Genomic DNA, 288,358 nt, shown 5'->3' with positions numbered 1-288,358 from the left:
GTCACTATCTCAACATGTGTACTCTTTGGAGGAGGCAACTCTCCATAATACTGCTGATAATGGTTTCCTGTGGTATCTAGATACATATATGACCTCTTCTTTGCATGCATGAACCTGTAGATTATGGTTGACTTAGGTGTATCCACTGGATTCATCTCTTTATCCTCCGTTGTCTTGTCCTTGAGAAGCTGAAAATAGCTTCCATTATTGCTTGCATACAAAATCAAATCACTATCCATGCTTTCTAGCAGTTGTAATGCTAATTCTTCCATCAACATATGGTCTTTGACGTGGGGCTTTTGCATAGTCTTAGGGCTATGTTTCCGAGTTGATTTTGGCGAGGTTTGCATCGAGGGTGAAGATCGAACCGAATTTTTGTTTTCCGTTTCCCTGGATGGTGCTTTTGGACGGGGTCCAAGTATGTGACTTACAGGTTGCCCACAAATGCTAAACTCATCCATATTTCATGTGCTATTATTACATGCTATTTATCAGAGCTAGACTATAAGATAAAGAGTCCGTGATAATTATATCAAGGTTAGAAAAGTAGTATAGATATTTATCTAAGTCAAATTATACTAATTCTAGCTGAGAACTAAAAGGGGAAATTAGTAAAACATGTGATATGATTACATGCTATTTATTAGAGTTAGATTACATCATAAAAAGGCTGTGATAATTATTTCAAGGTTGGAGAAGTAGTATAGATATTTATCCAAGTCAAATTATACTAATTCTAGTTAAAAACTAAATGGAGAAATTAGTAAATCATGTGATATGATTACATGCTATTTATTTCATCTATATTACATAATAGACAGACTATGATAATTATGTCAAGGTTAAAAAAGTAGTATAGATATTTATCTAAGTCAAATTATGCTAATTTTAGTTGAAAATTAAAGATGAAAATTAGATAATTGAGTTGAAAAAATATAAGATAATTATGAAAGGTCACAAACATCCTTATCTACTTGTGATAATTATACCATAGTTAATTAGTGAGTTTAGAAAATTACAATTGACCAAAAGTCCTATTTTGAGTAAAAGATTATTTAAAATAAATAGACCTTACAATCAAACGTTTTTAGGAAAATTATAGTAAGTGAAAATCTATGATAGAAAGTTGAAGAAATGAAATCTTTGAGAGAAAATAAATATAATAAATATTACGCTCAAAATAAGCAGATTCCAAGCTTAAAATTCGATGGAAAAATTAGAAAAAAGATATACAAAATTATAAGAAAATTAGGATAGCTTAGAAAACGCTTAGGGAAGCTTTGGGAAGAGTTATCATGCCTATATAGGAAAATAAGAAATTACTAGGTCAAGAATTTACCAATTAAGACTATAAATTTCACCTTGGATGGGTTACGGTTGAATACAAAGGTTAAGTTTAGATTTCAAATAATTTACCTAATGATTAAACATCCTTTTTATAAGGATAAGAAATTATGGCACCTTAAAGGACCCGAGAAAATCCTACATCTGATGATGAGGACCTAGCTCCAAAACGACTAGAGCGTCACACGGCGACGAAGCTAGTAGTAGGCCTACGGAGGAGAGTCTTCAGGCGCCAGCGCAGTAGCAGATGGCCGATCAATCCCAGGTGGGTTTTTCATTATTCAATTAAGTCTTTAAATAGTTTAAGTTCTGTTATAAGTTAGCATTGCATACGTAAGGAGTGAGAGAATCACGAAAGGAATAATTGACAAAAAACGAAAGGTAAATTCCAACGTGCAATTGTTTGTAATGTAGGAAAGAATTGTTTGGGTTAAAACTGGTTGAATTAGGAAAGATATGATTGATCATCCTTAAGACAGCTTGTCTCAAGACACCTCTGACTCCTTGGTATAAATTAATGATAATGATTGGCTTTCTAGCCACGGATAAGTTGGTTACCCCCATGAACGATGAGTTTCTACTCCGTGTCATGTCTTGATGTTTCTACATAAGTTATGATACCGTTTTTTATCCTAGGGGAGTCGCCATGTTGTATGGGCAACTGGTTTGGTGTATGGGCACCCGAAAACTTGGGTGGGGGTTTATCCACTCCGGATTGTGAATAAGAAATGAGTGTCTTTTTTTCACCCTTAGGTGATCTTGAGACAAGAAGAGTACTGGTCATGGTTATTATGGACAATGTTTTGATTGACAGTACCCTGTCTTAAGTTTAAAGATGTCTGTTTGCTAAAAGAATGTTTTCAATACTGTTTTCAATGGTTGTTTTAATAAAATCCTGTTATGAAGGATAAAAGGAATCATTATTTTCATTGTGATAAGAACGTAGTAGTAATTAAATAACAAAATAATCAGGTGTGAGTGCGGGGTGGTAAGTGGGAATTGACTAAGGTTGTCAATCATGGACGGGTGGACCTGATTAGTCAGGTAACTATCCATCGCTGCGCACTAAAACTTTTAGAAAACTTCTTCACTTGGAAGAGGAGTCCACCAGCGGCTATGCCCTCAAATCTGTAGGGGGAAAAAAGTGTTGGTTGAGGATACCTTAGCCCAATTGTGGTAGTTATAGGGCCGAAATAGTTTGTTTTGAACTTTTACTACGTTGTCCCGTTCCCGCTGCGAGACAGGACTAGGTCTTCTTCTAAGGCTATAGACCCAAGCCATTGTCAATATTAAAAGTCTATTCCTTGGATTTTTCTTGTTTAGAGAAGTCTCTGATTTTTATCAGACCTAGAGACCTGTCAAGGATCCCATGCTGATCTGGGTATTGGCGTGTTGGGGATGTCACAGGTGAGCTTGCTTATTTCAACACTTATTGTCCAAAGCCAACAAGGACGGGAGGGGATAGGTTTCCACTTTCTCAGCAAATTCCTAGCAGAGCTAATGATTATGCATTAGATATATGGGGAGATCAAGGTACTGGACAGGAAAATCAAGCCTCAACCTCTAGTGGTCATGTGGGTATTGTGGGGGTAGAAAAGAAAGACACAGATGTGTTGCCAGTAGGCAAAAGAGAGAGGGAAGGCTATGCAGCACCAGAGCCTAGTAGAAAGAAAGGGAAGGAGAAGGAGGGTGAAGATGCGAAAGCCAAGAGAAAGAGAAAGCCTCGTGGAAGATTTGAAGTGGCAGATTTGCCTTTGGGAGAAGGCCAAACAACTTACAGTTTAAAGGAAGACCTAATTGAAAGGAAAGTAGATCGTGCTTTTGGACAGTTGATGAATATGGTGCCCAAACTTAAAGGCAGTGGAGGTCATTAGTGAATCCAGAAAAAGAGCCGAAGCATGGACAAGTCAGAGTGTTGTCCGTGGGAGAGTTACCTGATATCTGTCCTGTGGTGAACGCTTGGCACAAAGGTGTGGACATGGGAGAAGCCTACAATGATGGAGGTGCTCAAGTTTGTGTGATCACACAATCATGTGTCGAGAGATTGGGTCCCATTACATGTGGAAGATCTAGGTTTTGGATTTGACTAGAAAACCATGCCAAGGTGAAATGTTTGGGGATGATCAAGAATTTGGAAGTTGAAGTCTTTAACGTGAAAGTTACGGTGAACTTTCATGTTATGCTAGCTGGTTTGGGAGCCTTTCCTCTCATTTTGGGACGCCCTTGGTGGAGAGTTGTTGGTGCCGTGCAAGATTGGGGCAAGGGCACAATCGGTGTGCATGGCAAGAAGGGTGAAAAGAGGATGTCTGATATGACTACCAAACAACCTATGGCACTTGAAGATGTGAGTGAGAATGATGAGTCCGAAACTAACAGTGATGATAATTCTGAACTCAGAAAGTACCACTACTTCGAGTTCCAGTGATGAGGGTGAAGTGTCATTCTTGTTGTTGGACGAGGAACAGAGAGAAGTTAATGAAGTGTTGAAATTATCAGGGAATATGAATGCTTCACACCCTTTAGAGCAACTTGAAGAGTTGATGCAACCTAAATAGGAACTGTCAGTGAAGAAAGAGTTGATTCAAAATATGTTGAGTACTGATTTAATACAAGGAGAAAGAAGGGAGTACTTAGCAATGTTGGACAGGTTTCCAAATCTTTTCATTACCTTATATCAGGAAATAAGGGGTTTTGTTGGGGATCCTGTGAAGATCGAGCTAGTTAAAGGGGAAAAACCAATCAGACAGAAGTTAAGGATGATGGGCAAGAAGCAGATGAATGCCTTAAAGGAAGAAGTGCATAAGATTTTGGATGCAGGGTTCATTGTGTCAGTGGATAATGCTGAATGGGTGAGCCCTAGAGTAGTCACCCCAAAGAAAGATGGGCGTTGGAGAGTACGTGTTGATTACAAGCCACTAAATTCAGTGACCAAGAAAGATCCTTATCCTTTGCCTTTTATTGATCAATTGCTAGATGCAGTGGCTAATTTTGAAAGATACAGTGTATGTGATGGGTATTCAGGATACTTTTAGCTTATCCTTGCTTCTAAAATTGCGAAAGAAAATTTTCCCACCTCATTTGTTTTTCGGAGAGCTTGGTCTACGTCATGAAGTACTTAAGACTTTGGTGATCCATTCACAGAATGAAAGGAGTCCCCAATAAATAATGCTTCCATGAGTCTAAGGCATGTAGAACTACCAGGAGTTCCTTTTCATATATGCCTAGAGCTTGCTCAATAGGGTCGAGCGTTCGACTTTCATAGCCTATGACGTGCCCTTCTTGGAGAAAAACAGCTCCAAGGCAATCACCACAAGCATCACATTGGACCTCAAATGGCTTTGAGAGATCCGGTAGTGTAAGCACAGGTTGAGGGATAAGCTTTTCTTTAAGCTTTTGAAAGCATTGTTCTCCTTAGCAGACCATGTATACCTAACGCTTTTCTTTGTTAGGTCATGTAATGGTTCTGTAATTTGTGAGAACTTTTCTATGAAGCGTCTATAGTATGCACACATAACTATAAAGCTCCTTGGTTTAGGCCATCCTTTTATTACCTCTAACTTTGATGGATCCATTTGGATGCCATCTTGAGAGATAATGTGACCTAAATACTGAATCTCTTGCAAGAAAATTTCACTTTTCTTTTGATTAACATAAAGTTTATGCTCTCTTAAAACTTGAAATATTACCTGGAGGTGTTTCTTGTTGACGAAGGAAATTTGGAATGGCGGCCTCTACACCAAAACAAACTCCATTGTGCCACAAGGGAAATGAGATGAGGGCACCACCTAGTCTTGGAAGCGTGGACTAGGACCGCTACACAAAGAGAGAGAGAGAGAGAGAGAGAGAGAGAGAGAGAGAGAGAGAGATCACTATGAATGAAGCATTAACCGTAGTGTGTGTACAAGGAATGGATGACTTCAAACACTCCCAACACAAATAGCATATAGATTACCAAACAATCACTCAAGGATTAGCCAAGATCACATCAAGCATTCTCGCACACATATAAAAAATTTCTCTTAATTAACATAAGTAAGAGGAGGAGAGGTTACTAGCATGAAACAATTTGCACTCTAGGATGTGCAAGAATAGAGTGAATGAATGAGCTTATGGGCTCATGGTGAGTGATACAAAGGCTCAATGGGGCTGAGGGAGGCTTGAAATTACAAAGGGGAAGGCCTCTTTATATAGGAAAGAGAGTGATTAGGAGTGAGGTTAAGATCCAAGTGTAATTTGTACAAATGAAGCTTGATTAGGGACATTCAACCAATGAAGAAGCTCCTTCCAAGTGATTTGTTGACCAATTAGCTCCATCATCACTTGTATTGTCTTCACTCCTTCCTCCATAGCTTGAGTCCAAGAGCTTCCTTATTTTAAAATGTAAAGAATTTACATAAAATCAATACATATCTAGTAATAATAGGAAGGGGTTGAATGAGAACTTATGAATTACAACAAGATTAAGCATGACTTGAAAGGTGATTAGAAGAGGAACTTTGATGGGTTTTTGAGCTTGAGAGAGAGAAGGAAGGAGAGGAGGGTGAGAAGACTAATGGCTGATTTTAGAGAAGGTCTCAATGTGGAAAAGGAAGGGTGTGTGTGTGTAAAGGTAGAGGAGGTGGTCTCCACCACAGTTGAAAAAACTGGCGTCCACCATTTTGGCCATATCTCCTAGACCATAGATGCAAAAATTATAAAAAAAATATGGCCAGAATCTCCAGCTCATCAGCTACAACTTTGATGAAGACAACTGTTCTTGGATCGGAGTGGAAGTATTTTTTAAAAATTCAGCAAAATCATGTGTATGGTTTCCTCCTTTACCAAGTCTTCCACTTGGGTCCCATTTGTTTGAATCATCATATGGCTCCAAAGCCATGATGATATGAGCCACTCATGACCCTTGAATCATGGGTGCATGGCTCCACAACCACATCATATCTTTTCTTTTCACATTTACATATTTTCCCTTCCCTTTACCACTAGGTTCTCCCTCTACCTTTCACCTCCGGTGAACTAGTCAAGAAAAAATCTTTTTTTTTTTAATTTTTCCAAGAGGTTGTTCTCACTCTTTCTTTTATTGTAAACCTCTAGAATCAAGGAAAACCAACAAAATATGATAAACAAAAATGTGTGATAGGCTCGGATCATAGCCCCCCCAAACCTGGCTAGGGGTATTTATGCCTCTAGCCTACTTTCTTTGATCTTGAGCTGACCTTATCCTGATGTGATAAGGCTTTAGACGCCATCCATTTGTCCTGGTCTTGTGCACTTTACCATCAATGTCTTGAAGTCTGTAAGAGCCATTTTTGAACTTTTTGGTGACCAAGAACGGGCCTTCCCATCGGAAAAGAAACTTTCCATCCTTACGAGTGTCGAAGCGATTGTCATATCGAAGCACCAGAGATCCCTTTTTGATGTCTTTGGATGCTAGCTTTTTGTTGAACTTTTCTCTGCGCTTCTCTGCTTCTTGAGAATAGTGGTTGATGGCTTCTTCACGATCCAATTGCAGCCTCTCTAGATCCATGATCCTTTGATGTACTTTCTCCTTTTGAGAGCCTACCTGGCTATCCAATATTCGAAGACTTGTTAACTTCACTTCAATGGGCAAAAGCGCCTCCTTTCCATAAATCAAATGAAAGGGTGTGTACCCTAATGTGGTTTTGAAGGAGGTTCTATAGGCCCATAGAGCTCCATTCAGGTGTTTGTCCCAATCTTGGCGCCTGGCATGTACCTGTTTGGTGAGAATTTTGCAAATGATTCCATTTACTTTTTCCACCAAACCATTGCACTGAGGGTAGTAAGGAGTAGAGTGTTGATGCTGAATATTTAGCTTCTTCATGAGTTCTCCTACCAAGTCTGCTCTAAACCCTGGTCCTCTATCAGATAGTATTTCAAGAGGGGTGCCAAACCGGCAACAGATGTGGTCAAAGAGGAACTGACTCACATCCTTAGCAGTAATTCTATTGGTCGGAATAGCCTCAGCCCATCTAGTCATGTAGTCTACTCCCATGATGATATACTCTTTACCTGACTGAGTGCGTGGTAGAGGCCCTATGGCATCAATTCCCCACTTCTCAAAGGGCCCATATACCTTTATTGGGTTCTGAGGTTCAGCTATGAGCCGTCGTGGTCCTGCTTTCTGACATTCGTCACATGTTTGACACCAGTATTTGACATCACGATGAAGACTTGGCCAAGTAAACCCAGCTTGTAGAACCTTTCTACTAGTGACGTCGTGTGCAAAGTGTCCTCCGCATATATCATCGTGACAAGCTTTTAAAATTTCTTCAATTTCACTCTTCAAAGGCACTCTCCTAAGCACACCATCCTTACCTAAACAATACAAGTCATCATTTACTATGCGATACCTGGTAGCCTTCCTAGCTAACCATCGTCTTTCCCCTGCATTCAAGTGTTTAGGAGCCTCTACTTGCTCCAGAATGTGCATAATATCTTCCAAGTCCTCCTTGCCTTGCTGAAGTGGAAGTTTGATGGCCACTGCTCCCACTATTGACTCATTTAACTTTGATGATGCTAGGTGGTCTGCATCCTTGTTCTGGTCTCTTGGCACATGATGTACTTGTGCCTCCCTAAATCTCCTCATAAGAGCTTTGGCTTCTCTCATTTTAGCAGAGAGACGGGCATTTTTGCAAGCCCATGTACCTTGAATTTGCCTTACCAAAAGCATGGAGTCACCAAAAGCGTTTAATCTCTTAATTGAATTATCGAGGCACCAACAAAGGCCATGAACTAGAGCATGATATTCTGCTTCATTGTTGGAGTGGACATCTTCTAGAGTGATCCCTTCACCATGGATCCTCTCTCCCAATGGAGATAAGACCACAATGCCTGCAGCTGCCTTATCCTTGGTTCTCTTGTATGCTCCATCAAAGTAGAGGCTATAAGCATTGACCAAAGCCTCTGGAGCTGGAGGTGGTGGAAGTTCCTTTCTCTTCAAATGGAAAACTTTTTCATAGCACTTGTTTGTTAAAATGTCGGCTAAGCATGCTCGAGTTGTTCTTTCAACATGTATTGTATAATCAAACTCTTGAAGTCGCACCACCCACTTTGCTATTTTGTCAGAGATTTCCATATGTTGTAGTGCATAGGGAAACATATCCTCCACAGTGATAATTACAAACCTCTTCGGCAGCAAGTATGGCCGAAATTTGGTTACCGCAAACATGAGAGCTAACACTAGCTGTTCCATCAGGGTGTAGGCCTTCTCTGTGTTTTCCATGAGGCGGCTAGCAAAATACACGGGCCTCATAAAGGATGTTTTTGGATCTTTTTGTAGGAGGGCAGCACCAATGGCTTCTTCTCCCACACTAGGGTTTACAAAGAATGTTTCTTCCCAACAAGGTTGGAGGATTATAGGGAGTGACCCTAACATTTTCTTAATCTCTCTAAAATGCCCTTCACTTTCTTCACTCCAAACAAGCGTCTCTTGACGAGTCAGCTGTTGTAGAGGAAATATCACTTGGGAGAGTAAGTGTATGAATCTACTCAAATATCTTAGCTTTTGCAAGAAGGAGATTAATTGTTTGATGGAAGTTGGGGAAGGTAGATTTAGCAATGTTTCTATCTTTTCAGGATCTACCTCGATTCCATCAATGGACACTACATGCCCTAATAGTGTAACCTTGCTTTCCCCAATGTGACATTTGTCCTTGTTTAGTTGTCCACCCAACTTAGCTAAACGAGTAAATCCTTCATCAATCTTGCCGAGATGCATACTTTTGGAGCTGTAAATACAAAAGTCATCTATGAAAACCCTTATGGACTTACCAAAGTAAGGTTGGAAGACCATGTTCATGAATCGTTGAAAGGTGGCTGGAGCGTTGGTGAGACCAAAAGGCATGACTCGGAATGCAAAACATCCCCATGGTGTGATGAAAGTAGTCTTTTTCTGGTCCTCCTCTGCAATGCGTATTTGAAAGTAGCCAGAGTAGCCATCACACACTGTGTATCTCTCATGGCCTGCTACTTCATTTAGAATCTCATCTTGAAATGGGAGAGGGAAGTGGTCCCTCTTTGTTGCAGCATTTAGTGGCTTGTAATCCACGCACACTCGCCATTTACCATTCTTCTTTGGCCTCACCACTACTGGGGAGACCCATTCTGAATCTTCTACTGGGTATATGAATCCTGCTTCTAAGAGTCTCTTCACCTCAGACAAAAGTGCATTTTGTTGCACAACTCCTAATCTTCTTAGTTTTTGTACTACTGGCTTGCTCCCTTCTTTTAGATGGATATGATGCTTCACTGCAGTGACACCTGTAATGTGAGTGTAATCAGAAATAAACAATGATGCATGCTTCTTGAGAACATTTACATAACCCTCCTTTTCTTCTTCCTTTATATCCTTGGATAACATCTCCTCTAGGCTGGCATCCCACACATTCTCCATTTGGATCCTTGGGTTGTCTTCTGATGAGGTAGTTTCCTTTATGGTGACGCCCATGACTTCGAGAGTGCTATCACTCTCTTCACTTGAACTCTCTTCCTCATCCATAGATGAGGAGCATCCACTTGAGCTCCACTCATCAGCTGACGTCTCTAGTTCAAGGTTCTCTTGTCGCCCATTCTTTAGGTTATAAACCACCTTCCGACTATGGCCACCCATACGAGGCCTCAACTCCAAGTCTCCTGTTGCCCAATCTTGCCTAGCTCCTATACCCATGAGCCAAGGTCGTCCTAAAATAAGGGGGTATCCTTCTCCCTTTACTGGCATCACATAAGCATCAACCTCTGTAGTGATTCCAAAAACAGAAACTCTCAAAGCTTTCACTACACCCACACAAGTGACAGAGACATTATTGGCCATTTTTGCCCTAAAGTTTGATGATTCCATTACCTCTAAACCCAATTGATGCATTAGCTTTTCTGTCATGACACAAACCTCTGCTCCACTGTCAATGTAAGTTTTTGGAATCCGTTGTCCCTTGATTTGAGACTCCACCAAAGGCACTATATCCTTGAGACCATATGCTTTGATTACACTTACTAGCTTACTTCGCTTTGCCCTCGTGCTCACCATTTTTGACCATTGTCGTCGAAGCTTTGGGGAGATATGAAGTAGTTGTGGCCAAGTAATCTTTGGTCCTTGAGAACTCACATCAGCTGTCAAGTCATAAGGTTGTGTCCGAGATCCCATAGGGAAATCAGAGATGTCAATTTGAGACCTAGTACGGGTCTTTCTCTTCTTGGCTTCATCTTTAGCTGCCCGATATGTACTTGCTTCATTGCTTGCATCCTTGCTTGTTTCTTTACCTACTTCTTCTTGGACACGCACACGTTTGATAGGCATTGTAGCCACTTCATCTATCTTCATCTTCCCTTTAGCTATTTCTTCCTGGTTGCTTCTGCCCTTGAGGACCTCCTCCATCCTTATGATGCTCACATTTGGTTGAGTAGCAGGGGCTTGAGCTTGAGCACGAGGTGGCTGCAAAATTTGAGGTTGCGGTTGCTCTTGTGCTTGAGCTCTAGCACGGGGTGGACTTACTTGTTGTCGAGGACCTCTGACAGGGTAGTCATATCTTCTGGGATGAGGGCAATTATACATGCCGTGGCCAATTTCCCCACAATTGTAACACAACATTTCCCTTGCTTGACGTCGCATTGGTGGCCGATTCCCACCATTTCCCTCAATAGGCCTTCTTGCACCCTGCACAAGATTTACTCTCAACCCCTCTAGCTGGTTTGTGAGATTGTTTATTTGTTGGAGCATATCTTCTTGTTGACCTCTATTGAGGTCTGGTGCATTAGGCACATTTGGAGGTATGTGAGAAGCTTCCATAGTTGTGATATTGCCTCCCAAAGCTAGCTGGCCAGCTTGGGCTTGATAGAGAATCTTTCTATTCTTTTCCCTAGCAATTCTTAAGGCATCTTCAAAAGCATTTGGAAATTTGCTCTTTACCTTCTCCCTTAGCAAGGGGTACAAACCTGAGATAAATCGATCCTTTTGGAGGCAATTGGGAGCTCGCTCACCAGGGTTTAGTGAGTCTGACCATTGGCCCCAAAGTTTCAAAAAACCTTCCTCATAGGTTGCATAACCATGAGGGTCAACTTGATGAAGGGACAGAAGCCGTTGCCATAGTTCTTCTGCCGAATTGGCTCGTTGAAATCTTCGTAGGAAAGCCACCTTCAATCCCTCCCAATCAATTCTTTGGGTTGGATCTAGAGCCTGGAACCATACCCTAGCTTCTTCTTTGAGCACCAAAGGAAAAGCTCTCAATTTCAATGCTTCGTCATCCCTCCCAGAGACAAGGAAAGCCATCTCCAAGTTATCCAAAAAATCCCCAGCATTTTCCCCACTACGCCCAAAAAAATTTGGGAAAGCCATCATAAAAGTGGGTTGCCTTCCTCTCAATACAGCACAAAGATGAAAACGTCTAGGCCCAAATCATATCTTATTAAGGGTAGAATAAATGGATTGATAGATGCATTAATCTCAGCTAGACGACGAGGGCCTAGTAAGTCCCTTATGATGTTTTGGAACCTAAGCTTTGTGCTAGCTATTATATGCACAGTTTGTCCATATAAATCCCTATGATTCATGGAGTATGCTTAAAGCAAGATGAAGATGTGAACATCAAAAGATACATTATACTCCAAAATAGGAAATATTATAGGGTCAGGGGACAACAATATCTCTCTCAACCTCTCAGCTCCAAAATAGAAGACCAATCTTTGTTGGAAAAAAATCTTTCTATCAATGCGCACATTCACCCTAATATTCTGAACTAATTGAAAGTTGTAGAAAATGGGATTATTCATTGGTGCATTAATTACAAACTTCCATGAAGCACTTCATTGAAGTTGAGCTCTCTTGGATCCCACCATTTGAGAGATGCGAAGAATTTGCTCACCAGTGATTAGCCTAGCTTTGGTGTGACCATCTTCAGCTTTGTAGAGTTCATAGGGTTCGATGGCTACCCTCTCAACCACCTTGAGCCTTCTTGCTAGTAGTAGTTGGAGTGCATCACCATATGTAGCCTCTTGCCAATACCGCACCCCATTGATGTGTAGCTCCCCCTCCAAAAACTTGTTAATTCCTGAGTTTGAGAGTGCTTTCACCACCTGAAGTCGAGGCTTCAAAGGAAGTGTCTTCACACTAGCCACAAAGCACTCAACACAATTTTTTGACCTAGGGACTTGATGACTACAAGATTTTCCTTGAAGCAAAGAAGGGTGTGTGTAGTTAACTCTCTTTACCCGCATACGTGCCGTTTGTCGATAAAGACGCTTCTTTTCTCGAGCTTCTTGGGGAGACCATAGTGGAAGTCTCGGAGAATTTGATGGATCTTCCTTCATAGGATTGATAGAGCGCTGCTTGAGAACTCCTCCGTGGGGGCACCAATTTATGACGAAGGAAATTTGGAATGGCGGCCTCTACACCAAAACAAACTCCATTGCGCCACAAGGGAAATGAGATGAGGGCACCACCTAGTCTTGGAAGCGTGGACTAGGACCGCTACACAAAGAGAGAGAGAGAGAGAGAGAGAGAGAGAGAGAGAGAGAGAGAGAGAGAGAGAGATCACTATGAATGAAGCATTAACCGTAGTGTGTGTACAAGGAATGGATGACTTCAAACACTCCCAACACAAATAGCATATAGATTACCAAACAATCACTCAAGGATTAGCCAAGATCACATCAAGCATTCTCACACACATATAAAACATTTCTCTTAATTAACATAAGTAAGAGGAGGAGAGGTTACTAGCATGAAACAATTTGCACTCTAGGATGTGCAAGAATAGAGTGAATGAATGAGCTTATGGGCTCATGGTGAGTGATACAAAGGCTCAATGGGGCTGAGGGAGGCTTGAAATTACAAAGGGGAAGGCCTCTTTATATAGGAAAGAGAGTGATTAGGAGTGAGGTTAAGATCCAAGTGTAATTTGTACAAATGAAGCTTGATTAGGGACATTCAACCAATGAAGAAGCTCCTTCCAAGTGATTTGTTGACCAATTAGCTCCATCATCACTTGTGTTGTCTTCACTCCTTCCTCCATAGCTTGAGTCCAAGAGCTTCCTTATTTTAAAATGTAAAGAATCTACATAAAATCAATACATATCTAGTAATAATAGGAAGGGGTTGAATGAGAACTTATGAATTACAACAAGATTAAGCATGACTTGAAAGGTGATTAGAAGAGGAACTTTGATGGGTTTTTGAGCTTGAGAGAGAGAAGGAAGGAGAGGAGGGTGAGAAGACTAATGGCTGATTTTAGAGAAGGTCTCAATGTGGAAAAGGAAGGGTGTGTGTGTGTAAAGGTAGAGGGGGTGGTCTCCACCACAATTGAAAAAACTGGCGTCCATCATTTTGGCCATATCTCCTAGACCGTAGATGCAAAAATTATAAAAAAAATATGGCCAGAATCTCCAGCTCATCAACTACAACTTTGATGAAGACAACTTTTCTTGGATCGGAGTGGAAGTATTTTTTAAAAATTCAGCAAAATCATGTGTATGGTTTCCTCTTTTACCAAGTCTTCCACTTGGGTCCCATTTGTTTGAATCATCATATGGCTCCAAAGCCATGATGATATGAGCCACTCATGACCCTTGAATCATGGGTGCATGGCTCCACAACCACATCATATCTTTTCTTTTCACATTTACATATTTTCCCTTCCCTTTACCACTAGGTTCTCCCTCTACCTTTCACCTCCGGTGAACTAGTCAAGAAAAAATCTTTTTTTTTTTTTCCAAGAGGTTGTTCTCACTCTTTCTTTTATTGTAAACCTCTAGAAGCAAGGAAAACCAACAAAATATGATAAACAAAAATGTGTGATAGGGGATCATTGTGTTTGTCTCATGAATTAGAGTAGATGATAATATCATCAAAGAACACTCCAGTGAAGGTTCGGTGAGGCCTGAATAGCTTCTCCATCAAGCAGTTAATTGTGGTTGGTGCATTGGTCAAGCCAAAAGGCATGACAATGTACTCATAAAGACCAAACGTAGTGCAAAATGTGGTCTTTACAATGTCTTGATCAACTATCCTTATTTGATGATAGACACTTTTTAGGTCAATCCTACTGAAGTAGGTCGATCCTTGTAGCTTATCAAATAGGTCTTCTACCCATGGAATGGAAAACCTATTCTTGATAGTGATCCTATTTAGTGCTCTATAGTCGACACACATACAATATGTGCGGTCTTTATTTTGCACTAGTAACACATGTAAGAAATATGGAGATGAGCTAGCCCTAACCATGCCCTTCTCATCTAACTCATGCACTTGCCGCATAATCTCCTCTTGTTGAGCTTGAGAAACTCTATAAGGAGGTTTGTTAGGCAGTGAACTTCCTGGAAAAAGTTCAATTGCATGGTCCTCATTGCCTCGTTTAGGAGTTAGTTCACAAGGGATATCGTCAATAAAGACATCTTGAAACCCCTTGAGAAAATTGGATAACTCTAATTCTTTGTGGTTGCTTTTATTTTCTTTTGATAAAGCATTAGGTTCATTTTGAAAATCTTTAACAAAAATCATGTACACGGAAATAGAGCTCTTTATTGACTTATTGAATGTTTATGTATGTACAATGGGTATGGTGTTACCCATTTGCTTAGTATCTATGTACATATCTTTTTCCCTGAACCTAAAGTAGATTTTTCTTTCAGGGAATTTAACATTGGCAGCCACACGATCAAACCATGGTGCCCCCAGGATTACATCCTCATGTTTGAGAGGAGAGATAAAGAAGTCCTCTTTGTCCACATAGCTTTGGACATGGAGCCTCACTTTCCGGATTAAGGGAGTGATTGAAGCTTCTTGCTCCTTGAAAGCACCATCTACAGGTAGGACATCTTCCATCTCATAGGCTTGTATGCCTAGCTTGGTGGCCAACTCTGTAGATATGAAATTATCAGTAGAACTAGGGTCAAAGAGAATAAAAGCATCATGTTATCTTACCTTTCCCCAAGCATGGCATAGAGGAGATCCTTTGTGGTGAGTTTCCTCCTCTTGGATTTCGACCAAGGTAGCTCTAGGAGGATCATGGCGGCTGTTCTTTTGGGGACAAGTGCGGTATGCATGCCCTTGTTCACCACACTTGAAACACTGGTTATCCTTGAGATAACACTCAAGATCTTCAGGAGAGAGTTTATTTTTTCCTTTGTAAACTCCCTTCTCCTTAGCTTTGTTGGAATTTCCCTTAGGAGACTTTTGGACATTGTCCTTCCCCTTAGGCTCATTGGAACCCTTGTTTTCCGGGGGCTTAGAATTCCTCTTATCCCTTGTTTGGAAATTGATTCAAGAAGCCAGCATAGTATGGTGTATTACCGCCGATATGGTGCGTGGCCTTTGGGAGTTGACATACTCCGCCATTTCTTCGGTTAAGCCCGCACAAAATTGTTGCTTTTGCTCTTTAAAATCCAACTTTTTGAAGACAGTGGCTTTGAGTTGTAGGTCCCAAAACTTGTCTGCATAGGGAGAGAGCTTCAAGGTTCGCCATTCGGTGATTACTTTGTCTTTGGCATCGATGGCCAAAAACTGTGTCATAATGGAAGCTCTTAAATCTTTCCATGTTTGTGGAGCTTCACCATTGGCCCGTAGGCTAGACCACCATTGTCTAGCGGACTTTTGAAAGTGCATAGCTACATGGCATAGCTTAGAGGACTTCGTGAAGCCCTCATCTCCGAAAGACGCATAAAATTGTTGGATTAAGGCCAATACTTTGTCCGTAGCACCAAAGACGACATCATAGGTAAGGAAAGAGATGCTTCCTTGAACTTCTTGATCTTGGACGACCTCTTCCATGCGGCATAGGATTTCCTATGTCCTCTTCTTTTTGATGGTTCAAAGGTTTCACCATCACTTTCTTCAGAAGATGAAGAGTTTGAAGAAGATGGAGAAGAGAGTGACCTCTTTCTTGCCTTTTTCTTGCCTTGATCTTATTTGTTAGCACCATCACTTTCATAAGAGGGAGAGGATGAAGAAGATGGAGAAGAGGGTGTCCTCTTTCTTGCCTTTTTCTTCTCTTGATTTTTGTTATCCCTCTTTGAATTATGGTGTGGAGAAGTGTGCGATGGTCTTCTTTTTGGAGGTAATGGAGAGCGTTTAGCCCGCCGTCTTCGTGGATCCATCTCCACCGAGGTGGCGAGAGACTCACTTATTTCTTGTTCCTTCGATGGAGGCTCTTGAGTTCTCCTTTGGGATGGGGATGCATCATTAAGAAATAAATTCTTGAGCCCTTCGTATGGATCCTCTTCTTCTTCCCGAATCGGAGAGAGGCCTCTTTTAGAAGTCTCACAAGGAGGCTTCCTAGGTGTTCTCTCGTCATGGTGGGGAGCTTGGAGAATCCCATGAGCACGGAGCTACCGTTACACTTCACTTTGGAGGGATGGATTGAACATGGCTTGTTAAAGCCAAGAAACAAGATAGTTAACAAGCATTGAGGCATCATTAGTAGCCTGCTCATTAGCAAAATCAAAGTTATCAACTTAATCTCACTCTCTTTATTATTGTCAGCCATTCTAAAAACTTTTAGGTGTACTTTGGCACTTCAAGCCCTAGTTGATACTCCTCTTTACCCCTTTAGAAAAAGCACTCAAGTTATTGTACCCGTGGCTTGAATACCATTAATTGCAAGGAATAGAAGAGAGGGTCGTTCAACACCAAAAAAGCACCGGCTCCTGTCAAGCTTCTAATATCTCAATAGTGGTTAAGCCGTAGGAAATCCCCGTAGGACCTACCATATTTGTCGACCACAATGACATCTTGACCTGTTGGGTTTATAGATTTAAACCAATATAACTTTTTCATTTTACTTAATTCTCCAGGTTTGGGATCTAAGCATATGTAGTATGTGGTAGACTTAGTCTCAAAATTCCAAAACTTGTATAATCCCACATCCTCTTGATCTAAGTCAACCATATATAGCTCGCCTGACCTTCTACATTTGGCATTGTGAATTTCCGGTGGTCTCTCCTCCGGCTCGGCATCTTCCAATGCTTCTTGAAATTCCACTTGGGCTCCTGAAAAAGGACACTGCTTCTTGTAAAACTGGACTTCTTAATCCCACTCTTGAAGATATAGGGTCTCTTTGTTGAGTTTGAACTCCCCCCATCCGAGAGGGTTCCATATCTGATAATGGCCTTTGGTTATCGCCTGATGATATGACTTGTTGTGCTCTGTTAAGTAGCTCTTGAGACCGAGCTAGTTCTTTTTGAAGTTGTGCTATCTTTATAGCTGGTCCTTCCGGCAAATTCCCTGTTTGTGAAATTTGGTGTGTTTGTGCTTTGTCTTCTGCTGGTGTGGTGCACGAGACTTGTGCCGTGTCTTTCCATTTTGTGCCTTGTGTCGTGCCACTCATTTGTGCATTGACAGGTGTAGTTGTTAACTCTTCTAGCTGTGTATCAAGAGGTAAATCCATGACTAGATGATAAACATTACCACCTTCCAATTTGTAGTCTTCCCCTCTTGATCCAAATATTTTAGCTGCAAAATATTGGTTACTCTCTGCAGGAACTTCATCATTTGTGGCAGCTTTGTAGTAGCGACCGTCCTCATCTACATAGAGGGTACCAATTTTCCGTTTCCCATCTTGAGCTTTGTACAAAAAAATACTTGGAGGATATGCGTTGAGTTCTGTAAGTTGATCCTTGTACAACATTTCTATCTCATTGTCGATGTATTTTCCGTGCCTCATGTAAATTGATCCCAGACAGTCTTGCATGAAATTTGGATGTGGGTGTAGTACATTCTTCGCTGTTTCAACTTCCACATATTGAGATGTCCGAGTTTCCTCTGTATCTTTCTTTGTCTTGATGTACAAATTCCGGTTGACATCCTCATAGCATGTAGTCCTTTGTAGTGGCCAATCAGATAGATCATTTGCTCTCTTGTAATTTCTATGGATGTACTTGAAGCTTCCTCTTGGCTGGTCTGATTCCTTTGAGACACCATTGCTTTCGTCTTGACTCCCTTGTTGTATCTGTTCAGTGATAGCTCTAATTGCTTGCCTCAATGCTAAGTTATTAGCACCCTTGTGTTGGTCTTTTTTTCTTGAGGTCCTTCAGCTTTTGTGGATGCCTTAATCTCTGAGTGTTTTGAACTGACTTTGCTTGCACTGCTTGAACTCTTTAGTTCCCTTGCTTTCCAAGGCTGATACTGACTTGTCTAGATGCTTGATTTGCCTAGAGCTTTTTAGCAGGGCTCGATCTATCGGAAGCACTGTGATAAGTTATGCAACTTACCACTATACTACAACGACTGCTCCCTTCGTAGCGATTCTTGAGTCGAGCTAACCTGTGTTCACTTTAGCACACAATCTGCAAAATTCTATTTAGCTGGCAAACTTTTTCACAATGAATGCAAAAATTCTTGATGTACCCTTGACAGTCACACTTGTGACTTGAGCTTGGAGGTGACTTTCAAGTTCGCTTTTAGCTGAACTAAACTTAAGCTAGCACAAGAGAATTATGCACAAGTTGCAGTGATTTGCTAGCAAAAATCTTGTGTTAAAGTTCTCCAAAACTTGCAACTATTGTTGCAAAATCAAGAGTCCTTGTGTATGGTCTTACTGCTACCAGATTTGTGTATGGTCTTACTGCTACCAGATTTGTGTATGGATGCTCAAATTTTACACTAGGCCGTAGTTAACTTTTATACGTTCCCGCCGGGTAACCAATGGTTTTCCCAAAAGATAATTTTAATCTGCTAACTTAGCAGTCTTTGATGGTCAATTAGAAGGCCTGGAGACCAAATCTGGTTTCAAATTTTAGCTTCCCGATGATGAAAATCTCACATACACTCGTGTCCGCTCTAGGTCGATTTGAGAGGTCTGTTCCAGAGCCTGGGTTGACTCTAGCCGATGACCTCGCTTATGGCTCACTAGCCCTTCTCCTAGGGAAAAGTCAAAACTATATTAAAAAACGTGACCGTTTTCTCATAATTCTTTCGAACTGTCAGTTTTAGACACACCTGACTTCCGGATGCATTTTGAGGCCTTAAACGACGTTTTTTTCAAAGTTGACCTAAATGGTTACCAACGTCGTACATTTAGTGCAAGTTTTTCTCTAAGATCTGTAGTGTCACGCTCAGGCTACCTTTTGATATAAAAATTTTTCAATCCAATACCGTTTGTGAAAGTTATGGCCAAAATAGTGAAATACAGTTAGTTTAGAATGGTCAAAATGAGTCCAAATTCAATTTTAAAAGAAGATTTAGGATCTCTGTGACACTGTGAACACTCCTATATGGTCAAAATTATAGTTGGACCCTAAAACTGGCTTGGAGACATCCTATGGGTAGGATGTCTTTTTTCTCAGAATTGAATAAAATTTGGTCCAGAGACTCCCCTTGGGTCTATCAGATTTGGGTTTGGATGCCAAAAGATCCCAAAGCTGGCTATTCTTGCCTTTGTCTGGTACAAAACGCTAAAATTCGCTTAATCTTCAATTTTACTCATCCAACTGAGATGAAACTTGTCACATACACTCAATACAACATTTCGAACATGCATATGATGTCAACTTATGGTTTGGTCTCAAAATCACCCCTTGTACACAATTTGGGTAGGATGTTTGGCAATTCTCGTCTTTTGCCTTTACTCTGTCAAAATAAGGTCAAATTCCCGGTTTGAGAGTGTAAATAGGGTAAAACCCACCTTCTAAACACTCTGGTGACCTCAGAATTGCAAAATTATTCCTAGATCACCCTATAGACATCTAGTGCCTTTTTTTTCAGATTGAAGTGCTCCTGATGCTTCCTTATGGTCCTAGTAGGCTCCACAAATGAAAAAAATGTGCAAAAATCACTCACTTCAAGAAATTTATGAATTTTTTGCTTTCTGACTTCGCCTTTTGACTTTAGGACATCAAAAACATGGGAAAACACTCAAGTCAATATGTTCCTAGGGTAAAACCTACCCTGTGAACACCTAGGCGGTCTTAGAATGCCCAAATTCCTGCCCAAAAACCCCTTGGAGACATACTACGCCCAACTTTTTTTCTGCTCAGAATGAAGCAAGATTTGGTTTCAAAGGTTCCCCTTGAGTCTAGCAACACCTTGGTATGCTCATAATTTCATTTGAATGTCAAGATCACTCCAAACAAGCAATTTATTATTTTTTCGCTTTCTAACTTCGCCTTTTGACTTTTGGACATCAAAAACATGGGAAAACACTCAAGTCATGTTTCTAGGGTAAACCCTACCCTCTGAACACACTGGTGGTCTCAGAATTCCCAAATTCCTACCCAAAAACCTCATGGAGACATACTACGCCCAAATTTTTTTCTTCTCAGAATGAAGCAAGATCTACTCCAGAGATTCTCCTCAAGTCTAGCAACACCTTGGTATGCTTAGAATTTCAATCGGATGTCAAAATCATCCGAAACGGCTCTTCCGGACACAATCTTTCCAAAAACGCTAAAGTCCACCTCACCCTTGTTTAAGTCTCTAAATAAGATGAAACTTGGTAGACACCCTTAGAAACACTTTTGGAACATTTGTATGAAGTTAGCTTATGGTTTAGGTCTCTCAATCACTCCCCAACATCAAATGGGTAGGATGTCTGGTATTCACTGTCTTTTGCCTTTTTGAAGCCGAAATAAGGTCAAACTCCTCGTTTCAAGGTGTACATAGGGTAAAACCCACCCAATGAACACTCTGGTAGTCTCAAAATTTCCAAATTCCTGCCGCAAATGGCCCTAGAGACATACTACGCGTAGGATGTCTCTTGCATAATTTTCCTAACTGGAGTATTTCTGATGCTTCTTTATGGTCTCTACACTTGATATCATTCACCAACGACACTCAAAAGCACAACAATCACTCAAAACAAGCACTTTATGAATTTTTCTCGCTTTCTAGCTTCGCCTTTTGACTTCTGGACACCAAAAACATGTAAAAACACTCAACTCAACATGTTCATAGGGTAAAACATACCCACTGACCACAATGGTGACCTCAAAATTTTCAAAATCTTTGCAGTTTTACCTCTAGAGACATCCTACATGTAGGATGTCCCCAATGACAAAATTGTGATTTTTTGAGTTCTAACTTTCTCTTAAGCTCTGCCAACCCCTTTGGACTACTCACAGCAATTATCAATCATCAAGCAAGCATCCAAATGCAATTTTACTTTTTCCTTGATTTTATGTTTTCACAACTTTGATGAGCCTAGTAGAAATATGACATGCATGATATGCTCAAGATCAAAATCAGTACGTCCTACTTACTCTACACCTACTCATCATATGGGATGGTGATTTTGGGTGTCTAAGTTGCTTCCTGGCCTCGTGCGGACTCTCAATCTAACCTCTCACCGCATCTACCACTCCAATTCCACTCTTCTCACCACAGCCTATCCTCTTACGTAATACTACGTAAGTCGAAGGATCTAGGCCAAACACACGCTCCCTACACTCCCTCTAAGACCAGAAGAGTCCACCACTCCCGATCCTATCTAAAAGAATGAATATACTCTAGCAAGCCAGAGGGACCTCTATCCTCAAGGACTAGTCTCGGTCACCTACTTAGGGCCCTCGTCCCCGGCAGCGGCGCCAATGTTGGTGGATACGCCGCGACGGATAACAACATAGCGAGAACTCACCTAACATATAATGTCAACTAAGAACGGAGCTCGACCTGCAGGCGCATGGAAGCAAGCAAAGGGTGTCAACCTCTACTCGACCGACTAATGACTACTTCCTACAGAGATATCAAATCTACATGCCATCGATTCTGTGAATGTGAGAGTCTCCTATGATGCTACCGCAAGCCAAAAGCCCATCAAACGATCTCGAAACTTCAAGAAACTCAAGGGAAGTCCTACACACACTGGAAGTCCGTTATCCCTAATGGCTCTGTCCACAAATCCTAACCCAATACCCTCCGTGCAGAAAACGCGTAGTACATTTGGTGGGATTTTACAGGTCACTGTTTCTAAAATCTTACATGCCCTAATGCGTAGCTCTACTCGCTCTAATCGCGTGGATATACTGAAATGAAAAAAAGAACAACGTTTACTCACCGAAACTCCAAAAGTATCTTGTGGGTGAATCTACCAAAATAGAGACGAACGCGCGTGAGGCAAGCATCAACCCTTAGCTCTCCCCGTGGGCAACACGCTGCTGCTCTTCATTTGCGATTCCGACCACCGTAGCTCTTGTAGCACACACACACTCTCTCACTCTCTCGTAGTCTTCCAGACGACACAGAAGATAAGATTATTAGAAGTCGCCTTACAAAGCTTTAGGTTTTGGTTTATATACTAAGCCTTAGAAACCTAATGTCCGGCCAAAATGACATGATTTGTCCCTAGGCTTCTATAGAGCTTAATTACAACACCGTGAGCTGGCTTTGCTCATCCAACAAGCATTTGCGACCAAAATACAATTGCCGACTTAAAATATGAAGTTCCTGTAAACATTACAAAAGTGGCCGTAATGGCTCAAAATAATAATAACGAGATATTCGATGATGTTCATGAGCTTGTATCTTCACATTACAACATCCATCTTCATCTTCATCAGCATCTTCATATGGAATCTACAAAGAATCTTTGAGGAATCTTCATGGAATCTTTGTGGAAGCGTTGTTGAACGGTTGACCTGTCAACACACTTCTAAGGAGGACACCACTTCCACAGATGAGAGCGAAAACTCCATCGATGTGATGGGCATTATCATGAAGGATCTACAAATAGCAAGCACAGTTGGTGATCCACCACTGGAAGGGCAAAGCAACGAAGAGGAAAGTAAATCACCTGGCCTAGGAGAAAGTAGGTTGAAGAGTATGCTGTCTATGGAGTTAACAATTGAAGAGAAAGATAATTTTTTGCAAATGTTGATGGGTTTTTTTGACCTTTTCATTGACAATTATGAAAGAATCACAAGTATTACAGTAGTGGAATATCATAATAAGCTAAAGAAAGGGGTAAAACCAATTGTGCAAAAGCTACGACAATTGGGGGTTATACAAGAAAAGGCACTCCTTCCGAGGTAAGGAAGCTACTGGAAGCAGGGTTCATCTATCCTGTGGAAAACTCAGAGTGGGTGTCACCCATAGTAGTGACGCCTAAGTCGACTACAAACCACTAAATGCAGCTACAACAAGAGACCACTTCCCTCTCCCTTTCTTGGATGAAATTCTGAATGAAGTAACTAGTTTTGAATGCTACACAATGTGTGATGGCAATTTCGATTATTTTCAAATACGCATAGCCTTAGAAGATCAACTAAAAACTACTTTCATTACGCCATGGGGTTGTTTTGGGTACATAGTTATGCCATTTGGTCTCACAAATGCACCTGCCACATTCCAAAGATATGTCACATCTATCTTTCAACCGTTCTTTGGAACATCTATAAGAGTGTTCATTGATGATTTTTGTATATGTAGCCCTCGCATCTCACACTTAGAAAAGGTAACTAAGGGTTTGACAAGGCTGTAAAGCCTAGGTGGGCACTTAAATATAGACAAGTGCCACATTGGGGAAAGTAGAGTCGTTATTTTAGGCCATGAAATTTTAGCTAAGGGTATCAATGCCGATCCAAGTAAGGTGTCAACACTCATTGCACTACCTTCACTAACAACCACACGTCAACTAGTCTCTTTTCTACAAAAGGTGAGAAACTTGAGTAGATTCATACATCTACTATCACGGCTTGTTCTACCACTGCAATAGCTCACTCAACAATCAACTTTCACCTAGGACGAGGAGTGAACATCACTACAACAAGGTAAAGGAGGTCTTAGCCACCCTACCAACTATCTCACCGCCTAAGTGGGACAAAAAATTATATGTCACCTCAAGCGTGGGTGATGACTTCTTGGGGGCTGTGCTACTCTAGAAGGATGCAATGACATCTTGCATGAGGCCAATCTACTTCTACAGTCGAATGATGACAACAACAGAGAAAGGTTTCACCCATGTGCTACACTTAGTCCTAGCTCTTAGATTTGCAACTACAAAGTTTCGGTCATATTTGCTGCCTAGGCAAGTTGTGATTTTAACCATGGATGAGATGTTTCCCTATGTTGTACAACACATGGATGTTTTCTGCTAGGATAACTAAATGGCTAGTTTGTCTGCAAGAGTTTGACTACAGGGTACAAGTGGAAATCTCGACAAGGGCAAGCTTGGGTGGACTCATGACTTACCAAAACTTTGAGAATAAGGTAAAGCAATCTAAAGAGAAAGGAATTCAACCACTTCCAGAGCCATCGGTTGTAGAAAGAGCACACTCTCTCTGCTTTGATGGAGCCTACAAGCGAGCATCCGACAACGCAGCTGCAGGCATAGTGGTCTTTGATGACAAAGGTATCAAGGTATTTTCACTTGGCCATTTGTTAGAATCACATTCTAACAATGAAGCTGAGTATGCAGCACTGACCAAGGGATTACAATGGTGCATCTCACAAGGGGTAAAGTGCCTTAATGTATTTGGGGATGCTCTACTTTTGGTAAGGCAAGTAGATGGAATATGGACATGTAAGAATCCTAGCTTGAGGACTCACTTAAGCTATGTAAAAACCTTGTTGGGTAAGCTTGAAGCAGTTTAACTATAGTACATCCCAAGGGCTCAAAACCATGAAGCTGATGCCTTAGCAAGCGAAAGACTACAGGAAGTGGTGGTCGGGGCTATAAAGCTAAATATTCCTCTATTTCAAGGTAGTGACACCTTACCCGACATCATGCATTTCTTGGAAACAGGGGAATGTCCACCAGACCTAACAAAAAGGCAGAAGCAATGGCTTACCCGAAAGGCCACAAGGTATCGGCTTATCAGTGACGGTTTGTATTGTAAAGGTAAGGACCAAGTACTCAGGAAGGTCCCTCTCTCTAATGAAATTACAAGGGTAATTGCCAGTTGTCATGATGGTGTTTGTGGCGGCCACTTTGCCCTAGATATAACAAGCAGGAAAATCTTGTAGGCTGGTTTTGTATGGCCTAGCCTCAATCGTGATGTACACCACTGGTGTAAGACATGTAAGTTGTGTCAACAAGCCGACACTAGGTAAGTCATGCGTGAACCACAGACACCTATCCTTTGATATGGTCCATTTGAAAAATGGGGTATAGATGCCATAGGACCATTGCCTAGGGCCAACTCATGGAAGTTCTATGTCATCATGGGAGTCGACTATATGACTAGATGGGTGGAAGCTACAACCACAACTAGAATCACATCTGTGGAAGTAGCTAAGTTTGTCTATGAGCACATGTGTTGCAGGTTTGGCACACCATTATAAATCATCTCTGATAGAGGGCCAGGTTTCAGAGCAAACTTGGTAGGAGAGTTAATGCGAAAACTAGGCATTACAAGGAGACACTCCTCACCATATTACCCTCAATGTAATGGCCTGCTTGAAAAAGTGAATGGACTGGTTTGTAAAATTATCCTCAAGCACGTTAACAATCATCATGAGGATCGGGATAAGTACCTACTCCCAGCTTTGTGGGCCTACCGAACCTCATTCTGCACATCTTTGGGGTTCACCCCATATCATTTGGTATTTGGCAAGGAGGTAATCTTACCTATTGAGGTGCAAGTAGAAAGTTTCAGAGTGATGGCAAGCCTGTTTCAACGACCCAACATGCATTTGAGAGATCACATCCTTGACTTGGAATGACTACAACTGGACAGAGAAGAAGTATTCAATTATTATGCGGCACAGGCAGAACACAGACGGCTTAGTTTCAATTAGCATCTTTGGTCTTAGTTTCAATCGACATCTTCGGTGCAAAGAGTTAAATAAGGGCATGTTGGTGCTCCGCTATGACAATCGCTTCGACACATGCAAAGATAAGAAGCTCCTACTCCGGTGGGAAGGCCCTTACATCATCAAAAAGAAGTATGCCAATGGGAGTTACCAGCTTATGAAAACTGATGGTGGTAAGCTTCATAAGACTAGAGTCAATGGCTGGCGGCTTAAACCTTATTTTCTACTATTTGATCAAACTCCGCCTATCGACATCCCTGATGAGGATACACCATCAACCTTCGCCTCTAATGACGATGACCAAACAAATGAGTTAGAGGCATAAATGCGCTAACCTTAGGGGGAGGCCAATGACACCGGGTTAGCCACACCGCCCTCTAGCCACCGGGAGAAAATTGAACTGGGCTGGTTTTCAAAACCAAGACCACGAGAATTAACCCCATTTGGGGAACATGAGGTAAAAACAACAAAAAAATTGTGTTTTTTCTTATTATTTCTGCCACCAATCTTCCCTCCTTTTCTCGCGCGTGTGCTATAGGCCGCTGCGTTTTCCCTTTGGCATCACTCCCTACCTCTCCTCCATTATCACCAAAAGACAAGCTCTCTCTCTCTCTCTCTCTCTCTCTCTCTCTCTCTCTCTCTCTCTCTCTCTCTCTCTCTCTCTTTCTTGGCTCCGCCAACTCATCTCTCGCTCTCTCACTCTCTCGTTATTTGTGTAAGTAGGCCATAGGGCACATTAAAACATCTCTCATTCCCTAGTTCGTCAACCCAAGGCATTTCAGCATGCTTGGGACAAGAGTCTCTCTCTCTCTTTCATTATTCACACTCTCTCACACTCCCTCATCTCTCCCCTCTTGTCCACACTCTCTCGTCCTCAACAAGATAATCTCTCTCTCTCTCTCTCTCTCTCTCTCTCTCTCTCTCTCTCTCTCTCTCTCTCTCAGTGCAGCCGTTTTTTGACCTAGTAGACAGCAGTCCACTCTTTTGATCATAACTTCTTCATCCGAACTCCGATTTGGGTGATCTATAGCCTCAATCGAAGAGCACGAAGTCCTCTACGCATTGATGTAAAGATAGAAATTTTTAGAGTTATGGAAGGCGTTTCTGTAGCAGCATTTCCGAAGTGAACAGGTTCAACAAAATTGATTCTCATCTCCTATTTTACATACAATGTCTTCCGGCACTCGCAAGGGTTCTTCTTCTTCAACAAGGTCCACAACCATTGTGGAAAATGACCCAAAATCTCCTAAGTATGGAGATAGCAACACAACCACCCAACCAACGACATCGGAAACCATGATCATGGCATACTTGGTATCATTGCAAGAGACCGTAAACAAACAAGGCGAAGACTTACGAGCACTTGCAATGGAGAATGGCACACTAAGGGTACTTGTGGTTGAGAATGAGAATCTCAAGAGGACACTTGAGATGCAAACAACACGTTTGATGCAACTTGAAGAGGAAGTCAAGGAATGTAAACGCTCTCTTGTGGACTTGAATGCTTTGAAGGAGCGGATGAGCAAAGTAGAGCATGACCATGTATTGAAAGAGGAGAAATTTGACACTATGAGCCGGGATGTATGCGACATGAAAAATGTATGCACAAACAAGTCTTGGGCTGATGTATGTGGTAGCAATGTGGTTTCTAATTCCTCACTCATACAAGCTATGGTTCAAACAAAGAATGTTGAGAATGTGGATGTGGAGGAGTTGAAGGAACGGGAGCGACGTTCCAAGAACATTGTTATTCGTGGAATTCCCGAAGAGAAGTTAGAGACACCTCCTTCTCTTGCCATTGTTATTGAAGATTTCTTCAAAACCCACTTTGGCATGTCCGGAGTTATGGTATATGGAGCGCATAGAGTGGGGAAGCAAGGAGCTCCTTGCTCGGGAGAACGGCCAATTGTATGCACCATGCTGGATGAGACCAAGAGAAAGATTATCCTTGATAATAGTTGGATCTATTTGAGGGATACAAAATGTTTTGTATGTGAAGATCGCACTATTAAGCAACAAAATATGCGTCGCAAGGCATATGAGGAAAAGAATAATAAAAACAAGGAGATCTCTCATGAAGAAAATGTGCCCAAGGAGGAGGCAAGTCTCTCAAGCAAATAGGGATGTGTGACCTATGAGACCGAGTTACAATTGAAAATATGCTTTTGGAATTGTAATGGATACCCATGGAATGCGGGGGTTGGCATTGATGAACTAACAAGCAAAGCCGATGTTGTACTTCTTGTTGAAACTTGGGAGCATGATACACAAAGGATTAACGGCTTGGAGGATTACAATGTACATTCATTGATGTGGTCAAAGAATCTCAAGCAACGAAGAGGACAAGGAGGGTTAGCATGTATGGTTAAGAAAGGATTGGAAGATTTTGTATCAATTGTGAAAGATGACAAGTACAAACGTTATGTATGGCTGAAAATTATGACACCAAAAAGAGCACCCATTTTTGTAGCCGGTTGCTACATTCCTCATCATGATTCTCCCTTTTATGCTTGCATGGATAGAGATCAACCATTTTCTGATTTGGAAGAGGACATTGCTTATTTCAAAGGTGAAGGTGATGTTATTGTATTTGGGGATATGAATGCTCGCACAAAAACATTGCAACATGATACTCAACAATTTGATATGCCATACATTTCAAGGGAGTTAGAGGAATTTCACTTGTATGATCGTACTTCAATGGATGAGAAAGAGCCGGATCACTATGGAAAGTTACTTTTACACATGTGTAATAGCACGGGTATGCTCATTGCCAATGGTGTATCTTTGTGGAGTGGAACCAATGGATTTACATGTAGAAGACGTAATGGGGATAGTGTGATTGACTATATGCTACTCTCTGAAGCCATCATGTATCACATAAAGAGTTTTATGTTTGGTCAATGGACCCCGGAATCCGACCATCGCACCTTATGTATTGACCTTTCATGTGGAGAAGCAACTAAGCATGATAATCTCAGCCAAAGGAAAGAGAAGTTATCACTATGTATGGATTTCAAACGGGCACCAATGTACATTGAAATGGTTGAGCAAAAATTATGGATGACAAAGCTTCAATGTGATGCACCATTGGAAACTAAATGGGAAGCTTTCAAGAAAGCTATTTGTTCTTGTGCGGAAGAATGCTTTGCCATAAAGCATCTCCATGGTATCCACAAAGATAGATCACGCAAAAGGTGGTTTGATAAAGAATGTCAAGATGCTCGAAAGTCCTTGATAAAGCTTGATACAACTATGGACAAAGACAACTATCAAAGTCATTTGCGTACATACAAGGCATTGATTCAAAAGAAGAGAAGAAGATGGGAAGTAAAGTAACAAGAATTTCAAGTCCAAGAAAAGGCACATGCATGTGGAAAATTTTGAAGAAACTTGAGAGGCAAGCGGGTTGAGAATTTTGGTAACTTGAGTCTAGTGGATATGTACACACATTGTAGGCAATTATATGAGCAAGAAAATACTGAAAAAATGCCATTTTATGGTTCACTCCCATGTATGCCGTCTTTTTTTACTATTGAGGATGTATGCGGTGGGCTTGAAAAGTTGGCCACTCGCAAAGCGGGAGATCTTCAAGGTATCAAGCCGGAGATGATCAAATGGACGGGAGATTTTACCCATGAGTGGATGTGTGATATGTTCAACCTTGCACTTCAACATGGTATGCCTTATGATTGGAGTACTAATTGGGTTAAGCCTTTGCATAAAGGAGGGGATGTAAAGAATGTAAGCAACTACCGGACTATAATGATTGGGTCTCTTATGGCAAAGTTGTTTGGGTGCATAATGGAGATGAAATTGAGTGATTGGGCTGAAGAGAATGACAAGCGTGCAAAGGGACAAGCGGGTTTTCGTCGATGCCATAGCACCATTGATCATCTTGTCACTCTTCGTGTTCTCATGGAGGAAAGTCGGTTGAAAGGCAAGCGATTGTATTGTTGTTTTGTGGACTTTAAGAAAGCCTTTGATATGATTCCACATAACAATTTGTGGAGAAGGATGGAAGAACTCCAAGTGCCAAGTGAGTTTATGCTTGCGGTTTCTCGAATCTATGAGAAGGTGATTTGTCAATTGCGCATGGGAAGAGAAATTTCAGAAATTTTTGTAAGCACTATTGGGGTTAAACAAGGATGTCCATTGTCACCAACTCTCTTTGGTCTATACATCGATCAATTGGAACAAATGGTACTTGACTTTATGCAAGAAGAAGGCATTGAAGAGGTCACTATTTGCAATGCGGTAATCATGCTTTTGTTGTATGCGGATGATGTAGTGCTTCTAGCACACACTTTAGAAGATGCACAAAAGCTTATGGTTGTCCTTGAGAACTTTTGCTTGCATAGTGGGCTGATTGTAAATGAATCCAAAACAAAGGTTATGCTTGTGAAAACCAACCATAAGGAGAAGCCATGCATTGTGTACAATAATGAGACACTTGAAGTTGTTGAGAGCTTTAAGTACCTTGGCCTTGAGGTTCCATCCAATCACAAGTGGCATGAATGTGCTATGCATCGTTTGGAAGCGGGAAAGAGAGCATATTATGCATTTGAGAACATGTGTAATGCGGGAAACATCAAGTGTTGGGTTCTCAAGAAGTATCTTTTTGATGCATTGGTGACACCGGTTCTTCTGTATGGAGTTGAAGTGTGGGCGGGAGCATCTCAAAGTCTACTTGGAAAGAGTTTGAGAATGTCCAAAAGCGTTTTCTTACAAACTTTCTCCAAGTTAAGACACAAACACCATATATGCTCTTACTTCTTGAGTCGGGATCTCTTCCAATTGAGGTTATGGGCATGGAAAGGGTTGTGGAGTACATGATAAAGATGCGTCAAAACCCCTCACATCGACTTCCTACAATTGCATGGGAAGCAAGCAAAAAAGTTCAAAAGACGCATAAAAGCAAGATCTTGAGCACGGGATGGATGCAAGACATAAAGACGTGGTTTGGGAGATGGGATGCATTACACTTGCTACATGATGCTTCAATTGACTCTCAAGTGAATGAAGCTTTTCTACAACGCCAATGTATTACGGCTTGGGAGAAATCCGGTGGGTCACGCTTCATACATTACACCACCTATATTGCCCCCAACTACAAAACCATGTTCTTCGCTGAGAGAGGAAACCGTACTCACACTTACATGCTTGAGCCTATTCCCTTGTCCGCGATACGCACTATCGCAGCAATTCGGCTTAGCTCCCATTTCCTTCGATGCGAGATAGGGCGTTGGGGCAATGGAGAAGAGTCAAATCGATTGTGCACATTATGCTCACTGCAAGTTCGAGAGTCTGAGTACCACACACTACTAGAGTGCTCAGCTTTTGATCACATCCGAACTTGCTTCTCTCACATTTTCAGCCATAACTTAGACCTACACACTTTCCTCTCCCAGCTAATGTGTGGGCTCTCCATTGCGACTCTCATCACTACAATTTTGGAGCATCGAGAGTCACTCATCAGCCATACACATACTACATCACATGTAACTTTGGTCCCATAGGTCATATTTGACCTTCGAAGACGATAATAAAATCTATCTATCTCTCTCTCTCTCTCTCTCTCTCTCTCTCTCTCTCTCTCTCTCTCTCTCTCTCTCTCTCTCTCTCTCTCTCGTTTGTTAAACAAGGCGGGCCGCAACACTCCGCCTCTATTCCCATTACCCACTCTCTCTGGCTCGCTACAGCCCTTCATTCCCCTCTCGTCCATATTCTCTCTCTCTCTCTCTCTCTCTCTCTCTCTCTCTCTCTCTCTCTCTCTTAGTACACACACTCCGCCTCTATTCCCATTACCCACTCTCTCTGGCCCGCTACAGCCCTTCATTCCCCTCTCGTCCATACACTCTCTCTCTCTCTCTCTCTCTCTCTCTCTCTCTCTCTCTCTCTCTCTCTCTCTCTCTCTCTCTCTCTCTCTTAGTACACACACCCACACACCCCCTCATCCCTCCCTCAATCTCTCGCCTGCAGTAAGAAACATAATATATATATATACACACACACACACACACACATCTCCTATACTCTTGTTCACACACACACACACCTACACACACACACACATCCCATATACATGCGCACACACACTCACAACAACTACACCCACACACGCATTTACACACACATAATACGCCTACGAGCATGCACATTCAAACACTCACATACACACATGCACGTACACACACAGTACACGCACGCATATACGCACCCACAAAAACTAAAAAAATGAAGGAACTCAACGTCGACGCCCAACACAAAAGGAGAAGAACGGCCAAATCACACGATAGCGATACCAAATCAAAAGTCACATCAAAGGCACGCCCCGACCGGACCCGAAATAGACAAACGCTTAGCATCTTGGCATCACGCAACAAAACGCCAATTTTGGTAGCATGAAGCTCACACCGGCAGAAGCCTCCCAAAAAAGTAAATATGTTGTCAAGGATACTGCGTTGCTTGACAAAACTTGTTTGAGTCCCATGTATAAGGCTCTCTAGAAGTGGCTGAATCCTCAAACTCAGAGCCTTGGCAAGAATTTTGTAGGCTGAGTTGAGGATGGTGATGGGGTGCCAGTGTCGAATCTCATCCAAAGAACCACCCTCCTTGGGAATGAGCTAGATCAGGCCTGACAGCATGAGTGAGGGCCTGATCTACCTCATTCCCAAGGAGGGTGTCTCTTCGATGAGATTTGACAGTGGCTCCCCATCACCATCCTCAACTCAGCCTACAAAATTCTTGCCAAGGCTCTGAGTTTGAGGATTCAACCACTTCTAGAGAGCCTTATACATGGGACTCAGACAGGTTTTGTCAAGGAACGCAGTATCCTTGACAACATCTTTACTTTTTGGGAGGCTTCTTCCCTAGCACGGCTCCATGATGAGGACCTTGTGATTCTTCTTCTTGATTTTGATAAGGCAAATGACAGAGTTGACTGGGACTTTCTAGAGAGCACTCTACGCAGGATGGGCTTCTCAGATGCTTGGATCATAGGGGTGTCAGCTCTGTACAGACATGCTCATAGTCAGGTACTCTTGCCAGGAGGTAGAGGTGATCGCTTCATGCTTACAAGCTAGAGGTCCTCTTGATCCCTTCCTCTTTTTGTTCTATGCGGAGGCGATGATCAGGTTTTTGGTGTCGCAGCAGCAGGTTGGTCTACGGGGCTTAGCACTCCCTATTCGGGGAGATGATCTATTGGACGCCGAGTTTGCTGACGACTCAACCTTGTACTTAGATGGCCAGGAGGCCAACCCTCACAAGTGTGAACAGGCTTTGCAGACCTTCTGTTGTGCATCGGGCGTAGTGATCAATTGGAGAAAGACAGTGGATTTCTTGGTTGGTAGTGCTCCTATGCTCGATTGGATAATAGGAGAGGGTTTTAGGTGGATTCCCCCACGGACTGTAGTTTGTTACTTGGGCTGTCAGGTGGGGAGCCACTGTCAAATCTCATCGAAGAGCCACCCTCCTTGGTAATGAGGTAGATCAAGCAGGTTTGGACTTGTCTCCCAAGCAGTAGATTTCTCCCCTTTCTCCTATCTATCAGGAGAAAGTTGTTACATTGGAGCTCATCACGACTTTCTTTGGCTGGCAGAGTAGTAGTTGCCAACCAGGTGTTGTTGGCGACTATGTGATACATCACTTCTTGCTGGATCTTCTCGACTTCTTGTATCAGCCAGGTAGAGAGGTTGATCAGGAATTTCCTTTGGTCAGGACGTGACACTCAGATAGCCCGACCCAAAGTGGCTTGGCATGCAGGTCATCACTCTTCCTTGTTCAAATAGTGTAATTCTTCTAAGATAATTAGGTAAACTAATTATCTGAGGTTAACATAATAATAACGGGTTTCTTGAGATGTGATTAACCTCTAATAATTATCCTATAGCATTTTGAATCAATTTGCTCATTTTCCCCTTTATTTTTCTCTCAAAAACGGTGTAATTATGCTTAATTAATATAAAAATTACTCAAAAAATTAATTTTTCTAGCATAATGACAGTCTAACACAGCTCTAATAGTTATCTCAACTTAATCTAAACTTAATTAGTATAATTTCCATTAATTTATGGTTAAAATGGATAATTTCAGTCCTAATATGATAATATAATTAATTAGCTTATTATCCATAAGCTTAATCACAATAATCAACAGAGAATATTTAATTAAGAGATGATTTTTTAGTATACTTAATTAAGAATATTTAATCACAATAATCAGTAGAGAATATTTAATTAAGATAGGATTTTTTAGTATACTTAATTAAGAATATTTAATCACAATAATCAGCAGAGAATATTTAATTAAGACAAGATTTTTTAGTATACTTAATTAAGAATATTTAATTAAGAGATGATGTTTTAGTATACTTAATTAAGAATATTTAATTAAGAGAGGATCTTTAATTTATCAAGAAAATAGGTTAACGTAGATTTGCTAATTAAGAAAGATTAGGCTAATTATCGTTTAATTAACCAACTAGAGCTTGATCTCTAGTGATTTCTGCGAAGAGGTCTCTCTAGATGAGAGAGAATGTGCCAAGGCTCCGAGTCTGTTGAAATTGTGAAGCAAGGGTAATATTTATAGATATATGGGCACTCACATGCTGGAAAGGCAGTAACTTGCATCCCAAGCAGCCCTACAGCTCCAAAAACGTCCCCTGCTATGCTGCTAGATCTAGTCCCGGGCAGGTTCCCCACAGCTCCACATAGCCCCCCTAGTTTCCACAATCGATTTTTACTAATTTCACTAATTTTTAATTATGAAAATTGGAAATATCATTAATTTCTATAACCTTAGGATAAGAAAGTCTTTATTAATAATAATTACTGAAACCATTCAATTTTTCTTAACTAATTAAATTTATAGTGTAACCTTTCAGAGCCCGTAACTTTTTTAGATTTTTTCGGAATTCTGTTCTGAAAATTTCTAGCCCGGGGTTTGCTGTGCTTAAGATTCTAAAAATACCAATATTTGTCACAGTCGGACAATTCTTCATTGCTTTTTCAATAATCATATCAGTTTGATTAAGCTTTATACAATCTTTAAGGTTTCAGAAACTGGAAACCTTACAATCACCCCAACTTAAGAATTTGAGATGCCCTCATCTCATCCGAAATTGGGAAAATCTTTGAGAAGAGAAATTTATCCTCCCAAGTGGCATCTTCAAAGGGATAACCTTTCCACTTTACCAAATGTTACTGATTACTCTAAGAGTTCTTTCTAGTTTCTGGTTTGAGTTACTTGCTAGCCAATTTTTCCTCAAGAAACTCTTAGTGTTGAGCCCATCTTAAAAAACCTTTACAAACCATTTGTATCATCTCAAAAACCAGGTTAAATCAATTCCATAAAGATCCATATATCCACCTTGTCAACATGAATGCACTCGGTCTAGCTGACCATTCAGAGCAATCAGCGTTCGACAAGTATCATGTATTTCAGCTTTGCCAATCTGAACACGCTCGACGTGTTCTTGCCATTCTAAGCAATCTGCGTTCGGCATAATCTTCCACCATTGCACCAGAGGTACCCCCTATGTGCTCTAACCTGGTTGACCAACAATATGTAAAGGGTTTTAAGAAGTATCATACCAAGAGTTCTTTTCGGCTTCCTATTAGTCTCGTAGCTTAATACTATCATATCTAGGTCATTTTCCAAGGAAGGCTATCGTGTGCACAAAGAATGTGAGTTGGTTTCTGGATAACTATCTCATTCTCAAAATTCAAATTCTTTTCATACTATCGAGAACCTCTGTCTTATTTGCTAGATCAATCCTTAATTTCTTGATTGAATACTAACTTAACTTTAGATTCCTTAAGTAATTTTAGAAAAGAAAATCATGTATACCAGTATAATATATAAGTAACTCAAAGTTTTTCATTATTGATTTTTAGTGGTTTACAAAGCTCTAGGATTGCTAACTATGGCCAAGCGAGTGGCTCTTTTATCTTCCTCATTCATAAGGTTGGTTCTCCCATGATTGCATAAACTCTTGCTCCTCTTGCTCTTCCTACTATGTACAAGGGTGAGGACAACCCTATACTAGAATCTTGTGGACTTTGGGTGGATCAGATATAGGATCAAAATATACAACATCTTTTGGTCCATTAAAACTAGGACCTACACCTATGGGTCTAATTCTACCTGGGTAGATTACTTTAGACACTTGGTCAACCACCCACTGATTTTGTGATACTTGGACATCACCTATTACAAGGGTTTCCTCTGGATTCTCCATTCCAATGAAAAAGTATACTTCAATCACTTGAAGATCTTCGGCCCATTTGAGTCTCTTTATATTTAGTTCTAAACCTTCTAACTCTCCCGCATCTATGAAGAAAATTCCACCGGATCCTCACCATTGATCCTCCAAGTGGAAGGAGAAAATCTCTTATCTAGCCATTTCATCATGCTTTTTCGCATTGAATAGTGTCGGGATAGGCAAGCTCTCATAAAGCTAATGTTGAAATCCATGGATTTGCGGTAGGCCTGTTGGAAATCTACCTTCAAAGATGGGGATAATTCTCTCTCTTTCTTTCTCTCTCTCTTTTCAATTAATTACCTCTTTAATTGAATTTGTCAAAGGTCTCTTATTTCAACCTAACATCTTAAACTTTTCCCTAGGTCCAAAACTTTAATTAACACATGCTCTGATACCACTTGTGAGATCCCCAACCCGCCAATACCCAGATCGGGATGGGATCTTTGACAAGTCTCTAGGTCTGATAACAATCAGAGTCTCTAAACAAGAAAAATCCAAGGAATAGACCTTTACCATTGACAATGGCTTGGTTCTATATCCTTAGAAGAAGACCTAGTCCTGTTTCGCAGTGGAAACGGGACAACGTAGTAAAAGTCCAAAAAAAAATATTTCGGCCATATAACTGCCACAATTGGGCTAACGTATCCTCAACCAACGCTTTTTTTCCCCTAACAGATGTGAGGGCACAGCCACTCGTGGACTCCTCTTCCAAGTGAAGATGTTTTCTAAATGTTTTAGTGCGCAGGGATGGATAGTTACTTGACTAATCAGGTCCACCCATCCATGATTGACAACCTTAGTCAATCCCCACTTACCACCCCGCACTCACACCTGATTCTTTTGTTATTTAATTACTACTATGTTCTTATCACAATGAAAATAATGATTCCTTTTATCCTTCATAACAAGATTTTATTAAAACAGCCCTTGAAAACAATATTGAAAACATTCTTTTAGGAAACAAACATCTTTAAACTTAAGATAGGGTACTGTCAATCAAAACATTGTCCATAATAACCATGACCAGTACTCTTCTTATCTCAAGATCACCTAAGGGTGAAAAAACGGCACCCATTCCTTATTCACAATCCCGAGTGGATAAACCCCCACCCAAGGTTCCGGGTGCCCATACACCAAACCAGTTGCCCATACAACCGGGCGGCTCCCCTAGGATAAAAAACGGTATCCTAACTTATGTAGAAACATCAAGACATGAAACAGAGTAGAAACTCATCGTTCACAGAGATAACCGACTTATCCGTGGCTAGAAAGCCAATCATTATCATTAATTTATACCAAGGAGTCGGAGGTGTCTTGAGACAAGCTGTCTTAAGGATGATCAATCATACCTTTCTTAATTCAACTAGTTTTAACCCAAACAATTCTTTCCTACATTACAAACAATTGCATGTTGGAATTTACCTTTCATTTTTGTCAATTATTCCTTTCGTGATTCTCTCACTCCTTACGTATGCAATGCTAACTTATAATAGAACTTAAACTATTTAAAGACTTAATTGAATAATGAAAAACCCACCTGGTATTGATCGGCCATCTACTGCTGCATTGGCGCCTGAAGACTCTCCTCCGTAGGCCTACTACTAGGCTCGGCTTCATCGTCGTGCGACGCTCTAGTTTGTTTTGGAGCTACGCCCTCATCATCAGATGTAGGATTTTCTCGGGTCCTTTAAGGTGCCATAACTTCTTATCCTTATAAAAAGGACATTTAATCATTAGGTAAATTATTTGAAATCTAGACTTAACCTTTGTATTCAACCGTAATCCATCCAAGGTTAAATTTATAGTCTTAATTGGTAAATTCTTGACCTAGTAATTTCTTTTTTTCCTATGTAGGCATGATAAGTCTTCCCAAAGCTTCCCTAAGGGTTTTCTAAGCTATCCTAAAATTTTTTTATAATTGTGTATATCTTTTTCCTATTTTTCCTATCGAATTTAAGCTTGGAATCTGATTATTTTGAGCTTAATATTTATTCTATTTATTTTCTCTCAAAGATTTTATTTCCTCAACTTTATATCATAGGTTTACAATTACTATAATTTTTCTAAAAAATTTTGACCGCAAAGTCTATTTATTTTAATTAATCTTTTACTAAAAATAGGACTTTTAGTCAAATGTAATTATTTAAACTCACTAATTAACTATGGTATAATTATCACAAGTAGATAAGGATGTTTGTGACCTTTGATAATTATCTTATATTTTTCCAACTCAATTATCTAATTTCCATATTTAATTTTCAGTTAAAATTAGCATAATTTGAATAGATAAATATATATACTACTTTTCTAACCTTGACATAATTATCACGGCCTTTCTATCATGTAATATAGATGAGATAAATAGCATGTTATCATATACATGATTTACTAATCTCCCCCTTTAGTTTTGAACTAGAACTAGTATAATTTGACTTGGGTAAATATCTACACTATTTTCCCAACCTTGAAATAATTATCACGGCCTCATTATGATATAATTTAATTATGATAAATAGCATGTAATCATATCACATGTTTTACTAATTTTCCTTTTAGTTCTCAGCTAGAATTAGTATAATTTGACTTAGATAAATATCTATATTACTTTTCTAACTTTAAAATAATTATCACAGACTCTTTATCTTATAAGATAGGTAAATAGCATGTAATCATAGCACATGATTTACTAAATTCCCCCTTTAACTTACCCTCAATAATAGTGATTTTATACTAGGATAATTATCTAAAATACTTATCTGTGGTTATGATAATTATCATGGGTTACTTAGGATATAATTTACCTTTGATAATTATCTCAAATCTTTTTGGGTTAGTTTGCTAATTTCCCCCTTTTATTTTCCCCTAGAAACAGTGTAATTCTGCTAAGATAATTAGTTAAAATAATTTTTTGAGATTAAGATAATTATCACTGGTTCCATAACATGTGATTTATCTCTGATAATTATCTCAAAGCATTTTGGATTACTTTGCTATTTTCCCCTTTGTATTTTCCCCTAAAAACAGTGTAATTTTATTGAGATAATTAGTTATACTAATTATCTAAGATTAAGATAATTATCATGGTTTTTATGAGATGTGATTTACCTCTGATAATAACTCAAAGTATTTTGAATCACTTTGCTATTTTCTCCCCTTTAATTTGTCCTAAATACATTGTAATTCTGCTAAGATAATTACGTAATCTAATTATCTGAGGTTAACATAATTATCACGGGTTCCTTAAGATGTGATGAACCTCTGATAAATGTCTTAAATCATTTTCAATCAATTTGCTATTTTCTCCCTTTTAATTTGTCAGATAACCAGTGTAATTCCGCTAAGATAATTAGGTAAACTAAATATTCGAGGTTAACATAATTATCACGGGTTTCTTAAGATGTGATTAACCTCTACTAAATAACTCAAAGCATTTTGAATCAATTTGCTATTTTTCCCCTTTTAATTTGTCCTAAAAACAGTGTAATTCTGCTAAGATAATTAGGTACACTAATTATCTAAGTTTAACATAATTATCACAAAATTTCCTAAGATGTTATTAACCTCTGATAAATATCTTAAATCACTTTAAATCAATTTGCTATTTTCTCCCTTTTAATTTGTCCTAAAAACAGTGTAATTAATTATGAAAATTACTCAAAAAATTATAACATAAATTTCCTAGCATAATGACAGTCTAACACAGCCAAGGCTCTGAGTCTGTTGAAATTGTGAAGCAAGGGTCATATTTATAGGTTTCTGGGCACTCACATGCTGGAAAATGGCAGTAACTTGCATCCCAAGCAGCCCTACAGCTCCAAAAACGTCCCCTACTGCTAAATCTAGTCCCGGGCAGGTCCCCACAGCTCCACACAGCCCCCCTAGCTTCCAGAATCGATTTTTACTAATTTCACTAGTTTTTAATGATGAAAATTGGAAATATCATTAATTTCTAGAACCTTAGGATAAGGAAGTCTTTATTAATAATAATTACTGAAACCATCCAATCTTTCTTAACTAATTAAATTCATAGTGTAACCTTTCAGAGCCCGTAACTTTTCCAGATTTTTTCGGAATTCTGTTCTGAAAATTTCTAGCCCGGGGTTTGCTGTGCTTAAGATTCCTAAAATACCAATATTTGCAACGGTCGGACAATTCTTCATTGCTTTTTCAATAATCATATCAGTTTGATTAAGCTTTATACAATCTTTAAGGTTTCAAAAACTGGAAACCTTACACTCGCCACAATTATAACAAGTAGGAATGAACCTCCTCTGCGGCTCAAAACCACCTTGTCCACGACCCGCATTAGCATTAGGATGAGCTTCACATCCCTGAGCCATCTCTCAACCACGTCCACGACCACGAACACCTCCACCACCAAGAGCACTAAGTCGTAATTCTTCCATCATGGTCATCATGTCTTGCATATTTCGTTGTAACTGTTGAGTACTAGCAGCCCTTTGAACAGGTTGGCCTCTAGCTTCTGCCTGGTTCTCCTCCTTTTGGATACCATTATTTTGCTCAGGGACCGCTTTCCCGTATTCATTAAGCCTTTGAGCTTTCCATTCTTTCTATCTAGCAATGGCGACTGCCTCCTCGAAGGTGGCAGGCCTTTTCAGCTCAACTTTGAACTTCAAGCTTTCTTTTAGGTTTGCCACAAAACGGTCTTTCTTTAACATGGATAGAGAGATCTTGTTTCCCAAACCCCGGGCCCATGAATCCCATAAACGGGTGAACTGCATGACAAAATCATCAACACTTTGATTAGCCCTCTGAGTGTACCCAAGAATTTCATGCCAAACTTCGTCAAGTACTTCGATGGATCGGTATTGTGCTAGAAAAGCTTTCTTCACACGATTGTAGTCTAAAACCACACTGGATTTTGTGCCTGCATCAACTCCTCAAAATTGTGTAACCAAACTTTTGCCTCATCCTGTAAGCTATATTGCAGCAGCCGCAACAATATAGCTTGGTCTAGTAAATTGTGTAGTAAGGAATTGACTTCCAACTTTTCAATAAACATCTCTGCATTTTCATTAAGGCAATCCATGAAACTCTCGGAAGTCATCTGCCATGTTTGATTGCCACAAAAACACTTACATGTGACGTCGAAAACTCAAGGGATGTTGATGGATCACTCCAGTACCTAATCCACCTCACACTGGGTAACCCGACCCCCAGTGCTCGGCTTCACAAAACCTCATGACCCTCCAAAGGATGCAATCCAATTATACGACCGCCTCAAGTGCTGTCCACAATTTGCACATACATAGGCAATTGTCCATAATGACCCACATCCCTTTTACATTCACTACCTACGGAATAGACATATTTCACAGGAATTGGAGCATAGGAGCACTTGCTCCTCAATGGGGGCACCACAACAATGTTAGCGTGCAAAAAAGAAGGAAAATGAGAACCCCTATAGACTTGCACACACCACACCGTCGGAGAGAAACACCACAAAGCTGCGGAAAACACCTATGTTGAACACCTGTAGAGTCGGACGGAAAACAACCCTAACCCAAACCATGACTAAAATTGATGAAAACCAATACCATAAAGATGAAGCTCGTGTTGTGTAGACCTTCGTAGAGTATCCATATGCTTGATTCCGACACCAGACGAGAGAGTTACAAGCTTTCAAATTTGGGGTATCTCTCAAAAGCTCCAAAAAAGCTAGTCTCTGTTAGGAAAAAGGGTGTGTAGAGAATTGCAGCTATTAAAAGGGTATTTTTTTGGCTCTTATCCCAAGGTATTTATTCTCTCTTCTTAGCCAACATGGTTCTCTCCTTGGGCACCTTTTAATTGGTCCAATTTTGGTCTTTTTTGGGTCAAAAATGAGCTGTCGGTCACTTTTTGACCAAGGCAAGTGGGGAAAGGGGATGTCCAGTGGACCAAAAAGGTGGCCAGGCGCCTAGGCAGCTGGTGTGTACTGAAAATGGCACCCCCTCTCTCCCCCAATACCCACTATCCCTCACAAGCAAGGCAAGGAAGCTCCATTAGCTCCTTTGATACACCCTTAGGGGGTACCCACTCCCCCCCTTATACCCTTCAATTTCCACTTGCTCCCCCCCATGTGGGATTACTCCATTGCCACTTGGCACCATCCTCCCACCTCCCCACTTAAGCCAATGAATTTTTTGTTTTGCCCCCCACATCAAGCAATCTTGGCGGAGGCGTGGCAGGTGACTCCGAGCACCGAATTCGATGATGTAAATCCCGACTCGGAACTTATCACTTTGGCTATTTCAATAAATCCTCAGCCATGCCTTTTTTTATTAAATCCATTAAATCAGCTCACTTGTCTTTCTTTTCATGCATCCGCAACCACTTTCTAAGTAAGGAACCGTCCACTTCCAATGCATGTAGCTTATGATGTATGAGTCCGATTCACCGGCTATCAAGCATGATTGAGAGTACTCATTGAAAACCACCTTTTAAGAGTTTGAACAACCCAAAACTCTTGCAAATGACTAAGCAAAACCAAGCCTTTATGCATAATTTTTACAAGAGCACTCTGAAAACTCAAAGCATTATGTACATCTATGTACTCGAGGCTAGTGAGCAAGCTTTTTGGCATGACTTAGTGACTTCATGCTTATCCAAAAAATGCCTGACAACATCATTGTTGGGTAGCTTTGTAGACTTTTGTCTTTGGTACCCATACTTGTTGCATTGCTTGTTTCTTTGAAGGTCCTTTCTTTTGTCTTCTCTGGTTGGTCTTCCTTCTGCTTGAGGTGTTTATATTCACTTGATGGCTCAACTTGCTCTTAAGAAATCTTTGGTTGAGTTGAGTAGGTTCAAAATATTACTTTACGCTTTTTGGCCCAAACATTGGTGTTTCCTTGAAAGTATCCTTGAGTAGTGATTGACTCATTTGTTGTTATCCACCCTATCACCTTTTATTGTTGAGGTTGAACTTGTCCTTCATGTATCCAAATTGGAAATTTTCTTTGATGTGGTCTTTGGGCACTAACACTTGGTTGATTCTGCTTAGCTTTTTTGGGAAGATTTGTTGTGATGGAAACTTGGGATGATAAACTTTTTGCTTCCGTTTCCATTGCATTATCAACGGTGTGGCTAGTGATGTAGAGGACTCATGGGAAGTTTGATGGAGGCTTGTTGAAGGTAAATTTGTCTTGCAAGGTTGATCCGATTCAGCGTTTACCTTAGCTTTACCTTTTTTTTGCGATGGTTGGTTGTTTCTTGTCACTTTCTTGGCTGCATGTACTTGAGCTGATTTTGGGAACTTCTTTGTTTTTGTTGTTGAGTCTTGTTGTGGTTGTCAAAAGAAGATGCTCATCCAGCTTTGGGTCAAGACCAGAATCTCTTTGATGTGATGGGAGTCGATTATGTAGAAAGTGTCCCCTATGCTCATCTTGAGTATGGCTTCTGCCACTCCAAAGCTAGGAATTTCCGCTTTAGAACTCATGTACACTATCTCCTCTAGCTCAGTGATTCACATTCCATAAGACATTAAATTCTTTGTCGCATAAGAATCTATACTCAAAATTGAACGTGTGATTTTAAGTCCTGTTTCTCCGCATATATTGAAATGGAACACTGTTGGAGACAATCGATCTTTTGTCTTCTCCATGTTCTTCTCTTGATCCTAGTTTGTTGAACATCTAATGTGGAACTTGGAAACTTTGCTCCTTCATCTGCTTTTGGTTGTGCATTTTTTGGAGGCGACTTCTTTGAAACAACTTTTGTTGAATCTTCAGGTATATCAATGAAGAAAAATTCTAGTGGTTTATCTTCCTCCTTTGTTTGCGTTTTTGCATCACAGTTTGGGGCAAAGTTGTTTGTCCCACCTATTCAATTTCATACTCAGAAGTTTCATTAGCTTAGCTTCCTTCAATACTTTTATCATAGAATAGGGAGTTATGTCAAATCCATCTTCATCACAAAATGTTGTGGGGGTTATCTCATTCACACAAACATCTAAAGTCGCGAGTATTTACTCTCGTCCAAAGGGTTTAAATAACTCTACTGAAAATGTCTCTCGTTTATAGTGTTTATCCTCTACTGATTTCTCTAGTATACAATATTCCTTTCTCAAGCTACCACATTTAGATGCTCCATACATCCAAATATGCGCTTCATCATGTAACCGTGCATGTATTTCATTTTCATGAACCATAGTTGAGTTGATTCATCCACACTTGTTCGCTTAACATCTCTATAATTATGATCCTTGATATTGACCCTTGTATTACTAACACCCTTATGTTGCAAGTAGAGGTGGTCATAGCCCCAATCTTGCACCATTTTGAGTTGACGCATGAATTGTTGCCCCAGAATAATGTCAAAGTTGTTGCTCTTTCCAAAATCCAATACTACAAAGGTATGTTCATACTTTATTCCACATGTGGATACTATGATATGTTCCAGCATACCCAAAGGTCTCTCTACAAATCCATCTACAAGTTTAGATTTCATTTGTGTTTTTATAAGAGCTAGTCTACCCCATTTTTCCCAAATTCCTTTCACAGCAATGGCCGCTCCAGCCCCACTATGAAGTATAGCAAGCGTTTTCACTCCTTTGCGTTCTAGTGGCAAGGTGGTGTTCCCATTCTTTTGCTTCACAGTAATCTCCCACCATCAGGCCATGGGCCAAGACCAAAGGCTAGGACAAACATATGGTCAAGGGGTGCTATATTTAGATAGCTACAAGCCTATATATGGCATGGTTGGGTGGAGAGTTTCATGGTCTCTTCTTAGATTGGTATCACAGCTCAAGGAAAAGGGGAGCTATGGAGGAGGGGGAAAACCTTGCATGAGATTTGCATGAGGCATGCATGTTTCTTCTCTCTCTCTCTCTCTCTCTCTCTCTCTCTCTCTCTCTCTCTCTCTCTCTCTCTCTCTCTCTCTCTCTCTCTCTCTCTCTCTCTCTCTCTCTCTCTCTTATGGAGCGCTTCGAGGCATGGTCGTGGGCAGCTTCCCTGCAAAGCCAAGAGGAGAGGTCCGCTAGAATGACAACTTGCGCACAAAGAGGGCACATGGTCAAGGCTCATGGAATCGATCAAGGGAAAGCTCATTAGGAGCATTAGGAGCATGGCAATGTTTCTTGTCATTAAGGTTGGGGCAAAGGCAGCCAGTAGGCAGCGCCATCGAGTTTTCCATCTCTTGCTTGTCGTTACTCTCTACAATGCCATGGATTTCACATGTTTCACTTTTTTTTTTAGTTTTTAGAATATTGGGGAGCCCTATTTTGGGCACTCCCCTCCCATTATATGCGATGTTTCCCAAGAGGCAAGGTGAGCATGGACAGAGGCAAGAAGCCGACGGTTCTACAAAACGAAAGGAGAAAGAGGCATGCACAACCACACAAGGTTATGGTGGGTGCGACACAATAGACATGGGAAGTGACCCCTATAGAGATGAAAAGCAGAAAATGAAGCGGGGCTCAATGTGTGTTGAGTGGCTAAGAGGAACATACCTCATAGCAGTACCTGCATGAAGCGGGGCTCAACGTGTGTTGAGTGGCTAAGAGGAACATACCTCATAGTAGTACCTGCATGGAATTGAGCACAAGAGACCTCTTTGGATGCACACATGCAAGGACTACAAGATTCGTTTTTGAAGCTGACAAATTGGAGCACCTCCATGGAAATTTCTACAAATCCTATTGCTTGCATTGATGAAGATGGACCGTAACATGCCAGTAATCATGTTATATGATAAGGAAGGCTACAAGCTACAGCAGTAACCACCCTGACTTGGATGAAAGCCGCTAAGAAAGAAGAGATCTTTGCACTACAATCTTGGTAACAAATCTAGACACTGACAAAATCCTTTGCAAGAAAATTTTCCAACTTGCTTGCACCAAAAGCACAACTTCTCCCATGCCTAACATCAAGCAGAGCACGTCTATGGAAAATGATCATCAGGTTTGAGATTTCTTGTTTTTTGCAGGTTTTTTATCTTTATGTATGCTTTCATCTTGCAAGAGATAGACTATCCTCTAGGAAGACCAAAGATACTTGGAATTGTTGGTTAGACAAGGCCTATTGTTCGGCTAGAGCAAGAGTGTGCAAATGCTCGGCATGGCTGACTATGTGTTACCATTCAAGCCACTGACAAGAGTGTATCTTTATTCATCTTCCATGAGCTAAATTTGAATTTTAGACGGGGCAAGGCTCCTAGGCAAAGACAATCTTGATGATTGGTTTGAGGATCAAGGAAGCTCAAACACATTGGCCATGGGTCGACAAGATAAGTAACTACAAGTCGTTGATGAGGTAAGCAATAAAGTTTTGATTTTTTAGTTTCTTGAACATACGGAGTGGCTATGGAATGGGCATGCCATGTCCAAGCCATGTAAATTTTTAAACGTTTGAGCAATTCAAGCTAGTAAGGCACAAGCATGGTTGGTGAATATCACCATAAGCAACACGAGCGCTTGTGAAAGACATTTTTCTATTAACATCCAATACAAGCATGGCTTGTCCAGGACAGTGATTTAACCCAAAAACTAAAGGTTTCTTTTACCAAGAATGGTTAGAGTGTTTGAAAAATAATCTTTGCTTAGTGGTTGGAACCACTTCAAGGACATTCCTTCTAATGTCAATCCAAATTCCTCATACTAAGTGTGAAAATCCACAATTTTCTCAGCTCTCAAAACTTGTTTGAAGAGCGAGACATGAGGATATGGATCCCTTGACCCATCTACTTTGTCTTGAAACATTTGGACACTTTAGATGGTCTCATTTTTTGTGTATAAGTGATCCCTCTGACCGATTTAGAGTCTCTTACAAAGACGTATCCTGTTCGCTCCTTGTCTTGGAGAAAATCCTGGTGGAATTCTCTTTGATTTGTGCTTTGACATCATTTTTGGTTGGAAATAAGTAGATATGAGAAAACCCTTGTATTTTTATCTTTCTAGGTCAATTGGATCAACAAGTATATACTCACGTCAATACTTATCTACCATCAAAACTTGCACTCCTTGGGAATATGTATACGTGAACGCATAGAGGTACTTATGGTTTGTCAACTCTCCGACATTGGGTTCTACATATTTATAGAAGGTATGTGGATCTTTGTTTGTGAACCTATGAAATCCCTCATGAGAATAATCTATTATAGTTGTGATGGCTTCATTGATTTTCATGCATCTCACATTGGGAATTGATTTGAACATGTCTCTCCTCTAGGTCTTCGTCAATTCTCACTCTCAAAGGTATTGCAACATTTCTTGCGGTTTGCATGTCTCTGAGCTGAGTAGAAATCCCTGGTGGTGGATGATTTGTCATGGTAAACGCTCACTCAATACTCTCAAGCTAGTCTATGACAAGCCCACCTTGGCTTAGTGCCACTTATCCCTTTTTTACCCAGGTCAGATCTCTCAAAAGTCGGGTCTTTATGACTCTTTGTCCTCTAGAAACTCATTTGGGTTTACCCCAAAAGTTTGGAATTAGAAAACCTAAAAAAAAATCTTTTGCTCGCAAGCTTTCTTCTTAGACTTACCTGACTTGATTTGAAGTTGTGTATCAAAAGCTAGGGCAATTTTGGTGAAATGTACTTGAAACAACACTCAAAACAATCTTAGGACCAGGACAAAGGAAATTTGGTTGTATCTTGGTTCTTAGAGGGTATTTTTTGCTCAAAATTGAGATTTGAGATATATTGAAGTATATATACAAGGTCATCAAGTCAAATACCCCCACCATGGAGAGGTACATGGATCACGATCCATGCCCCTCTCTCAAAATTTGACTCCAAATTTTGGCAGTGGCTAGACAAGGTCATGCACAGGCTCTATATCATTTTTTAACAGAATTTGAGGTGGAGGTACATGGATCGCAATCCATGTTCAACTATGTGTGGACTTGATCTCTTGGTAGCTTGTTACACTCTATATCTATAATCTAAATCTCAGATCTTTTTGAATTTGGACTTGTTTTGATAGGTCAAATACCCAACATTAGGTCTGCTCTGCGGTTTTCAGTTAGTCACCTGTTTTGATGTCTTTTAACCCAATTTTGCTCTTTTTTCCCAAAATAAGACTTGGGGATATGTTTCCTTATGTGTGCACTATTGATTAAGAAAATTTCAGGTCAAGCTATCACTATGGGTACATGGATTGCAATCCATGTTTGGAGGACAAATCGACTTTTCTTGAGCCATTAGGATCAACATGACTAGTAGATGCTCTGGTATCAAACTTTTTGGGTTTAGACCTCTAGATTGGAAACTAGGTTAGTTCTTGTACTTTGTTAAAGTACTTGGAAATCTTGGGATTTTGACTAGATTTTTGATGTCATAATTCAGTTTTAGCCTCCTTGTGCCCTGCTTTAGCTATGTGAAAATCTGGTCTCAGTCTGTGACAAAGGAACATGGAATTGCAATCCATGTACCTTTGTGATAGAATATAATGAAACTTGACACACAGCTTGAGCTTGGTCCCCTGATGCTAGCTGTATGGTTTTTGTGTGGTTTGGACTTGATTAGGTCAGTCAAAACTCAATCCCTAGGTCTGTTTTGATTGATATCCACTTTGAAGCGTTTTTTGCCTTTTTGATCCACTTTTTGAACTATTTTGACAACGCTTACATTGGGAAGTTTTGTTTACAATGGTCTCTGCTACTACAGGCTAGTATAGTTTTTGTCTCAAAATTCAAAAGAGGTACATGGACCGCAATCCATGCTCCATCACTTCTAGATCTAAAATTTGGTGTGCTGATAGAATATGATGTTTGTGGACTATCCCTCAAATATTTTTGAATTTGGATCAATTTTGCTCAACCAAAGGTGAGATCTTCAGTCTATTGTGATAGTTTTTGACAAAGATCCATTTTTTTCTCTTTTGACCACTTTTTACAACATTTTTGCCAATGAGTCTTTCGGGAAAAGTGTTTGTCTATGTCTCAGCTACCTATTGCTAAACTCTTAGCCAAAAATCATGATGAGGTACATGGATCGCGATCCATGTTCCATTATATCTGGACCCCAAATTTGGTGTGTTGGCTACTTGCAATATGAGCAGTCTATTCCACCATTTTTGTTTTGGATTTGAATAACATTTGGTCAATCAAAAGCAAATTTTTGTGGTTGCTCTACGATTTTTGACTAGTTACAAATGTTTGGCAATTTTGACCAAATTTTTGCAATTTTTTGCTATTGTGCCTTTTGGGAAAGTTGTTCCAAATTGTGTCATCTACCTACTAGTCAAATCTCAACCCCAAATGATCAAAATGTACATGGAGTGCAATCCATGTTTGACAACATTTTGGCATGAAACTTGGCCACCTGGTTTTTTATGCCATGTAGATCCTAATGCCCAATCTTGTTTTTTAAAGTTGGATCACAAAATCTCAAGATATGCCCAATTCTGTGTTTGAAACCCTACTTTTGCTTTTTTTGCCCTATCAACCAATTTTCATGTGATTCTTGAATTTTTCTTTGAAACAAACTTTATCAAAGCAATGTTTTGCTAATGCCAAGGGTCACTAACAATGTTTCACAAAAAATGGCCTCTGAGATACATGGATCTTAATCCATGTTCCTCCTCAGATTCTGGTCAAATGTTCTAGATTGCTTTTAACTAGTTTGCTAATGTCCTTGATCAACAAATTTTTGATTTTGGATCAATTTTCAGGTCTCTACCATCAAATTTTCATTTTTTTGGAGTTATGATTGTTTTTACCAGAATATGATTTTCACCCTTTTTTGTCGTGATCTTTGTAGTGCAATTGGATGGTGTTTGTTTCTACTTACCCTACTCCTATATTCTAAAAAGAAAATAGGAATACAAATGAACAAAACAATTTAAATAAAGAGTGTATCGAAAAACGGTACAACACTATGAAAGTAATGAGAAAATCGAAGAATGAAATGTTTTTCGCTATCTCACTCACAATCCTCTTTACCTCTTGAGGATAGATCTATCAAGTTCTTGTCTTCTAGACTCTATCAAGGACTAAACCCCGTGTCTAGCTACTTTACTACTAAAAGTGTAAACAAAATGGAAGGACAGATCTTGAAAAAGAACTCTTTTAATATGCACTAGGTTACTCACCATCTAAGAGTAATTCCTCGGCAACGGTTCCAATGTTAACGGGTAATCACGATAGATCTTTGTAGCATAGATTTTTGACAGTAACATAATATTTCAATACTCAGGGAAGTGACTCAGATGGGGCATGGAGACTCCTTGAGGTTTTCAGTCCTCAAAAAGTGAACCTAACAAGTAAACACAACAACTCATCAAGAAAATTACCACTCAATGATCGGGAAATCTATCTATGTCCTTTCTCTCCACTCTAGGTCATCAGGCCATTTTGGCACTCGAACGGACTCGAAATGCAACCAAAATTTAGGAGGAGGTCTAAGAGGTCTAGGGGAACTATCCTACCAAGTTTGATTGCAATCAGGCAAGGTATCAAAATCAAAATCCATCGTGATCAAGGTCCTATAAATTGCAACAAAACTATCCAAAAACTTTTCCCTATGGTCTAGGAACACTCTTCTACAGTCAAAACATCAAAAAACATTGATTTAAGCACTCAAATTTGCAGATTAATCTCAATGCAGTCAAGTAATCATGAACCACAACAAAACTGACAATGCTTACATTTGAATCAAAAACAAGAAACGAGAAACACAATGCAGGTTTCAGAATAAAAAATAGATTACCCAATCACAAGATATTTAATTTACAAACTGCAGCTTTGAGGTCACTTGAGCATACGTGCAACAGATCTCTTTTCTCTTCAAAAGATAAGCCTCCCGTTCACATTAAGGTTACTGAACTTTATACCTAGGGCTTTCTAAATTGCCGGTGGCTGGATCACATGGGCCTTTACACATAACATGACATAATTACAACTCAAAGAATTGACCTGCGAATCTGGAATCAGAATTTACACATAGTGTAGCTACACCATCTCAAAAAAATAATAAAGGGCAACTTGTACTAAAAATGTGGTCTTTGACTAGGTGTCCAGCTAGGTGGGTGCCCGTGTACTATATTCAAATAATAATGGTGCCCTTCGTTTTAGGCTATTTTAATGGTTGCTCTTGGCATCAGTTCTATTGTTGGGTTGGAAGTGTCGTTAGCTTCATTGAGTGATGCCTTAATTTTTTTTTAAAAATCTCGAGTTATGTTGTCCTCAAAAATCATGAAAAATGTTCTCTATGTAGCATATATAGATCCCATGCAAACAAAGGAGTTGGAAATAAAGTTCGGGACTTTCATGATCATGTATATCTATGCCCTAGCCATGGATGAGATTGCCTCCACATTGAAGAGTGAGACACATAGAGAGCTCTTTTTTGACAACATAGTTGAAGGAATTCGGTCACACTTTGCAACTTACAATGCAAAGGCTATTCGCAAGATTATAGACAATGTTGTGGTAAATATGATATGGTTTCTTAAAGGCTTGGCTACCAAAGCATGAGTAGATGTGGATCTAGCAAAGCTGCAACACTGGATTTATGCATGGCATGCAGAGAGATTGAAATCTAAGAGAGCATACAACATTGATGTGCAAAATGTCCACAACCACAAGTCTAGGACAATATTTTATTCTGTAGCCACCTCTCAAGATGTGGTTGTGTCAAGGACCGATCAAAAGTTGTGATAGATCACGGGCATTTATTGCACACCTGCATCATGTCTTGATGCACCATTAGTGTTTACCTTATACCTGAGGCCATCAAGCATGATAGAAGGCTCAACCAAAGGAATATATGAGTTGTGTGAGAGTGAGCTATCATCAAAGGAATCACTTGGCTGCCACTTGAAGCGTAGTATGTAGCGAAGGACTTCCTAGGAGATGAAGCACAGAGGCTTCACTCTTTCACTCTATAGCAAACTTTGTAGTTGTTTCATAGGGGCATCGTAAGATGCATAACAAAACACATGAAGAGCCATGATCCCTTATATTTCCTTGCTTAAATGGAATGGATATGTGCAACATGCTAGAGTGCATTCCACCATGAAAGGTTGGATCTACCAACATATTTGGTGGTGCAAAAGGAAGCTCTTAGACACCCTCCCACAAAGGAAGAGTTGGAGATATGCAAAAAAATTCTTGAGTGGGTGCCTTATTTTATGAATTCCCTAGTGAATACCATGATGCATGCACACAACAAGAAAATTATACATTGTGAGTTGCACCTGTGGAGCATTATGACAGATTTCACAAAGGAGGGTGTGCCTCATGTAGGTGTTACTAATTGGGTCTAGGCGTTATGAGTGGGAATTGAGAAGTGAGCAAACAACATCACAAACCTGACAAAGCACCAACAATGCCCATGGAGGGCCCTTGAGCTTTGCAATCCAAAATGTGCTTGCTTATACACTAAAGTCAGTGATACACATGTAGTGGCTTTTTTCATTGAGAAATTATGTGATTGGTGCAAAGACTCTTTAGAGCATTGCAATGTTTCTTGGAAAAAGAAGAAGCAAGTAGACGTAGACATGATTGTCAATATAGTGTGCAACAACTATTTGAAGCCACCACCCAAGCAAAGAAAGACTATGTAGAATACGAGTGAGCATAGTGATTTACTGTATCTCAACCCCGAACTGTGTTTGTGGCTACTAATATTGACAATGCCTAGATTCTAGTTCATTATGTTGACTCTTGTACTTTTGTAAAGGTGTATATCCCATCAAATTTGTAGACAATGGACTTGTATAGTTTGTAATTATCCCACACATTGTAAATGGAAACTTTTGTTTAGTGATGGATTCTATGTTTATCTCACTCACTCTCTCTCTCTCTCTCTCTCTCTCCTTATGTTGCAAAGTGATTCAATACAATATGTGGTGTGGTGCATATATTATTTAAAGTGGTGTGGTGTAGTCATAAATTTATTCAAGTAATGTTTTTTAAATTCAGTGACGATCATCAGTTTACTGTTAATAGTGTGAGGAGAACAATTTAGTGAACGATGTAAACCCAACATGGTGATCCTACTCTTAGTGTCCATTTTTTCTTGTTGTGCTTAATTACCAAATGGTGTCACATGTGGTGCAAAAAATTTTCTTTTGTTCAAACTTAAGTGTGATAAATATCGTTCATTAAGACATTGTAAATTGTGTTCTTGTCAAGCATGACGGAATGCAAAAAAGCAAGAAAGGCATAGAACTACCTATGGCTGATTGTATATACAACTAGTCCAAACAATTAGGCTAGGCTTGCTACACAAACCTCTAAGTAGGAATGACCTAACAAAAATCAATGGAAAATATAGACGTGTTTGTAGAGATGGTCAATGAAGCATGGCTGGGTGAGTCCGACATCTCCATATGTAAGGGGAGATTGAAGTTTGACAATGCACTGTGCCAGATATTTGCACGTACACAGAGGCCATATACCTTGCTTGCATAACAAGAACCTTCAGCCACACATATTTCTTGTTGTGGTTTGCAAAGATGCTATATATTTTGAATGAATCAGTGTACTTTAACAATAGGGCACCACCCAACAAGGCCATATTGGACATCTACAATGAGATGATTACAATGTCACAAGAAGATCTGAGAGATGCATTTTCCGGAGTTGCTATGCAAACCCATGACATTGCGAACTATGCACACTAACCCATCAAACATGCATGTACTTATTTAGTATATTCCTCTTAGATTTATTAAATGGTGTGCATAGTTGATGGGTTAGTGTGCATAGTCCAGTTGATATGCACTTGACTATGCACAGTAACCCATCAAGCATGCATGTACTTATTTGATATAGTCCTCTTATATTTATTAAATGGTGCTTTTCAAGGCCTACTCAAGCAATTTGTAAAGGAGACTTCAAAATCTCTTGAACATTACACAAGTCCATATACACCTTTCCTATGTTGGCTAACTTAAGGTCAAATTGTCGCAATGATATCATCACAATCCTCATTACCAAGTACATATCACCAACGTTAGACTAGAAGTGTTTGTCATAAATAAGAACTTCCAAAGGCCTCACCTTTGTTTTGACTCTTTCCAATTGCTCATCTTTCCACTCATAGAAAGAAGCACACAAAAATGTCTCTAAAATAGCATTTTTGTTTTGCAGCATACTTTCCACAGTGTAGAAGTTTGTACAAAAACTTACTTCACATCTTAGCTTTTAGCATGGTAGTCATACATTGACAATACATATCCAGAACATGTTGTCTCTTAAAAATTAATTTCACCACCTTCCTTGACTTGTCTACAATGATTTTGAGCCAAACAATATCATCTTTTTTATACCAATCTTGCAACATAAGATTCAAGCTATGCGCATCGCAACCAAATGTGTGTAAGCTATGGAAGCGCTCCTCTAAGAGTCAACCAGCTACTTTGAAATTTTTGGCATTGTCCATGATCACCTATACTACATTGGGGACACTATAGTTGCTGGATTGTTTGTGTTATGATAACAACTATATCGTACCTTAACTTGATCTCACTCAAGATGTCCACTGTTTCAATCAAGCACTTCCCTTGAGGACTGAACAACATCACATTAATTAACAATTTATGTTGAACATTTGACCATCTGTCACTAACTATATTGCATTCTATTTGATCAATTGATTTCAAGATCAACTTATCAACTATAAAGCATTTATTCAATAGCATTGTGTGCATATAATGATATGATGGAGGGAAAAAACCAACACCATACTCACTGATCTTCTTCCATCATGCTTCCATGGCTCTAGTGCTACCATCAACATAGAACCACATATAAATAGATAGCTTGTACAAGAGCAGACTATGCCTCCTCTGTTGGAAATAGGGTTGTAGAAAAACACACATAGATTGGAGAAGATGAAGGAAGCTCAAGGCACACAACAGAGAGTGTATTACTTAGTGTGCAATGGAAAGATGAATAGCCCTAGAGTGATGGGCATATATACAATGTACGGGGGGAAAAACTCCTTAGTAGGGAAAAAATGCCTCGACGGTCCGAGTGTGTTCACACACATCACTACCACATGTATATGGTAACAAATCCCCCCTGGGAGTGATGCGGTGAACGAGGGCTAGCACAAAGAGTAAAGGGAAGTGCTAGGCCCTAAGGACAAGATCAGTCCACAAAGGGAAGAAAGCCCAAAGCTTTGTGGAAAGCTTCTAACTTCTCAAGAGAAAATGCCCTTGTGAAAAGATCTGCAAGGTTTTCCTGTGCTAGCACATAAGCCAAGTTGATCTCTCCTACTAAGAGAATCTCCCTAGCATAGTGGTAATTCACCTCAATGTGCTTTGTGCGAGCATGAAAAACTGGGTTCCTCGCAACTGCCAATGCGCTCTAACTGTCAATGTAGATGATATTGTCAATTGTCTTGTCCAACACCCAAATCAACCATAAGGCGTCTAAGCCATACACGCACAATCGTAGTTGTGAAGATTTCCATGTACTCAGCCTCACAACTGGAAGTGGCCATAGTAGGTTGCTTTTTGCTCAACCATGAAATACATGAACTACCAAGCATGAAATAAAAACCACTTGTGGACACTCGCATGTCATAACAACCAACCCAATCTGAGTCCAAAAAAGCATGTAAATCTGGTGGCAATGATCCCTCCTTGGGATAAAACAAGTCAAGATGCAAAGTTCCACTCAAGTAGCAAAAAATCCTCTTGACTTCCTGCCAATGCTTAGACCCTAGGATATGCATAAATTTCCTCATCTGTGAGATTGCAAACTCAATATCCAACCTCATGTTGCATACATAAATGAGGAAGCCAATAGCACTTTGATAAAGAGTGACATCGGCAGGATCACTAGAATCATGTTGACTCAACATCAAACCTGTTTCCATGGGAGTGGAAATAGGTTTGCAATCCTCAAGTCGAAACTTACATAGCAATGTCTCTATGAAACTTTTTTGACACAAGGCAATACCAGCATCACACTGCTTAAATTGTATGCCTAAGTAATGATGCAATAGCCCCAAATCTTTATCTTGAAAGTAGCATTCAAATCAGCCTTACATTCAATAATATGTGCCTGGACCAATGATCGGCAAATCATCCACATAAAGAACAACATTGAGAAGTACATCGCCCTTGTACTTGACATACAATGTGCTTTCTGTTGGATTGTTACAAAAGCCTCGTTTGACCAAATGAGTGTCAGGTTTCTCATACCAAGCACGAGGAGATTGCTTCAACCCATACAAAGACTTCTTATGTCCTCTTGTCCGTTCTTGACAAAACAACGAGGCTGCGTTACATAGTCTTCCTCAAAATGGTCACCATTCTAGAAAGCAATAACAATATTGGATTGATGAACATCCCAACCAAAATGATTTGCCAATACACATAGAAAAGAAACAGTAGTCATACAACAAGTGGGAAACAAAGTTTCTTCATAATCTATGCCTTTCTGTTGCACATAGCCTTTTGCAACAAGTCGAGCCTTGTGGCAATCAACCTCACCATCCGGCTTGTGTTTCAAATTATAAACCCACTTTGTACCAATGGACTTTTTTCCAGGAGGCAAATCACATAAAGTCCACGTGTCATTTTCTATACGTTCATCATATTCTCATTGCATGGCAGCCATCCAATTTTCTAAATTCCGTGCTTGATCAATTCCTCTACATCACATAAGTTAGACACATCCAAAGCATAAGAATATGATGCATAACAGGCATGGCAAGAACCTCAATGAGTATGACTAGACAAAGGTGCATCCAATTAATTATCACGTAAAGTGTGCACCAACCATTTTGGCATACCTCTAGCTTGCTCATTTTCAGCCCTTTCAAGTACATCATGTACATCTGCATCAGTAATAGGCTGATCTGTTACACTTTTAGAAACCCCCATAGGCTGTACATTTGCCAAATTTGAATTTACAATCAATCTTCCACCACTGAAAAGAGGTAGAAAACTATCTTAAATGTCGTGTGAGCTTACATTACTATCTCTAGTACATGACAGCTAAGAATGAACATAATTTTCCACAAACACAACATCACGTGAGACCAAAACACGCTTTGTTTGCGGATGGTACAACCTGTAGACTTTGCTTTCATCACTGTAACCAACAAAAATACATTTGATAGTCTTATCATCCAATTTTTTGTGTTGCACTTGTGGCACTAAACCATAAGCCATACAGGAAAAAATATGCATGTACTTAATAGATGGCTTCCTATCATGCCATGCTTCATATGGAGTCATAGACTGCAATGCTTTTGTAGGACACTTGTTGAGTCATAAGTGGCACACATAATAGCCTCGAGCCAAAACGAATGTGGTAAAGCTTGACTCTTGACCATAAATTGTGCCATTTCCATAAGAGACATGTTTTTCCTCTCAGCAACACCATTTTGTTGAGCCATATACGACACTTTACATTGGTGTTTTATCCCACAACTAGCCAGAAATGCATTAAATTCATGAGACATATACTCTCCTCCTTGATCCAAATGGAGGGTGCCCATAGTACATTTCGAGACATTTTCAGCCATAGCAAGAAATTGCTTGAAGCGCATAAACACTTTGAACTTAGCGTTTAACGGATATACCCATGCATGCATGGAGTAGTCATCAATGAAAGTCACAAAGTACAAGTAATTTCCCAAGGACGAAGTTTGCATATGCCCACAAGTTGTAATCTGCATGTAGCACGAATTGACCCATCATTTGGAAACTTCCCACGCTGCATTTTACCCAAAATACAGCCTTCACGAAAATGTTTGACAAGTTCTTCAAGAGACAGCAAAGAAGCAACCATATCAAATTTCTGCAAACGCAGCAAACTGGCAAAATTTAGATGCCCAAAACATGCATGCCACAGTTTTGCATCTGAAACAGCCCTGGAATTTGCAATTGCGTTTGAAAACATTTCTGCACACTTGTCATACAAAGTGAGCTTATACAGCCCATGACACAAAAGGCCAGATGCACCAATTTCATCACCAAAATTGAGATCATGAATTATACATCTGCCATCCACAAACTTAGGCTACAAGACCAAGTCTAGCAAGTGCATATACAAACAAAAGATTCTTTTTTATCCCAAGTATATACAATGAATCAGCAAGTGTGAAAGAAATGCCATTTTTGCAGCAGTAAGCACAATCTTTCCAACTCCTTGATGAACATGATAAGAGGCATTGTTGGCACAAGTCATCGTATTCCCATGAGGGACATACTCAATAGAGGTAAACAGATCACGATGTGAGGTAATGTGCTTTGTAGAACCACTATCAAAATGCCACACATGTGAATCTACAGTAATTGACATACATGCGTCATGGACAATAGGATCATAAGTGCACTCTACACTAAATGCCCATTGTGCATCAACATCAGCATCACAATCTCCTTTGACAGAAGACTCTACAAATGTTGCACTTATATTGGACCATGTAGTGGATCTAGCCTCTTTCTTCTTAGCCTCTTTTGCCTTTAATTTCGGACAGTGGTTGATCAAGTGCTCATTAGCTTTACAATAATGGAAACATATATTCTTTTTGCCCTTATCACTAGAATTTCTAGACAAAGTGCTGCTAGTAGAAGCATTAGGAACAAAAGTTTTGCCACTCACAATAGAACCATAAGAAGTGGTTACATTGTTGTTCTCACCTTTTCTTTGATCTGCAATAAAATCATGTTCAACTACACACTACCTAGTCTTGTTTTTTTGGAAAAATGACTTTTGCAATAGAAATGTGCATAATGCATCAAACTTGACAACTTCAGGATTTCCTTGGGTCATAAGTCTCCAAGTGCTAGCAAAAGTCAGGTAAGAATCTGGCAAAGCATCAATAATAGTCTGCACAAGTGAACTATCAGAAATGACATCTCTTGCAAAAATTAGTTGCTCATTAACATCCTTGACACTAGCAAGGAAAGTGTCCATTTCATCTTCCTCATGCATACTCTTCGATTCCAGCTCTTTACACAACAAAGCAATTTTAGCCTCATTGCGGCTTGCATAAAGACCTGCTAGAATATCCCAAGCCTGTTTTGCAAATTTTGCTAAACAAATGTGAGGAGTGATAGTGCGCTTCATAGACAATGCAATCAATGCATAAGCCTTCATATCTCTTACATCCCAACGAGCCTTCTCAGATGAAGGAAAAATAGCTCTAACAGTAGCAACCGTGGTAGTAAAACCTGGAGCTTCCTTAACATTGCCTGCATCCATAGTACGAGGACGTACATCAATGCCCTACACAATGTTCCAAACTCCCTTAGATACAAGTACATGTTGCATCATGTAAGCCCACATAGGGTAATTGTCCCCATCCAATCTGTCCTCAATAGCAAACATCTTAAACACATCCGTGTTATTGTCAGCCATGGAAAATGTATATGCCTGATGTGAAAACTACTCAAAATGAGGAGAAACAGAGTGCAACACATGTTGTATAGCACAACCCCTAGTAGATTGTATGAGACATATTATGCAGTAATTGGCACTGTCAAAAATTTTGCACAAAATGACAAAATTGTGCAAACCTGGCTATAGTGGAAACGGAGGTCGAAATGAACCCAAAATGAAATTTTTTGTCAACCTGCTGACGCTCGCCAAAGCTCATTGAAATCTGAGAAAACGAGCAAGGGTGTTCTGGCGAAGCTGGCGACTAAGCCCGAGAAGACGTGACCTGCTCTAATACCAATTGTTGGAATTAGGGTTGCAGGAAAACACACAAGAGGAGGAAGAAGAAGAGGAAGGGCTCCCCAAGCACTGAAGAAAAATCTTTTTTTGGACATAGGGCTTGCAAACAAGGCCTCCGACGGTTGTGCAGAAAAATTCTCGAGGGCTTTCCGAGCCAACAAAGATCCTTTTGTTTGTTTTCTCAAGAAGGAGACATGCTGAAGCGGCACCAGTGATTTTCTAAACCTCTTGTTGTTCATCTTATTGGAGACGGCTAAGTCGTGTGCTTGCAGGGATGATTGGAGTTGTAGTCATCTGTTTTTCGTCGTTAATTGAAGAAATCCATAGCCGAGTTTGGTGTTACCTCTTTCCCCTATTTCCCCCTTCTCATCTTTGCTATGTCCCTACTGTGTAGTGCCGGTTTGAGAAGTGTGTGCCTCTCCGGACATATGTTGTGAGGGGGGGAGAGAGAGAGAGAGAGAGAGAGAGAGAGAGAGAGAGAGAGAGAGAGAGAGAGAGAGAGAGAGAGAGAGAGAGAGAGAGAGAGAGAGAGAGAGTGGTTTGTGTTGTGTGGGAGATGATAGCAAGCTATGCTAGTGCGAAGGCTGTGTTTGCACAGTTGTGTGCAAGATTTATAGACGAATTGTTGAGTTTCAAAGGTGAACTTGAGTGGATCGAGGTGCAGTGGTTATCCTGGGCTATAGACAGGCTTACAATTTATTGTCGGGTGTGTTCCGCTTTTGCCCCCATCCATCTTCTAGTGCCCCGATGGAGGAGCATCTGATTGCTCTTCGGATTTGATCAAGAATGCTTTTTTCATCATGGAAAGATGGCAGCAAGAGGTTATGGCCCAATTTCCATCAGAGAAGAAGATCTGGAGGAATGGATGGTCAACTTTGAGTTATATATGTTGTCATTGCATATGCCTACAAAGGATAACAAAATGCAGACGGTTCCACTGTGGATGTGAGTAAGGGCAAAGGCTTGGCTCCATGCATTGGAGGGCGAACCAAGATTTATGTGGCCAGCATTGCAGACTCGATTTCTGAAGGACTTTCATAAAGAGGTATCTCCTTTTGATCTAGATGGAAAATTAAATAATTTGAAGCAAGACGTGAACGAATAATTTGGAGTTTTTCTTGCCCTCTTTGAAGAGCATTGGAGGGATTTTGCAATCACCATGCAGCTGGTAGGTGGTGGTGAATACTTGAAGCTGGAGAAGTTCATGGCGTGCTTGCATCCCAAGACTCAAGAAAAAGTGGATTTTGAAAGCTTGGAAAATTATAATGGGGTTGTTGCCATTTCACAAGCCAAAAGCAAGAAAATGAAAAAGAAAATCGAGCAAGGTGCATTGGGGTACGAGTTGATGATCCCAAACCCTGCTCCAACTCCAAGGGAGGAGGGTCAAGCACACAACCAAGGGACCCGAGGGGCGGCAACAATTCCTCAAGAATGGGTACATACTGTCCAAGATTTAAGTGAGCAAATGCAGGAATTACGCTTGAGTGTGATGGACAGAGGTCAGCCAAGAGCAAGAAGATGCAGGGCCAGGCAATTGCCGGGTAGGTGTTATAATTGTGGAGAATAGGGCCACTATGCTTCAGACTTCCCTCATCCGCCGAGTGAAAGAGGTGGCATGTACCCTCTATTTGGTCAAGGTAGAGGACATGCACAGTTTAATGGTCAAAGGGATCACCAAGCTGTTGAAAATTAGGCACCACTGGTTCCACCAAGTAATGATGAAGTGCAAAGACTGAATATTATAGGGGTTGATCTGCAGGAAGTTGATGTTATGGCCAATAAGAGAGCAAGAGGAGGAAGGGAGACCGAGACAGAACGAGAAACAAGAGCTAGGAAAGGGAAAGAGAAAGTGGACGAGAGAAAAGAGCAGCCTAAGTCAAGCAGACGAAGACGGCAAAGGAAGATCAAGCATGCATATTTTCAGCTAGGATGAAGTCACCCCGAATACGATTTGGTAAGTGATGTTCAAAAACAAAAAGCTAATATCACTTTTGGGAAGTTTCTTGCCTTGAAACCCAGATTAAGAAGACAATGGTCGACCAGTGTTAGTACAAGCCTACCCCGTGCAAGAGGTGATGCACATGGAGTGCAGAATCTGGCCTTAAGGGTGGGGAGTCCCATGGATGTTCTTCTAGTGGTGGTGGAGGTTTTGGTGGAAAGGAAGAAGCAGGTGCTATTCATGATGGTGCCCAAGCTTGTGTGATAATGGAGTTTGTTATGAAAGATATCAGCATCAAGTCTATGGTCAGGTCTAATGTTCGGATGAGGATGGCCAACCATGCCAAAGATCAATGTTGGGAGTGGCCCAAGATGTGAAGGTAAAAGTTATGGGTATTGAATGCCTCATTGATTTTTTTGTTATGAAGGCAAGGAAAAATGCATATCCAATCATTTTGAGGAGGCTATGGGGGTTATTGGCAATCAGGGCCAAACAAGATTGGGGAACATGGGTTTTTACTCTGCCGGATCAAGAAAATGGCTGACAAATTGTGCTTGACTCAAAGACCGCGGAAAGCCGCTTCCACCTAGGAGATGAGGATGGTCAAGACGGCTCCATTACAAGCTACAAGTATGAGACTGAGTCGACTTATAACAAAGTTTTGAGTAGTGTGGAAGAGGAAGAGAGTGATGAAGATTTTCTAAAGTTGTACAAGGACCTATTTGGAGTCACGGTTGATTCTACTAACTCCTCTAAAGGTATGCAAGCACTGATTTGTGTTTTGGAAGCTGGTGAGGTAGAGAACATGTTGGGGAAGGATCTGACCAAGGAGGAAAAGAGAAGCTATGTGGAGCTATGTGCATCATATCCCAATTTGTTGCCACGGAGTATACAGATTTGCAAGGAGCCAAAGGAGTGGAGCATCGAATTATTATCAAGCCCGGTTTCAAGCACAAAAATTGAGAAGTTTGGGGGACATTCAAAAGGAGGCTTTGTGGCAAGAGATCAACAAGCTATTGGAGGTAGGTAATATATATCCAGTAAAAGAGGCTGAGTGGGTTTCCCCTGTTGTCATTACACCCAAGAAGAATGGGAAATGGAGGGTTTGTGTAGATTATAAGCCATTAGATGCTGCTACCAAGCGAAACCACTACCCTTTTCCATTTCAAGATGAGATTTGGAATCAAGTTGCAGGACATGAGCTGTATTCTATTATGGATGGTTTTTCAAGTTACTTTCACATTGGTATCATGTTAGAGGACCAATTAAAGACTACGTTCATCTCACCATGGGGGTGCTTTGCCTATCAACGGATGCCTTTTGGAGTGATGAATGCATATGCGACGTCTCAAGATTGGATGAATAGGGTGTTCGGGACATATCTGGGTAAGTTTATCAAAGTTTTTATGGATGATATTGGTTGCTATAGTTCCAGGGCGGAGCACTTGTCCAAGTTAAATTTGTGTTTCCAAAGGCTAGATGAAGAGGGAGGGCAACTGAAGCCGAAGAAGTACAAGTTGGCATGGCCATGGGCGCATCTTTTGGGCCATGTTGTCTCATAGAATGGTATAGAAGTAGATCCTAAAAAAGTGAAGGCTTTAGTTTTGATGGAGCCTCCCATTGATGCGATAGGTTTGGCTTCTTTTGTGCACAAACTCAAGTATTTGGCTAGGTTCTTTTGGATGCTCTCCCAATATATGTACCCCCTGCAAAAGTTGAGCCAGTAGGTTCGTGGTTTCCAATGGACTGAAGATGCACAGGTAGCCTTTGACAAAGTGAAAGATATATTGTGTCACTTGCCTACGGTGTGCCCTCCTAACAATGAGGATGCTTTTTATGTGGCCATGATGGTGGGTACGTTTGCTATAGGTGCAATGTTGATGGAGAAGGTAGGTAAGTACCAATCTATTTTGATAGCAAGGTGATTATCCCAGGGGAGAGATCATATATGGAAGCTGAACAATGGATGATGACCTTGGTCTTTGCCTGCCGCAAGTTCAAAGTGCATTTGATCGTGCGAAAGTTTTATGTGCTCACATCTAACAATTTATTGCCTAAAGTGGTGCTTCATCTACAGTCAGGGATAAGAATAAGGAAATGGGTACTGGAATTGTAGGAGTTTGAGTTTGATTTGAAAATTGACCATACCAATAGGTCTCATTTGGCGGATATCCTGGTCAACAAGGATGCAAACCTACCCATCTACCCGAGGGTGGTGAAAGAGGATGTTGTAGAGGAACCAGATTTGAAGGAGGCTTTTACCATGTGGTTTGATGGCGCTTACAGAAGGGTTGTGCAAAAAGCAAGAGGCGGTGTGGTCATTCGAGATCCCCGTGGTGAGGTAATTTTTTCCAAGGCCTATGATTTGGAGGGGGTTCACATGAATAAAGAAGCGGAATACTTGACACTCCATTTGGGGCTCAAGTAGTGTGTCGAGTTTGGCATATTCAGATTAGTAGTTAAGGTGGATGCCCTCTTAGTCATCAAATAGCTTTTGGGGCAGTGGAAGGTAAAAAGAGTTCTCTCAAAAATTGGTTTTTTTTCATAAAGAACTATGGTGAGACCCATGATTAAGTCGAGAACGTGAAATTGTCACAATTGTGATGCAAATGATCATTGGAAAAATGAATGTCCAGAGCCTGACAAAAACCTCAAGCTAGTTGAAGCCTATTGCATACAATTTTGCAAAAAGGAAGGACACTTTCCAGAAGATTGTCCCAAAAATCCTTTAAACAAAGGTAAAACAGTAGGTAAACGTAGTCAAAGTGATACCTAGTAGCTCATCAAAGAGTGAACGGATTCTTCCAATCAAGGTAATCACTAGAGCCCATGCCAAGAAAAAGAAACAAAACTCCTCTGATGATTCAAAAAATACGAAAATTTCCTCTCAAAGAATCAAAAGAAGCAAGGAGTAAAAGATATGAGATGAGAAAACAAAAACAACGGGTTGAAATCGAGGAGAAAGCAAAAAATCTATCCCAGGAAAAGTTGAAAGAGACTGGAAGTAAAATCAAGGAAACAACCGTGAAATCTGGAGGGTCCATTCTGGTTGATAAAATTTTTGAGCCTATTAATGCCGCCTTGGAAGCCTACCAAGCAGGACTTAAAGCAGGCCAAAACATAGAAAACAAATGGAAAAACTATCCTTCTCCAAACATGGAAGCAGCTAAGCTTGAAGCTTATCAAAATTTGGTAAGAATCACGCAAGATAGAAAAACAAAAACCCAAGCTTGAAAGTATCATAAAACCTGAAGATCTTGTGTTAGGAGACAATCAAGAAAAATCATATGTGGTGGCAGAATCCCACCTTGAAACAAAAGAACAAGAACTTATAGTGTCGGACAGCGAAGATGCCTTAGACGGAATTCCATTCATAGAGGAAGACTGGCCAGGACACTTATGGAAAAAATTTAGAGAGATCAATGATGGGAGCCTAACTCTAAAGTCAGCTACTATAATAGAGGAAGTCTGGCTGGATAACCTACCTTCGGACATGAATATGGATGTACAATCCTTGTACGGGGATTGCAGATCTGAAGCTTCAAGAATGTCGAAACCATTGACTTTGAAAACATTACCCTCTTACTTGGGAGATAAGGAAGATGAATCCATAGTATGTAAGACCACTTAAGTAAAAAGAGTTGAACAGATCCTGGAAGTAGACAACATTCATTCAATCATGTCTACACCCATCCAATGCACTCTTACCTTGGAAGAACTGTTAAAACTCAGACCATACTTATGGAATGATCTACATTTAACCCTAGAGAAGGTGGGGATAACAGGGCTAATCTCAAAAAATTAAAAAAATTAAAAAACAAAATGGACATTAAAGAGATTTGATATGTTCCAATGAACAAAGTTAGAGAATATTACGAAGGGGAAGAAGGAAATTGCCACCCTTCCTGTGAAATATAATGACATTGAAACCATGGAAATATTGGATAGTGTAGCAGGCATAGCCATAACCACAAAAGCACTATGGGAATCCTTGGGATAGCCAGCCATTAGATAAACTCAAAAGCAGGCATAGCCATAACCACAAAAGCAGTATGGGAATCCTTGGGATAGCCAGCCATTAGATAAACTCAAATGAAATTGCAATTGGCTGACCGACATATTGAAAGACCATTAGGGATGCTTGAAAAGGTGAGAGTCAATTCCTGTGGGATTGAATATCAACACACTTTTTCCATAGTAGACTTTGGGAAAAAGCTCAATTATGAGATCATATTGGGAAGACCTTTCATGCAACAGGTACAGCTTATCCAAGATTGGGGAAATAATTATCTGTACTTGAAGCAAGTGGGATCTATAACAAGTGTAAATTTAAAAGATCACACTTATAGAGATGTCTTAAAAACACCCATACAAGAGTTTGATTCAGTCTCTTCGGCTGAAACAAAGCTTCCTTCGTGGTTAAACAAAGACACTCCTATTTGGATGTGTGGAGCTTCAAAAAACGGGTTTAAAACGAGAAGAATGTATCCTAGAAAGGGACTGCACGGATGAAGCCTATGTACTTGAACCCTTTCCAGAGCATTTGTTTGAGCCATTTGAGTGGACTCAAATTTTAGCGACAATGGATGTATGTGTGAATACGTCTATGCCTACTCAATTTTGCGATGAGGATGGCTATGACATAATTCTCATCCAAATGATTTCAATCCTCAATATTGAAGATGAAGATGAGGAACCCAAGGACTTGATGAAAGCTCAACAAGTCATTTCAGACCTCTACTACGATGCAACAGATGAGTTAGATAAACACTCAGTTACCTCAGAAGGTTCGGGGTCAGAAAAAGAACATATGAGAGCTAAGCTACTCTTGAAAGGAGGGGAGGAAAGTCTTTTTGACTTTCCCAACCAAAAATCAAGAAGACAAAAATGGTATAGACAAAAAAGAGACACCAGAAACGTGAAAACATGACCTATGCCATCAATTTCCAGCAGAACACAATTCCTGATGCAGATAGAGGCAAATGATTGTGTCAAGGACAACATCACTGGCAGATATCCTTCAAACAAAAATCCAAAATGTCTAAAACATCGAGAAAATCAAGGAAGGATACCCAAGAAAACCCACAGAATAAGAAACAAATCATGACACGAGTCGAGCGAAAAAAGAAATATCAAGAGTTGAAAAAAGCTCTAAAGGAAATATATACGACCGAAATGGAAACCACAGAAGAGGATGGTAAGGATATATGAGTGCTCCATCCCATTACAAAAAGTATACTCTCCAAGATCAAAAAATCGTAGTCAAAAAACCTGTTAGGGAATTACGAAAACAGGGCGAATCCTACGAAGGGCCTTAAAACGCTAAAAAGATAGACCTGGCTGAACAAGGAGAAGAGCCTAGACCTGCTTACATTACGAAAGACCTAGCAGAATAAGAAGAAGAGATTTTACTAAGCTTGCTAAAAGAATACCGAGATATCTTCGCTTGGTCTTACAAGGATCTCAAGGGTGTTGATCCAGAAATCTGTCAACATACCATACCCATGAGAGATGATGTGAAACCGAGTAGACAAAGGCCATACATGTATAATGAAACATTTTCCAGGAAGATAAAAGATGTGATTGAAAAACTGAAAGAAGCCAAATTCATTTATGAAATTGAATACACGGATTAGGTGTCTCCAATTGTGGTAGTACCCAAGAAGAATGAAAAATTGTGAGTGTGTGTTAATCTCAAAAAAGTTAATGCAGCTACCATTGGAATTGTTTTTGGTCCTTGTCCCAATATTCAATCCCGTATGGAATACCCTTGGTATTTTTTTTTTCTACCTCCTTAGGAGTCATCATAACAAAGTTGTTGTTATAACAATCCCTAAACAGGTAAGTTGGGAGGTCTGCTGATCCCTTATCTTTGATCTTGAAGATATAGATGGTCTTCATAGCCGTTACTTGTCCTGGTTTGGCATGAGAGGTCCACAAAAGACCTTTTATGTTTCTATCTTCCCAACGATAGACTCCGATCCTCGGATTATCCATACTAAGCCATTTCAAAGGCTTCAAGTCTACTTGATCATATCCCTCGAATTCTAGAATTGGTGTCCTTCTTTTGCTGAATCACAAGCTAAGAATAGAGTGAAGCAAAAAGAGATAAGTTCGTGCACGTTCACGATTTTTTAAATTTTATTTTTTTGCAAGCAGGGATTCCGATGCTTGATTTTGAGTCTCTAAGAAGAAGCTTTACTTCTAAGAAAACAACTCTAAATTAAACTCCTTCTCTCTCTTTTCTAAAAAGACTCTTTCTTTCCTCAAACCAACCCTTTGCTTTTGGTGGTCAACTCTCCCACTTACCATTCAATTTTTACAGCAAAATTGACCATTCAAGCAGCATCTGGCCAACTAATGGAAACCGTAGCTACACTATTGTTAGCAGCAAGCTAACACGGACACCATTTTTTGAAGTTCTCTTTGTAAAACATTTATTATTTTGATAAATCGAGAATATTGTAACTCCTATTTTCTTGAATAAACTCTATAATTAATGAGCCGGGGCTACAAGCTTACAGATTGTATCAGCCAGTCATTACCCAGCTTTGGTAGAACTCTAGATTATTAGTTTTGACCACTCAAAAACCTTGGCTAAGGTGTAAAACCCAATTTTTGTAAGTTTTTTATAAGTTTTTGGATAAGAAATACACAACGTGAGCTAACGGCGCTCACTTCTCTCTTTCTCGCCCTTCCTACTACCTCTTCGGTTGTCACATTATGAGTGCATTTGTTGCATTGCAATCGCAGGTAAGAGCTCTACGCATTGACGTAAGCCAATCACAGTATTTCGTAGCTTTTGGCGTCGCCGACCCGCGGCCTAATTTCATCATAACTAGAAATTTACATGTTCAAATCAAAAACTAACCATAGGTGGGGTATTGGGGCATCATTGCTAAGCATTTAGATGCATTTTGGGTCGAAAACAACTAGGTCAAAAATCCACTATTGTTAATAATCACGATTTTGGAACTTGACCTAAAGTGGGGTTTGAGGCCATACGCATGTGTTCTTAGGTCTTATAAACTTGTCCTACAAGCTTCATTGAGTTTGGATGTCATTTGATGCTGTAACGGATGTGAATTGTTTGCCGATGAGCGATTGGCTTTTGGTGATTTCAGTCACTTGAGTGTAGCTTGAGTTAGATGTGAACTGTTAGTTGTTTTCCAAGAGATTTACAACCTCTTATAGCCTCTATGCACTAGTCGAGTGAGCTCGTCCCATGGTTTGACAATTTAATCGTGGTTCTCGCTAATACTGCAATAAGATAGGATGGTGAGGTTGGACATGTGTCCGAAATTTGGCGCCATTGCCGGGGATCGAAGAGACCTAAACTAAGGAAAAACACGAGCGTCTTGTGTAGTTGTCCTTTAACTTCCTCTAGGTTCACCTAGAGTTCAAAAATTTCTTTTAGAAATCGTATAGCTTAAGATTGTCTTCTTTTGCTGTGTAGAGGTAGCTTGAAAGTAATCGTATTTGCTGAGTACCTTTAGGATTGTAGGACTGTAGATTTAGATTAAGATTTGGAGAATGATTGATAGAGGAGACAAGTCTTAAGATCAAGGCTCTAAAACACATTAAAAAACACAAGAAAATGAGTGTTTGTGAACACTTTCCACAACCCCATTGCATGAGAATCTAGGAGTAGGGTAAGTAGGATCCGAGGTGGATTTCAGAACATTGCTCTCTCTGAAAGAATCAAGTGTGAGTTGTTATTGAAAGTTGCAGAATTTCAGGTCTACGGCTAGAAATAGCTCGAAAAGACTCGAATCCACTCAGTCCGATTGGAGAGTAAGCCTAAGAGTTGTCTGAACCAGTTGGTAAACTCAAAGACACTTCAAGGTAAAAAATTTCAAGAGTTAGCCAAAACTCAAATTATTTACTTTTTTCTTGACATCTTAAGCCAAATTAAGTTTTGGCTTGATTCATAGGCTTAAAATACATCATATAAAGACTGTCTTTGAGAAAATTACAGAAAAGTCCTCATTCTAAGCCTAAAGTTAATAATCACGATTATTAACTTTCTGCTCTAAATTGGCCAAGGTTCATACTATTGACCCATTGTATGTGTACAAACAACTTTTGTAAAGGCCCAAGAGATTTGGATCACTAAACTGGTAAAAAACTCGGTAAAAACTAAAGTTTGTACTGACTTTTTGAATCTTGAGTATAAATCGGGAGAAACTTTATCCAAAATTGTTGAATTCGTTTCATAGGCTTATGTTGATGTGATAAACATGTGTACATGCTCAGTTAACCAAATTTGCAAAAATTTGTCAGAAGTAAATAATCACGATTATTTACATTTGTCCTATTTTTCAACTTTTTTGACCAAGTCTGCATACCACTAGTGTCACCATGTTGTAATAAGCCCACAAACCAAATTTGGATCACTGGATTGGAATTTCTGAGTAAAATTGCAAAGTAAGTCTGCGAACAGATAATTGATGATCATTTGACCAAAAATTGTCCAAACTTGATGAAACTTGGCTAGTGACCTTAACTTAAGGTGTTTAACAGATCGTGTCAAAATTGGGGCAAAAACTTACAAAAATATAACTGGAGTAAAGAATCGTGATTATTTACATCTGCTTCAAAACTGGATGATTTTGCAAATTTGAGTATACCACAAGGTCAAGCACATCAAGTAGACCTCACAAATCCATTTTGGTGAAATTTGGATCCCAAAAGTGAGACTTAAGCCAGATTCTTGAAATCAGAGTGTATGGACACCAAACAGTTGATAAACTTGATGAGATTTTGTCCAAACTTGTTGAAACTTGTCGAGAGACTTTAACAAGTTGTATACTTGCCAAACCAATCCAAAAAAGTGCAAAAACTAACAAAAGTAAATAATCGCGATTATTTACTTTCGCTATCCAGAGACCTCATTTTTTACTTTTGAACTTATACAGTGATAGACCAACATAATATAAAGCTATGGGGCAATTTTGGGTTCAATCAGATCAAAATTGATACATGTACACATAGTTTTCACGTTGCAGATCAAACATTTGATTTTTGCTAAAGTCAAATTTTTGACTCTCATAGCTCGAATTGAAGTGATACACAGAGACCAGTCACGAGAATAGCAAAAACTCTATTGTCTTTATAGAAGAATAGCTAACTTGATCAATTTGTTCAGGAATCAGGTTGCAGACGAGGAATCAGTGGCTTGACCAAAAGTTGCAATTGAAGGTGGAAATTGACGACAAGTCAATCCAAAGGTGAGTACTCTATCCAGGGCTTCATAAGTCTATATGAATCTTAGATCTGGTCGTGTACTAGGAAGTCAGGGCATACTCAGAGAAACTCTAGTAAAGTATCTACCGAAGAATGCGTGAATCAAGGCAATTCTTTGCATACAATTCCTGAAGAAGTCTCAGACACTTTTTCAGATTCAACATCCAAAATGTCTTCTTACTCGACTACTCGGAAATCAGAACGACAGTGCGCTATAAGCATATACTATCTTTTTACAAGACTAACCATCATGGAGCCCAGGTTTACTTGGACCCTAACGAGGAGTATGCTACTCGCATTGATGACCGTGGTATTGAGTTCGAAGAAGAGGTTAGGGCAAACAAACAAGGAAAAATATACATGGATCAAAATGGAACTCAGTATTTACAAGTTGAAAACCCTAACGTGATAGACATATGGGGGTTAGAAGTCAACACCATAATCCCAGATATGTCAGCAAAAGAAAGACCTACAACTTTAGAATTTGAGGGATATGACCAAGTAGACTTGAAGCCTTTGAAACGGCTTAGTACGGATAATCCTAGGATCGAAGTCTATTGTTGGGAAGATAGAAACATAAAAGATCTTCTGTGGACTTATCATGCCACACCAGGATAATTAATGGCCATGAAGATCATCCATATCTTCAAGATCAAAGATAAGGGATCAGCAGACCTACCAACCTACCTGTTTAGGGATTGTTATAACAACAACTTTGTTATGATGACTTTTGAGGAGGTAGAACAAACCAAATACCAAGGGTATTCCATACGGGATTGGATATTGGGACAAGGACCAAAAAAAATTCCAAGAGATGAACACCATGAGAGATCATCTGAGAGTAATGTGAAGAAACCAGAAACCACCTCATCACGTAGAAAACCGGGTAAGGCCAGTCCAGGACTACATGAGTCACTATTTCCAACAGACTAGTTTGAAGGACTAGAAATAGAACCAACTCCCAGAAGACCGGGAGTTGAACCAAACAGACGTGTTAGACCAGCTGATTTTCAGAAATGAGTCAAAAAATACAGTGGATCAAGGGATCTATACGACCACTTAGCAAGCTTTAAGCAAGTGCTAAGAGCAGAGCATATATTCGATTTCTATACTCAATTCGAAGGGTTTGGAATGACATTAGAAGGAAAAGAATTGACATGGTTCCAAAACATTCCACCAAGGTCAATCATGGACTTGAACACATTAGCTCAAGGATTTGTAGCTGCATGTTCCAAAATAGGGATCAAACATAATACGGTAGCTCAAATCTATAGCTTTAAACAGAAACATGGTGAGTCTGTTAGGGATTATGCAACTCGAATGAAACATGCCAGATACCCAAAGATGGAGATACCTGCAGAAGAACGACTTGTATCTTTGTTTTTGAAGGGATCATTAAACAAAGAACTTCATGCTATACTCTATAGTAAAAAGCATACAACCCTAGAAGCATGTGTCTCTAATGCTATTGACCTAGGAGACAATTACAAAATTTTCTACGAAGAAGATGTCCCTAAGGATAACCAAAGCGAGAAAACAGCATCCACAAAACCAGCACAAGTAGGAACCGCTGTTGCGGCACCACTCTCAGCCATAGAAGATATGCTAAAAAGGATGATCGATATGATGAACAACATGCAAAAAGCACCTATGAGAGGACTAGGACAAGGGATACCTCCACAAGGACAACCAATTAGTCCACAAAAATGGTGTACAATCGAGGTTAAACGGATCAACCATGAGACCCATGAGTGCTACTTCAAACCAAAGTATGATAGGAATGTTCAGTACGTGCCCATGAGACCACAAGGAAAACCCATGTACAGATATCAGCCTAATACTGCCCAAGCTCAAATTCCACCAATGGGTATGGAAAGACCTCAACCTGTGTTGGGACAACAACCTCCATATCCAAGACATAATGCAGTGCCTGTAAAGTATATGCACTGTAAAGAAGTCATAGATGAACATGCATTAGTGCCTGTTACACCCTATGAAAAACCTAGTCCATCTACAGTAATGGTAGAGTGAGATCCGTATAATCCACATCCACCACCAATGGAAGAAATAGTGACTTATGCTCCACCGGAGCTAGCACTGATGTATTATGTAGCTAATGAAGGTGTCAGACCTACCATGGGAAGACCCATGATAAAGCTTAGAACATGAAACTGTCATAACTGTGGTGTTGATGACCATTGGAAAAACGAATTTCCACAGCCTGACAAAAACCTCAAACCAATTGAAGCCTATTGCATACAATGTTGCAAAAAGGGAGGACACTTTCCAGAAGATTGTCCTAAAAATCCTTTGAACAAGGGAAAAACCGTAGTAAACGTAGTCCAAGTGATGCATAGTAGCTTATCAGAGAGTGAACCGATTGTTCCAATCAAGGTAATCACTAGAGCCCAGGCAAAGAAAAAGAAACACAGCTCCTCTGATGATTCAGAAAATACAAAAGTTTCTTCTCAAAGAATCAAAAGGAGCAGAAGCAAAAGATATGAGATGAGAAAACAAAAACAACGGGTTGAAATCGAAGAGAAGCTAGCTCAGGACAAGTTGAAAGAAACTGGTAGTGAATTCAAGGAAACAACCATGAAACCTTTGGATGTAGTGCAGCTCATGGCCTAAACTCCATGCTTAGATGGGTGATGAGAATTCCTCCCGTATGCAAATGCTTACGCAACTCTAATGTATACTGAAAATTGTATAAAAGTGTAAATTGTATAGTTTGTGCATAGACCCCTAGGGAGGGGTATCTCTCACCTGGTATCAGAGCCAATGCTTAAGGTTATGGGGATAGCCTAAAGACTGATGCTAGTCGGGTTAGTTATGGATCATGCACGCATTCATGCATGCTGTTTGAGAAAAGCTATTGTATTCATGATGCATCTATAAGTGACATTGATTGGTGGTACTTGTTTGACTTGTCTTCTTGAGTGGCAGTGTTTGGTTTGATTTATGGTTGAAGTGTTCAAACAACATCGTCGTAATATCTTTGAATGTTTGTTTTGTAGTAACAAATGGCTCCTAGAGTGACGTCTGAATGCTTTAGCCAAGGGAATGAGGTTTTGGCCATAGTGTTCAACAATATGGCGACACTATTGTCTAGGGATGAATGGGAACTCTTTTACTTAGAAATAGGGACCAAAGTCTTTGGAATACCAGGAAGCACAACTTGTTGGAAGAGTGTTGACCGTAGTTACCTTACCTGTCACCAGGAACCTTTCCGTCAATTCTTCATCTATGTTGACGATAGTCCAAGAGATTGGTTTGCCAACCTGAGACTCCTTCAACTTAGAATATGGCTAGGCTTAGAAGACATGTTCTACTACTTGGTGATACATTCCCAAATGCTAAGGATCGTTGAAGTTGCTAAGAAGTTTAAAGCTCTTGCAACCGTCATAGGAAGAGAAAAGCTAGAGGATAATTACAGACCAGGTTGTTGCGTGGGAGGTCCGAGAGAATACCCTATTATGAGAGTTAAAATAATATTTAGAGAATTAGCTCCAAGACACCCATAATATTGTCATGAGATCATAAAAATCAAATTTTGATGAATAAAAGAAGCGTAGACTCAATTTTGGTTCACATGTGTATACTAAGTTTTCTCTCTCTCATTGTCTTGTTTCAAATGGATCTTCTTAATTTTCTTGATAAACTCCCGAGTGATTTTGCAGAAAGAATATTTTTAGTTATGCAATTGGATTCACTCTCCATTAGGGAATTGAGGTGGTTCGAATTTCAAAGGGAACTAGAGATTACCTTATACCCAACACTTACGTACCATGGGCGTTATATGTTGAAGCTCTGCCTGAACATTGAACACAAGTGCCTGATAGGTTCATGACCAACCCACAACTTTGGGTGAAGGAAAATATCCAAGAAGGCAATGTTAAAGTGTAAGGATTTGTTCTTTACCTTAACTTATGCTCTGTTTTGGACATACCCAGTCGTGAACTCATATGTAAGGACATAGGTCCTATGGGCAAGGCCATCGACACGGCCGGACAGTGTGTACGCTAGGGTGAGGCTATAAGATAGCACGGTTGGGTGGAGACTAGCACACGCATTACCACCTCCCTTTCACTGGTATTCGAGCTATTTTGGGAGAAGAGAAAAAGCGGGTTGCATGAGCAGGCAATGCGCTATTTCTCTCCCACGTTCCACAGACAGCGACGTCTCCATTGTGTAGTACAAAGAAGACAGGCACGTTTTTCTGTGCGCAATGCGCATAGACAGATAGCCACAGACGGCCGTCACCGCCCCATTAGCGCATGTGTAAGGCGGGCGACCAAGGAAAACTCGACGGCACGGAGGCTCCGAAGGCTTTTGTTGGCGCCGTTGGCTGCACGCGTAAGAAGGCCTGCTTAACCCTTGTATGAAGGAGGGTTGAACCCACCCCGTGAGGGTAAGAGGCCAACACTTTACCATCAAGCTATTGACCCTTGTTGTGTAGAACAAGGGTCAATAGCTTGTTGTGTAGAACAAGGAAAGATAACATACTTGTTGTGTAGAACAAGAAAAGGTAACATACTTGTTATCTTTCCTTCTTGTGTAGAACAAGGGTCAATAGCTTGTTGTGTAGAACAAGGAAAGATAACATACTTGTTGTGTAGAACAAGGAAAGGTAACATACTTGTTATCTTTCCTTGTTGTGTAGAACAAAGAAAGATAACATACTTCTGTTGAAAGGAAAACTAGAAGGAAAGGGAAAGCTTCAAACTTCAAGGAAGTAGCTTCACCCTTCCTTTTCACTTCTTGAAGGAAGGCAAGTTTTCCTCCAAAATTCTTTTTTCCTCAAGGAGGTAGCTTCAAAGTGAGCAAATGCCTTCACAAAAACGACGAGTTTTTGTGAAGAGGAAACAAAGGTGTTCTTACAATGAACAACAAGTGAAGCGCTCCAATTCTCGCAAGGAGAGGTTCGCATGCGATGCAAATCGTGGAGCATACAAAACACAAAGACTTCAATTTCACAAGGTACAAGTTGATGTTTTTATCTCTTTGCATTAGTGTGTGTTTACCATAGCCAATGAGGATTTACCACCTACACACATATTTAATTTTGAGCACGTAGATCAAAATCAGGGCACCAAGGGTGCGGCTGACACTAATATGCATGATGGCAATGATCTAGGAGATCATGGCCTTGTAGATATGGCTGCTTTCAAGACTTTGGAAAATCGCCAAAGCGTACTTGAACGCAACCTCTCTACACTCAATGCAAATGTTACCAATCTTATGGAGTTACTTGAAAAATTTATGAATCCTCAGACGGCTCAAGGAGCCACAAGTGGCACGGTTCAAGGGAACCAAGCTCGCACAACTCAAGGAGTCCAAGAGACAAGTGCGTGAGAAGATACGGAAGGTAGCAATTTATTAATTAAGAATATCACCATTCCTGAGTTTCACGGGGAAGAGCGTGATTACAACAAGGATGCGGTCAATACGTTTTTACACAAATGGAGTGATATTCATAGATTGAGACACACCCCGGATATAAATACGACCGTGGAAACAAGTCTATCTCTTAAAGGCAAGGCCTATAAGTGGTGGATGACATTTCCAATAGATGCCCGTCCTCCTTCTTGGACTGCATTTCAAGCTTCTTTTTCCAAAGAGTTTTTGGACTCCGATGAAGAAGATAAGAATTGGTTAGCATGGGATGCATGCCGCATGTCTAGCCTCTCTTTCACACATTACCTTTCAAAGTATCGAGAAATCATATTAAAACTAGAAGGTCTAGATGAATTCCAAAAGATACGGGGTTTTAAAAAGGTCTTGACAAAGACTATTGTCTTCATGTCAAGACCCAACATCCAAAAATTTTGTAAGAAGTCATCACTCATGCCCAAAGATATGATGATGACCAAGAGAGGAAAGGAAATGTTCCCTACTCTAAGAATACTTTTGCTAAGAGCAATGTGGCTAAGAGCCAATGGCGAGGTAGATCTCCCACACGTTCCAAGAGGAATAAGAGATAATCTACCTCTCCACACCCACAAGAGGCTAAGAAGCCTAAGCAATGACGAGATACTCCATGTGGGTCTCTCAGCACTGCCGATTTTGAGCATGCAAAGAAACAAAATTTGTGTTTTAAATGTCTTTCGGACCAACATAACAAGAAAGATTGTCCTAGTTTACAAGGCAAAGAAAAGGCCATGCACACGGTGCAACGCCTCACATTAGATTCATCTCCTAAATATTGTGTTGTAGAGGTTCTTCTTATGCAAGAAAAGCACAAGTGTTGTGTGCCTGCTTCAGGTCTTACGTCCCTATCTTGGAAAATTTGTCGTGGTTTTCCTTGATGACATTCTCATTTACAGTAAGACTGAAGATGAGCACATAGAACACTTATGATTAGTGTTTGAACAACTACGAGCTCACGTGATTTATGCTAAGCAAAGCAAGTGAGATTTCTTTAAAACAAAGATACATTACCTCGGTCATGCGACCTCTTATTATGGCATCAAGATAGACACTAACAAGGTCGCTACCATTCTTCGATGGCCACATCCCAACATGGTTGAGGAGCTTCAAATATTTTTACGCATGGCTGGATTTTATCGAAAGTATATCCGTGACTATGCCAAAATCGTTGTTCCTATGACAGATCAAATTAAAGCAAAAGGAAAGACCTTTTCTTGTAAAGAAGCCCAAAAAAGAAGTTTTGAATAGCTCAAGGTAGCTATAGCCACTGCTCCCATCCTAGCAATCGTTGATCCACTTAAGCCGTTTGTGGTAGAGGCGGATGCTAGTGATAAAGCAATTGGTGCGGTACTTCTCCAGGAGGGAAGACCTATAGCCTTTGAAAGTAAAAAGTTAGATAGAGATCAACAGAATTATTCTTTCTATGAGAGAGAGCTCTATGCCATAATTCACGCTTTACGAAAGTGGCGACACTATTTATATGGTGCTGAGTTTGAAGTAGTTTTTATCAAATGGTTTACTACTCAAACAGACTTGAAGGTCTGTAAAGTTAGATGGGCAAAAATCCTTCAAGATTATGATTGTAAGATACGATATTGCAAGGGGCGATATAATGTAGTAGCGGATGCACTAAGTCGGATGCTTCAAATTAATTCACTTGCTTTCACGAAAATAAAGAGTGGTTTTTTGGAGTCATTACGTGGCAAGTAGGCACAAGATCAATCATATGCTAAAGTGTGGATTGCAGTTTTAAAAAGGGATCCCTCACACTCACATATCTCTGAACAGTCAGATCAACATGTCTGTGCATGCGCAGATAGAAACTCCAACACACAAAGCTCCACCCCTACTCAGGAAGAGCTTAAGGGATGGAAGAATTTTTCCATTGATGATGTCTACTTACTCCACAAGGGTAGAGTATGTGTGCCAAATGACTCATACACTAGGCGCCAAATCTTATTTGAGTGTCACGATAGTCCAAGTGCTGGTCATCCAGGTATTTGTAAAACGTATGCCTTAGTTCGACGGCAATTTTATTGGTCGGGCTTACATCATGATGTTCAAGAGTACGTACTACACTGCCAAAAATCCAAGTTAATAAGGTAGAGCGCCTCAAGGTAGGTGTCCTTTTACATCCTTTAGAGATTCCACAAGGTAAGTGGGAGAGTATTTCTATGGATTTTGTAGTAGGACTGCCTACTACAAATCGTGGCCATGATGCCATTTGGTAATTGTAGACTGTCACACAAAGATGGGTCAGTTCATTCCCACTAAGACTACGGTTAAGACACCGGAATTAGCACGGCTATTTATAAATCATATATATAAACTCTACGGTCTTCCAGCTAGTATCATTAGTGACAGAGATCGAAAGTTTGATAATCACTTCTGGAGAGCTGTGTTCCAAAAGTTGAAAACTAAACTTAATCTAAGTACGATTGATCATCCAGAAACGGATGGTCAAACCAAAAGATTTAATCAAGTGCTACAGGATATGCTATGAGCGTACATTAGCAAGAAGCAAACCAATTGGGAAGACTACTTACCTATATTGAAATTTTCTTATAACAGTTCAAAGCATGTGACTACAGGGTTTAGTCCATTTATTCTTTTTTATGGATTTCAACCTAGAGCACCCGTTACGGTGGGGTTGGCTAAGGAGAAAATACAACAAACAAAGGATTCTTGCCAAGACCATTTTGACATGCTTCGAGTTGCTCGACAGAATGTTAAGCAAGCTCAAGATCGATATAAGAAGTACGCAGATGAGCATCGTTGTCTGGCTACTTTCGAAGAAGGAGACAAGGTTTTCCTCAAAGTTCCAGAGCATTCAGAAAGTCTGAAGACGGGAAAAGTTGCTAAACTTTCACCATGCTATTGTGGACCGTTTACCATTCTCAAACGTATAGGTCAAGTGGCCTATAAGTTAGCTCTTCCAGAGCACTCACGAGTTCATCATGTTTTTCATGTTAGCCGTTTACGAAAACAGCTAGGACAGAATGATGATGTCGTTGACACAGGTGTGTTAGTTCACATTATCAAACCGCTAAGCATCCCTCATGAGCACAAAAAGATTTTGGATTCTCATGAGCTTTGCACCAGACATCATGTCAGACGACATGTGTTGGTAAAATGGCTAGATAGACCTGAAGAAGGTTCTACATCACAGAATGTCTCCGCACTTAAGAAACGTTTTCCTAAGTTTGTTTTTGAGGATGAAAACAATTCTCCAAGGGGGGGGTAATGTAAGGACATGGGTCCTATGGGCAAGGCCACTGGCAAGGTCGGACAGTGTGTACACTAGGGGGAGGCTATAAGATAGCACGGTTGGGTGGAGACTAGCACACGCAGTACCACCGCCCTTTCATCATACTTGGTAAGAAGACCCTTATGCTAAACCAAAGATACGGCTTTTGTGAGAATGTCATAATCAGAGTATGGAAGAAGTCAAATGGTGGCAACCAATTCTATTATGTACCCCAGGGTTGGTTAAATAGAGTCTATGACCTATTCTCAAATACAACTCTCACAATGTTGCCATTACCTTTGATGACTACAAGAAACCAAGGTGCATTATTGACTTTGCCCGAGAACAACCAATAGGACTGAACTCGAGTAGATACTTCTACAGAAATGATGTAAACGAATGACACGCTTATGTGAACTGCTTTACTCGATTATCACCCAAGGATGTATCAAGGGGGGAAGAATGGTACAAAAAGATAGACGTGACTTTTAGTGCACAAGTTGAAGTGCTAGAATTTGACACCCAAGATGTGAACAAATATAGGGGTAGGAACAAGAATTGGTTCATTGGACCCTTTCGTATTTATGTATCTCCCTAGAAACACTATGTATCTTTTTGGTCTTCTGCGGTTATAAAAATTTGATTTTGATATGACACATATTTTTTTGAGGATATAATATTTGAGTTTGAATTTTGGTTTTCATCATTCTAACTTACATGAGTGATGGGGTGTGTGTGTAGATGATTGACCGTTTGCCTCAAGGGATATGGGCGGATATACTCTCTCACCTTATGGTGGAGGAGCATTTCTAAACTGGAGTGGAAGAACAAAGATTTGTCACTACCACGCATAACGGGGAAGAAAATAAAAGGTTGATATCTACGGATTTCATTGTACCAAATACCTTTCGAGCTTGGTATCATTATGCTGCAAGGAACCCTGAGTTTAGACCACCTGAGCATAAACCCTCATCTATTTTGCGAGTATCGAGTGGATACAATCTAAGTTGGGAACGAAGATTGTAGTCACTAATCAAATATTGTACATAAATGCTCATGAGCTCACCCTAAGACTGACAAAGGAAACATGGATGGCCAAAAGCATACTTCCTTTAGTAATGGCTACAGGATTCTTTGACATTGTTATGTTTAATGTATGGGGACGACAATGCAAAAACCATGACTGACATTCTTATAGTCTAGTACCTTGAGAGTTATTCTTTGACTTATTTGGGAAGTCACTAATCTACAATCCTTGCAATGTAAAAATTTTATACAATGCCTATAGCAGACCTCAGTGCCTTGAAGATTGTGCAAATATTCATAGCTCAGTAGGATGGGACACACCACATGTGTTTCCAAAGGAATCTGCTTTCTTCGATGACTACTTCGAGTACAGAAAGGTGATTATCCATACCGAAATGGGAGTACCTGTAAAAAACAAATCTCTTACTCAAGAATGGTATGAATCACACCCCAACGAAGAAATGTTCCAGCCAAAGATTCTAAAGGATTATTGGAGTCAACCATCAGACACGCTCAAGGAATGGGACAACTATACTCCATTGGTGGAAGGATGTCACAATGGATATTGCCGATTGAATTATGTTAGAGCCACTAGGATTTATAGAAACTTCGAGACATCTTGTAGACTTTCGGGAACCCAAAGTTTTGTGATATAGAAATTGAGTTAATTTATTCATTATTCTTTCTCCTATTTTCTTCTCATCTTATTTTTTAATGTCTATTCTATGTTATTTGAGGACTTTGAATGGGATAGAATATTTTACTAAACCTTGATTGATATGGTGCAGTCAGTTACCATGCCTCCTAGAGGAAATGCGGCTGTTGCTAATGCAAATGAGCCTATTGTTCTTCAACATACCATCATCGATAGAGACATCGATGCTATGCTTCGCAAGTCTTAACCTGGGAATTTTAGCGGGGAAGGTAAAGATGTAGGCAAAGTTCTTGAAGATTGGATTGAGCGCATGGATGACTACTTTGACTTGGCTCATTCGTCCGCAATGATGAACAAAGCTATCATCACTAAGTTCAAACTAGAGAAAATGGCTAAGCGTTTGTATAGAGACCATTGAACAAAAAACAATGTTGATCCTAATGCTGCAACTTGGGATTATCTTAAGACCCAACTTAAGAAGAACTATCAGAACAAAGTTTCTCATTCAGACCCTATGAATGAGTTTCTTGAATGTACTCAAGGAACCAGAGATCTGGAATCATACTACCAACATTTCTTAACCCTTGTCAAGTATGCTCTAGAAGGGATGAGTCAAGAGGTCAAGGTAGCTCGATTCATGTCAAGGCTACATAATCCTATGAAGACTAGACTTCATAGTCTTTGTCTTACCAATTTTGCGGATGTCCTTGATGCAGGCAAACCCATTGAAATACAGTTATCTACTATCCAAAAGAGGAAACCAGAACCTGTTCCTGTTCTTGAAATCAAAAGACCTCGTCCCGAGGAGGAAAAAAGATCTAGAAATCCAAAGCAAAGAAGAGAGAACTTATTACGTATGAAAGCTACACAGGATCATTTATGCTACACTTGTCTTGATCTTGGTCATCAATCCAAGGATTGTCCCTTTAACAATTCAAGATTCACAAGACTGGTGGACAATTATGAGCATAGAAACTTTAATCCGAATCCGAATTTTGGAAACTTTAGACCCAGACCATCTGTAGTTCAAAGGAACTTCAATCAACAGAAATTTAACCAAAACCAGAGACAGCCTCAAAACTAGGAAAATTTTAGACTAGGAAATCCATCTTCTATTCGGAATGGACCGCTTGTCATCAACAGTAAAAACAATGGAAATGGTAACCATCAACTTCGTCCAGGAGGAGGAGGAAATCAAAGACCTCAAGGAAAACCTCAAGTTAACATAGCTCAAGGGGCTAGAGGTGAAGTAAATCGGGCAAACACATATGTTCATGCTGCAATTGGACATCAGGGAGTGAATGAAAAATTTTTAGATATTCAAACTCTAGCAGAGTATCAATGTAACCATTTTACCTTATTGATTGATTCAGGGAGTACACATTCTCCTAAGTGTATCAAAAACCTCATTTTGCCTGAACACCCTAATATAGACCTTACAATAGGATTAGCTATGGGTAGGAAGGTTAGATCTTATACTTCTGTGGGCAACTTGAATTTTGTTTTGGATAGTCATAATACATCTGCAAACTTCAGAGTCTTATCCATCAGAATTTACAATGGAATCCTAGGAATGGATTGTCTTAAAGCCAATGATTCTCACATACATTGTAAAGACACTTCATTGACCTTTCCAAATGATCAAAACTCTAGAATTACAGTTACTAGGAAACGGGGAAAGCCTAAGTTCAAACTAGTGAACTTTACCAAACTTATGAAGAGTCATAGGAAGAATGAGAGGATTTACACAGTAAAGCTTAACCCTAAGGAGAAGAAGATAGATTCACCTGAACCCAAATGGATAATAGAATTTGATGATATATTTCTTGAAGAACTTTCACAGTTACCACCCAAGCGTAATGTTGATCATGCAATAGAGCTTACTCCAGGAGCTCAACCAATTGCTCATAGACCTTACAGGATGCGAGTACCTGAATCTGTGGAACTCAAAGAGCAATTAACTCAACTTCTTGAACAAGGCTTCATTCGACCCATCGTTTCTCCATGGAGTACTCCTGTTCTATTTATTTGAAAGAAAGATGGTACTTTACGTCTTTGTATTGATTATCGTGGATTGAACCAGGTAACAGTCAATAATAAGTATGCAATACCGAGGATTGATGAACTGCTTGACCGATTGCATGGATCTTCTATCTTCACAAAGATTGATCTTAAGTCAGGGTATTACCAAATTCGAATCGCTAAGGAGGACATACCAAAGACAGGATTTAATACTCGTTTTGGACATTATGAATTTACAATTATGCCTTTTGGACTTACTAATTCTCCTGCAGCTTTTAATCGTCTTATGATCGACGTATTTTGAGAGCATCTTGATGATTTTGTTCTTGTCTTAGTTGATGATATCCTGATTTACTCAAGAAACAGAGAAGAACACGAACAACATGTGCGGCAAGTACTTAAACTTCTTCGTCAAAATCAACTTTATGCCAAACGTAGCAAATGTGCCTTCTTCATTGACAAGGTGGAATATTTGGATTTATATATTGTATCCAAAGATGGTGTTTCTATGAAGCCAAGTAAGATCAAAGTTGTTATAGCTTGGCCTACACCGAAATCAATATAAGAAGTACATGGCTTTCTTGGTTTGACACGATGGTATTGTACATTTATTGAAGGTTATGCTAAGATTGCATCTCGATTGACTAATACGCTTAAGAAAGCTAAAGTTTTTACTTGGAATAAGCATGCTTGAGCTATTTTTGAGAAACTCAAAGAAGATTTGGTGAATGCTCCCATACTACAGCTTCCAGACTTCTCAAAGAAATTCATTGTGCTCACTTATGCAAGTGGACAAGCAATTGGTGGTGTTTTGTCTCAAGTTATGTATACATGAGTTAAACTATCCGGCACATGAATTGGAATTATTGGCCATTGTGCATGCTCTTAAAGTATGGCGACATTATCTTCTTGGAAGCAGATTTGAACTATATACCAACCATAGAAGCATGAAGTGGATCTACACCCAACATGACCTTAATATGCGACAACGAAGATGGATGGATTTGTTATGAGAATAGATTTTGAAATCGAATATAAACCCGGAAAGGAAAATCTTGTGGCCGATGCCTTAAGCAGGAAGAGTATTGTAGCGGCTGTCTCACAGCCTCTACTACTTCTTTAATTAACCTTGTTCGAGAAGGTATGACTTACGACCCGTATTACTTAAATATCTAGTACTTGATAAACCAAAATAATCGCACAGAGAAGCAAGAAAGGAAAATCAACGGCTTTCACGTTGAAGGAGTTGACCTTTACTTCAGTAACCGTCTTTGTATTCCAAATCAAGGTGAAATTAAACTCCAGATATTACAGGAAGCTCATGATAAACCTATAGTAGGACATCCAAGATACATTAAGACTTACTCTACTGTAAGAAAGAGTTTCTTTTGGCCAGGACTAAAGCGCAATGTGTTGAACTATTTAAACAGATTAGATATCCCGGTAAGCTTCAACCTATTGATGCTCCACTAATGAAATGGGAATGCATATTCATGGATTTCATTACAGGACTTCCTACGTCTCTAGGATATGACTCTATTTTTGTGGTTGTTGATATGCTTTCAAAAATGGCCCATTTGTTTCCAGTCAAGACAACGTTTATGGCTAAGGATATAGCTCAAGTTTTCATGAAAGGTGTTTTCATGTATCACGGTTTACCTCGATGAATAATTTCTGATCGTGATGCAAAGTTCACCTCTAATTTTTGGAAAGCCTTATTCTCAGCTACAGGAATCCAGTTAGCCTTTAATGCTACCTATCATCCTCAAATTGATAGTGGGTAGACAGAAAGGACAAATCAAATCATTGAGGACATGTTGAGAGCTTATTGTATGCATGAGCAGAGTAAATGGACTAGATATTTGTATTTGGTTGAATTTGTGTATAATTTGTCATTCCAACGCTCAATTGGAATGTCTCCTTTTCAAGCATTGTATGGGCAAGAGTGTCTTACTCCACTCAAATGAACCGACCCTCACATACGAGTTCAAGCATCTAAAGAAATGTTGGATGAAATGCAAATACAAACCGATCTTATACAGCAGAATATTAAGACTACTCAAGATAGAGAGAAGAGTTATCATGATCCAAAACAATCTACCAGAATTTTTGAAGAAGGCGATAAGGTATTTTTTAGGGTAAAACCCAAACGTAGTTCTTTATCAATGGGTAAGTGTAAGAAGCTAAGTGCCAGATATTGTGGACCTTTTGTAATCACAGAGAGGATTAATGATCAAGCTTACAGACTCTTGTTACCACCACACATAAGGTACATGATGTTTTTCACGTTAGCTTACTCAAGAAGTATGTACCTGATCCACAACATATTCTTGATGATTATCTATTTTATCTACATCTACTGACGAAACTTTTGAAGTATATCCCGAAGCAATACTTCAGAGCAGAACCAAGCATCTACGTAATCGGACCATTATTGAACACCTTGTTAAATGGTCAACGTATCCGCACGAAGATGCCACTTGGGAAGGTGATGATGTAATGAGACTAAATTATCCAGATTTCATGTCGAGGTGAGGATACTTTGAATTTTTCAAGCGTGGGAGGATGTAAGATCCCCAATTTTTGGGTCTCTTCTAAAAGTAAGAAAAATAACTTTCAATATCTATTTCATCAAATTTTGATTTAAGATGTTTAATTGACCAAATTGGAAGGTTCTAAAGTGAAAAGCAAGGTCGTTTCCATATTCCAGTAGGTTAGATGGACGTTTGGTTCAGTTATGGAAGAAATCGCTATTTTTATCTTTTCATGCTTTTCGACGTTTTTGAAAAACAATGTTATTTCTATGATGACGTAAATATAAAAATATTAATTTTACTCTCCGTTGAATTAAAAACTACAGGGCCGTTTGCACGCACGTCCACCGCCACCCCCATCACCTACCATAGGTGAGCCTCCTTTTAGGACAGTTCACGTGCCGCCTTGCTCTCCCCGCATAGCCTCGGCGCCTCACCTACACCACTACCATCGCCGCCTGTCAATACTCACATCCAGCTTCTTGCTTCCCTCCATCCCCCTGCTTCTTCATCATCCTTATTCCTCACGCTCCCATTACTCTTTTGTAAAGTTCCCAAACCGCCGACACCAAAACGGGATGGGATCCTTGACAGATTTCTAGGTCTGATAAAAATCAGAGTCTCTAAACAAGAAAAATCTAAGGAATAGACCTTTACCATTGACAATGGCTTGGGTCTATAGCCTTAGAAGAAGACCTAGTCATGTCTCGCAGTGAAAAAGGGACAACGTATTAAAAGTCGGAAAAACTATTTGGGCCCTATAACTGCCACAATTGGGCTAAGATATCCTCAACCAATGCTTTTTTCTCTCTAACAGATGTGAGGGCACAGTCGCTGGTGGACTCCTCTTCCAAGTGAAGAAGTTTTCTAAACGTTTTAGTGCGCAGGGATGGATAGCTACCTGACTAATCAGGTTCACCTGTCCTTGATTGACAACCTTAGTCAATCCCCACTTACCACCCCGCACTCACACATGATTCAATTATGTTCTAGTTACTATCACATTGTTTTAACACTTAAAATAATGATTTCTTTTAACTTTCTGTCACAGTAATTCCTTGAATCAATTATTAAAGACAGCATTGAAAGCACTCTTTTTAGAAAACAAACATCTTTAAACTTAAAACAGGGTATTGTCAATCAAAACATTGTCCATAATAACCATGACCAGTACTCTTCTTGTCTCAAGATCACCAAAGGGTGAAAAACGGTACCCATTCCTTATTCAAATCCGGAGTGGATAAACCCCCACCCAAGGTTCCGGGTGCCCATACACCAAACCAGCTGCCCATATAACCGGGCGGCTCCCCTAGGATAAAAAACGGTATTCTAACTTATGTAGAAACATCAAGACATGACACGGAGTAGAAACTCATGGTTCATGGGGGTAACCGACTTATCTGTGGCTAGAAAGCCAATCATTATCATCAATCTATACTAAGGAGTCGGAGGTGTCTTCAGACAAGCTGTCTTAAGGATGATCAATCATATCTTTCCTATTTCAACCAGTTTTAACCCAAACAATTCTTTCCTACATTATAAACAAAGGCATGTTGGAAGTTACCTTCCGTTTTTAACCAGATTATCCTTCCTAACTTTATGTATGCAATGCTAACTTAAAAATGAACTTAAACTAAAGAAAACTTAATTGAATAATGTGAAACCCACCTGGGACTGCTCGTCCATGTGCTGTGGGGTGGGTGCCCGTAGACTCTCCTCTATTGGCCTATGGCTAGGCCCAGCCTCATGGTCATTTGTGGCTTTGTTTCGCTTGTTACTAACATCCTCTTCCTCAGTAAGAGAATTTTCCCTGGTTCTCTTGGGAGCTATGTCAGCAGCTTTATAAAAAGACTTAGTCCATTAGAAGCTTAATCGAATAGTCTTCTTTTTCCTTGTTTACCCAAAAATAAGGATTTTTGGAATAAATAGGTATCTTTAACACTAGGTTGGTAATGGCACACTTTTATGTCGTGGGACACTTTTATGTCCTGTTAAGTGACCATTTTCCTTGAATTATGTCAAGAGTTTCAAAATAGATTTTGAGGTGTCTAGAAAGTTGTCTCATGAGCTGAAAAAAACTCGACATTTTTTTGGAATCTCAATTCCATCTTTAACCTTTTCCTTGCACAACATTTCACAACCTAAACTGTGTGAAAAAACGCGTCCTGTTTTTGGCTTTTTTCAACTTTTTGCAACTATACCGCTCTAGAATTCATGTTTGTGAGGTCTATAATGCTAGAGAACTATCTTTAGTAGTCCTCAACATGTCCTGATGCTTCTAGGGAGAAATAAATGTTAAAGTTGTAAGTTATGACCAAATTACAAAAATTGTCAAATCCTGTTTTTTAGCCAATTTTAGCTCTTCTATGATTTTTTTGGTGGCTTTCATGATATCCAAATGCAGTTTTGATTTTCTATGTCGCATATTGTAACATAAAGCTAATATTCCTTGAGTTTTGGGGCACCTAATACCCTATTTTGCATAGTAGACAACGATGGTTGATTTTTTCAATTATAGAAGAAAACGAAACATTCTAGTATATCAAGTATAGCTTTTTCAATATTGTTAGTTTCTTGTGACAACTATGTGCATTTTCTAGGTAGTAACCATATCTAGTCATAAGGATCATATTTGGCTAGATATTGAATAGTTTCTATGGGATTGTACAACTCATAATGTTGAACCCAGTTTTTTCATGTTTGCTGTATTTAGCACTGCATCTTTGTCCCCAAGATTCCCCTTGGTAAGAGATGTATTATTCTTTTGACATGCTCCATGGCTCCTTATAAACCTAAAGGACAATAGGGAACTAAGAAAATATCCATATATTATTTGTATTGAGCGTGGCTATAGAAACTTTGATGATAGGTTTGCAGAATGGTAAAAATTCAACTTTTTTGTACCTATTTCTTTTGGCAAAACAAAAAATAGTGAGTGAGAAGAAATCATATGTTCTGATCACCAACCCATTGAAGTTAACTACGGAATTTATCTCAAGTCCTACAAAAATCCCTAATTTTATTTTTATGCAACAAAACGTAAGAAATGATTGTTTTAGCGAAAATGTACTGGTCCATCAACTTTGGAGGCTTGGTGTGACCAAAAGATGAGAAATTTTACAGTTTCTTATTTTTTACATGTGTAGTAGGCCTTGAGCTATAACCTCATGAAAGGATTTTACAAAATGAGTGGATCTACTATGGTTTTGGAGGGTTTTTTCAAAACCTTGAAAGGACACTTTTATGTCCTGTTAGGTTACCAACCTAGTGTTAATAGTAGATTTGATGAGATATTCCTTCTATAACTTATTTATGCTATAAGTAATTTTTCCCACTCTTCAATAATGGTTTTGGACCTTGGGTATTTATTTGGCAATTAGATACATTCATTTCCTAATTTCCCTTGTCCATTTTATACAAGAATTGGTTATTTTTATTAAAGACACATACCTAAACTATTTATCTAAGGTTGGGATATTTATCATGTATTCCTCAAGGTGTGTTCTTCTTTTGATATTGATATCAAAGGTTTTTGGGTTAATTTACTATATTTCCCCTTTTATTTTCTCCTAAAAATAATGTACTTTTACTGGGATATTTAGTTAAACTAATTTTCTGATGGTAACATAATTATCACAATTTCCCCAAAGTCTAATTAACCTCATAAATAGTTCCATTTAATTCGAATCTATTTGGTAATTTTTTCTATTTAATTTGTCTTAAAAATAGGATAATTCCGCTAAAGTAATTAGGTAGATTACTCCTTTGAGTTTGTCCTAATTATCACGGCTTCCCTAGTATCCAATTAACCTCCGATAAATAACTCAATTTAATTTGAATCTATTTGCTAATTTCCCCGATTTATATTGTCCAAAAAATAGAGTATTTTTGCTAAAGTAATTAGCTAGATTACTCATTTAAGCTTATCCTAATTATAATGGGCTTCATAACATCTAATTAACCTCTAAGAAATAACTCACTTCTATTTGAATCTATTTGATAATTTCCCCTATTTAAATTGTTCAAAAAATAGAGTATTTCTGCTAAAGTAATTAGCTAGATTACTCATTTGAGCTTTTCCTAATTACCACAAATTTACTAACATCTAATTAACCTCTGATAAAGAACTAAATTGAATTTGAATACATTTGCTAATTTCCCCTATCTAAATTGTCTAAAAAATAGAGTATTTTTGCTAAAGTAATTAGCTAGATTCATTATATCAGCTTCTTCTAATTATCATGGGTTTATTAACACCTAACTAACCACTAATAAATAACTCAAAGCATTTGAAATCAGTTTACTTATTTCCCCTATTGAATTAGTCCTAAAAATAGAGTATCTTTGCTAAAGTAACTAGCTACATTAATTATTTGAGTTTCTCCTAATTATCACGTGTTTTTTAACATCTAATTGACCACTAATAAATAACTCAAAGCATTTGAAATCAGTTTACTAATTTCTCTTATTTAATTAGTCCTAAAAATAGAGTATTTTTGCTAAAGTAATTAGCTAAATTAATTATCTGAGTTTCTCCTAATTATCACAGGTTCTTTAACACTTCATTAACCACTAATAAATAACTCACAGCATTTGAAATCAGTTTACTAATTTCCCCTATTTAATTAGTCTTAAAAATAGAGTATTTTTGCTAAAGTAATTAGCTAAATTAATTATCTGATTTTCTCCTAGTTATCATGGGTTCTTTAACATGTAATTAACCGTTGATAAATAACTCATAGTATTTGAAATCAGTTTACTAATTTCCTCTATTTATAAAATTAGTCCTTAAAATAGAGTATTTCTGCTAAAGTAATTAGCTAGATTAATTATCTGAGCTTCTTCTAGTTATCATGGTTTCCTTAACACCTAATTAACTACTGATAAATAACTCAAAACATTTGGGATCAATTTGATTATTTTCCCCTTTAATTTTCTCTTTAAAAACAGTGTAATTCTACCTAATTAATTAAGAAAAATACTCCAAAAATTATAGGATAATTTTCATAGCTTAATGACTGTCTAATCTAGCTCTGATAATTACCTCAACTTAATCTAAGCTTAATTAATATATTTCCCATTAATTCATGGTTAATTTGGCTAATTTCAGCCCTAATATGATAGGATAATTAATTAGTTTAGCATTACTAAGCTTAATTACAGCAATTAGCAGAGAATAATTAATAAATAGAGGGTTTATGAGTATACATAGGCATAATCTTTGATTTATTTAACAAAATAGCTTAATTTAACCTTGCTAATTAAGAAAGATTAGACTAATTACCGTTTAGGTTAATCAATTAGAGATTAATCTCTAATGATTTATGGATAGTGCTCTCTTTAGATGAGAGAGAGAGTATCAAGGCTCTGAGTCTGTCGAATTTGTGAAGCAAGGGGTCCTATTTATAGTTTTCTGGCACTCACAAGCTCTCACAGGCTGTAAAAGGCAGTTGCTTGCAGTTCAAGCAGTCCCCAGCAAGTCAAAAAACACCCCCTGCTGCTAAATGAGTCCCTGGCAGGTCAGTTATGACCCTCCCATTACCTGTCAGCTTTTAAAATGTCAATTTTGCTATATTTTGACCTATTTTTGCTTAATTGGTAAAATATCTTGTAAATATCTGGGAGGCCTTTAATAAAGTCTATGCTTAAATGATTACTGCAACCCTTCAATTTCTCTTAATAATTTAATTTACATTGAATCTTTTGGAAGGACTAGCGGGGTCAGTTTTTGTCCAAATTTAGATCTGAAAATTTCTAGCCCGGGGTTTGTTGTGCTTAAGATTCCAAAAATACCAATATTTGCCATGGTCGGGCAATTCTACATTGCTTTTTCAATAATTATATCAGTTTGATTCAACTTTATACAATCTTTAAGGTTTCAAAAACTGAAAACCTTACAATCACCCCAACTTAAGAATTTGAGATGCCCTCATCTCAACCGAAATTGGAAAATCTTTGAGAAGAGAAATTCATCCTCCCAAGTGGCATCTTCGAAAGGATAACCTTTCCACTTTACCAAATGTTACTGATTACTCTAAGAGTTCTTTGTAGTTTCTGGTTGGAGTTGCTTGTTAGTCAATTTTTCCTCAAGAAACTCTTAGTGTTGAGCCCATCTTAAAAACCTTTACAAACCATTCGTACGTATCATCTCAAAAACCAGGTTAAATCAATTCCATAAAAGATCCATATATCCACCTTGTCAACATGAACGCGCTCGGTCTAACTGACCATTCAGAGCAATCAGCGTTCGACAAGTATCATGTATTTCAGATTTGCCAATCTGAACGCGCTCAGCGTGTTCTTGCCATTCTGAGCAATCTGCGTTCGGCACAAGATTCCACCATTGCACCAGAGGTACCCCCTCTGTGCTCTAACCTGGTTGACCAACAATATGTAAAGGGTTTTAAGAAGTATCATACTAAGAGTTCTTTTTGGCTTCCTATTAGTATCGTACATTAATACTTTCATATCTAGGTCATTTTTCAAGGAAAGCTATCGTGTGCACAAGGAATGTGAGTTGGTTGCTTAATAACTATCTCAATCTCAAGATTCAATTTCTTTTCATACTATCGAGAACCTGTCCCTCATTTGCTAGATCAACCCTTGATTTCTTGATTAAATATCAACTTAACTTTAGATTTCTTAAATAATTTTGGAAAAGAAACTCGTGTATACCCTTATATAAGTCACTCAAAGTTTTACATTATCGACTTATAGTGGTTCACAAAACTGCCTATTGTTGTTGAGCTCTAGGATTACTAACTGTACCCAAGCAAGGGGCTCTTTCATCTTCCTCGTTCATTAAGGTTGGTTTTCTCATGATCGTATAGGCTCTGGCTCCTCTTGCTCTTCCTCTACCTCGTCCTCCATTTCTACCTCCTCTTAGATTATCTCCTTGACTTTGAGGAATGGATCTAGCAGTAATTTGAGGGTTTTGTTCTTCTGGACAGTTATTTCTATAGTGCCCCATTTGATTGCATCCATAGCACCTAACATTTGGGAAGGTCTGCTCTAAGTGTTGGGGTGTAGGCCAGGTGGCCGTGGGAAACCACCCTTGTATACTTGATTTCTCCTAATCAATATAGGGAGAAAAAGAGAGAGGGTTGACTCTTCTCTTTCTTCTCCACTAACCCAACACAAAGGTTGTCTGTGTATCATTCCCTTCCCCATTCTCTTCTTCCCCTCTCTTGCACATACTCCGTACACGCACAACTATTGGTATCAGAGCACAGGTGGAGCAGTCAGAGGTCGTAGATTGCGGACCTTGCATAGCGAGAGGTAGCCGCCACAGGAGCTTGGAGCTCGAGAGAGAGCTTGGCCATAGCCAAGCTCGGAGCTCAGGGGAGAGAGCTCGTAACTGGAAGCTTGACTTTGAAAGCACCTCTGGGCGGCAAGGCTCATCCAATGGCTCAAAGATTCAAGGGCTGAAAGAGTTGTGTGAAGCAGCAATTTGAATAGCCCACAAGGGCGGAATTTGACAATAGAAGGTGAGCTTGGGTTGCGCTGAAAGGAGCTGTCGGAAGCACATTTGGGTTGCAGCCGAATACAATCGAGCCGAAATTTGGATCTTGAAGGCTTGCAAGAGGAAATTGGCTTGAAGAGCATGAAGAGAATCGAGTGCTTTGAGCCCGTGTGTTACACACCGGCAATGTAGTGTGTAAGCTCGAGCTCGATCGACTGTGGGACCAGCAGTTTGCAGTGAGCTTGACATTCAGGCAGCCAGAGAACCAAGCAGCTGCTGCAGGCAGGGAGCTCAACGGATGTCAGCACACGCAATCACCCTTGGAGCTTCAATGGAAACTTGCTTGGCGTCTTTGGGAGTTTTGGAAGCCCTGTAGAATCGGGTGCAACAGAAGAAGAGGAAAAATAAGGAAAGTCAAATAGGGGGGAGCATCAGAGAGTCGAGAGGAAAGCTTGAGCAGGTCGGAAGCAATGGAATCAAGCAAGGTCGTGTATGCACACACGTCACTAGAGCTTGGAAGCTCTACTCAAAATCAAAGCAAGCCTTGAAGGCTTTGCCAGCAGTACAGCGCTGGTAGAAATCGGTCTGCACTGGCCAAGCTGAGGCATCTGAGCTAGCGAGGCATCAAGGCAGCTTTGGAAGAGTGTGTGAATGTGTGTGCATACACACACACACACACACACACACACACACACACATTCACTAGTGACCAGGTTTTGAAACTCTCTGCAGCAAATCGGGTAGCATCGATCACAGGCTTGGGGGATTTGCATCCGACGGGCAATTTGAGCCTGGTATCACATACTCACTGTGTGTGTGCTTGGCAGCGCTGGAATTAGCGAGCAGGGGGAAGAGGCCGCGACGGCACAGGCCGGCTCTACACGCTTGTCCAGCAGAGTCAGTTTTTCGACAGAGCAGCAGTTTTTTTTTTCACACTTCATAGTGTGTGTGCAAGGGCTCATTCCCACTGAGCCTGCGACTAAATCCCATGTGCAAGGGCTCATTCCCACCTAGCCTGCGACTACATCCTCCGACCCCTCTCCTCGAGGTTGTGAAAAGAAAATACACCGAGTCCGATGAGCTTGAGAGCTTGGAAGATACTTTCTCAAAAAAAAACAAAAAAGGCTTGCATTGACACCGAGTCCGACGAGCTTCAGAGTGATCTTGACATATCGACTTTGAGCTTTAGCGTTTTACGACTACTCGGCTAGCCACTTCCGCCCGGCGGCGAAAGGCGACATTGGCATCGACACCGCTCATGTGCACCAGCTCGACACTGCTCATTCGGCGGATCTTCGATCCGACCCAGACACCGAGCGTTTCCCCAAACGAGCACGTTCCCACGATCGATGACCGTGATTGCACATGCACGGGTGAGGTACCTCTGTCATAGAGGAGTGACACCCGACATCGGCATCGAGCGCACCGATCGCACTATACGACACAGTTTATGGATACGACACCTTTGACGGCTATTCGACTAGCATATTTTTGCCCAGCAGCAGAAATCGGCACATAGCGACATCGACACGCAGGTTACACGTTACCAGACACTACGCTTTCACAAGAAATTTGGCAGTCATTTCAATAGCAAATTCTCTATGGACACATGCGTTGACAGATGCATTTTGTTGTGAGCACACCTAGTGCTACTGAGCTCTTTTGAGAGCAGATATCCCCGCAGGGATCACTTTCACTGCATGCAACAGTTCTTGGCGCCTGTTTGAGCCTGGTTTTACTCATGTACGTTGAGTTGCGGAGACTGCCCACTGTACTATGTGTGGAGCCATTTTTGGCTATTTTGGCAGTTTTTCCCGGCCGTTTCTGCGACTCGGACCGGAAGAGCCCTTTCTGAGACTGTGGCTAGTCCATTTGTGTCTGCATTAGCCTTTGGAGGGTCGATAGCGTGAGGTTTTCTTTGAGCTGGGGTGTCCTCGAATGTTGAGACACTTTCGGTGATACAGGTAGCTAAGTTCCCCTTTACAGTACCCTCGCCATAGGATATGTATTTGGAAAGTTATTTATGCTTTTGACGCCGAGTTGGCAGTCACACAGTAGTGGTTTTGTGCAGCAGATGCCCAGTTAATGCAGTTGGCACATTTATGTTCATTTTGAGTTGAGTTTTGACTCCTCATACAAAGGAGACTCTGTCGGATTTCCTTCCCGCGAGTTGTGACTTTCATTGTTGGCACTTTTGAGTCTATTTCGGTTGAGATTTTACTCCCGACACAAGGGTTACTCTGCCCAAATCTCTATAGCTTCTCGCCATAGTTTGGCACCTCTCAAACCCTCTTGTCAACGATGGCTTCTTCTTCAGAAAAGGAGGAATATTTCATTTGGAAGTTCGATGGCAGCAACTTCACCATGTGGAAAGAGCGCATTGATCCGAGCCTATCACACATTTTTGTTTATCATATTTTGTTGGTTTTCCTTGCTTCTAGAGGTTTACAATAAAAGAAAGAGTGAGAACAACCTCTTGGAAAAATTTTCAAAAAAATGATTTTTTCTTGACTAGTTCACCGGAGGTGAAAGGTAGAGGGAGAACATAGTGGTAAAGGGAAGGGAAAATATGTAAATGTGAAAAGAAAAGATATGATGTGGTTGTGGAGCCATGCACCCATGATTCAAGGGTCATGAGTGGCTCATATCATCATGGCTTTGGAGCCATATGATGATTCAAACAAATGGGACCCAAGTGGAAGACTTGGTAAAGGAAGAAACCATACACATGATTTTGCTGAATTTTTAAAAAATACTTCCACTCCGATCCAAGAAAAGTTGTCTTCATCAAAGTTGTAGCTGATGAGCTGGAGATTTTGGCCATATTTTTTTATAATTTTTGCATCTACGGTCTAGGAGATATGGCCAAAATGGTGGACGCCAGTTTTTTCAATTGTGGTGGAGACCACCCCCTCTACCTTTACACACACACACCCTTCCTTTTCCACATTGAGACCTTCTCTAAAATCAGCCATTAGTCTTCTCACCCTCCTCTCCTTCCTTCTCTCTCTCAAGCTCAAAAACCCATCAAAGTTCCTCTTCTAATCACCTTTCAAGTCATGCTTAATCTTGTTGTAATTCATAAGTTCTCATTCAACCCCTTCCTATTATTACTAGATATGTATTGATTTTATGTAGATTCTTTACATTTTAAAATAAGGAAGCTCTTGGACTCAAGCTATGGAGGAAGGAGTGAAGACAACACAAGTGATGATGGAGCTAATTGGTCAACAAATCACTTGGAAGGAGCTTCTTCATTGGTTGAATGTCCCTAATCAAGCTTCATTTGTACAAATTACACTTGGATCTTAACCTCACTCCTAATCACTCTCTTTCCTATATAAAGAGGCCTTCCCCTTTGTAATTTCAAGCCTCCCTCAGCCCCATTGAGCCTTTGTATCACTCACCATGAGCCCATAAGCTCATTCATTCACTCTATTCTTGCACATCCTAGAGTGCAAATTGTTTCATGCTAGTAACCTCTCCTCCTCTTACTTATGTTAATTAAGAGAAATATTTTATATGTGTGTGAGAATGCTTGATGTGATCTTGGCTAATCCTTGAGTGATTGTTTGGTAGTCTATATGCTATTTGTGTTGGGAGTGTTTGAAGTCATCCATTCCTTGTACACACACTACGGTTAATGCTTCATTCATAGTGATCTCTCTCTCTCTCTCTCTCTCTCTCTCTCTCTCTCTCTCTCTCTCTCTCTCTCTCTCTCTTTGTGTAGCGGTCCTAGTCCACGCTTCCAAGACTAGGTGGTGCCCTCATCTCATTTCCCTTGTGGCGCAATGGAGTTTGTTTTGGTGTAGAGGCCGCCATTCCAAATTTCCTTCGTCATAAATTGGTGCCCCCACGGAGGAGTTCTCAAGCAGCGCTCTATCAATCCTATGAAGGAAGATCCATCAAATTCTCCGAGACTTCCACTATGGTCTCCCCAAGAAGCTCGAGAAAAGAAGCGTCTTTATCGACAAACGGCACGTATGCGGGTAAAGAGAGTTAACTACACACACCCTTCTTTGCTTCAAGGAAAATCTTGTAGTCATCAAGTCCCTAGGTCAAAAAATTGTGTTGAGTGCTTTGTGGCTAGTGTGAAGACACTTCCTTTGAAGCCTCAACTTCAGGTGGTGAAAGCACTCTCAAACTCAGGAATTAACAAGTTTTTGGAGGGGGAGCTACACATCAATGGGGTGCGGTATTGGCAAGAGGCTACTTATGGTGATGCACTCCAACTACTACTAGCAAGAAGGCTCAAGGTGGTTGAGAGGGTAGCCATCGAACCCTATGAACTCTACAAAGCTGAAGATGGTCACACCAAAGCTAGGCTAATCACTGGTGAGCAAATTCTTCGCATCTCTCAAATGGTGGGATCCAAGAGAGCTCAACTTCAATGAAGTGCTTCATGGAAGTTTGTAATTAATGCACCAATGAATAATCCCATTTTCTACAACTTTCAATCAGTTCAGAATATTAGGGTGAATGTGCGCATTGATAGAAAGATTTTTTTCCAACAAAGATTGGTCTTCTATTTTGGAGCTGAGAGGTTGAGAGAGATATTGTTGTCCCCTGACCCTATAATATTTCCTATTTTGGAGTATAATGTATCTTTTGATGTTCACATCTTCATCTTGCTTTAAGCATACTCCATGAATCATAGGGATTTATATGGACCTTTCCAACCTCTTGCTAGACAAACTGTGCATATAATAGCTAGCACAAAGCTTAGGTTCCAAAACATCATAAGGGACTTACTAGGCCCTCGTCGTCTAGCTGAGATTAATGCATCTATCAATCCATTTATTCTACCCTTAATAAGATATGATTTGGGCCTAGACGTTTTCATCTTTGTGCTGTATTGAGAGGAAGGCAACCCACTTTTATGATGGCTTTCCCAAATTTTTTTGGGCGTAGTGGGGAAAATGCTGGGGATTTTTTGGATAACTTGGAGATGGCTTTCCTTGTCTCTGGGAGGGATGACTAAGCATTGAAATTGAGAGCTTTTCCTTCGGTGCTCAAAGAAGAAGCTAGGGTATGGTTCCAGGCTCTAGATCCAACCCAAAGAATTGATTGGGAGGGATTGAAGGTGGCTTTCCTACGAAGATTTCAACGAGCCAATTTGGCAGAAGAACTATGGCAACGGCTTCTGTCCCTTCATCAAGTTGACCCTCATGGTTATGCAACCTATGAGGAAGGTTTTGTGAAACTTTGGGGCCAATGGTCAGACTCACTAAACCCTGGTGAGCGAGCTCCCAATTGCCTCCAAAAGGATCGATTTATCTCAGGTTTGTACCCCTTGCTAAGGGAGAAGGTAAAGAGCAAATTTCCAAATGCTTTTGAAGATGCCTTAAGAATTGCTAGGGAAAAGAATAGAAAGATTCTCTATCAAGCCCAAGCTGGCCAGCTAGCTTTGGGAGGCAATATCACAACTATGGAAGCTTCTCACATACCTCCAAATGTGCCTAATGCACCAGACCTCAATAGAGGTCAACAAGAAGATATGCTCCAACAAATAAACAATCTCACAAACCAGCTAGAGGGGTTGAGAGTAAATCTTGTGCAGGGTGCAAGAAGGCCTATTGAGGGAAATGGTGGGAATCGGCCACCAATGCGACGTCAAGCAAGGGAAATGTTGTGTTACAATTGTGGGGAAATTGGCCACGGCATGTATAATTGCCCTCATCCCAGAAGATATGACTACCCTGTCAGAGGTCCTCGACAACAAGTAAGTCCACCCCGTGCTAGAGCTCAAGCACAAGAGCAACCGCAACCTCAAATTTTGTAGCCACCTCGTGCTCAAGCTCAAGCCCCTGCTACTCAACCAAATGTGAGCATCATAAGGATGGAGGAGGTCCTCAAGGGCAGAAGCAACCAGGAAGAAATAGCTAAAGGGAAGATGAAGATAGATGAAGTGGCTACAATGCCTATCAAACGTGTGCGTGTCCAAGAAGAAGTAGGTAAAGAAACAAGCAAGGATGCAAGCAATGAAGCAAGTACATCTCGGGCAGCTAAAGATGAAGCCAAGAAGAGAAAGACCCGTACTAGGTCTCAAATTGACATCTCTGATTTCCCTATGGGATCTCGGACACAACCTTATGACTTGACAGCTGATGTGAGTTCTCAAGGACCAAAGATTACTTGGCCACAACTACTTCATATCTCCCCAAAGCTTCGACGACAATGGTCAAAAATGGTGAGCACGAGGGCAAAGTGAAGTAAGCTAGTAAGTGTAATCAAAGCATATGGTCTCAAGGATATAGTGCCTTTGGTGGAGGCTCAAATCAAGGGACAACGGATTCCAAAAACTTACATTGACAGTGGAGCAGAGGTTTGTGTCATGACAGAAAAGCTAATGCATCAATTGGGTTTAGAGGTAATGGAATCATCAAACTTTAGGGCAAAAATGGCCAATAATGTCTCTGTCACTTGTGTGGGTGTAGTGAAAGCTTTGAGAGTTTCTGTTTTTGGAATCACTACAGAGGTTGATGCTTATGTGATGCCAGTAAAGGGAGAAGGATACCCCCTTATTTTAGGACGACCTTGGCTCATGGGTATAGGAGCTAGGCAAGATTGGGCAACAGGAGACTTGGAGTTGAGGCCTCGTATGGGTGGCCATAGTCGGAAGGTGGTTTATAACCTAAAGAATGGGCGACAAGAGAACCTTGAACTAGAGACGTCAGCTGATGAGTGGAGCTCAAGTGGATGCTCCTCATCTATGGACGAGGAAGAGAGTTCAAGTGAAGAGAGTGATAGCACTCTCGAAGTCATGGGCGTCACCATAAAGGAAACTACCTCATCAGAAGACAACCCAAGGATCCAAATGGAGAATGTGTGGGATGCCAGCCTAGAGGAGATGTTATCCAAGGATATAAAGGAAGAAGAAAAGGAGGGTTATGTAAATGTTCTCAAGAAGCATGCATCATTGTTTATTTCTGATTACACTCACATTACAGGTGTCACTGCAGTGAAGCATCATATCCATCTAAAAGAAGGGAGCAAGCCAGTAGTACAAAAACTAAGAAGATTAGGAGTTGTGCAACAAAATGCACTTTTGTCTGAGGTGAAGAGACTCTTAGAAGCAGGATTCATATACCCAGTAGAAGATTCAGAATGGGTCTCCCCAGTAGTGGTGAGGCCAAAGAAGAATGGTAAATGGCGAGTGTGCGTGGATTACAAGCCACTAAATGCTGCAACAAAGAGGGACCACTTCCCTCTCCCATTTCAAGATGAGATTCTAAATGAAGTAGCAGGCCATGAGAGATACACAGTGTGTGATGGCTACTCTGGCTACTTTCAAATACGCATTGCAGAGGAGGACCAAAAAAACACTACTTTCATCACACCATGGGGATGTTTTGCATTCCGAGTCATGCCTTTTGGTCTCACCAACGCTCCAACCACCTTTCAACGATTCATGAACATGGTCTTCCAACCTTACTTTGGTAAGTCCATAAGGGTTTTCATAGATGACTTTTGTATTTACAGCTCCAAAAGTATGCATCTCGGCAAGATTGATGAAGGATTTACTCGTTTAGCTAAGCTGGGTGGACAACTAAACAAGGACAAATGTCACATTGGGGAAAGCAAGGTTACACTATTAGGGCATGTAGTGTCCATTGATGGAATCGAGGTAGATCCTGAAAAGATAGAAACATTGCTAAATCTACCTTCCCCAACTTCCATCAAACAATTAATCTCCTTCTTGCAAAAGCTAAGATATTTGAGTAGATTCATACACTTACTCTCCCAAGTGATATTTCCTCTACAACAGCTGACTCGTCAAGAGACGCTTGTTTGGAGTGAAGAAAGTGAAGGGCATTTTAGAGAGATTAAAAAAATGTTAGGGTCACTCCCTATAATCCTCCAACCTTGTTGGGAAGAAACATTCTTTGTAAACCCTAGTGTGGGAGAAGAAGCCATTGGTGCTGCCCTCCTACAAAAAGATCCAAAAACATCCTTTATGAGGCCCGTGTATTTTGCTAGCCGCCTCATGGAAAACACAGAGAAGGCCTACACCCTGATGGAACAGCTAGTGTTAGCTCTCATGTTTGCGGTAACCAAATTTCGGCCATACTTGCTGCCGAAGAGGTTTGTAATTATCACTGTGGAGGATATGTTTCCCTATGCACTACAACATATGGAAATCTCTGACAAAATAGCAAAGTGGGTGGTGCGACTTCAAGAGTTTGATTATACAATACAGGTTGAAAGAACAACTCGAGCATGCTTAGCCGACATTTTAACAAACAAGTGCTATGAAAAAGTTTTCCATTTGAAGAGAAAGGAACTTCCACCACCTCCAGCTCCAGAGGCTTTGGTCAATGCTTATAGCCTCTACTTTGATGGAGCATACAAGAGAACCAAGGATAAGGCAGCTGCAGGCATTGTGGTCTTATCTCCATTGGGAGAGAGGATCCATGGTGAAGGGATCACTCTAGAAGATGTCCACTCCAACAATGAAGCAGAATATCATGCTCTAATTCATGTCCTTTGTTGGTGCCTCAATAATTCAATTAAGAGATTAAACGCTTTTGGTGACTCCATGCTTTTGGTAAGGCAAATGCAAGGTACATGGGCTTGCAAAAATGCCCGTCTCTCTGCTAAAATGAGAGAAGCCAAAGCTCTTATGAGGAGATTTAGGGAGGCACAAGTACATCATGTGCCAAGAGACCAGAACAAGGATGCAGACCACCTAGCATCATCAAAGTTAAATGAGTCAATAGTGGGAGCAGTGGCCATCAAACTTCCACTTCAGCAAGGCAAGGAGGACTTGGAAGATATTATGCACATTCTGGAGCAAGGAGAGGCTCCTAAACACTTGAATGCAGGGGAAAGGCGATGGTTAGCTAGGAAGGCTACCAGGTATCGCATAGTAAATGATGACGTGTATTGTCTAGGTAAGGATGGTGTGCTTAGGAGAGTGCCTTTGAAGAGTGAAATTGAAGAAATTTTAAAAGCTTGTCACGATGATATATGCGGAGGAAACTTTGCACACAACGTCACTAGTAGAAAGGTTCTACAAGCTGGGTTTACTTGGCCAAGTCTTCATCGTGATGTCAAATATTGGTGTCAAACATGTGACGAATGTCAGAAAGCAGGACCACGACGGCTCATAGCTGAACCTCAGAACCCAATAAAGGTATATGGGCCCTTTGAGAAGTGGGGAATTGATGCCATAGGGCCTCTACCACGCACTCAGTCAGGTAAAGAGTACATCATCATGGGAGTAGACTACATGACTAGATGGGCTGAGGCTATGCCGACCAATAGAATTACTGCTAAGGATGTGAGTCAGTTCATCTTTGACCACATCTGTTGCCGGTTTGGCACCCCTCTTGAAATACTATCTAATAGAGAACCGGGGTTTAGAGCAGACTTGGTAGGAGAACTCATGAAGAAGCTAAATATTCAGCATTAACACTCTACTCCTTACTACCCTCAGTGCAATGGTTTGGTGGAAAAAGTAAATGGAATCATTTGCAAAATTCTCACCAAACAGGTACATGCCAGGCGCCAAGATTGGGACAAACACCTGAATGAAGCTCTATGGGCCTATAGAACCTCCTTCAAAACCACATTAGGGTACACACCCTTTCATTTGATTTATGGAAAGGAGGCGCTTTTGCCCATTGAGGTGAAGCTAACAAGTCTTCGAATATTGGATAGCCAGGTAGGCTCTCAAAAGGAGAAAGTACATCAAAGGATCATGGATCTAGAGAGGCTGCAATTGGATCGTGAAGAAGCCATCAACCACTATTCTCAAGAAGCAGAGAAGCGCAGAGAAAAGTTCAACAAAAAGCTAGCATCCAAAGACATCAAAAAGGGATCTCTGGTGCTTCGATATGACAATCGCTTCGACACTCGTAAGGATGGAAAGTTTCTTTTCCGATGGGAAGGCCCGTTCTTGGTCACCAAAAAGTTCAAAAATGGCTCTTACAGACTTCAAGACATTGATGGTAAAGTGCACAAGACCAGGACAAATGGATGGCGTCTAAAGCCTTATCACATCAGGATAAGGTCAGCTCAAGATCAAAGAAAGTAGGCTAGAGGCATAAATACCCCTAGCCAGGTTTGGGGGGGCTATGATCCGAACCTATCACACATTTTTGTTTATCATATTTTGTTGGTTTTCCTTGCTTCTAGAGGTTTACAATAAAAGAAAGAGTGAGAACAACCTCTTGGAAAAAGTTTCAAAAAAATGATTTTTTCTTGACTAGTTCACCGGAGGTGAAAGGTAGAGGGAGAACATAGTGGTAAAGGGAAGGGAAAATATGTAAATGTGAAAAGAAAAGATATGATGTGGTTGTGGAGCCATGCACCCATGATTCAAGGGTCATGAGTGGCTCATATCATCATGGCTTTGGAGCCATATGATGATTCAAACAAATGGGACCCAAGTGGAAGACTTGGTAAAGGAAGAAACCATACACATGATTTTGCTGAATTTTTAAAAACTACTTCCACTCCGATCCAAGAAAAGTTGTCTTCATCAAAGTTGTAGCTGATGAGCTGGAGATTTTGGCCATATTTTTTTTATAATTTTTGCATCTACGGTCTAGGAGATATGGCCAAAATGGTGGACGCCAATTTTTTCAACTATGGTGGAGACCACCCCCTCTACCTTTACACACACACACCCTTCCTTTTCCACATTGAGACCTTCTCTAAAATTAGCCATTAGTCTTCTCACCCTCCTCTCCTTCCTTCTCTCTCTCAAGCTCAAAAACCCATCAAAGTTCCTCTTCTAATCACCTTTCAAGTCATGCTTAATCTTGTTGTAATTCATAAGTTCTCATTCAACCCCTTCCTATTATTACTAGATATGTATTGATTTTATGTAGATTCTTTACATTTTAAAATAAGGAAGCTCTTGGACTCAAGCTATGGAGGAAGGAGTGAAGACAACACAAGTGATGATGGAGCTAATTGGTCAACAAATCACTTGGAAGGAGCTTCTTCATTGGTTGAATGTCCCTAATCAAGCTTCATTTGTACAAATTACACTTGGATCTTAACCTCACTCCTAATCACTCTCTTTCCTATATAAAGAGGCCTTCCCCTTTGTAATTTCAAGCCTCCCTCAGCCCCATTGAGCCTTTGTATCACTCACCATGAGCCCATAAGCTCATTCATTCACTCTATTCTTGCACATCCTAGAGTGCAAATTGTTTCATGCTAGTAACCTCTCCTCCTCTTACTTATGTTAATTAAGAGAAATGTTTTATATGTGTGTGAGAATGCTTGATGTGATCTTGGCTAATCCTTGAGTGATTGTTTGGTAGTCTATATGCTATTTGTGTTGGGAGTGTTTGAAGTCATCCATTCCTTGTACACACACTACGGTTAATGCTTCATTCATAGTGATCTCTTTCTCTCTCTCTCTCTCTCTCTCTCTCTCTCTCTCTCTCTCTCTCTCTCTCTCTCTCTCTCTTTGTGTAGCGGTCCTAGTCCACGCTTCCAAGACTAGGTGGTGCCCTCATCTCATTTCCCTTGTGGCGCAATGGAGTTTGTTTTGGTGTAGAGGCCGCCATTCCAAATTTCCTTCGTCAGCATGAAAGATGTTTTCATAAACAAAGGCCGCTAGGAACCGTTGAAAGAGGCCGCAGAGGATGATGATTATACACAATCTCAATGGGAGCTTTTGGATGCAAAAGTCATGGCTACGATAAGTCTACATCTAGCCGAGTCAGTCTTCTTCACTATCATAGGGAAGAAAACAACCAAGGAACTTTGGGATAGCTTATGTTCAGCAGGGGAGAGCAAAAGTGCATCCAACAAAGTTTTTCTCATGAAAAAGCTTATGAAGCTCAACATGAAAGAAGGTAGCACAATTTTCGGTCACTTAAATGAGTTCAACTCCTTGTTTAGTCAGCTGACATCTCAGGGCTTTAAGGAGTTTGACGATGAACTCAAGTCTATCTTCTTGTTATGCTATCTACCCAGATCATGGGATATCTTTTGCACAGCCATTAGCAATTCAGCTCTGAATGGCAAGTTAGAGTTCAATGCTGTCTCACACATGCGTTGCTCACTGAAGAGATTCGTCGTAAATCTCTCGATAATGCTAGTCATGGAGATGCATATATGGCTGGCAGTTCAACAAAGGCAAGAGGCCATGACAGGAACAAATACAAAAGCAAAAGTAGAGAGCAAAATCCCCGTAGTCCTAGCAGACACAGGAACCAAAGTAGAGACCGCAATGCCAAAAATGTCGAGTGTTACTATTGCCACAAGAAGGGTCATTACAAAAAGGATTGTCGCAGTTTCCTAAGAGATCAGAAAAACATGCAAAAGGATAATTCTAGAAAAAGCAAAAGTACAGTAAAGATTGAGGAGCTCAATATTGTTGAGTCTCCCATACCTACCACTGCAGTAGAGGATGCTCCTTCTCCAGTGATCTCATTATGCCCACAGAGATTCATGCTGAGGTGATAGCAGATGCCTCAGATGTTCTCATTTTCACTTCAGATCTCACTCCAGATGCTTTGGTTGCACAGGATGAGGGCTATGCACAGAATTGGATCCTTGATTCTGGTGCAAGTTTTCATGTCACACCGCATAGAGAGTGGTTTTCCTCTTATGCATCCATGCATGGAATAGTCAAGCTTGGGGATTCCTATGAGCTTGACATTATTGGCATTGGTGATGTGAAACTTCACATGCATAATGGCACTACTTTTGTGCTACAGAATGTAAAACATGTGCCCAAGCTTACGAAAATCTTGCTTTCTATAGGGCAATTGGATGATCTTGGCTACACTACAGTTTTTGGTAATCGTTCTTCGATGATCCGCAAGAACAACCTTATCATGATGAAAGGTAATAAAAATGGATCCCTGTACTCTTTGTTTGTTTCGAGTGTCGATGAACACTCTATCTATGTTGCCGAGATTCCGTCTCCTGAGTTATGGCATAGCCATCTAGGGCATATCAGCCAAAAGGGAATGAAAACACTTCAGCGTTTTGGCTACTTACCTATGTTAGATTACATGGACTTTCCATTGTGTGAGCATTGTCTATATGGCAAACAGACTAGATTGACATCTTTGCCATTGAATAAGAAACTAGGTGAACCTCTAGACTCGGTGCACAGTGATTTGTGAGGTCCAAAGCCACATCAAACTCTAGGGGGGACGAACTACTTTCTCACGTTCATAGATGATTCTACCAGAAAGGTGTCCGTGTATCTCCTTAAGCGTAAGGAAGAAGTCTTTTCGATTTCTCCTAATCAATATAGGGATAAAAAGAGAGAGGGTTGACTCTTCTCTTTCTTCTCCACTAACCCAACACAGAGGCTGTCTGTGTATAATCCCCTTCCCCATTCTCTTCTTTCCCTCTCTTGCACATACTCCGTACACACACTACACACGCACAACTCTAAGTTCACTGCTGCAACTACTCCACGTTGTTGATATCCTTGATTGGAATTTTCCCTGGCTCTTCCCCTCAAGTTACTAAATCCATTATAGTTCTTAGCAGAGTTGGTTCCTTCGGCTGCAAGAGGCTTAGCCCTGAAAAGGGCATCCTGTATGGATGTATGCCTCATGGCTTTGATCCATACCTTTGCATCTCGTTCCACGTTGACCCCTTTACCTTTGAAGTTGGGGGGGTTTGCGCTTGTTTGAGAAGAACAAACACGGTATAAATACAACAGCAGTTATCTACATGATTTCGTAAGATCGATAGACTGACAATTTAAAGACTTATGACACGGCTAATATTTAACTTTAGAATAGACACAAGATCAAGATACTTAATTCAAAAGACTTGCTTCTTTATTCATAAGGTGAATATTTACAACGATAGCCTTACAAAAGAGCTTAGGGTATCTCATCCTAACTTGTTGTAATTTTTTGCAACCTTTAAAGAATCCGCATAGCTGGCTGATTTGGAATATGGTGATACAAACGATGGGTGTTTGTAGTCAGATTTTTACAATCTTCTAACTGATTGGTATAATAGTTCTTATACTCATTGGAAATCGGCAAGTAAATTATAAGATCCAAATTCTTAGGGGTATTTTGAGAAAAAGTTCTGATTCTTCGATATGGAATTATCTCCACCACTTTATCCCATACCCATTCATCCAGGGGTTTCCCCGTGCCTCCTGGATAAGTGGGAACAGTGATACTCGAGTTTGTACCCAAGAAGTAGTACAACTGAACCACTCTCAGTTCCTCAGCCCAGCGTAGTTTCTTTAAATCCGTGGTAAGACATCTCAGCTTCCAAGCATTGATGTAATAGGTCTTACCTTCATTGCTCCATTCGATCTCCCAGCCTTTATCTATCCGAGTCGAATGAGGAGTGTGAGCCTTCATTAGTAGCTCCATCACGCTCCGTCGAAAAAAATAGTTTGGAGAACGACAAGCACTCTCATAAATAAGCTCAAAGACTTGGAACTTGTGATATTCAACCACAGGATCTTCCTGAATTATTAACGCATATTATCTAACCAATTTTTTTATTATTTATATATATATATATATATTCTTTTATTTTCTTTTTAAATTTTCAGATAGTACGAAATTTTTTCAAACTAACCCAGGCTCTGAAACCTAGCCTCTGATACCACTTGTAAAGTTCCCAAACCGCCGACACCAAAACGGGATGGGATCCTTGACAGATTTCAAGGTCTGATAAAAATCAGAGTCTCTAAACAAGAAAAATCCAAGGAATAGACCTTTACCATTGACAATGGCTTGGGTCTATAGCCTTAGAAGAAGACCTAGTCATGTCTCGCAGCGGAAACGGGACAACGTATTAAAAGTCGGAAAAACTATTTGGGCCCTATAACTACCACAATTGGGCTAAGATATCCTCAACCAATGATTTTTTCTCTCTAACAGATGTGAGGGCACAGTCGCTGGTGGACTCCTCTTCCAAGTGAAGAAGTTTTCTAAACATTTTAGTGCGCAGGGATGGATAGCTACCTGACTAATCAGGTTCACCTGTCCTTGATTGACAACCTTAGTCAATCCCCACTTACCACCCCGCACTCACACATGATTCAATTATGTTCTAGTTACTATCACATTGTTTTAACACTTAAAATAATGATTTCTTCTAACTTTCCGTCACAGTAATTCCTTGAATCAATTATTAAAGACAGCATTGAAAGCACTCTTTTTAGAAAACAAACATCTTTAAACTTAAGACAGGGTACTGTCAATCAAAACATTGTCCATAATAACCATGACCAGTACTCTTCTTGTCTCAAGACCACCAAAGGGTGAAAAACGGCACCCATTCCTTATTCAAATCCGGAGTGGATAAACCCCCACCCAAGGTTCCGGGTGCCCATACACCAAACCAGCTGCCCATATAACCGGGCGGCTCCCCTAGGATAAAAAACGGTATCCTAACTTATGTAGAAACATCAAGACATGACACGGAGTAGAAACTCATGGTTCATGGGGATAACCGACTTATCCGTGGCTAGAAAGCCAATCATTATCATCAATCTATATTAAGGAGTCGGAGGTGTCTTCAGACAAGCTGTCTTAAGGATGATCAATCATATCTTTCCTATTTCAACCAGTTTTAACCCAAACAATTCTTTCCTACATTATAAACAAAGGCACGTTGGAAGTTACCTTTGGTTTTTAGCCAGATTATCCTTCCTAACTTTATGTATGCAATGCTAACTTAAAAATGAACTTAAACTAAAGAAAACTTAATTGAATAATGTGAAACCCACCTGGGGCTGCTCGTCCATGTGCTGTGGGGTGGGTGCCCGTAGACTCTCCTCTATTGGCCTATGGCTAGGCCCAGCCTCATGGTCATTTGTGGCTTTTTTTCGCTTGTTGCTAACATCCTCTTCCTCAGTAAGAGAATTTTCCTTGGTTCTCTTGGGAGCTATGTCGGTAGCTTTATAAAAAGACTTAGTCCATTAGAAGCTTAATCGAATAGTCTTCTTTTTCCTTGTTTACCCAATAATAAGGATTTTTGGAATAAATAGGTATCTTTAACACTAGGTTGGTAATGGCACACTTTTATGTCCTGGGACACTTTTATGTCCTGTTAAGTGACCATTTTCCTTGAATTATGTCAAGAGTTTCAAAATAGATTTTGAGGTGTCTAGAAAGTTGTCTCATGAGCTGAAAAAAACTCGACATTTTTTTGGAATCTCAATTCCATCTTTAACCTTTTCCTTGCACAACATTTCACAACCTAAACTGTGTGAAAAAACGCGTCCTGTTTTTTGCTTTTTGCAAGTATACCGCTCTAGAATTCATGTTTATGAGGTCTATAATGCTAGAGAACTATCTTTAGTAGTCCTCAACATGTCCTGATGCTTCTAGGGAGAAATAAATGTTAAAGTTGTAAGTTATGACCAAATTACAAAAATTGTCAAATCCTGTTTTTTAGCCAATTTTAGCTCTTCTATGATTTTTTTGGTGGCTTTCATGATATCCAAATGCAGTTTTGATTTTCTATGTCGCATATTGTAACATAAAGCTAATATTCCTTGAGTTTTGGGGCACCTAATACCCTATTTTGCATAGTAGACAACGATGGTTGATTTTTTCAATTATAGAAGAAAACGAAACATTCTAGTATATCAAGTATAGCTTTTTCAATATTGTTAGTTTCTTGTGACAACTATGTGCATTTTCTAGGTAGTAACCATATCTAGTCATAAGGATCAAATTTGGCTAGATATTGAATAGTTTCTATGGGATTGTACAACTCATAATGTTGAACCCAGTTTTTTCATGTTTGCTGTATTTAGCACTGCATCTTTGTCCCCAAGATTCCGCTTGGTAAGAGATGTATTATTCTTTTGACATGCTCCATGGCTCCTTATGAACCTAAAGGACAATAGGGAACTAAGAAAACATCCATATATTATTTGTATTGAGCGTGGCTATAGAAACTTTGATGATAGGTTTGCAGAATGGTAAAAATTCAACTTTTTTGTACCTATTTCTTTTGGCAAAACAAAAAATAGTGAGTGAGAAGAAATCATATGTTCTGATCACCAACCCATTGAAGTTAACTACGGAATTTATCTCAAGTCCTACAAAAATCCCTAATTTTATTTTTATGCAACAAAACGTAAGAAATGATTGTTTTAGCGAAAATGTACTGGTCCATCAACTTTGGAGGCTTGGTGTGATCAAAAGATGAGAAATTTTACAGTTTCTTATTTTTTACATGTGTAGTAGGCCTTCAACTATAACCTCATGAAAGGATTTTACAAAATGAGTGGATCTACTATGGTTTTGGAGGGTTTTTTCAAAACCCTGAAAGGACACTTTTATGTCCTGTTAGGTTACCAACCTAGTGTTAATAGTAGATTTGATGAGATATTCCTTCTATAACTTATTTATGCTATAAGTAATTTTTCCCACTCTTCAATAATGGTTTTGGACCTCGGTTATTTATTTGGCAATTAGATACATTCATTTCCTAATTTCCCTTGTCCATTTTATACAAGAATTGGTTATTTTTATTAAAGACACATACCTAAACTATTTATCTAAGGTTGGGATATTTATCATGTATTCCTCAAGGTGTGTTCTTCTTTTGATATTGATATCAAAGGTTTTTGGGTTAATTTACTATATTTCCCCTTTTATTTTCCCCTAAAAATAATGTACTTTTACTGGGATATTTAGTTAAAATAATTTTCTGATGGTAACATAATTATCACAATTTTCCCAAAGTCTAATTAACCTCATAAATAGTTCCATTTAATTCGAATCTATTTGGTAATTTTTCCTATTTAATTTGTCTTTAAAATAGGATAATTCAGCTAAAGTAATTAGGTAGATTACTCCTTTGAGTTTGTCCTAATTATCACGGCTTCCCTAGTATCCAATTAACCTCTGATAAATAACTCAATTTAATTTGAATCTATTTGCTAATTTCCCCTATTTATATTGTCCAAAAAATAGAGTATTTTTTCTAAAGTAATTAGCTAGATTACTCATTTAAGCTTATCCTAATTATAATGGGCTTCATAACATCTAATTAACCTCTAAGAAATAACTCAGTTCTATTTGAATCTATTTGATAATTTCCCCTATTTAAATTGTTCAAAAAATAGAGTATTTCTGCTAAAGTAATTAGCTAGATTACTCATTTGAGCTTTTCCTAATTACCACAAATTTACTAACATCTAATTAACCTCTGATAAAGAACTAAATTGAATTTGAATACATTTGCTAATTTCCCCTATCTAAATTGTCTAAAAAATAGAGTATTTTTGCTAAAGTAATTAGCTAGATTCATTATATCAGCTTCTTCTAATTATCATGGGTTTATTAACACCTAACTAACCACTAATAAATAACTCAAAGCATTTGAAATCAGTTTACTTATTTCCCCTATTGAATTAGTCCTAAAAATAGAGTATCTTTGCTAAAGTAACTAGCTACATTAATTATTTGAGTTTCTCCTAATTATCACGTGTTTTTTAACATCTAATTGACCACTAATAAATAACTCAAAGCATTTGAAATCAGTTTACTAATTTCTCTTATTTAATTAGTCCTAAAAATAGAGTATTTTTGCTAAAGTAATTAGCTAAATTAATTATCTGAGTTTCTCCTAATTATCACAGGTTCTTTAACACTTCATTAACCACTAATAAATAACTCACAGCATTTGAAATCAGTTTACTAATTTCCCCTATTTAATTAGTCTTAAAAATAGAGTATTTTTGCTAAAGTAATTAGCTAAATTAATTATCTGATTTTCTCCTAGTTATCATGGGTTCTTTAACATGTAATTAACCGTTGATAAATAACTCATAGTATTTGAAATCAGTTTACTAATTTCCTCTATTTATAAAATTAGTCCTTAAAATAGAGTATTTCTGCTAAAGTAATTAGCTAGATTAATTATCTGAGCTTCTTCTAGTTATCATGGTTTCCTTAACACCTAATTAACTACTGATAAATAACTCAAAACATTTGGGATCAATTTGATTATTTTCCCCTTTAATTTTCTCTTTAAAAACAGTGTAATTCTACCTAATTAATTAAGAAAAATACTCCAAAAATTATAGGATAATTTTCATAGCTTAATGACTGTCTAATCTAGCTCTGATAATTACCTCAACTTAATCTAAGCTTAATTAATATATTTCCCATTAATTCATGGTTAATTTGGCTAATTTCAGTCCTAATATGATAGGATAATTAATTAGTTTAGCATTACCAAGCTTAATTACAACAATCAGCAGAGAATAATTAATAAATAGAGGATTTATGAGTATACATAGGCATAATCTTTGATTTATTTAACAAAATAGCTTAATTTAACCTTGTTAATTAAGAAAGATTAGACTAATTACCGTTTAGGTTAATCAATTAGAGATTAATCTCTAATGATTTATGGATAGTGCTCTCTTTAGATGAGAGAGAGAGTATCAAGGCTCTGAGTCTGTCGAATTTGTGAAGCAAGGGGTCCTATTTATAGTTTTCTGGCACTCACAAGCTCTCACAGGCTGTAAAAGGCAGTTGCTTGCAGTTCAAGCAGTCCCCAGCAAGTCAAAATACGCCCCCTGCTGCTAAATGAGTCCCTGGCAGGTCAGTGATGGCTGGAAGAGTTGTGTGAAGCAGCAATTTGAATAGCCCACAAGGGCGGAATTTGACAATAGAAGGTGAGCTTGGGTTGCGCTGAAAGGAGGTGTCGGAAGCACATTTGGGTTGCAGTCGAATACAATCGAGCCGAAATTTGGGTCTTGAAGCTTGCAAGAGGAAATTGGCTTGAAGAGCATGAAGAGAATCGAGTGGTTTGAGCCCGTGTGTTACACACCGGCAATGTAGTGTGTAAGCTCGAGCTTGATCGACTGTGGGACCCAAACAATTCTTTCCTACATTATAAACAAATGCACGTTGGAAGTTACCTTCCATTTTCAACCAGTTTATCCTTCCTAACTTTACGTACACAATGCTAACTTAAAAATGAACTTAAGCTAAAAAAAACTTAATTGAATAATGCGAAACCCACCTGGGATTGCTCGTCCATGTGCTGTGGGGTGGGTGCCCGTAGACTCTCCTCTGTTGGCCTATGGCAGGCCCAGCCTCATGGTCATTTGTGGCTTTGTTTCGCTTGTTGCTACCATCCTCTTCCTCAATAAGATAATTTTTCTTGGTTCTCTTGGGAGGCATGTCGACAGCCTTATAAAAAGACTTAATCCATTAGAAGCTTAATTGAATAGTCTTCTTTTTTCTTGTTTACCCAAAAATAAGGATTTTTGGAATAAATAGGTATCTTTAATAGTAGATTTGATGAGATATTCCTTCTATAACTTATTTATGCTATAAGTAATTTTTTCCACTCTTCAATAATGGTTTTGGACCTCGGGTATTTATTTGGCCATTAGATAATTTCATTTCCTAATTTCTCTTGTCCATTTTATACAAGAATTGGTTATTTTTATTGAAGACACATACCTAAACTATTTATCTAAGGTTGGGATATTTATCATATATTCCTCAAGGTGTGTTCTTCCTTTGATATTGATATCAAAGGTTTTTGGGCTAATTTACTATATTTTCCCTTTTATTTTCCCCTAAAAATAATGTACTTTTACTGGGATATTTAGTTAAACTAATTTTCTGATAGTAACATATTTATCACGGGTTTCCAAAGTCTAATTAATGTCTGATAAATAGTTCAATTTAATTTGAATCTTTTTGGTAATTTCCCCTATTTAATTTGTCTAAAAAACATGGTAATTCAGCTAAAGTAATTAGGTAGATTACTCCTTTGAGCTTGTCCTAATTATCATAGGTTTTCCAACATATAATTAACCTCTGATAAATAACTCAATTCAATTTGAATCTATTTGCAAATTTCCCCTATTTAAATTGTCCATAAAACAGAGTATTTCTTCTAAAGTAGTAGCTAGATTACTCATTTGAGCTTTCCCTAATTATCACAGGTTCTATAATATCCAATTAACCTCTGATAAATAACTCAATTCAATTTGAATCTATTTGATAATTTCCCCTATTTAAATTATCCAAAAAATAGAGTATTTCTTCTAAAGTAATTAGCTATGTTACTCATTTGAGATTTTCCTAATTATCACAGATTTCCTAACATTTAATTAGCCTCTAATAAATAACTAAATTCAATTTGAATCCATTTGCCAATTTCCCCTATCTAAATTGTCCAAAAAAGAAAGTATTTTTGCTAAAGTAATTAGCTAGAATAATTATCTGAGCTTCCCCTAATTATCACAGGTTTTTTAACACCTAACTAACCACTAATAAATAACTCAAAGCATTTGAAATCAGTTTACTTATTTCCCCTATTGAATTAGTCCTAAAAATAGAGTATTTCTGCTAAAGTAAATAGCTAGATTAATTATTTGAGCTTATCCTAATTATCACGGGTTTTTTAACATCTAATTGGCCACTAATAAATAACTCAAAGCATTTGAAATCAGTCTACTAATTTCTCTTTTTTAATTAGTCCTAAAAACAGAGTATTTTTGCTAAAATAATTAGCTAAAATAATTATCTGAGTTTCTCCTAATTATCACAGGTTCTTTAACACTTCATTAACCTTTGATAAATAACTCACAGCATTTGAAATCAGTTTACTAATTTCGCCTATTTAATTATTCTTAAAAACTGAGTATTTCTTCTAAATTAATTATCCAAGTTTCTCCTGGTTATCACGGGTTCCTTAACACATAATCAACCATTGATAACTAACTCATAGCATTTGAAATCAGTTTACTAATTTCCCCTATTTATAAAATTAGTCCTTAAAACAGAGTATTTTTACTAAAGTAATTAGCTAGATTAATTATCTGAGCTTTTTCTAGTTATCATGGGTTCCTTAACACCTAATTAACTACTGATAAATAACTCAAAACATTTGGGATCAATTTGATTATTTTTCCCTTTAATTTTCTCTTTAAAAACAGTGTAATTCTACCTAATTAATTAGGAAAATTACTCAAAAAATTATAGGATAATTTTCATAGCTTAATGACTATCTAATACAGCTCTGATAATTACCTCAACTTAATCTAAGCTTAATTAATATATTTCTCATTAATTCATGGTTAATTTGGCTAATTTTAGTCCTAATATGATAGGATAATCAATTAGCTTAACATTACCAAGCTTAATTATAACAATAAACAGAGAATAATTAATTAAGAGAGGGTTTATAAGTATACATAGGCCTAATCTTTGATTTATTTAACAAAATAGCTTAATCTAACCTTACTAATTAAGAAAGATTAGACTAATTCCCGTTTAGGTTAATCAATTAGAGATTAATCTCTAATGATTTCTACGTAGTGTTCTCTCTAGATGAGAGAGAGAGAGTACCAAGGCTCCGAGTCTGTCGATATTGTGAAGCAAGGGGTCCTATTTATAGTTTTCTGGCACTCACAAGCTCTCACAGGCTGTAAAAGGCAGTTGCTTGCAGTTCAAGCAGTCCCCAGCAAGTCAAAAAACGCCCCCTGCTGCTAAATGAGTCCCTGGCAGGTCATTGATGACCCTCCCATTACCTGTCAGCTTTTAAAATGTCAATTTTTCTATATTTTGACCTATTTTTGCTTAATTGGTAAAATATCTTGTAAATATCTGGGAGGCCTTTAATAAAGTCTATGCTTAAATGATTACTGCAACCCTTCAATTTTTCTTAATAATTTAATTTACATTGAATCTTTTGCAAGGACTAGCGGGGTCAGTTTTTGTCCGAATTTAGATCTGAAAATTTCTAGCCCGGGGTTTGTTGTGCTTAAGATTCCAAAAATACCAATATTTGCCATGGTCGGGCAATTCTACATTGCTTTTTCAATAATTATATCAGTTTGATTCAACTTTATACAATCTTTAAGGTTTCAAAAACTGAAAACCTTATATCTTTTTCCTTTGCTAGCAAAACATTTCAAATCCAAGAAACCTTCCTAATTTTGCTTTTAATGCTATATTATTAGCCCTAGCATTTCTCAATCGTTATAGGGACCCCATCAGACAAATTGTCAAGGAGGCCGACATGCCTCTTGTAACAGCAAAAACGGGACCAAACACGATTTTTACAGGAAATATTTTATAAAAAGTGATACCTTAAATATGCCGGGGCAGTACAGGAAAGTCATAATTATGTCGGGAGATTACAGTGTGGCATAGTTGTGGGATGCATGTCTAACCTCACCATCCTATCTTATTGCAGTATTAGCAAGAACCACGATTAATTTGTCAAACCATGGGACAAAACTGACTCGGCTAGTGCATAGAGGCTACAAGAGGTTGTCAACCTCTTGGAAAACAACTAACAACTCCCATCTAACTCAAGCTACACTCAAGTGATTGAAATCACCAAAAGCCAATTGCTTATCGGCAAACAATTCACATCCGTTACAGCATCAAATGACATCCAAACGTAACGAAACTTCTAGGACAAGTTTATAAGACCTAAGCACACATGCCTATGGCCTCAAACCCCACTTTAGGTCAAGTTCCAAAATCACGATTATTAACAGCATTGGATTTTTGACCTAGTTATTTTCGACCCAAAATGCATCTAAATGCTTAGCAATGATGCCCCAATACCCCGCCTATGCTTAGTTTTTTATTTTAACATGTAAATTCCTAGTTATAATGAAATTAGGCCGCGGGTCGACAACACCAAAAGCTACGAAATACTCTGAATGGATTACGTCAATGCGTAGAGCTCTTACCTGTGGTTGCAATGCAACAAACACAATCGCAATGTGACAACCAGAGAGGGAGTAGGAAGCACGAGAAGGAGAGAAGTGAGCGCCGTTAGCTCACGCTCTGTATTTCTTATTCAAAAACTTATCAAAAACTTCCAAAAATTAGCCAAGGTTTTTGGGTGGTCAAAACTAATAATCTGGAGTTCTACCAAAGCTAGGTAATGACTGGCTGATACAATCTGGAAGCTTGTAGCCCCGGCTCATTAATTACAGAGTTTATCCGAGAAAATAAGAGTTACAATATTCTTGATTTATCAAAATAATAAATTTTTTACAAAGATAACTCTGAGAAATGGTGTCCGTGTTAGCTTGCTGCTACTATTCCCCCCCTCCTCGCCTGTGTCGTCCCTTGACATAGCTTTATGGGCTGAAATAGTCTTCGGGTTGACGACTGGCGAGGCGGTCTTTTAGAGCGTCCAGTGTCTTCTGGTATCTGATTCTTCTTTCTTTGTCTGGCACTTGCAAAAATTGCATTGTTACTTTATTCTTGATCTCCACCGTTGAGTATCCTACAAACCTGGATGTTAGGTTGCTGATCACCGGCACAAATATCTTCGTGTGCCAGGTGAAGAATCCAGTGTAGAAAGCTTCTTCAGAGGCCATCATATTATTCAATGGCAAGAACATACACTTGGCATAGAATCCGTAAAGGACTTCTTCTGAATGCTGCCCACTCAGATCCTAGCATAAGCTCTATTTCCTTCCAAGAATGATAGCCATGGGGCCCCTGTTTGCTCAGGCTCATTAAAAACTTGTATACATGTTAGTAACATTCTGTAGATTTTATACAGCATGGCACAAGAGAGATCCGGCAGACTCTTGAAGAAAGACATGGCGCCTATTAGGGTTTTCACCATGTATTCCTCTATCGCTTGGCCTCTCTCTAGAGCTGACAGCCTGGGGAAGCTAAGCCAAGTTGGCCTCTTCTTTTGCAGTGCTTCATGCGCTTGCCATGTCCTTACTCTGGGCACATGACAGAATGTTGGATCTCTTTGAAGAAATACATGTGCTCTTGTGAACAAAATCAGGTATCTCGGATTCTTGTTCAGCCAGCTTAACCTCCACTTTGGGTGGTCTTTATCTGCGCCATCTTCTTGCATATCTTTGTACAACCTTTCTTTCACCTGTAATAGTTCCACTTTGATAAGAGTGTACGACAGGGATGTTTGGTGCCATTGAGCATTGATCTGATTGGGAATGAGTTGAGTGACGTTGAGAGAGTGTAAAAATCTCAACTCCCAATCCATAGCAGCTTTCCACTGCTCATCCACCTCTACGATGATCTTCTCCTTCAGTGCGTCTTTTTCAGCTTTTGACAGCTGGACCATGGGCACTATGTCTTTGTCCGTTATGTTAATCTAAAAATATTAATCACCACTCGGCTTTGTTGTGGACTGTGTCTCAAACTCAGGAAACGAGACCAAGGGTATGTTGGCGGCTTTGAAAAGCCTGCCTCTTCCTGCGTGTTGGGTTTCCCATCTCTGAGGAGTTGATTAATCCGTTTTAGTTCTACTATCTCCTTTAGAAGCTCCTCTCTCTGAACCCGCATTAGTGCCAGGCCCCTGCACTGTGATTGTTCTAGCTTTAATTCCAATTCAAGGTCTTTGTTTTTCTTCTCGAGTGTCTTATATACTTCGTCAGTTCCTTTGATCGAGGACACGACTAGATTTTCTCTTATTTACCGTAAGAAAATGGCCTGATCATTGATCCTCTGTTCAGAATACTACAGAGAAGCATTGGCACTCCATTGGCAACATCTAATTGCACCTGAATTTTTTGAGCTGACACTAGAGATGTCGTAAGAAGTTCATTCATAACTTCTGCCAGCTGCTCGTCTTTTTCTTTGCAGGCATCAGATAGTTTGGTGAGTAGATCACCTAACTCCTCCATTTCTTTTTGTTGCCTATCTCTGGCTAACTAATGATGTTCCACTTCTCCTTTCAGCTCTTGCACCTGCCTTTGAAGATCAGTGATGATAGTCATCTTGTCTTCTAACTCTCCTTGGAGAGCGTCAATCACCATTTGCGCTGCGGTTTAAAGCTGCTCAATGGAGTCTCTCCGTCATTTCCTGCATCTGACGTGCATATTCATTGACTCGGACTATTACCTCGTCGTTTGACTGCCACTCCTCCTGTCGTGCCAGCTGAGATCTGCCTGCAGCCTCATGTGTTGCTTCTTGATGCGTTGTAACTGCTGGTGGTTCTTGTGTGGAGGTAGATGGTTGGTCTTCTTCTTGGCCATCCTGAGGCTTTGATGCCTCGGCAGTTTCTGGTTGAGTAGAAGTAGAGGGTGTGGGCTCCGACCTTGCTGTCTCTTCAGGTGCCGGCCTTTCTTCCTTCTCTGGCTCATGTTCTGTCTCATGTGCAATGGTAGACTCTTTTTCCGCATCTGCTTCTTTATCAGTCTCTTGTTCAGATCCACTTGCCTTTTCCTCTTCTGGCTTTTGAGTATCTTCTGCTGCCTTCTCCGGTTTCGGCTCGGCTTCTTTTTCTTTTTGTCCGTCGGGGTGGTCAGTCTCTTGTGCAGTTTCTGTTTGTTGTGTGGACTCAGAATCTTTCTCTTTCTCAGGCTCCGCTTCATTGGTGTCTTTGCTTGCAAGTGATGGTGGCGGGCTAGGCATGGGATGGTCTTGTTGTTCTGTAAGCGGTGAGGTGGGTTGGGGAGATCCATAACTTTGTTCTTGTCTAGCTGTTTCCTCGGCTCACCTTTGGTCTTCCGCCTCCTTGGCTTTCTTTTCAGCTTCCTATGCCTCCTTCAGCTTTAGAGCTTCAGCCTCTTGGTACATTCTTTCTAAACGTTCTGTTGGATCATCTGCCTCTTTTCTTGTATGATGCTTCGTTCGAGGGCCTGTAAGTCCAGTAAGTACCCATTTTTCTGGGTCCTTCCTTTGTGCTTGCCTACTGCCTTGGTATGCATGTTTCTCTCTCTCAAAGCGCGCTTGTTTTTGAGTTGGCTCTTCTTGGTGTGCGGCCACAGCTTTCCTTTTCATCTCTTCTCTCCGAGCTCTCTTTTCTTCATTGTCAGAGCTCTCGCTACTATGTTGTTCCGGCGAGCTATCAGCTGACTCATCATCACATTTATATGATCTTTTACCTTACCTTGTAGCTCTAGGAGAGGGTTGTGCAGCCAATATCCATGTGTTCTCATCACAGACAGGCGGTAGGTTGTCGGCCATGCCGATGTCATGATATGCTATTCTAGTCAAGACCTCTGGTGCACCCAAGTACGTGATTTTTCCCTCCTTCTTAGTGCCCTTCAAGGTTTTCAAGACATACTGCATGTGGTCCACTAGTGAATGTGGTGGCCACGGTGTGATTTGGTGTAGTGTACCTTGGTGGCCTTTTTGCTAAGAAATGGAAGTGTTGGTGGTACAAACGGGTTGGCTCTTCCACTTGTTTGTGAATGAGGTCTGCGATTGTAGCCGCGACTCTCTCTTTGGTAAATGTGTCTGCGGTTTTTCTGTCCCTTGCTTGCATGGTCATCCCTTCTGTGGGCAGTCTGAGTGCCTTTGCCACTATATCTTTTGTGATCACTACTTTGACCTTGTTCCTTTGGGGTCAGATATATGTGCGGTTCCGTCTTCTTTGATGGTGGATAGAAGCTCATAAGCCTTCTGAAAATCCACTCTGCAAGGCTCTTGTTCGTAGAAATGCCTGAGCACCAGCCTACGGTTAGCTTCTTTGGTTTCTGGTTTGGCAGCTACATCATAGACTTCTTTGGGCAGGAGTTGCAACTCCACTTGATGCCCTTCTTCACTTTTGAACCTGCCAGTGAAGACTGTAGTGTGGTGTTCTTCCAGCTATTCTCTAGAGAGGTAGGATGACTTTGCTGCTTTGACTGACTCGGGGTCTAGTTCATATGCGGGCAGTTCTTGTAGTTTCTCTTTTTGGTTTAGGTTCTTCTTGGCCCTCTCCGCTGCTTGCATGGCTCCTGTTCAGTGAATAGAGTGCAAAGTTAGCAAATTTGTCGGAATTTCTCTGAAATGTCCTTTGGGTGAAAGCATGTTAACTTGTCATGCTTTTTCATGTCCCGGACAATGCTAACTAGCACAATTTTGACATATGCTAACTAGTACAATAACTTGAGCTACATCTCCAAGATCTATGACATATGATATATCAATAGAAAGCACTTGAAACAAGGAATCCAAATGTATAACCTCCGATAAATTTTGATATTATTTGTAAAAAATTTACCGGACGCCCAACTTTTTGAAGATGTGCTAACTTGAAACTGCTAACTAGCACAAAAAGCGCGACATGTTAACATGCTTTCACCCCTTTAGGCTGAAATGCTGATAATTTGGTCCAATTTTCTTCAAATCAATTTTTGAACAAGCAAAGATGCATAAAAACATGCAAGGAACAAAACTGTATGGCCAAATCAAAAATTTGCAACCAAAGTAAATAATCGCGATTATATACAACTGAGAAAAATTTTCAATTTTTTGCAAACTTGGCTTTATAGGCTTGAAGTATATACCAAATACATGCTCTGAGTGAAATATGGGCTCATTTGGATGCATAAAGTGAAAATGGTACCAGATTTTGGCTTTAGGTCTCTGAAACAGTAGATATAAAGAAAATTTGAGATTTTGAGCTCCAAATTGATTCAAAATTGGCTAGTGGGCTTATTACTTCATGTACTTTGGATGTATGATGGCAAAATATCAAAATTCCTCAATTTTGACCAAAAAGTAAATAATCGCGATTATTAACTTTTCTTCCAAAATTGATATTTTTTGGTACTAATTGGTTCTAGGCATAGTATAGACCTTGGGTATAATATATGAAGTGATTTGGATCAAGAAATGTTGTCCATAACCCAAATTTTGGCTTGCAAAAACTTCTTTGAGTTTTCTGGCAATTTTCCAAGTAATGGGTGGTCATTTTGGCTCATACTTGATTTTTGGCATGTAATAGGTGTGTACACATGATAGGTGAGATGATTTGACAATTTCCAAGCAAAACTGATGCAAAAGTAAATAATTGCGATTATTTACAACATTGACAAAAACTTGCGAAACCTACAAATTTTGACCTAGACATGTTCAATACACCTATACAAGTCCTAAATTGAATTTGGTCAAGTTTAATCATACCGGAATCACTTTGTGCTTTGTCAACTCTGAAATCACCGCTTTTTGTGACTACACTTACTGTTGGGTTGGTCGGTCAACTTTGAGGCTTTGGACTTGTCCGCAACATAGTCGTGAAGCAAACTGTCCAATTGTAGCTCGTTTGGAGTCAGTTTGGCCTCGTATGTCGAATTTGATGCTTTGTAATCTTCGAGCCGTTTTTTGCTTTTCGAGGGCTTTTCTTGATGGATTTCACCAAACCAATCATATACATTGTATATGGACCTCATTAGCAAGCCATCTTGGAGTCAGGTCGGAATTCTGGCATTTGCCAAAAACCTAACTTTTATATTGGGGACCCCCTCGACCCCTGCTGAATGGTCATCTGATGGTACAGAAAGGTTCTACTATGTTAGGGCATGCTATGGTTCAAATCCCATCCAATTTGGTCAAGCTGACACGCCGCTATGGTCAGTTTTAGGTTGTAGGTCTTCGTGCATTGCTCGGTTTCTAGGGTTTTTTCTAGGGCTTTAGACTAGCTACCAGCCGTAAAAAATGGATCATTTTCGAGTAAAGAACTTGCCCCTCATGTCTCGTGTGAGACGGCGCTGAAAATGGTCAACTATGGGCTCCAGAAAAGTCGCGCGAAAGAGGCCGAAATCAAAGGCTCCAAGTGGAAATGAGGTGGTTTTAGCCTACCTTGGATAATTATACCCGGACTTCCCGAACCAAATTTCCCCAGATTCCCTCGTTAGTCCTACTAGGCCGTGAAATCTATGTTAAACTCAAAAATTTCCCTGATCGGATTCCTGTAGTTCATTCTGCAAGAATTTTACAAAAGTAGGCATGGCCGCCTAATTTAGGCTTCCCGCTTTCATCTTCTGATTTCATTGAAAAATTTTGTGCTTGTCCACCTTGTCTTTCTAATCACCATCGTGTCTTCCATTTTTCCATATGAGCTTCCTTGCTATTTATTATAAATTTTTGACCTGTTTATTTGAAAAAATAAAAGAAAATAGCAAAATGCTCTAAAAAAGTAAGTAAAAATCCAATAGTTAAGAAAATACCTTGAAAAACACAGCTTTATTGTTTTTTGTTGGATTTGACTATTTTTAAGCCTCATTATCAATAAAAATGATGAAAAATACCAAAAAAAGGACTATTTAATGATTTTCTGATAGTATATACACTATTTACACTCATTGGGAAGATATTATCAGTGAATTTTTCCTTGATGATGAATTATAAGGGCATTATTAGATAAATTTGCAAAAAATCACACGTTAACATCAAACTTTTTTCTCCCTCTTCAAACATTGCCCTTAATTATTTAGTACTTAGGACTTAGTACTTAGTTCCCTTCCACCCCTCCTAGATGGCGTACTCCGGGATGACTGTGTGCATGGGTTGAACAATCTTGTCTATGCATAGCCGTAATTGGCTTTACCATGATATGAAGATCAATGCAATTCAAACCAATATACTATGCAAGAGCTAGGTCTTGAGTAATTAACTCAAGGGTTTTCGATGTCGAGGTTTGTTGTTGATGTCTTCCAAAGAGAAAATATTGTATCTTGTGTGCTCTTTGTCTGATTGTTCCATCAGGATGCTTTAGCACACTGATTACTTGAGCTGTTTGTAGCACTTTTGACTATTGTCGAGCTTTTTCTCGCCATTGGTAGCTTGGTCGGCTTGGGGTTGCATGGTGTGTTGGAGTCTTTTGAGACTTAACTCACCATTGCTTGATTGGTTTCGTGGTTTGTGGAGAAGATATGTGCTCCTTTTCCTTCCAAACCATTATCATGTTAGGTTCCTTGCTCGGAGATGCTCGTCTCTGTGTTTTAACCCTTGAAACCTTCTTTTGTTTTATCGGTGAAGTTTTAAGCACCCAGATCTGAATCGGTTTATCCTTAAGCTGTGCTTTTGGTACCCAAATTTGCCTGACTCCTTGCATGCTATATGTAGCATTTGATTGTCTAGGGGATGAAGAAGATTGACTACTTTGTTTGGTCTGCTGATTACTTCTTTTCCATTCCTCCTTGCTTGGTGCAATTGGAACAATGAGTTGCCCTCCTTTAGGTGATAGATTTATTTGATTCGTATCCCAATCTCGTACTACTTTGTATGTACGCATCCAGGGAATTCCAAAAATCATCGTCTCATTCATGCGTTCATCTTGTAAGCATACAAAGTGATGAGGACATGAACATCCATGTACTATCACGTTCAAGTTGACTACTCCCAATGTTGGAGTTGGGTTCTTGTTACATACTTTGATTGTCGCTATTCCTACCATCAATGCTTGACTTGTGGCCTTCTTGTATGTGGATAACTGACTGCATTTACTCTAGCTCCTGTGTCGACTAAAGCATTGGTACTATGATTGTTGAGTTGTACTTTGATGCGCAGATCCATTATGTCTAACCAGTCATCATCTGTTGAAACTGCATCTTTAGGTAATTCCCATTGTCGATCCTCTATTTCCAAAGTGTTGATGAGAATTGATATTTGTTGATTCTTGAGAGCAGCTTTCCGCTTGAGTATCCGGCTTCATCAATAGCCTGCTTCATTTGATCTTCCTTTGTTTGGCTTCATGCATTCTTTCTAGCAATTCATTGGTTAGTGGCAAATTATATTTCTTTAAACGACATCCAGTAATCCAATTAGCCATTGGTTCACCATCTAGGGTGGACAATTTTACTGCTCCACTTGGAAATACATCTTCAATGATAAATGGTCCATTTTCCTTTTTCTTAAACTTGGGAATGTGCTGCTTAAGGGAATAGACTAGAACTAAGTCCCCTTTCTTGAAGATCTTTGTGGTTAAGTGGGAATCAAAAAACTGTTTTTGTTTCCACTTTTGTGCATAGATATGAGCTACAACAACTAGCCTTTGCTCGTCTAGCTTTTCCAAATCTTCGAGTCTTTCTAACAATTCATGCCCAGTCCACTCAAGATTCTGTGCTACCCTTAATGTCGGCAATAGAAATTCTATTGGAAGTATGGCATCAAGACCATAAACAAGGTTAAAGGGTGTAGCATTTAGAGCTGTTTTGAATGAAACTCAATAAGCCCATAGAGCATCATGGAGATTCATTTCCCAGTCTGTCCGTTTGCTTGTGGGTGATAGGGAGCTGATTTGTTATAGATGACCATAAACTCATTAAGCAAATACTCTATTACCTCATTGAGGAAATGAGTTCCTCGATCACTGACAATCTCTATTGGTAGTCCATACTCATATAGGAATGCAGCACTGGTTCTGGCATCATTCTTTTGTGTTGCTTTAGCCTCGGCCCACTTGGTCAAATAGTCCGTGAAAGGAGACCTAAATTTTTTTATCATCAAGATTTTCAATTGGTTAAGTGGGTTTTCCCATCCGGTGATTCTATATAGTGGTTCTCCAAGGACCCTGGAGTCAAAAAATTTGGTAGTGTAGTGGGCAGCAAACTTTTTTTTGACCATATCTATTAGCTCGTGCATGTTTTTCACATGACACAAGGTAGAGAAAATGTTCCAATTGATGTGTTTTATCTCTGGGATAAAAGATTCGGACTGATTCATAACGGTTTGTGATTTATGATCAAAATAGTGTTCCTATCTCCTCTATGACGTGAAACAAAAAGCGTTGTTTATGCATGCACGTGACTGAAGGAGTACGAGCGGAAGTGCGACGCGAGAGAGAGTGCGAGAAGAAGAGCACGACGATATGGTGAACTCGCTCTACTGTAATGTGTAGAGCATAGTGAGTTCTTATTAGGTTTTTACAAAAGAATATGTGTACATACTTGGCGGCCCACCCACTTACCTGGGCGACCACATTGGGCTTTATACCCCAACAACCTCCCACTTAAAGTCCAATGTGGTACTTTAAGTGTGAGAGAAGCTACTATACAAGCTAATATACAAGAGATGTAGAGAAGTGATGTACTACCCTACACCTAACTGCTTGCGAAAATGCACAAAGCTCTCTGAGGGAAGTCCTTTTGTAAGTAGATCAGCAGGATTTTCTGTGGTGTGAACTTTGACAAGCTGAAGTTGCTTATCCTCGAGCATTTCCCTGATGAAATGATACTTCACATCCACATGCTTTGTCTTTGAGTGATAAACTGGATTGCGAGCCAATTGTATAGCACTTTGACTATCACAATATAACACAGGCATCTCTTCTTTGATTCCCAAATCTGTTACTAGTCGATTAAGCCAAATTGATTCTTTGCATGCCTCTGATGCTGCAACATATTCAGCCTCTGTAGTAGATTGAGTAACACAATCTTGTAATCTAGAACGCCATGATACTGCTCCACCAGCCAATGTAAAGACATACCCTAACGTAGACCTTCGGTTGTCTAAGTCACCTGCATAATCTGAGTCTGTAAAACCCTTTACACTTAGCTCATGACTCCCATAGCATATACGCATACTCTTTGTAGCTTTCAGGTATCTCAATATTCCTTTCACTGCCTCCCAATGTTTCTTGCCTGGGTTTGACATGTATCGACTTACTACTCCCACTGCAAATGCAATGTCTGGGCGAGTAGCAATCATTGCATACATCAAACTACCCACTGCAGACGCATATGGAATCTTATCCATTTCAGCTTGTTCTTCCTCAGACACAGGACAATCTTGTTTGCTAAGTTTCACATATGGTGGCAATGGAACACTCAGTGCCTTTCCCTTCTCCATATTGAAATGTTGCAAAACCTTGTCAATATACTCTGTTTGAGATAACCAAATCAACTTCTTTGATCTGTCTCTCTCAATGTGCATACCAAGTATATGACTTGCCTCACCCATGTCTTTCATGTCAAACGATTTTGCCATCTTTGACTTCAAAGCTGAAATTTCTTCCAAGTGCTTGCCAGCAATCAACATGTCATCCACATACAAAATAAGGATCAGCCAACTACCATCCTTAGCCTTCTTTGTATATAGACAGTGATCGAACTCACTACGTTTGTAGCCTTGAGAAAGCATAAACTTGTGGAATTTATGGTACCATGCCCTCGGTGATTGTTTTAAGCCATAAAGACTCTTTAACAACTGGCATACCCAATCTTCCTTGCCTTTCTCAACAAACCCTTCTGGCTGCTGCATGTAAATTTCCACATCTAAATCACCATGCAAGAACATTGTCTTGACATCCATTTGGTGCAACACCAAATCTAATATGGAAACCAATGCAAGAAAGCATCTCAATGTAGTCATCTTGACCACCGGAGAGAAGACTTCATCAAAGTCAATGCCTTGTTCTTGCTTAAAGCCCTTGGCAACAAGCCTTGCTTTGTACTTTGGCTGACTATCATGAGCGGTGATCTTATACATGTAAACCCGTTTACAAGGCAGAGCCTTTTTTCCCCGTGGTAATTTAACTAGCTTCCATGTCTGGTTTTTATGCAGAGCTGTCATCTCTGACTGCATGGCCAATTGCCAATTCCCGGAGTCCTTCATTTGCACTGCTTCCTTGTAACATGAAGGCTCATTGCAATCAGTCAACATGACATAGTTCATAGATGGAACAAACCTATCAGGAGGTCGCGTGACACGTCCAGATCTACGCACAATAGGTGGCTCAGGCTCAGCCACAACGTGTGGTTCCACTCTATCCTGTCCTTGCTCCTCTTGATCCCTGACATTTTGTCTTGCACGTGCAGGTCCATCTTCTTGGAAGACAACTCTTCTAATCTCCTCAACCCTCTCAGGTTTAGAATGATATTTGGATTCATTAAAGTGAACATCATTGCTGCGGACAACCTTTCTGGATTTGGGATCCCAAAGTCCGTACCCCATCTCACCAGAATTACCATAGCCTAGAAAGATGCACTTTCTACTCTTCGGCTCAAGTTTGTTCCTAAATTCCTTTGGAACGTGAGTATATGCCTCACAGCCAAAGACTCTGAGATGCTTGTATGAGGGCATTTTTCCTGACCATACCATCTCTGGCACTGAATCCTTCTGCAAAACCTTGCTAGGAGATCTATTTACAAGATGAACAGCTGTTGATACAGCTTCAACCCAAAACCCATTTGGCAGCTGTGCATTAGACAACATACTTCTGGCCTTCTCTTGTATGGTCCTATTCATTCTCTCAGCAACACCATTTTGAGGAGGATTGTAAGGAGCAGTAAGTTCATGTTTTATACCTTTTGACTCACAAAAGTCCTGAAAGTCCTTTGAAACATACTCTCCACCATTGTCAGTGCGTAAGCATTTAAGCTTCTTTCCACTCTGATTCTCCACAAGTGTCACAAACATTTTGAAAACACTAAACGCTTCATCCTTGTGCTTGAGAAAGTAAACCCATACTTTCCTCGAGTAATCATCTATAAATGTCATAAAGTAAGAAGCTCCTCCTAGAGATAGGTTAGGCATAGGTCCACACAAATCACTATGAACAAGTGCCAACTGTGTATCTCTTCTACTGCTTCTATGCTTATGTGGTTGCTGTGTTTGCTTACCATACAGACAATGTTCACAGAATTCAAAATCATTAAATGAAAAGCCAGGCAAATAACCAGAACGAGACAAGATTTCCATTCCCTTCTTGGACATATGTCCTAACCGGCTATGCCACAAAGAAACGTTCGGCTGCTCGGTTACATTGATTACATTTTTAGAGACATTTGATACATAAATCATGTAAAGTCCTCCAGACTTTACTCCATGTGCTACTGTCATAGAACCCTTGGATATCTTCCACATGTTCTGTCCAAAAGTGGTGACGTAGCCAGCATCATCAAGTAAACCTGTGCTGATCAAGCTCTTTGTAATTGCGGGAACATGTCTCACATTCTTCAACGTGAAAGAAGAGCCATTCTGAAACTTCAATTGAACATCTCCAACACCTAAGATCTCACATGTCTGCCCATTGCCTAGCCGAACATGATCTTTAGTGGTCACATAAGAAGTAAACCACTCCTTGTTTGGAGACACATGAAGTGATGCCCCTGAGTCTATTATCCAGTCACTCAGTGCATTTCCATCAGATGCTGTAAGAAGAGCTGAGTCCATTGTATTCTTCAATAAGTAGATGTCTCCTGACACTAGACTACCATCCTCTGCAACAGTGTTTGTCACATTTATTTCTTGAATCTTTATTGAGGACTTGTTCTTCTCACCATGGTCTTCAGCTTTCTCTTTGCCTTTTTCTGCTTTCCATTCTCTGCAGTCTCTTTTCATGTGACCCTTCTTGCCACAATGGTAGCATTCTATGTCACTCTTGCCTTTAGCACTGTGGGACTTGCTACGAGACTGATTCCTCTTTCCACCTTTGTACTTTTCTTTGGTCCTTCCTCTGACAACTAAGGCTGTTCCTTTGCCTTTGTCCATTGTCTTTCTATTGGTTTCTTCAGTAAGCAGATTTTTTTCTACACCTGCTATGTTCAAACCATCTCGAGGTGCAGAATTACTCAAAGCTGTGCAAAAAGTGTTCCAACTTTCCGGCAATGTGATCAACAGAAACATAGCTCTAACAGGTTCATCAAACTTGACACCTTGAGCTGACAACTCACTGTAGATTGTGTTGAATTCATTCAGATGATTGGACATAGGTGTCCCTTCTTTCATCTTCAAGTCAACAAGCTTCTTAAGCCAGTATACCTGTGAAGCTGCACTCTGCTTCTCATAAAGATCACTCAGCTTTAACCATGCTTGATAAGCCGACATCTCGTTTGCTACATTGAAGTAAACGCTTTCTGCCAAAGTCAGCATAATGGTAGAAAGTGCCAATTCATCCATTTCGCTCCATTCATCTTCGTCCATATCTTCTGGTTTTATCCCCTTGAGCTTTATAGGTTTTATCTGCTTCTTTTGTACCAACACATGCCAAATCTGCTTCTTCCACAATGGGAAATTGGTTCCATCCAGCTTCTTGATATTGTAAAGAGCAGTGTCCTGTGATCCAGCCATAGCTATGCTTCACAGTGGTTTACTTTCCTGGGAAAAATTCGGCAGATTTTTCCCTGTAAACTGACCTCTGAACCAATATCAACATGTCAAATGAACCAAGAAAGCTTCAGATTCTGCATAAATTTCGGCAGAGTCTCCTTTGTAAAATGGCTCTGGTGTACTCAAAAAACAGACCAAAAAACTGCTCAAAAAACACTGTCTCTCTGACACTGTAAGCTGTGGCTAAACCTGTCCTGCACCTGTACTGTCTCTGACTGTCCTGTCACTGTCCTGCAAGCATAGACTGCGACAATGCCTCAACGGCACTAAAGCAAAGATGCAATCCCAACTGTCTAACTCACAGTCAATACATCCTAGCTGCCTATCTAAGGGTGCTCGAGGGATCGCTCCAAGACCTGTATCACCGAAAGGATCTCAACATTCGAGAATCCCCCAACTCAATAAAACCTCACTCGACCCTCAACAAAGGCTGCAGTAAATCTGACAGTACATAGACTTCCCAAAAAGTCATACATCCACAAATTTCCCACTGTATGTTGTAACCGCTGCGGCGGTTGTTTGCTGCGTGACTCACAGCCAGCAAACCCTCAACAGACATACATCATCTCTGACAATACATCCCATGTGAAAATACCTGCAATGTCAGGATAAAATCTGGAATATCAAGCAGCAAACACAAGCTACCTGATGAACTAGTGGATGTCGCCTACAGTCTGTGTGTAGATGCGTCCGTGTCGTATGTGACACGCCTCCAAGAACTGTGGGCCGTCCTTCGATGTGTAGACAGCCACAAATCAACACTCTGGGAGTGTCGATATCCTCATCACCTGCAGTCGTAGGCCAAAAACCCCAAATTTGCAGAGTCGGATCTGCACCCGTCGAGACCACGTAGTCGAAAATGGCCTGCGCAGACCTTTGTCGAAGCCGAACAGTGGCCGAGATGACCTCAGAATGAAATTCTGACAACACCAGGCCCTTTGGGTTCTCCCACTAGATTTGGGGCCGTGTCTTCACCTGTCAAATTTCACTCCAATCTGAGTTGGTGACTCTAGCCTCCTGCAGTGCTGCCCCGAGCCTCGATCTGAGCTCTGATACCAGTTGAAGGAGTACGAGCGGAAGTGCGACACGAGAGAGAGTGCGAGAAGAAGAGCATGACAATATGGTGAACTCGCTCTACTGTAATGTGTAGAGCATAGTGAGTTCTTATTAGGTTTTTACAAAAGAATATGTGTACATACCTGGCGGCCCGCCCACTTACCTAGGCGACCACATTGGGCTTTATACCCCAACAGTGACCATAAACGCATCATGGCATAAATCAATGTGTTAAACATGATGAAATAATCATGGGGCACCTTTGTATGTACTCGGTTGATCCATATATGTACTCGTATGCGAAAAACAATCATCGAGAGGGTGACTACGCAAAAAAACGACATAGAGAGAGAGAGAGAGATTATGACTATGGAGTTTAGGGTTTCTCACCGTGCTTTAGAATTGATTAGGGACTGTTGAAAGGCTTCTATCTTTGCCGCAAGAGAGCGGTGATGAGAGCTACATAGAGGTATCCGTCACGAAAGCTTTCGGAGAGCGCGTACATGGTGGGTAAATGAGAGATAGTGTGTGTCACTGAGGTGTTTTATGTGATTACACCATATGCGGCGGCAGTAGAAGCGCCGAGAGAAGTGTGGATGTGTATATTTTGATAAATGGCAAAGCAGATTGTGCAATCCGTGTGGCCACAGAGAGAGAGAGAGAGAGAGAGATTATTGTATTGTCTCTGATTTTGGTTCTGGAGAAGCACCATTGATGGAATGAGATGTGAGCCCAAGTGGGTTGAAGGCTACATACACCACAAAGTGGCACGAGTGAAGGCAGCAAGCAAGCTCATGTAGGTAGGAGAGCACCCCCAGTTCCTTGACACCTTGCATGTTTCCTAAATCTCAATAGTGCCACATGGATCCATGAGAGAATGACCAAAGCAAAGGTATGCGAAGAGGAGGTCAGCACCAACAAAGATTGGGAGTATGTACGAGGTTGCATGCCAAAGGTAGAGTACTTATATGTTTAAACCATATTGTATAGTTTTTTTTTTAATCTTTGTAATTGATTACATATTTTTTTATATTCTATAGTCCCTTTTCTTTAATCATGTGGTTAAAGGGTTGACACTTTCGTACACGCCACATTGACGATCGTCGACCCACCATGGATGGTGACTTCATGGGAAACTTTGACACAAATGGTGGTGAACAAAGTACTATGGGACTATTGAAAGGATTTTAAAGGTCGATAAAAAAATCCCTCTTTTAACATCTCTGAATGAATAAAATGACCCCTTACTTCAGGGAGATTTTCTAAAATTGAATATAAAACCCCCTTGTTTTAATGTAACTTTGTTAAATTGCATATTTTTTTTGCATTTTGAAACCCCTCCTTTTGAACTCACGTTATACATTAACATGATTACATAGTGCACTGCCCGAGCATAATACCAATGTCACTTACTTTGAGCTTCCCTTCTATAGGTAATCTATATCCCATCAATTCATGAGCCAAAACTTTGATTCGTAGTTCTCGTAGCACCTTGAGGAAGAATCATTTTTGCGACTAACGAAGTGTAGACCATCTTCGACACTCTAGCACCTACTACTTTGGATGAGGGGGAGACAGAGGAGAGAGAGATTATCGATTCAAGTTCTAGCGCCACCAATCTCAGCAAGGATGATTGCCATGATAATGATGATGAGATGGAAGAAGATGAGTTCAAAGATGATGAAGCCAACACATCCACAAACGACAATTCAATTTCTCTCTTTATTGATTTAGGAGCCATGGTAAAAAGTTTTTGTCATATCACCTATTCATCGCTCTCTCTCTCTCTCTCTCTCTCTCTCTCTCTCTCTCTCTCTCTCTAATTTTGTCAAGCATGATAATTTATGTTAAGCAAGTAGGTGTGATTCATTTATTGATAACATATCTATTTAAATGATAACATATCTATCATTTTTTTATAAAATTATTCATGAAAAATAAAAAGTGCTTTGTAATTTTTAAAGCAAATATAAAGAAGTACTCAAATTTGCATATTTTGGCTCCAAATCATTGTGCGATAATACTAGAGGCAATAACAATGATTATAACCTCTCTGCCTTTTTCTTATCCACCTTCACACATTTTCTTCTGTTGTTATTCTCAAGAGTAATGGGTGCAAGTGGAGTCAGTGTTTTGTGTTGTGCATAGTGCGAGAGTGCTTCCATTATTGAAGACCGCTTTGAAGAACACTCATTGCTCAACATTTGTGCATAACAAGATAGGTCGTCGCCACCACTATGTAAAGCGTTTCAAAATATGCGATGAATGCATGGACGTAGTCACTCGGTTGAAATGCGTGCGGTATTCGGGAGAAGAGTGTGAGCCTCTTCTAATTCGTGCACGATGCATGTTTTACTTGTGGACCAAAACATTTGTGACAGAGCGGTCACATGCCATGTGCAATCCGATTTATTCAAATAGCCGTCCTCCATGTTTTGATAGCATTTTTTGTCCATTTTTAAAAAATTAAACCTTGGTCATGGACGTCAAAATCTTAGCTTGTATTAGTATCAATCATATTTTTAGATATGTTAGCGGCTTTGCTATACCAACCCGTAGTACGCACTAACTCAATGATTTCAAAGTGTAAGTTTTAACCACAATCATCTATGGATCCTAGAAAGTAGCCATGAACACACAGATTAAAAACTTTAGGTTCCTACCCTTTCTTGCATTGCCTTTTGTGTATTTCCTTCTATAATTCTAACACAAGTGGCACAAGAGAATCTACTAACCATCATATGCTAGATAATTGTTAGGTTGGGCCCTTAAAGACCGCACTTTGTATATCTACTATGCAACACATATTATAGAACACCTTTCACCACACAGTTTTTGCTCCCGTTGGCGTCTTTCTCTGCTCTCCAAATTTGTCATTGCATTAATGCATAAGTATGTAAGCCCTTCCACCACCTTGTCTAATTAATTCATATCATACAATAGCAAGCATGTTGCACTAACATATCTGACTTTTTGTTGGTTTTCTTCAAGAAAAACTTGAAATCTAGCTGCTTTAAAAGAATTTTCCGGGGAAGGTGAAGAAGGTATTCTCAGCAGCAATTGTCGTCAGCTGGGCCTGGCGCGCGGCCAGGGGGAGGGTTGTCTTCCTGTTGCGGATGCGAAGTGTAAACCAATCATCAAAAGAGGAGAAAATTAAAGAGGAATGAATTATGAGAGGAAGAATGAATTGTACTTGTAATACCTGCAGCCGGCGGAAATTAGGGTCGATGAGCAGCTCGTGAGGAAGCGACGCCGACGCAGTCCGACTGTTGGCGCTGCTGCCTGCCAGTCAATATATGTAGAATAAACGACGCGGGCGACATTGAACTCTAGCGTGGTAACTACGGCGTCGCAATTGGGGCAGTCACTAACGCAAAATCTGACTTACCGCTAGAGTCCGGAGCAGAAGCGGACGCAGTGGTGGGAGAGACAAGGAGCAGAGCCATCACCACACAGACGCGTATCATCAAACACCCCATCTTGTCTGGAGATGTATGTTATTTGGATTACACAATATATTCACTGGCTCATTGACGGCTAGAACGACCGGTCTTGGTAGGCAGAAATAATTCCACGCTTCGCCTTTTGAAGGAGTCACGCTTCAAACACAAGCTTTGGCTCATAGCTTCCACAAATTTCAAACTGCCCTGCCGACACCCTCGTGACTTTTTTGTTGCCTTCACTTTCACCATACTACATAACAATCTGGCATTCTAGAATAATAGAATGCAATAAAGGCTTGCCATTTTAGTTGTGTTTTAATATAAAATCATATTCTCTATTATATACATAAATCACAAATTTCTTACATATTAGGAAGGCTCCCTCTTAAACAACAAGAAATGTGCACATTGGCATTGTAAAACAAAATAGAATGAAAAAGAAATCAAATAAAAACAACAAAATAAAAGGACCCATTCATAAACTAAAACAAAAGAACATTTAATAGAGTGCATAAGAAAAGGAAGATCTACAAGAAAAAAATAATAATGAAATAGATCTATACGAGGTCTCCTTTTTTTTTAATAGCAAAACTTACAATTGTGAGTGAATTATATTGAGCAGCCCATAAAATTACAAGGTTTTGTCATGCTCATGTTGAGCCATGACAACCTCTGGGATCATAATTACATCGGCTATCAGGGCAACCACCCCTACGAACCCGCCTCCACATCCTTGATACACAAGGTCCATACTCTTGTCATTCTGAGATTTTTTATTTACTGATGGTCAAGATTTGCCCCCATCCTAGGCATTCCATCTTCTAACAACAAGGCACAAGTAGTCCTAGACTAATCTTCCGAGTGATGCTTGCGTCCGAGTGCCCATATTAGCACTTTGCTTTCTTGTATAATTTATGTGAAGCTTGACACCTCAAAACCTCCTTCAAACACACGGCGGTTTCTTGTCTGCCATACATTATGAAAGAAGAAGTATCTGACAATCTGTGTGCTGACGAGGAGTGCAGGACTACCTGAATTTTTACCTCCAAGGAATAGGTTAGTCTTGAAAACACTAATTTTCCATGTTCTTAATTGTACCCACTTGCATACTTTCCCTACGAGGCCTTTGATAGCTGGGCAGTCCATGAATAGGTGGGCCAGATCTTCACTAGCTACCCTGCACCCCAAGCATCGATCTGACCCAATCCCTCTGTCCTGAATCTTCACCCCCGTCGGTAGAGCACCCCAAATAACCTTCCAGAAGAAAACCTTCATGTATTGCGAAACCTTTGGCTTCCACATGTTCTCCATTACATGCTCCCACCTTTCCTCCGGCCATTGCTTTTTCCATATCTTGTTAAGGGGGCTAGACCAATTCTCCTTTTGCATCATTGTCTGATAGATGCTTTTAGTATGGGGTTTCCACAAGAGATTGCTTCCGGGCCATTTCCAGGCATTCCAGTCCAAATCCGAATCACAGATTGGCATCATTAGATTGTCAAGCTCTTTCATCACTTTGTGGACAAGCAAGACCTCCAAGCTATTAAGTTGGTACTGGGTAACCATAAGTTCAATGGTTTTCCAGCTCTTGTTGCCACTGTCCCAGAAGTGCTCAAGTCGGTTCAGACTAAGGTTATTCAGCTTCCTCGTTGTCTCAATCCAATAGGGACTTTGTGGCGGATCTACAACTTGGGAGAGCCAGGGGGACCAATGTAGGATGGAGTTCTTGAAGTATTGGCTTCTTCCCCCGACCTTAAGAATCCTGCTGCTCTATTGCATTTTCTTACCAATTCTCCTGAGCTGCCCCCCAGTCTCAAAGTAGACCATGGTGGGGCTAACAGTTTGTCATGAACATCCACCCCTCTCCACTTTCCACCCTTCGAGCCAAGATTAGCTGCTTCTATCATATCTCTGATCATGATAGCCCAAACTTGATCCTGTTTAGTCAAGGAAACCACAAATTTGGCGCAACAAGCTTCTACATGGGCCATAGGGTTGAGAATTCCGAGGCCTCTTTGATTCCCCGGTCGAGCAATTGATTCCCAACGGGCCCATTGCCATGGCCTGGAAGATTTCGTGTTATTTTTTCATAAAAATCTTTTTACTGGTTTTAAGAACTCTTTCCAGTGACACTTAGCCATCTTGAGAAGCGGGCTAGTGAAAGCAATATAAGGAATCATAAAGGCATTCAACGCTTTTATCCGACTTGGGAATGGGAGAAGAGCATACTCCCACCTACTCATTTTTGTTTTGATTTTTTCAAGCACCCACTTGAATCTTTGCTTGTGAGTTACGTCCACCCCCAAGGGGGCTCTTAGATGTCTAAAGATATTCCCTTTTGTGACAATCTCCTCCGACCAGACAGTAGGATCAAATGAGTCATTTTCTGATAGGGAAATCATCCTTGACTTCTCTAAATTACATTGGGACATCGAAGCTACTAAGAATATTTGTACAATCTCCAGAGCTTCTCTAATGACATGGGGGCACGCCTTCAAGAAGAGGAGAGAATCGTTTGCAAAAAGTTTTGCAGGGAGGTCTTCTATGAAAGCACTCGTTCACAAATAAAAATAGTAAAAGAAATTTCATTGAGTGAATACTTCACATCGGGATTCAAAAGATCAAACTCCTATGAATGCACTCCTTATTTTTTATTTTTTTAAGGCCTTTTTAAGTAAGAAAACAAGGTGAAGTCTTCACAGGGGCTTCAAAAGGCCAAAAAGTGACTATTGAGGGGTCATGAGAGTTAAATTCTATTTAAAAAAAGTTAAAGCTCATAATGATCTCCGAGAGAGAGAGAGAGAGAGAGAGAGGACGGAAGGGGGGGGGGGGGGGGGGGGGGGGGGGGGGGGGGTTTAAAGAAACCTTTTACATAGTCCTTAATGTAAATGGTAGATTTACAAAATTTAAGCTATTAATTGCTATTTATGATTAAAGGTGCACAAACTTCACTCTAACAATCAAGAAAAATAAGTAATTATCATTTTTAATGAAAAAGTTACTTACAAAGCTTAGAAATTCACATTTAAACAAGGTAAAGATTTTTGGCGGCCTACAAAAGAGAGAGAGAGAGAGAGAGAGAGGGGGGGGGGGGGGGGGCACTCCCATATGCACGCATTAAAATCCAGTAACGTTCAAATGCCACATGGAGAACATCCAACACTTGAATTCAATGGTAAAGGAATTGCACAAAAAATCTTTGCTTTTCCTTATGTCCTTATGTCTGAGTGTTATATTAATTGACCTCATGAAAACATAAAGCATATAAAGTATTTGTGAGAGTTTAGGAATTGATCTAATTCTTCTATAAATATATCAATAAAATAAATTACACAATAAAATTATGCATGCTATTAAATGAAAGAAATCCATAATATTTTTAGGATAGAAATGAATATTGAAAATTTCTAAACCTAATCCCTAATAATAATACATGCACTAACATAACACAGTGACATTTACATATCAAAACAAAAAGTTTTTTTTTTAAAATGTTAGCTGCTGTGAAAAAATTCTAAAGCTAATCCCTAATAATAATACATGTATAAAAGTAATAAGGTGAATTTTGCATATCAAAACCAAAAGCTGAAAAAAAGTTCTTAGTGGTGAAAAATTTCTTTCATTTAAGGGGAATTTATTATTTTTTAGTTTGAAATGTCTGTAACACAAAAGAAAATCTACAAGAAAAAGTGTGTTTTAAATCAAAAAGTTGACAAGAAAGTCATTAGATCCTTAAATGAAAAGACCCATGTAAAAACTAAACAAAGATTTAACAAGTGACAGAATCACGGTGGCTTAATAAAACAATTAGAACGTGATAAAATCATTAGGTTGAGTTTAAGTAGAATCAGTGTTCAAGAAAGGATTGCCTCACCTTAGCCTTGAACCGGTTGAAGATGGAGACTAATTGGTGCAGACCATCGTAAAGGGAAGAAAAATTGTTGAAATATGTGAGAAAATAGCTCAAAAATACAACAAATTTAAAATTTATGCTAGTATTTCTGATTCGCTTCTTTGTGGTGGGGAGGAAACTCAGTCGACAGCCGCTTAATAAAAGAGACTTCCTTGAATATTGACTAGAATTAAGTTATAGAATGTAAGAAAAGTCAAGCCATGTGAGGCTATGAAATGAAATGTGAAATTTAAAAAAACTTATTAATATGTGTGTGTGTGTGTGTGTGTGTGTGTGTGTGTGTGTATCCATAGGATTTACTAGAATTATGCAAGTGAAGTTTCACTTTAATATTTTAAAACAATAGAATGCAAGAAAAGTAAAGACATGTCAGGATATGAAATGAAATTGAAATAAAAAGATCCATATACTATTTTAAAATTGAAATAACATTTAATGTAAGTCTCAATCATCACTAAAAACAATGAAAGTATGATAACCCAACTCAATGCAAGGCTTCTTTTAGAAAGCCAAAAAAAAAAAAGAGTAAGTGAGCATTAAATAAAGGGACCAAATTACAATGATGAAAAGAGCCACTTACATTATAAAAGAAAAATATAACCTTTATAGAACTTATAAACTAAACAAAGATTTTTTACAGGTCAAGTGAACATTAATTAAAGGGACCAAATTACAATGATGGGAAGACTCATTTACATTATAAAACAAGGAAGTCAATTGAGCATTAAACAAGGTGAAGATTTCAAGATGGCCTCAAGAAGGCATCATTTTTTCCTCTAATATATGAGTATTAGAACACATTTGACATGTTAATGGACCTTGTGTTCATGAAAAATGTGTCCCAGCTTAATATTCTGTCGTTTTCAATTTCAAAAATGTCAATTGAGAGTAAGGGGAAAAGGTGAATTTTTGCCCCAAAATAGAGAAAAATAATATAAAAACTCAAAAAATAAATCTAATTTTTAAAAAATTCCTCTTAGTAAATTCAAGAAAAGGAGTTTTATATGTCTAAAAAAATGATATTTCTCGAACACTTTAATGGAGAGAGAGAGAGATGCACGTGTACACGCACACATGCTCATTTTCATAATAAAAATATTTAAATGAATATAATAAAGCATGAAATGACTTGAAATGTCACCTAGAAAAGTTAATGTGAGAGCGACCATTTGATGGTGAAAGAATTGGAAGGGGAAAAGGAGATTTTTTGCCCCAAAATAGAGAAAAATAAATATAAAAACCCAAAAAATAAATTTAATTTTTAAAAATTTTCTCTTAGCAAATTCAAAAAAAAGAGTTTTATATGTCTGAAAAAATGATATTTCTCGAACACTTTAATGGAGAGAGAGAGAGAGAGAGAGAGAGAGAGAGAGAGAGAGAGAGAGATGCACGCGTACAGACACACATGCTCATTTTCATAATGAAAATATTCAAATGAATATAGTAAGGCATGAAATGACTTGAAATGTCACCTAGAAAAGTTAATGTGAGGGTGACCATTTGATGGTGAAAGAATTGCACGTTTTGCTCTACCACTTCCCTATGGCCTTCTTGGCCAAAAAAGGAACCAAGTTACAGTGATGGAAAGACCCATATACATTATATAAAACAAGCTCACCTGACATGTGTCGCCAATCCGTGATTCTTAATCAACGGTCCAAAAAGTGCACCAATTCTCCACCCATTCTCCTATGGCCTTCTGAAGGCCAAAAATCCATTTAATATAATAAATCCAAAAGGACATTTAAGATTCATTGAAAGTATGCCCAACATCACTCTCCTCTAAGGCTTCTTTTAGAAAGCCAACAAGCATTCAAGACTAGGGGGTGATGGGATAGACGGCACTGAATTCCACGCAAGAGTGTCAAGATATCTTTACATGGTGAGCCAAATATCCGTTTCCCAAATAAGGGCAGGGTATTGAGCCACTTGGCTCAATCCTCACTATAGAATGGACCTCAAAAGTCAAATTGCTCTCCTCAGCTTTATCTACCACACGATGGGTTGGATTGGATCAACAATGGAGGATAGATTTCAGAGGTGTGGGGATCTAAATCTTTGTGCGGTAAAAAATACTCTTGGGATGCCAAGATTAATGCTCTGATACCACTGTAACAGACTTGGACACTCCAAGTCAAGAATCAACCGCGACAGCACCAAATAACCACTTCAAAACAATTCACAGATCACAATAGATTTGCATTGGCCCGGCGGAGTTTTTGTGCCTAGAGATATTGGCCCCAAAGACTGGCGCCCCTTTCGGTATTTCTTTTTATATTAATTAATCATCAAAGTACAAGAGAGCGGTTAGGGTTTCACTCTCAGACTCTGCGTCCAGATGCTCTGAGAAGTGAGGCCCTCACCACTAATTCAAAGGTTACAAGGGATGCCCAAAAGCAGAGCCCCAAAAGCTTCAAAATCAAAAGCATCAGTTATCTCTCTTAGAAAAACTAACATCAAAATGAATGTCCTAGTTTGGGGTGACCCACCCCCTCATACCCACGATTTGAACCCTTGCGAGGAGGGTGTTCGCGTGCGTATCTTGTTGTGCAGATACAAGGAAATGTGGATATAATCACAAAAATGTTACTCTTTAAAAAAAAAAATCTCAGATTGCCAACATTACTTTTTACCTCAAGATTATTGTTGATAGATCTATGCACAGGGTTGTCATTGCACGGGGACCATTAATCCCATCCATCCCACCCCGTGGTAGATAGGGACAAGAGAGCAAGGAAGTGTTGGCCATGCCGAGGTGGAGGCCTCTCATTTGTGGAGAGAAAAGGAAAACTTGGCATGCAGTCTTTGTTAGAGGGATTTGCCTTGCACCCGCGGACAACTTCTCAAGGCAATGGCCATCTACAAAAGCTCACATGCAAAGAGAAATGACATGCATTGAAGTCTGATAGTCGATGTTGGAGGTGGAGTCTGCACCAGTGTTTGGGAAAAGTGTGCCTCAGCTTAGCCTTGAGCCGGCTGCAAAATCAAAGTAGCCGGTTCAGGGGAGGGCAAGAAGGAGAAAATTCCGCTTAAAATACATGAAAAATAATGTAATTTTGGAAAAATGTTGGCTAGTATTATAAAATGTCCGGGTCAGATTTGTCTTAGAGGGATTTTTGTATGTTTGTGAAAATGGATTTTCCTGAACACTAGTCTGCACCAATTGCCCACTTGCTAGGTCAAGTCACGTATGCTGCTACAATACTATATACAAAAGGCCATCGATATCTGGATGCAATTGTGCAAGGTAAATCATCAAATATCATTAATACAAAAGATTTGACACTGAAGTGACAGTTTCAGCGTGGTTCTTTTTCTCATAAAACGGACCCACTTTGGGACACGATGCAAAAGGGAGTTTCCTGTTGAGAGCCTGCTTCGAAAAGTGCACGAGACAAAAAAGCTTGCTCACAAAGGTTAAAGATGACATGTGGTTTGAGAAGAGCCGATTGAAGTTTACCCGTCGAAATGTAGGATGGCAATCCAATACACCGGGCCTTAACTTCTCTTTTCTCTAAACGAGTGCATATATTTTAGGGAAAATTACCAAAATACCCCTCTAATTTGGGGAAATTCCCAAAATACCCTTCAGATTTCAAAAATTTCCCATATACCCCTCATATTTTGTCAAAAATTCCCAAAATGCCCTTCAAATTTTCCAAAATTCCCAGAATACCCCTAGTTGTGAGAGCAAATTTATCCAAAAATTAAAAAGATTGTACTTTTCATAAGAAGACTGATTATCTATGAATATAAGATACTAAAACTAGAATTTGAGCTGGTTATGTAGGCTTTGGAGATGAAATGCTTCATTATTTTTAGACATAATTGTCTTTTCTTGGGAGGTAATTTGTGACAAATTACATGCTAAGCACTAAAAAACGGATATACATTGTCAAAAAAGAATATAGATTAGGAAATCGTGAACAATCTAGCTAAAATAGATACAAGGGTATTTTGGGAATTTTTGAAATTTGAGGGGTATTTTGGGAATTTCGAATAATTAGAGGGGTATTTTGGTAATCTTCCCTATATTTTATCCACTTTTTAGAGTATTGTCCATCCCGATTCCCGGACAATGCAAGGGAAAAAATTCCAAGGTTCTCTCGCACTTCCTAAAGAAGGGAAACTTCCATGGATATTCGTCCTTGAGGAAAGGCTCTAATCCAATTGGGCCATCAAAATGAAAGGGTAAAATTTTGGGACCCTTCCCAACTTTTTTGTCCAATTTTTGATATATTTGTAAGGCTTGAGTTATGGCATACAACTCTCGACCCATCAAAAACTTGTATAGCCCTTGCTATACAAGTTTTGTAAGGCTTGAGTTATGGCATACAACTCTCGAGCCATCAAAAACTTGTATAGCCCTTGCTATCATAGATCCCCTTGCCATTTCATGTGGTCTCATAGTCCCTTTCTTAGACTCTAACGAAGACCCTCTTTCCTCCTACTACCCCCCCTTTAAAAGAGTTGGATACCAATATAAAGCTTGGGCTATAGCATACAACGAGCTCCACCCATCCAACACCTATATAGCCTTTGATATCATAGTCCCGTTGGCATGCCATTTGGGCTCATACCACGCAAATGTCAGCATAAAGATAAGCCACTAGTGCTTCAGCGAAGAGCACCAAACTAGCGTGGGGATAGGTTTGATCAACCCTCTTTTCAGGTTGGAATCCAAATGCCCCTCAAGCAGAGCCCTGTTGGTTAGTTGCACTATTGAGATTTTGATATCCTCCCAAAATTCAAAGATAAATTCGGGAGTTGGCCCATCCCACCCAAGAGACTTTTATTTCCCCATATCCTATAAGATAGTCCAACATTTGTCGACATCCATAGGCCTCTGCAATGATTTTGCTTCATTACGTAGTAGGTCACAGTTGACCGTACCAAGAAAAACGACTCTGGCCTCCTCGGTCACCTGAGCGTAGTCTTCTAGTTGGCCAATAATTTGATTGAGATGGTCGAGCATGAGCTTGGCCATAGCATTCTGGTCTCTAGCAACATTCCCCCTCTCGCTAGTAATTGTAGTGATAGTGTTCCTTCTTCTTCTAACTTTGAGAGCTCTGAAGAAACGTGCCTGGTTAGCAGGCTCAGGTTTGAGGGCAAGCTCTTTGGCTAGTAGTCGGGTCTTGTTAATCTCCTCAGATTTCAGATTAGCCAGACTTGCTTTGGCCTCTAGCCATCTATTGTGCTCTTCTTGAAGAATTCTTCCTTCTTGCTTTCTTTTGGCTAGTTCTTCCACCTCTTCATTCAGTTCCTTGTTTGCATCCTCTCAAGACTTTTTCACTTTGGGCCTTGCTCGTTTTACCGCGGATAGAATTCTACACACCAGAGAGGGCTAGGCTCTAGGATCAGCGGCCCCCACATCTTGCCTTAATTTGTAGAGGGCCGTCTTTGGTAACGACCTGAAGAGGGGGTCCTTAGAGTGATGATTTCTTGATACTAAATTTTTCTTTTTCCCCTCCGGGGAACATGCATCCTTACTCGTGTTGGCTAAGTGTAGCTTAAGAGAAAAGTGATCCGACATGATTTTGGAGGTATCAACACTTAGTATCACAGATGAGAGAAGCCAATCAACCTGATGGGAGATGTAACATATATCCAACCAAGACGCCGTGTTGGCATATCGAAGGCTCATGTATGTCATGCCAGGAGTGCTACTCCACGGACCTGCATTCCACAAATTGAGCAGCGTCCATTTCTCGCATAGTGCCTACCATTTGAACTTTTAAGAGTCAGCCACACGAGAAAAAACTCTTTCTTTTTTTTTTGGCAAAACTCACAATCGTGAGTGGATTATATTAACAACCCAAAAGAATTATAATAGCTAGTCATGCTCGTGTCGAGCCTTGACATCTTTCATAAACCATCAGTACATCACCTAACAAGGGGCCACCCCATGGCAACTGTAAAGCACTTACGCATGTGGTTTTGATATTACTGTCGTCACCACCTTGTTCCACTCTTCAAATTTCCTTTGTTTATCAAAGGCTAGAATTGCTTCCTTGCTTTCTTGGATGATCTCTGCGAATCTGGCTATTTCAATGACGTTCTCAAAGAGCCTACATCTAGTTTCACTTCTTCAAACTGATTAAACATCCTACGAATGGCATGAACTTTTGTCCTTAGGCTTTCATTCTTGCATGCCCAAATGCCTAAAATTTGCTTCACAATGAGAAGTGCATCCCCTTTTACCATGAGACGTTGTATACCTTGGCCAATGCATATCTTTAAACCATGAAGTAGTGTGTCGTATTCTGCTTCATTGTTGCTAGTTGAACCTAGTAGATTGACCTTCTCTTTCATGACCACCTCTCCACTTAGGTTGAGCAATACTAGCCCTCCCCCTGCTTTTCCTGTGACTCGTCGAAAAGCTCCATCAAAGAACAAGGTAAAAGCATTAGGAATACTTTTAGGTGGTGGCAATGGTAGGGTCTTTACTTCAGGCACCTTAATCTCCTTCTCATGTACCCTATAAGTAAGGATCCCTGCCAATTGTGCACGCACACTATCTTCTACCTTGAAAGAGTATTGGAACTCTTGCAATTCCATAATCCACTTTGAGATCCTAGTGCTAAGATTCATTTGAGATGACACCCAAGGAAACAAATTTACTGCAATGAGAATTACAAAAGGTTTTGGTAGCAAGTAGGATCTAAACTTTCTCACCGCAAACATGAGAGAAAGCATCATGAGTTCTGCCTCCATGTAGCCTCTCTCCAAAGCATTCATGACCCTACTAGCAAAGTAGATGGGTCGCATCCGGGTACTATGGGGATCTTGTTGTAGCAAAACCGCTCCAATTGTTTCTTTCCCAACACTAGAGCTAACAAAGAATTTGTACTCCCAACAAGGAGGCATGAGTGTTGGTAGTTCTGACAGGATGACTTTAATGTTACAAAAGTACTCTTCAAGCTCATCAGACCATGCAAATTCTACTTGTTGTGTCAACTTTTGCAAAGGATGAATCAACTCCGCAGCTAAGTGAATAAAGCGTGACATATACTTCACCTTTTGAATGAATGAGATTACCTCTTTGAGATTCTTGGGTGATGGGAGCTCAATAAGAGCCTTTGCCTTTGAAGGATCCACCTCAATGCCTTTATAGGAAACCTTGTGACCAAGCAAGATCACTTCATCCTCACCTATGTGACATTTGTCGGGGTTGAGTTGACCTCCCATGTCATAGAGCTTCTTTAAACCTTCTTCTACCCTTTGTAGATGCAATGATTTTGAGCTATAAATGCAGAAATCATCAATGAACACACTAATTGACTTTCCAAAGAATGCTTGAAACACCATGTTCATGAAACGTTGGAATGTTGCAGGAGCATTTGTCAGACCAAATGGCATGACTCTAAAAGCATAACAACCCCAAGGAGTGATGAAGGTTGTTTTTAACTGATCTTCCAATGCGATACCTATTTGAAAGTAGCCCGAGTAGCCATCACACACAGTGTACTTCTCATGACCAGCTACCTCATTTAGTATCTCATCTTGAAATGGGAGGGGAAAGTGATCTCTTTTTGTTGCCTCATTGAGTGGACGGTAATCCACACACACCCTCCACTTGCCATTTTTCTTAGGAGTGACAACAACGGGAGAGACCCACTCGATAAATGAAACCTGCTGCTAGAAGCTTTCTTACCTCCTTGAGTAAAGCTTGCTCCTTGATGACTCCTAGCCTTCGTAGCTTTTGAGCCTTAGGTGTGGCCTCTGGCTTCAACTCAATTTTGTGTTGAACAGCATCTACTCCACGCACATTGGTGTAGTCTTTAGCAAAAAGCCTCGGAAATTTTCCAAGCACACATTTGAACTCCTCTCTTTCGTCCTTTGTAAGTGTTGTAAACAACATACCTTCTAACATTCCTTCATCTTGCACATTTTGGTTCTCTTGAGTACCTACCTCTTCCAAACCTCGAGAAGAGGTCTCCTGGTTGTTTGGCTTAAACCTTACCCCCATGACTTCGATGGAAGACTCCTCTTCAGTAATGCTGCCGCCACTTTCTCCTTCTGAAGTGCTATCGGTCCAGCCTTCCTCCGTCTCACTTTGAGATGATTCTTCATGGAGCTCCTCTTGGCGTTGCTCCTTCATGTCAAAGACAACCTTCTTATGATTGTCATTCCTGCAAATTAGCTTTCCACTCTTCCAATCCTACAAAGCTCGCATTTTCATTAGCCATGGTCTCCCTAGGATAAATGGGTAACCATTTCCTTTGGTAGACATAACATAAAAATCCACCGCCTTCTTAATGCCAAAGGCCTCTACAAAAACATTTTTACAAATGCCTACACACCTAGCTTTGCTATTGTTTGCCATCTTGACTTTAATTTCAGGTGTCTCATGGATGTGCATGCCTAGTTTTTGCATGAGTCCCTCTGTCATGATGCAAATTTGTGCACCCTCATCCACTAGACCTTTCCTAACCAATCTTTCTTTGATGTAAAAATCTAGCACAGGTGTAATATCCTCATTCATTTCAGCATGTGCAATTTTTACAAAAGACACACTCTCTTTTACCTTTCTCCTAGTGCTAACTGCCTTTGTTAAATCCCTCCTAACTTGTGGGCATAATGCAAGAAACTGAGGCCATGTGATATCAGGACCCTTACCTCTCATGTCTTCCAACAAGTTGTATGGATCCATACCATGTCCAAGAGGGAAGTCTTGGAGATTGATACGACGTCGAGTCCTCTTAGCTTCCTTGGTATCCTTTGCCTTCTTACCTCGTCCATGGTCACTTTGTGATGTGATACCTTCTTTCTCCTTCCCTTTTCCATGGCCACGCTTAATGCCATTTGCTTCCATGTCAACCTCTTTTGAATTTGTCACCTCTACCACATGCACATTTGGGTCTGGCAAAGGTGGAACTCCTTCCACTCCTTGTGGAGGTGGTCTAGCTCCATTTGGCCTTTGTAGAAGCCGTGGTTGCTGACTAGTTCCTTCACCTGCATTCATCACTGGGTAATTCAAGTTAGGTCTCCCTGGCTCCCCACGGGGCCAAGGACAATTATACATCCCATGTCCAGACTCTCCGCAATTCCAACATTGTAAGACTCTCCTAAGTCGTGGATCTCGCTCTTCAGACTTCCTTGCTTGTCCTTTTGGACCTACAGCTTGTGCAAGGTGAATTGACAAGCTGCTTAAAGATTCATTTAACTTCTCAATCACTTCTGTCGTTACCTCGGGAAGCTCCCTAGATGTTCATGCTTGTGACTTACCTTTGGGTCTAAGACCTTCTATTGGAACCTCTCCCCTTAGGCACTTGAGTTTCCTATACTTCTTGGAAGCTCTAATTTCAGCTGCATCATAGGTGGCAGGTGCATCCGCCTCCACCTTTACCTTAAGATCAGGAAAGAGTCCAGCCATGAATCTCTCCTTCTTTAGAAATTCTGCACCATAACCAAGGTTAGCAACATTTTGTATCCATAGAGCCCAAAGACGTAGAAACTCTTGCTTGTACAAGTAGTAGTCATCTAAATCCTTTTGCTTATGAGAAACAATGTCTTGCCATAGTTTTTTGAGTGTTTTGGGGATCAAAGAAGTATCTCTTGAAATTATTCACAACTTTCGTGTAATTCCCTTTAACTTCCTCAGGCAAAGAGTCAAACCAAGTGCTAGCATCTTTCCTAAGGACCACCTCAAACATCTCTACACGTTCTTGATCAGTTATTATCCTCTTGATACGACAAGACATCTTGAAATTTGCTAAAAATAATTATGCATCCTCTCCAGGCTCTCCAAAGAAAAGAGGGTATCCGAACATTTGGCGTTGGCTTTCCATTATTATGAAAGATTACAACACAAGTTGCAACAAGGGATACAATAGAAATTTAGAACCACTCGCCTCCAAATGAAGAAGTAAGAAAGTACCACTGTACATTTTCTTCTTCAGCTATCCAAGCTTCAATGAGGTCTCGATTTGTTTGATCAACACAAAAGGGTAGACTATTTATGAGCTCTAAGAAGGGTTGAAATTCTTCAAAGCTAAGACGATATACAAAAATATCTAAAACTTCATTTTCTAGATCTAGAAGAGCAACCACGTCCCAAGTAATGAATTGCACTTGCTCTACAATTCCCAATGCACAAGCGGTTTGTATAAAAACTAGATCTTCATGCTCGTCGAAGGCTGTGAGAAAGTAGCAATTGACTAGGAGCTCCTTTCCTTCGAGTTCCACATAGTCCGAATGAGGCAACCTTCTCACAATTTCATAAAGAACATCCTCCTCCAGTCCAATCAAGCTTGCAAGATTTAAAGACTCCACTTGTGCTACAAAACTCCTGGACAAAAACTCCTTGGATTATGGTTAAATCATTCATAAGCATCAAGAGATTTACAATGTCTCTATGAACAAAGTGTCATAGAAAGTAGAGAAGGAGAGAATTTATACAAATTTGCAATCTTCTCGATGCTCTCTTTATTAAGACAAGCCCTAAATAGCTCCCTATCTCCTTTGTTGAAAGTGAAAAGAAGACTATTAATAAGACGCAAATGAGGGAAAAATTCACCAAATGTGAGTCTATGAAGCATAAACTCTAGCCGCAAGTTTCCTGAAGAGTCTTCCTCAATGGTGAAATGCACTCGCCAAACACCAAATTTCACTCTATTTACCAATCTTAGGGCACACACTACTTGGATGAATGTACGGTCTTCCTTAGTGCCCAACCGCAAAAGGAAAATGGAATCCACATGCAGGACCTTTTGTCAAAGCTTCACCACCCTCTTGTTATGAGGGAGACGCTTTACTACCTGCTCCTGCAACTCAATCGATAATAGAGCTAGATCTCTAAGGATTGAATTTTCACTGCACACACACTCCTTGTTACAACAAATGATCGTTTTTTTTTGTTTTTGTAACAAACGTGGGCAAACAAAAAGCCAACATACACACTATTTTGTTTGGCTGCACTTCATTTGAAAATAAAATGAACACATGTACATCAAAAGAAGTGTGGTAGTTGATGAGAGGTAGAATGACAGGTTGTGGAGATGCAAGAATTTTCTCTGTTCTTTCAGCCCCAAACATAAACACCATACGCTGCTGAAAATGTATCTTTCTACTAAGTGCAATATTTATCCTAATATGTAGTGTGAAGTGAAAAGGGAAAATTTCTGGTCCATTATCCATGCTCTATACATAACCTAATGCCTAAAATAGAACAAAGATATATACATCGAAACTAAGATAGTACCTAATGAGAGGCAAAATAAAAGGATTTACCGAAGCGTTTATCTCGGCTAACCTAAGAGAGCCTAAAATTCTACGAATTACGCGTTGAAATTGCAACTTAGTACTAATAATTATGTGTACCTTTTGCCTTGCAATCGAAATGAAAGGATCATACAAATTCTTGTGATTCATGCAAGCTACTTGATTATGCTAAAGGTTGAGCCTTCACAAAACATACACACGCCGTCCTCAGTGGGGGCATGAATTTGAGGCGGTCCGGGGCAGGCAACAAGAAGAGAGGCCTCTAAGCACCCTTCTAGGCTCCCGTGCTGCTCAATTGGGTTGGGGTTGGAAAAAACAACAAACACACACATAAACCCACAACCTAACCCTACACAAATTTGGGGGACCACCTAGTTTTGGATGCGAACTAGGATGCGTAGAGAGAGAGAGAGAGATAGTGCTCGGGCTGCTTTGAAATGTATCAGCAATGATCAAGCAAACACAATTATATATGTAAGAAAGAGAGAGAAGAGGGAGGGGGTGCTTGTTGCATTAATACCTTCTTACAAATCTGTCATGACCGATCAAAGTGAGATTAGTATTTGTTCAACATAGCTTGAGTAAATTTCACCACGACATATCACAAGAAAAGCCACCCCAATCACTGTCTTAAGGCCAGGGGAGTCCTCTCCACCCTGTCGCCCTCTTACAATATGTGGGAGTTATGGCTAAATTGATGACAACACCCAGACACAAGCTATCAAGAACTAAAAATATCACCAAGACACTTACACATCATTGTTGTCCATTACTTCACGTTGGAAGAGAGACAAAGTATCCAAGCTTAGTCCAAATCCACCCTCCTTGATTCAGCAAATGTTGGGCTTACACTAGTAGGAGGAATGATAGATTTTCCACTCTCAATATAATGATCACTCTCTCTTACAATGGCATAGAGTTCCCTTGCTAATCACCCCTAATACAACACAAGCATATGCATAAGCCAATGAGCTTCCACTCAAGAGCTCCTTCTAAAGAGGTTGAGCTTGGCTTCTCAAGCTATAGCAAAGTGCTCTTGCTTATGACTCTCCCCTTTTTGTACTAGCTACACTTTCCTTTTATAGCAATTTTGAGGGCTAGGGTTACTCTTCTAACCATGGTTGGGTTAGATTTTCAGCACTTATTTAATTTCTTTTGCTTGGAATTATCAAGAAGTTGGTGGGGATAGATGAAGAAGAGAGAGAGGAGAGAAGTGGAGGTGATAGGACTTATCATACTAAGTTAGTGTTAGTAAATTAGTAGAGTTAGTATTTTTATTGATTTACAAATGGAATTGGATATTTACAATGGGAGTATCCATGTAGGATACAAATAAGGAAGAAAAAACTCTTAATAGGTAAGAAACATGGATTTCTTACAATGTCGAGTGTCTTGAGTAGGGTCAATTTTGACGCTTGTTGACGGTCCACTAGCTTTGAGGGTACGTTTTTTCTCCACTCTTGACCTTCCTTGGGAGCCAAGGTAAGTGAACATGAGTAATCAATCACCATGATGTTGTCTTTCAAGAGAAGAGGCTGAATTTTGTGGTTTTTTTTATAAATATGGGTAATATGGAAGAGAAAAAATGAGACTATGTGGTCAATTTTGGAATGGAAGTGTGTGTAGGAGACATGAGTTCACCATGGTTTCTCTTATTCTTCAAGGTTGAGAAGAAGGTGAGTAGGGTGCAGAGAGGAGTGGTGAGAGAGGTGGGGATGATGAGTGGAGAGGTGTGTGTGAAAGAGGAAAATGGTAAAGTGGAAGAGGGAGTGTGGCTGCATAGCATAGGCAAACTGGGGTCCACCAATAAAATCATAGCTCACAGCTCGTAGCTCAAAAAAATATGAAAAAATTTGAGGTAAAATTTCAGCCCACGAGCTACAACTTTTGTTTGTATCACCTTTTCAAATTCGGGGAGCATGTGATCTTTAAAAATTCAAAAAAACTGACTGTTTATTCCACTGCACAAGGTCCTTGTGAGGTCCTTCTTTGGATGATTCTTTTGAATACCTCCAAGAGTGAGCTCCCCATGGTGCATGCATGCATTCCACATACCCTTGAGCTTATTTGGTAGGTCTATAATTGAAGATATTGTTGAGATCATGATATAAGTGAATAGTACAACTAAGAAGATCAAATATTGAGGGATCTAAAAAAATATGTACGTGTCAAATATACATAATATAGGTGGAAAAAATATAAAGGGGTCAAAATAAATCTCTCTCATTATAAGTCTACCATAAAAAGATGAATATCTTTGGTGTTCTAATTTATGAGAGTAAAAGAGAATAGATGTAGGAAGGAAAAATCACAATAGTGAAAAAATATACACATAAATAAAACTAGTTTTTTTTTATTTTTGTTGGGATGGAGTTACGCCAAAAATAAGAGAAGCTTGCATGAAATTATTTTTATATGGAATAAAGAGTATGCAAGATGGTAAGAAAAAAGATGATAATGGTGAGTCAATGTACATAGCATAAATAACACACTATAGGTAGAAATATTTAAATAAATACCAAAATAATTATGAAAAATACTTTTATTTAGGCCCTATATACAATGAAATATTTACACAAAAATGGGCCATAATATACTTATATGTTTTATATTTTTATATTTTTTTGGCTCAACTAGCCCAGTGACTAGCTAGCTGAGGGTTTTTAAGAAGATATGGGAAAAGTCCCCTAACTCACACACACCTATATACAGTGAAATGGTAGGGATAGCCACAGTGTTTGGATGATTTTGGTAGGGTGGGTTAACTCACTATGGAAATTACGAAGAGCCGAAAAACGGCTATCACTACTATGGGACCATCTGACCGGCAAGAAACATACTTTGGGAGCCAGGATTGCCCTTAGAAATGTGGATCGTATGGAGCAATATTGGCCATAGACAACATCCGATGGATTGATAAAACTCCCTAAATCACCATGGACTTTCACAAGATCCCAAGAACGCAAAGTAAAAGAGACCATTCGATCTTTACGGACCCCCACTGGCGTAATGCACTCGCTCCGAACGTGTTTTACTAAAGAAAGAAAGCTTACCAGTTTGAAGTCACACGACTGGCATAAAATGTATCAGGTATGTTCATAGTGGAATATATCATAGTAAGAATTGTGTAACAAATTCTTGTGTGGACTTTAATATCATTGTTGCACGTGTTTTGTAGTTTATTTTACCGGTGGCCATTGAGGGATGTTTGTCTCTTGACATCCGTAACACAATCTAACAAATTTGCAAAGTTGGTGCAATGGATCTCACAAAAGGAGATCAACTTTGACTCCATACCATTCGCCAAACTAAACGGTGCGGAGGTTGTGTGCATGTTTAAGAAACACTTTCCTACTACCATGCTAACCATTAAGGTGCATCTTCTTGTTCACATAGTTGATGAGGTGGAAATAGTTGGCACAGTACATTCGAGATGGAAATAGTTGGCACAGTACATTCGAGATGGATGTTCTTTTTAGAACGTTCCATGAAAACGCTCAAGGGATATGTGCGTCAGAAGGCACGTCCGGAGGGTAGCATGGTAGAAGGTTGGCTAGTATCAGAGTCCCTAGTGTACATTGGAGAGTGGCTAGATGGATTTGATAAAGCCCGAGACACGGTATTGCGAACCATAGATGATGAGCGCATATCTGGGATTGTCATGTGCAATCTCGGTGTTGAGAAGAAGATGACGAAAGATCTAGAGGCTAAAATCAATAGATTTTTCATGCTTCTCAATCAAGTGATGCAAAAGTGGATTTCACAATAAGAGGATGCAAAGCAAGAGTGACAAAGGGCACGAATCGAGCGGAGACGGGGAAGATGACCATCAATGCACTATCTGACGGGTCTAGAGAGCCTACCAACATTCATGAGCTTAAGATGGTTGCACAAACAATTGAAAAGCTCAAAACAGTGCGGTGAAGAAGTGACTGAGGAGGAGTGGGAGTACTCTCGGGGTTGCGCGACCAAGATAAGTTTGCAATGTACGACTAATGACTTTCTAGATATTTGAACGGCCACTCATAATCTTTGTTGGTTGTAGTATAAGTCATACACAGCAGCATGGTGTAAAGGTCATCATTTTAGGATGAAATGGATCGACAAAAAGCGTTCTACTCAAGATTGTGGAGTCATGGCAAAATTTGAACAGTCTAGTCGACAACGGTCCTCTGATGCAGATCCTGTGGTGGCAGAACTCACTTACTTCGGCACGCTACAAGAGATTTTAAGGATCGATTATAGAGGATTTTTTGTCGACTTGTTCGATGTGCAATGGTTCAAGATAATCATGGATGCAACGCTACTATGCATAGAGGTGGATTCAACTAAGAAATGGACTGACCTAAGAGACACTTTTGTACCACCCTAAGCATTGTGAACAAGTAAGTATGTAAATAGTTATCATCCCATTTTAGAAGCTATGTGCTTGGAAGCTCTCATGTAAGTTATGTGACTTTGGCAGGTGATATTTCATCCTACAAAGTCTGCATCAAATTGGTGGTACGTCATAGAGGTAGCCCCTCGTAGTGCACGGACGTATGAAGGCTACCATGTGCGAATCACAGCGGCATCAATGGAGGATATCGGAGAAGATGCTCAGTCAGAAGCGGCTGAGCTGGTGCCAGACGAGCATCAAGCTGCTACTCTAAGGGGTGTATGCAGAGGATCTACAAAATGAAACGGAGGACATCTATTTAAACGGAGAGCTCTATATAGATATAGGAAGTTATGATGAGCTTTGCGAGGATGAGAGAGAGACCTCTTAAAGCCATAAATGTTGTATTTGAACACTCTAGCTCCGTTTTATAATGTATATTGTATTCACGTGGCTTTTGTCCATTTATGTCTATATGCATCATTGCGTCAATGTATTTTATGGTCATTGCATCATTGCGTCATTGTAATTAATGGTCTTTGCATCCACTCCAGGTACGTATGCTCTAAGTATGTTCTCACAAGCAAGGACGACGAGCACTGCGCTCCGAGTGGGATGGAGACTGAAGCTGCAATCGCGAAGCTGGTTTGCTCAATATAGATGTTGCTCGTGCCACCACGAGATCTAGCTGATCGGGTGAAAGAGACACTAAGAAGCACTACTACTACTTCTCAGTGTCTTTTTCACCGGATCAATTAGATTAAGTGGTGGTGCAAGCAACTTCTATGATTAGACCTTCGCGATGCAGCTTCTGTCTCCATCGCACCCAGAGCGCAGTGCTTTTACAAATTCAAATAAATTCAACAAAATCTCTCTACACAGGAATCCCTCCCCCTTTATGAGTCCTCTCTCTCTCTCTCTCTCTCTCTCTCTACTTGTCCATGTTTTCTTCTCCATTTATTCAATATTAAGTTTAAATGTTTGTATGTTTAATGCAAGTATGGATGATGAGCAGCTTCTTTCTTCTTTGTCACCCGCGCAGAGACAGTGGAGCGTCATCACTCTGGGGCACCATCGCGCATTCCTACTCCGGCCGCCTCTCCCTCTGTTTCAAAGCATTCAGCACGCTCCGAAGCTTCGGTGTCGATGAGACGATCTTCACACTCGTCTAGGCACTAGCACTCAAGTGGTGGCGATGGCAGTTGTTGTGGGGATGCCGCCGCCGATGCCTCGACACCGCCTCGTGTTCGACGAGGCTCTTTACCCTCCCCTTCTTTGCCCGCCCTGAGACCAGCCATGGCATCACCATCTACACCAGGTTTTGTGCAGCTGCTGACGGCCGTTCCTAGCAGCTACACACCACTAGCTACTCCTCCAGGAGTCCCTCTAGTCGACACTCCTCGCTTCGGGGCCCACACTCCAGTGGAGACACCTGACGTCCGTACCCTCATCGACACGCCTCTAGAGACCCCTGCCGTGACACCCAGGTTCACGCGTCACCGGCGAGAGGGCTTGCCTTACTCCGTCGACTTCAGCGGTGACGTCATCTTGGATGATGAAGGCAAGAAGGTGATCTCGCGCATGCGTGGTCTTTGCTCTCAGGTGTTTAGACACTACATACTAAACACCTGGAGTGGTGAAGTACCAAGTGATCTAAAAGACAAAGTCATCAGCATGCTTCATGACGAGTTTCCCGTTCCAACACGGGATGACCGCTTCAATAAAGACCTGATGAAAGTTCGAATGCACGAATACGACAAGCACAAGCGTTCCGAAGTGCAAAAAGCAATCAAGCATGGGTGGAACACACCAGATTAGCTGGCCAAAGAAGATTGGAAGAATGCGAAGAAAGTAGCGGGCGAGAATCCCGACAAGTGGAAGCAACAAAAGGAGGCAGCCAGAGCGCGAGTAGAGGCAGGGAGCTCGCACCACTTGGGGAGCGGCGGGTGGGCATCATTTGAGGGCGATTTTGTAAGTGTTTTCGCATTGCTCTTTAGGTTTGATAGTTTAGGGTTTATGGGTTTTTAAATTCTAACATAATGGATTCTTTGTATGTTTTGACAGTGGTCGATGATAGGACGTGACCCCACACCGTACAAGCGCGGGTACGTAGGCAGGAAGGGCTTAAATGCCCTGATGGATATTCTGAGTTCTTGAGGTGGCATGGTTAGTATTAGGGTTTACTCTTTTCTATTTGTTGTATTGTTTTATAAACATCGCGATATGTTTATACTTACAAAAAGCTGTCTTATTGTTTTTTTTTACAGAATCCGACAGATACGCCACTTGGACGCGATGAGACGTCTGATTAGACGAGGTCAGTCTATCCGTAGCTAGATAGCATTAGTTTCTTTTGTTATAGCATATGTATCATGAGACGACTTTTATACCTCTTTTTGAAAACCATGTATATTTTTTCAATAATGACAATGGTGTTGTAACTATTACATTTGCAAAGTTTAACAATCAAGTGATTTTGCCTATGATGTGTACAATTGTCATTGATTTACTTCCATCAATTTACTTTTGACAGTTTTGTATATTTATTCTGCAAACAATACTATGGATGATGGAGTTAATGGTTATATTGTCTTGTGGCTGACTACTTTGGGTCTATATCTAAGCTTGCACTTTTTTTCAAAGGTGAATCAATTAATGAAACATTCAATATGGTTGATGGGTGGTAGGGCATTCAATGCCATGCCACCAAAAAAAACTTATCTTGGGCGTTGCTATGACCGTCACTATATAAGGCTCTACAACGTCGCTATAAACGTCGCTATAGATGACCTGTAAACGTCGCTATGATTATTGCTATAGTCATCGCTATATAGTGATGAGTATAGCGACACATATAGTAACCATTATAGCGACGTTCCCGTATCGATGCTTTTAGCGACGGTCTTAGCGACGTCGGGGAGTATAAAAAGCCATGTATTTCCGTCGCTAACAGCGTCACAAGAGCATACAACCTCTTATAGTGTATTTACTTTGCGTACTCTGTATTTTACTATTCACCAATGTATTTCCCTTGTTCATCAATGTATTACGCTCTCTTGTATCGCGTCACAGTGAGTGAGGTGGTAGTTAGGGTGAAATGGCAAGACAAGTGTTGAGGTCAAACTATTGATTGTGGTGATGTGGAAGGTGAGATGGTGTGATGACATGGACTTTTGGTGATGCGACAACCTCCTTCTATGAGGTGGAATAGCCAACTAGGATTTTGAGAGAGAGAGAGAGAGAGAGAGAGAGAGAGAGAGAGAGAGAGAGAGAAAACATAGTATATGGAGAAGTATCAAACTCCTAGGCTTTGCACTCTACCAAGCCTTACATCCATATAGATTCTTTATTTTTTCTATTTGCTTTGTGTACTATGTATTCTACTATTCAGCAATGTAATTTCCTTGTTCATCAATGTATTACGCTCTCTCGTATCACGTCACAGTGTGAGTGAGGTGGTATTTAGGGTGACATGGCAAGCCAAGTGTTGAGATCAAACTATTAACTGTGGTGATGTGGAAGGTGAGATGGTGTGATGACATGGACTTTTGGTGATGTGACGACCTCCGTCTATGAGGTGGACTAGCCAACTAGGATTGAGAGAGAGAGAGAAAAAAAAAACATAGTATATGAAAAAGTATCAAAACTCCTAGGCTTTGCACTTTACCAGACCTTACATCCATACAAATTCTTTATTTTTTCTATTTACTTTGCGTTCTCTGTATTTTACTATTCACCAATGTATTTTCCTTGTTCATCAACGTATTACGCTCTCCTATATCGTACTACACTGAGTGAGGTGGTAGTTAGGGTGACATGGAAAGAGAGAGAGAGAGAGAGAGAGAGAAAACATAGTATATAGACAAGTATCAAAACTCTTAGGCTTTGCACTTTACCAAACCTTACATCCATACAGATTCTTTATTTTTTCTATTTACTTTGCGTACTCTGTATTTTACTATTCACCAATGTATTTCCCTTGTTCATCAATGTATTACGCTCTTGCGTCACAGTGAGTGAGGTGGTAGTTAGGATGACATGCCAAATTAAGTAAGCTTTTCTTTACCAAGGAAAGAATCGTATACATAGGAAGGGTAATCTCTAAAGAGAGCATTCATATTGATTCTAACAAGGTAAAGGCAATTGAGGAATTTTCTCGATACCAAAAATTATGAGAGATATGAAGAGTAGTTTGGGGCTAGCACAATATAAGCGAGCACATATTAAGAATTTTTCTAAAATTGCAAGATGTCTAACTAAACTACCAAAGAAAAATAAGAGATTTGTATAATTTGAAGCATGTAAAGCTACATTTAAAACATTGAAAGAAGAGGGATTTAAGATTATGTTTTAAAGATTCTAGAATTAGGGAAACCTTCTTTGGTTATATTGAGAACTAGTTAAGAATATATCTCCACTAGTCCATTACTCAATAATAGGTAGAAGCGATGGCTTCAACTATTATCGGTATGATTTTGTTTTGAAATATTTGGCTAGAAAAGAGACAACCTTACCATTGCCTTGAGTCGAAGACCAATATGTAATATAATTTTTGTGGTCCATAGAGATTTGATAGATTAAGTTTGATATGAAGTGAATAATGATCATTTCTACTCTATCATTATGTCTTATATAAATTGGGATAGATATTTAAGAGAAAATTTTGTTTGCATGAGGGTAACTTGTATTATCATGATTGCTTATGTGTGTTTGTAAATTCCTCTATGAAACATTAAATTTTGCGAGAATGCCAAAATATTTTTCTAAGAAAATCTTGTTTTAAACAAAAATAAGAGATAGAAAAATAGTTATTCTAAAGGCAAAACTAAACATCATTTTGATTGTAGAGTTATACAGCTTAGAAGTAGGACTCTTCTTGAAGTTTTGGTTAAGCGATATGTATCATATAAAACAAGCCTTTTGGGTTGACTTACATATTTTTCATATAGAATACTCTCCTTTCAACTCTGAGGACAGAGCTACTTTTGATAAGGGAAGAATATAATAGGACTATTTTTTAAGTTCTTAAATTCAAAAAGAATGTAATAGGTTAGAACTCTTTATTAAATATGGTTTAAAAGATTGTTGAATAGTTTATAAGATAGAGAGTATTAGTCGTTTGCAAACGAGTTTGAGATGTCGAGGGACAAAATACATTCTCTTTACAATACATTATAAATGTATTTAATAATAATTATTGAATAAACTATCATTTGACTATAGATTGTAAATTAAAAACGTAGTCAAAATTGATGTTTTTATCAATATCAATGTTTTATTTTCATGGATTTAGCTCAAATTACGTGGGTAAGCTTGTGGAGACCCAAAAATAGGGTTCTTACAAGTCACGATCTAAAAGATTGTTTCTAGCCAAAAGAAGAGGTTTTTTTGTAATTTTGCCCATGTTTTGTAGACTAAACATGTTCCCCTCATTTTGAGTATCTGGAAGTCTATATTCTGAGTTTGTATGAAAAAGTTGTGAGAGAAGAAAATTACCAGTAGCAAGGGGCTAGCTTAACAAAAGATATACCCAGGTAATATCTCTTTTGTTTGATCCAATCAAGAAGTGATTGTACTTTTTTATGATGGTATAAAATTATGTTTTCTCATCTGATTATCATGTAGAATTAGTTCCATGAGTATGCTTTTTTGGCTCTTTTGTAGACATTGCATAAACCAATGTGATATCTACTCAACAAAGTGAAACAAGATATGTGCAAGGTGTCATGATATTGAGATTTCCATCATGTTGCAATTTGGATTATGACCGTTGTTACCATCCAGAGATTGAGGTTCTGATTGATATTGAGAGTGTGATTGTGATTGAGATTGAGAGTGTGATTGTGATTGTGATTGTGATTGTGATTGTGATTGAGATTGAGATTGTGATTGTGATTGAGATTGTGCACAAGATTGAGATTGAGATTGATATTGAGAGTGATAGCGACAGTGTGATTGAGATAGCTCGGGGGTGGTCGGGAGATTATGAAACAAGCTATGCTCTTCTTGTAATCATTATCTTACGTCCATACAGATTCTTTATTTTTTCTATTTACTTTGCGTGCTCTGTATTTTACTATTCACCAATGTATTCCCTTGTTCATCAATATATGACGCTCTCCCGTATCACATCATAGTGAGTGAGGTGGTAGTTAGGGTGACATGGCAAGCCAAGTGTTGAGGTCAAACTATTGAATGTGGTTATGTGGAAGGTGAGATTGTGTGATGACATGGACTTTTGGTGATTTGGTGGTCATCTTCTATGAGGTGGACTAGCCAATTAGGATTGAGAGAGAGATAGAGAAAAAAAACATGGTATATGGACAAGTATCAAAACTCCTAGGCTTTACACTTTACCAAACCTTACATCCATACAGTTGTTTTTTAAAAACTTTACTTTGCGTACAATGTATTTTACTATTCACCAATGTATTTCCCTTGTTCATCAATGTATTACTCTCTCGTGTATCGCGTCACAATGAGTGAAATGGTAGTTAGGGTGACATGGCAAGCAAAGTATTGAGGTCAAACTATTGGCTGTGGTGATGTGGAAGGTAAGATGGTGTGATGACATGGACTTTTGGTGATGTGACGACCTCCTTCTATGAGGTGGACTAGCCAACTAGGGGAGAGAGAGAGAGAGAGAGAGAGAGAGAGAGAGAGAGAGAGAGAAAACATAGTATATGGACAAGTATCAAAACTCCTAGGCTTTGCACTTTACCAAACCTGAGGAGACACACCTCAAGTGAATGGTGCAAGTGAAAAAAAATCAAATAGTGGAAAACTATCTTTCCCTAACTCAAATTGACTCAAATGTTTTTCCATTAGGACCTTATAGTAAGAGTCATAAGGTATGTATAAATCAAAATGCACATTATTTATTAGAATTTTTCTAAAAACTCTCTTAAGATCCTCTAAATATTCTTTTTTTATTTTCTAAGCTAAGTCTAGAAAAAATGAATCGTTAAAGATTTCACTTTTTTACATAGTCACATTTTTTGGGCCATAATCTATCGCATTACCGTTATATCTTTCTAAATAATCTCTTTATCATTAGATATCGGAGTAATAACTTAGGTTTTTATAAACAGAAATTCTAACAAAGAAAAATGAATAATAACTACGTAAAGAACCAAAAAACCAACTTATATTGATTGTCACATGAATAATTGATGTGCAAAAGGGCAAGGTATGAAAAGAAGTCCATACAAAGATGTAGGTATTTTCCAGCAGTGTTCTGATAGGAAGTGACAAGCTAAGCTAGAGTAGTCCTTGCACACTTAAATTTACATTTGGGTTCGGAAAATTGACGATCAAAACTTTCCATAGTGTTTAACACTAGTGTTTTGTGTGGTCATAGAATCTTGCCTCTTCAAAGTAAGTGCAAGCAAGTCAAATGTACATAGTAGTGTCAAAAAACAGGTTGTTTTTTGGCAATCCTCTTGGGAAAAATTGTTGAAAATGGGTTCACCTTATCATGCATACACCCCTTTGCATGGTGTCTTAGCACCATAGGCAATTTTTGCATGTGGGATAATAAGTTCATTTATAGATGAATGTAGGAAACCAAGATGGATTCATGTTGTCTCAGTTTTCTCTTGTGATTGTGTAACATTTAATGGCCTAAAAACTTGTGTGTAGCGGAAATTAGCATGAACATAGTGGGCATTTCATTAGAATAGATTCCTAATAAGAATAACAAGAGTGCTTGGGTGGAGAGAGCAACAAAAAGCATAACACCTAGTTAGATATCATCAACAATACTTTCAAAAGAGAGAGAAATTAAGCTATTGACAACAGTTGAGGACCGGATTTGCATGGAGCCGGTCCCCCCTCCAAAAGGCTTTGTATTATGGTTTCTCCCATCAAGAGAGACATTGTACAATACAATTCTTTGTGTTCCTTCAAGACTAGCTAGTGCAATGAAGATGAAAGCTTCATGCACTAAGCAAAACACTTAATAAACACAACTTTAATTATTCCCGTGCTCAGACCCAAGACCTCACACACCTTCAATGATGGTGAGATTTAGCAGGGTATGAGAATAGATTGAGAGGAAGAAGGAGTATCTTACGAGAAAGATGTACATCTCCTCACATAATCACTCATATTAGCATAGCTTTAGCTTGGTAGAGGAGATGAGCATGCATTGAAGCTTGGCTCTTGGTTGGATTTGCATCCACAAGCCAAGAGTGTGTCGATGTAGGCTTCTATCTCACAAGCTTGGAGTAGGTGATGAGTTCTCCATTAAAGCTTGGGAAGAGATAGTCTTCTCTTTCTTCACACATGAGATTGTGTGAGTGTGTGTGTGATAATGCCTTGGCAAAATCAGCCCCCTCTCTCTCTTGGGCAAGTCCTCTTGCTATTTGCTCTTGCAGGCTCCCCATTGGACCTCCCCAAGTCAAGCCAATGGCTATTAAGCAGCATAAGTGATAGCCTTCTGACATGTGTCTCCCTTTCCCCTTTTGTGAGAGCTTAATCAATTAAACTTAATTGATTTAAATGAATTAAATCCCCATTGGACCTTTCCCCATTTTGACCAATAGGAATTAAGTAGCCCATTGGGCTGCTCAATTCCTATTGGACCCCTTCACAGGCTGTCCAATAATCATCCAGGAGAATTAATTTTCATTGGTTCTTTTATTAAGTGTTTTTAAATTAATTAAACTAGATTTACTCTAGCCTAATTCTCATTGGTCCACCTCCAAGGCCATCCAATAGGAATTGGGCACACCTTGTGGGCATCTGGGCTAGGGAGCTGACATGTGTCCCTAATTCCCTTTGTGTAAAGGGAGCCTGTGTGTGTGTGTGTGTGTGTGTGTGTGTGTGTGTGTGTGTGTGTGTGTGTGTGTGTGTGTGACTTTCTCTCTCATCCCCTAGAAGAAGGGCTTGCCCCCTCCCATGTAGGGATATGCAAAGACTTTTTAGTTACACACAAAGCATCCAATTTCCCCTAGAGTTGACCTTTGGACACAACCTTTGAATTTTGGAACCTTAGCATTTTGGAAGTCTTAATGGACTGAACCTTAGGGTCTTTTTAGCCCATTGTTGCACATGGCTCTTTTGCAGATGGCCCCCCCTTTGGATCCCTACTGTGGCCGGTCTGCTAGCTTAACCAATATTCTAGCTTTTTCTCCCCTGGCACTTCCCAACATTAAATGATCAGTTTAATATGAGAAAATCATTTAGGAGAATTAGATATTGATTATTATGACATTACCTCTCTCTTGAAATCATAGTCGTCCTCCAAAACACCAAGTAGAGCTTGTCACTCTACTATGGAAGGCTAATAGGACTAATGTACAGACATGCTTGCGGCAGCCTCAGGCTCTCAAGCGCCAAATGAACTAGTCATCCATTGTGGAATGATGTCGTAGGGTAACATAGGGATCCTCTACCCGCTAAGAAAAGGACTCATGAATATGCTTTATCTTCTCTACACCATAGTCGAGGACGACTATGATTTCACGAGAGAGGTAATGTCATAATAATCAATATCTAATTCTCTTAAATGATCAGTTTAATATGAGAAAATCATTTAGGAGAATTAGATATTGATTATTATGACATTACCTCTCTCGTGAAATCATAGTCGTGCTCGACTATGGTGTAGAGAAGATAAAGCATATTCATGAGTCCTTTTCTTAGCGGGTAGAGGATCCCTATGTTACCCTACGACATCATTCCACAATGGATGACTAGTCCATTTGGCGCTTGAGAGCCTGAGGCTGCCGCAAGCATGTCTGCACATTAGTCCATTCAGCCTTCCATAGTAGAGTGACAAGCTCTACTTGGTGTTTGGGAGACGTCGTCTCCGCAAACTTGATCTAAGCATGCATACTACTTAATTTTTGTGCACAATAAAGAAAAAGAAAGTCTTATAAGAAAAACAAATTGTTCATTTTTAACATTTTTATACATTTGTTTACTCTTGGGAAGCATTGTAAGCATTGACAAGGTTTAGGTTATCCTTTAATTGTATGCCTTGCATCCATCTAGCATATTCAAAAGGATAATTCTTAAACTTAATAAGATATCGTCGGATAATCTTACCGCCTCTTAATACCTTGTCTTCACGTCGGAGAATGGACTCGGGCTGCAGCACCTCCTCTTTGTCCTCGATCTCCGGTGGGTCTTCAATAGTTGGTTCTTGAGGTGGCTCTCCTTTGTAAGGCTTTAATAGGCTCACATGGGAAGCATTGTGTATGAGCCAATGATTGGGCAACTTGAGTTGATAGGCCATCTCATTGATTGGCATAAGAATCTGGAAGGGACCATAGTACCTTTTTGCTAGTTTAGCATAGTACTTTTGGTGGCCCATAGGATTCTTGCCCGTCGAGTGCCTTAATCGAACCTTGGGAAACTTTAACAAGACCCAATCATTTTCTTTAAAGGCTTGGGCTTTTCTGTGCTTGTCAGCAGCATCCTTTTGCCTTTGCTATGAGATATAGATAGCATCCTTAATCTTTTGAAAAGGTTCTTGTAGGTCTCGGCTATACTCATCTGCAGCGAAGATCTTCCCATGTACTTTAAGTAGCAAGGGACTTTTTGATCTTTCCTCAATTACCTTGAAAGGTGCTTTTCCCGCGGAAGTATGTATAGTGTTATTGTAAGCATACTCCACTAAGGGTAAGTACTTATCCCATTGGGATCTTTGATCTACTTCTGTTACATAGGCTTTTAGTAGATCGAGAATTGTTAGGTTAGCTATTTCACTTTGGCCATCCGTTTGCGGATGATAGGCCAAAGAGAATTTTAGCCTTGTCCCTAAATTCTCAAAGAGACCCTTCCAGAAATTACTGGTCATTCTAGGATCTCTATCCGACACTATGGACGTTGCCAAGCCATGGTACTTGAAAATTTGTGAAATGAAGAGGGTTGCCATTTGATGGGCTTTGATAGTCTTTTTGACAGGTATAAAATGAGCTTGTTTACTGAACCTGTCTACTATCGTCCATATTCCCATAATCCCATGGATAGACTTAGGCAATCCAAAGATAAAATCCATGGATATGCTCTCCCATGGTGAATAAGAGATTGGCAAGGGTTGAAGCAATCCAAGTTGCTTCCCTCTATCAAATTTTGTCTTTTGGCAAACCACACATTTAGAAACATACTCTTGTATGTTCACTTTCATGGTAGGCCAATAGAAATATGTTTCAATTCCCTTTAAGGTAGACTAAATCCCTCTATGCCCCGCATACGGTGGAGCATGAGATTCATACATTACTTTCTCACGTAGTGAGTTAGTAACGTATAGTCTATTGCCATAGAGAAGATAACCATCTTGTAAAGTAAATGGTTCTTCTTTCTTCCCTAATGCAAGGGCTGAAATCACATCTCTAAAATCGAGATCAATAGCGTACTCATCTATCATTGAAGATAGATCATTGTGAGTTGCTATGGAAACCGCATTCACTCTCGGCCATCTTGAGAGTGCATCAGCTACTTGATTATGCTTGCCAGCAATGTGAGCAATATGAAAATGAAATTGCGAAAGGAAATTTTCCCACCTCATTTGTTTGTCGGAGAGCTTGGTCTGCGTCATGAAGTACTTAAGACTTTGGTGATCCGTTCGTAGAATGAAAAGAGTCCCCAATAAATAGTGCTTCCATGAGTCTAAGGCATGTAGAACTGCAAGGAGTTCCTTTTCATATATGCCTAGAGCTTGCTCAACAGGGTCAAGCCTTTGACTCTCATAGCCTATGGCGTGCCCTTCTTGGAGTAAAACAGCTCCAAGGCAATCACCACAAGCATCACATTGGACCTCAAATGGTTTTGAGAGATCCGGTAGTGTAAGCACAGGTTGAGAGATAAGCTTTTCTTTAAGCTTTTCAAAAGCATTGTTCTCCTTAGCAGACCATGTGTACCTAACGCTTTTCTTTGTTAGGTCATGTAATGGTCCCGCAATTTGTGATTTCTATGAAGCGTCTATAGTATGCACACATACCTATAAAGCTTCTTAGTTCATGAAGATTCCTTGGTTTAGGCCATCCTTTTATTACCTCTAGCTTTGATGGATCCATTTGGATGCCATCTTGAGAGATAATGTGACTTAAATATTGAATCTCTTGCAAGAAAAAATCACTTTTCTTTCGATTAACATAAAGTTTATTCTCTCTCAAAACTTAAAATATTACCTGGAGGTGTTGCTTGTGTTCATCTAATGAATCCGAATAGATGATAATATCATCAAAGAACACTCCAGTGAAGGTTCGATGAGGCCGGAACAACTTCTCCATCAAGCAGTTCAATGTGGCTGGTGCATTGGTCAAGCCAAAAGGCATGACAATGTATTGGTAAAGACCAAATGTGGTGCGAAATGCGGTTTTTACAATGTCTTGATCAACTATCCTTATTTGATGATAGCCACTTTTTACGTCAATCCTACTGAAGTAGGTCGATCCTTGTAGCTTATCAAATAGGTCTTCTACCCATGGAACGGGAAACCTATTCTTGATAGTGATCCTATTTAGTGCTCTATAGTCGACACACATACGATATGTGTCGTCTTTCTTTTGCACTAATAGCACAAGAGAGCAAAATGGAGATGAGCTAGGCCTAACCATGCCTTTCTCAACTAACTCATGCACTTGCCACATAATCTCCTCTTGTTGAGCTTGAGAAACTCTATAAGGAGGTTTGTTAGGCGGTGAACTTCCTCGAAGAAGTTCAATTGCATGGTCATCATTACCTCGTTTAGGAGGTAGCTCATAAGGGATGTCGTCAATAAAAACATCTTGAAACCCCTTGAGAAAATTGGATAGCTCTAATTCCTTTTGGTTGCGTTTATTTTCTTTTGCTAAAGCATTAGGTTCATTTTGAGAATCTTTAACAAAAATCATGTACACAGAAATAGAGCTCTTTATTGACTTGTTGAAAGCTGGTGTATGTACAATGGGAATAGTGTTACCCATTTCCTTAGCATCTATATACATGTCTTTTTCCCTGAACTTAAAGGAGATTCTCATTTCAGGAAATTTAACATCGGCAGCCAGGCGGTCAAACCATGGTGCCCCTAGGATTACATCCTCATGCTTGAGAGGAGAGATAAAGAAGTCCTCTTTGTCCACATAGCCTTGGACATGAAGCCTCAATTTCCCGATTAAGGGAGTGACTGAAGCTTCTTGCCCCTTGAAGGCACTGTCTGCGGGTAGGACATCTCCCATCTCATAGGATTGTATGCCTAGCTTGGTGGCCAACTCTATAGATATAAAATTCTGAGTAGAACCAGAGTCAAAGAGAATAAAAGCATCATGTTCTCTTACCTTTCCCCAAGCATGGCATAGAGGAGATCCTTTGTGGTGAGTTTGGTGAGTCTCCTCCTCTTGGATTTCAACCAAGGAAGCTCTAGGAGGATCTTGACGGTTGTTCTTTTGGGGACAAGCGCGGTACGCATGCCCTTGTTCGCTGCACTTGAAACACCGATTATCCTTGCGATAACGCTCAAGCTCTTCAGGAGAGAGTTTGTTCTTACCTTTGTAAACTCCCTTCTCTTTAGCTTTGTTGGAGTTGCCCTTAGGAGACTTTTGGACATTGTCCTTCCCCTTAGACTCATTGGAACCCTTGTTTTCCGGGGGCTTATTATTTCTTTTAGCCCCCGTTTGGAAATTGATTCATGAGGCCACCATAGTATGGTGTATTACCGCCGATATGGTACGTGGCCTTTGGGAGTTGACATACTCCGCCATTTCTTCGGTTAAGCCCGCACAAAATTGTTGCTTTTGCTCTCCAAAATCCAACTTTCTAAAGACAGTGGCTTTGAGTTGTAGGTCCCAAAACTTGGCTACATATTTGTGGATGGATTCATTGGGAGAGAGCTTTAAGCTTCGCCATTCGGTGAGTACTTTGCCTTTGGCATCGGTGGCCAAAAACTGCTTTATAATGGAAGCTCTTAAAGCTTTCCATGTTCGCGGAGCTTCACCGTTGGCTCGTAGGCTAGACCACCATTGCCTGACCGACTTTTAAAAGTGCATAGCTACATGGCGTAGCTTAGAGGACTCCGTGAAGCCCTCATCTCCAAACGGCGCATCGAATTGCTGGATAAAGCCCAAGACTTTGTCCGTAGCACCAAAGGTGCCATCATAGGTAAGGAAAGAGATGCTCTTCCCTCCCTCCTTGGACTTCTTCAGCTCGGACGACCTCTTCCATGCGGCATAGGATTTCCTATGGACTCTTCTTTTTGATGGTTCAAAGGTTGCACCATCACTTTCTTCAGAAGGTGAAGAATTTGAAGAAGGTGGAGAAGAGGGTGACCTCTTTCTCACCTTTTTCTTGTCTTGATCTTCGTTGTCTTCACCATCACTTTCATAAGAGGAAGAGGATGAAGAAGATGGAGAAGAGGGTGTCCTCTTTCTCGCCTTTTTCTTCTCTTGCTTTTTATCATCCCTCTTTGAATTATGGCGTGGAGAAGAGTGTGATGGTCTTCTACGCTTTGGTGGTGATGGAGAGCGTTTAGCTCGCCATCTTCGTGGAGCCATCTCCGCCAAGGTGGCGGGAGACTCACTTCTTTCTCGTTCCTTCGGTGAAGGCCCTTGAGTTCTCCTTTGGGAAGGAGATGTATCATCAAGAAGTAAATTCTTGAGCCCTTCGTACGGATTCTCTTCTTCTTCCCGAATCGGAGAGAGACCTCTTTTGGGAGTATCACAAGGAGGCTTCCTAGGTGTTCTCTCGTCATGGTGATGAGCTTGGAGAATCCCGTGAGCACGGAGCTGCCATCGCACTTCGCTTTGGAGAGATGGATTGCCCATGGATTGTTGAAGCCTAGAAACAAGATAGTTAACAAGCATCGAAGCATCATTAGTAGCTTGCTCATGAGCAAAATCAAAGTTATCAACATTAATTTCACTCTCTTTACTATTGTCAGCCATTCTAACAACTTTTAGGTGTAAAATTTTTAGGTGTACTTTGGCACTTCAAGCCCTAGTTGCTACTCAAGCTACTGTACCCCTTTAGAAAAAGCACTCAAGCTACTGTACCCGTGGCTTGAATACCATTAATTGCAAGGAATAGAAGAGAGGGTCTTTCGACACCAAAAAAGCACGGGCTCTTGTCAAGCTTCTAATAGCTCAATAGTGGTTAAGCCGTAGGCAAGCCCCGTAGGACTCCACTATTAAGACCATAGCTCTCGACGGTGATGCCACGTTAACTACACAAAGGCAGGCGCACTCCAAGGCTAAAAAAATCCCTACTCTACTTACTCATAGGCAATTAATAATACCAACCATTTATACCTAGCTTGAGGACCTCCCTTTTTAAGAAACAAAAGAGAAACCTTGTGCTCTGATACCAATGTAACATTTAATGGCCTAAAAACTTGTGTGTAGCGGAAATTAGCATGAACATAGTGGGCATTTCATTAGAATAGATTCCTAATGAGAACTACAAGAGTGCTTGGGTGGAGAGAGCAACAAAAAGCATAAACCCTAGTTAGATAGCATCAACAATACTTTCAAAAGAGAGAGAAATTAAGCTATTGACAACAGTTGAGGACCGGATTTGCATGGAGCCGGTCCCCCTCCAAAAGGCTTTGTATTATGGTTTCTCCCATCAAGAGAGACATTGTACAATACAATTCTTTGTGTTCCTTCAAGACTAGCTAGTGCAATGAAGATGAAAGCTTCATGCACTAAGCAAAACACTTAGTAAACACAACTTTAATTATCCCCGTTCTCAGACCCAAGACCTCACACACCTTCAATGATGGTGAGAGTTAGCAAGGTATGAGAATAGATTGAGAGGAAGAAGGAGTATCTTACGAGAAAGATGTACATCTCCTCACATAATCACTCATATTAGCATAGCTTTAGCTTGGTAGAGGAGATGAGCATGCATTGAAGCTTGGATCTTGGTTGGATTTGCATCCACAAGCCAAGAGTGTGTCGATGTAGGCTTCTATCTCACAAGCTTGGAGTAGGTGATGAGTTCTCCATTAAAGCTTGGGAAGAGATAGTCTTCTCTTTCTTCACACATGAGATTGTGTGAGTGTGTGTGTGATAATGCCTTGCAAAAATCAGGCCCCTCTCTCTCTTGGGCAAGCCCTCTTGCTATTTGCTCTTGAAGGCTCCCCATTGGACCTCCCCAAGTCAAGCCAATGTCTATTAAGCAGCATAAGTGATAGCCTTCTGACATGTGTCCCCCGTTCCCCTTTTGTGAGAGCTTAATCAATTAAACTTAATTGATTTAAATGAATTAAATCCCCATTGGACCTTTCCCCATTCTGACCAATAGGAATTAAGTAGCCCATTGGGCTGCTCAATTCCTATTGGACCCCTTCACAGGCTGTCCAATAATCATCCAAGAGACTTAATTTTCATTGGTTCTTTTATTAAGTGTTTTTAAATTAATTAAACTAGATTTACTCTAGCCTAATTCTCATTGGTCCACCTCCAAGGCCATCCAATAGGAATTGGACACACCTTGTGGGCATCTGGGCTAGGGAGCTGACATGTGTCCCTAATTCCCTTTAAGTAAAGGGAACCTGTGTGTCTGTGTGTGACTTTCTCTCTCATCCCCTAGAAGAAGGGCTTGCCCCCTCCCATGTAGGGATATGCAAAGACTTTTTAGTTACACACAAAACATCCAATTTCCCCTAGGGTTGACCTTTGGACACAACCTTTGAATTTTGGAACCTTAGCATTTTGGAAGTCTTAATGGGCTGAACCTTAGGGTCTTTTTAGCCCATTGTTGCACATGGCTCTTTTGCAGATGGGCCCCCCTTTGGATCCCTATTTTCCCTCCTTTGGATCCCTACTGTGGCCGGTCTGCTAGCTTAACCAATATTCTAGCTTTTTCTCCCCTGGCACTTCCCCACATTAAATGATCAGTTTAATATGAGAAAATCATTTAGGAGAATTAGATATTGATTATTATGATAGATTGCATGCTAAAGTTTCCCTTGCATAAGGTTTGGCCATGATGGTGCATGAAAATTTGAGTCGAATGACCATTGTTGAAACCCATGCAGGAAACGTAGCCAACAATGGGTCATTGTCCTTACTAGAAGTGGGTGCCCCAAAATAGGACACCCATTTTGAACTTAAATCTCTAAGGCATGTGAAAAAAAGGTAGGCAATGGTGTAGTGGGTAATTAGACAGCATAGGGAGAAAACAATATGCTCGTATCCAACCACTGCAAGGCACTGTGGCCCATGACAAAGAAACAAAAATCACTCCCCTCATCATGGTGCTTCCAGTTTGCCTCCTTCTGGCCCCATATTTTCCCGAATTCTTTGCATCTTGAATTTGCCTCTTAGGTGAGTTAGAGTTTTCTTACATGTAGTCTACATTGTAGAGGATCCACCATGAAAGCGTCAATGAGATGGAGAGAGAGAGAGAGAGAGAGAGAGAGAGAGAGAGAGAGAGAGGGAACATGCATGCTTTGTGGCAAACCCAAAACCCCACACCTCTCTTCTGATCCACTCCTCCTCTACCCTGAGCTCTAATATTAATGAAAGGCTAGAGGAATATCGCATGCTCATCTCTACCCATCCTTTCCCTTATAAAGACCCCTGATCCCTATTTTAGGATTCCACTTGACCATGCATGCGTAGATTAGGGCCTTGTTCCCCGAGCCCTACCCTAGGCCTGACAATTCTCACTTTGTGGATTCAAGCATGGTCATGGGATGAATCTACCTAGAATGTTTATGAAACCTATTACCCTTGCATGTCTTGAGATGAAACATCATATTGTCTTATCAAGACCAAACATAGATTATAAATTGAATGCCCCTAGGGCCAATAATTTCCTTCTAACAAGATTCTCACCTTTATGTTTGTAAATATGGTAAGGACACCCAACATTTGTAGTTTTAATTCTAGTTAGAAGAAATAATTGAGTATATTAGAGATCAAGTTCAATCATTTAGGCAACCTTTACACTAATCCTACATATTGACCACGCATATTCTATAAGTATATATATAAGAATGTTTCTAGGACAATACTTTTCATTCTTAAAACAAGGCATGTATTTCTTGTTGGAAAATATTAGTAGAGCTTTTGAAAATAACCACATTATGAGGACCACTTTTTTCCACCAATCAATATGGTCATAGGTTGTCACTCTACATATAGATTTCCTAATGCCTTCCAAAAAATATATTCATTACCTATATAGTGTATGGACACTCTAAAGAGAAAACGCTAAAGGGAAAATAAGAAAAATAAAAACACATATTATGTATCAATGTGCACTCGTCCATCTCTTTATATGGACACAAAAAGTTTTTTGACTTTCCATTTTCATGGGTCTTTTCATTTCCTAAACTCTCCCTTCACTTATGCACTTAAGATGTTTGGAGACGCTTTTTATTTTTCTAAGATTTGGGAGACCTAATCACTCTTTAAAGAATTAAAGAATGGAGTTATTAGTCCCTTGGAGGAAAGGGAAAGCATTGATTTAAGAAATTCAATTATCAATGGCTTGCATATACCAAGCATAAATCCTGTACAATTGACTACCTTGCCAAGGTATTGAGATGTAAAGGAGCTAATTCAAAGGCCCAATCTACAAGAGCATTCATAAACAAGCTTCTGAATGAGCATGGACTTCTCCATTTTGGAAACTAAAGCAAATGTAGTATTTTTTTTTACAGTTGTTCACACATATTTATGTGAATTATCTTATTTTAGATTTTAAAATGTTATTCTTTTTTAATGTAGTTTGTGTGTAGATTGAGAGGAACTTGCAAGAATGAATTTCTCTTCTACACATGGGAAGAATCCATAGTATCATTTTAGATGAGAGCATCCAAAGAATGTATTATCAAGATTGTACTCTAGATTTGTGTAGTATCTCATTCAAAAGGTTCTTTAGAATTTTTTTGTACCTAAAGAATCATCACAACGCATAACCTTTGTATCCACCATTGCTTTGCAAAATAAATTACCTCTTGTAACTTTGTGTGTACTTAATGAACTACTCATTTTTGTAAATTTTTCACCAATGGTCTAGTGGATTGTTTCCAACTTCATCAGACTTGATGAAGGTCTGATGTTTTGGTTTTATTAAAGGGCTTGATTTCAAGTGCATCCTACTCTAAGGAGACTATAATAAATTGTAATGTTTTGATTTTCTATAAGGGATTTATTCTAAGGGTTTGATTCTAGGTGCATTTTACTCTAAGGATGCTTAAATAAATTATGAGGTCTCCAAGTGCATCCTACTCTAAGGAGACTTGAAGAAATTATGAGGCTTTCATTGAGATTGATTCCAAGTGCATCCTACTTTAAGGATGCTTGACGAAGATTTGATGTTTTGTTTATTATGAATATTAAGTTATAGATATTTTTACATATTGATGCAAGCAATGAAAACTTTCAGTTATGTGTATTATCTTGTGATTGTGCACATTATTAAGGGTGTAATTTGCAGAAAAATCTATAGTCAAACCACACAACTAAATCATAAGGGAGCATATGATAATCATGTTGGAAAAAGTTTCCAATATAGTGTCTTATCTACTTTCATACATCAATATGAATGTGACTCCATGGAAATGATGACTAGTTATCCGCTGAGTATTTCAATGAGAGTTTCTTTTTTTTTTTTGTATGTCATAGTATAGTTGAATGAAAATAAAAATAAAGAGTGAATCACGGGCCATTTGTACCTACAAAAATCATATTTACTCAAGACTCTTTTGTGTCAAGCATATATATCTATTGTAACAATGCAATTTATTAGTGACTTTTGTAACTCAAAAGTATGAACAAAGATGTTTTCATAACTGTTTTAATAGAGTCCTTATATTTAGGAGATTGATGGTACCATATACATGTGGTAGTGATGTGTGTGAACACACTAGGACCATCGGGGCATTTTTTCCCTCTTTAGGAGGTTTTTCCCCCCGAGCATTGTATATACACCCATCACTCTAGGGCTATCTATCTTTCCATTGCACACTAAGTAACACACTCTCTATTATGTGCCTTGAGCTTCCTTTGTCTTCTCCAAACTGTGTGTGTTTCTCTGCAACCCTAATTCCAACAATTGGTATCAAAGCAGGTTACGTCCTCCCGGGCTTAGTCGCGAACTGCTCCAGCACACGCCTGCTCACTTTCTCCGATTACAGTGAGGTTTGGCGAGCGTCCTCAGATTTCTGATTCGGGCTTATTTTGGCCTCCGTTTCCACTATAGGCAGTGCTGCACAGGCTATTTTGTCATTTTGTGCAGAGTTTCTGTCAGTGTCGTTTTCTGCATAACAGGTGCCTTATAGTCTTCTACGGTTTCTGCTATATAGCACGTGTTTTTCCCGCTCCGTTTATCCTATTTTCAGGCAATTTTCACATCAGGTACAACATTTACCATGGCTGACAACAACAACACAGATGTGTTCAAGATGTTTGCTGTTGAGGACAGGTTGGATGGGGACAATTACCCTATGTGGGCTTATATGATGCAACACGATCTTGTGTCAAAGGGCATCTAGAATATTGTGCAGGGCATTGATGTACGTCCTGGTCCTGAGGATGGAGACGATGTTGAGGATGTTGCAGGTCTTACTGCAAGGATTGCTGCTTTTAGAGTTGTTTTGCCTATGACAGAACAAGCTTGTTGGGATGTAAAGGATGCACAGGCTCATGCATTGATTGCGTTGTCTATGAAGCGCACCATTTTTTCTCACATCCGTTCAGCAAAATCTGCAAAACAAGCTTGGGATATTTTGGCTGGTCTTTATGCAAGTCGCAATGAGGCTAAAATTGTTTTACTGCGTAAAGAGCTGGAGTCGAAGATTATGCATGAGGAAGATGATATGGACACTTTTCTTGCTGAGTCAAGGATATCAATGAGCAACTTATTTCTGCAGGTGAAGTCATTTCAGACAATTCCCTTGTGCAGACTGTTCTTGATGCTTACCAGATTCTTACCAGACTTTTGCTAGTACTTGGAGAGTAATGACCCAAGGAAATCTTGAAATTGTCAAGTTTGATGCATTATGCACATTGCTGTTACAAGAGTCACTTTCCAGAAAAAACAAAACTAGGCAGCGTGCAGTCGAACAGGCTTTTATTGCTTCTCAAAGAAAGGGTAGTAACAGCAATGCGACCACTTCTTATGGTTCTACTACAAGTGGAAAATCTTATGTTCCTAATGCTTCTGCTGGCAGCAATTTGTCTGGAAATTCTGGTGATAAGGACAAAAAGAAGATGCATTGACATTTTTGTAAAGCTAATGATCACTTGATCAAGTCATGTCCTAAGCTAAAGGCCAAAGAGGCTAAAAAGAAAGAGGGTGGTTCCACTACAAATGCTGGTCCTACTACAAATGCAGCCATTGTTGAGTCTTCTGTGAAAGGAGACTGTGTTGTTGATGTTGATGTAGAATGGGCTTTTAGCGCAGAGTGCACTTACAATCCTGTTGTCCATGATGCATTCTTGTCAGTTGCTGTAGATTCACATGTGTGGTATTTTGACAATGGTGCTACAAATCACATTACCTCACATCGTGAATTGTTTACCTCTCTCGAGTCTATCCCTCATGGGAATTCAATCACTTGTGCCAACAATGCCTCTTATCCGGTTCAGGGAGTTGGAAAGATTGTTCTTACTGCTACAAATGGAAGTTCCTTCACACTTGTTGATGCACTTTATGTACCTGGGATCAAGAAGAATCTCTTGTCTATATCCGCATCTGCTAGACTTGGACTTGTAGTCAAATTTGTGGATGACAGATGTATAGTTCATGATCTCACTTTTGGTGATGAAATTGTTGCATCTGGCCTTTTGTGCCGTGGGTTATACAAACTTACTTTGTATGACAAGTGTTGACAAAATTTTGCAAATGCTGTTGTAGACTCAACGGCTATTTCAGATGCAAACTTTGGCATGCACGTTTTGGTCATCTGAATTTTGTCAGTTTGCTGCGTTTGCAAAAATTTGATATGGTTGCTTCTTTGCCGCCTCTTGAAGCACTTGTCAAACTTGTTTGTGAAGACTGTATTTTGGGTAAGATGCAGCGTTCTAAGTTCCCAAAGAATGGTTCAGTTCAGGCCACATGCAGGTTGCAACTAGTGCATAGTGATGTTTGTGGGCCCATGCAAACTCCGTCCTTGGGCAATTACCTTTACTTTGTGACTTTCATTGATGATTACTCCATGCATGCATGGGTATTTCCGCTTAAAGCGAATTCCAAAGCTTTTATGTGCTTCAAACAATTTCTGGCTATGGCTGAAAATGTCTCGAAATGTACTATAGACACCCTCCGTTCCGATCGAGGGGGGAAGTATATGTCTCATGAATTTAATGCATTTCTGGCTAGTCGTGGGATAAAACACCAATATACAGTGCCTTATACACCTCAACAAAATGGTGTTGCTGAGAGGAAAAATAGGTCACCGATAGAAATGGCACAATGTATGGTCAAAAGTCAAGATTTGCCGCATTATTTTTGGCTTGAGGCCATCATATGTGCCACTTATGTACTTAACAGGTGTCCTACGAAAGCTTTGCAGTCTATTACTCCATATGAAGCATGGCATGATAGAAAGCCTTCTATTGAGCACATGCGTGTTTTTGGTTGTTTGGCATATGCTTTGGTGCCACAAACACAGCGCAAAAAATTGGATGATAAGGCTGTCAAATGTATTTTTGCTGGTTATAGTGCTGAAAGCAAAGGTTATAAGTTATATCATCCGCAAACAAAGAGTATTTTGGTTTCACGGGATGTAGTGTTTGTGGAAGATTCTGTTCAACCCTTGCTGTCATGTACTAAAGACAATAATGTAAGCTCACAGGACATTTATGACACTTTGTTGCCTCTTTTCAGTGGTGGAAATACGAATGTAATTTCCAATGAGACAAATGTATAGCCTATGGGGATTTTTGAAAATGTTACAGATCAGCCTATTACTGATGCAGATGTACATGATGTACTTGATGAGGAAAGGGCTGAAAATGAGCAAGCTAGAGGTATGCCAAAATGGCTGGTGCACACTTTGTGTGACAGTAAATTGGATGCACCTTTCTCTAGTCGTACGCGTTCAGGCTTTCGCCATGCATCTTATGCATCATATTGCTATGCTTTATATGTGTCTAGCTTACATGATGTGTGGAGCCTATATCTTTTGATGAAGCACAGAATTCAAAAAATTGGATGGCTGCCATGCAATCAGAATATGATGCACTTATAGAAAATGACACATGGACTTTATGTGATTTGCCTCCTGGCAAAAAGGACATTGTTACGAAGTGGATTTACAAGTTGAAACGCAAGCCGGATGGCGAGATCGATCGCCATAAGGCTCGACTTGTTGCAAAGGGTTATGCACAGCAAAAAGGTACTTGTCGTATGACTACTGTGCGTTTTCTATGTGCATTGGCAGCTCATTTTGGTTGGGATGTACATCAATCAAACATTGTTACAGCTTTCTTGAATGGTGACATATTTGAGGAAGTTTATGTAACACAGCCTCGCGGTTTTGTCATAAAAGGACAAGAGGACAACGTGTGCAGATGTAAGAAGGCTTTGTATGGGTTGAAGCAATCTCCTCGTGCTTGGTATGAGAAAGCTAACACTCATTTGGTTAAACGAGGCTTTCGTAACAGTCCAACAGAAAGCACATTGTATGTAAAGCGTGAGGGTGATGTACTTCTCATTGTGGTTCTTTATGTCGATGATTTGCTGATCACTAGACCAAATGAGAGACATATTGCTGAATTTAAGGCTGATTTGAATGCTACTTTCAAGATGAAATATTTCGGGCTGTTGCATCATTACTTTTGTATACAGTCTAAGCAGTGTGATGGTGGTATTGCCTTGAGTCAAAAAAGTTACATAGAGACATTGCTATGTAAATGTGGACTTGAGGATTGCAAACCTATTGCCACTCCCATGGAAACAAGTTTGAAGTTAAGTCTATATGATGCTGGCGATCCTGCTGATATCACTCTTTACCAAACCGCTGTTGGCTGCCTCATTTATGTAAACACTAGGCCAGATATTCAGTTTGCAGTCTCACAGGTCAGCAGATTTATCCATAGCCTGGGGTCTAAGCATTGGCAAGCCGTCAAGAGGATTTTCCGCTACCTTAGTGGCACTTTACATCTTGGCTTGTTTTATCCCAAGGAGGGATCATTGCCGCCAGACTTACATGCTTTTTCGGACTCAGATTTGGCTGGTTGTTTTGACACGCGAGTGTCCTCGAGTGGTTTTTGTTTCGTGCTTGGCAGTTCATGTATATCATGGTTGAGCAAGAAGCAACCAACTGTGGCCACTTCGAGTTGTGAGGCTGAGTACAGGACAGTCTTCACAGCTACAGTTGAGTGTGTATGGCTCAGATGCCTTATGGCTAATTTGGGTGTTGGACGGGACACTGCCAACACTATCTACACTGACAGTCAGAGCGCATTGGCAGTTGCGAGGAACCTAGTTTTTCATGCTCGCACAAAGAACATTGAGGTGCATTACCACTATGTCAGGGAGAGGCTCTCAGCAGGAGAGATCAGCTTGGCTTATGTGCCAACACAGGACAAGCTTGCAGATCTTTTCACAAAGGCATTGTCTCATGAGAATCTTGAAGCTTTCCACAAAGCTTTGGGATTACTCCCCTTTGTGGACTGATCATGTCCTCAGGGCATGGCACTTCCCTTTACTCATGTGCCAGCTCTCGTTCACCGCATCACTCCAGGGGGGTTTTGTTACCATATACATGTGGTAGTGATGTGTGTGAACACACTGGGGCCGCCGCGGCAATTTTTTCCCTCTTTAGGAGGCTTTTCCCCCCGAGCATTGTATATACGCCCATCACTCTAAGGCTATCTATCTTTCCATTGCACACTAAGTAACACACTCTCTATTGTGTGCCTTGAGCTTCCTTCGTCTTCTCCAAGCTGTGTGTGTTTCTCTGCAACCCTAATTCCAACAATTGCAACAAGCTAGGAATAACTAATGCTAAATGGAATCAAAATTCTATTTCACAACATGTACATGTAGTGTCTCTTAGTAGTACAAAAGGATTTATAGTTTGATTTGATGTCCAACTAAGTTGGTCCATTGTTCTATTCATATGACTGTGGCGAGTTGGGGATTTTTTTGAAATTAGATTAACGCTATGAAATCTAGTTCCTTCAATGATTGAAGAAATCACATTTCTATTCATTCATGTTGCACAAAGTATGCTTTATTTTACAACAATGAAGGATTGTATAAAGCCTCCTTGTAGAAGAAAGATATCATGTAGAGGATAGCTCATTATGTCTGTAACAAGTACCTTCTTACATGTAAGCCATTGTAGCAACATAGAGATAATTTTTTTATAGTTCCTCAAGACCACAACATGTAGCCCCATAAAATTTTCAAGGAATTAGAATCCTACTCTAAATTGTATGATATTAATGAACATTATTTAAAAAAATTATAGATTTTGAAAAAGAACAGGTATTTCAAGCTTAAGATACTCAAAGAAACTTTTTTATAGATTGTTTAAATCACTTGAGTACAATAACATACTGATTGGAATAGTCATTGAAACCATTTTTTTCATTGTACCATTATACTAAAATGTTCTACGAGTTGTTTTAATACACGAAATATTATATGTTGGTCAAGAAAAGTGTACTTGTACATGCCCTTTAGTATAATAGAAGTATGAGCAAAAAAGGTTCCATTATACTAAAATGTTCTACGAGTTGTTTTAATACACGAAATATTATATGTTGGTCAAGAAAAGTGTACTTGTACATGCCCTTTAGTATAATAGAAGTATGAGCAAAAAAGGTTCCATGACCATTGTATCCATCATTTATTTAACACTCTGACATTTATTAAATAGGCTTTCTTCATCATCATATTCCTCTAGATTAAGCCAACCTAGGAATGTGATTATTCCCACTTTATGTGATATGGAGTCAAGATTAGCTAATCACATTTCTAAAGATGTGTGTGTGCATGCCTGTGCATACGCATGCTCTAATTTTGCGAATGAAGGAATCTTTGAGCAAAATAAAAATCCCAATTGATTTAATTGGCTTCATTTTGTTGCCTTTTTGGAAGAGTCAAAGGAGCAACTTCATTACTTTGGTATTTTGAATTTGGGTCAGGAATTCCTTCTAAGTGCTTATTATAGGATTGTGGACATTACGCAAAGGACGAGGGCCCTGCTAACTTGCTGACTAGTGTCTATTATAACTTGCGCTCAACCATTTTTAATCAACTATGCAACTCTTGCTTGTAAAACCGGAAAGAACCCTTGTAATTCCTAATCCAGAAAAACACATTTGTAAGGCTCCCGTTAGGAGGAGAAGCCATTGTGCATTAGGAAAATCACTCTTAGGAAAACCAAAACTTTATACCCCTTTTTGCTGGAATATATTGGCCGATAGTGTCAAAAAAATACAAGACTGGTGGCCGTTGGCCGGTGGCTTTAGGAGATTTTGGAGGTCCTTCTAAGAAATTCTATTTCTCTCTCTAAAAAATGTTCTTAAAATGAACTTGCACCTATTAAGTATGTCCAAAAGGACAACTAAACACTTTGAAAAGTGAACCTAACTCTTTGAAGATCCTTGAAAAAGGTCACCTTTTCATTAAAGGTGTGTCTCTTCTCCATGAGGTAGCCATCGCTCATTCAATATGGATTTCGTCATCATTAGAATGCAAAAAAATCACAAAATTGTTAGCTAGTTTTAAAGCTTGAAGTTTCTAACGCTGCCAATGCGTTGGGAACACCCAAAAACCTAAAAAACAAATATTTGGAATGCCCCTTTTTTAGGGTTTTTTTGGTCCTTTCTCCCTCTGCGAGTGTTAGAAAAGGGCAAGTAGACATTCGTTTTTTAGATTTTGGGCATTTTGGACACATTGGCAGTGTGAATATCTTCAAATCCTGATACTAGCTAGCATTTTTGTGATTTTTCCACATTGCAGTGACAAAAGCCATATTGAACAAGCGGCACCTACCTCATAGAAAAGGCACATGTATTTAATGAAAAGGTGACCGCTTTCAAGGATCGTTAGTTCATTGAATAAGTGGGTGATACCTTTTTCATATTCTTTTAAAGATCTGCCAATTTTTCTATTTCATGTTGGCCCTTTTCTCATTGGAGGAGCTATGTTTTCTCTCTCTTCTAAAAGGCCCTCCAAAAGACCTTCGAAATTTTCTAATGTCCTCGTTCAACGGCCGATAGGCAGCTTTAAACAGTTTGTTACGGACTTTTAGTGGACACATCAACACAAGGATAGCTGCCTTTTAGTGAGAGGGTAGCCCATAGAGAGTCCTTTGCATCTATAAAAGATGGGCCTCTTTTACATAGGAAGGAGGAGCAAGGTAGAGAGAATTAGTCAAGCTGACCATCAAGGGTTTCTAAGCCCTTTGTGAACTACTTCAAGTTTGAAGTGTAAAGCCATTGAGTGGCTATTGTCCCATGGACGTAGCCCACACTTGGGTGATCCACCTAGAAATTGTGCTCTCTCTCTCTCTCTCTCTCTCTCTCTCTCTCTCTATATATATATATATATATATATATATATATATATATATATATATATATATATATATATATATATATATATATGTGTGTGTGTGTGTGTGTGTGTGTGTGTGTGTGTGTGTGTGTGTGTGTAAAAGAAGACACACTCAGTCCTTATGCCCTTTTAATACTCATCTCAGCAGTGCTAGAGAATTTAATACTCATCCCACCAGTGCTTCTTGTGTTTGTCCCCCATTGCAGACCACCCCTTTTCTCTTCACAGTTATTCCAATAGTGCATGAGAAGAGCAGATAAAGAGACAATTTTGAAGCATGTAACTTTTAAAACATTACGTTGCATGTGAAGAGCAAATAAAGATACATTTTTCAAGCATTAACAATATAATATATAAGTTAAGCATTATAGTATACATTTCTAATCTTCCAACCATTCCAAAATCAATAAGAGAAGACGATTCTTGGTGGTCGATCTGAAAAAATTTGTGCTTATACCTACTAGCATTATCAATGTTGAGTGAGATTATAGTCACTCAAAGGGGGGGGGGGGGGGGGGGGGGGGGGGGGAGAGAGAGAGAGAGAGAGAGAGAGAGAGAGAGAGAGAGACTGATCTTTTTTTTTTCTTTGCAAGTTTTCCATCCCAGCTCGAACTTCTTTTTCAATTCTAGCTATCCCTATCTCTCAAGCCAGGTAAGCTCGCTTGCTCTTGCCTTTACATGGTAGCTTGTTTAATCTCCTTGCTCTCCCTCCCTCTCAATTCACATGGCTGCCTTCTTCTCCTCCTCCCTCCCTCGTGGCAGCTCGCCTTTGGCTCTTCGGATTCTTCATGCTCTCTCTCTCTCTCTCTCTCTCTCTCTCTCTCTCTCTCTCTCTCTCTCTCTCTCTCTCTCTCTCGGCAACCTTCCAGTTGTGAATATCGATAGGGTAAAATGGGAAATAAAGAATAGACAAAAATTCTTATGTAATAAAAAAACTTCATATTCCTTGGAAAAATAGAATAAAAAAGAAAAGAGTAATTAAAAAGTAATGGAAAAAATATCAATAAAAAATAAAGTAAGAATTAAAATGTATAAAAATAAAAAAATATGGACTATTCAACAAATACTAAAAAAGTAAACTATGTATTATTAATTTATAATTCAAAAACTTTAGATCTCTTGAAAAAAGTCAAAAAAAAGGACATTGATTTGTAATTTAGAAGTAATAAAAAGTCTGTATAGTACTTCCAAAAAAGAGAACAAAATATTTATATTAATTATATTATAATTAAATCTTAGCGTAAAAAGAAGTATTTTCAAGAATGAAAATATAGATAAAAGTTTAAATAAAAACAATAATGTAATATTTATTTTTAATTTAATAACTTCATTTCTTTTTAAGAAAACTAAAAAATAACACTTATTTGTAATTTTTAATTTCCATATTATTACTTCAAAAAATAGAAGTAATGTAAAAAGATTAAATTCAAAAAAAATTATGATAAAAAAATTGCTAAAAAAATAAAGTGATCTTAGTATATATATATATATATATATATATAAAGATAGTATAATATTACTATAAAAAATAGATAGCATAATATAAATTTTTAAATTGAAAACTTCATACTAAATTACTTTAAAAGGGTACAAAAAAAATTTAAACTAATTTATAATATTCACAAATTACTTTCTTTAAAAATCTAGATGTAGTAATAATGAAATAACTTAATAAGTGGGTACTCAAGAAACATATTTGTATAGACTAGTATCAAATATTAATGAATATAAAAAATTATGGAGTTTTAATAGTATTTTTTGAAAAAAGCTCAATGCAAAAAGTTTAACAATGAAATAAATGGACTATATATATATATATATATATATATATATATATATATATATATATATATATATATATATATATATAATTTATTTATTATGGATAGTATTTGCAAATACAAAAAAGTAGATCGTGTAATATTAATTTTATTTTTAAAAAAATTATTACTCAATAAATTACCACAAAAAGAAAATTAACCTATAAAAAAAGGAATATAACTAAAAGTAATTAAAACTAGAGTAAAATTGGAAAAAAATGTTGATGCAAAAATAAAGTAATACAATAAAAAATACATTAAAGCATGAAAGAGATACATTAAAATATCAGACTATTAATAACTAGAAAAATGTAGATGGATATTAAAAATTAAAAAAGTTATGAATAAATATAAATGGATAGAAAAAATAGATTAAGATAAATATATACAAATAGATACACAAACTCATTGATAAATATAAATATATTAAATATATAATTTAGAAATCAATAAATAGATACATAAAGTCATTGATAAATGTAAAAAGATCAAATAGATATAGCTTTCCAAGTGAATCATGTTCATATTTCCTTGCAGTGATGGTTAGCCCTTTTACTGGTTCTCCAATTGTCTCTATAGGAGTGACGAGGTTATTATGTCTACACCTCCAGACCTTAATAGTCTATAAGCTACAAAGAAACTTCTTGAGTCAAGAGGTTATGGGACGGTGAAGGTTATTCAAGGTGTTTATAGATTATTCAAGGATTTTGTGAACGTAATGAAGCTAACTATCATAAATCCTACAAATATTTACGTAGAATTTGGAAAGAGGTTCAACCACCTACTAGTGGAAATGACCAAGAGACTTTTTGAGAAGAGTTGATCTCAATAATGAGATGTTTGGAGATCAATCAACATTAGCTCTATAGTTTTATTGAAACCTTTTGTATGAGGTCATGAAGAAACTCTCTTTGTGCTTTAGAGAGCACAAGGAGAAAGTTGAAGCCTTGAAATAGCAAGTACCCAAAGTAGGAAGTGAAGTTGAAGCCTTGAAATAGCAAGTAACCAAAATAGGGAGTGAAGTTTAGTCTTGAAAGTAGCTATTAATTGTTTGATTGCTATTGATAAAAGGGTTAGACATATATTTATGCCTCGAGGAGGTCACTTAAGAAAAATGTAGCATGTCACATGAGTTCAACAGAAGGGTATTTAATGCTCTTGAAACTTACAAAAATATATATACAAAAGGATACTATTTTTTCAAAATTGAAAAAAATCTTAAAAGGGTACATTATATTCCTTAAAACGTTCACAGATCAGGGGTTTTACAAACATGTCTTGAACACACGTGATATGGTATTTTTACGCGTAGTGAACCCCCCGAGAGTTATGCCAACTGATGTAGGTGCACCAAGTAATGCACCCAATATGTAAGCTCTTACACATGGATGAGATATGATACTTATGATTTTTTGGTAATGATGATGATGTTAAGAACTATTGATTCTCTGAAGAATGTTTAAACTTTTTCTATTTCATATTAATCTCTTTCTATACTATGATGATGTGTGTTACTCATGTGTAATGTGATCTATGTAAAGTCCCTAGGTGTTAACTTGATTTTATGAAAAAAAAGAACAAGAATGAAGTTATATAATTTATCCTCTATTTGAAACAGATGGTGTCTTCTCAACCACATTTTTGGACTCCCAGACATGCAAGACACAATAGATTATGTGATGCTACTCGAAAAGCAAGATGCAAAATTGCACAATCTAGGGCTCAAAGATCTTTACTTATACTTTTTGACACAGAGAATGAGTTGAATAATAGATTACACCATGTACCAAATATATATAGAGATGTTTTGCAAAGTTTTCAGACAATCATGCATCATGAGAAACCGTACGTAGATTTTCCTTTCATCATGCCACTAGAATGATGCAAGTTTCTAGAATACTTGAGGTCCAAATGGTATTACCAAAGCACATTCAAATAGTTGGCAGTACCTAGCACCCTATCATTGAGAAGTTGCAGCAATCATACCTAAGCATGGAGATAAAAGTGGGGAATTGTATTTTTTTATTGCAATATCTTGAAGGAGGTTTAAAATAATTTCTACCTTGGTTTTCTCATATATGCCTTTCCTATATGTTTTGATGTTTCCAAGAGAGGAGAAGATGCTTGTCACTTGTACATACCTCTCTTCAATATTTATTTAATTCTCACTCAGAAAATGATTCAGGTGAGAATATTGAAAGGAGGACAATTTATGAATCAAAAGAAATATTATACCTTTATGCTAAAAGTAAGGAATGACACCACAAAGTGTCTTTTACAAGGGGATAGATTATTGCAGCAATACGTTATTGATGCTTGCATTACAATGGAGGCTTCTAGGCTACTATGGTTGAGAAATCATGAAAGGGAACTTTGTGTGGAATCTTATCAAGGTCTTGCAGACATGGTGGAAGCTACGGATGGGGTGGGAGGAGTGAGAGGCATTAATGCTAGACAAAGGATTGTTTTGCATTCATCTTTTGTGGATGGGCCACGACATATGTATCAGCGTTGTCAAGATGCCATAACAATTGTGTACAATCAAATAAAGCCACACCTATTTATAACTTTTGTATGCAATCCATCCTGGAAAGAGATTGAATATGCCTTGTTACCAAGGAAAACTACTTTTGATTGTTTTGCTTTGATAGCACGAGTCTTTTATCATAAGTTTAAAGACTTTATGCGTTTGCTTATTCAAGGTTCTATTTTTGGAGATGTCATTATACATGTCACTGTGATAGAATTTCAAAAAAGAGGACTCACTTACACTTACATATTGTTGATACTTACATCTTAGTACAAGTCAACTGATGTTTTTCACTATGGAAAAATGGTTTGTGTTGAGCTACCAGACAAAGACAGGTACCCTAGTTTGCACAATGTTATAACTCGTTGTAATGTTCATGGTCCATGTGGTGTCTTGAATCAAAACACAGCATGCACGGTATAAGGGAGGTGTATATTTGAATATTCATGCAAATTTTGTGTAGAAAATTGCATTGAAGGTGATGGATATCCAATTTACATGTGACAAGATGTTGGAATTTATGGGTTGTGAAAACAAATGAATCTGGATAATTGATGGGTTATTCCATATATCCACTTCTCTTATTGAGATGTAAAGCTCACATAAATGTCAAGACATATTCAGCTATCACAATTGTAAATATATTTACAAGGACATGTATAAGGGCAATGATAGAACCACAATTTTTCTTCAATATGGTAAAGGTGTTCTTGATGAAATTAAAATCTATCTAGAAGCACATTAAGTATCAGCACATCTGAGGCAATTTAGATGATACATGGATTTGAGATACATGATGAGAATACCGATGCAATATGGTTACAAGTCCATCATCCTTTTCAATATATAGTAGCTTTTGAGGATGGTGCAGATTTGGCAAGAGTGGTCAATAATTATGCAAATAGAAAGAAAATAGTCACAGAGTGCTTTGTGGAAAATCAAAGGTATCTGGAAGCAAATGATTTTCTCTACATAGACTTCCCTACTCAATGGGTTTGGAGTGCACATAGAAAATTCTGGACCCATAGACAAAAGGGTGACACAATCAAAACAATGTACAACATTGTTTCTACAATTGGGGAGGTTTATTATCTTTGACTACTATGTAATGAATGCAAGGGTTTATAGATCTTTGAGGACCTTCAAACTTTTGGTAGACACACTTACCCTACCTCTAAGGAAGCTCTAAATGCTAGGGTCCTACTAGAAAATTATGTTGAATGGTCCATGTGTCTACAAGAGGCGTCTTTGAAATGACTGGGACAACAATTGCAACAATTACTTATGATCATTTTGGTGTTTTGAGAGCCTTTTTGTCTTGGTAATCTATGGAATAATTTTTCCAATATATTTTTTAGGAATTTATTTTATTCTTTGTGCACACGTAGATTTGATGAAGAGCATGTTTTTCATGGGGTAGCAAAGAACCAAGCATTATCTACCCTAGATTACATTCTTAAGCAATATGAAGTATGACTTGCTTACTTTTCTATAATTACTAGCATAGATTAAGCATTTTTAGTTCAATGTAGTGGTGGATTGCTAAGTGAGGAATCAATATTCAATGCACATGAACAAAGGGATTGGAACATCAAATGGAGAGCTCTTTGAATCAAGGGTAACACATTGCATATAATGGTCATGGAGGCAGCTGAAAAAGAAAAAGAATTTGTTTTTTCCAATGGACTGGGTGAAAATGGAAAACCATATCTTTATAATGATTTTCTCTCTCTCGCATTTGTAATCAACAAAAGAATTCTTTAGCATGTGTCATTGAAAATTGTAGCTTTACTTCTTAGCTTTTTTAAAATCCCATTAGAGTTGCATTCTTAATCAACATGTAGTATCAAAGTGAATATTCAACTTGTAGAGCTTTTGAAGAGAGCCCTGTTGAGATGATATCGATGAAGATCTCATGACCCATCAATATGATTATGAGACACTAGATCAAACAATAAAGTAAGTGATGAAAAATGCTATATCATTTGGTGGAAAGGTGCTTTTGTTTGGGGATGATCTTAGACAAATCTTGTCTATTGTTTACAAAGGAAGTCGTGCAGATATTGTGAGTGCATCTTTGTGACACTCACCCATATAGAAATATATAAAGATTTTGTAGCTAGTAGAAAAATGGTGTATCATTTAGTGGAAAGGTGCTTTTGTTTGGGGATGATCTTAAACAAATCTTGTCTATTGTTTGCAAAAGAAGTCGTGCAGATATTGTGGGTGCATCTTTGTGACACTCACACATATAGAAATATATAAAGATTTTGTAGCTAGTAGAAAATATGTGTTTCAATGCTCAAAGAATGCACTTGCAAGAGAATTTCTGAATGGATATTTCACACCCATGATGGAGACTTAAATGACTATGTGTCATCGCCAAATAACATGCTTCTTCCAAGAAAGTCTTCAAGGGCTCATCAGCTATATATATGGAGATATGAAACACATTCCATACTACAAGAGGTTTTTTTAAGGATAGAAGAGTTGAGCTATATATGTAGTTGCTCTATATATGGCTCCTACGTCCTCTCTCTCTCTCTCTCTCTCTCTCTCTCTCTCTCTCTCTCTCTCTCTATATATATATATATATATATATATATATATATATATATGCATCTAGTGTGAGTATTCTATACACTTTGGGGTTGTAGTCTTTGCAAATCTCCTCTCTATTCTTCTCTTCCTTTGCCTTCTCAACATGGTATCAGAGTGCTATTGCTTTTTCTTCATAAAAATAGGGCATTTTTTTGTCTCACGGCTTCGAGAAGTGCGCATGAATATTTAAAGAGTTGTTTTTGAAGTTTTGGGGGATTTCAAAACTACTTGTTATAATAGATTAATGAAATTACACATCTAAATTAATTTACAATGAATTGATGACTATTTTTAATACATTTTCTGAATCAAAACCATCAAAAAATAAGAGCTTTTATATTTTTTAATCTATTTGTATTGAGCTTGTTGTAAATCTTTCATTTGCTTGTCATGCATCATATGCAATTTGACTTGCATAAAAGAAATTAGATCAATATTTAATGATATTAAATTTACATTGTATAATTAGATTTACATATTGAGTTTCTTGTTGTGAATCTTTGATTTGCTTTTCATGCTTTATATGCAATCTGCTTTGTGTAAAAGAAATTAGATTAAGAGTTAAGTTTATTGAATGTACATCACATTCACTTAGATTTACATACTGATTTGTTGTGAATCTTCAAGTTTATTTTCATGCGTCATATGCAATTTAGTTGTTTAAAAAAAAGATCAAAAGTTAAGTATATTGAATTTACATCGCCTTCAATTTGGTTTATATATTGAAAGAAATACATGAATTGATTGATCTCCACAATTACTATTTATATGTATCACATATACTATGATGCATGTGCAAGATCAAGTTTATATCACTTTAGATCTTTTTATTTTCCTCTATTCAATTGCATATGATTTATGATAAAAATCATATTAAGATGTAACATTTAATGGCCTAGTAACTTTTGTGTAGCGGAAAATAGCATGAACATAATGAGCCTTTCATTAGAATAGATTCCTAATGAGTATAACAAGAGTGTTTGGATGGAGAGAGAAACAAAAAGCATAACACCTAGTTAGATAGCATAAACAACACTTCAAAAGAGAGAGAAATTAAGCTATTGACAACAATTGAGGACCGGATTTACATGGAGTCGGTCCCCCGTCCAAAAGGCTTGTTTCTCCCATCAAGAGAGACATTTTACAATACAATTATTTGTCTCCCTTCAATACTAGCTAGTACAATGAAGACCTCACAGTTTCAGACCCAAGACCTCACACACCTTCGAAGATGGTGAGAGCTAGCGGGATATGAGAGTAGATTGAGAGGAAGAAGTAGTCTTACAAGAAAGATGTACATCTCCTCACATAATCACTCATATTAGCATAGCTTAGCTTAGTAATTAGCATGGTAGAGGAGATGAGCATGCATTGAAGCTTGGCTCTTGATTGGATTTGCATCACAAAGCCAAGAGTTGTTGATGTACGCCTCCCTTCTCACCAGCTTGGAGTAGGTGATAAGCTTTCCATTAAAGCTTGGGAAGGAGAGAGAGAGAGAGAGAGAGAGAGAGAGAGAGAGTCTTCTTGGTCCACACATGGACTAGTGTGAGTATGTATGCCATAATGTCTTGAGAAAATTAGCCCCCTCTCTCTCTCTCTCTTGGTCGACTCATGCTCACACCCCATTGGACCTCTCCAAGCTTGGCCAATGGAATTTCAAGAGCATAAGTGATAACCTTCTAACATGTGTCCCCCTTTCCCCTTTTCTGAGAGCTTTAAGTAATTAATTAATGCAACTAAACTCTCATTGGACCCCTTTGCCTCCTAGCCATTAGGAATCAGACAAGCCATTGGGCTGCAGAATGCTCATTGGATCCTTTGGCAGATTGTCCAATAGTCTTATAAAGAGCTTAATTCTTATTGTTCTTTTATTAAGTGTTTTTAAATTAATGAAACTAGATTTACTCTAGCCTAATTCTCATTGGTCCACCTCCAAGGTCATCCAATAGGATTTGAGTACACCTTGTGGGCATCTGCGCTAGCGAGCTGACACGTGTCTCTCTTTCCCTTTGTGTAAAGGAAGCTTGTGAGTCCGTGTGTGTGTGTGTGTGTGTGTGTGTGTGTGTATTTCTCTCTCATCCCCTACTAAAAGGGCTCGCTCCCTCCCATGTAGGAGCCTTGATGACTTTTTGGCACTCTCCAAGCATCCAATTTCCCTAGGCTCTGACCATTGGACACAACCTTTGAATTTTGGAACCTTAACATTTTGGAAGTCTTAATGGGATGAACCTTAGGGTCTTTAATGCCCATTGTTGCACCTTGCTCTTTTGCAGATGGTCTTCCCTTTGGATCCCTATTGTCCCTCCTTTGGATCCCTACTGTGGCCGGTCTGCTAGCTTAACCAATATTCTAACTTTTTCTCCCCTGTCACTTCCCCATATTAAATGATCATCTTAACAAAAGAAAATAATTTAGGAGAATTAGATATTAGTTATTATCACATTACCTCTCCCTTGAAATCATAGTCGTGCTCGACTATGGCATAGAGGAGATAAAGACTATTCATTAGTCCTTTTTCTAGCGGGTAGAGGATCCCTATGTTACCCTACGACATCGTTCTAGAATGGATGACTAGTCCATTTGGCGCTTGAGAGCCTAAGCTTCCGCAAGCATGTCTACACATTATTCCTATCAATCTTCCATAGTAGAATGACAAGCTCTACTTGGTGTTTGGGAGACGTCGTCTCCGCAAACTTGATCTAAGCATACATACCACTTCATTTTTGTGCACAATATAGAAAAAGAGAGTCTTATAAGACAAAAACTTTGTTCATTTTAAACATTTGTACATATGCTTACTCTAGGGAAGCATTGTAAGCATTAACAAGGTTTAGGTTATCCTTTAATTGTATGCATTGTATTCATCTAGCATCTTCAAAAGGATAATTCTTAGACTTAATAAAATATCGTCAGATAGTCTTAACACCTCTTAATACCTTGTTTTCATGTCAGAGAATGGACTCGGGGTGTAGCACCTCTTCTTGGTCCTGGATCTCCGGTGGGTCTTCGATAGTTGGTTCTTGAGGTGGCTCCCCTTTGTAAGGGTTTAGTAGGCTCACATGGAAAGCATTGTGTATAAACCAATGGTTGGGCAACTTGAGTTGATAGGTCATCTCATTGATTGGCCTAAGAATATGGAAGGGACCATAGTACCTTTTTGCTAACTTAGCATAGTACTTTTGGTGTACCGTAGGATTCTTGCCCTTCGTGTGCCTTAATAATCAAGCCTTGGGAAATTTAAGTAAGACCCAATCATTTTCTTTAAAGGCTTGGGCTCTTCTGTGCTTATCAACAGCAGCCTTTTGCCTTTGCTGTGAGATAGAGATAACATCTTTAATCTTTTGGAAAGATTCTTGTAGGTCTCGGCTATACTGATCTGTAGCGAAGATCTTCTCTTGTACCTTAAATAGCAGAAGATCCCGCATAAGGAGGAGCATGAGATTCATACATTACTTTCTCACGTAGTGAGGTAGTAACGCATAGTCTATTGCCATAGAGAAGATAACCATCTTGTAAGTAAATGGCTCCTCTTTCTTCCATAATGCAAGGGTTGAAATCACATCTCTAAAATTGGGATCAATAGCATACTCATCTATCATAAAATAAATCATTGTGAGTTACCATGGAAACTGCATTCACTCTCGACCATCTTGAGAGTGCATCGGCTACTTGATTATGCTTGCCATCAATGTGAGAAATATGAAAATAAAATTACGAAAGGAAATTTTCCCACTTCATTTGCTTGTCCGAGACCTTGATCTGCGTCATGAAGTACTTAAGACTTTGGTGATCCGTTCGCAGAATGAAAGGAATCCCCAATAAATAGTGCTTCCATGAGTCTAAGGCATATAGAACTGGAAGGAGTTCCTTTTCATATATGCCTAGAGCTTGCTCAACAAGGTCGAGCCTTTGACTTTCATAGGCTATGACGTGCCCTACCTGGAGCAAAACAGCTCCAGGGCAATCACCACAAGCGTCACATTGGACCTCAAATGGCTTTGAGAAATCCGATAGTGTAAGCACAGATTGAGAGATTAGCTTTTCAAAAGCAATGTTCTCCTTGGCACACCATGTATACCTAACGTTTTTCTTTGTTAGGTCATGTAATGGTTCCGCGATTTGTGAGAACTTTTCTATGAAGCGTCTATAATATGCACGCATACCTATAAAGCTTCTTAGTTCATGAAGATTCCTTGGTTTAGGCCATCCTTTTATCACCTCTAACTTTGATGGATCCATTTGGATGCCATCTTGAGAGATAATGTGACCTAAATACTGAATCTCTTACAGAAAAATTCACTTTTCTTTCGATTACCATAAAGTTTATTCTCTCTTAGAACTTGAAATATTACCTGGAGGTGTTGCTTGTGTTCATCTAGTGAATTAGAGTACATGATAATATAATCAAAGAACACTCCAGTAAAGGTTCGGTGAGGCTTGAATAGCTTTTAGCATAGCTTAGCTTAGTAACTAGCATGGTAGAGGAGGTGAGCATGCATTGAAGCTTGGCTCTTGGTTGGATTTGCATCAAAAAGCCAAGAGTTGTTGGTGTAGGCCTATCTTCTCACCACCTTGGAGTAGGTGATAAGCTTTCCATTAAAGCTAGAGAAGGAGAGAGAGTGTGTTCTTGCTCCACACATGGACTAGTGTGAGTGTGTATGCCATAATGCCTTGAGAAAATCAGCCCTCTCTCTGTCTTGGTCGACCCCTCTTGCTATTTGCTCACGCTCACACCTGATTAGACCTCTCCAAGCTTGGCCAATGGAATTTCAAGAGCATAAGTGATAGCCTTGTGACATGTGTCCCCCTTTCCCCTTTTGTGAGAGCTTTAGGTAATTAATTAATACAACTAAACTGTCATTGGACCCCTTTGCCTCATGGCCAATAAGAATCAGGCAAGCCATTGAGATGTCAAATGCTCATTGGACCCCTTCGGAGACTAGTCTTCTAGAGAGCTTAATTCTTATTGGTTCTTTTATTAAGTGTTTTTTAATTAATTAAACTAGATTTACTCTAGCCTAATTCTCATTGGTCCACCTCCAAGGCCATCCAATAGGATTTGAGTACACCTTGTGGGCATCTCGGCTAGAGAGCTGACATATGTCCCTCTTTCTCTTTGTGTAAAGGAAGCTTGTGAATGTGCGTGTGTGTGTGTGTGTTTCTCTCTCATCCCGACTAAAAGGACTCGCCCCCTCTTATGTAGGAGCCTTGAAGACTTTTTGGCACTCTCCAAGCATCCAATTTCCCTAATGTTTGACCATTGGACACAACCTTTGAATTTTGGAACCTTAGCACTTTGGAAGTCCTAATGGACTGAACCTTAAAGTCTTTAAATCCCATTGTTGCACTTTTCTCTTTTGCAGATGGTCCCCCCCTTTGGATCCCTACTGTGGCCGATCTGCCAGCTTGACCAATATTCTAGCTTTTTCTCCCATGGCACTTCCCCATATTAAATGATCAGTTTAACATGAGAAAATCATTTAGGAGAAATAGATATTAGTTATTATGACAATATTTTATTTATTGAATCTACCAAGAGCTGCATAATATTCCTATAAAGAAAATTGCATCCATCATATAATATTCTACGTAGAGATTTGATGTATGGCGTTTAACTTGAAGAAAGCGATTGGCATCTATCATAGATATTGAAGGATTATGGCTTTGATAATTCATAAAGAGTTAGAAGATATTCAAGAACTAGAATTTTGATAATTTGTTTTATATTCAAGGATCAATGTCAAGTAATTATATTTAAGATAATTCTTTTTAATCTTCTCATGAAGATATAAAAGAGTTATGCTTTAATGACTTATTTAGTTAGAGATCTGAAACACTTACAATTTTGATGGTTCATTTTATAATCTTTAGCGGATGTTGAGTCTGATGCTTTGACAATTAATATTATTTTTCTTCTCTACAAACATCAATTGTTATGATTTTGATGGTTTATCAAAGAGTTATATTTATTTTTGCTTCTCATTACAAATATCAAAGAGTTACAATTTTAATGATTTGGCTATCATCAATAACTCATGTCAGATCATTATGGTTTATTGATTCATTTTATTCCTTACATACAGATAGTGAAGAGCTACAAATTCGATAATTCATCAAAGAGGTACATTTTGACAATTTATTTTTAGATACAAACATCAAAGGTTTGTGATTTTTACTCATGATGATTTCTTATGATAGACGTTTGTTATTGAGATTATTATTACTCCATGGAGTTATTTTATGATACCATTAGATATTTTGATGATGATTACAAATTGTTCGTACTAATCGTTTGTTACTAAGATGATTATTCTTTCATGGAGTTGCTTCATAATATCAGGATACATTTTCATGATGATACACTTCAATCCTACTAATTGTTTATTATTGAGATGGTTATTATTCCATAGAGTTATTCCATTATGGCATGATACGTTTTTGTGATGATTATAGATTGCTTGTAATGATCATTTGTTATTGAGATAACTATTCTTCCATGGAGCTGCTCCATGACGCCATGGTACATTTTCATGATTATAAATCATTTGTAGTGATTGTTTATCATTGAGATGATTATTATTCCATACAATTGTTTGATGATGTCATGATGTATTTCCATGGAAATACTCTTTCCATGAGTTTTACCAAACATCGAGCAAACGTTTTTGGACAAACAAAATACTAAGCCAAGACTACTCGTAGTAGTAACTAATGTACATGCAGGCATTGAAGAGATTTCCTTGCATAATGACTTATAAACCATCTCTCTACAGATAGTAAAGACTATAATATAGGATCCCAATTGCAATAAAGTATATTTTAAAAACATTTTACTTCAATTCTTAGTGAAATAAAAACTAACAATAAAAATTTACAATTTTGATCTTGCTTTCATATTCTATGGATACATTTTTTCCTAACACTTAACAAAAGAAACGTGGACATGATCTAAAACCTTGCAAGTTATTTTGTGTGAAATCAAAGATTTTATATTATTACAATATTATGTGAAAAAAATATTGATAATTTTGATCCATTATTGTGTTTGAAATACCCATTCAATCTAGAAAAGACCGTGGCATTGAGACTTCCCAAAAACCTTGAAAGTCCATTGTCACTCAAAATTCTGCTTCGCTCGCTTTTTTTTCTCCAACAATGAAAATGTTTTTGTTTTCATAATGATTACATTTAGTCTTTTATATTGAAGAGAGATTATGCATATTAGGCGGCCCACTGTATTGTTTTCATGTTGGCATGTTATACGTGTATATATTGTATACATTAAATATCCTTATTTTGTGAGATTATATGATGTTATGTTTCATTTAACACCATATAAGTGAATTTGTAAATTTCTCAATTTTCACTTTTAAAACAAGCTTAAGATTTGACCACATGGCCAAATCTTAGCCAACGTTTTGAGAGCTTGATTGGGAAGAACTTTTCAAACACTACCTTGCAAAAGGCTTTTGTCTTAAAAAATAGGAGATTTGTCCATATGGACAAATGTTAAAGACATTGGTGATTCCCAAAGTGTCGCTAAAGTCTCAAACTCTCTAATATGGTGTTATTTATTTCAATAATGTAAAAAATGCAACGTCACGAACCATCTTTAAAGACCTTATGCTCGTGTATCTCTCTAACATTATAAAAATTACTATATTGTGCTTTGTGATTTTGAGTTGTTGACAGATTATACATATCTAGAATATGGCAAAGTAAACGCAGGGAAGGATTCTAATGGTAAAGTCATTGGCTATACATGCCTCTCTATATATATATGCATTCAATGTGAGTAACATTCTACACACTTTGGGGTTGTAGTCTCTACATACCATCTCTATGTTACTGTCTTCCTCTTTCTTCTCAACAAGAGGTATTCTCTTCTTCTTTCTTCTTAGAAAGAGGTATTCTTGCTCCTCACAATAAGGACGTTGATGCCATTAATGACTTGGACTTGGGTAAAATGAGAAGAATGTGTGAGTGCAGACTCAATGTTCATCAGATTTCAACAGTATACTTAACACAATTTTATTTTTAATTCTCTTGCGCTTGGTGGTGGTTGTTAACCACACTCTTTGCAAATAAAAGAGGGCAATTAGAATTCTAAAAGAGGGTAGCAAGAATTCTCTTATCTTCTCAATAATTCCCAACATACTACTACCCTTTCTTATTCTTATCTATGTAAAGCCTTAGCTAGCAGATAGCGGAAATTCTACCTATTATAATTCTACTCTCTGACTCCTCAAGATTCTTGGAAGATGATATCAAGTCAAAGAAAGTGTTGTGTTATGCAATCATAGTCATGTTTCTCGTTACACACTCAATTTTACTAAAATACACAAGTCTTTGTTCAAATTTTCACTAAAAATTGAGAGAAAGGAAGTTAAAAATCAATCATCAATTACTTTTTGATAGTGGGGTACATAACCTAAACTTGGTAAGCATTAATCTTGTTGAAGTTGTATTATGGTCATCCACGAATACATGAAAATGAGATTAGGGTATGAATCAAAATGTATGTTATCATAAAACTATGTCAGAATTAAGCACATCGTTCATTTGGAGTAATGTATATCATAACCATAAATTTTTTATATTCGAACACTTAAAATAAATCACCCTTACTTCCATTGGGTTCTTTATATATTACGCTTACAAATTCCCAAGTTAATTTAGTAACTAGTAGTGAGAAAGGCACCCAAGAGAACGCGCTTTGGTGGATCTCACAATCATGAGGCCAATAACAAGTGATGGAAAAGGAAAGGGAAAGACCCCTATGATCGAGGAAGTGCCAGCTATCTCATGAAGCGATGTTATTGGCCAAGAGAAGGTAGAAAAACTTTTTTTTATGTTCCTCGCATCATGGCTGATTAGGAAGGGAAAAAAATTTACCTAAACATTGGCTCATTCCCGATTGGAAACTGCATCATCTAAATTTGTTATTTTCTTTAAGTTCAATTAAAGAAAAGGAATTGTTTGATGACTTATTATCTCAACTAGGAAAGAAATGTTTGTCTGGGAAGAACTCTCTCAACCTTATTGCATTCTATTCCAATATTGATTTAGTTAGAACTCCCCTTTGATCACAGGGAGGTAGCTCACGTTTCTACGGAGGAGCCATACACTTTTATGCATAAATCTGATCCATTTCTATGAGACAACTTGTTTGATTTCAATAAACATATAAAGTGGCATACTAGAGAGTTACTCCAAGAGGTGTAGTCCACTTTTGGTTGTATGGGAAGCCAATGACAACGTATAGAGTAAACATCCACCGAAAGAAGTTTCTATTGTTTTGGAGTATTGGAATATAATGAAGTAATTCTGTATGTCAAGTTTTTATCTAGGAAAGAGTGTCTTGGTGCAGATTTGATTAAATTTGAGGGACTGTCTTAACGAACTTGTGATGGAAATCTTAAAAAGTAATTGTGTATGAACAATCATGTGGTAGTAATTACAAAACATGTACAAAATGTGAGTACGAGGATGGGAAGTGGGGATTAGCTCAGGTTTCAAGTCAAGGCTGGGTGGTTTTGATTAGTCAAGGAACTCTCCACGCCCTCTTGTTAGGAGAAGCAAGTGTAGAGACTCATTGTGTGAGAGTCAAGAAGTCCCAAATATGCATGGCTCTGAAAGCTATGGAAAAAAAGTATTTTGTTTTTCTCTCTTTTGAAAGGTGATAATTGTGGACGTATAAAATTCTTGTGTTAGTTTATGCTTTCCCTACGAGACAGGGCTAAGGACCCTCTTCAATGATTCAAAATCAAGTTACTTGGTGACGAGAGGCCGTCCATTGGAAATCAATTCTTTCTTGACTATGTTTTCTCAAGCGATTACGGCATAGCAACCTGTTAGTAGGTACCCTCCAGTTGCCCAAATATTATGGTAACGGGGTGGAGCTCTAACACATGGTATTAAGGCCTAGGTTAAAAAACTAGAAATTTTATTATGTTTGAAATTTTGGAAACATTAATTAGAGACTTAAGTTTGAGAACCTACTAGCATCGATGTTTCAGAAAGATTCAGTGGAGGGAAGAGCTGCAAGTTATCCAACTTTATTACTGCCTTGGTACCGTTAGAGAAGACTACATTATTTTCTCTAAAGATGGCCTTCCTTACTATGCGCTAAAATGGACCGCATGGCTCATACGGACCATTTTAGCACATAGTATGGATCAGGACTGCTTAGACCATATCAAATGGCTGTGAAACTTTTCATGGGTGAGGGTGAACAACATTCCCTCACCTGTGCAAAGTTTCACATCCATCCAGTATGGTATGGGTGGTCAAGGTCAATACTGAGGGCTAGAATGGGCCATATGAGCCATACATTCTATTTTAGCACATAGAATGGGTCAAAACTATCCAAACCATATTGGATAGCTATGAAACTTTTCACGGGTGGGGGTGAGCACCATTTCCCCACCCGTACAAGTTTCACAGTCATTCGAGCTTAGACTTCATGGGTTAGGGTTTAGGGTATCCATATGGATCATTTAGTGCATAGTATGGGTCAAGACAAGGTTAGGGTTTAGGGTTTAGGGTTCAGAGTTCAAGACTTAAGGTTTTTGGGTTTGTGGTTTAGGGATTACGATTTAGAGATCAGGGTTTATAATTCATAATATGGATTGGGACCGCCCAAACCATATCAGATGGCCGTGAGAAAGTCTATTACAAAAAATATTGCGATGCAACCACATGTGGTCGGAGCTTCCCTAAAGTCTCTCAAGCTGGTCCCTAAGGGTATGGATCAGCTCCAGCCAAATGTCGTGAACAATCTCTACCAGTGTGACAAGACGATCCTCAAAAATACAAAAGCAGCACCATACCTGATGAACCAGAGTGTCAAGCCATAGATGAGCTCCCGACACCACTTTTTATTACTGCACTACTCCTATGGGATGAGCTCTATGTCAGGCTGGAGTGTAGACTGACCCCCCTAAATCAATTTATCCAGCTGATGGAAGCCATCTCAAATCGAAGCGTTGAGCTCGTGTGTGTGGGTCCTCCAAGCTACAACACCCGAAGTGTACTGGCGCGCTAGTGGAAAGTGCTGACATCCAAGCCAAACTTGTTGTGCTCCTTGACCAAACCTGTTTGGGTCTCATGTATAATGCTCTCGAGTAGGGATGAATTCTCAAACTAAGAGCCTTTGCTAAGATTTTGTAGGCTGAGTTGAGAATGGTGATGGGCCACCACTATCGAATCTCATCCAAGGAGCCTCCCTCCTTGGGGGTAAGGTATATCAAACCCTCACTCATCCTGTCAAGCAGCTCTTCAGTGTAGAGAATGTGCTGGTGAGCACTACAAAGATCCAACCCAAATAGCTAGCAGTACTCCAAGACAAAGTTGGGAGTATTGGGAGAGCTACCTCGGGGGAGTGTGCCCTCAGAGCCTCGTGGAGTTCTTCCTGTTGGAGAGGCATCTCTAACTAGGAAAGGCATTTGCACCCAAACCTGCTCTCTACATGCATCCTCGTGCTTTGAACGTGGTTGTACAAGATAGGAAAGTAAAGATACACTCAACCTTCATTGCAACAATGTGCAAGAGGCCAAGAAATCCACCATATGTTCCTCTTTCATGCAATTGTATGCTCTTTTTGCTATCCTTGATATTGCAACTTTAGAATGGTGCAATCATTTTCAATAGCATTGTGCAAACTGCATCAATATAGCCAATCATCTACACTCGTTTGCACTCTTGTCTATAAATGTGTGTGTGTGTGTGTAGAGAGAGAGAGAGAGAGAGAGAGAGTCTTTGGGCAAGCGGCGGAAAAAGAATGTTTCCATCAATATAAGAGAAAACTAAGGCATGACCTACAATCACATTTCAATTTCAATACTCTCAACATAAAAGAGGGAGAAAGGAATATGGGAGCTGTACCTTGCAAAAGAGGGAATGCTTCTTTGATTAGAATTCCAAGGTGCATACCATGCTTTTGAGGTTGCTCAAACTGCAATGATGTTATAAAAGTGGAAGCTCCTTTAAACAGAGTTTGTCAAACTCGGTGCTTTGGCACTCTCCTCTGAACTGATTGTGGCAACAATTTCAAAACTGATGATGAACTGTAAGCAATAAGATCATAAAAGTGCAAGGTTGAACGTAAAGAGGAATAAAATTTCCAAAGACCTAGCCTATTGTGGACATCAGCCATGCTAATTTGCATATCAAAGTTTTAACGATACTACCCACGTACGTGAGCCATGAATTTTTCTCATTACAATGTGGTTGAATTGCACCATCAAATGTCAAAAAGTGCTACTAATTGTCGCGATCTTGCACCATCAAATGTCAAAAAGTGCTACTAATGTGGACATCAGCCATGCTAATCTCCAACATACATGAGCCACGCATTTTTCGCATTTGCATATCCAACATACATGAGCCACGCATTTTTCTCATTACAATGTGGTTGAATTGCACAATCAAATGTCAAAAAGTGCTACTAGTCGTCACAATCTTCAACCTTCAATCATTGATCATTGACACTTTAACATCAAAACTGAATGTAAAAAAATAAAACACATCTCCAAGCAAGAAAGAAAGAAAGGTTTTATTGAGATCTTGGAGGGGACACAAAACTCTGGCTATGAGACAAAACCATTTACAAAAGTATCAGTGTCATCTTTAAGTCTCTGCTAAAGAGGCTCCTCTATGACGTATCTGTGCGAAAGACTAGAGAAACATGTTTACTTCATGTACCTTGACTAATTTTCATCCATACCCATCCTTATTGATGAGTTGTCCACCCCAAGTTATGTTGTAATCATAGATCAACTGTTGTATATAGAGCTAGCCTTGCAAGGGGAGCTTTAGTATATGCAAACATGAAAAGCTTGAAATCGCCAACACATGATAGCAGAATCATACTTGGGTTAATCGAAACTATATATTGATAACCTATAATAACACCATAGAGACATATCTGCCAAAGACAAAAAAAAAACGCCTCAGAACTGGCTACAACTGACATTGTAAAGATCGAACATTTACTAGCTTGGTTGAATGACTACCTTTCTCACGGCAAGCTAATTGGACAGCCGGGATTCATACAAAAATGCAAGGTATTTACCGAGATTTATAACGTGAATGCGCCCTTGAAAATCAAGGTACAAAGAAATTATAATTGTGAATTTTCGATATCAATCGAGTAATTTACACAACACATCAAGATATGTCAGCATTGACTCTTATCTTCAAACAGTACCATAATTACTTTCATACAAATATTGTTTTCGGGCATTGTCCTCTAGAAGAGAAATGCTCTTGGAAGATTTCTTTTTTTCAAAGATTTCTTAAAAACGGGCATCTTTGAATGGATTCAAATAAACCGTGAAACACCAAGAAACGAGCTTCTCATGGCCATCTTAATTCTAGACTGGCACGAAGTTCAACACCAAGAGATACGCACATTGACAAGGTTGAAAATTGCAACCCTTTGAGATTTACCCGGCACAAGCATGCCAAAATCTTGTAGCTCTTTCGAGAAATTAGGACTTTGATTCATACTTCAAGAAGATTTAGAAATTTTCTCATGTAGGAAAACAGAGTCTTTTTCAATGTTTTTCATACAATGCATAAAATCACGAGCTTCTACTCCAGAGGCACTGCATACCTAGCTAGGTACGATTGGGGACAGGGGACCACCAGCCCCCCCATAGGGCCCTATTGTCTAAAAGAAAAAACTTACTACGTCCCAAAAATGACCAAACCTTTTTCATGATTCTTTTGAATCGGTGTCCTTTCTCAACAAGTAAAGAAATAGGATGGCTCCATTGAACAACAAAATTAGTTTTACAAGAACAAAAACGAGAAAATGTGAATAAATAAGGCCATATTTATAAAAAAGAGAGATGTTGGAAGAAATGTGAGACTTATCGATAATATTTCGATTGGCATGCATTGGTTCAAGGCGTTTTATCATAGAAGATCGTTTACCGAGCATCTTACATTGCATAACTGTAAGAGTAAGCAAGGACTAGAGGGTAAAATCAAACTCGTATGCAAGAATTTTGGAAAAAATACAAGGTCACTTTGGGAATTTCTAAATATGAGGAGTATTTTGAGAATTTCTGAAATTTGAGGGGTATGTTTGGAAGGGCCTCCAAAAGACGTATCCTTCCTTACATGGGATTGTTTTCCTTGAGAAATTGCTTGTTAATCACTCCTTTGTGTCCCACCAAGCGCCTCTGAGCTAGTAGACCATCGATGATCCTCGTACATTAGTCAAGTGTCCGCTCAAGCACAAGAAGTTTTGGACAAATTCTCACAATAATTCCCACATTGCAACTTACCTCAACGTCATGAGCTTCTGTGAGGGAGGCACCGCATACCTAGCTAGTAGTAAATTGAATATAAGTGGGTTCGTCTTTAGCTTACATTAGGATTCACATTTTGTTGTCAAGGGAAGTGGGGCTAGCAGTATAAGCAAAAGGGGCTTGAAGCGCGTTTGTATAGTTCAAACCATGCGACATGTGGATGTGGATGTGCGGCCACAATACCGTGAAAGTAGATGATGCGAAGCACTAGATTGCCAAAATAAAAAAGCATTGACATTTTGTTTTTTTCTTCATGGAACGTGAAAGGGATTAAAAACCCGGAAGGAAGAATGCCCTCTTCTAGGAGGAAATTAGAAAACATAAGAAAGTTAATTGCTGGGCCATCCAGGAGCATCTCATGGATGCTTTCAGCAAAAGAAAGAAACCAGTGGGGAAGAAGCTGGTATCCCAAGGAGAGGGAGTAGACGTGTACAATGGCGTCCTCACTATTGTGGACAAGGACCTAGAGCCTAAGGTCTCCGGGAGAGTCCTAGGAGTGTGGGTCAATTGAGCAAATCAGCCTTTCACCATTATAAACATATATGGCCCCTGCAATGCTAAGGAAAGAGCCAAGTATGTGTTTCCCCAAGCGAGCTGTATACTCGAAAAAAGGAGTCCCTTGGTGATCAGCTGAAGAGAAAGGATCCCACCAGAACCACTCTCCCGAGTCCCACTGCACTCGTACCAGAGAGCGGCTCTCCCAAGCCCAAAGCCACTAGTGTCCTAACTCAAGATCTGCTGGGTCAGGATCGATGACACAAGTCCTCCCACATATGCCCACAACTCTAATCCCCTGAAAACAGCTCTCTCCAACCTGTGGTGCCTCTACTGAGACTCTATGAACCGGACCCTCTCCTTGAATCTCGAAAAAAATGTGGGGCATTGTCTCCGAGAAAGCCCTAGCGGCAAAGAGGACCTCCAATCACGCAAAGGCCCCCATCCATATGGGAGTTGCGGCCTCAAGAGGGGTGTGCCACTCAATTGGTATAGCCTTTGTAATATCCTGACACATGCTCTACACCCCCCTCATGCCATGTACCTGGATGCTCTGAACCTCCTCAGCAAGGTCTGAAAACTGTAGCCAGTCACCGAAAGTGCAAGCCGGACCCTCTGCCATGGGACCCCAAGAGACATGAGGCGTGCTACCGAGCAAGTGGCCTCTCTGTGTGCTAACCATGGTGTTCCAAACAAGAGGCTGTCTCAAGGGCTCCATGCAGGTGGTATGGTGCTGCTCCAGGGCACTCCTCAGCTGCTCCCAGGACCTAAGAAGACTCGCAGAAACGCGGTCCTCCCAACTCCTACTCAAGCCAACCCGAAGCATCTCTGTAAAGATCCACTTGATGGACGGGCTCCAAGGGCCGCCCATATTAGGAACTCTAGTACAAATTCGATGTAGCAACAACTTCTTCCAAGGATACTTTCCTGGAGGCAGTCCTTTGACCACAAGCTTCCCAAGGAGGGCGTTGCTCTGCCGTGCTGGGTCGATGATCCCTAGCCCTCCCTAAGAACATGAGAATGTGATGACGTGCCCGGACACATTGGCCCTTGCTGACTGGGGGTCGCTTCGTGACCACAAAAAGTTCCTAATCAACCTCTCCAACTGGCTGATACAGAAACTCGAAAAGATCCAACAAGACGTGATGTACCACATAGTAGCCAAAAGCACCTAGTTGGCCAATACCACTCTACCAACCAAAGAGAGCCGTGCAGAACTCCAATGAAGCAGTTTCCTCCTAATGGATAGGAGGAGGGGAGCGGTCTGCTGCTCTAAAGACAAACCCAAGCCAACCTGGCAGCCCAGATATCGTACAAAAATCCCTCCTTGCCTGACAACGACCAACTCCTAGCGAAGCTTTTCGTGGACGACTCCCTTCTCTTCTTGAAAGCTATCCCTCTGATAATTAGGAGGGCTCTGGCGAATGTGCAAACCTTTGCCATAGCCTCAGGGTCGAAGAGGAAAGACTTTCCAACACTTGGGAGACCCAGTGGGTCTTAGAGAAGGTAAGGTGCAAGATGGGAAGGTGGAAGTATGTGTTGCTTCCCTCTCCAAGAAGGGAAAAAGTGTTTATGCTCCCATACCTAGCCTTCACGGGTCCACTCCTCAAGATAGCCAAATGCAGCTAGAAAGAATTCTTAAACTATTGAAAAGATTCTTGTGGAAAATTAACTCAAAAGAGTCGATGCCCTGGCAATGGGCCAAATGGGAGTTCATCACTACACCAAAGGAGCAAGGCGGTATCAAGATCCTCAACCCTGCTATTGATGCAGAGGCCCAGTGTACAGAATTTGTAGTCTCAATCACAAGACGACGCATGGGCCATTATGACAAAGAATATGATTGACAAGGCGAAGCTCTTCTCTCAAGGTGACAAGTGGAAAGAGTGAGGTACACGACAAACTGGTAGCCACTAGTGGTCCAACCTGAGATTAGGTGCCACAACGGGCAAGCTGATGTGTAAGTGTACCAGAGCAACGAAGGCACTAGAGTGGGGAGAGATAATTAGATTTTATCAAAATTCCACAACAACCCGGTCCCCTGGGGTCTCTAAAATTATTGAACCCATTTTGGAGAGAAATTGCCAGAAAGGTCAATAACAAAGTACTCCAATGACTGGCCCATTTTTCGAACAACACCAGTAACAATTGGAAAGAAACATACCAACTGGCTACCCACTAACAAAGGACTGCAATGACTGGCCCATTTTTTGAACACCACCAACAACAGTTGGAAAGAAACAGACCAACTCGCTTCTCGATTTCACCTCAATGGTACTGAAAGACTATTGATTAACAGATCTGTAGAATGGCTAGACAATTGCTTGATGCCTATTTCCGAGTCTTATTTTGAGTGGAAAACCTGGTTGTGGCCCCAGAGCAGACATTTCTATAAACAGCCAACCAAGTATATCCACCATATTCTACTGATCAAGACTAATTGGTTCTCTCCTCAACAAACAATGGGATAAGCAATGGCCAGAATCAAGACGGGTGGTGATAGCAAATAACATCTGGATTCCACAGTGACCGCTTTTGATCAAGATTTCTTTGTGGAAGGGGTCAAAATAGTCGCCACAGGTATTGAATCAGATAGGTACTCAAGGTGCAAAAGGACAGATGAGGACCTCCCTCACTTATTCAAGGAGTGCCTGGCAATTAGAGGCCTCGCAGATAAGATATGCAAATGGATTCGAAAGACCTGAAAGATAAGTTTTTTCACGAACTATGTACTGTCATGAGGGAAGGTGGCAAAAAGCCAAGCGCTTCTAATCTCTAAGGACATAGTTAGATTCTACTACTTTCAGCAAGTTTGGAAGGCCAAGAACCGCCAGGTATTTCAAAAGGACCTCTCAAAAGCTAGCTTCATAAAGAATATCCAAGAAAGCAAGAAAGTGATTATTGCCTTTAGAAAAGGGAAGAGCTCGGACGAGTGGAACCGGGCAATTCTGGTCGTCATGACCGCAAATCGCTAACAGTGTGTAAGGGATAATGGCTTGCCTCTGTCTGAGGCTATGTAGCTTCTTGATGTACCGAGCTCGAGCTTGAGGTTACTTTGTACATTTATTTATGGAGAATTTAATACATCCACTCAGAATTGTGAGTTTAGCAATATATATGAAAAACTTACCAAAATACCCTCTAATTTGTGAAAATTCTAGCTCGTCGTGAGCTTGAGATTACTTTGTACATTTCTTTATGGAGAATTTAATACATCCACTCAAAATTGTGAATTTAGCAATATATATGAAAAATTTACCAAAATACCCTCTTATTTGTGAAAATTCTTAAAATATCGCTCAAATTTCAAAATTCCCAGATACCCTTGTATACATTTTGGTCGGATTGTTCAAGATTCTCTAATTTTTATTCCTTTTTGACAATTGAGATTTGTTTTGGAATGCTTAGCATATAATTTGTCACAAATTAGCTCGCAAAAAAAAGGAAATTATGTTTAAGAATAATGAAGCAATTCATATCCAAAGCCTACATAACCAACTCAAATTCTAGTTTTCGCATCTTGTATTGATACACAATCAGTCTTCTTATAAAAAGCTAGAAAATTTTTTATGTTTGGAGAAATTGAATCTCACAACCAAGGGTACTACTTTGGGAATTTTGGAAAATTTTAAGGACATTTTGAAAATTTATGACAAAATATTAGAGGTATATTGGAAATTTTCACAAATTAGAGGGGTATTTTGGTAACTCTCTCTCTCTCTCTCTCTCTCATATATATATATATATATATATATGTGTGTGTGTGTGTGTGTGTGTGTGTGTGTGTGTGTGTGTGTATTTTCATCGAGTGCCAAGGATTACACACACACATATCTATCTATATATATATATATATATATATATATATATATATATATATGTATGTATGTATGTATGTATGTATGTATGTATGTATATATATGTATATCTATATATATGTATGTATATATATATATGTATATCTATGTATATATATATATATATATATATATATATATATATATATATATATATATATATAATTCTTCTTTTGGAAGCTTTAGTGTGGAGTTTGAATTCTAGGTTTAATCTTTGTGCTCACTTATCTTGTTCGGCGTATATGAAGTTAAGTGCATGTTTCAAAGTTTCAATCAAGTAAGCTTCTTTAACATAATGGTTTTGAAGCGTGATGGTTTTTTCAATCTTTTTTTCTTTAGAAACAAATAAGCAGATTTTGTTTTTTCTTTATTCATTACTTTCCCTTTTTTTTGTGTTTTTGTGAGTGTTTAGCCACTCTTATAATTCGTAAGTTCAAACTTTTCTGATGCTAATTGTGAAAACCTGTTTTTGAATACCGAGAGATAAAGTGAACCATTGCCTTATTTTCATGTCTTTTTTTAATTGTTTAATTAATTATTTGGGAATGTTAAATTTTTCATTTGAAAGTGGTGAGTTTATAGTGGAAATCAATGTTCATGATTGTCTGGTTTCCAACGAGTCCGCGATTTTCAAATTCTAGGTCATGTTACGTGTAAAATAGATGTTGCAATGTTCACAGAAAACCAATAAATAGTTACAATGCATCTGCTTGGTTTTGGTTTTTACTTGTGAAGAAGTTTATTGCACTTCGGAAATACTGCAATTCTCAACAGGCAAATGTTTCTATTTGTTTAGAAAAAAAATGTTTCCTTTGTTTCTTTATTATTAAATTGTTGTTGCGACAGGGTCATACAAATTGTTAACGTGTCCACCATTGAAGACAATGGGGGTTAGGACCCCCATCACTATATCACACGGGCATGGTCAAATGGGATCAATGATGGAGGAGGAAAAGGCGGGGCACGTCAATCATGGACCGTCGGATTTGAGGTTGCCTCAAATTTACCACTTTGCCCGAATTTACAAATTTGCCCCGAATTTACTAATCGGCCCACATTTACAATATGACATACTCGAATCCCCTATATTTCAACGTACGCATGAGGGCGTAGTGGTTAGTGCACATGGCTCGCGGTGGGGAGGTCGGGGGTTCAAGACATGGGGTGCAGATCGACCCAAATTTACAAGCCTGCCCGAATTTACTTTTCTCCCCGAATTTACCAAAACGCCCCAAATTTACCAAATGCGCATCTGACGGCCAAGATCACCTCAACCGTCGATCCCATTTGAGCATGCCCGTGTGAGATAGTGTGAAGGGGTTAAGACCCCAAAATCCTAACCCTAGCCTAAAAGCTCCATCTGAAGACTAAAGGGATGTAATTCTAACCATAACAACTTGCAAATCTTGGACGAGGGGCCTAAGAATCGATTGATACCTTGAAGATCTCCTGCTTTGCGAGTGGCAAAAGTTCTAAAGCCCTCGAATCGATTGATACCTTGAAGATCTCCTGCTCTGCGAGTGGCAAAAGTTCTAAAGCCCTCTGCATACATCTGAAGTGGTAAAGGAGGCATACACAAAAAAGAACCATGACATTACATCTTGTTGTGGGAGCAAATCACACCACCCATAAAGTGCATGCAATACCACCTAGATCAACATAATGTCAATCGAGGACACAGATGACACGATAGGCGCATGGAGGCAATCTCTATAACTTGTCAGGCTGAGACCATCCCATACATATAACACTCTGGAAGTCCAACTTAACCAAAATCTGGACTCTCACTACTCTCAACTACACCACCCAACCCACATACACACAAACTGAAGGAGACTCACCAAACCATATCAAAATCGTACGAAACTTCAGGAACACCATCTGTTACAACTGATGTTTTTAACCATAATCCGCATCATTTCATAACTCTCAAAAAATAAGACTTCGATGGGAAAATTGAGTTATGTCGTATTGTTGACCCATGGGTCAACACTCCCCCCCTCCATCAAGGTGTCCTATATGATGAATGTGAAAGGAACAAATGTGAGATCGATGTTGCTCTGTTGTCCTACAGGAGCCGACTGAAGAATCCCACTGACTACAAAGAGTATGGAGCAGCTTTGTCCAAATGTCAAAACGGTGGACATAGGGGAGGACTGAGAGCCAAGAATGTGGGCTGAGCGAGCCTTCCACATCGTCCAAAGCATGATGCTGCATATCGTGGTGAAAATTATGGCTTGATGGCAAAAATCCAACTCATGACCTGCATTTGGTATCATTTGTAAAGTACCTAGTCAATATCCTAAGGGAGTAAGGAGGAAGACCGGATCTGTCAGCAAGCCCTGGAAAAAGATATGTGACCAGGGAAATTGCAAAAGCCATGCAATTGGCCCCACGTCAAAAACCCATCATGGATGCCTACTCTAATCAACAAACAACAGATTGCCATTCATACTGGCCTCGCATATGGACAAACCCAAAAACAGTGCCACAAAGACTCAAGCTCTAAAGTACATCTCTGACATGACCAATGATAGTTTAAAAGAGGTTAAAGTGTGAGGTGAAACCGAAGCGTTTTAAGGATTTATCTCGGATCTAGTACTCCGCACAAACACAAGGGTTACTTCACTTCACTTGAAAGAGAAACTAAACTGAATACAATGTTTGACACAGACGCAAAGAGACAGAAAAGAGAGACGACACCCCATGTGGTGTCCCAATCACCCTCAAGGGGCCCTCTTGCTCTGTTACCAAAGCAAGTACTTGTTTTATTGCTTGCACAAAATGCTGATACAATGATACTAAATACGGAGATCCTAATGGGTACATGATGCTATTGATGCTTGGTACTGAGGTATTGATGGGTATTGCAGTGTTTGATACTGCGGGTACTTGGTGTTGCGGGTACTGTTGGGTACTGGAGGTGCTATTGAGGTGCTAATGGATACTGCTGGAGGTACTTGTATTGCCAAGACGACGATGACGGCTACGACAAGGCTGTGGGCTGATCTGCTATCGCCGGGGATGGTGATGGGCTGAAAACTGAAACCATTGAAGATGAAGATGGCTGAAATCTGAAAACGCTGGTGGTCATGCGGCAAGGATTGCATCCGCAACGAGTCTATGCTGAAAACACTGAGAGCTGAAATCTAATGGCGATCATAGGGCTGAAAACGCTGATGGCTGCTAGAGAAAACGTTGGCTGATGAATGTCCAAGCACTGGTGTCACAAACTGCTTACGTTGAAGAATGGAGCTAACTTGCAAATGCCGGCCAAGGGCCTAAACCCTAAGAAGAACAAGTAACAGAAGAAGAAATCCAACCAACTTATGGGGACCCCGTCCGATGGGGCCCCAAGTGACATAAAGGATTAAAATAAATCGGGACCTACACTCATGCGTAGCAATTGATGACGTGGAAGTTTTCGGATTTTCCACTGACAGTTTCCGGATTTTCCGCTAACAATGTTGACGTGGCAGTTGTACGGAATTTTGTGATTTACGATGGCAGCTTTTTGGCATTGCTTTTGGACCAGAAGCTTTTGAGTTTGAAGGCTTTTCATGTAAACTACTTTTCATAGGCGTGCAAGGCGGTCATGCACGATGTGGTGAACCAAGCTGTCGCAACAAGAACCTGATTCACCGCAAGGGCTCTGCCAACCAAAGATAAATGCAAGGATGATTAATGGCAAATTTTCTTCTTGATAGACTATAGTACGGGTGCAAACTCCTTCTGACACATGAATGCCAGCATGGAAACCCAACTATCTGCAAGTCTGCCCCCTAGAAAGCCAAGTGAAATGATCATGCACGCCCCACTAACAATCCTCATCCACTCCTACAAGAAATCCAAAATACTAGTGCAAATTTATGAGAGCACCACTGGCCAAGCAAAGGTACCAAGAGAATGCCCTAGACTGTCCAAGGTGCATGTGTCATAACGTACAAAGAGCATAGTGTTGTCTGCATTTTCCTGATCCAACGAATCTCGCGAGTCCGCTAAAGGCCTAGTAAGACCTCCCAACTGTGAGGACTTGTGGTGCATTAAGAAGAGAGACATGGTCTCAACAAAAAAACACAAAGAACTAAGCTCCCCTTTTGTGATTGAACAACACAAAGCAAAGCGCCATCTAATGTGGCCTATAATCCACTATGAGGGAAAAAACCCATCCTTTGAGTAGTGCCCTCCAAAAAAACTAAATCTTTTCAAAATCAAGAAGTACGAACGCTACAGGCTGATCTATCTATAGGCCCTAAAACATGGATGAGATAGGGCATAAAGGGTTTCAAGCGTATACTGATCATGTGAGCAAAGATCTTATACATGGGAGACATGAGAGTGATAAATCTCCATTGTCGAAGGGATGATGTATCTCCGTCTTTTGATATAAGACAAAGAAGTCCCCAATAAGAGAAATTGACTATTGGACCAGTATTGACTTTGCCGGATTTGCAAGTCATTCGAAGTATATTGTGATGTGTGTGGTCGTAGTTTGGGAACGGTCTTAATGCAAGAAAGTTATGTGATTGCCTATGAAAGTCGATTGTTTTCAAGGCCAAAATTGACAGCACGGATTTATGAGAAAGAGCTTTTGGCAGTGATCCATGCTCTTTCTCAGTGGCGACATTACCTACTTGGAGCCGACTTCACGGTCTTCATTGATCATCAAAGTTTACGCTACTTCTTGTCATAGAAGGAGCTTTTGAAAAAGCAGATGTGGTGGGCTAACATCTTGTCATAGTTTCACTTCCAGATTGTCCATGTTCAGGGACAGAAGAACTTGGTGGCAAATGCTCTGTCTCGGAAACCACTAGTCTTGGCTATTTCCGCGATTCATCATAGAAGCTTCAAGGACATGGTTGATTAGTACACAACAGATCTGGATTTTCTGGATGTATTCACTCGAATACATAATAGGGAGGTAGTAGTGGGATATGCCATACGGGATAGCTACTTGATGAAGAAAACAATGTTGTGCGTTACACAGCCGTTGAGGGAAAAGGTTCTGGCTGAGTGTCATTGTCCACCTTTTACGGGTCACCGCGCATTGATACCACCTTGAAAGGTGTGAAGCATTCCTTCTTTCGATCGAGACTCAAGAAAGATGTGAACGACTTTGTACGCAGTTGTTTAGTATCCCAAAAGGTCAAGTTTGATAGGCATAAGGCACAAGGATTGTTACAACCTTTACCCATTCCTCGCCCGATAGTCGACCACGGCGTTGTTCTTGTGGTACCAAGGAATTCCTAAGAGAACATCACAACCTTCCAAAGGCATTATGTACAAGTCCTCATGCCCCAAATACCCTTGACAATGCAACAAAAGTTGGCTACGTCCCTGCCGGGTGTCGCTAGAACAACCTCCGCAAGTGGTCCCATCCGATTGGGAGTGATCTCGAGCCGCGCCGCCAATTCCGATGAAATGAAGTTGGTCTTGGCTCCTCCATCAAAAAAGATCAGGACCTCTTGGTCTTTCACTTTGCCCCAAGCTCGGTAAAGTTTTGTACTCTCATCCATTGTGTTGGGATCGGTACCCACACAATCTGGAACCAGTCATGTTTTCATCTTGCCTTTTCTTCCACGTTCCTCAGCTGCTCTCGAACTCTCAGGCCTTTCGTGGTCCTTGTCATTCTGTTCTTTCTGTGCCTTTTTAGGGCACTTCGCGGAGATATGTCCAGGTTCCCCGCATCCGAAGCACTTCCCCTCCCTGATGAAGCAAGCTCTCTCTTGAGGAGTAAGCTTGAGTCGTGCATCCTTCTTTTCTGGGTTCCTCTTTCTCTTTCTACTTTCATTTGTTGAAGTCTGTTTAGCTCGTTGTGTCATGACCTCATCGGTAGGGTATGTAACACTGCCAGAGTGAATGGCAAAACCCCGTTTCGCATGACTCATCAACTCCTGAATAGAAGCTGACTTCTTTTCCAAGCAGTGATCTCCGATCTCTGTAGGTAGACCCAAGGTAAACCGCTCAATCTGTTCTCTAAACGAGATCTTCTTGAATGAAGAGGCGGGTAGAAAAGAGCTCCAGAATCTCTTGCAATAATCGTCCATTGTATCTTTCTTCGTCATCCGAAGATGGTTTCAAGCAGCTTGTATATCGCCTTCATATCTTGAGTCATCTAAGAAGAAATAAAAAGCCTCTTTAAATTTCAGCCATTTAACTGGCGCAGTCTTGTTTAAATGCAGCGTGGACAACCAAGTTCGAGCATTCCTCTTAAAGTAAGAGGCAGCTCTTCGAATCTTAGAGTGCCCTGAGTAGCGTCCTCCCGCGAAAGCGATATCAAACTGCTGCACAAAAGACAAAGCCTTCGAAGCATCTCTATATGCCGAAAACGTGTCAAATTTAATTGACTGTCCACCTTTCTTAAACTCTCGGACCTTCTTGCTTTTATCTTCCACAAAAAGAATATTGGTTGGCTTTATAAAAATTCTTCTTCTTTGCATAAAAGTTACTGTCGTCGGAGTCTGAACTATCTGTAGACAAGTCCTCTGTAGAACTGTCACTGACTGGGCGAGACTTAGACTTCTTTGCCTTTTTCTTGCCCTTTCAGAAGGGTTGTTTCTTGCTTCGCATTTTGCCTTTGCGGTCTTCTTTGCTCAAGTCAAATGAGCTAGAAGAATTGTCAGAAGAAGAAGAAGAACTGGGTACTTCTTCAAATCGAAGACGCTTCTTCTGTTTCTTTGCCTTTTCAAATGTCGACTGACGACCCAAATAACCCGGGAAGTCAGTGCCTTTCTTCTGCTTTTTGCCGTGCTTTTTAGCTTTGTTTGGCGCGTCAAAAAGCTGAGCAATCCGTGCATCAACCACCTCTTCTAATTCCTTCTCTGAATATTTCTTGTGAGCAGAAGGTTTCTTGAGAGCGGGTTTCGAGGGTGTTGTGGTTTTCTGCCACTGCGCATGCACTTCCTTAGGAAGTCTCGCTCATATATTTTGCAAATTTTGGGTCCTTCGTAAAGTTGAGCATCATCTTTGTTACATCGCCGATCAATTTACGGCGCTCCATCTCTCGACGCTCCGCCTGAGTAGGCCGGGCGGGCCATACTCCTTGCCAGAAACTTCGTTGTGATCCCTTGCCGCATCTCTGGATACAGAGGGAGTCGACTGATCCTTGCGTGAAGCCATAGGTGCAACCGAAAAAAAAAATTAGGATCGGATTTCCCGTAGAAGAGAAATCAACCGTGCTCTGATACCACTGTAACTGACTTGGACACTCCAAGTCAAGAATCTACCATGACAATACCAAATAACCACTTCAAAACAGTTCACAGTTCACAATTGATTGAACACTGGCCCGACGGAGTTGCCTAGAGATATTGGCCCCAAAGACTGACGCCCCTTTCGGTATTTCTTTTTGTATTAATCTGAGTTCAAAGTACAAGAGTGCGGACAGGCGCTCACACTCAGACTCTGCGTCCAGATGCTCTGAGTTGTGACTGGCCTACCCACTTATTTAAAGAGTACAAGGGATGCCAAAAGCAGAGCCCAAAAAGCTGAAAATCAAAAGCCCAAAAGCTATCTGCTTTCCATAAGCTCTCTCTTGAGCCAATAGGACAAAAATAAAGCAAAGTATCTCTCTCTCTTACTTAATCAAATAAAGCAAAAGCTTTGTGGAAAATAAAGCAAAAGAGCTCTCTCTCTCATTCCCTTGCGTAGCAAAAAGCTGTCCTGCTTTTCCATACGCTGTCGAGAAATTAGCGGTCTTGCCGGGAAAGCACCGAGCTTATGGCTGTGAGAGTTTGTGAGAGAACTCAACAAAAACTATATGAAGGAATTAAACCATAGATGCCATGAAGACTAGGGTTTGGAAAGAAGTGCAATCAAAGAAGACCCACTCTTTCTCTCTTGCACTCACACACACAAAGAAAAAACACAAAAGAGAATGTCAAAATAACACAAAGATGAAAACATCAAGGCTATGGTCATATCGTATCATGGGTGGTATGAAAGGGTTAATAGATGAGTTAATGGCATTCAATCTTGGCTGACCAAATAGACTACGAATTGTTCTTTGGAATTGTAGTTTTGTGCTTACCATAATATATATATTTTGTCTAGTGATTGGGATTAATTGTGTGTACAAAACCTCTTGGTTCATAGCAAGATAACTACTCTTACGTCAAAAGAAAAGTTATAGTCTATGAGAGGTAGTATAATGGGGTCCGGTGGTAGAAGTATTTCATTGAGCCTTTCTGGGCCAAAGAGAAACACTATACGTTGTTGAAAGTGTATTTTACGGCTAATCCATACGTTAATTCTAATAGATTGTACAGACTGAAAGCGATAGAAATGATCATCATGTGGATTATTCATCCAGAATAGTATATGAGAAATGTAGATATGAGAGAAATGAAGAGATGAGAATTTTCCCTCCCAAGCCCTATTCTTGCCCGTAGGCAATAAGGATACTGCGGAGAGAGATGTACCTATAGCAAAGAGAACCTAAAATTTGTAGAGAGAATGAATTACTAAGAGTGAGAGAGATAGGTTTGGTTAAGGAGATGAGATTATATATATATATATATATATATATATATATATGTTGGATTAGAGATGAAAAAGAAAACAACAAAAAATCAAGAAAACATCAATGTAGAACACATCTTACTTGACAAACCCTTCGGCATCATTATTGATGGAGAGAGAAGAAGAGGGGAGAACTCCTCTTTGATTGATACGCCAAGTGCAAGACCTTCTTTGATTAGAGTTGATCTTCCAAGGATAGCATACAAGAATGGCTAGTCTTCCTCTAGGAGAAAGTGTAGACTTGGGCTTATGTTAATGGCTAAGTACAATTAAGCATTACTACTCACTCCCTCAAGAATTCCTCTCATCAATGGCTTGAATGCTTGAGTTTTTCTTCAAGGAAGAAGAAGTCCCCTTTTATAGGTGAAGGGAACCCCCAACGGTTTACACAAGAAGAGAGGAGCCAGTGTGAATAGGAATTGGAAAAGTTGGAAATGAGCTGTCCCTGCATGATGTGGGCAGACTGGGGTCCAATATTTTGATCATATCTCCTCAATCGTGGCTCCAAATAAAAAAGTAAAAATATGGGCAGAAACTTCAGCTCATTAGCTACGATTTTCATTTTAAAATCATTTTCCAATTCGGATTGGAACCTTGTGTAAAAAATTCATCAAAATAGGGTCCATTTCTGGCAGCAAAAGTCTTTCCGTGGTACCCTTAGCCTAGACTTTCATTTAATTCCAAAGGATACCTCATGCCATATAAAAGCATGACATTGCTCCTTGACAAAAATTTGTAATCATGCTTGCAATAATGCATTAAAATAAGTGTATCTTTGAAATCATGCCACCTAGTGTCCCACTAGGATATGATTCTCTCCTAGTAGCTATTTAAAAAGAAATATAAGAAAAATATGAAAAATACATAGAATATATATATATTGAAGTTTAGTGTGAGATGATAATGAGATAGTAGAAATAAAAAATCAATGTTTTTTGCCCCAAGTTAAAGAGACGGAGCTATTGATGCTTTTCTCATAGTATTTTCTGATGGTAAAGTAAGAATAGGTTACCCTTGAAAAAAATAATATGATGAAATAGAAGGCTTATTATTATACTTAAATATGCATATGTACATTATAGGAAAGATAATTATCACTACAAGAGGTTGTGTGCTCTTGTGATGCTGTTAGCGACAGAAATACACTGGGTTTTTATAACCCCCGGCGTCGCTAAAACCGTCGCTACGAGCGTCGCTACGAGAGCGTCGCTATAAGCGTCGCTATATAGCGACGCTCATAGCGACGGTTATAGCGACGTTTACACAGAAAACTATAGCGACGCTCATAGCGACGCTACAGAGCCATAAATAGCGACGGTTATAACGACGCCCGAGAGAATTTTTTTTTGGTGACAGGGTATTGAATGCCCTGCCACCCATCAACCATATTGTACTTGATTCACTTTTTTAAAAAAATGCAAGGGTAGATAATAGACCCAAAATAGTCACCCACAAGACGCATTGTTTGCAAAATTAACAATTGTACACATCATAGGCAAAATGAATTGATTGGCAAATGTAATAATGACAATTGTACAACATCATAGGCATAAAGAATTGATTGGCAAAAGGAACTGCGGTGACAAATGTAATAATATACATGGTTCAAAAAGACGTATAAAATCCGTCTCATGATACATAAGCTATGAGAAACCCTAAACTAATGCTATCTAGCTACGGCTAAACTGACGTCGTCTAGTCAGACGTCTCATCGCGTCCAAGCGACGTATCTGTCGGATTCTGCAAAAACCTCATCAACTCATCAACTATGTGAACAAGAAGATGCACCTGAATGGTTAACATGGTAGTAGGAAAATGTTTCTCAAACATGCACACAAGCTCCGCAACATTTAGTTTGGCGAATGGTATGGAGTCTACGTTGATCTCCTTTTGTGAGATCCATTACACCAGCTTTGCAAGTTTGTAGATTGTGTTACGGATGTCGAGAGACAAACATCCCTCAATGGCAACCGGTAAAATAAACTGTAAAGTATGTGCAACAATGATATTAAAGTCCACATTTTATGCAATGATATTAAAGTCCACTATGAACGTACCTGACACATCTTATGCCAATCGTGTGACTTCAAACCGGTAAGCTTTCCTTCTTTAGTAAAACACGTTCGGCGCGAGTGCACTACGCCAGTGGGGATCCGCAAAGATCGAATGGTCTCTTTTACTTTGCGTTCTTGAGCTCCTGTGAAAATCCATGATGCTTTAGGGAGTTTTATCGATCCATCAGACGCTGTCTGCGGCCAATATTGCTCCATACGATCCACATTTCTAAGGTCAACTCTGGCTCCCAAAGTATCTTTCTTGCCGGTCAGATGGTCCCATAGTAGATTACCCACATTCTTGAATATGTGCATTGGATCGAGCAAGTGATTGATCATGAGTCGGGACCAGTATGGTAACTCGTACCATAGAGATAGTCTCTTCATCCCTGGAGGCAATCCGTCATCGCACATCTCCTTCTGCTCTAACCATACTTGTGAGGATATCCTATTGAGAACTTTGCCTGCATGTTGACAAGAACCAGGAGTGCTTTCAATCTAGACATACGTGCTCCATTATACAATGACGTATCGGCTTCACTTTTCATATCATCATAGATAAGCCTTTCTGAATCCATGATCGTCTCGATCATTTCATCAATCTCGGGCTCAAACATTGCCTCGTTGGGAATGTGCTCTGCATGATCATCCCCCGAGCTGTCAGAGGCTACATCTTGTGGCCTCACATATGCTGCTTGACCAAAGCGCCTGCGAACACGTCTATTGGGTTGCAAGATTGCTGCTTGTTGGCCAGCGTCAGAGTCAGATGAGTTATAATTGGCAACAACTCGATCTATAATAGATCGATCGAACTCGCCAAATTCGCGAACGTGCTCCAAAGAAACACGTCTTGTCCGTCGCACAGCATGCTTGCATTGATTACAAGGACATAAGACCCTCGTTGAGAGATAGGTGTTTCGGTTGGACGGTCCCACATCCTCGTCACTACTCATAATGAGGATAAAAATCTTATAACCTGGACAACAAATTTAATATTCTATTGGCATTCTTCGTCTTATCTCTCTCTCTCTCTCTCTCTCTCTCTCTCTCTCTCTCTCTCTCTCTCTCTCTCTCTACCTCACATTCTCTAGTCATGTCCAATCCCCACACACCTCGGTCTAGAGGTGCACGGAGATCAGAACCATCGGGTTATAATCTCGTCTTTATTGGTCAATACCTATATTTGTGGGTACAAGAAATCTGCAGACCCACGTCTACATGATACTGCATGTAGTGGACAAAACCCCTTTGCCTCTTCTCTAGCTGTAGCACTTCACAGCATCTTAACATCTTTTCACAGTAGATCTTTTCACTGTTCGTCTAACTCTAAACCCTAAACCGTAAGTAATTCTTGCGTGGACTCGATCTAACGTAAATAAGCGTAAATCTAAATAAACGTAAATCTAACTAAAAATAAACCTAAATCTAATTTAACGTAAGTCTACATCTAACCTAATCTTTAACGTCTTTTGGAATAGTTTCCTACGACGTTAAAACTCTCTTCTTCTTGTGTGTGTGTGTGTGTGTGTGTGTGTGTGTAGGTAAACCTAAATAAACCTAAGTCTAATCTAATATAACATAAATCTAAATCTAACGTAAATTCTGTTATATTAAAAACAAAGAACTAAACTAACAGGGATTATAAGAACCTTAAAACTGATTTAACACATAATTTTTCACATAACTCGGCAAGAGTTGGCATTCTCATCACTAAAGATGTGAGAGTTAACTTCCGACGGTGACGCTGCCTCATCTCCATCCACATCTGACGACAGCAATTGGCCCTTTAGACCGTTCTTGCTCTTGTTACTAACTTTGAAGTTGCTGTTGAATGACTAGAGGTTGTCTAGATGGTCATTGTGTCGGGGATGTAGTGACTCTTGCCGCCCTGAAGATCCACCTTCTTCCCTATCTTCTGAAGACATTTCACCAGTACTTTTGGATCGACGGAGCCCACCATGAGTGAAGGCAGCAATACCCTATATTCCATTGAGGGCTTTCTTCACCCGCTTCATGCAGGCATCGCAGTCTATGGAGACCTAAATCTAATCTAATATAACGTAAATCTAAATCTAGCGTAAATAAACATAAATCTAATTAAAAATAAACCTAAATCTAATCTAATTTAACTTAAATAAACCTAAATCTAATTTAACGTAAGTCTACATCTAGCCTAATCTTTAACGTCTTTTAGGATAGTTTCCTACGACGTTATAACTCTCTTCTTCTTGTGTGTGTGCGCGTGTGTGGATGTGTGTGCCAATAAAAAGAGATAAATGGTATAACCTTTCTATCACCCATGCCAAGTATGATAGATTGGTTATGCCATTTCCCTCTTGAATAATAGGTCTTGAGTTCAACTCCTCGTCGGCTAGATCTTTAGGTCTTTTAATTTTAATTAGTTTCCTACGACGTTAAATTAGTTTCTCTCTCTTTCTCTCTCAATGTGTGTGCGTTTTTTTGGATCGTATGCATGTTTTCTCTCTCTTTTGCTCTCTCAATGTGTGCATTTTTTGTTTATGCATGTTCTCTCACAGTTTAGCCATACTGAATGGCTTAACGACTTTCCCATTGTCTACAGGTTTTACTTGTTTTTCACATAGACATGGGGCCAGCATTGTAGACTATGTTCTGACACATCCGAGCTTTATCTCTCACATTCAGGATTTCACAGTGGGGCCCAGGCCAGTTGGGATAGCAGTAGATCATGCACTTTTAACATTATCAGTCTCCTTTGAGTACAATACATCTCAGGCCTCACGGGATGGTGGACATACACGCTATACTTTTACACCAGAGACTGACTCAGTCTATGTAGAGGAGATACGTAGGCTTTTATGCACATCAGAGCCAATATACACAGTGGAGGAGATCACATCTATGCTGACAGTGACATTACATGGGGCAGCGACAGAGGCATATCCACACACTCACCCTGGGCAGAGACGTCGTTCTGGGCACATGCCTCAAAACAACTGGTATGATGAGGAGTGTCGACAGAGGAGAGCTCAGATACAGCGGGACCTTACATTGGGAGTGATCACCTATAGACAGTCTCGCATTGCTACACGACGACTAGTGCGGCGGAAGAAGCGAGCTTTCTTGGTCCAGATGGAGCAAGATTTATATCAGCTCTTCCTTAGTAGAGATTCAGGAGAGGCTTGGCGTCTATTCCATGAGAAGTCTCCCCCACCAGTGATTACTTCTACAGAGATATGGAGGCAATATGCAACATCTTTATACACTGTACCTGGACAACCACCATTACCAGACCCACCACAACCATGTCCGGCTACGAGCACCTTCTTTACCACTGAGATGGTAAAGGAGGTCATTGACAGGATGAAGACCAGACGGACACAGGATTATGAGGGTTTGGTAGCAGAGCACATTATACATGATGGGGATTTGTTGGCAGAGATGCTTGCACGGATATTCAACCGTGTCATGTGTGAGGGTCTCCCTGAGTCTTGGAGATTATCTACTATTGTACCTATCTTCAAGACAGGTGACCCCACAGTGCCGGGGAATTACCGTACTATCATGGTAGGACACACATTGGCACGGTTATATGCATCCATCCTCGAGCATAGGCTGAGCAGTTGGGCAGAGATTATGGGCATACGAGCACCTGGGCAGGCTGGTTTCAGAAGGGGTTTCTCCACACTAGATCATGTCTTTACACTCAGAGCTATCATTGAGGAGGGTCGAGCACATGGTAGACGGATATACTGCAGCTTTGTGGATTTTCGCAAAGCCTTTGACACAGTGCCGAGGGCCAGATTGATGCACCGGCTTATGGAATTGGGGGTACCCACACAGCTGATGTGGGGGATCATGGCATTGTACAGTTCAGTGATGGGTCATGTACGCACATCAAAGGGGATATCCGACATAGTTCACTCCACCATCAGAGTGAAACAGGGATGCCCACTGTCCTCTACTTTATTTGGTATGTATGTTGATGGGGTCTCTGATTATATTGACAGAGGAGGTGATAGAGGTGCTCAGCTTGCAGGGACATGGATCCCTCTTTTATTGTATGCTGACGATATCGTGTTGATATCAGAATCGCCAGAGGGTATGCAGAGACATTTGGACGCATTGCATAGTTTTGCAGAGGATAGTGGATTGTCTGTCAACCTTGGTTTTAAGTTTTGCAGAGGATAGTGGATTGTCTGTCAACCTTGGTAAAACCAAGGTCATGGTATTTAATACCACGCCACAGTGGGTTAGGAGATCAGCACCTACTTTCACATATGGACAGGACAGTATGGAGTACACTGATGCATACACATATCTTGGGGTGGTCTTTAGTGGACCGAGGTTCACACTGAAAGTAGCAGCAGACACTAGATTGACTCGTGCCTATGCAGCCCTAGGTGGTTTAGAGAGGATTTGCTCGCAAGTTCAGTTCCAAGAACCTCGAACAAAGCTCTGGCTTTTCGATACTTTGGTCGCTTCATTTATGCACTACGCGGTTCAGGTTTGGGGACCGTCTATTGACAGTGCTGGATGGACTAATATGGAGAGACCCCTGATATCTATGATTTCTAGGCTGATTAGAGCCAAGGCCTCAATCCCACATGACATCATTCGAGCGGAGCTGGCTGCCCCACCTATGGAGGTTGAGGCACTCACCAGATCAGTATCATTTGTACACAGCTTATGGGACACCACCAGGGACAGGTATGCCAGGCTTGCTCTCGAGTCATCCAGACAGCTGGCATTACAGGGAGATACATCATGTTGGTATGCACAGATGAACTCATGGTTTCAGAGGCATGGTTTCAGCATGGACAGGCTGCCCCCTTTCCACTATTCTCTTGATGCACCATCCTTGGCTCTTACACGGATGGAGACTACTAGACTCATTTGGCAAGATCTTATCCAGCTTGATAGCAAGAGGACATGGATAGAACCATCACGGGAGTTGGGTACGAAGAGGGTTTTCTATAGAGAACATCTTCTTCAACTCACGACAGACGGATTTGTCACACGGCCCAGTTACATGGACACACATCTATCTCATAGGTTACGATGTGCTATTGGCCAGATTCGCACATCTTCACACCAGCTTGGGATTGAGACAGGTAGATTCAAAGGCATACCAGCAGACAGTAGGATATGTCAGTTATGCCATGCAGAGCCAGAGACAGAGTTTCACTACATATGTCGCTGCACAGTCTACTATGAGATACGGGGACGCTTTCATTGTCTATTCAGAGATGGTTTTGACTCGTTAGACAGAGTCATGAGATATCAGGATCAAAGATGTCTCGGATTATTCCTACTTGAGATTCAGAGACATAGAGACACTCTATTGAATGGGCAAAGACAGAGACAGTCCCAGAGACGCATCTCAGATTTCTTCAGTCTGAGTACCACAGAGTCAGAGGGGACACCACCACCAGAGAGCTCGGTTCCCACCCATACACACATCAGCGGTACTCTCATTGATCGAGCTATAGAGTTAAGGAGATCGAGACGACCGCGAATGAGGAGGGGAGCCACGCAACACCGGCGGAGATTGCGGCAGAGGATCCACAGGATTCTAGCACGCCACCCAGAATGTCGATCGGGATAGGCTTCATGCTATTGCTATATTGTATCATGGTGACACTTATCCCCACTTTGTACCTTTATGGCATGATACCATTTCTCAGCCTACCAGCCACCCATAGGAGTCGGTAGCACTCCTATCAGTTCTTTGTTTGTAGTTTTCTTGTTTGTACCCAGACTTGGTACTAGACTCATCATTGTAATCAGTTGGTCTCATAGGTCATTTTGGCCTCTTGTAGACGTTAATATATCATTTCATTTCTCTCTCTTTTCCTCTCTCAATGCGTGCGTTTTTTGTTTATGCATGCTCTCTCTCTCTTTTCCTCTCTCAATGTGTGTGTGTATTCTTTGTTTATGTATGTGTGTGTGCGTTTTTGTTTATGTTTGTACTCTCTCTCTCTCTCTCTCTCTCTCTCTCTCTCTCTCTCTCTCTCTCTCTCTCTCTCTCTCTCTCTCTCTCTCAAAAACACTATGTGTGTGTATGTGTGTGTGAGAGAGAGAGAGAGAGGGAGAGAGAAAGAGGGGAAGGGAATATGAGAATGAGGAGAGGAAAGGAGCATACCTGGCTCTCCTTCCTCTCCTCGTGTGTGTGTGTGTGTGTGTGTGTGTGGAGAAGGAAAAGAGAGAGAGAGAGAGAGAGAGGGAGAGCGTTACCTGCTCCTTGCTTGAGGGCGCCGAAAAACTCAGATCTGAGATCTGAGTTTTTGGGCGCGCTCTGTTATTTTTTTAGCCCAGCCGGCGTCGCTATGAGCGTCGCAAATTTACAAAGAAATTTGCTTGCGACGCTCATAGCGGCGCCGGGAATTTTTTTTTTGAGCGTCGCTGTGTGAGCGTCGCTAATATGAATAGCCTCTTGTAGTGTATGTATCTAAAAAATTACAAGATAACTCTTGTAGCATATGTTCCCACTATGTACGTGTCACAGCACGACAACGCTGCTGCCACGTTAGCATCTCGTAAATTGCATCGCAAATTCCAGCATGTTCGTACTACGTTGCCACGTCAGCACTGCAACGATCGGGACTGTCTCTCAGCAACAAGAGTGTGTGTAATGGGCAACCAGCAGCCACTTGTCATCTTTGCAATCATTTAGGGTTAGGATTTCCCATTTGCAGTCATTTAGGGTTAGGGTTTCAACAAAGCGGACAGCCACGTCATCACTTTGTGACAAAGAACAAGTAGCAGAAGAAGAAGTCCTACCAACTTATGGGGACCCCGTCGCAGATGGGACCCCAGTGACATAAAGGAAGTAAAATAAAGCAAGACCCACATACACGCTCATGCAAATCTGATGACGTGGCAGTTGTACAAGCGCTCCACGTTTTGCGTTGACTACTGACATGGTAGTTGTACGGAATTCCGTAAAACGCGCTCACAACTTTTTGGCATTGCTTTTGAACAAGAAGCTTTTGAGTTTTGAACGCTTTTCACTGTAACTGCTTTTCAGGCCAAGGGCCTTTAAATATGAGGTTAGGACTCATTCTCTGGCATGCTTCCTAGAGAAGGTGTAGAGACTGGAGTACCGGCTTGTACTGTGTTGATGCAATATAAAGAAATACCAAAAGAGGCCCCAAGGTTTAGGGCCAATACTCTCTAGGGGGAATTCCGCTACTCCATGTTGCGTGTCGTCTCTCTCTTAAATCAATTGTTATTGAAGTGCTAAAAGTCTGTTCAGTCTGTACTTTTCTATTGGCACGTGGTGCCCGTCTTCTGACATTTAGAGACTACAAATTGACGAGTAAATTGAATCTGTTGAATAATCAAATTGACATCATTAACTTCGTGAGGGAGAAGCGTCCATGCCTTCAGAAAATCCTTGCACTGGGATGATGGGGATCGGATTAGTCTGAAGAGGTGCACGTTTCACAAGAGATTCACTTATGACATCGTGAGAACTCCCAAAATCAAGCAACACAATGACCCTTTGACCATTAATATGTCCATAGCATTTTATGAGTTCATCCTCTTCGAAAGTACCCTCCTGCTTAGTTTCTTGCTCTGTCCACCAAACATTCCCCCCTTCCTATTCATTGCACGTCCTCGTGCAATCTGTCTTTGCTCTTCGACATCTCTCCCTTCTATGTGCAAAAATTATCTGCATTGATTTTGTACATGTTCATACCCCACCAAAGCATTTTCAACTAGTACTTGCAGTTATGTTGTGTGATGAAGCATCTCTTGTAAAAGAGTCCTTCGCACACAACTGTCGTTTTGGCAGCCCAAGGGTTAGTTTTGGTAGAGCGTCAATTTTGTTATGTATGTTCTGCTTCTCAATGTGTATGACTCTGGTTTTGCACATACCCGGGTGCTTTTGGTAATTTGACCCTGTTTGACTATCGTTGCCATGTTTAACCATGATTTGATCTTCATTTTATTATGTTTGCTTGCTTTTGGCAGTCTGCATATAAGATGTTTAATTTGTTGTGGCTATCTCTTGTTGTTGTTGCTTGTCATCATCTCGAAGCTCCTTGAAAATTTTTCATGTCAGAGGTAGGATGCAGTTGCAAGTAATTTGGCATACTTGATTAACTCTTTCTTTACCCCAAGGCATCCACTATTAGAAAACCTTAGCCTCTAAATAACCCACATTTACATACATATTTTTATAAATTAAATGACCCCTCTTTCTTTAAAACCTATACAATTTTTTCCAAATTTTTAAGATTCCTTTTGTCTAAACATGTAAATTTCTTGAAATCAAAAAACCTTTTTGATGAACTTACGTGTTATCGGTACATATTTTAGGGTGGATCCCCGGGCTCATTACTTTCTCTACACGTCGATTCATCAACTTTTGTAGCTATGTCAGGTGTACTAGTATGACATCTTTAGTGTTGGTGGAAACAACATTAGTATGGAGGTCACGGTTCTCGGCTTTGAGGGTACCAATTTGGTACGTGACACTTTGAGAAAAGTTTAGTGTGCCTTGCCACTGCTTTGGCACTCTTTCACCTTTGCAATTGTAGTGGCTACCTTGGCTTTGGTAGCTTTCTTCTTGGCTTGCTCTAGAATAGCCAATAGCCGTTGTCATTTTTTGACATCCCAATAAATTTTTGTCTCTTGCACACCATATTTGTGATATTCTAGAGTTGGCTCAGACTGCCAAAACTCCTAGAGACATGCTCTTTATTCTTATGTTTGTCTTATTAACAAATTTAGATCATTGATGATATACCTATTTTATGTCGTTTACATTGCGTGGATCCCTTGTAGCACACCAATCCTTATGAGGGGATTGTCGGATTGGACATTTAGGCCTATCACTTGGGTTATTAACGGTTGGGGGGAAATGCTTGACACCACTTGAGAACTAGCTCTATGAAACGAGTCGATGGCTAATGCCTCAATAGGTTTTTTGTTGGCATCCCTCAAAGTTGCCTCATTTGAGGACTAGGCCAATGAATTGTTTGATGTTGTTGGGAGGGTTCATATTTTCAATGGCTGCACCTCTCGCCGCACTAACACTATGACCAAATCTTTCTTTGGGGTTTGCTACTGCTTGCTAGTATCCCAATCATCCAATGCATGTTAGTGATTGTATTCATTAAAAGATCATGATCTTCTCGATTTTGTAATTGAGAAAATCAAGTGGAATCTACCCTTGTGTGAGGTGCTCCAAAGTACAATTAATTCCAGTAAAAAATAGTGTATTCACCACGCTAAATTTGAAAGTAAAGTAGCCAATGCTTGGAGGTGGCAATGAAAATTGTCCTAACCACCATGGTGATTTCAAAAAAAAGGTTTGAGTACACAGTGGTGTAACTTGCTCTATGATGTTAAAGCTCACACAACTAGTAATTTGATTGGTTTGATAAGAGTGTTGTTAGTGAACAAGACAACCACCCATGTCAAACGACTAACTGTATACACTGAGGGATCTAAACTCAACTTGCCGGAGTTGTTTTTCTAGTTAATAACAAAAGTCCACAAGTATTTACAACTCAATCAATCTATCACCAAAATTTTATGACTAAGATTTCACATAGTAAGGGTGTGGATGTCCTCACCAACAATGCTACAAGATAACATGCAAACTATCATTTCTCCCCATGATTTACTAACAAGATCGTTGTGTGTGAGGGTAGTCCCTCCTAGCACAAAATCTTGACAACCAAAGAAAACCCAATTAATGCTCAAGTTCAAAAGAAGAGTATTCAGAACAATATATCCATAGATGTACAACGGTGTGTGATAACATACACTTGTTCTCTTTGTAGGACATTCGTATGACAATGAGGCATGCAACAATGGAGCCATGGCGCTTTGCAAATGGTCCACCAGCGTGCTAGTCAAGCCGACAAGGTTGGCCTACATCGTTCCGAGGTTTTCATACAGACAACGAAACGCTCCCCAAGCATCGGCCTGCGTCGTTCCGAGGTTCAAACAATTACAAAAGCAATATTTCTCACTTCTCCACCAAGGAGTAAAATCATCAATCATTGAAACCAGTATTTAAAACCAGAGTCAAACAATTCAAATTGGCACCAAGACGGGTTTAAAACAGATAACAACGATTTCAAAAAAAATTCAAACAAAACAATGTTCAAAAGTATCTAGCTAGAAAACAACTGGCTTGCCCTTTTGCATCACGGTGATGGTTCGGTTCCGGACTTGGAGAGTTACATCATTCTTGTCGTGTCAAGGCATGCCCAAGAGAACATCGCAATTGCCCAACTTCATGATGTGGAAATCAGTTTTTCCATGATAATCTTGTATAGTCACTGGAAGTGCACCAATGAGCGGTACCACTTTCTGAGTTTGCCCAGTGGCTAGCTCAGCTTCAATTTCTCCACCCTCTGCATCATAATCAAAGTGCGTCTGCTTCAAGAATTCTGGATGGATGAAGTCCTCCATAGCTCCGGGGTCAAAGAAAATAAGGGATTTCAAGCCATTGACTTTTCCATAAGCTCTGCATAATTCATTAAAACTCTCGAGGTGTATACCATAAATATCGAGTACTAGTCCAATAGCAGGTCTAGCCTTCTTGGCCGGAGGTGGCCCCGAGGATCTGTCTGACGTGGGAACAGAAGGTTGCACTGAGGACGTCGAGGCTCGCACAAGACATGTATTGAACATAAGTCCTCTTTGGAAACATTGGAAGCATCGGCCTTCTTGTAACAAGGCGTCTCGTTGACGTTGTGTCAGACGAGGCCCTTGACATTAGTTTTCACGGGATTCCCGAGAATTTATTCGTTGTTGCCGAGAGTTCTGGTTAGTGGCCGGAGGTTCTTCCGTGGTAAACTCCAACTTTCCTTTCATGAGCTTGTAGCCAACCGCGGCATGGTCCATAAGCTCTTTCATGGTAGAGACTTGCTTGGTGAGACAACATTCCTGCAATGGTGATGGTAGTCCAATGGTGTAGCGCTCGCATTGGTCCTCCAAGGAAATGAACTTATAAAAGGACACCGGAAGGTACACGTCGAGAAACCTTTGGTTATAGTCGTCCATGGTTTCGATGGCAAGCATTTTCAAGTTGCCCCACTTTGCCAAAAACCAGACTTCAAAGATCGAAGTCATGTAACTACGTGCAAAAGCTGTCTTGAAAGCTTGCCAGGTCCTTGGAGCATGCGGTTGTGTCGCGATTGAACTCCACCATTGCATACCATTATCTTTAAGAAATCCCGCTACTCGAGAAATCTTGGATTCTTCTATATAGTTCCACATAGATGTTGTCGAATTCCTGTAGGAACTGCAATGCTTTCTTGCGATCTTTCATCTCGGAAAAAGTGAAAAATTTTATTGTCGTGTTGCCATCTTTGAAATCTTTGGGTTGGTTAGGCGCATATCCTGGGTATGGATAATAAGGGTATCCATATGGGCTCCAACCATTGTAGCCTGGTGGCGGCGGTGGTGGAGGTGGTGGCAAACGCAATTGCACTAGATCAAGGTCAGATGGCTGCACCATATTCCTTAAGACCCCCAATCGGAACAGACGGCTGAGAAGGTTACCGGTTGAAAGCTCTCGTACTTTTTGATGTCGGAGGAAGTACCACCTGGAGCATCAGAGAAAGTAACATGTAGTTCAAAAATTGGTGAAAACTTTGCAACATCGGAAGATTCTGCTAGGATGCCACGAAAGAATGTCGTGAAGCTTGTTAAGCAGAAACTGCAAATATTCTGTTGAATCCATGAATTCTATGTCTTGGGTTCTTTATGGCTTATGCCCTGTAAGACAAAGCGATGAAGATGGGAGCGTGCCCGATGCGCGACAAAGTAAGGGTGGGAGTCGCTAATAAGTCTGCGGTCGAGACCCGAAGATACTTCAAGTAAAAGTTCCAATAGCTCTATCCTCTCTTTTGTAGGACCGAAGTGCTTTCAGAAAAGCACACGCCTAATGCGCTAATACCACTGTTACAAGACGGGCACCATGTGCCAATAGAAAGAACACACTAAACAGACTTTTAGCACTTCAATAACAACTGATTTAAGAGAGAGAGACGACACACGACATGGAGTGGCGGAATTCCCCCCAAAGAGTATTGGCCCCAAACCTTGACGCCCCTTTCATTATTTCTTTATATTGCATCAACACAGTACATGCCAGAGAATGTGCGCTAACCTCATATTTAAAGGTCCTTGGCCTGAAAAGCAATTACAGTGAAAAGCCTTCAAAACTCAAAAGCGTCTAGTCCAAAAGCAATGCAAAAAGCTGCCAACGCGTTTTGAGGTATTTTGTACAACTGCCACGTCAGCAGTCAACGCAAAACGCGGAGCGTCCATACAATTGCCACGTCATCAATTTTTTGTGTGTGTGTGTGTGTGTGGGTCTTGCTTTATTTTACTTCCTTTATGTCACTGGGCCCCCATCGGACGAGGTCTCCATAAGTTGGTAGGACTTCTTCTTCTGTTACTTGTTCTTCTTAAGGTTCAAGCCCCTCGGCCAGGATCTGTAAGTTACATCCATTCTTCAGGGCTTTGACACGTCAGAAGTTTGTGACACTAAACTTGCAGGATTGCTATCATTTTGGGCATTAAGTGGTTTTGCATGTTTAAGCCCATTGTTAATTGGGAGAAGTACACGCTTCTCATCAATCACAATGTGTCGCAGCCCGTCCTCATTTGAGGCGAGCGGCATTCCCTCTCTCCCTCTCATTTCTCATGTCCAAGCTAAAAGAGAGCTACGTCAGAGAGCCCAAGCGGCGGTCATCTATGTCAACTCCACATCTAGGAACTTGGGTATTCCTGACAGGTATGGTGAGCTATTTGAAAACTTTGAGCATTTGTTTCTCCAGGATGATCTCCCTCCTACACTCCCTCCCGAGCGACCCAAGAATCATGTCATCGACCTAGTGGATGGAGCACAACCTGTAAGTAGGTTTCCATATCGTATGAACAAGGCTAATGAAGAGGAGCTAGATCGCCAACTAGATAAGTTGTTGGATAGGGGTTTTATACCTCCAATGTAAGTCCTTTTACTACTACTATTCTTTTTGTTCATAAGAAAGATGGCTCATCGCGGTTATGTGAGGATTACAAGGCCCTCAACAAGATGACGGTCAAGAACAAATTTCATGTCACGCATCGAGTAGATTTTGGAGCGTCTCAATGGGACAGTGGTGTTTTCGAAAATCGATTTGAAGAGTGGCTACCACCAGTTAAGAATCGCAAAGCGAGACATCTACAAGACCGTCTTTTGGTCCGAACGCAAGCATTGAGTTCATTGTTATGCCATTTGATCTAACGGGCGCACCGAGTATGTTTAATCGCATGATGATGTGTATCTTCATTGATTTGGTCGATAAGTGCGTGTTTATCTTTTTGGATGACATTCTCATTTTCTCCTCTTCTTGGGAGCAACATGCTATTAATGTGGAGAAAGTTTTAGCCCGCTTAAATGCTAATAACCGTCTTTATATTGCAGCAAAGAAGTCAAAATTTTTCTGACTACTATGTGCTATTTGGGCTATACATTCTCTCCTGAGGGAATTCGACTTGATCCCGCGAAGGTAAGTGAGATAAGAGAGTGGCCTATGCTTGAGACAACATATGATGTTATCTCATTTTTGGGTTTGTGTCAAGCATACAGTTCTCACATTAGGCACTTTGCACATATTGCCGCACCATTATCTGACTTGTTTAAGGGTGTGAAGACACGCCGTCACCGCATTGTCATGATCGATGCCGCTAAGAGTGCTTTTGAAGTGCTCAAAGTAGCTGTCATCAAGGCGCCATGCCTCGCCCTCGCCTCTTGGAATGAGCCTCGTGAGGTATAGACTGACGTTAGTAACATTGTCCTTAGCGCAGTGTTACAACAAAACAACCATCCAGTAGCATTTCTCTCTCGTAAACTCAATAGTGTTGAGAAGAATTACTTTGTTTATGATAAGGAACTTCTCTCTGTTATTCATGCATTAAAGCATTGGAAGCATTTTATTTATGGACGTGATTTTTTTGTTCGCACAGATCACTAGGCACTTAAATGGCTTCAATCTATGCTTACTGCACATTGGTGATAGGCAAGCACGATGGTCTCAGTTTTTTGAACAATTTGGTGGTATGATTGAGTATGTCCTTGGAAAAGCTAACCTTGTTGTAGGTACATTTGTTGTAGATACATTGAGTAGGAAAGGTCAAGTTCTCTCTCTTCAGTCTCATTCTTTTCTTTCTATTCAAGGTGTTAGCTTTGATGATCTAAAAGACAATTACATGGATTCTGAGTTTGAAAAGCATTGGTTACAAGCATTGAATGCACAAGGTTCGTGCAAGTATCTCATTCGTGATAGTTGGCTTTTCTTTAAGAACCGCTTGTGTATGATGTCTTCTCATCGAGCACCCATTTTGCATGACGCACATGATGCTTTGATCGGTGGGCACACGGATATTAATGCTACATTAGAAAAGATTGAACGGTTTTTCTATTGGCCAAAGATGCGTAAGGATGTGTATGATTATGTTACCAAGTGTAATGTTTGTCAAAAGATTAAAGTCCCTCATGGTAAGCAACAAGGGCTACTCATGCCGTTGCCTATCCCTGATGGACCATTTGAGGACTGAAGTATGTACTTCGTAACTAATTTGCCTCCTTCCACGTCTGCACAGTGCACGGAATACACAATGTCTAACCATTGTTGATCGGTTTAGCAAATTTTGTAAGTTAATCCCTTGCAAGGCTAATGTTGCTGCACAAGATGTTGTACGGTTGTTCATTAAGCATTGGTATCCATTGTGTGGTCTACCCAAGTCTAATGTGTCAGATCGTGATACTAAGTTCACATCCCATTTTTGGCGTGCTTTGTTTGAAAATTTTGGCACTAAGTTGAATTTTTCGTCTGCATTTCATCCACAGACTGATGGACAAACTAAAATTTACAATCAATTGGCATTTGATGTTCTCAGTTCGTATATGCATGATAAGCAATCTAAGTGGGAGCAATATTTACAATTAGCTCAAGATGTCCCCAATGATTCTTTTTCTAGTGCTATTGGTCGCACTCCATATGAGGCTGCATTTGGCCGACCTTTTCAATCGTTGTTGAATGGGTCAATTTCCAAGTTTAATGATGCTAATTGTGTTGGTCAAACTTGCAGGAGATACTCGAGAGTGTTAAGCTTTGACTTGGCAAGGCTCGAGAGTCCTATTCTAGGCATACTAATAAGCATCGACAGGATGTCTCAATTAAGGAAGGTGATTGGGTGTATTTAAGGATCATGAAGCAACGTCTCAAGCAAGTTGGTAAGAGGTGTCCTAAACTCTCTTTTTGTATGTATGGTCCGTTTCCAATCGTCAAAAAGGTAAATGATGTTTCCATGCAATTACGTTTGCCATCCATGTTTTTTAACGTAAATTGTTTGAGGATAAGCCTCCAGGGAGCGTTCCTGATGAGGAGCAACCGGAGATTGTTGATGAAGCCGAAGTGATGGAACCCGAGCAGATTCTTTTGCATCAATTCAAGCACGGAACGAAGAAGCAAGCACGACAATATTTCCTTAAATTCAAGGATCGAGGGACACATTAAGCGACATGGGTGGACGAGGAGTTCTTCACCGATTACCCGGATTTGCGAACCTCATACAAGGAGCCTCATAGAAGGATTTGCGTTCTCCGGGCTGAAACTACAAACTCCGGTGGATCTAACCGTGCGGCGAGGAACTGCTGCGGGAAGGTGAGATCTACAAGGTTTGGGGGTGCTACTGCGGAGTCTGAATGCTGAAAACTGAAAACGCTGAGTCTACTGTGGTTCTGTCACAAAGATCTGCAAAAATGCTAGGTCTCTTGCAGATGTAAAAACACTAGGCTGATTTGGGATCCTGCTGCAAAAACGCTAAGTCCCTTGCTGTGCAATCTGGTAACGTTAGGGCTGATCTGTCTTCTGTTGGTTCTGCTACCGCCGGTTTGGATCTGCAAAAGCAAAACGCTAGCTAATCTACTTGCAAATGAAAACGCTCACTGATCTTTGATCCTTGGCTGAAAACGCTAGGTTTACCGCCGGTGGGGGTCTTGTTGAGAAGGTGTTTGTTGAACAAGTTGTTCCTGCTGCCTCTTCTACCAGAAAGTGCTAGCGCTAGGTTTCTTTATATACATGCTTGGCTAATTTGCCCTACCTAGTTCCCAACAAAAATCACTTAAAAATAATAAGTGAAAAATGTCAAAAATAGGGAAAATAGGTCTATGCACTGTAAAAATGCTCCTAATGGGTTCTAATGATAATGTTGTGTGCAACCAGAGGATATGCATCTAATCTAAGTGTCTAGACATGCACGGTCTGCGAACAGACTCACAAAAGTGCCAGATCACTTCCTAATCTAGCTGAACTGAACCCATGTCATGAAGTAGCTTGTCCACGTACACATAGGGTTATATGTGCACGTGACAAATAACTTTATAGCCGGCAAACTTTACCTATAAAGGGAACCATCTGCCAGCACTTGAAGCAAGAAGGAAGAAGCACCCAATTCAGCCAACGATTTAGCAAAGGGCAGCCAGCGTTTTCTCATCAGAAGCATCCAACGTTTTTGCAGAGTTCAGCCAGCAGCGAACGTTTCCAGAATTCAGCCCCATCACCGGCAATTCTCAGCCATACCAGCATGCGTTTTTCAGTTTTCAGCCCATCCCTCGCGGGTGTGCAAGAGATCTGCAGCGGTTCCCATTGATGGATGCCGTCCGGTACTTCGGTAGCAAATTGAGCCCTCCCCTCGGCCATTCCGTCACCGAAATTGAGTGCTCCATCGCCGTCTATCATCTGACCTTTCGAGATCTGCATTTTCAGCCCTTCCTTCCTCTCACATCAGGTGCGCATCTCAGCCCCAAAGCTTCCCCTTTGTTGCCATCGGCAATCCCACGTTGAGACAGTTTCAAAGGTGTATCAAATCGGCCCCGGGAGGTGCCTCATCTTGAGAAGTTACCGCGGCGACATTCCCTAATCGAGTCGGTAGAGTCTGCATTCTAGTATTGCATGTGTGCTTTCCATTTACGCAAACAAAAGCAAATACCACATCGGTAATGGTATGAGGGGCCCTTGAGAGGGTTGGTTGGGACCCCATCGGGTGTCGCTCTCTTCTTCTCTCTCTCTCTCTCTCTCTCTCTCTCTCTCTCTCTCTCTCTCTCTCTCTCTCTCTACACATCTCTACTGCATTCTCTCAGCCCCTCTCTTCAGGGGAACATAAAAGGAACATTCATTGAAGCACAAAACATTCACTAATGCAAGGAAAGAAGTAGAAAGATTGTGGAAGTGTAAAAATAGATCTTCACCATATTCAATTCCGCTGCATCTGACACTTGTGAAACAAGGAAGTTAATCTCTTCCCAAAAGAATTCACTCTTCTTTGCATTAATGAGTAGCTTGTTCTTGCATAGCTCATTGAAAACTGTCGTTAAGTGATTTGTATGCTCCTCTTCTTCTGACTTTGAATAGACAATCATGTCATAAAAAGTGTAACCACGAAGTTTCTATGTGGTCTGAATATATTGTCCATCGTTCTATTGAACGTGACAGCAGCTTTTGTGAGATCAAATGGCATGCCAAGAAACTCATTAAGACCATATGTTGTATATCTGATGGTACCCACTCTGGAGTCTTTAGATCTATCCTGCTAAACAGTGACATACTCTGGCAGATGAGGATGGATTCTAGTAGTAGTAGTAGTATTTTTTGCCATACTCTCTCGACATCCAGAGTGCAGATGAGGATGGATTTTAGTAGTAGTATTTTTGTTCTTTTTGTACCCAGACATGGTATTAGATTCACAATTTTGTAACAATTTGGTCTGGCCTTTTGAAGACGTTAATATAACATTTCATTTCATTTCATCATCTCTCTCTCTCTCTCTCTCTCTCTCTCTCTCTCTCTCTCTCTCTCTCTCTCTCTCTCTCTCTCTCTCTCTCTCTCTCTCTCTCTCTCTCTCTCTCTCTCTCTCTCTCTCTCTCTCTCTCTCTCTCTCTCTCTCTCTCTGTGTGTGTGTGTGTGTGTGTGTGTGCGTGCGCGCACACACGCCAGCACGTATAAAGCAGAAGCAAAGTAGCCATGGTACACAAGGAGAGTATGAAAAGATAGCCACGCTAAAAAGAGAGTGCAATCTATGAAAATCGCCAGTAGTAAGGACACAAGCCCAAGAAGCTTCTAGCTTCATGAACATTCTTCAAATCTGGCCAATCACGTATGGTTTGGATCTTGGCCGGCTCCATCTGTACTCCTGCTGCTAAGACCATGTGTCCCAAAAAGTGCATCTCCGACAAGAAAATTTCACTCTTTTTGGCATTGATAACTAACTTGGGATCTCGCAATGCCTGAATGACCTATAGCAAATGGTGTCTATGTTTTGCTTCATCCTTGGAGAAGACTATAATGTCATCAAAGAAAGTGCCGACAAATGATCTATACTCTCTGAAAATCCTATCCATCATTTGGTTGAAAGTCACTGGAGCATTATAAGGCCAAAAGGACCAAAAATTCATACAAACCGAAGCTCGTCCGAAAGGCTGTCTTGAAGACATCTCCCGATGCGATTCAGATCTGATGATATCCGCTTTTCAAATCAATCCTGTTGAAACAAGAGGATCCCTGAACTCTATCAAGAATACCATCGATCCTTGGAATCGAAATTCTGTTCTTGATGGTGATTTTATTGAGAGCTCTATAATCAATGCACATTCTCCAAGATCCGTTTTTCTTTAAAACCAACAACGCCGAAGAGCAGTAGGGTGAAGTACTCAACTAGATAAGACCGTTTTCCAGAAGGTCTTTCACTTGGTTCATGATCTCTTCATTCTGGGCTCAGCTAACACGATAAGGTGGCCGATTCGGTGGCGTGCTTCCAGAAATCAGATCAATGGTGTGATGCTCAGGACGAGATGGGGGCAACTCACCTGGCAGGCCCTCAGAGAAGCTATCGGCATGAGTGTGGAGAAAATCTTAGCGTTCTCTATCAAGTTCAGACATGTTCGTTCTATGTTCATCATTTAACTCTTTCAAGTAGATCGAGTAAACAAAGAGACTGGATTTGATTAATTTGGAAATGGTCGAAGTCGATACAATAGGGACGGACTCGCCCTTCAATTTTACATCAAGTACAACTTTTCGGCCCTTTTCATTGGTCAAAGTTGCTTTCTTTGCCTGATAATCGACCAGGGCATTGTTCTTATGGTACCAAGGGACTCCTAGGAGGACGTCACAAGTCCTCATACCCTAAATACCCCTAACAATGCAACCGAAGTTTGTTAATGACAGGTGTAATGGCTATTGGGTGCCACTAGAATTGCCTTTGCTAGTAGTCCCATCCTGTCAGGTGTAATCTAAAGTTGGTGCCGCCAATTCAGGTGAAATGAAGTTGGCCTTGACACCTCCATTGAAGGAAATCGGGGCTTCTTGATCTTTCACTTTGCCCCAAGCTCGGCAAAGTTCTGTACTTCCATCAATCACGGTTTGGTCAATACCCATGCAATCTGGTACCATTCCTACTTTCATCTTGCCTTTTCTGCCACGTTTCTCTGCCGATCTCAAACTCTCTGGCATGTCTTCACTCTGTTCTTGTTGTGCCTTTTTGGGACACTTTGCGGAAGTGTCCATGTTTCTTGCAACCAAAACACTTCCCCTCTCTGATATAATTGGCCCTCTCTCAGAGAGTAAGCCGGGCCCGGGGGATTCACTATGGATTTCCGTATGAGTGTACAAGAGGGGGGTTTTTAGAGGTCAAACATAAGCGTATACAATAGGGGTAGCCTCCCATTATTTCATGCTCGTACCATATGCATAAGGGAGGGGGGGGGGGGGGGGGGGGGAGATATTAAGTGGTTATGCCATAAGACACATACCCTAACAAGCCAATTAAAGAGTCTTTCACATGAGAGTGTTGTTCTTGGTATTTCAAAGAGTTAATTCACTCCACTAGCAAACTAAGATAGCTATACCAATGAGAAAATATGGTACCTCCCTGTCCTTTCCTTTAGCTAACATCTTTAAGACTTGTTCAACAAGCTTCTAGATTTGTTGGGGTTGATGCTACCATAAACTTGACTAATGTTCTTCTGTGTAGTCAGTAGGCATCAATATCTTGGACATTCAAATCCTCATTAGCCTCTTCAACATCATCATCATCAATACCACCGTCTGCATAGCCTGTGTCTCCACATCTGCACCCTCATTTTATTTATTGTTTTCTTCTTACACATCGTCCAAGTCACTCTTCTCTTCTTCTTCTTCTATGCAAACTCAGTAGCAACACCAATGGCATGATCAAGAGCTTCTCCTGCACCCACGATACTAGCTTTACAACCATCATTGTAATCTATAATAAGTTTCCCAATCTTTGCCAATCAGCGGATGCAAGTTGAGGGTGTGTCTCCAGATGCAATGTTGTCTCATGGAGTGCATTGATTGGAGGATATGTCCAACAAGGTTAGGGAGGGAGATTGTTTGTCGCTTTGTGGGTGCCTTGGTCGTCATGTATGCCAAACGTGATGCACTTCATAAAGCACAGAAAGTGTTTGAGGAGCTTCCCATCGGGGATGTCATCTCTTGAAATGCACCTATTGCGGGGATATGCACAACTTGGAGAGGTCCACGTAATGGAGGCAAGGGTGGCAAGCATGGGGTTTCCCCTATTCCCCGGAGATGCAACAACTTTCCCCTGCATATCGACAACATGGCAAATACCCAAAAAGTTATCTGCAAAGACGCATGTCGGCAATTGTCACAACCGTCACACACACATACACATGTATCGGTGGTAAGAGCGAGCAAGAGCTAGTAGATGTAACTTGAGTAGTACCCTTTTTGACGTGGGCGACACTGAAAGTAAAACCCTTTCCCAAGGTTCTCCATTTGAGGACTGACGCACTGTCGGTGTTTCTCCATCGTCGGACCCCTACTCCCGCGCAAGCACAGTTTCGCTCTTTGAGCCTCTCTCTCTCTCTCTCTCTCTCTCTCTCTCTCTCTCTCTCTCTCTCTCTCTCTCTCTCTCTCTCTCTCTCTCTCTCTCTCTCTCTCTCTCATACACACATGCGCACACGCATACACACACACACGCAATAAACTTTGTGCTGCGAGTAGCAACATCGCCATGGAGGACGTGTGTGAGGGCAAGGACTTCAACTTTCCGCTACAGGAGGAGAAGGTCCTAGCCCTTTGGAAGAAGTTGGATGCATTCAAAAGACAGTTGGAGCTGTCTGAGGGCAAGCCCGAGTACATCTTTTATGATGGACCGCCCTTTGCAACAGGTCTCCCACATTATGGACACATTCTAGCTGGGACAATAAAGGATATTGTTACACGGTTTCAAACAGCAAATGGCTGCCATGTGACTCGCCGGTTAGACTGGGACTGCCATGGACTCCCAGTTGAGTTTCAAATCAACCAAAAGCTTAACATCAAGAGCACCAAGGATGTGCCGAATATGGGAATTGATGTCTACAATGAAGAATGCAGAGCCATTGTGATGAGATATAGTAAAGAGTGGGAGACTATCGTTACACGTATGGGACGTTGGATTGACTTTGAGAATGACTACAAAACTTTAGATCCCAAGTTTATGGAAAGTGTTTGGTGGGTTTTCAAACAGCTCTTCGATAAAGGGCTTGTGTACCTAGCCTTCAAGGTATGCATTTAGTTATTAATGTCTGCAATCCTTACCAACTGGAGAATGAAGAGTGTTTTAAATAATTTGTGGTTGTTTTTAATAGTGTGAGGGGGTAGTTTTGTATGCCTTCTTTTCCCTTACCATATCTCTGCCTCGTTTTTTGTCATATTGCAGAGTGAATTTAGAATAAGTATTATGTTACCAACTCAAGGCCATTCTGCAGAACTGTCTTTTGCATTGTTACTAACAATAATATTTAACCGAAGTTTAAGATCAAGTTTATCAAAAGTCCAGGCCTTTATTACCAAATTTTAATAAATCCTTTTTTTTGTGTATCATAGAACTTTGTGAATTTTATATTTTAATGTAAGCGTTTCTATGTGTTTTGATGCAGGTAATGCCTTACAATGTAGGTTGTAACACAGCCCTTTCAAACTTTGAGGCAGGATTAAATAACAAGGTATGATCCTTGCACTCAATGTTGCAAATTCAGGGTCTTGCTCTTGTTTCACTATAAATGACCGCTTCTCCCTGCCTTTTCAGGATGTATATGATCCTTCGATCATGATCAGTTTTCCATTGCTGGAGGATGTAGAGGATCAGCAATGGTAGCTTGGACCACGACACCATGGACTCTACCAAGCAATTTAGCCCTCTGTGTTAATCCGAACTTTACTTATATTAAGGTCAGCCATGCAAATAATTGGTCCTTATAAATACCGTCTATTGTTTCTCTTGAATTGTCAGTTCTTCAAGATGATGGCATTGTGTTGAGATTTCCTTTTTTTTTTTTTTCCGAGAAAAAGATCCTTCTATTAGTTAATGAAAGCTGCCCATAGGGCTACATCCACCACTGCAAGAGAGGGCTACAACAAACATGATGGGGAGACTCTCCCAATGAAAAAACAACATATATACAATGGGGCTAAATCAAGAGATGGGAGGAGGGAAAAGCCACACAGGTGGACAGTAGTGCCATCTGAGCACCCCCTGGCCCATGGAGTAAAACGGCCCAGGGCGCCAAAGACGAAGGAAAGCCTCGCGACGCTCCCGCATGCGGTCGGAGCTGCCCTGAAGTCCCTCAAGCTGTCCTCTGAGAGTATGGATCAGCTCTAGCCAAAAGTCACGAACAGTCTCTGCTGGTGGTACAAGGCGAGCCTCAAAGATGCGGAAACAACGGGCCCGCCAGATGAACCAGAGAGGTAGGCCGCTGATGAGCTCCCAACACTCCGCTCTCTCACTGCTCCACTCCTGTGGAGTAAGGTCTGTAGCAGGCTGGAGTGTAGGTCGACCCCCCTGTATCACTATCATCCTGCTGGTGGAAGATAGCTCAAACTGAAGTGCCGGGCCTGTGAGGGTGGGACCAAGCCGCCGCCCCCCAAGTGTACTGTCGAGCCGTGGAGAGGACAGGCATCAGCCGAAGAACTCGTAGCCACACCTGTTGGGCCGAGGGACAGTCCCAAAGGCAGTGTCGCTGACTCTCCACCAACTGGTCACAGGTTGTACGTGCGACCGAGAGACCACTATGTACAAGCCAGCTCCCTACTGCTGTGGCTCTGTGTGCAACCAACCACTGGAACAAGGTGACGCGCCTCGACTGTCTGGAGTCCCACAGCCTCTGCCAAAAAGCTGCCAAGAACTCAACAGTGAGACCCTCCTCCTGCCAATGACGTGCTGCAGCGGGGCGGGCCTCTCTCTGTGCTGCAAGTATATGACGTCCAAGCCGAACAGTGTACTGAAAGAAAGAGACTCCTGGGCGGTCTGCAGAAGAGAATGGGTCCCTCCAAAGCCACTCACCAGGATCCCATTGTACTCGTGCCAGTGGACAGCACTCCCAAGCCCATAGCCTCCAATGTCCTGTCTCAAGAGCTGCTGGGTCAGGGTCTATGACGCAAGTCCTCCCACAGATGCCCACAACTCGGATCCTCTGGAAACAACACTCTGCTACCTACGGGGCCTCTACTGCAACTCTTTGTAATCGTCCCCCACCCTGAAGCTCGAAGAACAGGGTTGGGACAGTCTCTGAGCAAGCCCTGACTGAAATGAGAACCTCCAGTAGTGTGAAGGCTCCCATCCACTGGGGTGCTACTGGCTCGAGAGGCGAGAGCCAATCAGCCGGAACTGACTCTGAGATGTCCTGACACATGCTCTGAACCCCTCTCATGCCCTGTAGCTGGACAACCTGCACCTCCTCTGACAAACCTGTGAACTCTAGCCAGTCACCTAGAGAGCGCGCAGGACCTGCTGCCATGGGACCCCAAGAAACATGAGGCCTACTCCCAACCAAGTGGCCTCTCTGAGTGCTAACCATGGGGTTCCAGACGAGGGGCTGCCGTAGGCGCTCCTCCGTGCACGTCGGCTGTCGCTGCTCTAGGCCACGCCGCAATAGCTCCCAAGAACGAAGCAAACTCACAGCGAATCGGTCCTCCAGTCTCCTGCTCAAACCAACTCGGCGCAACTCTGTAAAGATCCATCTGGTCGAAGGTTGCCAAGGGCCTCCTGACTGAGGCACCCTGGCACGAAGCCTCTGCAACAAGAACTCCTTCCAGGGCTCCTCGCCTGGAAGAAGTCCTCTGACGACGAACTTCTCAAGAAGGGCTCTGCTCTACTGTGTTGGATCAATGATCCCAAGCCCTCCCTGAGAACAAGGAAGTGTGATGACCGACCAAGCCACCTTGGCTCGGGCAATCTGAGTGTCGCGACCTGACCAAAGAAAGTTCCTGATCAGCCTCTCTATCTGGCTGATGCAAGAACTCGAGAAGATCCAGCAAGAAGTGATGTACCACATAGTCGCCAACAACACCTGGTTGGCAACTACTACTCTACCAGCCAGCGAAAGTCGTGCTGAGCTCCAATGTAACAGCTTTCTCCTGATGGACAGGAGAAGAGGAGCAATCTGCTGCTCGGGGGACAAATCCAAACCAACCTGACAACCCAAGTACCGAACTGCAGTCCCTAGAGGAATCCACCTGAAACCCTCTCCTGGCATCCAATCTGGCACAGGAGCACTACCAACTGAGAAAGCCACTGTCTTTCTCCAATTGATCAGTGCGCCCGATGCACAGCAGAAGGTCTCCAAAGCCTGCCCACATCTGTGTAAATTGGCTTCCTGGCCCTCTAAGTACAAGGCTGAGTCGTTGGCAAACTCAGCGTCCAGAAGCTCATCTCCCCGTATAGGGAGTGCTAAGCCCCTCAAACCAACCTGCTGTGACACCAAAAATCTGCTCATCGCCTCCGCATAGAACAGAAAGAGAAAGGGGGCAAGAGGACAACCCTGTCTGACCGATCGTGTGAGCATGAAGCGCTCACCTCTACCTCCTGCCAAAAGCACCTGACTGTGGGCCTGTCTGTACAAAGCTGACACCCCTCTGATCCAAGCCTCTGAGAAGACCATCCTGCGTAGCGTGCCCTCTTGAAAGTTCCAGTCAACTCTGTCGTATGCCTTCTCAAAATCGAGAAGAAGAATCACAAGGTCCTCCCCACGTAGCCGTGCAAGGACAGAAGCCTCCCAAAAAGTGAAGATGTTGTCAAGGATACTGCGTTCCTTGACAAAACCTGTCTGAGTCCCGTGTATAAGGCTCTCCAAAAGTGGCTGAATCCTCAAACTCAGAGCCTTGGCAAGAATTTTGTAGGCTGAGTTGAGAATGGTGATGGGGCGCCACTTTCGAATCTCATCCAAGGAGCCACCCTCCTTTGGAATGAGGTAAATCAGGCCCTCACTCATGCTATCCGGCATCTCTCCTGTGTGCAGAAAGTACTGAAAGGCACTACAAAGATCTGGGCCAAGCAGGTCCCAGTACTCCAAGAAGAAGATGAAAGTCAGCCCATCCCCACCTGGACAGCTACCACAAGGGAGGGCCCTAAGAGCCGTGTGCAGCTCCTCAAGCTGAAGAGGTAACTCAAGCCTCTGCCGCATCTCTTCAGTCACAAGACAAGGCATCTGTGCCCAAACCTGCTCCCTGCATGCATCCTGTCTCTCTGACTCGGGCTCAACCGACAGTAGCTCACGGTAAAAGTCAGTAGCAACTGCACGCATATCCTCTGGCTCACAAACAACTGACCCATCGGGTCTACTCAACTGATTGACCTTGGCATGCGAGTGCCGAGGTCCCACTGTCTCAAAAAAAGCACCTGTCACTCTGTCACCCACCTGAGTCCACTGAGATCTGTGTCGGTGAAAGGCAAACTCATGGCGCCTCTCCTCTGTGCAAGCAAGCTCCTGTCGAGCCTGCTGTAACTGCTCGTCCAACCATGGACTGTCTGGATGCTGCTCCTGCATCCTCTGTAGTGAAGCAATGCCTCGTCTGAGACGCTACTCCTCCTCTCTCGCTGCAGTCCATCGAGCCAAAGACTCCTGGAGAAAGAAGTGGCTAAGCTGAACTAGGCCTGAGGCCACTCTGTCTGCAGGTGGAGCCTGGCTGTCCATGCCCTCTGTCCATAGAACCTCAACCCTCTCTGAGTGCTGAGTCCAACAAGACCCGCTCTGGGATGCGAAGCATCGTGCTCCCACTCCTCTGCCTGTCTGCCACTGTGAGGATCAATGGTGCATGGTCCGAGAAGGATGTCCCTGCCAGGATGCCCACTGATCCCCCCAAGTCACTGAAGTGGTCACTAGTGTAGAAGCGATCTATGCGCGATAGATTCACTCCTCCCACTCTGCGGTCCGATCTAGAGAAGGCAAGACTCTCTGGAGGCCTCACAAAGCCAGAATGCTGCCATGTATCCGAGACCCTCAACGTCATACAAAACCTATCCCAAGCTGCTAACTCGACTCCATGCAAAGTAGCATGGCTGCCTCCGATCCTGTCAGAAGGGTCCTCCAACATGTTGAAGTCCCCTCCTACACACCACTGGTCAACCTGTGGCAAAGACTCAACAATCTGTGACCAAAACTCTGCACGAGCACTCGCCACATTGGGCGCATAGATGTTCAGGAAACCCACAAGGCTACCCTGAACCTGCATAGTAATCCACTGAGCCCTGCTTGGTACAATAATCCCTCTGCCCACAATGGCCTGCTGTAATGAGTCCGCAATAGTCATACATACCCCACCCTGGATGCCTCCAGGTCCAAAAGCAGCTGACCAAAAGGTATCAAAGCGTCCACGCAAAATCTGACCACATCGCCGAATGCGGCTCTCAGACAAATGGTGCTCCTGAAGCATAAGGAGATCAATCTCTCCTCCCACAAGGCAACGCTGAAGCTCCTGACGCAATCGGCCCCGCTGTCGCTGAAACTGGGGCCCACCTAGTCCCTGCACATTCCACGAGATGATCCTCATGGGGAGCGAGAGAGAACAGATGCTGCCGCAGCAGCAAGACGAGCTATCTTCGAAGCAGGCTTGGATGGGGAGTAATCCGCATCCGAGCGTCCTCTAGATAGGCGAGACTGCAGTGAGTGCCTGGTCCAAGCCCAAGTAGAGCGAGCCGTGCGTAAAGCAACCTCCTCTGTCCAGGAGTCCTCATGAATGAATACATAGCAAGGCAAACACTGCGTATCAGCAAAAAAGTACACCACAATGTGTCTACATCCTGCTGAATCTGGGGGTGTCACCGCAAACTTGGCCAGTGGCCACAAAGTCTGCAGCAAATCTGTAACGCCGAGTTCCATGTGGTGAGAGAACTCGAGAACCTGTGTATGCAACCATCCCACCACTGAGTCGAGGGACCACTCTGTCTCAGTCCTGCCACAGAGGGGGAAGGAGAAACCAACTGCTGAGTCCAAGGCCTCTGTCCCCCTAGCGGCGAGGAACAAAGCGTGGACTCTGAAGCAGGCTGCCTCGTGGTCTGCTGCGGAATCGCCAAGAAAACGAGTAAACCCGTAATCGAAGAAATCCGAGCGGCGTCGGAGGTCAAAGCTCGTCAAACCACGAGGGATAGCTGCAAGAGGAGATGTCTGAATCTGCAGTGGGGGCCGCATGAAAGGCTGACCCTCTCTCGCTAGGCGACTCGTGGCGAAGGCGCTGCCAAGAGATCTCCTAGCCGCCGGCGAGGGTCCAGTCTCCTGAGCCGACTGTGGTACTGAAGCAGAAGGAGAGGGAGAAGGGGCTGGGGGGGGCGGGGGAGAGAAGAAGCGGGGTGGGGCGGCAGAGACATGGGGGGGGCGAGGTGGGGAGTGAGCGGTAGCAGAGGACGGGGGAGGGCATGAGGAGGAGGAGGGGAGATCGGAAGGCGGAGCGGCTGGCGAGGGTGAAGCGGAGGTGGTGGCTGGCGTAGGGGGCTCCTCCTGCTCAAGAGGACCAAAGCGGTTCCCCGTGGGAACTCACTACTGCTGAGTAGGCACATGGGGGCCACTCTGAGTGCCAGGCTGTCGCTGTGGCCCCTGGCGTCGACGGCCACGGACCTGCTGCCACCCCTCCTCCGCTGGAGCCCCAGGCTCGGAGGGTGGCGCTGAATTTGTGCTCTGTGTCGCTGGCTGTGGCTGCGGCCCAGCCTTGGCAGGCTGGGGCTGAGGCTGGGGTGCGGGTCGTGGTCTCCTCCGTGGACAGGCCTTCGCTAGGTGGCCCATCTGTCTGCAAATGAAGCATTGGTTCGGGAGACCCGAGTATTCCACACTCTGTCTAAACCAACCCCCACTCACCCGAGGCAGAAGGATGACCTTAGGGAGCGTGTGGGTATCTCTGACCAAAACTCGAACTGAAGGGATGCCAGCCGCCTTGGCAGCTACTGATGCTGCCGTACGAGGTGTCTCCAGGACAGTTCCGATGGCGGAGCCAATCCTGGAGAGAAGTGGAAGGTACTCCCTCCGTAAACCCGGAAAGCAGACTGAGATGGGGATGTCCGCCTCCTCTACTAGCACATCCGAAGACGGGTCAAAACCATGCCGCCACTGTCGAAAGTGGGTGCGTGATGCTCGGATGGCCAATGGACTCATAGCTATGACCTTGGAGGCCATCTCGAAAGTCTCGAACTCAATCTGGTAGTACCCCCGTCCGAGAATCTGGACATCCAAGATCTTGCCCACCTCTGCAAGGAGGCGGGTCTGGAGAAGGTATCGCAGCTCTCCTCTGCTGGGACGAGTGCCGAGAACCTTGCAGATGACAGAAGTCGCCTGCAAGCATTCTACCTCTGTGGCAAGGCTCACTTGCTCTGCCGGCGTAAGAGCAAGTCGAATGGTGGGCTCAGCGGGGTCGGGCGAGGGGGCTTCAGGCGAGTCCCTCTGAGGTGAAGCTGGAGCCTCCATTTGTGTCTACTGCTGAGTCGAAGAAGCGGGCGGCGAAGAAGAAAACCTGCAAACAAGTCAGCCAGGCACTTTTCCGGAGAGAAAGTGCTGCCGAGCCAGGTGCACGAACACATTCCAGGCGTCCCCGGGTGCAGGACACGACACAGATGCAATGCAGACACAGACTCCTCGCGGAAAAGCATCTACCCTCCCGCGAATGTTCCTGCTTTTCATAAAAAGCTTCATTGAACCCATCTTTATTCTATTGCTTGCGTTCTTACGCGTATTTTCTTACTCAGTTCGGATTTCCTCCTTAGCCTAAGGGATGCCCCCTTACTGATGCACCCGTCACCCATCATGTGACGCATCAGGGGCACTCGTAACCCGGCCCTTTCCACCGAACTTACGGAAACTCCTTCGTGATGTTTACCGTCACCCATCAAATGACACATCAGAGTTATCCGTTCTTGATGGCAGTTCCTGTAGCTACAATCTTTTAACAGTTCTTAGTACATACAATAAAATATCCTAAAAAAGAGATTAATCATTAAAAATAAGAAAATAGTCCAATTAGCAACATCCCTCTGGCTTCTAAACAGTTGACCTCAACTGTAGTGCTTGGACATATACCTCCAGTATCTCGGGATACGCTGCTAATTCCTCCTGGGTCATCCACTGAGCATCTAGATTCGAATAGTTCTTAAACTTAACCAAATACTTCCGTGTTATCTTTCCGGATTTGAGAGACCGCTCCTGATGACTTACTATCTGCTCCGGTTGGAGTATTTCTTCTGTTGCCTCAACCTCAGGAGGTTCCTCGGCACTAGGCTAGCTTGGAGGCGGTCCCACATACGGCCGGAGTAAACTGACATGGAAAGCATTATGGATCTTCCAATTAGGCGGTAGCTCTAATCGGAAAGTGGCATCATTCACTCGCTCAGTGACCTTAAACGGCCCATAATAACGGGTAGAAAGTTTTACCACTTTCCCCTTATGAGACGCTTGTTTTTTAAGTCTTGCCTTCTCAAACTTGAGTAAGACTAACTGTCCGACTGTTCAGTCTAGATTCTTTCTGTGCTTGTCTGCACCTTTCTTATGCTTTTCCTGAGAGCGTAGAATAGCTCTCCTAACTTGCTCGTAGGCTGTGTCCAAATCCCGGACAAATTCATCTGTTGCAAAGATCTTGTCCTTAGTTAAAAGAATGGGTGGAAGCAAAGGCTTACCATAGAGAATCTCAAAAGGTGCTTTCCCTGTCGATGAGTGTATGGTATTGTTATACGCATACTCGCCAAGAGGCAAATATTTCTCCCAATCAGATTGCCGATCTGACACATAAGCTTTTAACATATCCAATACTGTGGAATTGGCTATCTCACTTTGCCCGTCCATTTGAGGATGGTAGGCAGATGAAAAACTCAGCTTCGTACCAAGATTATCCATCAAGGCACGCCAAAAATTTCTTGTCATGCGAGGATCTCGATCACTCACATGTTAGGCATTCCATGATGCTTAAAGATCTGTGCCAGAAAGACCCTAGCCATATGATCTGCTTTTATCGTTTTCTTGACTGGTATAAAGTGTGCTTGCTTGCTAAACCTGTCCACAATGGTCCAGATCGCGTCATTTCCAGTCTGAGTTCTAGGGAGGTCCATGATGAAGTCCATGGCAATACCATGTTAGGCATTCCATGATGCTTAAAGATCTGTGCCAGAAAGACCCTAGCCATATGATCTGCTTTTATCGTTTTCTTGAAAAATTTCTTGTCATGTTAGGCATTCCATGATGCTTAAAGATCTGTGCCAGAAAGACCCTAGCCATATGATCTGCTTTTATCGTTTTCTTGACTGGTATAAAGTGTGCTTGCTTGCTAAACCTGTCCACAATGGTCCAGATCGCGTCATTTCCAGTCTGAGTTCTAGGGAGGTCCATGATGAAGTCCATGGCAATACTTTCCCAAGGTTCATTAGGCACAGGCAAAGGTTGTAGCAACCCAGGCGTCTTATGCCAATCATACTTCACTTTTTGGCAAACCAAGCATTCTCTAACATACTTATCAATGTCAGCTTTAAGGCTAGGCCAAAAGAAATATCTTTCCATTGCTAAGGTTGTACGGAGAATCCCTCGATGACCCGCATAAGACGAAGCGTGTGCTTCGTCCATGATCTTCTTTCTTAATGGTTCCGCCACACATATGGCCTGATGGTGGTACAGATAACCGTCCCGAATGGAATAGGGAAACTCATTCTCTCCACGATGTAGCTTTCCCCAAATGGTGGAGAAATCTGGATCATTCGGATACAAATCCGGTAGTGCTTCTAATTCTTGGTGATACACCAAAGTGATAGCGTTCACCCTTGGCCGCCTAGACAATGCGTCTGCGACCACATTCTTACTCCCAGCCGTGTGAAGGATCTGAAAGTGAAACATAGACAAAAAGTTCGCCCATCTCATCTGCTTCTCAAATAGTTTCCTTTGCGTAAGAAAATACCGCAAACTCTGGTGATCAGTCTTGATCACAAAATCCGCTCCTAGAAGATAGTGCTTCCAGTTGGATAAGACGTGAATCACAGCCGTGAGTTCCTTTTCGTAGATTCATGCATGCAACTCTGCATCCTTAAGCCGTCTGCTTTCGTAGGCCACTGCATGGCCTTCTTGATTTAACATTGCTCCGATGCAATCGCCTGAAGCATCGCAGTGAACCTCAAATGGTTTCCTTAAGTCAAGCACTATCAAAATAGGTCCATGGCTTAGCAGGTATTTGAGTCGATCAAAAGCTCCTTGTCGTCTCGATCCCCATCTGAAAGGAATCTTCTTCTTTGTCAAATCATGAAGTGGTCCTGCTACATGAGCAAATCCTCGGACAAACCTTCGATAATACGAACATAATCCCAAGAAGCTACGTACATCATGTACCGTAGTTGGAATAGGCCAATCTTCTACCACTCGGATCTTGGCAAGATCCATACTCACTTGATTGTGAGAGACTATATGGCCGAGATAGTGTATCTCTGAGAGAAAGAACTCGCTCTTCTTTGCATTCACATGCAACTCATGCTTTCGCAATTCTTGAAACACTAAGTCCAAGTGCTTCCGATGTTCCTCTTCTGACTTAGAGAAGACGAGTATGTCGTCAAAGAATACTCCCGTAAAAGCTCGATACGGGCTGAAAATAGGGTCCATCGTGCGATTGAACGTCGCAGGAGCATTGGTCAAGCCGAAAGGCATTACCAAAAATTCATATAGTCCAAAGGTTGTGCGGAAAGCAGTCTTGTGGACATCCTCAAGGGCGATCCGTATCTGATGATACCCACTCTTTAAGTCTATGCGACTAAAGACACTTGCACCCTGCAACTTATCAAGTATATCATCAATTCGAGGGATCGAAAAGCGATTCTTGATCGTGATCTTGTTTAAAGACCTATAGTCTATGCACATTCGAAAGCTATCTTTCTTCTGCACCAGTAGAACTGGAGAGCAGTAGGGTGAAGCACTTGGCCATACTAACCCTTTCTCTAGAAGCTCGTTGACTTGCTTCAGAATTTCCTCTTGCTGAGCAAGACTCACCCGATAAGGGGGTTGATTGGGAGACGAGCTACCCGATATGAGATCTATGCGATGATCTTCCGGGCGTACCGAAGGGAGTTCATCGGGAAGTGTTTCTGTGAAACAATCTTTGTACTTTTCAATGAATTGAAGACGCTTAATTTCCACACTAGAGAGAGAGTCCCTACTAGTTTTATCCTTCTCACGTGCAAAAATCAAGTAAGCAGAAACACACTTCTTCATTTCTTTCTTAATGGAGATATGGCTTACAATTGGGAACTGCCAATCTCCGACATCAGCATGAATCTTTATTTTCTTACCTCCATGATCAAAAGTGAGGGTCTTTTCCACATAATCGGGAATAGGTGTCATGTGGAAGTGCCATGGCATACCCAAGATGATATCACATCCCTCGATGGGTGCCATCAACAATGATTCGCAGTCCTTGTACTCGCCAATCCGAAGATTGAGCTGTCCTTGCACAGGAGATGTATTGGTTGTCAACCCCTCGAATGCCGATCCGGATGTAACCGGTGTGCCAAGCTGAGCCGGTGTGAGGCACAAACGTTCCACAGTATCAAGGGAGATGAAGTTATCCGTGGATCCTGGATCATAGAGAATCAGTACTCACTGGTTGTTCAAAGACCCCCAGCCCTTCAAAAGTTGACGCTTTCCTTTCTCCGTTTCTATGTTTCCTTGAACATCTGGGATTGAGTTCGAGCTTGGCGATGCGGGTTCCTTCCTTGCTTTCTCTTGCCTCATAGAGGCTTGTTCTTGCCGTTGCTCCTTTAGCGGGCAATCCGGTTTCATATGTCCTTTCTCGCCACAATAGAAGCATCTTCCTTCCTCTATGAAGGTTTGAAGTTGAGTAGGAGAAAGATACTTAGTTCACTTGCCATTGCCCTCTGGCTTCTTAGAATGATCATAGTCCCTAGATGGAGGACGCTTTCTTCCTTGGCTCGCTTGGTCATCGTAGACCCCTCTTTGTCTTGCACGATAAGTGCTATGCTCCATTTTTCTGGGTGTCCCAGTTGAGTGCAAATCCTCAGCAATGATTGCTGACTCCATTATCCTCTGAAGAGTATCATGCGAATACACTTTCATACTCTTTCGAAGCTGCGGTTGGAGACCCGCTTCGAATTTTCGTTTCTTTTCCTCGTCGACAATCTTCATGAAGGGAGTGACCTTCAGAAGAATCGACCAATACTTGTCCACATAAGACGTTACTCTTTCATGTTCCTTCTGGGCAAGCCAGTCCCATTCCTTCCGTATGTCCTGCTCGAAGTCAGGTGGAAGAAATTGTTCATAAAATTCAGATTTGAAGCTCTCCCAAGTTCTGGCCTGAGAACCTTCCAGAATCTTGGCTAACCACCAATTACTTGCCGTTTCCTTGAGGTGCATCCTCACATGGCGTAATTTGGATCTTTCTGTGAAGTGCCCATTGGTAAAGGCGACTTCAAACCGCCTGATGAAGGACAGTGCTTTGGAGATGTCTCTCCGTCCGTTGTAGGTTTCGAACTTGATGTCCTTGTCGCCCGATTTGAAGACTCTCATGCGATGTTGAGACTTGCGACCATGCTTCTTGAATCGAGGCTTATCTTTAGGTTGATGTAGGGTAGTAGTAGTAGCGGCTTCCTTCTTCTGACGAGATGATCGAGAAGTAGAAGTGTAATCAGGAGAGTAAGATGGAGATGAGATAGAGATGTCCTTGCTCTCGTCTAGCAAAGAGAGCGCTTTTTCCTGGCCTTTCCTTGGAGTAGGCCGTTCATTACGATCCGAAGATCCTTTGTGCACCTCGGCACGTTCTTCTTCTCTTTCCTCCTGTGGTCTCACGCCAACAGTGTTGTCTTGATGCCTGGTTGCATCGGTTCCATTCGTTTTCTTCATTCCGCCCAAGAGCTTTTGGACATCTGGCAATAGTAAGATTTGTTGCAAATCCGCAAGTTGAGCTTGCACTTGTTGAAGCTCCTCTTCAACGCTTCTCCCTTGGCCCGACATGGTTCTTCCCGTTCTTCCCGGAACCGTCCTTTGCAGAGAAAGGGAGGAGTCCAAGCTTTGATACCACTGTCACAAAACGGGAGCGTACACGAGCACTTAGAAATCTGAAAAATATAATACTTTGCAAACATGAGAGAAGGGAGAAGATCGACACAATATTGGGAACCAGAAGATGGGCTGGTCCCTCCCCCCCCCCCCCCCCATTAAGAGTATTCTTTATTCATGGAGAATTCTTATACAAGCACGAGAACCCGAGGAAACCCCTCTGTTCTGTAATCTTAGACCCAAAGGTCGTGCTTTCCTGTAAAGGGCTTGGGCACAAGGCCGTTCCTTCCCATAAGGGACTTAGGCGCGAAGCCGTACTTTTCCGTAAGGGACTTAGGCGTAAAGCCGTACTTTCCCGTAAGGGACTTAGGCGTGAAGCCGTACTTTCCCGTAAGGGGCTTTCCCGTAAGACGGGAGATTCCTGCAAAACAAACCACACAAAGCAACAATTCTCAATGCGTATCAACACCTTATACCTGTCGCTCCTTGCTCGGAAAAGCGACCTCCGTACTCAATAGTCACACGAACACTTGCAGTTTTCGTCGCCAACATGTGCTCCAGAATCCCAACGCTAGCACCTTCTGCTGCTTCCGACGTGCCCTCAAACTGGAACGCTTGCTGCTACTTTATAGGGCCTGGCACCAGACGGGAATAGAGCCGAAAAAGCAAAGCCCTTGCACCCTAGAGAGAGGAGAGAGATCGCTGGTGCTAACGCTTTTTAGAGAGAGGAGAGAGAGATCGTTGGTTTAGTCCATGCGTAGGTTTTTTACGTAAGCTTTTTTGAGAGCCTTGCTTTATTTTATTAATATAAGGACTGGTCACTTAAAAGTGACCGGCCACTTAATAAAATAAAGTGTAAACCTGTTCAAACTTTAAAAACTCACTCAATTAGTGAAAATAATGTTACACGAACACATTCCAGGCGTCCCCGGGTGCAGGACAAGGCACAGATGCAATGCAGACACAGACTCCTCACGAGAAAGCATCCGCCCTCCCGCGAATGTTCCTGCTTTTCGTAAAAAGCTTCATTGAACCCATCTTTATTCTTGTGCTTGCGTTCTTACGCGTATTTTCTTACTCAGTTCGGATTTCCTCCTTAGCCTACGGGATGCCCCCTTACTGATGCACCCGTCACCCATCATGTGACGCATCAGGGGAACTCGTAACCCGGCCCTTTCCACCGAACTTACGAAAACTCCTTCGCGATGTTTACCGTTGTCAGGAGTTTTTTGGAGCAAGGGATTGCGCATATGTATATACACATGCATGGTGCATCGAATAAAGGATTGCCCATTTTCCAGAGCCAGGTGGTTACGTGGGGCCCACATGTGTACAAGTAGGACAGCATGTACATAGTGCAGCGATTTTCACTATTATCAATACTAGTGTGTTTTTTCTACAATAAGGAGGAGTTGGTAGCGCGTAAAACTTCTCGAGGAAGCTATCCGCGGGCCGACGACATGAGGTAAGCAGGTGCGTCAGATGGCATCTAGTGGCGTCAGGAGGGCGAACGAGGTCAATATTTGCACGCGGATGAGGACGGACACAACGTGGGTGTTTGCTTGTGAGAATTATGCAGAAAGGTCATCATGAGGACCTTTTTTTGGGGCCACTTGGGGAAAGTTGAGTGCTAGGTGTGCGGATGATGCAAAAAAGGTGACAACCATGCACTGCGAGGTCAATTTTTGGCCTGTTCGGGGTCCGTTTGAGGTCATCTAAAAGGCCAAGGGTGCCCAAGTAATAAAGCTAAGTGTGGGAACTGAAAAACCAGAGAGAAGACCAGAAAAAACGTGGAGAAGAGAGGAGGAACAGCCACAGGTGTGTTTTTTGGGTTTTTGGAGCCTGTTTTGGCCGTAAACTGCTCATCCGAGGTCGGATTTGAGCACTTTGACATTGTAGACTGGGGTTTTGGGCCGTTCCGGACGCGATGGCACTGTCCATTTTGCCAAATTCCTCACTCTTTTTCTGTTGTTTTTCTGTGTAATCTTCTTCGGTGAGTGAAGCTTCTTCTCCAATTTGTGATTGTATCTGGTATCTTTTACCCATATTGTGTGAGCTATTTGCCCCATTGGTGTTGGCCCAAGCTCATTTGTATCTAAACATCAGAAATTCTCCTCTTTTGAGCTGAGTTTTTTGGGTGTGTGTGTGTGTGTCTCTGTGTGGAGTGGGCAAGTGGATAGTTTCTCTCCTCTCACTCCAGAGGTGTGTTCCCTGTCTAGGCCAGGTGTGTTGTGTAAGCCGAGTGGTGCCCCATAGTGTGTGTGTGTATCTTCCCAAGAGTGTGTGTCGGGTCGTTATAGAGGCGCTGTGTGTGTTTTCATCCCGCTCACATTCTTTTGGCGCCCCCACTGAGGATCTTCTTCGAGTACCTTCTGCTTCGAGCTTCAAGCTTCGAGATTCGGGATTGCAGGTTGCAGACTATAGGTTACAAGTTACAGGTTACAGGTACAGGTACAGGTATAGGTGATTAACACAGGTACAGGTAGCTGGAGTACAGTGATATACTAGCAGTGATGTCACTTGCAGTTGTTGTGGGTATGCATCACTTGGCGCCTATTTGAGCGCATTGTCTGCTGGATTGTACGTTACTTGTGGAAACTGCCATTGTACGCATTTGTGGAGCCATACTTGGTTGTATTTGGCAGTTCCAGCCATTTCTGAGACTTGGTCTGGAAGATAGTCATTTCTGAGACTTGACTATTGGCGATTTGCATTAGCCTTCGTGTGAGGGTCGATAGCGTGAGGTTTTTATTGAGCTAGGGGATTCTCAAATGTGGAGATCCTTTCGGTGATACAGGTAGCTGGAGCACCCTTTTCGTGACCTCGCCATAGGCTATGTACTAGCGAGTCCTATTTGATGCTCGGGTTCTATTGTTGGCAGTTTATGCATACAGATACAGTCTATATTTTGGGGTTCTCATTGCTCTACTTCTGGGGAAACTCTGTCAAAATTTTTCCAAGTTATGATGGCTGGTTTTTTGGTATTTTGAGCCATTTATGCTGTTATGCTGCTGAAATTTTGGCAAAATTAGAGGATAAGACAGGTGTGCCTTCTTGGGAGCTTCATGGTTGGCTTTAATGGATGATCAAAATGGACCTCAGTTCACTCCTTTTCATTTAACTCAAAGAATCCAGATTAATGTTCATGTGTCCAGAAAGATCTTTTTCCAGCATCGCATAGTCTTTATGTTTGGGCCAAGAAGATTGAGAGAGATCCTGGAATGTCCTTTGCCTGTTGTCATTCCGATGATTAACTATGAAAACTCATTTGATGTGCATGTGTTTGTCCTTATCTAAAGTTGAGCTCCATTGAAGTTTCTGGGGATTTGGTAGTCAAAAGTTTTGGGTTCTTGCACGTGTGTTCAAAGGGGTTCCCAAAGCATTGTAACTTGGGTAGCCATGGCTTTCTCTTATCCGGAATTTCATGGAAGAAGTGGTGAAGATGCGGAAGACTTTCTGGAGCAAGTCGAGGTGGCATGTATAAGCAACAAAATGTGTGATGAGGACAAGATTTTGAGGCTATTTGGATTGCTTTTGAAAGATGAGGCCCGTGTTTGGTTCATGGATTTGGAAGCTAAAGAAGCAGTGGCTTCTTCTTATGGTTTGAGTCTTGACAAGTTTATAGAAGCTTTTTTAGAGCGTTTCCAGGTTTTTGAAGATGCAAATGCAGTATGGAATGAGCTCAATGCCTTTAAGCAAGGTTCTTGTCAAGGTGTTGATGCGTATGTACAAGGTTTTACAGATTTATGGACTCGTTCGTGTGTTGCTCTTAAGGATGAGATTCCCCCTTATTCATTGAAGAAAAGTTTTTTTGTTGATGGTTTGTCACCTTGGTTGCGGTTCGAGGTTGAGTTGAAGAGGCCCGAGTCTTTTGAAGATGCAGTATGCATTGCAAAGCACAAGGAGTGGAAGTTTAAGCGTCTTGAGGAACATGGTATTAGTACAGGTATGCATGTGCAAAATGGATTTGGCATAGAAGATGAAGTTAAGCCTAAGCAGGTGAAAAGTAGCCTATCCTATGATGTTTCTCGTTTCTTTCCAAGGTCTATTGTGAAGCGTAAGGAGGTCTTGCAGGTTGACAGGTTTCTGGAAGAGCCTAAAGAGGTGAGTAATGCTTTGGATACAGGATTGAAAAGTCTTGAAGAGGATGCATTGGCTACTTGTGTACCTTGTGATTCTGAGTGTGAGTGTGAGGTTGAGGTTATTGATGATGAGCACGTATCTTTGGATACTAGTTCCTTGGAAATTAGGGAAGAGGGCAAGGTTGAGAGCCATTTTGTGGATTTGTTGGATGTGGAGCATGTTTTGATGTATGTGCAGTGATTGAACCGATTTGTGAGCATGATTGTGGTTTAGAGCAGGGATCTGTATTCTTGGAGACTGATGAACCCATGCTAGAAGCTATGGATAGTGGTGCTAGCCATGATTATGATGTGGATAAAGTTATGTGTGATGATGAGTATGCTTATGATGATGAGAAGGGGTTTGGCATATATGAGTCCAATCTCAGCTATGTGGATGCCTATGCTAGGGATATGTGTGCTACGGGGATACTTTTGTGCTTTGGATATCAACAACTTTACCTTCACACAATGCTTTTAGCTACTTGGATGCATGATTTTCAGGTTGTTGCTATGGCTGGTGAAGCCAAGATGCCAGGTGATGAATCACTTGAGTTGTCTCTATCGGTTGGGTTGAATGTGGCATGCAATATTTATGCTTTTGGCACTCCAGACAGGGCGGATGTGTTAGTTGGATATCCCTATGGTGCATTTTGGTTGATTGTTGACAAATGTAGGTGTGGTGTTATGATGCTTCTTGTGAATCAGGCGATATGCCTTTGGCCTTTTGATCCAGGTGGAATGAGCATCTACTAGTGCTGCTGCTGAGCATGAATGTTCTAGCAGGCTAGGGGGTGGGCAAATTATGTCAGGAGTTTTTTGGAGCAAGGGATTGCGCATATGTATATACACATGCATGGTGCATCGAATAAAGGATTGCCCATTTTCCAGAGCCAGGTGGTTACGTGGGGCCCACATGTGTACAAGTAGGACAGCATGTACATAGTGCAGCGATTTTCACTATTATCAATACTAGTGTGTTTTTTCTACAATAAGGAGGAGTTGGTAGCGCGTAAAACTTCTCGAGGAAGCTATCCACGGGCCGACGACATGAGGTCAGCAGGTGCGTCAGATGGCATCTAGTGGCGTCAGGAGGGCGAACGAGGTCAATATTTGCACGCGGATGAGGACGGACACAACGTGGGTGTTTGCTTGTGAGAATTATGCAGAAAGGTCATCATGAGGACCTTTTTTTGGGGCCACTTCACGTGGTTGCGGGATGCATTATTGGGGAAAGTTGAGTGCTAGGTGTGCGGATGATGCAAAAAAGGTGACAACTATGCACTGCGAGGTCAGTTTTTGGCCTGTTCGGGGTCCGTTTGAGGTCATCTAAAAGGCCAAGGGTGCCCAAGTAATAAAGCTAAGTGTGGGAACTGAAAAACCAGAGAGAAGACCAGAAAAAACGTGGAGAAGAGAGGAGGAACAGCTGCAGGTGTGTTTTTTGGGTTTTTGGAGCCTGTTTTGGCCGTAAACTGCTCATTCGAGGTCGGATTTGAGCACTTTGACATTGTAGACTGGGGTTTTGGGCCGTTCCGGACGCGATGGCACTGTCCATTTTGCCAAATTCCTCACTCTTTTTCTGCTGTTTTTTTGTGTAATCTTCTCCGGTGAGTGAAGCTTCTTCTCCAATTTGTGATTGTATCTGGTATCTTTTATCCATATTGTGTGAGCTATTTGCCCCATTGGTGTTGGCCCAAGCTCATTTGTATCTAAACATCAGAAATTCTCCTCTTTTGAGCTGAGTTTTTTGGGTGTGTGTGTGTGTGTGTCTCTGTGTGGAGTGGGCAAGTGGATAGTTTCTCTCCTCTCACTCCAGAGATGTGTTCCCTGTCTCGGCCAGGTGTGTTGTGTAAGCCGAGTGGTGCCCCATAGTGTGTGTGTGTATCTTCCCAAGAGTGTGTGTCGGGTCGTTATAGAGACGCTGTGTGTGTTTTCATCCCGCTCACACCATCACCCATCAAATGACACATCAGAGTTGTCCGTTCTTGATGGCAATTCCTATAGCTACAATCTTTTAACAGTTCTTAGTGCACACAATAAAATATCCTAAAAAAGAGATTAATCATTAAAAATAAGAAAATAGTCCAATTAGCAACAATATGTTTTGGGTATTTGCCATGTTGTCGATGTGCAAGCGAAAGTGGTTGCATCTCCGAGAAATAGGGGAAACCCCATGCTTACCACCCTTGCCTCCATTTCGTGGACCTCCCCAGGTTGTGCATATCCCCGCAATAGGTGCATTTCAAGAGATGACATCCCCGATAGGAAGCTCCTCAAACACTTTCTGTGCTTTATGAAGCGCATCACGTTTGACATACATGACGACCAAGGCACCCACAAAGCGACAAACAATCTCCCTCCCTAACATTGTTGGACATATCCTCCAATCAATGCACTCCATGAGACAACATTGCATGTGGAGACACATCCTCAACTTGCATCCGCTGAAAATAGCCCAAGGTGTGGATGAGACACCCTCGATTTGCATCCATTGAAAACAACCCAAAGCTCGTTGTTCCCTCGATCTAAGGTTCAATCCCTCATCTTGAGCGTTTGGCAGCTAGTGGCGACTGGACTCCCATCTAATAAGGCATATGAAGGATTACTGCCAAGCTGGTGTCTCTCTCTCTCTCTCTCTCTCTCTCTCTCTCTCTCTCTCTCTCTCTCTCTCTCTCTCTCTCTCCCTCCCACAAGGCCTCGAGTCTCGACTATTCGACTTTCATTTGTATCTCTGTTCGCCTCGTAGCCACTCCCCACAATTTCTGTGTGATGGGTTGTTGGCCTCCCCTTGCACCACGTGGCCTTCCGGAATCCTTGCTTGCCTAAATAGATAGTATAGATAGATATAGATAAGGACTCAAGGTTTTTTAACTAAATTTCTCTCCATGTTGTAGGTTTTCTCACCTTCAAAATTAAAACTTAGAGCAAAATTTCTAGGCGGGATCATTCTTCCTACGGTTGCATGGAAGAAGGTGGTTCTCTCACTCAAATTTATGGAGGCATTACCTGAAATGCTAATACATGTTCTACAAGTAAGAGGACAAGGCAATCATAGATTGCCACCTGCTATTTAGGCAAAAACACACATGTAGACAATGCGCGATGGACATAGGAAATTGTTTGTGCAGTGTGATGTCAATTGAAAGGGTTTCTTACTGTCCTCCAATGTTATTATGGCTAGTAACTACATTGATACAAGAAGGGGATTCAAATCTGATGTTATGGAGATAGGCTCGATAACAACAATTTTTCTTCAAACAGAGAGAGAGAGAGAGAGAGAGAGAGATTTCTAATTAGGCACATCCTCTCCGAAGCAAGCTACGGGGATGATGTTGGCCTCTTTACAGTTGCTGCAAGCAATAGCAGAATCTACCGACAACTTCAAGCATTGTGGACGGCTACTGGGTGGTGATGATTCGGCAATGTGGAATGGGGGGCTTGATGAATGAAGAGACGAGCAGAAGAGTGTTGGTAGCCAGTCTCATCAATAGTTCTATCATCTTTGGGTTACTTGGTTGTTACAACATATCTAGTTATATTTCATATTGTGTAGAAGTATGGAGATTAAAGTTTGTTACTACAGCTTGATATGAAATCGTTTTTTCTTGGACCGAGTCTTAAACGAAGGTGTGTTGCTAAAATGTTGCTATCACAAAGAAAGAGGCTTGGTTACTTGTTTCTATTGGTCACATTAGTGCTACTTGTATTTGACAGTCCCCTGGCTCTGATGAAGAGGAGGAAAATGATAAGCCTAAGAGAGCTTGGCACTATCTTCTACCCAATCATTGGTTTTGCGATTTATTGGTTAGTGATTCTTTTCATATAAAGTCGCTTTTGTTGTGCTCTTTTCTTGCTATTGGTCTCTAGACTCTAGTTCTTTTGTTAAAAAAAAAGTTATTTGGATCGTTTATTCAATTTTCTCTTCAAGAATTTTGGCTTTTATCCTTTGAATTTTAATAACTCAACTTGATTGCAAGCTTGCCTTAAAGTGAACCAGAAATGCTTTTAGCAAAAGCTTCAAATTTTGACTTAAAAACGAGGAGACTTTTTAAGTTTGCCTTTATTTTATAGTTCTAATACTCTATTACACATTGTTTGCACAAGTTAGAATGAATAGAAACGTTTGAGTTTGGTACATGATATGTGTATGTGTGTCTGAGAGAGAGAGAGAGAGAGAGAGAGAGAGAGATTTTAATAAAGAGATACATTTAGAGAAAAAATTATAAGTCAATACCTTTTGTAATGTGTTTTGATTTAATAATTGAAGTTTTCCATGGTGGTTTATGATCATACCAATATTTGTTATTTAGAGAACAATCCATTTCATATGTGTGCCTCAAATCCCATGTGGGAAGCTACTAAGTAGGTGGCTAGTATCATTTGTTTTGAGACTGAGATTTGTATCAGTTTACAAGGGAAATTATGTCCGTCTTCTGACATATTACATTGAATCGATTGGTTGGTTATAATTTAGTATTCATTATATTTGTTTCTTTTTATGGTTTGTTCTCTTAACATCTATTACAAATGAAAACACACTACAATATACACTTCTATTCATTTTCACGCCAATCTACACTTCTATTCATTTATGGTTTGTTCTCTTAACATCTATTGCAAATGAAAACACGCTACAATCTACACTTCTATTCATTTTCACGTCAACATGTATTTTGTAAAAGCATGTGCTTCTAAAATTGTTATGTTCATAAAATAGTAGGTCATGACATTCCGTACGAAATCCGTATGAGGGGGGATGGGTCATTGTGAGAATGTCCGTATCTTGTCCGTATGTAGGGGGGTAGGTTAGCATATAAGATACCGTACATAGGAGGGTTTCTCTACTTTTGATGCACGTAGGTGACATCACCCCATTACTAATAGTGAATCCCCTGGGAAGCCGAGGTCGTGTATCCTTCTCCTTCTTTTCTTGAGAACTCTTTCTTTCTACTTTCATTATTGGAGGTCGGTCGGGTTCTCTGAGTCAAAATCTCATCAGTGGAGTAAGTCAAATTTCCTGAATGTATCAAGAAACCCTGTTTCGCATGACAAATTAATCCTTGAATAGAATTTGACTTTTGTTCAAGACTGTAGTCTCGGATCTCTCTAGGGAGTCTGCAGTAAAACCGCTCAATCTGTTTCTTAAAAGAGACCTTAAATGAAGAGGTTGGTAGAAAAGAGTCCCAAAATCTCTCGCAATAAGCGTGCAAAGAATCTCCCTTGGTTATCCGAAGATGGTTCCAAGCGGTTCGTATATCTCTTTCATACTCTCGAGTCAGCCAAGTAGAAATAAAGAGCCTTTTGAATTTCAACTACTTGATTCCTTCCTCAGAAGAAGAGTGTACCACCATATTCGATCATTGCCCATAAGAAAAGATGCAACCCTCCTAATCTTGAAGTGCTTGGAGTAATGCCCTCCAAACAAGGCTATGTCAAACTGTTGGATAAAGGCCAAAGCCCTCGGAGCATCTCGAAACCCAGAAAAGGATTCAAATTTAATCGATTGTCCACCTTCTTTGAATTCTTTTGTTTTCTTGCTTTTGTCTTGGAGGAAGTCATATTGGTTGGCTCTGTAAAAATGCTTCTTCTTTGCGTAAAACATATGGTCATCGGGGTCCAAACTATCAAAGGATGACTCCTCTATAGAGCTATCTAAAACCGGGTGGAATCTGGGTTTCTTTGCCTTTTTCTTACCCTTTTCGATGCTTCGCTTTTTGCCTTTTCTGTCCTCCTCGCTCAAGTGAGAAGAGCTAGAAGAACAATCAGAAGAAGAGGTAGAAGAAGAACCGGGTAGTCCTTCAAATCGTACACGCTGCTTTTTTCTTACAGATGGAAAAGAACCACGTCTACCTGTCGGCACGTTTTACGAGTCCGTACACTACTACCACGTGGCATTTCTGCCGCCAAGGTGTGTCTGGGGGCTTGCCACGTCACCAATTTGTGACAAGTGCACATTTGTATACTCATTTAATACAATCATGAAGAGCATTAAGCTGACTAGCTCCATTCTATGTAAAAGTGGGGGTGTAAGATCTCGTACGTGGACAGATGTGGTGTAAGAGCTACATATATGATATGCACCTGAAACAATTCAAGATAATGTGGCTAAGGATCAAACTCGACAACAATGGCCCACTTCTAGAGATACCTTGAGTCAAGCTCGACGATTGTGACTCACTCTAAGGCAACACAAGACTCTTTGGCAAGAAGACAGATATTTCAAAAAGAATATACTCCTTATACTTTTCCTCGTAAAGCAATGAACAAGCCCCACAACAACCTCTCTCCAAGGAGACAAACACAAATGGGGGGACTGGTGGGATTTGTTATAGACAGAAGCTCGTGTCAACCAAGTTTGGGCCAAGCACAACATTTTTTTCAACCACCCTTAACTAATAATACGACCGTGAAATTGTTTGCCCACATCAGCATCTCATGTAGTGCCACATGCCTTTGAGGTGCAAGTATAGGTGATTGCATTTGGAGAGATACCCTCGCTTTGTATCCGCTGAAAACAACCCAGAGCTTCCTCGCTCAACCCCTCGTGGTCATATCCCGCAATCAATTCACCCCAAGAGACGATATCCTGGACAGGAAGCTTGTGAAGACATTTTATGCTTTATGAAGTACACATTTAGAATACATGTCGATCAAGGCAGTGCCAAACGCAGTCGAGCTAACAAATAATATCATCGTGAATGCCTCTGTCAATATCAGTGCTTTGCGTAATGCCACATGCCTTGAGATAGAAGCGTAGGTGAGTGCATTTGGAGGAATGTCCTCTTTTTGCATTTGTTGAAACAATCGAGAGCTTATTGGCCCCACCCCAATTGGGCATATCTACAATCCAACAATTTCAAGAGTCGACGCCCCGGAGAAGAAGCTTCTGAAGGACTTGTTGCATCTTAACAAGTGCACCACACTTGACATACATGCTGACTAATGATCACAAATATCAACATGTATCTAAGTATAAATCCTTCTTGCTAGTGCAATCTTTAAGTGAGGCACTCACAAAACTAAGACTCGTTCGCTCTCTCTCCGTTTTTGCTGGTGTAGGGGATATTGCTGCTTTCTTGGCGCTACTCTAGGAACATAATTTAGTGGTGCTTAGAGATAAAACGAATAATATGTGCATCAATATAGTGGCAAATCATCTCATCGCATCTCTAGTCCGCCATGGAGTCAATTTTGCTTGCCAACAAAGGAGATGGAATTAGCATGTGTCATCAGGTGGCTCGTGGGTTGAGAAAGACTTCAATTTTCAACATATGGCGATCATGGGCTCATTGCAACTCCACCTCCACCCTCCCTCGCTCTCGCACCCCCCTCACTGCAAGTTGCAAATCTCTCAAGTTTTCTTAAGCACCAAGTTTAGTGGAGATCAACTCCTCTCTCTCTTCTCACTTCCTGCCTTACCTAATGATATTCCATAGTAGGTGTGATTTGCAAGTCCTTAGGGAGAAAACTCCTTGGCTAAATATCAATTCTTTTAAGTAGAGGTATCGTCAGCTTGCACTGAGCATGGCCATTGTTGTCACAAGTGTGATGACGTGTGGACTATGGGTCCTAGCGGCCTCTCCTAGGGCTATTAAAAAGGACGGACAAAACCCAAACAAGCCATCGCATAAAGAGCTGGCGTGGCAACCCTCTGGATATTACGTAGCATTTTACAAGATGCGACATGGCAAAAATATACAGAAGTTATGCAAGGCTCTGGCACTAGCTTTTGGCCACACCCGTGAAAAACCTGACTCTTAAACTTGAGAGTTTTTGGGGGAGCCCTGTTTTTGGGCCCTCTTGTAAACCTTTATAAGAATTGCCAAGACTCCTCTCCCAACAGATTAGCACAATCTACTTCTTAGCTTGTGTTTGGAAGATTTCTGTGACTGGCCTCTCCACCCTCGAGTTGAGATTCGGGTAGACATAAATGTACAATTTACTAAAGTCTTGAACATTTACATCCATGACAAACCCTAGAATGGTTCAAGCTTATGAGTGTACCACTTACCCATTTTATTGAGCAGTGTAGTGACTCAAACTGCTAAAGTTAAACTCAGAATTTGTTCAAAGCATGGTACGTCTAGCAATATCTCTACTGGGCAACCAGTCTTCCAGCACATGTAAATGTGCAGAACATCTTATTGAAGTTGAGTGGGGTTGGAGTCCCCAAAGATCAGACGGCCACCCGGACAGAGAAGACGACTCTTAACTATAGTTGGAGCAAAAAGAGTTATGGGCGAAGAGCAAGCAGGAACATCTGAGCCCACCCACCGAGAAGCAAAAACTCACTAAGGAGTTTTGGGATCAAATTAGTGCTCGTACCAAGAACTCGGCCACAACAACTGTTGAGAAAATTTTAGAGCCAGCAAGACCTTTTGACAAACAATACAATCCTTCGTCTGTAGAAAGAGGTTTATAAACAATGGCACCTTCGCCTGTGCTGGAAGGGAACACTCGTTGCAAAAAATAAACAATAGAGATAACCAGTCCGTTGAAGATTTCTAGGTTGCCTGAGCTATTCATAACAAGTTTGAAGGAAAATTTTAATTATTGATACCCTCATTTAGAAACAACATATATCAGAGATATCTAATCATCTAATGACGCGCATGGCAGCCAATTCTGAGTGAGGAAGGAGATCCTCACCTTCATGCTTGTTGTATGAGCTGTTGAGCTGTTGACTGCTGCGCGTCAGCTTAAGTAGTCGGATTTTTGACTGCGGCTGCCTGCATGGAGTACATTAACTAGGGTTTAGCATGACCTCTTGACAGAGAGAGAGGGAGAGAGTATGTGTTGAAGCATACATTTATGCATGTGTTGGTAAACTGACATGAAAGCAGCCATGAATAGCCATTCTCTGCAGGCAGAGAATGTGAGATGGTATGGCGTCCCCGAGCGGGCGTTATTCAGAAGAGCGAACAGGAGCTCGCTGCTCAAGAGCTTTCGCCATGGTCGACTAAAGAAATGCCTGCATGCACGCACGCACGCACGCCCGAGGCTCACCTATCGAGTTATTTCACAGGCGCATTTACTTTGCAATAATTTACGTGCATTTACGCACCTACTGCTCATCTGCACGCAGTGTGTATGCTACCTAAGGCCCGTGTCACACTCGGACACCCGGCAGCATGCAATTTGTGAGTGTGGACACACAAGAGGTGTCACACTAGGTCACCCAGCAAATTTGCACGCATCTCAGCAGGGAATTGGCGTTGGCCAAGTGGAAAGCTCCCCGGCTATCGCACTGACCTGTAGAGTCCGAAACCTGTCGCGAGCACTCCCGCCGTCACTTTTGCAAATGGCCTCCCAGTTTGCGAAGTTGGCCGGGGGGTTGAGGCCGCCCCTTTGACACTCACGCAAGGCCATGTTTCACTTTTCAGAAAGCAAATCGTTGCTTGCCACCTAAGCATGGCCAACGTTTGCCTGTCCTAGTGTGACACCAGCCTAAGTAGTTGTCACATGCATTCGGTTAGAGCTTGCAGGTCACATGCATCCGGTTAGGACTACATCATTAAGAACACATGAAGCTGTGTAAATTGCTCTCTAGTATCCACTCAAGCCATTAGGCTTCTATTGGTATACGTTCCTACTCGCTCTTCTTTGAAAAAATTATATTAGTTAAAAGATTCTTTCATCCTCACTTGTGGCCTCGCCCCCTTCTATCGCAGTCTTGCTTCTCACAGCGCTCACGCAGCCTTGCTGTTGTCCCTGTCGCCTTCCCTTTATTAGAGCAATCTCCTCGTGAATTTCGTGGCATCGTCCCCTCAAAAACAGCTCTCGAGGCCATTTTTGCGCACACTGGAAAAGCATGAGATTGAAGCCCAACCCATCTTGTGTGTGTGTGTGTGTGTGTGTGTGTGTGTGTGAGAGAGAGAGAGAGAGAGAGAAGCTGTTGTGGTGAGCCCTCGACTTCACGGGTTGAGCCGGAGAGAGAGAGAGAGAGAGAGAGAGCCTTGCCTCTCGTCCCTATTGCAATTCGAAACAAAGGCCGGAGAGGAAAAAGCACGCCTTGCCTCCTGTCTTGAACTCACAACACCATCGAGAGATCAGAGAGCGGCTACTATTGAGGGGGGGGGGGGGGGGGGGGGGGGGGGGGGGAGAGAGAGAGAGAGAGAGATGCATGCGCATCTGTAGTGCATACCCTCCTTATGCATGACGTCATGCAAATTGCAGTTCAGAGCTGCTCTTCAATTAGTTTGGTGATCTTAAATTTATTTTAAATGATTTTGTTATGCAATGAGGTCCCGGATCTCTCAAGATCCACCTCCTCATTTCCATTCCAAAATGTGTAAGACCTATTTGGTCTTAAGGATATTTATGGGCTTTATTGTCTATATTTTACTGTCAAAGATGAGGGATTTAAGTTGCCCTAATGGCACTACAAGAGGTTCTTTATAGTAGCGAACGGCAGCAATGCGACGCTCAAAAGTGAAAATTCACGACATCCCTAACAGCATCGCTATGCAACAAATATATAACAACACTCATAGCGACGCTCATAGCGATGTCGACCCTGTAAAAAATAATCCGCGAGTGCCAAAACTCAGATTTCATATCTGAGTTTCGGCGCTCTTGTAAAACAGGTATACATGTGTCCCTCTCCCTCTCTCTCTCTCTCTCTCTCTCTCTCTCTCTCACACACACACACACACACACACGCGCGCCCGAACACGAGGAGAAGGAGAGCCAGTTATGCTCCTTCCCTCTCATGTTCCCTTCCCCTCTTTCTCTCTCTCCCTCTCCCACACACACACACACATACACATTGTGTGTGTGTGTGTGTGTGTGTGTGTGTGTGTGTGTGTGTGTGTGAGAGAGAGAGAGAGAGAGAGAGAGAGAGAGAGAGAGAGAGAATGTACACACACATGCATAAACAAAGACACATACACACACACACACACACACACATTGAGAGAGGAAAAGAGAGAGAGAGAGAGAGAGAGAGAGAGAGAGATAGGGGGAGAAACAAAGCAAAGAGAGAGAGAGAGAGAGATAAAGAAATAGAGAAAGAGAGAGAGAATATGAAATGAAATGTTATATTAAATGTCTTCAAACTGTCAAAATGATTTATGAGACCAATCCGAAAAAATCCTTGTGGATCTAATGTAATGTCTACGTTGTCCAAGAAAATAGTGCATCGGTCGGTGAAGAGTTTCGTCAATGTTCGTGTTTGTAAATAGACGTACTATGACATATATAGAGAAAGCAAAAGAGAGCGTCGACATAGGTTTAGGATTTAGTTTTTATATTTAAGTTAGAGTTTACATTTAGATTTAATATTAGAGCCTTGGGATTAGGTTTAGGATTTAACTCTATATTTAAGGTTTAGAGCTTAACAATAGGCCCAACCATCTCTCTCTCTTTTGTAGAGCTTAAAGGTGTTTGAAGCTAACTATCTTTGGAATGTTCAAAGGGTACTCATCAACACTAGCTGCTAAAAGCATTCTCCTTTTGTTGAGCTTGAGTGATGGAAGAGGAAAGTAAATAACTCAGGACTTTCAAAAAGTATCAAGTCGGCATTTGTGTGTGTGTGTGTGTGTGAGAGAGAGAGAGAGAGAGAGCACTCGCGGTGTTGAGCAGGAATTAGAGCAGTTGAAGCAGACGACGTGGCAGGAGCAGTTTTCATTTGAAAAATCTACATTTTTGTTTTGTGTATGTGCATGCATGTTTGAGAGAGAGAGAGAGAGAGAGAGAGAGAGAGAGAGAGAGAGAGAGATTAGTTTAGCTTTAAGATTAGATAGTTTTTATATTAAAGTTTAGCTTCAGGATTATGGTTTAAATTTGAAGTTAGGTTTATGGTTTAAGTATGTAGTTGTTTAGAAGATCACATGTGCAAACAGTACGCAGGCTAGTCGTTTGCGCATGTGAGCTTGCAATAAGTCAAGAGCAATGGTTGTAAGTGAAGCCACCGTTTTGTGCGGTGACCAATGCAAGAGTGCTCTCGCTTCTGTAGAGTGCTTTGAAAAAGATCTTCTTTACGTAAAAAAGATGGGGTTCATAAATGACTTTCCACTCGCTTCTCTATCTTTCTCTCTCTCTCTTTCTCCCTTTCTTTCTCTCCATGGATACGACATTAGGTTGGAAAGCTTTCAATGGCACGAATGGAGGCAGACATGTAATGTGCACAGTAATCCGCGAACAAGGAGCTGTTGTGAAGAGATGTTGAGCAAGAAGCATAATAAAGAACCTCTTCTTCAAAGCACTCTAGAGAAGCGGGAGCACTCTCGCACTATGCATACCACAAAACGATGGCTTCACTTACAACCATAGTTGTTCATGCAATGAATTGGGGTTGAACTAGGGTGAACTAGGGGTGGGTGAATTGGGGGTGAACTAAAGGTGAACTAGGGGCGATAAACTAGAGTGTGATCATGTGCCATGTCAACACGGACAGAGACACGTGCTAGCGTGGTGGTAGGGCACTCGTGTGGCAACCGAGAGGTCCTGGGTTCGACCCACACCCCGTGAAGCGAATGAACTAGGGGTGAACTAGGGGTAAACTCGGGGCGCCACTTTTGCCCCTAGTTCACCCCCCTACTTCACCCTAGTTCACCAAGTGGACGGATGGTTGAGATTTCATTGTGATTCTCGCTTCTCTTTCCCACCATAGATCCCCCCTGGCTGGAGTCGTGCCATATAGTGACGAGGCATCCCACCTAGGGAAGGGCGGCATGCTTTACAGCCTAGCTTTAGTCATTACACATCTCATGTAAGGAAAGGCAGGGAGCCTATTGGTTCAACGCTTGTCTTCTTGCAGGGAGTTAGCCTTTAGCCTCTGCCCACTCACAAGCAAGGGAGCTTCATTGACCATAGAGTTGTCCACTGCATGTTACACGAAGTCTATGAGCTTTTTCCAGTTGTCAATCATGGTGGCACACGCACCTAATGCTCATCTTTGGGCATGTATTGTGTAAGCTACTTAAGCCACTGTCACATGCATCCGGGTAGTGCTTGCAGGCCACACAAGGCAAAGGATAGGGCTTCCATGTGCTTACTTGTCCTGATCTTCTCAAATCCCAAACCATAGAGCGAAAGGAAAAGGTATTCCACAAAGAAAAAGTTGATGTACCTGATACTTTGGTGTTAGAGGGTGCAATAGCTCAAAAGAAAATTTAAAAACAGTCCACAATGGTATGCATCTAACCTCTCAACATGCCGATAAGGAACATAGGCACATGCACCTCAAGAGGCTCAAAAGAATCAGGGGGAAACTCTATAAGAACTACGTCGTTAAGGAACACATGAAGCAGTGTAAATTTCTCTCTAGTGTCCACTCAAGCCATTAGGCTTCTATTTGGTCTAAAGGATATTTATGGGCTCTGTTGTCTATACTTGACTCTCAAAGATGAGGGACTTGAGTTTCCCTAATGGTTAGACATAGCTTTGCACTGAGGCAAACGAGGCAGAAGTAGATTTCTACATTCACAAAGTGCACTAAAAAAAGTAATTGGGATGACCTTTATGTCCTTCTTGTCGATAAGGTCCTTATATACTATTATTTCATCCCACCTAATTAAATGCCTACCCTTTTGAATGTGCCCTTTGGATGATGGGTTTGATGTATACTACCTAGCTAGCTATGTGTTTGAGCACATCAACCACACTATGCCATAGGAGGACATTTTATAATTCATTTCTGTCAACACAATTAAGATATATAAAGTTTGCAGGTCTCTTTGTGCCAACTTGTTGAGATATTAAGCTCAATACATGATTTGCGTAGATGACTTCTCGCCCTCGTTTATCTCTCGCACAAAGTAGTGGACACAAGGATCATCCCTAGTGGTACTATAATTGGTCTAGTTCATTGGCATGGTCTACCTATCGAGAGTGATGGCCCTTATCTTGCTAGCTCACTCCGTCGTGGTTTTAAGTTCTGATTTGTTGTACATAGTTTCTTAGTTGTGATGTATGTTCCTACATGCATATTTTGGAGCCCTCTCATCATTTTGAGTCAAGTCATTTTGAATTGAAGTCAAATCATTTTCAATCAAATCTTGTACCTTCTCATGCTCTTACTTCTACTCAACCTTGTAAAAACTACTAGGCCATTTGTACCCTCTTTCTTTTAGTGGTATCAAAGCAAAGGGAGAGATAATTGGCGGTCTTTTGCATGCATACAAATTTGTAATAGCATTTATCTTAACACCCTCCTTAAATGATATCCAATGAAAGGTTTATTGGATCACTATTTAGAGTGACTCTACTACCCACCAAGCAATTACAGGTGCCCCATTAGGAGTGATTTATGGGAAATACATGGTTGTTGTTAGTTTGATGGAATGATTGTTAGCGGGTCGCCACAACGAACATCTGTAGAATAGCTATCTGGCACTAACATAATATGTCAATACTCAGGGAAGTGACTTGGATGGGGCACGGAGAGTCTTTGAGGTTGTCAATCCTCAAGAAGCCTCAAGAAGTGAACCTAACAAACAAACACAACAACTTAACAAGAAAATCATGAATCGATGATCCTAAAATCTGTATATATTTGTTCTCACCACTCTAGGTCATCACACCATTTTGGCACTCGAACGGATTCAAAATGCAACAAAACTTTAGGAAGAGGTCTACGAGGTCTAGGGGCACTATCCTACCAAGTTTGGTTGCAATCGGGCAAGGTACCAAAATCATGATCCATAATGATCAAGGTCTTGAAAACTGCAACAAAACTATACAAAAAGGCCCGCACTATGGTCTAGAAACAATCTCATATGGTCAAAACATCAAAAAATAGTGATATAAGCACTCAAATTTGCAAATTAAGCTCATAGACAGGTAGTCTGGAACCACAACAAAACTAACAATGCTTACACTTGAATGCAAGAGCAAGAAAAGATAACACAATGCAAGTTTTAGAATTGTAATTAGATTACCATATCACAAGATATGTTGATTATAAGTTGGAGCTTCAAGGTCGCTTGAACGTACGTACAACTGAGCTCTAAAGATAAGCCTCCCGCTCACATTAAGGTTATTGAGTTCTATACCTAGGGCTTTCTAAATTTCTAGTGGCCGCCTCACATGGACCTCTGCACATATCAGGATAGAATTACAACTTGAGGAATTGACCTACTACTCTGGGATCAGGATTTACACATAGTGTAGCTACACCATCTCAAAAAAATAATAGAGTACAACTTGAATAAAAAATGTGGTGTTCGACTAGGTGTCCTTCCATGTATTGTATCCAGCTAACATTCCCCCCTTCCTATTTCATGTCATCCCTTGACACGACTAGGTGTAATCATTTTGTTAGGGTTGTCTTCAGCTTTGTCTTTAAGGTTGGTCGGTAGCTTTGAAAGTACTTTGTCATTGCTGACGCCTTTCCTTCCTTGAGTGATTCATATCTGCTGGGTTGTTGTGATATGTGAGTTTGGCTTCTATGGTCGAGGCAACTTTGCATCTTGTGGTATATTCTCCTCTTTGTTTCCACTTTTAGCCTTGAAGATGGATTTTGGTGTTGCTTGTATTTGTGGGAACTGAGCGTCTTTCGGTCGTTGACTTGATGATGGACTTTTTTGCTTTGGTTCCACTGCAATGCAAGTCCTCTGCAATGTTGCACCGAGTTTGAAGCACATTGTGAGCTCCGTTTGAATTATTGTGGATAACTCTCTGGCCTAATTTTTCATCACTTGTTGTTGTATGCCATGCTTTGACTTGTCATTGTTTGATGGAGATTTATTGTTTCCCTTGAAGGTAAGAGATTCTCTTGACAGACATGGTTGAGAGTCGGAGTTGTTGCTCCAATTGGTTAACAATTGATGAGGGTATAATTATCCTGTGATGTAGAAGTAATATACAAGAGGATGGTGATGAGTATCTATCAATTAGGGTCTAAAACTTTGATGACCAAAGAAAAAAAACACGGAGGAAAAAAAGTACCTTTCGTATATGCTTGTATTGGAGTTGAGCAGTTGGACTGAACTACTTATTCATGCAAGGTGAGTGCTCAAGAAAACAAAGAAAGAGTGTCTAATGCAAGTGCCAATTATAGGACAGTCTATATGCATATGAGAAATTTGTCAAACAAAAACATGCAATGCAAGAGATGGAATTGATGGGTGCTTCAAGCAATAAATATAACACATGTGACATCAATGGATGTCGCAATAGCTTCCACGTTCCAAGAAGAGTTTTCAATTTAAAAGCTTCTCCATTCATATCTCACGTTGCTCATTGCGTAAGTGTCTTTTGGACTTCCTCGTGCACTTCACCAAACTTAAATTATATAGACTTCGACTCTTATGCTCACCTATACCACCATGAGGGATACAACGTAAGTATGCTCAAATCTTTGAGCTTGAGAAGTAACTAAAATAGCTAATATTTTTAGACTACATAGAATATTCATTGAAGCTTTGGAACTAATGCCTCACTCATTTAGTGGTTTAGTTGTCCAACTTTGACTCTTACGCTATGTATTTTAAATGGAAACTTGTGCGTCCTTGTTCAAGGCCAAAAAACCCAATTCCATAGGTTCTTGATGCATTTTTCATTGTGTTGGTCTTTGAATGCCACCATTTTGTCTAGAAGTTTGGCGTACATTGACTCCTCTTGATTTGTTTGTCGTATGTCGACATTGTATTGTGAAATAGGTCCTATGATTGTAGAAGAGACTGATGGGTCCCTTCCTTTATCTTCCATGAGAAGCAGTTGTAGCTGTTTGTGGGCATTCTGTGATTGAGTTTTCAATGACAATTTTGGAACCCACCTTGTTGTTGGTCTCTGTGTGATCGTCTTTCGCATTTGGCCTTCTACTCTGACGTGATGGACGCTAGGATTTGATATCCATAAATGATTATTATCGTTGTAAAATTCCTACTTCTGTAGTTGAAGACAAGGTATCCATCTAGAGGTTATAGCCTGGTTGATTGTGACTGGCTTCTATTGGTTCTTGATTGTGATTTCTTGCCTTTTGATGGAATATTATGTTGCACGATTGATCTTTGTTGTTCCAGATTGAGCTACTACTTTTGGTAACCATATTTGAGTGTTACCTTCATAGAATCCTTGTGCTTCGAGTAATTTGAATGGAATCATCCGTTGCTTCACACGTTGTTGTTGTTGGGTAGCTTGGTAGACATTGGTCTTTGGTACCCACACTTGTCACATTGCTTGTTTCTTTGAAGGTCCTTTCTTTTTTCTTTTCTAGTGGATCTTCCTCTTGCTTGAGGTGTTTGTGTTCCTTTGATGGCTTGGATTGCTCTTTGTAGGATTCTTTGGTTGAGGTGAGTAGGTCCATGCTATTACTTTAAGCTTTTTGGCCCAAACATTAGTGTTTCCTTGAAACTAGCCTTGAGCAATGATTGACTCATTTGATGCTACCCACCTTGTCAGCTTCTTTTGTTGAGATTGAACTTGTGCTTCATGTATCCAAATTGGATCTTTGACTTTGATGTTCTCTTTGGGAAATAACACTTGGTTGTTTCTCTTCGAAAATTTATGGAGGCATTGTTGTGATGAAAACTTTGGTTAATAAACTTTTTGCTTTGGTTTCCATTGCATTGTAGATGGTGTGGTTGTTGATGTAGAGGCTTCGTGGCAAGTCTGATGGAGGTTTGTTGAAGGTAAAGTTGTCTTGCTAGTGTCTTGCGAGGTTGATCCGCTTCAGTGTTTACTTTAGCTTTGCCTTTTTTTGCGATGGTTGGTTGTTTCTTGTTTGCATAAACTTGAGTTACTTCTGGGACCTTTGTTGTTGTTGTTGTTGTTAAACTTTTTGTGGTTGTCGAAAGAAGATATTCATCTAGGTGGCTTTTGCCACTCCAAAGCTAGGAATTGCCGTTTTAGAAATTGTGAACACTATCTCCTCTAGCTCAGTGATTGGAGGCTTTCCTATCATTATCCACGTTACATAAGACATTAGATTCTCTGTCGCATAAGGACCTACCATAGTTGAACATGTGATTCTAAGTCTTGCTTCTCTGCATATTATCTTTCTACACCCATTCTACAAAGACAAGTATATTAGATGTATACACACAAGCTCTTCACATACATACACACACACACGGGCACACACACACACACACATATATATGCGTATATACAAGTATACATATATACACACAATCAAACATATATATATATATATATATATATATATATATATATATATATATATATATATATATATATATATATATATATATATATATATATATATATATATATATATACACACACACACATATGCATATACACATATATTATTAGACCTAAGTAGGGGCTAGTAGTGCCAATAGTCTAATGGCATATCTTTAGATATCATCACAATCTCAATAGTGGTTCAGAACTAGGGGTACATTCTGGTAATCCATACATGAGTGGATCAAGGTTACAATGCCATAATAAAAAAGGGATACCCAAGAGAAAGCTTTCAACCATCAGGTGCTATGCTCCCTTACTTAGTGCCTACATACATGTGTATGTACACACATATATATATGTATATATTGTTGGAAATAGCGTTGCACAAAAACACACACAGCTTAGAGAAGATGAACAAAGCTCAAGGGACACAACAAAGAGTAGTATTAGTTAGTGTGCAATGGAAAGATAAGATATCCCTAGAGTGATGGGTATATATACAATTCACGGGGGGGAAAACCTTCTACGGAGGAAAAATATACCTCGATGCTCCTAAGTGTGTTCACACACATCACCACCACATATATATGGTAACAAATCCCCCTGGGAGTGATGTGGTGAACAAGAGCTGGTACTTCAAATATAGAGAAGTGCCATGCACAAAGGACATGTTCGATCCACAGAGGAGAGTAAGCCCAAAGATTTGCGAAAAGCTTCAAACTTCTCACAAGATAATGCCTTTGTGAAAAGATTTTCATGGTTGTCCTATGTTGCCACATAATCCAACCTGATCTCTCCTACTGAGAGTCTCTCCCTTACATGGTGGTAATGCATCTCTATGTGCTTTGTGCGAGCATAAAAATTCGGGTGCTCTGACTGTCAATGTAGACGATGTTGGTAGTGTCCTGTCCACCACCCAAACTAGCCATAAGGCGTTTAAGCCATACACACTCAATTGTAGCTATGAAGACTGGTTTGTAGTCAGCCTCACAATTGAAAGTATCCATAGTAGGTTTCTTCTTTCTCAAACATAATATGCATGAACTGCCAAGCATGAAACTTAAACTACTTGTGGACATTCACATTTCAAAACAACCAGCCCAGCTTGAGTCCAAAAGAGCATGTAAATTTGGTGGCAATGATCACCCCTTGGGATAAAACAACCCAAGATGTAAAGTACCACTCAAGTAGTGAAAGATCCACTTGACAACCTGCCAATGCTTAGACCTTGGGCTCTGCATAAATTTCTGACCTATGAGGTTGCAAACTGAATATCCATGCTCATTTTGCACACATAAATAAGGCATCCAATAGTAGTTTGGTAGAGAGTGACATTGTCAAGATCACGAGCATCATGAAGACTTAGCTTCAAACATGTTTCCATGGGAGTGGCAATACGTTTGCAGCTTTGAAGTCCAAGCTTACATAGAAATGTCTCTATATAGCTTGTTTGACACAAGGCAATACAACCATCACACTTCTTAAAATCTATGCCAAAGTAATGTTGCAATAGTCCCAAATCCTTCATCTTGAAAGTAGCATTTAAATCAGCCTTAAATTCAGCAATACGTGCATCATTTGGACTAGTGATCATATGTCCTACATGTAAGGCTAGGGAGACTGTTAAGCATACATTTTGGAATTGTAAAAATGTAAGGCAGTGGTGGTTGTGGATTCTACAACATGTGTAGAATTGGGTTTCTGTTAAATTGTCTACTTTCTCTATGACTTTTGGTTTGTGCAAATTTCCGGATGATGCATTTCAGTCCTTGAGAGTACGATTACTTTTTTTCATCTGGGATGCCAAGAATTATGCATGCTTTGAGAAAGTCTCACTTTGTAGAGTCACTATTCCATGGGAGATCAATAAGAAAAAGATGATGGAGGATTGTTCGAGTGTCTCTGATGGAAAGCTGAGGGAGAGATTCTTGTAGTTAATGACACAATTGTGACATAAGTGCAAGGTGATTTGATGTAATTAATATAAATGAATTTCCAGAGAGAGAGAGAGAGAGAGAGAGAGAGAGAGAGAGGTATTGCGTGTGGTTGTGGTGTGTGCGATAGAAATGGTGCAAACGAGGCATGGTTGCTGATTCTCAAGGGTGTGTTTGTGTTTTTTGGTGCACATATATGTGTGTGTGTTTGCAATAAAGTATGTCATTTTGAAGGTTTTTTTGAGAAGACTGGGGCGTTGTGAGTACCTTGCGATATAGAGAGGCAATTTTAGTATGTTTTTTGTTGTGTTCCCGATCCCCCTCTCAAACTTTTGGGCATCTGATGCTAGTTGACTACGTTTGGAGAAATCTTATATGGTTGCTTCTTTACTGCCTCTTGAAGAACTTTTGAAAGCATGTTTGTGAAGGCTATATTTTGGGTAAGATGAAACCTATTTTCAAAGGGCGGTCTAGTAAGGGCACATGTACAAAACTTTGGGTAAAATGAAACCTTCAAACTTGTGCATCGTGATGTTTATGGACCTATGAAAACTTCGTCCTTAGGAAATTACCTATACTTTGTGACTTTCATTTATGAATACTATAGACATGCACGGATGTATGCCCTTTACATTGTCCGAAGTTTTCATGTGCTTCAAGCAACTTCTGGCTCTGACTCAAAATGTCTAGAGTTGCCATCATGTGTGCTAGTTATATTCTTAACAAGTATATTGCAAAAGCTTCCAAACTGTGACTCCTTATGAAGCATGGCATGCTAAGAAGCCATCTATTGATCACATGTGCTTTTTTTGTTGTTTAGCTTAATCTTTGGTGCCACAAATGCAACACAAAAAGTTGGATGATAAGGCTATTAAATATGTCTTTGCTCATTACAATTTTGAAAGCAAAGATTACATGTTATACCATACGTAAACAAAACATATCTTAGTCTCGCAAGATGTTGTGTTTGCCAAAGATTCTGTTTAGCCTTTGTTATGATGTATTAGAGACAATAATGTAACCTTAGAAGACATATATGCCATTTTGTTGTCTCTTTTAATAGTAAAAATTTGAATGTAAATTCAAATGAGGCAAATGTACATCCTATGGGGGTTTCTAAAAAAGTTACACATTAGCCTATTCCTGATAGAGATATACATGATGTAATTGACATGGAAAGGGCTGAGAATGAGAAGACTAGAGGTATGCCAAAATGGATGGTATATACTTTGTATGACATTAAATTGGATACACCTATGTCACAGTCGTACTTGTTTCTGTTCTCACCATGCATCTTATGCATCAGATTTGTTTTCTTTGGTTGTTTCTAGCTTATGTGATGAGGAGGAACATCTTTCTTTTGATGAAGCACAGAATTCAAAAAACTATATGACTGCCATGCAATCAGAACATGATGCACTTATAGAAAATGACACATGCATTTATGTAATTTTCCTCCTAGAAAAAAGTCCATTAGGAGGAAGTGGGATTACAAAGTTGAAAGTAATCCGGATGGTGATCTCTACAAAGCTTTACTTGTTGCAAAAGCTAAAGCATAGTAGAAAGGCATAGATTATGAAGAGAATTTTGCTCCTACTTGTTGTATGACTATTGTTTGTTTTCTATGTGCATTGGAAACTCACTTTGGATGTGATGTACATTAATCAAATGTTGTTGCTACTTTCTTGAATGGTGAGGCTATGTAACGTAGCCTCGCAATTTTTTCAAGAAAGCGTAAGAAGATAAAGTGTGCAAATGTTCATCAATCAGACATTGTTACTGCTTTCTTGAATGGTGATATACTTGTGGAAGTTTATGTAACGCAATCTCACAAATTTTTCAACGAAAAACAAGAACATAAAGTGTAAAAATGTAAGAAATCTTTGTATGATTTGAAGCAGTTTCCTTGTGCTTAATATGAGAAAGTTGACACTCATTTGGTTAAACGAGGCTTTTGTAATAGTCCAACAATAATCACTTTATATTTCAAGTGTGAGGGTGATGTATTTCTATCGGCATTATATATGTGGATGATTTGCATTGATTTGAATGCTACTTTGAAGATAGAAGACCTGGGGCTCCTACATAAATGCCATGGATTCTAGCCAAAGAAGAGCTAGATAAAGTGAAGGGTATCATTGTGTCTATTTGCACACCAACCTGATACATGAGTTCCCTAAAGGGAGCTTTCACAAAAGCAAACAAAGGTGGAAGCGTTCAATTGTATGGGTGGACCTCCCATGATTGGCACAAGATGCTACAAGTAACTGTCTACTCTCTAGTCTCTATTCTCTCCCTCCTACTCTCTACTCTCTATTCTCTCCCTCATCTTGACTAGATATTGATTTGTGTGTATGACTTTATCTCACTTTATCGTTCACTGTTTTGACATTGTAGTACTTCATTTTTCTAGTGAGTATGTGCATGTGCAGGTACAAGAAAGCGAGGAAAGCTAATTTCAATCTTGGAGAGTTAGTAAGGTACACCACTCAACTAAAGTTTTCTATGTATACAATACCCTTAATTAGCACTTAGTGTACTCTTGTGTGTTTTCTTGTAGATTTGTAAGCTCCAACAAAATTGAAATAGGTCTTTGGTATTGTGTTTCATTGCTATTCTAAGCATACCAACGCGTTCACAGGTGAAATCTCTTCCTACTAATGTAAGTTTCTCCCGATGAAAGTGTATTTTTAGTCGTGCTGTCTACAAGCTATTTTTGCTTCCTACACATAATACACACACCAAAACTGGTTTTTGACCTTAGGAATAGGTAGAGTCCGTATGGAGGAAGCCGTAGAATGCTCTGGGTGCCAAAACCGACTGACCTAAAATAGGTTTCTTATCTTATGCGCAATTAGGCCATCTATATCTCAGCAATCCACCAACGAAAACTCTGGTTCTTCCTCAGGGAAGAACCATTTTTGCCACTAATATTGAAGTGGAGACCATCTTCGACCGCTACCACCTACTACTTTGGATGAGGGGGAGACAGAGGAAAGAGAGATTTGATTCAAGTCCCACGGCCGCAAGTCTTAGCGAGGATGATTGTCATAATGATGGTGATGACAAGATGGAGGATGAAAATTTTGAATATAATGAAGCCAACACGTCCACAAACGACAATTCTATTTCTCTCTTTATTGATTTAAGAGCCATGGGCTTAGAATTGGATGTCGCTTCTTGTAGAGATATTTTAGAAGATGATTCATAAACATTTAGTATAAGTTGTGGAGATTTATTTTTGTGGTGTCCATTTATCTCTCTCTAATTTTGTGAAGAATGCTAAATTAGGTTAATCAAGTGAGAGTGATCAATTTAAATAATAACAAAATATCTATAATTTTTTGAAACAATATTTATTTATGAAAAGTAACAAAGGCACATTAGTGCTTCACTCTATCATCCCCATGCCTCGACAAAAGACGTAGTCCATGTAGGTGCTACCATTTGGTACAATGTGGACACGCTTCACTCTATCATCCCCATGTTTCAACAAAAGATGTCGTCCATCTTTGACTTCTCATCTCTGACAGTTCTTGTTTTACATGGAGGTATATGCATAACTTTAAGATGGAGCAAACTTTTTGTAGTTTGTTAACTATTGTTTTATGTTTAAATATTATTTTTCTCGTACTATTAAAATTTTATATAGTGTTCTTCAATTTGTTTTCACAAGCAAAGTAGAGGGAAACACCAAAATTTGAATGTTTAAGCGCGCCTAATTTGGGTTAAGCAATAGACGCACTAATATTAGAGGCTATAATGGTGGTAATAAATGTGATAATAAACGCGGTAATAGACGCGATAATATTTGAAATACAAAAAAAACCCTCCTCGCCCTCTTCTCTCTTTCCTGTCCAGCCTATTTTGGACTCTCTCTCTCTCTCTCTCTACAAAACGCGATAAAAGGCCGAGGTAAACGTATTAAGATTTTCATAGTGAAAAAAGGAGAGGATGAAACACAATAAAAAGAGATAAGTTTCCTTCTCCTTCTTTGATATTTATCATTTCAATGTATTGTATGGGCTATCCTTCTTGATTTGCAAAAACGTGGCGCTTTCATTATGCTTTTATATAACTTTGAGGAGAATGGTTTTGAAAAAATCGAACATAATAGGATATACATTTTCTATCATTTAACATTTACAAGTGTTTTTAATTATATAGAACTAATCCATTATTAAAGTTATTTGGAGGAGTCAATAACTTATATGATTTATGGTTTTAAAAATTCACATAGTTTTAGAGATTTAAGGTATTTAGCTAAGATATATGAAAGTGTTGCTAAATTAATGACCCATGTGAAGAAGCATGCTACTGAGTGAGAAGCAAGGCTTTGATTTAGAAGCATTGTTTATTATATGCTATATATGACCTATTTTTGAGCAGTGATATTTTTATAAAAATGGTATGCGTTAGAGTGTTTGTTTTACTTGACATATCTAGTGTTGAATTGGAGATTCACTAATTTGGAGTTTGGATCTAGGTTATGCAAATTCTTGGATTGTTGTTTTGAGTCTTGATTGTATTGATGTTGTCTCTACACTACAAGAGGTATTTCACATTAGCGACGTTCGCAGTGCGACGCTCAAAAGTGAAAATCCACGACGTCGTTATTTTCTTTGTTGCATAGCGACACCTATAGCGACGTCGACAGGGATAAAAAATAAATCGAGAATGCCAAAAACTCAGATCTCAAATCTGAGTTTTGACGCTCTAGCAAAACAGGTAAACCCCCGCTCTCCCTCCCTCTCTCTCTCTCTCTTCCACACACACACACACACACACACACACACACACACACGAGGAGAGGAAGGAGGGCCTGGTATGCTCCTTCCCTCTCCTCTCTCTCATGTTCCTTTCCCCCCTCTCTCTCTCTCTCTCTCTCTCTCTCAAAGACACAATGTGTATGAGAGAGAGAGAGAGAGAGGGAGAGAGTGTGAGAGAGAGAGAGCGTACACACTTGCATAAACAAAAAATACATACACACACAGACACATTGAGAGAGGAAAAGAGAGAGAGAGAGAGGAGAAACAAAGAGAAAGAGAAAGAGGGAGAGATAGAGAAAAAAAAAACCAAAGAGAGAGAGAGAGGGAGAGAAGACAAAAAGAGAGAGGTAAGGGGAGAAAACACACACACACACACACACACACACACAGAGAGAGAGAGAGAGAGAGAGAGAGAGAGAGAGAGAGAGAGAGAGAGAGAGATACAAAACTAGAGAAAATATGAAATGAAATGCTATATTAAGGTTTAAGGTTAGGTTAGATTTAAAATTACATTTAAGATTAGGTTAGATTAAGATCTAAGATTAAGCTAAACTACATTTAACTTATATTTAAAATTTATGCTAAATTTTAAATTAGGTTAAACTTAAGATTATGTTAAGATTTAAATTAGATTTAAGATTAAGTTAAATTACATTTAGGTTTAGGTTAGATTTAGGTTTATGTTGAATTTAAGATTATGTTAGATTTAAAATTAAAGCAAGATTTAAGCTTAGCTAGGTTAAATTTAAGTTAAATTATATTTAAGTTTAGGATTTAAGATTATATTAGATTTAGGTTTATGTTGAGTTTAAAATTATATTAGATTTAAATTTATGTTAGATTTAAAATTAGATTAGATTTAAATTTAAATTAGATTACATTTAGGTTTATGTTAGATTTAAGATTAAATTAGATATAGGTTTATGTTGAGTTTAAGATTAGATTAGATCTAGATTTATGTTATATTTAAGATTAGATTTATGTTAGATTTATGGCATGTCAATGAAGGCTTTACCCCAAGAGCAAACACTAGGTACACAACAATATGTATATTCCCATCAAAATCTGACACCTATTAACTCACCCAGTAACCATGTTCAATTAGCTCAGAATCACCATATGTTCAATTAGGTTAGATTTAAGATTAGATTTTGGATTTAGTTTTTACATTAAAGTCTACCTTCGGGATTACAAAAAAAAAAAGAGTTAGGAGAACGGTGATCCCTCTCTTCCTCTCTACGGATGCGATCTTAAGTTGGAAAGCTTTCAATGGCATGATACTCAGATTGGAGGCCAACATTTAATGTGCTAAGTAATCCCTTGAACAAGGATCTGCTGTGAAGAGATGTTAAGATGCTGTGAACTGCTACAGTTAGAGAAGAGGCAAAGGAGATTTGTCCACTACATGCACTGTCATGTAGACATGGGTGTGTAGATTTCTCGTATTCACAAATATAGGCATTGACCAATAAAGATGAGATTATAACATGATGGTTCTGATCTCCGTGCACCTCTAGACCGAGGTGTGCGGGAATCGAACATGACTAGAGAATGTGAGATAGTTTACAGTGTGAACAAAGAGAGAGAGAGAGAGAGAGAGAGAGAGAGAGAGAGAGAGAGAGAGAGAGAGAGAGAGAGAGAAGACGGAGGATGCCAATGGAAGATTAAATTTATGTCCAGGTATAAGGTTTTTACATTCATTATTAGTAGTGACGACGATATGGGGATGTCCAACCGAAACACCTATCTCTCAACAAGGATCTTATGTCCTTGTAATCAATGCAAGCATGCTGTGCGACGTACAAGACGCGTTTCTTTGCAACACGTTTATGATTTTGGCGACTTTGATCCATCTATTATAGATCGAGTTGCTGCCAATTATAACTCGTCGGACTCTGACGCTAGTCAACAAACATCAATTTAATCTTGCAACCCAATAGGCGTGTTCGTAGGCGCTTTGGTCAAGCAGCATATGTGAGGCCACAAGATGTAGCCTCTGTCAGTTTAGAAGATGATCATGTAGACCACATTCCCAACGAGGCAATGTTTGAGGCCGAGATCGATGAAATGATCGAGACGATCATGGATTCAGGCTTATCTATGATGATATGAAAAGTGAAGCCAATATGCCATTGTATGATGGAGCACGTGTGTCTAGATTGAAAGCGCTCCTGGTTCTTCTCAACATGCACACAAATTTTGGATGCAGTGACACTAGCATCACAATGCTTTTCACGTGATCTATTACAATGTGTTTACTTCAATAAAAAAACTCTAGATGTATAATGATCTGATAGATTACTTACACAAGTGTACCGCATTTTTTTCGCTGTGTAGATTGCTCAAAGAGCACATACTACTAGCTGATAATGTGATGCTAGATTCTAGAGAGGAAGCAAGAAAGATCTTGCAAAACTTGGGGATGGATTACAATTCGATTCATGCTTGTCCTAACGACTTCATTCTTTTCATAGGGGAATACATAGACATGGAGAAGTGTCTGAAATGTGATTCCGAGAGATATCGAGTAGATCTCCATGGCCAAAAAATTCCACAAAAGGTTTTGCGACATTTTTCTCTACTTCCTTGCATCAAGCATTTCTTCGAATGTAAGTCCATGGCCACCCTAGCATCATGGCACGAGGAGAATAGATCTTTGGGTGGTGTGCTACGGATTCTTGTAGATTGTGCATCCTGGAAACATATAGACGATACATGGCCGGATTTTTCCAAGGAATCTCGAAATTTGCGCATATGCCTAGCTATGGATGGCGTAAATCCATTTGGTCAGAGATCAACATCTTACAGTATATGGTCCGTTGTCATCGTCAACTACAACATTCCCCCGTGGTTGACTACCAAGAAGGGACACCCGTTTCTAAGCTTGATTGTGTCGGGGCGATATAAAGTGAAGAATATGGATGTGTATCTTTGTCCACTATTGGAAGAGCTACAAAAACTATAGATTGGCATAGAAGTGGTGGATATGAGCCGACACACAGGTTGACAGAATGCTTTAATCAAAGGCATTCTAATGTGGACCATGCATGACTATCCCGGACTAACAGAATGCTCAGGTGATTTACACTCGAACTCAAACACTATAAATCTTGGTTTTTCTCAAGCTTATCTATTTTCATGTGTATACACGCAGGGCTTCAAACAAGCGGATATAGAGCACGTGTCACATGTGGACCTAGACTTAATGCACGTCGGGCACCCTCACTGAAGAAGAAAATCTACGAAGGTCATCAAGCGTATCTTCCAGAGACTCATGAGTTGCAAGACGGCCTTTTGGGAAGAGAGCCATTGAGGATGTCAGCACAAGCATGGTTAGAGCAGAAGGAGGTGTGTAATGACGGTTTGTCCCCAGGGATGAAGAGACTCTCTCTATGGTACGAGTTACCATATTGGCCCAGACTCATGATCAATCGCTTGCTCGATCCAATGCACATATTCAAGAATATGGGTAATCTCCTGTGGGACCATCTGACAGACAAGAAAGATACTTTGGGAGCAAGGGTTGACCTTAGAAATGTGGATCGTATGGAGCAATATTGGCCACACATAGCACCCGATGGATTGATAAAACTCCCTAAAGCGCCATGGATTTTGACAGGAGCCTAAGAACGCAAAGTAAAAGAGACCATTCGATCTATGCGGACCCCCACTGGCGTAATGCACTCAGTTCGACGTGTTTCACTAAAGAAGGGAAGCTTACTGGTTTGAAGTCACACAACTGGCATAAAATGTGTCAGGTATGTTTGAAGTGGAATATATCATAGTGGGAGTTGTGTAACAAATTCGGGTGTGGACTTTAATATCATTGCTATACGTGTTATGCAATTTATTTTACCGATGGCCATTAAGGGATCTTTGTCTCCTGATGTCCGTAACACAATCTACAAACTTGCAAAGTTGGTGCAATGGATCTCGCAAAAGGAGATCAACGTACACTCCATACCATTTGCCAAACTAAACACTGTGGAGGTTGTGTGAATGTTTGGAAACACTTTCCTACTACCATGCTAACCTTTCAGGTGCATCTTCTTGTTCACATAGTTGATGAGGTGGATATAGCTGCCACAGTACATTCCAGATGGATGTTCTTTTTAGAACGTTTCATGAAAACACTCAAGGGGTATGTGCTTCAGAAGGCACGTCCGGAGGGTAGCATGGCAGAAGGTTGACCGGTATCAGAGTTCCTAGTTTACATTGGAGAGTGGCTAGACGGATTTGATAAAGCCCGAGACACGCTATGGAGAACCATAGATGATGAGCTCATATCAGGGATTGTCATGTGCAATCTCGGTATTGAGAAGAAGATGACAGAAGATCTAGAGACTAAAATCAACCGATTTTGCATGCTTCACAATCCAATGATGCAAAAGTGGATTTCACAATACGAGGATGCAAAGCAAGAGTAATAAAGGGCACGAATCGAGTGGAAACGGGAAAGACGATCGCCAATGCATTATCTGGCAGGTCTAGAGAGCCTACCAACATTCATGAGCTTAAGATGGTTGCACAACCAATTGAAAAGCGCACAACATTGCGGTGAAGAAGTGAATGAGGAGGAGTGGGAGCACTCTCGGTGTTGCACGACCAAGGTCATTTTGCAATGCACCACTAACGACTTTCTAGATGTTTGAATGGCCACTCATAATCTTTGTTGGTTGTAGTATAAGTTATACACAGCAACATGGTGTAAAGATCAACATTTTAGGGTGGAACGGATCGACAAAAAGCATTTTACACAAGATTGTGGAATCATGGCAAAATTTGAACAGTCTAGTCGACGACGGTCCTCTGATGCAGATCTTGTGATGGCGGAACTCACTTACTTCGGCACACTACAAGAGATTTTGAGGATCGATTATAGAGGATTTTTTGTCGACTTGTTCAACGTGCAATGGTTCAAGATAAACGTGGAGGGTCGCAACGCTACTGTGCGCAGAGGAGAGTCTGGTTTCGTTGAGGTAGCTTCAACTAAAAAATGGACCGACCTAAGAGACACTTTCGTACTACTCGAGCATTGTGAACAAGTAAGTCTGTAAATATTTAACATCCAATGTTAACCGTTATGTGCTTGGAAGCTCTCATGTAAGTTATGTGGCTTTGACAGGTGATATTTCATCCTACAAAGTTTGCATCAAACTGGTGGTATGTCATATAGGTATCCCCTCGTAGTGCATGGACGTATGAGGGCTACCATGTACCAATCATAGCGGCATCAATAGAGGAAATCGGAGAAGATGCTCAATCAGAAGCCGCTGAGGTGGTGCCAGACGAGCATCAAGCTGCTACTCTCTATAGGGTGCATGCAGAGGATCTACAAAATGAAACGGAGGACATCTACCTAAACAAAGAGCTCTATATAGACATAGGGAGTTATGCTGAGCTATGTGAGGATGAGAGAGAGATCTCTTTAAGCCATAAACATTGTATTTGAACAATTTTGTTCCGTTTTATGATATATATTGTATTCACGTTGTCAGGAGTTTTTTGGAGCAAGGGATTGCGCATATGTACATATACATGCATGGTACATCAAATGAAGAATTGCCCATTTTCCAGAGCCAGGTGGTTACATGGGTCAGTGGCACAAATGATCAGTGGTGGAGACCTCTCAGCTATGGAGAAGGGAATATATTTGCACATGCCGGTCTATGCCAAAGTATTTGATGCTTTTCTTGATGCAAGATTGATATATGGAATCTCTACATGTTTTCCTTGGAAACCAGGTGGAAGCTTGATTAAGTTTTTAAGGCAGGGAATACCAAGTGTTTTTGTGTGGGATCCAGGTGGAATGAATATCTCTTTTTGTTGCTGCTGAGCATGAATGCTCTAGCAGGCTAGGGGGTGGGCAAATTATGTCAGGAGTTTTTTGGAGCAAGGGATTGCGCATATGTACATATACATGCATGGTGCATCAAATGAAGAATTGCCCATTTTCCAGAGCCAGGTGGTTACGTGGGGCCCACATGTGTACAGGTAGGACAGCATGTACATAGTGCATCGATTTTCACCGATACTAGTACCAGTGTGTTTTTTCTACAATAAAGTGAAGTTGGTAGCGCGTAAAACTTCTCGAGGAAGCTATCCGCGGGCCGACGACGTGAGGTCAGCAGGTGCGTCAGATGGCATCTAGTGGCGTCAGGAGGGCGAACGAGGTCAATATTTGCACGCGGATGAGGACCGACACAACGTGGGTGTTTTCTGGTGAGAGTTATGCAGAAAGGTCATCATTAGGACCACTTTTTGGGGCCACTTCACGTGGTGGTGAGATGCATTATTGGAAAAAAGCTGAGTGCCAGGTGTGCGAATGATGCAAAAAGGTGACAACTATGCACTGCGAGGTCAGTTTTTGGCCTGTTCGGGGTCCGTTTGAGGTCATCTAAAAGGCCAAGGGTGCCCAAGTAATAAAGCTAAGTGTGGGAACTGAAAAATCAGAGAGAAGACCAGAAAAAACGTGGAGAAGAGAGGAGGAACAGCCGCAGGTGTGTTTTTGCCCATTTTGGAGCCTGTTTTGGCCGTAAACTGCTCATCCGAGGTCGGATTTGAGCACTTTGACATTGTAGACTGGGGTTTTGGGCCGTTCCGGACGCGATGGCGTTGTCCATTTTGCCAAATTTCTCACTCTTTTCCTGCTGTTTTTCTGTGTAAGTTTCTCCTATGAGCGAAGTTTCTGCTCCAGTTTGTGATTGTATCTGGCTTCTTTTACCCATATTGTGTGAGCTATTTGCCCCATTAGTGTTGGCCCAAGCTCATTTGTATCTAATTATCATAATTTCCCCTCTTTTGAGCTGAGTTTTTTGGGTGTGTGTGTGTGTGTGTGTGTCTCTGTGGAGTGGGCAAGTGGATAGTCTCTCTCCTCTCACTCCAGAGGTGTGTTCCCTGTCTCGGCCAGGTGTATTGTGTAAGCCGAGTGGTGCCCCATAGTGTGTGTGTAAATCCTTCCAAGAGTGTGTGTCGGGTCGTTATAGAGGCGTTGTGTGTGTTTTCATCCCGCTCACAACGTGGCTTTTTGTCCATTCCTATCTATATGCTATACTTAAAAAATTTAAATTGTGTTTAATCGTCATTGCTTCCACTCCAATTATGCTCCTTCCCTCTCCTCCCTCTCATGTCTGCCTTGCAAATAGAAAAAAAAATAAAATATGACCAGAGTGTCTTATCACAGCTACATATAAAAGGCATGTTGTCCAAGACATAGCTTTTACAAGATACATAGAATGCACACGGGAGACAAATTCACAAGAACTTCACATGAATCTCTCTAC

At 40.5% G+C, this 288,358-nt stretch overlaps 2 protein-coding genes and 1 pseudogene across 3 annotated transcripts; 1 reads left to right on the top strand and 2 right to left on the bottom strand.

The window, feature by feature from the left end:
- Positions 1-134,072: 134,072 nt before the first annotated feature.
- LOC147417796 (uncharacterized) lies at positions 134,073-200,603 on the bottom strand. The gene is made up of 4 exons (XM_086506930.1): positions 200,474-200,603; positions 134,609-134,933; positions 134,423-134,502; positions 134,073-134,327 (listed from the first exon to the last, which is right to left on the bottom strand). The coding sequence occupies exons 2-4, from the start codon at positions 134,697-134,699 to the stop codon at positions 134,271-134,273; spliced, it is 228 nt and encodes a 75-aa protein (XP_086363056.1). The 5' UTR covers positions 134,700-134,933; positions 200,474-200,603; the 3' UTR covers positions 134,073-134,270.
- A 439-nt stretch (positions 200,604-201,042) lies between these two features.
- On the bottom strand, positions 201,043-266,036 carry LOC147417794 (uncharacterized). 2 transcript variants are annotated; one of them, XR_015187285.1, is made up of 4 exons: positions 265,084-265,298; positions 264,926-265,005; positions 201,604-201,686; positions 201,043-201,515 (listed from the first exon to the last, which is right to left on the bottom strand). XR_015187285.1 is itself a non-coding variant. In XM_086506929.1 (4 exons), the coding sequence occupies exons 1-3, from the start codon at positions 266,034-266,036 to the stop codon at positions 264,971-264,973; spliced, it is 276 nt and encodes a 91-aa protein (XP_086363055.1). In that variant the 3' UTR covers positions 201,043-201,515; positions 264,926-264,970. The 2 variants fall into 2 exon arrangements, 1 of the variants encoding a protein (XP_086363055.1); XM_086506929.1 differs by lacking the exon at positions 201,604-201,686 and adding an exon at positions 265,921-266,036 and having other exon boundaries at positions 265,084-265,208.
- Positions 238,892-240,181, top strand: LOC147417795 (isoleucine--tRNA ligase, cytoplasmic-like; annotated as a pseudogene).
- Positions 266,037-288,358: the final 22,322 nt, after the last annotated feature.

This window comes from Adiantum capillus-veneris, chromosome 30 (genome assembly GCF_014529385.1).
Source record: "Adiantum capillus-veneris isolate H3 chromosome 30, ASM1452938v2, whole genome shotgun sequence".
Classification (NCBI taxonomy): domain Eukaryota; kingdom Viridiplantae; phylum Streptophyta; class Polypodiopsida; order Polypodiales; family Pteridaceae; genus Adiantum; species Adiantum capillus-veneris.
Note: the sequence above shows the minus strand (reverse complement) of the source record. Positions and strands in the feature narration are given on the sequence as shown.

What these genes read in the sequence shown, in the direction of transcription:
- LOC147417794 (XM_086506929.1), bottom strand. Translation starts at nt 266,036, where the DNA reads ATGCCACGAAATTCACGAGGAGATTGCTCTAATAAAGGGAAGGCGACA. An exon ending in AGAAGGGGGCGAGGCCACAA is followed by an intron (nt 265,209 to 265,920) that starts GTGAGGATGAAA and finishes GCTCTTGAGCAG; the next exon opens with CGAGCTCCTGTTCGCTCTTC. An exon ending in TTACCAACACATGCATAAAT is followed by an intron (nt 265,006 to 265,083) that starts GTATGCTTCAAC and finishes TACTCCATGCAG; the next exon opens with GCAGCCGCAGTCAAAAATCC.
- LOC147417796 (XM_086506930.1), bottom strand. Translation starts at nt 134,699, where the DNA reads ATGGGGTGTTTGATGATACGCGTCTGTGTGGTGATGGCTCTGCTCCTT. An exon ending in TTCTGCTCCGGACTCTAGCG is followed by an intron (nt 134,503 to 134,608) that starts GTAAGTCAGATT and finishes ATTGACTGGCAG; the next exon opens with GCAGCAGCGCCAACAGTCGG. An exon ending in CTAATTTCCGCCGGCTGCAG is followed by an intron (nt 134,328 to 134,422) that starts GTATTACAAGTA and finishes CATCCGCAACAG; the next exon opens with GAAGACAACCCTCCCCCTGG.